Genomic DNA, 278,666 nt, shown 5'->3' with positions numbered 1-278,666 from the left:
TAACGTCAGAGCGGTGTTGGCCACCCAACCACCGGCGTTCATCACAGCCCTTGCCCCAGCAGTCTGGCCCAGGTTACACGGGGGATCTTTGTCTTTGTGTTTTCGCGAGTTTTTAGCGGAAGCAGGTCAACCCTGGGTGCACGCATATCTGGGTTCATCTTTCACGCACACGACGACAATAACCCCCCCCCCCCCCCCGCGTAAGCCTTAACAGACTGTTGGGGCAAGTGCTGTTAGCGAGTAGCAGCACCTATGAAGGCCGAAACGACACACGAGGGGGTGGGTGGCCAGCACCACGCCCGGCAGACTTTGTCTCCGCTGCAGTTGCGATGTTTAGAGACCGCGCCAGGTACTCATTTGATGCTGAGTCGACCTAGGGGAGGCCCAGGACCGGTACAGATAATCCGTCACTGGTGTCGGCCGTGAGCGGGAATCGAACCCGTGTCGCTGGGTTCACAGTGCAGCGCGCTAACCGCTGCACCACCGCTCCCCACACACACAGAGACACACACAGACAGACGGCCGCTACTCGCAGGGCCCCCTCGTACAGAAGAGGGTGCTGTCACCAACAACCAGCAGCTGGCACAAGCGTGACTCACAATGGGAACGCGCAGATAAAAATTAGGAACCAGGCTGTGGTTGTCTGATGGATGGACTCGCCATATGAATGTGGAATTTCCACCACTGGCTCAGAAGATGGGCACCGCCGTCAATGTCGTCCATGAGTCCAGACCAGGCTGGTCACTTGTCGGTACCACACATAAGGTTGCATAACTTTAGTAGTTCACATTTATTTAACTACCTCGCCTGGTGTGTAGGAGGTCGTGGTTTGGATTCGGACCCTGACGCCCGTATATTTTGGAGTCTGCGTGTCTCTCTCCCCGTGGTCGCGTAGATTTGTCTCCGGGTCCTCCGGTTTTCCCTTCCACATTTAGAATTAACGTGCGTTTACAGAATTTGGCTGCTTTGAATGTCCACGTGATAAGCCACTTCGTTGTGATATCATTTGTGGCCAGTAAGCGTCTCAAAAAGAGCTATTTAGTTCAGTGGGCCTTACCTGGCAGAAGAACAAAAATTTGTTCAGTTTATGTGGCCAAAAACAGTGAATTAATGATCAATTCGTTACAAGTGGCAATATAATATATCTGGCTGTGTTGGGTGGTGGAGGGTTTTAATAAACACAAATTCGGTAACTTGGCCAACCCCGGGACATCTGTGAAAAGGAGCTGTATAGCTAATCGGATTCCGCCAGTATGAACACACATTCCGATTGTGACCCCCCCCCCGCCCCCCTCAAATATATCGTACATTTTGAAGAACTTTGCTTTGTTAAAGCGTTCGTTTGCTCGACTGTGGGTGGAGGAAGTTGGAGGAAGATTCGGGTCAGGGTTGGGGGGGGGGTCTGGGTCTGATTTCCGTAAGTTTTCACCACCTCAGTGTCACCCAACCTCCTCCACCCCCCCCCCCCCCCGTGTCTTTGTGGTTTCCGCACCGCGCTAAATCACGAAACGGAAAACGTCCCCCGCATGTTTTGTTCCACTTTTTTTTAGTATTCGTCCACGCTCACTGTATCGGCGGATCTCGGAAGCTAGGCAAGGTTTTTTTTTTATTTTGGGGCCTGAATATCGCTCCGCGGTTGGCGAGCACCTCGCATTTGAAAATAACAAGGCGCGTGACGTATAGTGGGAAGCAGAGAGCAGTTGCAGCAAAGATCCCCTGCTGTGCCGTGCCGTGCTTGTATACTTGGGGGCGCCACGGTGGCTAGGAGATGTCAACTACCTCGCCTGGTATGCAGGAGGTCGTGGGTTCGATCCCGACCCTGACGCTTGTACGTTTAGGAGTTTTCGTGTCTCTACTCCCCCCGTGGTCGCGTGGATTGTTCTCTGGGTCCTCCGGGTTTTCCCTCCACATTTAGAATTCACGTGCGTTTAGAGTATTTGACCGCTATAAATTTCCACGCGATTAACCACCTCGTTGAGCTATCATTTGTGGCCAGGTCGCATCCGAAAAATATCGATATGACTCAGTTGGCCTTACTTAGTAAAATAAATAAGTTTAAATAGCCTGGGGAGGTATGGCCAAATAGCCCCCCCCCCCCTACAACCCACACCGCGTGTCACTCTCAACAACAACAAAAAAAATGTTGCATTGTTGGGTAGTATATTTGAACCAAAGGTGGAGGTGCCCAGGTAGCTCAGGGGTCAAAGTGCTGAGCCGGAACAGCTGAGATCCTGGCTTTGGAACCGAATTTCTGTCGCCTGTAAAGCGACCGGGCTTCTCACGTGCATCGAGTTGATGGTCTGATCCCGCTCGACAGTGACTGCACCCACACACACACAGCAATGTAGCACGTCAGATTCGGCGTGGTTTACATTAAAATCTGCCGCATGCCAACTTAGAGAGGTAAACAGTTCAGGTTGAGAGCCGTGCCCCCGTGGGTCGATGATGATGAGCATGAGGATGACCGGACAGCCAATTCTGGTCAAGATGTTTAAGGGATTACATCTTGAATCATTGGCTCACTTGATGCAGCACATCTGGCTGTGACGGTTCCACCTGATGACGGAGACTTGTGTTGCCTCCGAAACGTCGTGATTTTTATTTTATTTTACTTTTATAATTTTAATGTTTTACCTACGTGACTTTACCGAAAACACCTAAGAAGATGTTGCCACTCAATCGCGGCCGTCTGTCGCCAGGGAGCTCGGTGTGGAATGTGGAATTTCCACCACCCACCGACTTCACCCGCGATCAGGTAAGCAACTTCGTACGATGCTGCGAGGATCGGTTTGTTGATGGGTACAAAGCCGAGAACAGGCAGAGTAGCCTTTTCATCGAATCTGGTTCTCTTCACCTTGAATTCAGCGAGCGTTGTGTTCTTGTATTCCCCATCTCCATGCAGCTTAAGGAAGTGTTCCCTTAGTTTTGCCGGTGCTAGACTAGAATTGCTCAACTTGGCATTGCAAATCATGCAGTTAGGAGGCTGACTCCCATCACGTTCCGTTACACATGCGAATCCATATTGTACATATTCGTCCGACCACTTTCTTTTCTTGCTCGACATAGTTAGTATGAAGGGATCAAAATATTAAGAAAGAAATCACACGACGTACCATCACGACAGTCACAAGTCGACTACCGAGCGCACCAAATTCGCTGCAGCACAGATAGGCCAAGCGATGTAGCGTGATCACTTGCAGCCAATGATGGCCAAGCCGGACGTGTCATCACGAATCATATGAGTCAAGTGTGTGTCTTAACCTCCGCCGAACCCCTGAGACTGACTCACCGAACCCCTGGGGTTCGATCGAACCCAGGTTAAGAACCACTGGGATAGATCATCCTAGAGAGAACGGAATGCGCGGGGCATGCATAATACAGTGAAGCTGCTCTCTTATCTGCATTGTACAGGTAGGAACAATATGTTCCACACTGCCCACCAGGGATTTTTTGTCTGTCTGTCGTGCATAAATATATATATAATATAAACAGCCATTTGATTGGTGGAGACCGACTGCCGGGTACGGAGAGGGGAGGTGCCTAAGGGAGGAGGGTCAGAGGAGGGTCTAAGGATATGGGGGGGGGAGGGTGGTCAGGGGAGGGGCCTAAGGGAAGGGGGGGTCAGCGGAGGGGCCTGAGGGGGGGGTGGTCAGGGGAGGGGCCGAAAGGGGGGGGGGGGTCAGGGGAGGGGCCTAAGCAAGGGGGAGGGGCCGATAGTGAAGGGGGCTGTCTGCCTGGCTACCTCAAGTCACGTGATCTTGTACACAGGTAGGAACAACAGGTTCCACAACTGCCCACCAGGGATTATTTGTCTGTCGTGCACGAATGCGCTGTCCAACCAAGTTCCTTTCTGCCCACTCCGAAGGAACGTGTTTATTTGTGACCTACCAATGTCTGCAGCAGCCAGGATCAATCGATGACAATCCTATTAGCTGCAGATATTTAACAGATGAGATGCGTTGCACCGTTGATTCCTCCTGTTTGATCATTCATACTTCTCTTGTCCGTTTACATCTGTACAGACAGGTTTTTTTTTGCGGTTAAGCCATAGTCCCCACATACCGCTCGTATCAATGCGGATAAGAGGAGCGGCGACCTACTACTCTGTAGGGCAGGGGTGGGGAACATTTATTCTGCCAATGGCCATTTGGATATTTATAACATCATTCACGGGCCATACAAAATTATCAACTTAAAAATTTGCCTGTTATATTTGGTCAAACATTTAATTAACTCACCCCTAATGCGATGGCTGGAACTGGTTCTCTTTGGCGAGGCGTGTGATGTTAGCTGGTATTGATGTTGATACTCTCAACTGCTTTTCCAGGTTTGCTTCTAGATTTATTGAATTTCGAGTCCCGCCTGCGGTTGCCTTGGCAGGGCCGCACCAAATGATTTCGCGGGCCGGACGTTCCCTACCCCTACTGTAGAGTAACATCGGTATAAACGATTGTTACTATATGAACAGCGCATTGAAAACGCGTACTATTTCACGTACTGTTTACAAAGTGTGTTCACAAATTTACACTGAGAAACACGATGATTCACAGAGGGGTGTTCATTATTTTTTCGAGTGTATTTAAATAGAGGTACTGCAGGTAAGTAGTTTTCAGTTTTAAAGGCAAAGTTTAACAAGACAACACTTGCCACCATCCTTCAAAACCATTGGTGAAAAATAGCAAAGTTCATTATTAGGACAAAATAAGGCGAGATGGGTTTGGCATATTAAGAATAATTCAAATGTTATCATCAATCCTGTACAAAAACACTGCCCCTTTCTGCCTATTTACTGCGTCCTCAGATGGATTGTGTCTGTGTGTGTATATGTATACGTGTCTGTGTATATGTATGTCTTTGTGTTTGCCTGTGTTTGCATCTATGTATCTGTGGTAGTGTAGCAGGTAGCGCTACGCTGCGCTACGAACTGGGCGAACTGAGTACGATTCCCGCTCACGGCCAACACCGGTGACGATTATCTGAACCGGTTATGGGCCTCCTCTAGGTCGACTCAGCCTCAAATGAGGACCTGGTGCGGTGTGTAAAGATAGCCACTGGGGAGGCAAAGCTGGCCGGGCGTGCTGATAGCCATACTACCCCCTCGTGGGGCCATATTTGTCTTTTAGTGTAACATCACTTGCCCAAAGTCTGTTCAAGCCGAAACGGCAGAGGTCGCAACCGGGTACCCGATACCCGTACCCTACCCGATACTCGGCTACCCATACCCGTACCCGTTTGCGACCCTGGTGCGGCCGGGTGCGGGTAGCCCGTGAATCACTGGTGAGTCACCGTTTGTCACTCATTTCCCAACGTCTTGTCTCTTCTCACAATTCAAGTTCCTAGAATCAACCCACCCGCGCCTGCAACATGGCTTCATCCCAGAGGTCGCAATCAGGTACCCGATACCCGGGTACGGCTGGGTACAGGTACCCGTTTGCGACCCTGGTGCGGCCGGGTACGGGTAAGGAATCAAAACCCGTTTGCGACCTCTGCGAAACGGGTACTCCTTTGTATTTGGTTTGTGTGTGTGTGGTGCCCTCTGCTGGCCGCGGTCTCTCCCCGCAGCTTCTGCATCAGCTGTCGTAGCAACATCATCATCATCAACATCGTCAGTGTCATCATCATTAGCAGCAGGAGCATTAGCTTCAGCAGCAGAAACACGTTGCCAGCAACAGGCAGCAGTATCATTCGTAGAAACAGCATCATCGGCAGGAGCTATTTAATCAACAACAATTTACCGGACAGTTGTGATTGGTCAAGCAACAGTGTGAGTAGGTGAGTAACCCTGAACCCGAACTTCCAACCCAAACTCTGACCCCCCCAACTCAAACCCCAACCGCGACCCAACTCCAACCCCAACTCTATTTCTAACACGGCCCTAACTTTAACCCAAACCCCGACTCTAAACACCCACCTCCACTCCAACCCTAACTCCAACCAAAACGTGGCACACCCCCGGCTAAGTGAACAGACGACAAAAAGTACGAAACAAAATTCGACGTTTCGGTCCCGACACGCGCGCCGGTCAGGTTTCGAGGCCGATGTTTGTTGCCTTGCGATGATGCGCGGGGTTCACGGAATGCGGTCGCCGTCTCTGTCGTTGCGATTCTCACACCGAATGAGAGGCCACGATTTGTTACTGGTAGAAACCACCTGGTTCCACCAGCCCACATGGGATTATTGTGTCCGTCCGTCCGTCGTGAATCGAAAAATGGGAGGGGTCGGGCTGGGTGGAGAGGGGAGGGTGAGGAGGGGAGGGGCTGGGTGGGGAGGGGAGGGAGGGGCTGGGTGGGGAGGGTGGGGCTGGGTGGGGGGTGGGAGGGGTGGGGCTGGGTGGGGAGGGGCTGGTCACCCCGTGGTGCCCTTATAAAACTCAACGTTTAACCTACTCACGCCGGCTTGTGCCCGCCCTCACAGTCGGGCATATTTGCGGAATACACCACGCCGCCGTTGACCCTGGCCATTGACCGAGCAATCCAACGTTCCTACCAGGTCCCTCCGCAGGAATGTGTTAATTTTGGGGGGGGTGGCGCCTCTTTGATGAACACAAACCCGAGCCCCCTTCTTCCTCTCTCGCCACTCGGCCGCCAGGTGCAGCCAGGTGCAGCCAGGTGTAGGTCACCGCAGGTACGGTACCCCGCGTGGATGGATACCCAAGTTCACTGCTGGTTGAGTGTTGGCGATCCTGCCAGCAACAAATAAAAACACACAGCCCTGTTCCATTGTCTTTTCACGCGCACCTCCGCCGAGCAACGGTTGGCTACGTAGGGTGCGAAAGAAGTTCCAACGCAGACGCGCACGCGTGTCTTCTGTACAATGAGAGTGGAGACAGCAGCAAGGAGGGAGGGAGAGAGACGGAGAGCTGCAGACTGACACCAGGGGCACCTTCTCGAGGGGAGGGCAACGCAGCAGCAGCAGCGCATATGCCCCGTACCAACACGGGGAGAGCGAGGGGAGAGACACGAAGGCGGATCACGACCTGTGCTGGCTGGAAGACCTACTGGAGATGACCTTCGCAAATGTAAAGAGGAAAGTGCTCTACTCCTACATGGTCCGGTTTCACCAACAGGACACCCTGAGGAGCCACAAGGACCATGCCTGGAGCAAAGCCCTGCCCTGCATCTCTCCGGAGAGGCCGCGTTGGAGGCAACTCTACTCCAGCCAGACGTACAACCGCATCGGTGACCTCAGCTGGAGCATCGCCCACGGCACCGTCACCACCAACGCCTCCCTGGCGCACTTCACCGACACGTCCCCGGAGTGCCGGTTCTGCGGTAAAGTGGAGACGGTGGCGCACCAATACGTGGAGTGCAAGAGCCTGGACTCGCTGTTCAAGGTCCTGAGAAACATCCTCCTAAGGTTCAGCCTCCCACTTCTCCCCGACGGTCCTCATCTTTGGATAGCCGAAGGGCGACGGACCCCAACATCTTCAGGGGCTGGTCAACGTACTCGTCGGCTACGCCAAGCTCGCCGTACACAGGGCGAGGAAGGTGGCCCTGGAGGGGAAACGTCCGGCCAGCAGCCTGGGCATCTTCCGCGCTCTGGTCGGAGCCAGGGTGTGTGGGCTGGAGTTCCGCCATGCGGCGCGGCTGACCCACGCCGTGCCGGCCTTCAAGGAGCAGTGGGCGCTGGAGGAGGCCGTGTGCTCAGTGGCAGAAGACACGGATAGCTCTGCATGGAGATATGAGCTACCCGTCGGAGGCCGTAGGACTGCGAGAAGGGCTGCGTGCAGAACAAGAGAGAGCGAGAGAGAGAGAGCGAGAGAGTGAGGTAGAGAGTGTGTGAGAGGTGGGGGTTTACATAAAGCAAAGACAAATAAATACGAAATGATGAACGAAGCAAAGTGCCGACTACACCGAGCATCTTCTTGTTTCCTCTGATCGTAAAAAAAGAGACAGGGAGAGCGAGAGGAGAGAGGAAAGCGAAGGGAGAGAGACGGCGAGAGTGAAGGGAGAGAGGAGAGCGAGGGGAGAGAGAGAGGGGGGAGATCTCGATGAGAATCAGGGGATAAATAATTGAGAGAGAGGGAGGAGAGGAAAGAGGAGAGAGGTAGAGTGGAGAGCTTGGGGAGGAGAGGGAGAGCGCTCGTGGAGAATCAGCTCCCGGGGAACGAGCTGACCCACGCCGTGCCGGCCTTCAAGGAGCAGTGGGCGATGGAGGAGGCCGTGTGCTCGGTGACAGATGACGGGGAGCTCTGCGTGCAGATGTGAGCTACCCGTCGGAGGCCGTAGGACTGCGAGAAGGGCTGCGTGCAGAACAAGAGAGAGAGCGAGAGAGTGAGCGAGAGGGGGGGGGGGATTACATCAAGCAAAGTAAAAAAAAAATACGAAATGATGAACGACGCAAAGTGCCGACTACACCGAGCATCTTGTTGTTTCCACTGATCGTAAAAATAAACAACCCACGCCGTGGCGGCCTTCATGGAGCAGTGGGCCCTGGAGGAGGGCCGTGTGCTCGGTGGCAGAAGACACGGAGAGCTCTGCGTGGAGACATGATGGGTGCAGATGCAGCACTTGCCGTAGTTTAAAAAAGAAAAGAGAGAGAGAGGAAGAGAAGGGGGGAGAGCAAAAGAAAAAGACGTTTGGAGAGAGGGAATACATCTGGGATGGAGAGGAAGAAGAGAGCTCAGGCAAAGGAATTGATCTAGGAGAGAGCTAAGGGAGCGAGAGAGCTTGGAAAAGAGGGAGATTGGGGAGAGGGAGGAAATCTCAGAGCGAGAGAAGGGGTGGGGGGGGGTAGCTGAGATAGCACGGGGAGAGGAAGATGGATGAGGGAGAGCGAGATCTCGGGAAGGATCTCAGGGAGAGGGAGGAGAGATCTGAGAGAGCTCGCGTGTAGCTTGGCAAGATCTCAGAGCGGGTGAGAGAGCGCAGTGGGGAGCAGGGAGAGCGAAGAGAGAGAGAGAGCTCGGGAGAGGAAGATCTCTGGGAGCAAGGCGGTGGGAGACGCTCTCAGAGCGCGAGAGGGAGGAGAGCGAGCGAGCGAGAGGGCTCTGCTCGGGGGGGAGAGAGTGAGAGGGAGAGAGGGAGGGAGGAAAGAGAGAGAGGGCGGAGGAGGAGGAGGAGAGGAGGAGGATGATGCCCGCGTGCTGGTGGCGAGGCGCGGCATGTCTGTTCAGTGCGCGGCGGTAGCGAGCGCCTCCGCTCTGCTGGTGGGAGCCGCGGCGCTGCTCGGGGTCACCGCGCTGGAGGGGTTCCCCTCCTCCTCGTGCGCCCTGCCCGGACTCACCTGCGGTTTGGTCTGCGGCCTCTCTGCCATCCTGCAAAGGTGCGGGGGGGGGGGGGGGGAGACGCGCCGGGGACGGGGAGATAAAGAGAGACGGGGGGGGGGGGGGGGCGAGAGACGCATTCAGGGAGAGACGCTGGGAGAGAGACGCTGGGAGAGATTTGGAGTGAGGTGCATGCCGAGAGGCACGCACGGGGAAGAGACACGCAGGGACAGACTGGGGGTGATGTAGAGACTGGGAGAGACACACACAGGGAGAGACACACAGGGAGAGACACACACAGACACAGGGAGAGACACACACAGGGAGATACACACACAGGGAGAGACACACAGGGAGAGACAGACACAGGGAGATACACACACAGGGAGACACACACAGACACAGGGAGAGACACACACAGGGAGAGAGACACACACACAGGGAGAGACACAAACAGGGAGACACACAGGGAGAGACACACACAGACACAGGGAGAGACACACACAGGGAGAGACACACACACACAGGGAGAGACACACACAGGGAGAGACACACACACACACAGGGAGAGACACACACAGGGAGATACACACACAGGGAGACACACAGACACAGGGAGAGACACACACACACAGAAGAGACACACAGGGAGAGACACACACAAGAATATACAGACACAGGCACAGGGAGAGACACAGACGCAAGGAGAGGCAGACACACATAGAGACAGGGGGAGGGAGGAACAGACAAGGTGAGACACGAGGTGAGACACGAGGTGAGACAGCCGTTCGGACATAGACAGGGAGATGGAGGGAGCGTGAGGGTGGTGGATGGTCGGGGAGGTGCAGTGCGCATTTTGTAAGCGCTCGTCACTGACTGCAGAGCGGTGGAGCGCGACTAACGTGGTGTGTGTGTGTGGTGGTGTGTGTGTGGTGTGCGTGGTGTGGTGTGTGTGGTGTGTGTGGTGTGTGTGGGGTGTGTTTGGTGTGTGTGTGGTGTGTGTGGTGTGTGTGTGGAGTGTGTGGTGTGTGTGTGTGGTGTGTGTGTTGTGTGGTTTGTGTGTGTGGTGTGTGTGTGTGGTGTGTGTGTGTGGTGTGTGCGTGGTGTGGTGTGTGTGGTGTGTGTGTTTGGTTGATGTGTGCGTGGTGTGTGTGTGGTGTGGTGTGTGTGTTTGGTGTGTGGTGTGTGTGTGTGGTGTGTGTGTGTGTGTGCGTGGTGTGTGTGTGGTGTGTGTGGTGTGTGTGTGGTGTGTGTGTTGTGTGTGGCGTGGTGTGTGTTGTGGTGTGTGTGTGTTGTGTGGGGTGTGTGTGGTGTGTGGTGTGTGGGGTGTGTTTGGTGTGTGTGTGGTGTGTGTGTGGTGTGTGTGGTGTGTGTGTGGTGTGTGTGGTGTGTGTGGTGTGTTTGTGGTGTGTGTGTGGGGTGTGTGTGTGGTGTGTGTTGGGTGTGTGGTGTGTGTGAGATGTGTGTGTGTATGTATGTATGGTGTGTGTGTGTGGGGTGTGTGTGGTGTGTATGGGGTTTGCGTGTGTATGTATGGTGTGTGTTTGTGTAGGGGGTTAGTGTGGTATGTGTGTGTGTGTGTATATATGAAGTGTGTGTGTGGGGTGTATGTGTGTATGGTGTGTATATGCCAGATGTGTGTGTGGCGTGTGTGTATATTTATGGTGTGTGTGTGTTTGGGGTGTGGTGTATCTGGGGTGTGTGTGTATGGTGTGTATGTGGGGTGTGTGTGTATGCTGTGTGTATGCTGTGTGTATATGAGGTGTGTGTGTGAGGTCTGTGTATGTGGTGTTCTTTGTGGGGTGTGTTTGTGTGGTGTGTGTGGTGTGTGTGTGTGGGGTGTGTGCGTAGTGTGTGAGGTGTGTATGTGGTGTGTGTAGCGTGTGGTGTGTATGTAATGTGTGTATGTAGTGTGTATGTAGTGTGTGGGGTGTATGTGGTGTGTGTATGTAGTGTGTGTATGTAGTGTGTGTGGGGGGTGCATGTAATGTGTGTATGTAATGTGTGTATGTAGTGTGTGTGGGGGTATGTAATGTGTGTATGTAGTGTGTGTGTGTATGTAGTGTGTGTGTGTATGTAGTATGTGTGTATGTAGTGTGTGTGTGTATGTAGTATGTGTGTATGTAGTGTAGTGTGTGTATGTAGTGTGTGTATGTGTGTATATAGTGTGTGTGTATGCTGTGTGGGGGTGTGTATGTAGGTTGTGCGTATGTAGTGTGTGTGGGGGTGTATATGTAATGTGTGTATGTAGTGTGTGTATGTAGTGTGTGTGTGTGTATGTAGTGTGTGTATGTAGTGTGTGTATGTAGTGTGTGTGTGTGTATGTAGTGTGTGTGTATGTAGTGTGTGTGGGGGTGTATATGTAATGTGTGTATGTAGTGTGTGTGTATGTAGTGTGTGTGTATGTAGTGTGTGTGTATGTAGTGTGTGCGTATGTAGTGTGTGTGGGGGTGTATATGTAATGTGTGTATGTAGTGTGTGTGCATGTAGTGTGTGTGTAGTGTGTGTGTATGTAGTGTGTGTGTATGTAGTGTGTGTGTATGTAGTGTGTGTGTATGCTGTGTGGGGTGTGTATGTAGTGTGTGTGTATGTAGTGTGTGTGTATGTAGTGTGTAATGGTGGTAGCAGCAGTGGTGGTGATGGTTATAAGGTGACGGTGTTAATGGTGATGCTGCTGGTGATGGTGTTAATGGTGATGTTAAACTGTTCCCGTTGAAAGGAGCGTTGGTGATGATGCTGTTGATATGGCTGGATAAATTGGTAATGGTGATCGTGATGTTGCTGGTGATGGTCGCAGTGGTGGTCGCGATGATGATGCTGTCAAAGTGGTAGCAGTGGTCATGGTGATTTTTGTGGTAGTACAATCCTCGGTACCGATGATGGCCGTTTTAGTCACGATGGTGGTAGTGAAGTATTGATGCCAATAGTGATTGTGGTCATAGTGGTGGTAGTTGCTATGGGATGGCAGTGCAGGTGATGGTGAAAGGGTTGGTAGGTGCTCGCTTACAGCACTTGCCACACAAGTCTGTTGAGGCTATCCGGGGAAGCTTTGTCTTTGATGCTGGTAGTGGATGGAGGTGAGGATCGGTAGTGCAGCGGCTAGCGACCCGAGTTCGATTCCCGCTCTGGCCAACACAAGTGACGACTATCTGATTCAGCCCTGGGCCTCCCCTAGGTCGACTCAGCCTCAAATGAGTACCTGGTGTGGTGTGTAAACATCGCCACTGGGGAGACAAAGGCGGCCGGGCGTGGTGTTAGCCAACCACCCGCTCGTGTGCCGTACCGACCTTCATAGGTGCTTGCTGAAAGCACTTTCCCCAACTGTCTGTGCAGGCTATATGGGGGATCTTTGCTGCTGCTGCTGCTGTTATGACTATATTTTCCAGTGATATAATTATCAGTCTCTTAAAAAAAATACTTTCGCATAACTGCATAACGTGCTTAGACAGATTTAGCACACACACGCGCGCGCGCGTAGCCGTGCGCCAAATCACACACACGCAAACACTGCACCGGTGCCTTTGTCAATTCCCTCCAAAGCCAAACCCCCTCGGCTGCCCCAATTCCGTTGACCCGCTACAGATGCCATCACACTCACGCGAGACGCGCCGCTATGCACCGCGTATGCAGCAGGCATGCAGACCTCCCTACCTGCCTATCACAGTCGTGTTGCGTAGCGCAGGGGGTCTGCAACCTGCGGCTTCTGATCGGCATGCGGCAGGTCTCTATCACGTTGCATTGCGGCTCTTTAAATATTGAGTCGTTTTTTTTAAATTCTATACTGAATTCGGAAAAAACGTCTCTTTTTGTTATTTTGTTTGACGATCCCACCCCCTCCTCCTGCTTACACACACGTGGATGGGAGCGTCTATCACGGGCGGGCATTTACCGAAGGCGTCAGACAGGCCCAGAGTTGCTATTAGTCTCCGCTCGTTTACTCGGGAATAGCCCTCGACGAGTCTCATGACCTCCTTTCAGGAGGGTGCTGCCACGTCTATTATAGCAGTCCGAAGAGCGCGACGATTGATGACTACAGTCGACGCAGATCCCAATTGAGTAAGCTATCTTATCGTGCATTTATACAGCGCCTTAACCTTCACGTGCCTCAAGCAAGGCGCTGTAGAGTGAAGAACTAAGTATGGTACAAGGATGGTTGGCGAGATGAGACGAGTGGGTGGGATTTGTGTAAAACGAGGTGGTGGTGGCGATACGTGGAGTAAACGAAGATGGAAATGAGGTGAGTGGATTGATGGTGGGTGACCATGGGGAGTTGGGGACAGGGAAGGCGGCGTGAGAGCTGAGTGGGGAAGACAACGAGGAGAGAGCAGGAAGGGTGAGAGGCAAGAGAGAGTGAAGTGGGTTGTAAGGGAAGAGCGGAAGGCAGTGAGAGAGGGTGATTGCAGTTGTACATTTTCAAATTTTGCAAATTAATAAAATTATCCATAATAGAGGTTATTTTTGGTGAGATCGCGTAAATATAAATGTGTCGTTAGACCTGCCACCACCCGACACAGCCAGTTAGTAAGGTTTGTCACGTAAACAGAACGTGCCAATTTGTTACTAGTTCAGCACATCGTTGTTTTGGAGAGTAAACCCACAACATTTACAATTCGAGGATGACGTTTCGCCGGTAATGACATCGAGCATCATCAGGCGACAGCCAGAGATAATTGGTTTTTAGAAGTGAATATATATTTATATATACCGTCAAGAAATATGGGAGGCATAGCCATTAGGCGAATGTGTGTGAGGTGGCTCACAATGGCCATGTGAAAACGCATTTCTTGATAAACTGCTTTTTTGTGTGTTTAGATTGTTGTCACCTCCGTATAGCACGGTTGGCTACGTACGGTGCGAAAGAAGTTTAACACACACACGTACCATACATGTCTGAGCCACTGAGCTGGCACCGCTAGGATTGTCCGCTTGGGGTTGGCTACGTTCAAGTCACTTCTCTTTCAGAAGGCATCTCCTCTTTAAACTCAGCCACTTCTTACCCACACCACAAGCAGCCCATTGGCATTGATGTAGAGCGCTTTGGGATGTTATGGAAGCCGCTACTAAAGGAGTTGTCACTATAATAGTCATTCAGAGTCGGAATCAGAATGTTTATATATTTCCTGGATTAACCCGAAGAGCTGCTCTTTGACAGACATCCAGAAGGGGCGGGTCAGAAGGTCACAACGACAACAACGATACGAAAAACACGGCACCAGTGCAACGTATATGGAACGTACACAAATAATTTAAACAATATACAAATACAACTAAACAATGTTTGTGTTTATCTTACTCATCATTAGTATTAGTAGTAGCAGTAGTATTATTGCTGGGCTTCAATGACAGACAGCCACCGCTGGCGATGGCCACGTGTTCTCAAGCGGAGCGAGTCGATGTCGCCACATCGGTCAGTAACGTCCGATAGAAACCACCGCCACTCGTCGCAACGACGTTTCGCGTCCTTGGCTCGACGTGACCGCGCTCGGCTTCCGCGGGGGGGTGGGGCTTTAAGTTCAAGTTCATGTATTAGGTATAGCCCTGTGAGCCATTCGGCTCTTGAATCGGGTGCAACCGCAACAAACAAAAAACAAAAACCTGAACAAGAAACATCTTAAAGTGAATATGTGACTAAGTGCAAACAGAAAATCCAAGAAAAGACAGCAAAAATTTTGCAGAAAAAAAACCGTACACCAACGCTGTGTGCAAAAATCCCAGTGGGATGCAAGTCAAACAACAACAACAACAACCACAAGACAACTTAGATTAAGTTGTCTTGTGATCGTCACGCATCTTAAGAAGAAGACGCGTGACGATCATTAATTATCATTCATCGCCGCGCGTGCCACCGACAAAGAAGCGACGGAGGAGCGTCCACCTGGCCACGGGCGAGGGAGGGCAACGAATTTTCAGAGAGTGCGGCTGGGGGGTGGGTGGGCTGCTGCTATGTCCAGACTCACAGCAGCAGGGCTCGCCGAAGGAGGTAGGCAGACGCCGTTTCAAAGGAGGGCGGGAGAAGAAGAGCAACGTGCCTTTTTTGTTATTCGTCTTTGACCAAAATATTTCGAGAGACGCATCACACGCAGAGCTACTTGTGCACAGACACGGCAGCAGGTACGAATTCTGACTTCAATAAACTAAATAGGTGATGGAATAAGCTGCGTCTATATTCAGTGTTTCCCCCACCCCCCCCCTTAGTTATTATTTTAACAACACAGTTTGACTGTACATATTGTCCTCACCAAGACCGTAACATTGCGTCTATGGGAAAATAAGAAAAGTGTGGACTAATATCATATTTCTGTGTGGGATCGAGTGTTGCCCCCTCGCATTGCGTGGGCTTTCTCCGGCTGCTCCCTGTTTCCGCACACGTGTTTAAGCACTCATTTCGTGGCTGAAAGCATCTTCATGAATAGAGGATTGCAGAGCTTGGGCAATTGTCGGCTCCGGCTCAGCGACGGGCTGGCTGGCTGCTACGGCCTTCCCACCCGTCTGCGGTTCCTCCTCGCGCCTCCGAATCGGACTCTGCGTTCGAGAGACTGGTGAATATTGTGCGACTGTGTGATACGAGTTGAAATCATTATTATATTTAATTAATATAAATTGCGGTGAGGGGGGGGGGATCAATTCCTGCTCAACTGAGCCATTGAGGCATTGGTGCTCATGTTTTGTTTACAGCCTTGAGGTAATGGTGGAACAAAATCCTTATCCAGATGGTGGCAGTGAGTGATTGTGATTCATAGAATATTCTGACGCTGCAACCACCGAACTAAGCTTGCAATGGAGTGAGCACGTGACATGTAGTATTATGCAAATTCGTACAACATCTTGATTTGAAGCTTTCGTGACTGCAGGAATCCATACTCTTTGGTTCTTTCGGTAAAGTCACGTAGGTAGAAAATAAAATAAATCACGACGTTTCAGGGCGCAACACAAGCGTCCAGCATCAGGTGGGAAAGCACAGGTCTGCTGCTGAGGGTGTTGCTCAAGGCTGATAAAGAAGTGGCCGGGGCTAGTGATGTTGATGTGAGAAATTCGCATGTAACTGTAAGCTAGGAGGGCACGGAAGTGGCTATGCTAATGTGAGGGATTAGCATGATGTTAATGTGAGAGATTAGAGGGCATGGAAGTAGCTATGCTAATGTGAGGGATTAGCATGATGTTAATGTGAGAGATTAGAGGGCATGGAAGTAGCTATGCTAATGTGAGGGATTAGCATGATGTTAATGTGAGAGATTAGAGGGCATGGAAGTAGCTATGCTAATGTGAGGGATTAGCATGATGTTAATGTGAGAGATTAGAGGGCATGGAAGTAGCTATGTTAATGTGAGGGATTAGCATGATGGTAATGTGAGAGATTAGAGGGCATGGAAGTGGCTATGTTAATGTGAGGGATTAGCATGATGTTAATGTGAGAGATTAGAGGGCATGGAAGTAGCTATGTTAATGTGAGGGATTAGCATGATGTTAATGTGAGAGATTAGAGGGCATGGAAGTAGCTATGTTAATGTGAGGGATTAGCATGATGTTAATGTGAGAGATTAGAGGGCATGGAAGTAGCTATGTTAATGTGAGGGATTAGCATGATGTTAATGTGAGAGATTAGAGGGCATGGAAGTGGCTATGTTAATGTGAGGGATTAGCAACAACATGTACATTATCTTTGACCCTTAGTGCGCCGAAAAATATTGTTGTTTCGTGGGGGGCTCTCCTGAGAGGCCCCCTCTCAGAGGCCCAGTCGGTCCTGAGGCCAAGAGATCAACTGCACCCCCCCCCCCCCACGCCTCATACCTCTCTCAACGGCCCCCATGCTCCTGATCATTCATCTCATTCGACCTTTTCAAGCTTGCGATTGCTGCTTTTCCCGTGCCACGTTGGCGAGATGTTAACTACCTCGCCCGGTGTACAGGAGGTCGTGGGTTTCTGCCCGACGCTGATGCCTGCTGCTGCATATTTGGAGTTTGCGTCTCTCTCTTCCCGTGGTCGCGTGGATTTTTCTCCAGGGTCCTACGTTCTTTTGGTATTCTCTCTCCACATTTAGGATCAACGTCACGCCTGTTTTTTTTGTATTTGGCTGATATACATTTCCACGTGATGATAGGCCAGGTCTCTTCTGAAAAAGAGCTTTATATATCTCAGTGGGCCTTACCTGGTCCAATAAAAAAAACGTTTATGTAATGGTGGCGCTTTGGGTGGAAGATGTGTGCTGGAGAGGTGCCACGTGTGTAAGCAAAAACAAATACTTTGACCTGTTTATCTGCCTGCCTGTCCACCAGCCGTGTGTGTGCACGTCTAAAGCCTTGAGCGGGCAAGTGGGGAACGGTGGCACAGTGGTTAACGCACTGCATGACGCACACCCAGTGAGCCACGTTCGATTCCCGCTCACAGCCAACACCATTGACGATAATTATTTGAACCGGTCCTCAGCATCAAATGATGCTAAGTCGACCCAGGTGTGACGTGAGCACTCGTTTCCAACTCACACAATGGATCGGCTTCACACCGGGAGGGGGAGGGGGTCCTATTTGAGTACCGCACGTTCACTACGAGGCCCCCCTCGCTCCACTGGGTGACGAGCAATGCTCGTCTAAGCCCAAGACGCCCGGCTGTGGAATTCCAGCGCAGCTTCTTTCATGGAGACGGAGCACGGTCCCCATCCACGCAGCGTGCATTCCGTATTTGCATTGTAAATTCAGAGCGCGTGTTAATACGTGTTCGGACGCGCGCGCGCGCGTGCTGTGTGCGTGTGTACGCGTGGGGAGCGGTAGGTGTAGTGGTTAGCGCGTTGCGCTATGAACCCGGTGACACGGGTTCGATTCCCGCTCACGGCCAACACCAGTGACGATTATCTGAACCGGTCCCGGGCCCTCCCCTAGGTCGACTCAGCCTCAAATAAGTACCCGGTGCGGTGTGTAAACATCGCCACTAGGGAGACAAAGGCGGCCGGGCGTGGTGCTGGTCACCCACCCCCTCGTGTGCCGTTCCGGCCTTCATAGGTGCTCGCTAAGCAGCACTTGCCCCTACAGTCTGTTAAGGCTATATGGGGGATCTTTATCTTTGTGTGTGTACGCGCGCGCGCGCGTGCGTGCGGTGTGCGGTGATAATTATCTGAGCCGGTCCCGGGCTCTCCCCTAGGTCGACTCAGCCTCAAATAAGTACCCGGTGCGGTGTGTAAACATCGCCACTTTGGGAGACAAAGGCGGCCGGGCGTGGTTCTGGCCACACCGCCCCTTCGCGTGCTTTTCATGGCCTTCGCCGGTGCTCGCGAACAACACTTGCCCCGACATTCTGTTAAAGGCCAGACCGAGGGATCTTTGTCTTTTTGCGGTGTACTCTTAAGGTGATCTGAACATCGACTAAAGCCCAGCCACCCAAGTTGGACTCCTGACCACGCTGTTGGTGCTACTGACTGTGTGGAGCAGCACCTGGTGCCGATCTCACCAAACCCAGTAATCCGCTTGGCAAAGCAATCTAATCTGACCTGTCGTGGAATGGCCATGTTACTAATCCGGCTGAGTAGACATTGGAGAAGCCTGTTTTTAGTTTACGCGTCAAAGTCTTTCGTATTTAACCGTGAGCATCCATTACGTTCTGCTGCTATACAAAGAACGAATTCGGCCAAAATTGGAACTCTGTTGCCCTTAGCTGGCTGCGGTGAACCCCTGCTCCTAACTCACTGCACCGAATATAAATCCGCGTAACGCAGGCAGGTGGGTTTTATGATCCAGCACGCACTGACTCACCCCAGTCACTCACCGACAGTTGCTTCGTCATCACTCTGCTAGCGCTACTACCATGGGAGCTTCACTCGTTGGTTGCTCCATCCGTGTCGAGGACTCGGTGTGAGAGACACCGTTTTGTCTCATCCACTCTGTGTTCAACCACCACCAATCAACCACACATACCAGGCCACAACAACACACTCACTAAACCACTCACTCATCCACTGACCCAACCACCACCAATCAACCATACTTCAGGCAACAACAACACACTCACTCAACCACTCACTCAACCACTGATCCAACCACCATCCACACTTCAGACCACAACAACACACTCACTCAACCACTCACTCATCCACTGATCCAACCACCACCACCACCACTTCAGACCACAACAACACACTCACTAAACCACTCACTCACCCACTGACCCAACCACCACCACCCACACTTCAGGCCACAACAACACACACACTAAACCACTCACTCACCCACTGACCCAACCACCACCAACCACACTTCAGGCAACAACACACTCACTCAACCACTCACCCACTGATTCAACCACCACCAACACTTCAGGCCACAAGAACACACTCACTCAACCACCACCACAACCAATCAACCACACTTCAGGCCACAAGAACACACTCACTCAACCACCACCACCAACCACACTTCAGACCACAACAACACACTCACTCAACCACTCACTCACCCACTGACCAAACCACCACCACCAACCACACTTCAGACCACAAGAACACACTCACTAAATCACTCACTCACCAACCACACTTTAGACCACAACAACACTCACTCAGCCACTCACTAAACCACTCACTCACCCACTGACCCAACCACCACCACTTCAGGTCACACCACTTCTATTTCTGCTTCGTCCCTCGCTCGCACTGCCCGAATGTGGAATTCCTCTCTCCCACCGTCACTTCACCCATGCTCTTATAATAATAATAAGAATCTTGCGCTATTCCAGAAACGTATTAGTGCGGGTTGTTGCTGACCGCTTGGCGTTCTGTTTCTGTTGGGCACTGTGGCTCAGCAGCCGTGAATTTTTTATTTTAATCATTTTGAATATTTTGTGCTGATGGGCATCACGCGTCTGTACGCATTATGGCGATGTCATCCTGACACGCAAAGCGTGCTGCTGTGACGTTTATGTACCGTATTGTGCACGCGTGCAGTGCTTGTTTTTGCCCATCCACTGCTGGATGAGGGCTTCCCCACGCGGCGTGGCTTTTGTGGAATTCTCTGATATACCTCGCCACGCTCGTCAGTGTGGGCGTGAGACGACGCAGAGCATAGGCGTGGGAGCATAGTGCAGTACAACAGTGACATTGTACTGCACTGCCCACTACTGCCCACAACGTAGCCCCCGAAGCAGCCTAGAGCACCTGCCATGCATGGCGTTTGCACATTTCAACAACAGCCAGGCTCAATACTGCTTAGCTTTCGATATCTGCGTGAATATTCTGATCATCACCACCACCACCACAAGTTGTAATGGGTGTCCGAATCTGGTCTGGACCTCTGCTAGGTCGACTTAGCCTTTTAATCGGGTACCGAGTGCGGTTGTGGTTACTCCCGTTACCCGCTGGGGAGACAAAGGCGGCCGGGTATGCTACCCGCTTGGTGTGTGGAAGTTACCAGAGAACCATCCGTGCTTTCTTGGGAGTCGCTTGAATTCCACGTTATGGGCGTTATCACCGTCAATCAGGATAATCATTGCCATCGTTATCATCATCATCAATGCGCTCATTGTTTCAGATGATGCCACCACCACCACGCACATTTCTCACGGTGGCGACTGCGCGCGGTCGAAGTCGACTGCCTGACTGCTGCACTCCCGGTGAGAAAGCGATGTCGAGATGAATGCAATCAATGGGCGCACTCAGCCACTCGATCAATGCCCTTTATTTAACTGGGTCACGGTCCCACCGTTATTACGATTCGTCATCACCTTTTGGTGGGGCTTCCAGCCAAGGGGCGTGTTGCTGCACGGACGACGTTCGGCCGTGAATTATTTACAATGGAATTTACAATCCAGTCTCGCGTTCGCAGTCTTTCTGGACTCCGCGTGTCCGCGCGCGTCCGTCGAAATCGCCCCGGGAACGCACCCAGTCTTGGCCGACGTCGCAAAGCTGGAGCAGAGGTTGAGAGCCTGGACGATGCTTGGATGGGCGGCCACCGCTCACGGAAAATGTTCCCCATCATTGGTTGCCATGCGCCAGTAGGGCCCGATAAACATGGGCACCGCGGTGGCTTGGAGATGTTGACTACCTCGCCTGGTATACAGGAAGCCGTGGGTTCGATTTTGACCCTGACGCCTGCTGCTGTATATTTTGATTTTGCGGTGTCTCTCTCTTCCCGTGGCCGCGTGGATCTTTCTCTGGGTCCTCCGGTTTTCCCCACCGCATTTAGAATCAACAGGCGTTTAGAGTATTTGTCTGCAATACATTTCCACACGATGATAAGCCACCTTGTTGAGCCATCATTATGTGACTAGCCAGGTAGCTTCTAAAGAGAGCTGTATAGCTCCGCGGGCCTTAACTAATAAAATAAAAAATACAAATTAATAGATTAGTTTAGAAACAATCGTGCATCCTATATTTTCCACGGATAATAGGGGCGTGGATAAGAGGAGCATGGCTTACGCTGGTTGTGGCTGTATTTGTGCAGAGTGCGAGGTGGTGCTCAGTGTTGTCGCGGCCAAAAATATATTGCGATGGAATGAGATGCAGTTCTTAGAATGGGTTTGCTAAGATGGCACCCCCGTGTCTAACGAGTGAGACCACTTATCCTCAGCCCGAGATGTCTGTAATGTTACACCAAAGCGCGACATTGCGGTTTCACTTGGACGGGCCTCATGACAGCGCTTACAGCGTAACGATACACAAGGCAAGACACATACTCTTAGTTTTTTCGGTAAAGTCACGTAGGTAAAAAAATAAAATAATAATAAAAAACTATTTAAAATAATAGAAATAATAATAATAAAATAATAATAAATCACGACGTTTCGGAGGCAACACAAGTCTCCGTCATCAGGTGGAACCGTCTAGCTGTGACGGTCCCACCTGATGACGGAGACTTGTATTGCCCCCGAAACGTCGTGATTTAATATTTTATTTCAATAATTCAATACATTATTTATTTATTTTTTACCTACGTGGCTTTACCGAAAAAACCTAAGAGTATGAATCCTTAGCAGTCACGAAAGCTTCAAATCTAGAAGCAAGACACACACTCAAACAAACACTCACTAACGCATGCACAATTGCGATATTCTCCAGATTATAAGATGCACTTTTTTTAGCTGTCTTTGAAAGTACCCATCTTTCCGGCCAAACAGATGCTGCTTGGGCATGCGGTGGCTGGGGATGTGGGTAACACGGCCCAGCCCTCACTGATGGCGATGTGTCCATATCTTTCAAGGATCTGTGAGCTCCTCACACAATCCAGCCTGGATATATCCAGGATTGATCAGAGGCAGGCAGACTAGCCTGTATATTTCAAGCCAGCTGAGCTGACCCTTTAAATGGGTACCACGAAGAATGGGGATCCTGGCCTCTGGATTGTATCATAGGCCTTGGCCTAGTCGATGGAGCAGATATGTACGTCGTGTTAAAATTCCCCACACCTCCACTGTAGCACATTGACAGAGTATATGGCATCTGTGCAGATCTGCATCTGCCAGAGACGACTGAAGTATGATTGCCAGCGTGCCTGGCCAAGCCTAGTTGAATAGTCTTTGCCAGGCCCTTTCCTGGCATTGAGGAGGGAGATGTCCTTTATAGTTGCTACAATCAGTTGTTGCCATCAGTGTGGTCTCTTTTTAAAAACGTGGACCACCAAGGCTTCCAATCCTACAGAACACGTACGGCAGGGCCAAGTACACAACACATAATACACACGACGGACACAACACATCACAATACACACGACACACAAAACACTCACGACATACAAATAGCGCACACACGCACACAACCTATACACACACAGATAACACAAACGATAGTCGGATCATCACGGTAAGGAATTAAACTAAGGTAGATATATTCATTAATCCTTGCACCACCGTGCCCTACACAAACACGCATGCATCATGAAGATCCCACATTTAGCCGAATTGGAGAATGAAGGGGGGGGGGGGGGGAGAAGTGTTGTTAGCGAGCACCTATCAAGGCCACGATGGGATCTGAAGAGATGATGCGTTTCGGGCTGAGTCGACCAAAGGGAGGCCCAGGACAGATTCATACAAAGATCAAAGATGCCCCCGATAGACTTAGCAGACTGTTGGGCCAAGTGCTATTAGCGAGCACCTTTGAAGACCGACCAGCACACGAGGGGGTGTGTGGCCAACACCACACCTGGCCGCCTTTGTCTCCCTAGTGGCGATGTTTATCCATCGCACCAGGTACTCATTTGAGGCTGAGTCGACCTAGGAGAGGCCCAGGACCGGTTCAGATAATCGTCACTGGTGTTGGCCGTGAGTGGGAATCGAACCCGGGTCGCCAGGTTCATAGCGCAGCGTGCTAACCGCTACACTGCCATACACACACACACTTTACACACGCATGTAAACAACTATGAATATGAACATGTGAATGTCTTCTTGGTTCTTTCGGTCAAGTCACGTAGAATGGAAATAATAAAATATTAAAATAAAACATAATAAAATAATTCTCACGACGTTTCGGCCACAACGCAAGCAGCCGTCCTCAGGTGAAGAACAGGTCTGTCTTTCTGACAGACCTGTTCTTTCTGACAGACCTGTTCTTCACCTGAGGACGGCTGCTTGCGTTGTGGCCGAAACGTCGTGAGAATTATTTTATTATGTTTTATTTTTATTATTTTATTATTTCCATTCTACGTGACTTGACCGAAAGAACCAAGAAGATGAATCCCTGCAGTCACGAAAGCTTTAAATCGAAAAATGTGAATGTCTCTTAGCCATGTCTAAAACAGGCATTCCTTTAGCAATACCCATTTGTGGTGCTGGCGAGGTCTGGCTGCGCTTCTGGTCACTGCCCATTCCCATGCAACACGACACATCGGCTGCTATTTTGCAGCGAGAGCGGATTGTCATCTCGCCCGCTCACTCTGTGGTGCAACGTTGTTAATCTTTTTGCTGCGGCGGTTTCCAGATAACGTGGGGGAAATGCCGATGCAGCTTGCACAAGCGGGGCGGGTGGGCAGTGCCCGGAGCGGCGATGGTTATGGCGATGATCGTGGTGATGGTGATGGTACTGCTGCTGCTGATAACGATGGTCATGCCTATACTGCTGCTTATGATGATGATAGTGATGTGCTAATGGCTATTGCTATCGTACAGGTGTCGGTGAAATCACGTGGTATTATAAATATTGGGTTTATGAAAGCCATGATGATGATGCTGCTGATAATGTTGTGGGATTGCCGTTGCAATGATGGTAGCAAAGATTGTGGTAGTGCTCCGGTGCTGATGCTGGTGGTAACGGTAAAATATTAGTAATGATCAGGTATGGGTGACGTAGAAATGTTGAGGCAAGGGTTGATGGATCAGACAGAGATTCGTGAAATTCCCGAACCCCCCTGAGGCTCGAAGAGCGTGGAGATGGCAGCAAAACAAATGAGTTCATGATCCCATTGGCGTGGACCTCAAGCGTTGTCCCCCCCTCGTATGCGAGATGGGCTTTTTTGGGGGCACTCCGATTTCCTCTCCAAACAAAAGTGGCCAAAACATCAAGATCATTGCGTGACCTAACCCAAAAATAAAATTGCGAATCATGCTTGGCATTGTATTTACGCTCAGAGCGAAGTGTGACAAAGGGAATTCTGGTCGACCCATGAATTGAAATTGGCCCAGAGAATTCAGTCTCCAAAGGGAAACGGCAGGCAACTCGAGTTGACTGCCAACACGGAAACACAGTTCCAGGATCAGGGTGGGATAGCCACTTCAGTTCAGACTCAAGATCAGAAACTTAAGGTAACGCCGGACAAGACACCGGCAATCATCTTGCAGGACTGCAGGCAACCACAGCTGTCCGTCTATAAATTAAGCAGGAATTCACATGGTTAGGTTCCTGTTACTAAACCCAAAGCTATTTTAGACCCGGCACTCATGCACTGTGTGTGTTGTTGTTGTTGTATATATAAATATGCGCATGCGGATTTGGCATGCACAATTCGTGGCCATCGATGCACAAATCTGACGGTGGCATGCTGCGAATAAAACCTAAAACAGGCATCCCACTCGGTCAAGTCTGCAATAACACGAGCAGCAGCCACCCGCAGAGGTGCCGTTCTGTGGCATATGGTGTGCAGTGTTCGACATGAAGACATTAGCAATTGGATTGAGATGAAGGCGCGGTTGGGCCGGTGGGGCAGAGGTCGCAAACGGGTTTTGATTCCTTACCCGTACCCGGCCGCACCAGGGTCGCAAATGGGTACCCGTACCCGACCGGGTACGGGCCGGGTACGGGTACCCGTTCCCTACCCGAAATGAGTGACAAACGGTTACTCACCAGTGACTCACGGCCTACCCGTACCCGGCCGTACCAGGGTCGCAAACGGCTACCCGTACCCGGCCGGGCACGGGTAGCCGGGTATCGGGTAGGGTACGAGTATCGGGTACCCGGTTGCGACCTCTGCGGTGGGGTGATAGCCATTGTACACCTCGTGTTGTTGGCTTGAAGGTGTGAGGTGGTCAGAAGATGGCAGTAGAGTAACTGATTCTTGATTCTTACTGTGTGGAACCGCTTGAGTGCCATTGCTTTGTATGCGTGAGCGATCACGTGAGTTTGGCAGGTCTCTCCCAGAAATGCTTCCCAAAATTACGTTCTCGGAAATTACATCCGAATAAAAGGTCAGGACTGCAATTGCTTCACAAGTTCATTTTAAATCAAATGCAAAACTCGACGTTCCTGCCGCCAACGACATTTTCGATTGCAATGTGTTTTGGTGAAGTGTGTTGCCCGGCCTGAATGTTGACGCAGGGAATTCAAGACAGCCCTTGAAGCGAAATTGGCCATGAGAATGTGGGTTCCAGTCCAAAGAGGCGGATAGCTTGAATTGACAAAAAACAAACCACGTAGTCACGGAGTTTGAGTAACGGTTGTCGAGTGTTCTTACCTTGGGGTTGCACTTTTAAAACGTGTTAATGCCTCCTTATTGCCATGCACACGATTGTTTAAACACAAATAAATTGCACGGGAGATAATTTCTTAAATGCATGTTTACATGTGGTTTAAATTGTCTCGCATCTCTCGGTCGAATATGTTTGAAGTTGTTCATGCTTTTGGTTGTGATGGAGCCATGCTGTGGATCTGTGCACTCGTGTAGTTTATTGGTCTTGCTTGTGACAAAATCACCGTGACAGAGACCATTATCATGAGATGTTGGAAGCTAAGGAGGGTTGAGCATGGTTAGTGCTTGGTTGCGTGGTTGCCTGAGAATCATAATCTTTATTTATCCTGAAAGAATCCCATGAGCTATGAAGCTCTTTTTCACGGATATCCAGTGGGGGCGAGTTAGAGAAGAGAGTAATACCAGCTGTTGTTGACTTGGGCTGTGAAGTGGCCAGGACATGGCAGTACCGCAATAGATTATTGAATCCATCTGTGTGGAGCTTTTGAATGTTATCCCCTTGTATGTTTTTCCTGGTTTACTTCCACATGAAACCAAACGCTCTTGAATGGTTTTGGCCACACATCCCAATATAGCACCACCCTCCTAAAAATGTATTGAGGCTTTCCTGGGTAAACGCGCATTAGTAAAATAACATCAGATTTGACTTGCAGTGATTTACATTTGCTTTGATTTGCATTGGTTCAGGTTGTTGGAAAAATAGCTTTAGACTGTATAATCTTCACTTAATTATAGATAACCGGACTATATGAACAGTACCAATGTTTTTTGTTCTCCAAGCCGGGGAGCTGTCCAGGTGGTTCAGGGTGGAGTGAGCGGTCTCACAAATCGGAAGGTGACGAACTCAAATCTTGGTTTGGGGTTGACTCGGCCCCATCATCCGTTTGGGGGTCAAACAAATGACCACCACTTCACGGGGGCGTCAACATTTGTTGTCCCATGAAGTCAGTCGCCGCTGCCATAGGAATGTGGAATTTCCACCACTGGCTCAGGGCTGGAAACAGGAGATGTGTACCAGTGTCTCAATGCTCACTTTAGCATGTCACTCTCAGTTGGCTTATGCTATATAAGACCAAATACACATGTGTATAAGAACATAATTATTTTGTGGATTAATTGAGGAAATCTAATCAACGAGTCGTTCTCCCTTGCTGTGCAATCAATGTAGTGTTCATAGTTATTGCCTGAGAGGATCTCAATTGGAGAGGCCTTCATCCGGTCAGTGGATTGCTCATGACTGTTTACACGGGTAGTAGTAACAAAAATAAGCAGACAAAACGTCTCGTTCGCATAACTGTCCTTCCACTTACTCGATAAAAACATTTATTTTTTACACATACCCATCACGGCATTCTCGGAGTGAATCATTTCAGCAAGTATTGATTGGTTCAACACAAGCAAAACTCTGGACCGGTTTCGACATTAAGTGTCGCATCAGCAGTCAGGCATGCTTGTACCAAAGCTGAACAGACGTTATAGGCAAGGACCCTCTCCGGAGGATATGGGTTCTAGTTGAAATCAAAACTAGATCACACTATCTTCTTGGTTCTTTCGGTAAAGTCACGTAGAATGGAAATAATAAAATAATAAAAATAAAACATAATAAAATAATTCTCACGACGTTTCGGTCACAACGCAAGCAGCCGTCCTCAGGTGAAGAACAGAAGACTCTGTCTCCTCGACAGACCTGTTCTTCACCTGAGGACGGCTGCTTGCGTTGTGGCCGAAACGTCGTATTATTTTTATTATTTTATTATTTCCATTCTACGTGACTTTACCGAATAAACCAAGAAGATGAATCCCTGCAGTCACGAAAGCTTTAAATCGATAGATCACACTATGTATGTATTAATTGTTGCGTTGCCTCGATTGCCCCCATGTGATTAATCGATCAAGATTTGTTCAGAAAATCAGCTTCATTTGGTGATTATAGCGACCTCTAGTGGCTGCAGGGGTCACGCCGTCACGTGACATGGAGGTGATCGATAATGTTGCCATCGACGTGACTTTACCGAAAGAATATCAATTCCTGCAGTCACAAAAGCTTTACATCAAGATCGACGTTCAGTATCGATACAATATCGATTGGAATTTGTATCGCCCGGTTGCATGTCGACCGGGCGATACAATCGCGGTATCGATACTGATCGATACAGCCCTCGAATCGCCACGGGAATGGTGGCGCAGTAGTGAGCGCGCTGTGTTGATAACCCCGGTTCACCCGAGTTGAGACTCACGGCTAACATCAGTGGCGGGCGCAATGCCTCTGACCACGTGGGTGCGGCATGGTACTGACAACACCGTGGGTGGTGGTGGTGGATAGGCAATAGAAACTCGTGGTTTTTATTCTAGATTTGAAGCTTTAAATTCTAGATTTTAAGGATTCATACTCTTAGGTTTTTTTCGGTAAAGTCACGTAGGTGAAAAATAAATAATAAAAATAAATATTAAAATTTTCTAGAAATAATAATATAAATAAAATAATAAATCACGACGTTTCGGAGGCAACACAAGTCTCCTTCATCAGGTGAGACTGTCACAGCTAGATTTACTGAAACTCGTGGTTTATAAACACGCGTGGAGAGGGTTTGGTAATTGCCCTCGCCTGGGTAACAAGACAATTAGTAAAACAGTCTAGCAGTGCATTGACCATGGCTGGTGATGATTCTTATGCCTTTGGACCTGTCCGTGCTTACAGCTAGCAAAAGTTATTTTTATTACTGTGGAGCACAATACTTTACTGCACTACACCACTGTACCACGATATAATACTGTGCTACAGTATGATACTGTACAACGGCAATACTGTACAACAGTGCAATACTGTACAACAGCACGATACTGTACCACAGTGCAATACTGTACCACAGCACGATACTGTACTACAGTGCAATACTGTACCACAGCACGATACTTTACCGCAGTGTAATACTGTACAACAGTGCAATACTGTACAACAGCACGACACTGTACAACAGTGCAATACTGTACCACAGCACGATACTGTACCGCAGTGTAATACTGTACAACAGTGTGATACTGTACAACAGCGTAATACTGTACCACAGTACGATACTGTACTACAGTACGATACTGTAAATACAGTACGATACTGTACTACAGTATAGTACGGTCTGTTTTTTGTGCCGGATTCACGACCGGGGTGGTGGGGGCGTGACGTCATCACGCACGAGCCCAGCGCGGTGGGACGCCGGTGACGTCATCACGCACGAGCCCAGCCCAACGCGGCGGGACGCCGGTGACGTCATCGCGCAAACCTTGCGCGGTGACGTCACTGCCGCGCACGCGCACTTTTGGCCGCGCGCCAGGCAGGAATCCAGGCAGGAAACATTTTTTTTTATATTTTTCTTCCGATATGCAATGAATTACGACGGACTGTACGCCGTGGTCAATCCACCGCTGAACGAAGGCCATAAAAGACAATAATTCACTACAGACCATCGGACTAAAGGACTTTATCCAGCGGTGTATTGACCGCGGCTGATGATTATTACACAATCTACCCACCCCCCTCACCCCTTTGTCAGCCCACTGCTGAAGGGCCTCAAAATAGACATTCACTGTAACGTGAGGCCTCACATCCAGCAGTGGAGTGGCCACTGCTGATGTTGAGCGCCTTGAGGGTGGGCGGCGTGGCTCGTCAGCTGTTCTCGTCCGGGGCCCCTCCCCTCCTCCTACATTGACAAATTATAAAGACCAATCGCCCTGGGGGCACTTTTAACGTGGCGCGTTGTTCTCATGTCCCGTCGCGAGTGTGCCCCCAGGGCGTTTGTGAACCTCAACTCCTGTCAGGCGTTTACAACGCAGCGGGCGGGCAAGCCGAGACGTTGACCAATCACGTGGCAGCTTTATAATTAAAATACGATAAAATTACGTTATTTACTTAAATAATCTCTTATTTGTTTCGCATTGATATACATTTCATTACAGACGCAGTGCTGTTGGTGAACGCCGCTGTAATTTGAGTAAATTCTTCACATTGTTAGTATGAATTCCTCGGTTTCCACAGCGCTTTAATATTTACCTTAAGATCATCATTCAAGGTGTTTGTACCGTGGTAATCGGACTGTGAAGTATAGTATAGTAATATACTACTGTTAAATTACTGTCATGTTGGCAGTGGTTTTACTTTAAGTTCTTTTATGACGTTCGTGCAATTTATTTTTTTAGATTTAATTTCGCTCATAAAATCTACACGTCGCAAAACACGTCAGAATTAATTTTACCGTGTTATAAATCAACATTGAAAGAGTGAAGTGGTACACGTTATGTAACGTCAAGTAATACTATCGTAAGTAAACGAATGAGAATGTAGAAAGTTACAACAAGAATCAACTTAGACGCATTACACTACAGTACACGCACTGTACCGTTAAGCAATTTAACAATTTGTGTATTATATCAAACTACACATTTTTGTCACATCGCAAAAACTAGTGTCATAACGTTTCCCTGATTAATTTAATTTAGTTACGCTGTAAACAGTTTCTTACTGATAATTATTCAATGTTCCACAACCCACCACGCGTGGGGCATGCGTTAAACGCCTTAAACATTACTTGTTAGCAAAACTACATTAAACAAAATTACTGCATTGGATTAAACCCAATCCTACACTTTTTTAACTCTTCCACACTTACTCTCCCCCCCTTTTCATCTTTATTAAACCACGCGATATTAAAATCGATCGACCACACACATTTATTTAGTCAAATAACTTAGCGCAATGCACTTTGGCTACATAACCCGGCACATCTTGCAACACGTTAAACAAAAATAAAAAAACACACGTCGTAACATAACCCCGAGTGTACATAAAAACAATGCCGGATTTATATTTTAAACAAAGCGACGTGTTAAACCACAGCTGCAAACTAAAAATAAAATCCTGACAAAGCTTTCGTGACTGCAATAATTAATATTCTTTGGGTATTTTTGGTAAAGTCACGTCAATATGTTCAAATAAAATAAAAAACTACGACGTTTCGATCGCAACACCAAGCGGTCGTCATCATTAAAAAGTTTCTACGTGACTTTACCGAAAGATCTAAAGAATATAAAATACAAATTCTACCGTGCACCACGACAGCCTAAATCACCACCACTCAAACCGCCAACTAATAACACAACAGCGAAGAGCGCGCTATTTTACAATTAATAAATCATCAAACCTCTTGCTTCACGCCGGAACAACACACACCCACCGATCCGTCGTCTTTAGTTATTGCGCCCCATATTTTTACCTCGCCGCTAAAACTTCTATCTGTTCAGAAAAGAGAGAGAGGAGGAGGCCGTGGCGGCATCGACGGCAACGGGGGGTGAAGATCAACTTTTATAAGCCCGCCCCATGCGCTCCCTCCACACGTGTCTGTGTGTGTGTGGCTGTGTGTGTCTGTGTGTGTGTGGGTGTCTGTGTGTGTGTGGGTGTCTGTGTGTGTGTGTGTGTACAGGACCTGGAGAACCATGGGCAAGAGACGCTGCCTCGCAGAACCAGACGCTAACATGGCGGCGGGTTGCTGCGGGGTCAAAAAGCAACGCTTGGCCACCACCTCCACCACCTCCTCCACCACCACCTCCTCCTCGTCCACCTCGTCCACATCCGCTACCGCCTCCTCTACCACATCATCATCATCGACCCCAGCCTCGTCATCATCATCATCGGCGGCTGTAGCAGCAGCAGCAGCGGCGGCGGCGGCGTCAAGCGGAGCCGGCTCACACAATGGCCACGTGGACGGGCTAGACAGAGGAGGTGGAGGAGGAGGCGGCTTAAGTGTTGGCTTGGGGGGAGGAGGAGGTGGTGGTGGACGAGGAGGCCGGGAGGCGATGTCTGGGACCGGCTCGAGGACGATGATGATGGTGAACGGAGCGGCTGGTGGACAACGCGGAGCGGCGGCGGTGGCGTCTCCCGAGATGTGCTGCTTCTGTTTCGACGTTTTGAGCGCGCACCTCCACGGGTTCCAGCCGCCAAGGAACCCGAGGTTCACCAACGACCCCTAGTACGTCCACACACACACTCGCACACACCACCACCACTGAAAGCACCCGTTTCGTAGACTCAAATCGATTAACTAATCGCACTAGAAATGATCGATCAAGCACCTCGCTTCACTTAGCCACCGATTCGCTCGCTCGATCAACGAACCGCTCGCTAAAACCAACTCACGATATGATCATTTGTGTACTTAGATCTGTGTACTTAGATCTGTGTACTTAGCAGAGGTGTGGACTCGAGTCATGTGACTTGGACTCGAGTCAGACTCGAGTCATGAATTTGATGACTTCAGACTCGACTTGGACTTGCATAACAATGACTTTGTCCCACTACTTAGATCTGTGTACTTAGATCCGTGTACTTGTGTGTGCTTTGTGTGAGCGTGTACGATGGATTCGACTCAAAACAGTCACCAATCACTCGCCTACTCAACCATTCACTAATCCGCCGATCACTCGCCTCTCGATACTCGCAATTGATCGAACCACTCGTACCCAGTGTTTGTACTTTGTGCTTGTACTTTGTGCTTGTACTTTGTGCTTGTGTGTGAACCGTGTGGCTGTGTGTACTGTTGCCTTTCGTGTGACCCTCTCGAGTACGTGAACTCGGCTCGATCATTGATCATCGATCCACAAAAGAACAGATTGGTGATATGCTCACTCGCTTTGTTGATGTACTTTGTGTGGCTTTAGACTTGGGCGGACTGAAATCATTGATAAAGTCACGAACTCACTCGATCTCTCCCTTGGCAAGTCACTCAGTCTGTGTGGTGTGTGTGTGTCAACCCCCAAGTACTTTACCAAGACTCAGTCGTTCACTCTGTGTGGTTCCTAGTGCTGTAATTGTACCAAGGCTTTGTGTGTGTGTTACAGTACTACGCGTACTCTCACATTCCCAGTGTGTGTACTTGTGTGTTTAACTCGAGTACCTGTGGACACACATGCCCGTGTGTAGTCTCTGTACCGTGTTAGGACGATCATCTTGCGCCACGATGTTACGTTACTGTGTTGTGTGTACTGCTGCTGGGTTGTGTGTACTGCTGCTGGGTTGTGTGTACTGCTGCTGTGTTGTGTGTACTGCTGCTGTGTTGTGTGTACTGCTGCTTGTGTTGTGTGTACTGCTGCTGTGTTGTGTGTACTGCTGCTGTGTTGTGTGTGCTGCTGGTGTTGTGTGTACTGCTGCTGGTGTTGTGTGTACTGCTGCTGGTGTTGTGTGTACTGCTGCGGTGTTGTGTGTACTGCTGCTGGTGTTGTGTGTACTGCTACTGTGCTGTGTGTACTGCTGCTGGTGTTGTGTGTACTGCTGCTGGTGTTGTGTGTACTGCTGCTGGTGTTGTGTGTACTGCTGCGGTGTTGTGTGTACTGCTGCTGGTGTTGTGTGTACTGCTACTGGTGTTGTGTGTACTGCTGCTGGTGTTGTGTGTACTGCTGCTGGTGTTGTGTGTACTGCTGCTGGTGTTGTGTGTACTGCTGCGGTGTTGTGTGTACTGCTGCTGGTGTTGTGTGTACTGCTACTGGTGTTGTGTGTACTGCTGCGGTGTTGTGTGTACTGCTGCTGGTGTTGTGTGTACTGCTGCTGGTGTTGTGTGTACTGCTGCTGGTGTGTGTACTGCTGCTGGTGTTGTGTGTACTGCTACTGGTGTTGTGTGTACTGCTACTGGTGTTGTGTGTACTGCTGCGGTGTTGTGTGTACTGCTGCGGTGTTGTGTGTACTGCTACTGTATTGTGTGTACTGTTGCTGGTGTTGTGTGTACTGCTACTGTATTGTGTGTACTGTTGCTGGTGTTGTGTGTACTGTTGCTGGTGTTGTGTGTACTGCTGCTGTGTTGTGTGTACTGCTGCCGTGTTGTGTGTACTGCTGCGGTGTTGTGTGTACTGCTGCTGTGTTGTGTGTACTGTTGCTGGTGTTGTGTGTACTGCTACTGTATTGTGTGTACTGTTGCTGGTGTTGTGTGTACTGCTGCTGTGTTGTGTGTACTGCTACTGGTGTTGTGTGTACTGCTGCCGTGTTGTGTGTACTGCTGCGGTGTTGTGTGTACTGCTGCTGTGTTGTGTGTACTGTTGCTGGTGTTGTGTGTACTGCTACTGTATTGTGTGTACTGTTGCTGGTGTTGTGTGTACTGCTGCTGTGTTGTGTGTACTGCTACTGGTGTTGTGTGTACTGCTACTGTGTTGTGTGTACTGTTGCTGGTGTTGTGTGTACTGCTACTGTGTTGTGTGTACTGCTACTGGTGTTGTGTGTACTGCTACTGTGTTGTGTGTACTGCTACTGTGTTGTGTGTACTGCTACTGTATTGTGTGTACTGTTGCTGGTGTTGTGTGTACTGCTACTGTATTGTGTGTACTGTTGCTGGTGTTGTGTGTACTGCTACTGGTGTTGTGTGTACTGCTACTGTGTTGTGTGTACTGTTACTGTGTTGTGTGTACTGCTGCTGTGTTGTGTGTACTGCTGCTGGTGTTGTGTGTACTGCTGCTGTGTTGTGTGTACTGCTACTGGTGTTGTGTGTACTGCTACTGGTGTTGTGTGTACTGCTACTGGTGTTGTGTGTACTGCTATTATATAGTCTGTTAATGTGTGTACTGTATATACAACATGCTATATGTACACGGATGTGGCACGTGTGCGCACTGTAAAAAAAGCACGTGTGACAATGTGTAACGCGCACGCTGCACTCGTGTACCCAGTGACACGCAGAGTACACATGTGTTCGTGTATACTGCATGTGTAGTGCTGTGGAGTGGACAGCCACTCCTGGCACCCACTTGCAACGCAACTGTGCACTGCTAAACGAAGCTTCTTTGTCCCTTTTTCTACATATTTAGGGGGCTGCGAAGTGGCCAGACGACGGTAGTTCAGCAATGGATTCTTGAATCCATCTGAGCGAAGCTTTGAGTGTTACCCCCCCGTCACATGCGTGGTGGGTTTTCTTCGGGATCTCTTTTGTTTTTTTCCTTCCACCACCCCCCCCCTCCTCCTTCCTCCACACAAAAAGCGAAACACGTGGGTCACGTTAACACATTTGGCCAACATCCCTAACGTAAAGCATAACCCAATGCAAAGCGACTCGATTAAGAGAGGGGGGGGGGGGCTGCTCTGGATAATGTTGCCCGTACAGCAGTCTACGCATAGCGTGTTTGTTTCTATAGTTGTGTTACCAAAGAACTCATTGAATATGCTCACGTACAGTGTGTCACTGTACGTGTACAGTGAGTGCCGTGACTCACATGGCGTTGCGCAGGTTGTAAATGATGGAGGTTGTGTTCCCTTTAAAGCAGATGTGCAGTCGTACTTGATATTATTCACACACACACACAAAGCCTCCGTGTATGCATATATCGTAGTGCCGTTGAGACGGCTGCTGTTAGCGAGCACCTATTAAGGCCGGGACTGCACCCACGTGTTTGGATGCTGTGGTCAAAAACCACAAAGGGCTGTCCGCCTTTGTCTCCCGAATGCTGATGTCTGGACACTCGGCAGCACCGGGGAGACTTGTTTTAAGGGTCTGAGTCGACTTAGGTTGGTGGGCCCTGGACCGGTTCACGATATTCGTCACTTGATGTTGGCCGTGAGCGGGAATCGAACTCAGTTTTCCCCGGATTCGTACCATTTACGGGGCACCGTTTCCCCGCACATGAACACGGAAGTGTGTGTACACGCGTTAATGCCAAACTCAACATGTCCCAAGAACAGCAGCGACGTCTTTGTTTATGCGCCGATGTGCTTTGTCGCATTTCCGTTCGTTTGTTTACGAGTCACCAATATCGCTTAACGTGTGTTCACTTAATTTAAAAATGTTTGTACATATGCGTCGCATCAATCTTCTTTGTGTCGGTGGGACAAAGCCTTCCCAAAGACTTGCCACGTTGACTCGATTAACGGGAGTAATGTGCGAGTCGCAAGGGGTCCCCTACATGGATGGAATGTTTGACCAATTCCACGATTGAATGTTTTCATTTTGAGAGGTCATTCATCGCAGGCAATGGATTGTGAAATGTCCTCTGTATTGTGGTACGTACGACGCACCACCGCATGGTTATGTACCTTCGTACTGTGTATGTGTGTGTGTTCTTGTTGTGTGCGTCTGTAACTCTCTGTGTTTGTGTATATTGTCTCTGTATACAATACGAGCCTTCAGTCCACGTTCACCAAGTGTGGTAAAATAACCCCATTGGCCCCACAATGGCATGAAGAAGCCCTCTCTACAGTGGTTTGATAAAGTGCCACACGTTTCTAATGTGTGTACAGTTACTCTGTATGTGTAAACATTATACAAATACACACGTCCTATATGCATAGCACTCGCTAACCTATCTAGTTTCATGCTCGTTGTTTTGACCTGTGTGTGTGTGTCTATAGGAAATATATTCGGGTGCCACTATCCGCTTTCTGGGCTCACAATCTCTTGTCTCAATGTGTGACTTGTGGTGTATAAATCAACATCTGAGAATCTCACACTCCTCTGTTCGTATTCGCAGGGCTCTCCGATCATCTCCGATCATCTCCGCATCGTCTGTCCCTAATACTCTGACTCGATGTGTATTGAGTGGCACCCTACTACTCACCTACTACCTCACCTAGTCACTTACCTACTCACCTACCTAGTCAATTCACCTACCCAATAATTTCCCTACTAACTCAACTGCACACTTGCCTATTCGCATATTCAATCATTCACCTACTCGCCTACCCAATTATAATTCGCCTACTACCTCACTTACTCACCTACCCAATCATTCATTTACTCACCAACTCGCTAACCTACTCACCTACCCAATCATTCATTTACTCACCAAATCGCTTACCTACTCACCTACCCAATCATTCATTTACTCACCAACTAGTTTACCTACTCATCTACCCAATCAGTCACCTACTCACCAAATCGCTTACCTACTCACCTACCCAATCATTCATTTACTCACCAACTAGTTTACCTACTCATCTACCCAATCATTCATTTACTCACCAACTCGCTAGCCTACTCACCTACCCAATCATTCACTCACTCACCAACTCCCTCCCCTACTCACTCAGGGTCCCCCCCTACTATTCTCGGCATCTATGCCTCTAATACTCTGATACTCTTTGCTTTAAGTACTGTAATGCATCTTCCAATTCCGTCGAGCAAACTAGTACATGTTGAGGAATCGTCTTTTAAACTCGTAGCCGCTTCAGTTTAACAGGCACATTAATACAACAAGGAGGTGTGATCTTGAAAAGGACACACTTGAATTTTGACTGCCACCCTAATACTGTATGTTGTATTTGTGTGTAATTCGTATATGCATACACTATACTTGTATTTCACTGTCTTCTGAATAGTGTGCTGTTATTGTGCGTAGTTCCTAACGTGTGTGTGTGTGTGTTATCTTGCAAATACTTGTCAGTTCACTTGAAGTTTTGATATTTTTTTGTAAATTCGAATATTGAACGTTAATTCTAGATTTGAAGCTTTCGTGACAGCAAGGATTCATATTCTTAGTTCTTTCGGTAAAGTCATTTTTTACCTACGTGACTTTACCGAAAGAACTAAGAGTATTGAACGTTAATTTTTACGTACCCTTGCCGATTGTATGCATACACGTGTAGTGTGTGTATATAAGGTACATGCATGTGTTGATGGGTGCTGCTGATACACAGTGTAGGTATTTGCTGAAGATTGCTTGCGAGTAAGCGTACAGGGCCCTGTATGTTCGGCATGCGTTCATCCTAACACAGGAATGCGTGCATCTCCCGCCCTTTGAGCCCCTTTGTCTTGATGAATTATATTCCATTATATTCCTAGGATCCGTGCGTTTGAAATCCAGTTTTGTTTTAATCGCAGGTGATGTGTGAGGCTAAGAATGAACTCATCATTCGGTCATCACCACGATTATAAATACCTGGGCGGTGGAGTGGTGGCGGAGGTGGTGTCTATGGGACCTATTTGCCAGTATCAAAATGATGAGAAAATAAGAATGGACTTTATCCATTCCGTATAGTATTAAGACGTTCAAACACCAAAATGATACCTATTGCAATAGCATCAAGTCTGCGTTAACCACACATTATTGCAGCAAAAAAATGCAAACAAACATCCTCTGATTATTATAATGTCTGCATTATCTTGGAAACTAAATGGCCTACACCAGAGAGGGCCTTCTTTACGGCCTTGTTGTCACCACCAGTGTTAGTCGACCAGAGAACGCCAAAAAGGGGAACCGAACAACGGAAATGCAAGTATCAATTTATTAATAGCGCAAGTATTAGTTCATTATGAACCCGATGAGCCGAGTTTAATTCCAGGCCGTGACTAACATCGTCGGTTGTGCGTCATGTCTGAACTAATTCTATCCCACCCCGGCCCCGTCTTCACCGACTCACATTGACCAGCATGGCGAAGTATGGCCAGACCTGCACGGCGGTGGATCGACCAAGGACCGTGCAATACTTATTTATAATCTCTACACCTGAGTGTTAATTTTGTGAATTGATGAAGTCCTTGCTTAAGCAAAGGGCTGCGAGTTGTAATTAAGTGAATAAAGCACCACGACCGGGGTTCAGCTCTTTGTCTCCCCGAGCGAGGCGTTAAGACAACGGCGCCCTGGTCCGAGTGTTCATTTTTTATATAATGTCGAGTTACACCTCGCGACCAAAGCCGTGCTTTGTGCCTTGAACAATTAAGCAGACACACCGATAATTTGTAGATTTCCGCATTGCATGTTGTTGCATCGGTGGAATGTCTGGTTAATAATGCAGCAGTGTTGTGTAATTGTCTCCGTTTTATTTCTGTGTTGTGTTTCAGTGCGTTGTGTCCCTTTTTAAAGTCATCTTTTTTAAAGAGCCAGACTGACTGTGGCCTCTTCCGTGATACCGTGACCGCACTTTTGATAACGATGATAACCCTTTGTGTTATCTGTGCGATTACCACTGGTTAAACGTGGAAAATAAAATCTATTTAGTGCCACCTCTACTTGATTAGTCGTATCTGTAAAAATGAGACCTGCACAATAGAATCCATTCACCACCTATCCCTAGTGACTTATATTCACGAGGATAAGAAAACTTTGCCAAAGGGAACCAGTGTCTTCAGCAGATCGTCTGGAGGTACACATAATCGCAGTAGCAGATATCGGAGCACCAGAAATGCACGCTTGAACTGTGCACGTATCTGTTTCACGATTTGTCCGTCCGTAGAATCTAGAGGCACGCATACGTGTATTTCTGCCACTGGTTTATTTTATTGTGTGGGGTTTGTGTATGCGCAGGCTTGCGTTGGCCTTTGTGTAACGGGGAGGCTACTACGTGCTTTGTGCGTTGCGATTGAGTTCGACCCCGGGCACAACGGGGAATTGTGTATTTTAAATATACGAGTGCATGCACGTTGCCTGCCTTAGGGACCGTGCAAACAAGAGACGCAGATGCTTGTAAAGCGTTTCACGGATGTTCAATTAAACACGACAGTTTTGCTTTGATAAAAAAAAAATCCTATCCCGACTCAACTTCAGGATAAAAATGTTTAATTTAACTCTCCATTGTTAGGGAAACGATGTCTTCTTGGCATACAAAAGAAGCTTGGTTACAAAAAAAAAACGTATAATGAAATTTCTTTCATTCATTCCTTTGTTTGAGACTGACCCGCAAAATACACCATGTTGTGTAGACAATTCCATGGTGACAGAACTACCGCATGGGATGGCAGAGCAAGAGCATCACACAATTTAACTTAAGCCTCTCATTTGGGCTTTTCATAGTTTCTGAATGTTCTTTGCACGGCAAAGCAAAGTGGAGCCTACTTCATAGCCGGGGCCCGGTTACGTGCCACATTGCCTGCATGGTTGTAAATTCACTACTGTACAATTGCCATATGCACGCACGCAGGCATATCCTTATACATTGTTACATATAGCAGCATACACTCAGCATGGATATACTTATATTGCAGTGTCTAGTGTAGCGTATACACTGTATGTATGTATATTTACACGTTTGTCTCATTTCAAAGTTAGGCAAATTCTCGTTTACAGCCCAGCTGGTTACCTGCACAGGACCGTCACCCTTGATTCTCCTACAAAGTGGCAGTCGTCATTTTGCTCACCCCGAGCCCTCATTACTTTGATAGTGGCATTGTCTTTGAGTTGTACGCCTTTTGGCGTCCTCTGGTCGAGCACCAATTGGGTCAAGGCTCAAAAGAAAGCCGTCCCTTGGTGTGAACCAATCAGTTTCAGGGACAATGCATATATTATCAGTGTGTTTTTTTGTTTGCATTTGACTGCAAGTATTGTGGTTAATGCAGACATGAATCCTAAAACCGTGAAACTTTGAGGCGTTCCTGATGAACAAGCATAATACACGTTGAGTAATTAGTCTGCTTGATTTAAGTGGTCTATGTATTTTTTTTCCTGATGCTCGCCAGCATTGAGCTCGCACACAAGGCACCACGTTATATCACAAGAGGGTTTTATGTAACTCCCCTGTAATAAAGAGATAAATCTCGCAGGCAAAGTGTGGAAGCATGGCCTGCATCGCCAAGTGGTCATGAACTCATTTTGCCAGACCACATCGTCTGTAGCAGAGGCGCAGCGATTAGTTGGCGCATTGCGTTACGAGCCATGAAAAGCTGAATTCGATTCCTGCCCATGTCTGACCCCCCCCCCTTTCGACGGCATGCACCGACCAGCGCGGTGAATATCATCGACACGTTGGTAGAGGCCTTCATCGAGCGTAGTGGATTGACAACTACCTGTAGATTTTGGTTGTTATCCTCTCCAGAACTTTTGTGTGAATTGAACCAAATGCATTTTGCTTCCTTTGGGCCAGTATGAACAGAAGCAAACGCTAGAGCCTAATCGCGCACATTTGGAGTGTATAAAGGTCTCGCAGTTGTGGCATATCTCGGCCTCGAAATGGCACTGCTTGACATTCCTTTCAGCTTGAATAATAATGAATGATGTCACGCGTGCGCTGCGAGTCTCTACAGTATAGTATTTTTTGACGTGTGTATATGTGGTGGGGGGGGGGGGGGTCATAGCTCTTATGCAGTACTGGCACAGTAACACTTTGTTAAAAAAAAAACAGCTGGATGAGTATTTGCGAGGAGAGGAAGGCGGAGGAGACGCCGTTTGCCCTCCCAACCCAGTGGACCTGGCCTGGAGTCCAATTCTCTCCCGTGAGGAGTGCACCTCCACCAGACCACATCAAAACTGATGTGATTGAACGAGGTCCCCGTTTTTTATATATATTGCTGCCGTGGTGTGATGGTTTTACATGCTGGACTCGCAATCCAGAGATTGGCGGTTCGATTCTATCTCCCGGCGCGACAGTCGGAAACAATCGGCACGTTTTTTTTATATTCCCCCCCCCCCCCCCACCACCTCTGCCCACCGAATTATAATTGGTTATACCGTAGTTAGTGCACCAGCCAGGTTGCCTGTGGTGGGCGGGGGGGGGAAGATGCGGGTATTGCCACCTCTGCTGAGATGCGATGCTTGTAAGAGTAGGCCAGATGCCCTCTCTCAAGGGGCTGTCTCGTGGGGAGGCCCTTCTGCCCGACAGTGACGTGAGTAAAGCAGTTGCAGGGCTGCACCTTTGCTTGGTCAATAGGTTGGTGAGGTCCTTTCCCACCACTTTTTTTACGTGGCTTCGTTGAGGCCCTGTAAAGGTGGACAAGTCCATTGTGGAGAGTGCAAGTGAGAAACGATTGCACCTTGGCGGCACCAGCCCTTGAAGGCAGTTGAGGGGGACAACCAGATTTGATACAACGTCACGTATATATCCGACTCGCCGGGGACTCGCGTAGAGTGTTAGGTGGCTATGTGTTAACGTCGATGGAAAATGACAGTTACACCCAATGCGCAAAAATTGCACTGGGTGTCGGCGGTTAATTTGTCTGGGAGGCTATGTGACGGTCGGGTATGTGACGTTGTACTGCATGTCGTCTGTTCGTACGTTTTATTAAAACGCGTTAGTGCGGTGAGGACGCCACTTTGATGGACCCTTTTTATTCGATCTGCCAAATAAATTTTGCCGAGGGCATTTAAATCTGGCTAAATATTTTCCTACCTCGGCCCTGACCCAGATGTTAGAGACTTTCAAAAATTGTTTACGGGCAAAAACTGGGCATGCGTTTGCCTTTGCCAACACTGCTTCATTGAGCGAACGCTGGCCTGTCAGCATTTTACAGAAGCGTGGCCAGTCGCTGACTGTCGTGCGACGAACAGTGCTGAAACAGCTTGAATGTGGAACCTACCGTGTAGGGTTTTTGTTCGTCTGTATTGTTGTCTGCGGGACCTGTCCAATTACATAAGCAATTCCCGATCCGGGCCAGGGAACGTGTGCGGAGAATTTCCGGCGTGCTGTATGGTTGTTTGTCGGTGCGTGCTGTGTATTGTTCTGGATAATGTCCGACGTTTTTTGCCATGTGCAGCGCATGAGCATGTAGAGTGTCGTGTTTAATGATTGATACTTTTTTTAAAATCAATACAGTATTTTGAACGTGCCCTGTTATTATAATTTAGGTGGATTGTTTAAGTTTGAAAGTGGAGATTTGTTTCAGTTGATGCTGTACACGGTAGGGGTGGGATGCTGCATCGATTCATCGGTTAAAATCGATTATTGATCTCGCGGTAATACATCAAATAGCGTGCGCGTGTGAGAGTCAATTATCGTGAGTTTTTCATCTGTCATACATTATGCGCTCATGTGACTCCCTTACAGCCACAAGTGGCGCTATCATTCACGACAAAAGTTGCACAACTTATCGCTCCTACGATAAAAATCGCGATCCTGAATCGCACCCATTCCATTGAATCGCGGTGGGTGGCGAGACACATTTTTTTATCCCCGGCTTTACAGAATTGGAACGTCCTGGCAAAATAAACCGTCCCACACGCAGTCCAGGATTTCTGCATTGTGTAATTTTGTCATTTTCGTTCATCGGAGCTTATTTTGTACAGTAACGCATTGTTAATCCCGCATTCCAATCCGCCCGTCTGCACGGTCCGTCTGCACGGTAAAGAAAACCATTCTCTCGTGTTTTAATGCGGCTCGCGTTTTGGGTTTTTTTCTTTCTCCAGTAGCCGGTTTCATCACACGTGGCGTGACCTTCATTTTCTAACAGTTCACAGAATGCAAGCATTTCACATCTCCACCTACACCTGGGTCTGCCGGCAGGTGTGCCTCGTGACGTTGGGAGTATTCGGCTGCTGCTATACATTTCCACATAACCCACATTGCCAAGTTGTGATTTGTGGTGAGGTCGCTTCTGAAAACGAGCTATTATAGCCTCGTTTGCCTAGCCTGGTAAAATAATATTGTTTTAATAGTTTAGTTTTTTGGACTGTAGTATATTGAGCGTCACCTTTTAAGAGGAGTGTGAAGGCGTTTAAGAGTTCTGTGTCATAATGTATTCCAGTCGACATTACGCACACACACACACGCGTTATAAACTAATCTGAATGTCAGTAGTGACGCTCTCCATCCCCCCCCTGGTTAATTTCAGAATCGGGCGAATACCACATCCTAGCCACTACCATGCCAACGATGTGTTTAACCTGCATCCCAGTGAAAAACAAATAACCTTCAGCTAGCTGTTTTTTTCCCCAGGACAACACTAGCGTAGCACCACACGTACAGAGCTTCCAAGGGCACACACACACCTTTGTGCCGTGGCTGTGATTATTATCACAGCCCGTGAATATTTCCACTCCCCACTGTTCACTCGGTTCGTTCCATGGATTGCACTGGTTTCTTTTTTAAAAGCAGAACTTTATCCTTCGTTAACATTTCGCTGGCTCTTACGCCACATAGTGTTGGGTTAAAGGGGGGGGGGGGTCGGCGCACATACATACTGTAGCGTGTGTGGGCCCTCTGTATTCACTGGCCCCGAACCAGAGGTCTCAATCGGGCACCCGATACCAGTACCCTACCCGATACCCGGCTACCCGTACCTGTACGGGTACCCGTTTGCGACCCTGGTGCGGCCGGGTACGGGTACGGGTAAGGAATCAAAACCCGTTTGCAACCTCTGCCCCGATCTGCTGGATTTGTAGAGTTTGTGTGCCCTTTGTATTCACTGGCCCCGAACTGCTGGACTTGTAGAGTTTGTGTGCCCTTTGTATTCACTGGCCCCGATCTGCTGGATTTGTAGAGTTTGTGTGCCCTCTCTATTCACTGGCCCTGAACTGCTGGACTTGTAGAGTTTGTGTGCCCTTTGTATTCACTGGCCCCGATCTGCTGGACTTGGAGAGTTTGTGGGCCCTTTGTAATCATTGGATGGGGTGCTGTTTTCGGAAACAAATGTGTAGTTCTTAACTCGTTCCAAATAAAGTTTGAAATAATTATGCGTTTAACTCTGTCCATCTGTCCGCCCGTAATGGGGAGGGTTGGGGGGCGGGAACGACGTTAGCGCTCATAATGATGATCCATGATGATCCAAACTTTAAGTATATCGCTGTGTTGTTCGTGGCCAAATGGATTGTAAATGGCAAATGGCCAAAACTTGTGTGAGACAAAAAAACAAGCGCAATAATTACTATTTTAAAATATGCAAATGAATTTTGCTCAGAGATACCTGTCGGCATTCGTTCTGCTTACTAAATAGTTCCCAAAGACTAAAGCGTTATATAATCATCAGGATTTTATTGAACCTGTTCTTGAAATTATCTTTCATCTTAGTAAAGATGGTACGGTAAATACTACGAGTCATTGATACAAAGTGTGACACACAAGAACGATGTTTTTGTTGGTGGTTAATAAAATGCATTCGCTTCCATCAGGCACTCTTCATGCAAACATCTCGTGAACATACGTAAAGATAATCTTTATTTCGTTAGACTCCAATATGTCATTGGCCAATCAATGCAGCTCAAAAATAAGCTCGCTTTTGAGTGCATTTGTAAATTCAGTTTGTGAAGATTTAATTTGAGCAATGTTCAGATTGAACTCCGTCTCCTCCACAGTGAACAATATTCTCTCGTTATTTCATGAACTTGCGATCCGCGGTATTTGCTACCCGTGGAACTCTACACGACTGCATCGACAGAGAGAAAGTGCTGAGAGATAAAATATTCATGCATTCAATAGTTTATTTACACATCTATTTAAAGTAATTCATTAAAAAGAGAGGTTTTCTTAGACCAGCATCATTACCTGAGAAATGTTTTATTCGCGAGCATCTCCGGAACGTATCCCTCGCGAATCACGAGGGAGTACCGTACGTTGAGTTTCCTTTGGCACCGTACAACGCCAAACGTGCTAATCGGAGGTGCATGATCAACAATTCTCTTTCTGCTTCTTCCCTTGCACTGCTCCACGTGGGAACTCCCTCCTCCCATCTCTATTCCCAAACTCTTTAACATGACGAGATGTTCATAATCAACGTTTTTGGGTCAGATCGCGTTATTTATAAATGTGTCGTAACCCTCCACCACCCGACACGGCCAATCAGCAAAAAAGTGCCACGTTGACGAAAAGACAGTTCACTGCTTTAGCCCACCGGTGTGTTGAAGCGTGAAATCACAACATTTACAATTTTTGAGTACGACGTTTCGCTGGTTATTGCATCCAGCATCATCGGGCAATTCGCCAGAGATGTTAACCACCTTGCCTGGCATACAGGAGGTCGTGGGTTTGATCCCGACCCTGCCCCCTGTATTTTTGGAGTTTGCGTGTCTCTCTTTCTCCGCGTTCCCGTGGATTTTTCTCGGGGTCCTCCGGGTTTTCCCTCCACATTTATAATCAACGTGCGTTCACAGTGTTTGGCACCTATACATTTTCTGCATTATAAGCCACTTCGTTGAACTGTAATTTGTGGCCGAGTTCCTTCTGCAAAAGAGCTACATAGCTCAGTGGGCCTTACCTGGTAAGAGAAAAAAAATAGTGGTATGATAAGAAACCTGTTAATTATTTGTCTTATATCTTTGATAGTGCGTTTTTAAACGCTTACCATTGAACGATTTTTTTGGCCCTTTGGGCATGTGTTCAGAAAACTTTGTTTAAAAAAAAAGAATAGAGTTCAGGAGCGTAGCGACTCCAGGCCCTCGCTCCTCCTGATTGGAGACAACTTCTAGGAACCACCAAAAGTTTGGCGCTCCCCGATCTCTCAAGGTGCGACCTAGGAGTCTAAGGTGTCAGCAGTTCTTGTAAAAGGTCACGAGGGCCTTTTACAACTGGGAAGAAACATTTTAAAATCAAAGCTAAATTTAACAGGAAACCACTGGAGTGTTTATTGTTTTTTTAAAGAACCACAGTAAGGTGTTGTGTACAACGTGTGCCTTCCAGGCTTTGCACTAGTAGGAGCGACGTCATTTATAATGGGAGAGGTCAGAAAGAAAAAGTGTTACATCAGCGTCGGGAATGTACCACGTGTGATCTCATTAATTCGGCCTGTGGCCACATGAGGCCTTGGCTTCAGAATGACCTGCAAGCGATGTTCATCACCGCGAGCATCTTGGCCACACTAATTGGATACGAGAAGTATAATTTCGACCTGGCTAACAACACTTTCTAAACTTGGCACACTCGGTTACCGCATGAGCCCCATTACAGGGACAGAAGTGAGGTGTGTATGTGTGCGTCAATGTGCGGTGGTCTGTGTGGAGTGGTAGTGCAGTGGTTCGCGTGCCGTGCTACGCACCCGGCGATCCAAGTTCGATTCCCGCTCGCAGTCAACACCAGTGACGATTATCTGAATCAGTCCGTGGGCTCCCCTATGTCAACTCCATCTCAAATGACTACCTGGTGCAATGTGTAACCATAGCCACAAGAGAGACAAAGTGGCCGGGTGTGGTGCTGGCCACCCACCCCCTTGTGTGTCGTGTCGGCCTTCATAGGTGCTCGCTAACAGCACTTGCCCCAAAAGTCTGTTAAGTGTCAATCTTAATGTTAAGGCTGTATGGGTGATCTTTGTCTCTTTGGCCTGCCCATGGTGCTCTGTCATCTGTATTCGGGGCTCGGAAATGAAAACGTTCCCTATCCCTGCTGTACAGTCATCTACCCAAGAAATAATAAAAGCATTATCCAGCCTCTCAGAATATTTATCAGATGGAATGTGGTGCATGAAAAAAATCACAACCCTTATTTAAACACGCGGCAGCTTATTAGCTGGATAAGACAAACGAATGGGGCGCTTTGGTGGCAAGATGTTAACTACATCGCCTGGTGTACAGGCGTGGGTTTGAGCCCGATCCTGATGCCTGTTGTATATTTGGAGTCTGCATGTTTTCCTTTTGGTCGCGTGGATTTTTCTCCGGGTCCCCCTCCCCCCGCTCTTTCCCTCCACATTTATAAATATGCATTTAAGAGGATTTGGTTGCTTTACATTTCCACGTGGTGAGCTACTTCGGTGAGCTACCATTTGTGGCCAGGTCGCTTCTGAAAAAGAGCTACGTCGCTCAGTGGGCCTTAGCTGGTAAAATGAAAAAATATTAATTTTTTTTATGAGAAACACGATAGAATTGACGGCCATTCCATCCTGTTTGACGAAGAGCATCTCTCATAAAGCTGCTCATCAACGCCACTAAATCAACAGTGCAGCAAAATGCATTGTTGTTCTGCACTTCCCCCACAACACCCCCTCCTGCCACCTTCACCGACCGCTCACTCGCCCAGTACGGTCCCATATCCCATCACGACGTGGGGAGGGATTGTACCTCATCCAGCAATGGGTTGGGCTGGACACACGTAGGCTGGGATGGATGATGGCCGTTGGTCGAGACTAACAGCAGAGGGGTGGCGAAAGGAATGGAGCACAACAACGGTGAGCACGTTCGCCCGCATAGACGGAGCGATGAAATTCGCTCGTGGCCAAGGGCGAGATAGATTGCTGCATCGTGGTATCGTGACAGATTGAGACCTTCATCCAGCAGTGGATCGATCCTGGATGATGAAGATGATGTGCCGCAGTGAACCATTTTCCACGTGGATACGGGGCACGTATGAGTCGCATTCCATCGCAGAGTCCATTTCTTGTAATCTGCATGGTTGAGCATTCCTCGTGATATTGATTACACATCATCGTGAAGAAGGAACAATCAAGACCCCCATGCGTGGCACGATTTTGGCTGGTTTAGATTGACGGAGATGTGGCTTGTTTTTTGCTGCCTCTCCGCCAAAGAACATCTCGCCCCTCTCAGCAGCAGCAGCACAATCTCTACTGGTCGCTGACAGCCAGACCTGACCAATCTGCGGGAGGTGACTTGGCAGATGAAATTAATCGACTGCCACTGCTTTAGAACCCCTTCGCGTGGAACCTGCAATGTACGTTGTTAAACTTATTTTGCACCCTACGTAGTCAACCGTGCTAATCGGAGGTGCGGGGGAAGGACAACCAACTAAAGAAATGAGTTTTCAATCCAGAAATTATTTTAAAGTGCATAGCTCCGTTTGCTTCCTAATATCGGAAGGAAGAGCATTCCAGATGGTCGCAGAAGCCCATCTGAAAGCCATAAACATTCTCCGAAAATAGACCGCGACATCGATTTGTGTTTTTATCGCGCCCCACAAGCCAAAGTGTCTCGTGCCCTACACTCGTGAGCGACTCGGAGCCAAAGCACAGTGGGCGAATTCAACACAAACGCGACCACCATGCCTCCCTCGCTGTGTGAAGCAGCGTCTCGAGACACGGTCCAATTTATATTGTACAGAATCCAAATGTTATTGTATCGCTGGATAACTTAAGTTGTGAGCGGTGGTGGTTCACAATGGTCAACATCGCCACGTGAGCCCATTGTTTTTAGATTGTTTGACAGTCAACAGCCCTTTGTCGATCCACCGGCTGGATGAAGGACATGCCGGTCTCGGGCAGTTGTTTGATCATATTTCACCGTGCTGGTCATTTGGATGTTTGTGAAGGAAGTCCTTCGGAGGAGGTTCCAGGACCGGTAGAGATGTCTCTACTGCAGCTGATGGAGTTGTCGCTAGTGCCACTTCCACTGATATTAGCCATGGAGTTCACAGGACAGTGTGTAAACTGCTGCTTCATCACTCGGTTATTAGTTCGTTTTATCTTTTTTAAATCGACAAGGCCTCCCCCGTGGTTTGAAACGGCCTGCTTTATGGGGGCCTTAATCATGGACACGCTGTGCCGGTAAGCATTAGAACGGTGATGAACACAGAACAAGAAAATCCAAATTGACAGTGCCGCCACGGCTCTGCGTGTTTTCTTGAATTGCGACGGGAGATCTTGCCTGCCTTCGCAATTAGAAAGCCGCCTGGGGAATTTTTCACGTTTTTTGGGGGGGGGGGGGGGGGGGGGCAGAAGGAACACTGGAAGGTGCTCCGCGTAGAGGGAGACTGTGATCTGAGAGATCAGACGCTGAATGGGGTGCACAGCCGTCTCGGTTGGACAACGCAGCGAAGGACGGAGGGAAGTGGAGAGCGAGAGAGCAGTGCAAGGAGATGTCAGTGCAGGAGACGGTGAGGGCCCAAACGGCCAAGCGACTACGAAGATAAAGGAGAAGTTTGAACCGTACCGCTGCCGTGGTCGTCCTGTGTTACCCACGCGCTTCATTGCGTTTATTGTCGTTGGCCTTGGTTCGCGTGCGCCCTTGCGTTTTCAGATTGCGTCGTGTCGCCGAATTTCTTGGCATTTTATTTGTAAGCAAAATGCAAAAAGGACGACAACGAACGAAAACAAGAGACTCCCCGTCGCCTTTATTTTTTTTTAAAGTATCTGGCTGCGAAACGAAGCAACGCGGCTTTTCCAAAATGTGTTCCGGGGGGTCCCTCAGTCGGACGCGATTGTTCTCGGCGTGGTGGCGGCAGTGTACCCCCGCGGCCGATTGAAAAGCCCCGTGCGCTGTCTGTCGGGCAGGACGCTATTACCTCTAATCATAGAGGGGGAGGCCTCAACCCAGATGGGAGTGCAAAGTCCGATTAAATACTAAACTGGACGAACGCGTCCCCGGGAATAACGGGGTCACTTTGACCTTCGTGATTCTGCACACAAGTGGGCAGAATGCAGTGGGGGGAACAGTTCTGCAGTTTGGAACGTACATTTCAGACACTGTAAAGATGTGGGTTATATAATTGGTGCAATTACCAACTGGCTTTTTATTTGGGCGTAGTGTGTCGTCCAATTAGAGGACTGTAATGGAGTTGAAAATAATTGGCCCATCCATTTTTTATTAAATAAAATACTCGCGGTGGCACACACATCCAGACGAACGGAATTTTTATCCACGTTGGGATGGCGACGGTGAATTTAGTTTCATGTGTCTGTGAAACAGTTGGTTTATTCCATAGCTAAGGCATATTTTTGAATATGGCTTAATTAAGGAAATGACATGCTCTGATATGTTTATCCTTGTGGTGTTTTTGAAATGTTGATGGTGAGTTTTCCTAATTCCGTGAAGCTGTCCCAGTGGTGGCTGTTTTTCTAAACGTGCCTATTTTAAGCCTCGTCTAATTTCAGCCCACGTCAACCTTGCCAACGATCTCTCCCGTCATCCACAACGGGGAAGATCGCAGGTGCAGCGAGTCACTGACACGTCAAAGGCACGGAATGCCTTTATCCGTCTAGCAGTGGATAGATGATGACTGATGACGGCCGTCGGTCATGATATCATTAAGTGCTTCGCATTGGGCAAGCTTAATCAGAATCAGAATATTTATCCCGGACGAATCCGATGAGCTTTAAAATCCCTTTTTCACAGATGTGGCTCAACGGACAAGTGGCTTTTTCACTAAACCATCAAAACAACATCGTCCTGAGCGACCAAATAAAAAGTAAAAATAAATCCCAGAGTGAAATCTTGGAGCGGCTTTCAAAAGCACTGCTGGTGCCCCGATCGTAGCCTTATTGACTGTTTATTGATGAAAGCTTAGGGCACAAATAATAACCTTGAATGTGCCCAATTCTGTCCGATCTTGGAAGCGAAGCGGTGTTAGGCCCGGTTAGTGCTTGGGCGAGCGACCACCACGCACAAACCGGTGTTATAGGCTGTGGGCCTCTGGCCATGTTGTGGTGCATAAAAATCCATTCAGCTGTACAATGTACTCCGCTCCCCCCTTTCACCAACCCACACTGACCAATGAGGTGAAGTATGATCAGAACCCCCCCCCCGAAAAACGACCCACACGGCATGGGAGAGGCTCATGTCCAGCAGTGGATTAGCAAAGTTAGTGTGTGCGTTGTCGCTGCTGATGTCGCGATTGGGTCCCGTTGCCGCTAACAAGTTGGAAATTCATATTCTTTGGGTCTTTCGGTAAAGTCACGTAGATAGGTTAACAGAAAATAACAAAAAAAACACTTTCTGATGACGAACGCTTGTGTTGCGATCGAAACGTCGTAGTTTTTTGTTATTTTCTTTGAACCTATCTATGTGACTTTACCGAAAGACCCAAGGAATATGAATTTCTGCAGTCACGAAAGCTTTAAGTCAAGGTTGAATTTGGAAATTGGTCCTCGGCACCTTGTGATGCCCCTGAGCGCAGCATTGTTCACCGCCACGGAATACCTCTGTCCAGCAGTGGATTGATGATTGCTGATGAGGGCCGTCGGTCGTGATGTCATCCGCCTCTCGCCATCAGACGAACGCGGCTGGAACCGCGGCCATGAGGGCAGTGCTGTGGAATTTGCTGTTCGATGGAAATGGTCTTCATATTTGGGGGGCTGATCGCCACCATCATTGCCACCGGCGCTGCTACCAAAAATATATAATCGCTCTTGGGATCGCAAACACACGAACACACATGCACACACACGTGTACGTATAGATATGTAAAATATATTTCAAAGCGCCACGAAAATAAGGCGTGTGTCATGGCATGGTGGCTTGCTGAAGAGAGTGAAACGGAGGGGATGACGTGTGCGAGGGCCCTGTTTAAACGTCAGCCAACCTCGTCGCTAATAGCCCCTTGTTGCCGCTATTTGAGGCTCGGAGGGAGCGCATTTGGTCGTAGCTGCTGATCTCATCCCCCGAAGCGCCGCAGCTGCCTGAGTCACCCCCCCCCCCCCCCGGCACCGCGCTTAGAACGTCGCTGGCCTCTACGCAGTTGCCGCGACATCTGCCAGATCGCCCGCCGCGTATGTCCATCTCGGTTGTTTTTAGGCGTAAAAACGTAGACCCAGGGCGTGCAAATGGTGTGCCGCCGTCTGGCTGAAGAAGCCCGCTGAACGGACTTTTCTCCTGCAGTGGTTCCGCGATGTCGGCATCCGTTGCCTGACACAAGGTGGTGCGCTGCTCGCTACTCACGTTCCTGAACGGGGGAAATGTCTTCGTCTTTTGACCCAGACAAAGGTGGCGCGATGAGAATATAGTTGGGAGAGAAGTGCATATCTATATTTAGTTTAAACGTGACGACGCAAAAACGTTAACGGCATGCTACCGTTAGTTTTGTTACCGCTCCTAAACGGACAGCGCCAAGCGTGTGCGCAACGTGGATGAAGCCGGAGCTCCGCTTGACCAGCGCTTATCGTGATAGACGAAAAGGAGCGGTTGGGAAAGTGTGCAACGTGTTTTTAATTGCGGCAACTTGTGGCTGGACTGTCTGTCTGGAATTTCCAAGAGCAGACCCCCGCACGATTACTTTGAGATTGTGAACAGCGACGGTCGACGGACGAGTCGGGAACAAAACAATTACGGTAGCGAGCTTATCGCTTTTGCCTTTGACCGCGCGCTCCTCCATTTTCATTTCATCATCTAACCCAGTCAAGTAGAAAGCTGCTGGTAAAAATGTCAACCTGCTTGTGTAATTTCACACATTCGAGACTGTTTATCTCGATTTAACAGGGGGGGGGGCCCTGGGTTGAGTTTTACACACCAAAACAACCGGTTATCGTGCCGTTAAAATAAAAGACGTGCCCGCTGAATAACGGCGAAGAAACGAATCGGCGAGTCCGTAGTGACACGTGCCGCAAAACGCATCCGCCTTACCCCAAGTCCGTAATCCACACGTAACTGGCAACAAAACTGCCAATCTTCATCATATATATAAAAGGCAAAGTTGTGAATGTGTGTCTGTTCAAAATTTTTAGCGTACTTCCCGACATGCAACAAACTGGAAATTTGCCATGTGGGTACTTTTCAGACTGTACACCATGCAAAATTTTTTTAAATACACTTTTTTTGGGGGGGGTTTGGGGGGAGCTCAATAATGCATTTATTTTTTGCACAGCAAGTGAGCTGTGACGTCAAATCTGTCACGTGACCCGCGCATGTGGAGGCGTAACGCATTGTAGTGTAGTGGTGAGTGCGCTGCGCTACGAACCCGGCGACCCGAGTTCGATTCCCGCTCACGGCCACCACCGGTGACGATTATTTTAACCGCTCATGAGCCTCCCCAAGGTCGACTCAGCCTCAAACGAGTAACTGCTGTGGTGTGTGAACATTGCCACTGGGGAGACAAAGGCGGCCGGGCGTGGTGAAGGCAAGTCCCGGGCGAAGCCGGGTAGTACAGCTAGTTAAATATAAAGAGTGAAGGCGTACAAAACCAGGCATCTGAATTTCTGCTGAAAAATAAGATACGAGTCTTTGATGTGCTTTCGGATTGTTAAATTAAGGGTTGTCGGATTGAGTGAGGTATTTCAAGAGTGCTTGCTTAGCTAGGAGCCTCTGGATTAATTTTCCCACGAATTGATGTTACGATTGAATGCTGGGATTCGATTCGAGAATCGAGTCTTGTTCGTATTTTTCGTTTGTACCGTCTGATCTTGTATTGTTCGCCTGGCATGTTCCGTCTCGTTTGTGTTGTCCATCAAGTCTCGTATGTTCTTTACTCGTTTGTACCGTCTGATCTTGTATTGTTCGCCTGGCATGTTCCGTCTCGTTTGTGTTGTCCATCAAGTCTCGTATGTTCTTTACTCGTTTGTACCGTCTGATCTTGTATTGTTCGCCTGGCATGTTCCGTCTCGTTTGTGTTGTCCATCAAGTCTCGTATGTTCTTTACTCGTTTGTACCGTCTGATCTTGTATTGTTCGCCTGGCATGTTCCGTCTCGTTTGTGTTGTCCATCAAGTCTCGTATGTTCTTTACTCGTTTGTACCGTCTGATCTTGTATTGTTCGCCTGGCATGTTCCGTCTCGTTTGTGTTGTCCATCAAGTCTCGTATGTTCTTTACTCGTTTGTATTGCCCGTCTTGGCGGTCGTGTACGTTCCGTATTGTTTCGCGTGGATTGTTTTGTTTTCCATTGCCCCGATGGTAACAGTTACTTACAAAAATTTGCGCATCCAATAGATAATCAATTCTCCCGCGCACAATCCAGTAACGTCGTATCGTGAGCCCGAGTATCGATTTTAATTGCCACTTCCCTGTCGGGTGTTTCGTGTTTTCGGAATCGAATGCTCACCTGAGCGCGTGCGTGCGCGTTGTGTGTCCGCCGCCTGCCCCTCCCCCGTTTTATGCCGGCCAGCCCGCTGTTTGTGACGTGGAAGATCGGACGAGACAAACGCCTGCGTGGTTGCATCGGCACTTTCTCAGCCATGAATCTGCACTCAGGACTCAGGGAATACACCCTAACCAGGTGAGGGGCGTCTTGCCTGGACCATCGCCTGTCAAGGGCACGCACCTGCACCAAAACAATCCACGGTGGTGAGAAACCTTTCCCGGGCCTCTTAATTCGTCTGCCGGTGTTTCTGTCTGTCCGTCTGTCCGTGTCGTCATGGTAACTCATCAAGATGAACCAACACTGGCTTACGTTTGCTTTGCTCGGATGGGTGGCCACCATGCACAAACAGGTTGCTATGGGCTGTTGCGGGGCCACGTGGGCAGCAGAGGGCAGTGTAGCGAAATCCATTGTTGTACTGTACCTCCATTCCCCGGCGTCTATGCATGCCTCGCCTTCGCCAAATCGCAGGTGAAGCCGGATCCAACACCTCCCTCTACACAACCCGCACAGCGTGAAGAGGCCATCATCCAGCAGTGGATTGACAGAAGGGCCCCACGTGTCGCATGTGTGGCATTGCTAGACACTGTTCGGTGAAAATGCTACCCTGCGAATACGCACGTTTCCACGCTTGTGCGTCGCTCTCCGATCTGTTTGATTCTTTATTGTCATGGTGGTGAGATGTTCACTACCTCACCTGGTATACAGGAGGTTGTGGGTTCAATCTCAACCCTGATGCCTGTATATTTGGAGTTTGTGGTCACGTGGATATTTCTCAGGGTCCTGAGGTCTTTCCCTCCACATTTTAGAAATGTGCATTTAGAGTATTTGGTTGCATTACATTTGCGTGTGATAAGCCACTTTGTTGAGTTATCGTTTGTGGCCAGGTCACTTCTGACACAGAGCTGCACAGCTCAGTAGGCCTTACCTGGTAAAATACTATTTTTTTATAGTTTAGTTTATGGCAACCGAATTTCCTTCCTGAAGACGCTCCCAGAACGACGAGCGAAACGTCGGACGTCGTGCCGAGCAGCGGCGTGGCACAACTCGATAGGACACCGGAGAGGCACAACGCGAGCTCTGTTCTTGTGAAACAGTCCCAGCCCGATATCCGTGACCCCCCTCCGCCCCCCGTGTCTTTTTCTGTAGCTGTAAAATAATTCACGAGTGGATAGGGGTGAGGGGGAGTAGGCCTCTCCAGTAGCCCTGAAAGTCACATGATATGAGGTTGACACTGCCCCCCCCCCGCTGGCTATATTTGATTAAACGGGTGGTCCATTTCTACAATTAGTTTGGCAGTTATCGGAGAATGGCTATTGGATTTTTTTAAAGAGAACGGTCTGTTTTGAGACCCGGGTTTCGTCGCTACCGTGCATGTTGGCGGGCGGCGTTGGTGTAATTTGCGTTTTTTTAATTCACTCGCGACCGTGCTTTCCGTTCGATTACCCTCCCCCCCACATTTAATTACCAAACTTTATTAATCATAGCCCCGCCTAATTCTTTACGGTTAAAAGTGATCAAAGTCAAAAGTGTTTCAGCGTTTCTGCTCGAGCCTAGCAATGGGCAGAGCTAATCTCCAGCGGTGGCGATGGGTCACTTGTGGAGATTTAAAATTCACATGTTGGCGTGTAATTATGCATTCTCTCAAATGGATTTGTACGCTGTCTGTATATGTACGTGTGTGATTTGAGTGGTGCGTGTAAGAATCATTTACGTACAGTTTATGGTAATATTTGAGGTCCACTTATGGAGTGACTAAGACATTGACTTGACGCTACAAATGGGACACAATGCAAATGAGACGTTACAATTAAGAACGAGGAGCTAAACGTCAAACGTCATGCCGAGACACAATACAAATGAGGCATTACAAACTAGACGGGCAGCATAAATGAGATGGTACTAAGTAGACACGGTACAATACAGACAGGCAGAACAAACAGTACAATACAAACGGGAACAGACAATACAAACTCGATAAAGAATACGAGATCAATATAATAACACCAAGACAACAATAAGTACTTGCTTGCAATGCATCGATAGTATGAATCCTAACAGTTCGTCACATTGCTTGCTGAATTAAACTATTAAACCTCCGTAAACTTCCCACATTATTTGGAACTCAAGTTATCGGCTCATCTCGGCACATCTCCGATTTGAAGAAAAGAGCACTGATCCCACAGCGCCCACCTTGACGCACTTAGAAATGTTGGTCAGACGTTGAGGTTTTTTCTCACCCCCTTCTCTCGCTTTTAATGAAATTTCAAATTCCCCAGTGCAGTCACGTAAAACGCCGTTTAATATTCTGCCCGTGTTTTTTTTTTTACGGCCACATCCGAATTGCACGCGCTGAATGACGCCAATTGTCTCGGTCCGGATCTTGGTGATCGGCCCACCGACGTTTGAGATTCCGTCCAGGGATGAAACTCATTAGCGGAGCCAGCTGCTAAGATTCCGCCTTTGTTTGTGTTCAGTCAAATCCACGCGACCGACTGCACGAGTTAACGTTGCGCAAAATGGTCAGGACAACAGGCACAACGCCCATTAAAATCTTTTCACTATAATTTGCAAGCACAGGGCGTCGTTCGGGGGAGATGACCTCGTAAACACTGCGATTGTGAAACGGGTATTTAAGATGCCACGCTGCTCTGGAAGTAAATGTCATTTTCCCCCTGGGTAATGCCACCCTTTTTTTAAAGTTATATATTGTTTTTTTTACGATTGTGGTATCGGTATCCCCGGCACGGAAAACACATCCATTCCGAATCCTTGCAGAGCAGCACAAGCATGTGTGTGAGAGAACGGCACGTGAAAGGAAACGCCCTGGAACCACTTCTGAGATTCCCCTTTTCCACGCTTGGGCGACTGCAGTTTCCCCTCGCTGTGTAGAGATGTTCGTCGCGTGACAGTCAAAACGTCGGACCGCCCGACAAGTGCAGCGAAACGTCGGCCGTCGTGCCGAACAAGACGCGGTACAACCTGAAAAACACACTGGATAGTGTGTTCCCTCCCCCCGATCGATTCGTCCGTGCGTTTGGATGCAAAGGTTCATCACACCAGCCTGTGGCAGTGGATTGTAGATGGAGGGTTGCCAGTTCATGAACAAAACGAGGGGTGGAGCAAACGTCAGCTGACGGAGGAATACGCTGAAATGGAAGCCGGTGTAGGTGATTGCGGTAACACCATCGCTCAGGACGCATTGTAGGGAAGTCGCTTGGGAGGCTTTTATTCAGCAGTGGTTTAAGCATGGCTGTTAACAGGTTTTGAATGAGCAAAGGAGTGTTGGTAATACAAACAGTGCATGGCAGGGAGGGGTAGGGCGGTGAGTAATTATTGTTAAATGTTTTATTTTTCCATATCTTGTATGGCATCTGCGGACAACACTCCCTGTTGTTTGTTAAATCGGTAAATGCCAGATGATTATTATTACTTTGCCCTCTGTTGGCTTATTCACTGTCCCTGTGACGCATCACAACGTGGTGACGCGAGGTCTGTGTGACATTATTGGGTTTCATGTGACACCCACTACGACCAGACCGACTCTGAGGGTCTCTACATCACCATCATCATTATTATTATCATCAACATCATACACATCATGATCGTCAACACCGCAGTGATAAGGTGTGTAACGATTTGTAAAATCGTTAATCGGTATCGATCGTGTGAGCTCACGATACGTGTATCGAATAGTGTATCACAATTTGTTTTTGATTCTTATATTTTGTATGTCGTGTGTTAGCCTAACACCTCAATGACCCACATTGTTGAATTTGTATAAAAAATATATATAAATTCTTGGATCGGATCACGACTCTGAATTGTGACAACACGCCCCCTTAATTGATGTCACGATTGTCACCGCTGTTATCATCGTCGTCATAACCGCCGGTGGCATCGTTTTAATTACCGTCAAACATTATCGCTATAATTTCATCACCGTCGTCATTGTCAATGACATCATGCAGCCCGTTGTGTGCCTCGCCAACAGTAACCTGCTGTGTGCTTGGCTACATTTAGATGGAGCTGCTGCAGCCGAGTGAGTTGGTAGTCGAAGTCCACCGCGGATAGCGATCTCACGGAAACGCTTACCCGTTCGTACTTCTGTTAGGGCGACCATCCTAGGAGGGATCTTTTTTCCTAATAATTTCGCTCGAAGCTTTTGTTCACGACGCAGAGAGTTGCGTTCGGTTACGCGCGTGTGTTCTAAAGCCGCGCGTCATCCGCGGAGACGCGAGACTTTAAAACTGGACCGAGAGACTGAAAAAAAAGCGGCGCGCACACAGAGTCCCCCATTCGTCATATTGACCTGCTGAGAAACGTGAGTGGACTTGGCCAGGGCTCGTCGCTGGCAGCGACAGTGCGGCCTCCTAGCGACAATAACAAACCGGGTGCCCGTCACAGGAGGGCAACACGCGCCCAAGAGCACGACCCACCGCGGAGACGGAGCGGTGACATGGGCTCGTGCGCAGGTGCTAGATGGGGTTTGCTGCGCTACGAACCCGGCCATCCGAGTTCGATTCCCACTCGCGGCCACCAACACGAGCGACGATTATCTGAACCGGTCCTGGGCTCCCCGAGGTCGACTCGGCCATAATATGAGTACCCGAGAGACAAAGGCGGCCGTGCGTGGTGTTGGCCAACCCACCCTTCCGTGTGCCATGCCGGCCTTCATAGGTGCTCGATAATGGCACAATCCCCAACAGTCTGTTATGGCTCTACAGGGGCTCTTTGTCTTTGTGTGTAACACATATACTCTTCTTGTGTGTGCGCACGTCACCTCCACTGTGTGCATCTCTGCTCATTCCCATCCGCTTCACTAATCTCCGCTGCTCGCCCACGGCTACGATCTGCCCGGCGACAGGCACGAGGCCTGGCTGTGATTGGCTGCTTCTCCAATGTGCCGCCGTCTCATTGGTCGCTTACCCGGCACGGGCTGCCCCCCCCCTCCACCCGGTCCTCCTGTCGCTGGGGCTCTGCCCTCACTCGTGCAGCATCATCAGTTTCGTCAACAGCAGCAGCAGCAGCATCATCATCAGCCGCAATAACAAAAGCAGTGCCATCCGCAGCAGTAGCATCATCAGTAGCATGCTCTTCAGCATGAGTGGTATATAATCATCATCGTCATCAGCAGCAGCAGTAGTCGCAGTACCGTGAGCATCATCATCTTTGTCAGCAGTAGCTAATGTAACCGTAGCCATCATGACTATCGGCAACAATAGGAAAAGCAGTACGAATACCATCATGATCATAATTGGCATTGGCAACAATAGCAGATACAGCAGTAGCACCATCATAATCATCAGTAGCAGCACCATCATAATCATCAGTAGCAGCACCATCATAATCATCAGTAGCAGCACCATCATAATCATCAGCAGCAGCATCATAATCATCAGCAGCAGCACCATCATAATCATCAGCAGCAGCACCATCATAATCATCAGCAGCAGCACCATCATAATCATCATCAGCAGCAGCACCATCATAATCATCAGCATTAGCACCATCATAATCCATCAGCAGTAGCACCATCATAATCATCAGCAGCAGCACCATCATAATCATCAGCAGCAGCACCATCATAATCATCAGCAGCAGCACCATCATAATCAGCAGCAGCACCATCATAATCATCAGCAGCAGCACCATCATAATCATCAGCAGCAGCACCACCATAATCATCAGCAGCAGCACCATCATAATCATCAGCAGCAGCACCATCATAATCATCAGCAGCAGGACCATCATAATCATCAGCAGCAGCACCATCATAATCATCAGCAGCAGCACCATCATAATCATCAGCAGCAGCACCATCATAATCATCAGCAGCAGCACCATCATAATCATCAGCAGCAGCACCATCATAATCATCAGCAGCAGCACCATCATAATCATCAGCAGCAGCACATCATAATCATCATCAGCAGCAGCCACATCATAATCATCAGCAGCAGCATCATAATCATCAGTAGCACCATCATAATCATCAGCAGCAGCAGCACCATCATAATCAGCAGCAACAGCACCATCAATCATCAGCAGCAGCAGCACCATCATAATCATCAGCAGCAGCAGCACCATCATAATCATCAGCATTAGCACCATCATAATCATCATCAGCAGCAGCACCATCATAATCATCATCAGCAGTAGCACCATCATAATCATCAGCAGCAGCACCATCATAATCATCAGCAGCAGCACCATCATAATCATCAGCAGCAGCCATCAATCATCAAGCCCATAATCAGCAGCAGCACCATCATAATCATCAGCAGCAGCACCATCATAATCATCAGCAGCAGCATCCTAATCATCATCAGCAGCATCATAATCATCATCAGCAGCACCATCATAATCATCAGCAGCAGCACCATCATAATCATCAGCAGCAGCACCATCATAATCAGCAGCAGCACCATCATAATCATCAGCAGCAGCATCATAATCATCATCAGTAGCACCATCATAATCATCAGCAGCAGCAGCACCATCATAATCAGCAGCAACAGCACCATCATAATCATCAGCAGCACCAGCACCATCATAATCAGCAGCACCAGCACCATCATAATCAGCAGCAGCAGCACCATCATAATCATCAGCAGCAGCACCATCATAATCATCAGCATTAGCACCATCATAATCCATCAGCAGTAGCACCATCATAATCATCAGCAGTAGCACCATCATAATCATCATCATCAGCAGCACAATCATCATCAGCAGCACCATCATCATCGGCGGCAGCAGCAGTGAGAAAAGCATCGGCGGAATAAAATCAGAGCAGCAATTGAATTGTGCCGGGGTAGAAGCACAAAGACGTTGTGGGTCGAGGGGTTAACGGTTTGGTGTCTCCGCAGCTCCCGGCACCGAGAGCGGCCGCGCCACAGATGCCGCACGGTGGCAGCGGACGTGGCCGTTGTAATTATAGGGCGGTCGCTCGCCTGTTGGGTCGCGTGGGAAGCCGCCTATAAATAATCGACTGGAGGAAAAGCCCTCCCAGCCATTGCCGGGTTTGACGAAAGGAGTTCGTGGGCGGTGGCGGCGTCATTGTGGCGTGTGACGCTGCCGTGTTGATGAAAACAGCCGGGTCTCGTTATCGGCCGTGGTCGCTCCGTTGCTGGACGAAGGCCCTCCCACCCCCCCCCAAGTTTCAAGTTTCATTTATTAGGTACATAGCCCTGTGAGCCATTCGGCTCTTGAATCGGGTGCAACCGCAACAAACAAAAAAACAAAAACATGAACCAGAAAACTACGTGCAAACAGAAAATCCAAGAAAAGACAGCAAAATATTGCAGAAAAAGCACCGTACACCAACACTGTGTGCAAAAATCCCAGTGGGATGCAAGTCAAACAAAAAAGCCGTCACCCTCCCGCGTGAGATCCACGATGCAGAAAATTCCGTCAGCACCTGCGCGTGTTGAGATGTTTATCACATTCCATGATGTCTCTTCCCCGAGGCCGTATTACATTGATGGTGCTGTTTGTTGCTGGCCGTTTTATATTTTTGGTCGTTGCCCGTCAACTTTGTTAACAAAAAACTAAAATATAACCCATGACAGTTAGACCAAAATGTTTACATTTTCATAGCTTATATTTTATAAATTCGATTTAAAGCTTCTTTCGTGACTGCAGGGATTCCTCTTCTTGGTTCTTTCGGTAAAGTCACGTAGAAGGGAAATAATGAAATAATATAAAAATATTGAACAATTAAATTTCTCACAACGTTTCGACTGCAACACAAGCAATCATCATCAGATGTGAAATCCACAGCAAGAAATTTCATTTTATTATTTCTCTTCTACGTGACTTTACCAAAAGAACCAATAATATATTTTATAAGTTGTGTGAAAGACCAAATTTACCATAATTGGTTTTTTTTGTGTATGTACAGTCATTGGTGATGAGGCTCAAACCATGAACTCACTCGCTACACTTGAGGACCTGGATCCGAACCCAGGTTGTTGGCAATGCCGGCTCAGAGATCTGACTTTTGAGCCACCCAGCCACCGCAGCTGAATAGATAATCATACGTAACGCCGTTCAGAAAGTTGTCGTCAAAGTCATTTCATAATGAACACGAATAGAGAACTGTCTTTGTTTTTTTTGTTAATTGATTGATTTGTAGAACTGTGTGTGGAAATGTCGTCATCGTCAGCCATGATCAACCCATTAGCGGGTGAAGGCCTCAAGCCGATGCCACCTCTCCCTATCCTCCTGTTGTCCCACTATTTATACAGCTTCTGTCGGATAGACTGTGGAAATCTTAACAGTGGAAACATTGGTTTTTTTTTTAGATGCAAGTCCACTTCCATCGCGGGTGGTGTCGCCACCACGCCCAGTTCAACTGGCCCAGCGTTTGAGGGAATCGGATTACCTCTTGAGAGCAAGAGAAATTTTCAGGGAAATTGACGCAGGTTATTTATAAAGTGTCATCGTATGAGGATGTTTAAGAAATAAAAAAAAACTGCCAGCGTCCCGTTCTGCACGGCCGCCGAACATCGAACATCACTAAATAACGCGCCCCCCCCCCTCTCCCTCCACTCCCTTCCCAAAAACCAGCTGAGCGGCATTTAAAAATAAACGTGAAGGACTATATTCTGCATGCTGGTTTCACGCTCCACCTCTTACGATGCAGCCCTAGGTAAACAGGGGCCCGCCAGAGGATTGGAGAGCGAGGAGAGGGGAATTTCTAAAAGCAGCCCCCCCCCCCCGCTGCGAACGCGGGCAGTAAAAATAACACAGCTACCAGCCCTGTGTCCATTGAGCGGGCCTCCATCTTGTCAAGGTGGGGGGGGGGGAGGGGTGTTTGACCGCGCCAAACAAAAGTGAGCACCTTAAATAAAATGTTAAGGCGCAGGCCTGCAATTGTGCTTGTGCAAGTCTTTGCTTGTGGAAGGAGCCCTCGCGAGGGGGAATTCGGGAGAGCTCCTTGGAAAAAGTGTGTTTTGGCCTACTCCTACGGTGGCCCACTTACATCGATGATGGGTGTCTGCACCTGTACAAGCAAGCCTCTGTCTATGCGCGCATGTGTCTACTTGCGTGTAACGCCGGGTGCCTGCGTGTGCCTGCGTCCTCCCAGTGCCCTTAAGGACAGTCGCTTTCCTGCCATGACGCGGGAGGAGCTTCCGCGGCTGTTCTGCTCCGTGTCGCTTCTCACCAACTTTGAGGAAGCGGATGACTACCTCGACTGGGAGGTCAGGGTGACTCCCAGCGTACACCACCAACACCAGCAGCAGCATCACCAGCATAATCGCCACCATGACTATTACTACTCTTAGGTTTTTTCGGTAAAGTCACGCAAGTAAAAAATAATAATACAATAAAATAAAAATAAATGAAACATTAGTAAATTAAATCATGACGTTTCGGAGGCAACACAAGTCTCCGTCTTCAGGTGGGATCGTCACAGCTAGATTTACTGTACAGTAAATCAGCATTAACACCAAATTTGGCTGTGACGGTCCCACCTGAAGACGGAGGCTTGTGTTGCCTCCGAAACGTCGTGATTTAATTGAGTTACTTTTCATTTATTTTTTATTTTATTATTATCTTACGTGACTTTACCGAAAAAACCTAAGAGTATGAATCCTTGCAGTCACGAAAGCTTCAAATCTAGAATCACTATTACTCACTGCTAACATTAGCATTATCCACCGCTACCATGATCACTATTATATCAGCATTAACACCACTATTGCGATTAGTATCACCACCGTCATTACCAACACCATCGTTACTCCTACTTCTGCCACCAACACTGGCACCAATACCACCACCACCACCATCGTGTTCACTGTCATCAATTAGAATAATTTCGTCAACTTGGTATTCGTGCAATTCTTGCAGATCAAAGCCACCGCTAAGAAAGGTGCAGTGTTTCACAAAGTCTGTAGTAGTTCCACGATAGGGAGTGATATTGTTGTGGTTCAACCAAATTTACTAATTTGTGGTGTAATTGTTCAATTTTGGCAAATTTCGGACCTTCACGCCCTGGCCTACTCCTTTCGAATGACGTTGGGGGAATCTTTTAACGCCCGCTGCGAAGCGGGCGGCGCTTGTCCACTGCGCCCAACCAGGGCAGCCTGGATTAAAACGGTGAACCTCTGCAGCAAGTGGCAAACACGCCACCGCTGTGCCACGCCACCCCCCCCCACCCCAACGTGGCCCAGGGGTAGTGCGTTGTTCTCACGGCACTGCTGTCACATCACCCCCCCCCCCCAACACCACAATCGACAAACAACACCACTGTTGAGACTTGCACGAGCACCGCTGTCACCAGAACAACCACCACCGCAGTTGCCACCGGCTCTTATGTCCACCAACACGAAGTTTAGAGTGCCTCGCAATCGGAAGGTTGCGAGTTCAAATCCTGGTTGGGGGTTATCTCAGCCCATCATCCTTCAATGGTCGATAACGTTTGGTACCACTTTGCGGGAAGTCACCAATGGTTTTCCCATGTATGGACAGACTCACCCCTGGCATATGAATGTGAAATTTCCACAAATCGCTCAGGCCTGCGAACAGGCGATGAGCCACCGCCTTAACGCTCGTGCGAGCGGGAAATCAATTTGACTCTTGTAACTAGCGGAACCGTGACCGTCCCCGCTAGCGCCAAGCCCCGTCGTCACGACCGGCACGGCGCTCGTGCCCTCTCCGCAGTCTCCTCGTACTGAACCCCGGTGGGGCGGGGGAGGGGAGTAGCTCAGTTGTTTACCGGTGGCGATGGTCTCCCTTTGCAGGTGGGCGTGCACGGCATCCGGATAGAGTTCTGCAACGAGAAGGGCGTCAAGCGAACGGCCACCTACCTGCCCGAGGTGGCCAAGGAGCAAGGTAAAGGAGGAGGCAGCACGCACGCTCGCTCGCACTCGCTCGGAGAGTGTTGACGATGACGAGTTCTCTTGCACGTACCGTAGCAGTTCTCTGGTCCACGCCCCCGTGTCCCCGCTCGCACGTCGGGCAACCAACACAATCTTCTTCTTTCGTATGGCTGCTGCTGTAGATGCAGAGCGCGACAACTACAATTTCATATTCAGATAACCGCGTCAGGAGCAGTAGCGGAGTGTATCGGCATGATGTCTCGTATTTGTGGATCGAGCCATTACGTCGTTGTACGTTGCACGGTTTGTTCTGGATGACCGCAGTCCGCATACTACTGGAGAGTTTTTACTACTCCATTGTGCGTCAGTTGTCCACACCTGCCATGGTTTGTGCGGATGGGGATTTAGGGTAGAGCATGAGCTTTCGTGGAAGATCAAACCCAACACAATCATTCTTCTATTGCTGCTCGAGGAGGGATGTTTGGTGGTCGTCGTGAAGCTGCGCAACCTCTATTGTCCCCACGCACCGCTCGCACTGCCGAGCACGCACCCCGCCACCACCTCCACCACCACCCCCCTCCACCTTCACACCACCACCACCCCCCTCCACCACCCCCATCCACCTCCACACAACCTCCACCACCCCCCTCCACCTCCACCACCCCCCTCCACCTCCACCACCCCCATCCACCTCCACACAACCACCACCACCTCCACCACCCCCCTCCACCTTCACACCACCACCACCCCCCTCCACCACCCCCACCACCACCACCACCCCCCTCCACCACTCCCATCCACCTCCACCACCCCCCTCCACCAGCCACCTCCACACAACCACCACCACCCCACTCCACCTCAACACCACCATCTCCCCATCTCCACCCTCCACACCACCACCACCACCACCCCATCTCCACACCCCCCACCATTACCCAAACAAGCCCCAACTTGTATCCGGAGGAATGGGCGGGACCTAAAGAAGAACGGGGCGGAGCCCTACAGAGGTGGATCTCACCTCTTAATTTTACGTAATAAATGCGTAGAATCAAAAACTGCAGCTGGCAGTAGCAGCAGCAGCAGCATAGCTTTTAGTGCCGCAGACGCCACCACGGGCCGTTGAATAATGATGAGTGACATTTGGTATTCGTGCCACTCCTGATGGGAGCAGGGCTATCTCAGAGGCGCCCTGTTTCGCCCCCGAAGGCATTGCGTTTCACAGAAGGTGTGATCCGATGCGTCCGTTCCACCACTGTTGAGTTGTGGGTGTGGAGCGGTTGTAACTCGCGTGCGCTGCTGCAGGATGGGACCAGATTCAGACGATTGATTCGCTGCTACGTAAGGGTGGCTACAAGGCACCCATCTCTACTGACTTCAGGAAGACCATCAAACTGACCAGGTGACTTGTGGAAAGAAGAAAGGCAAAGCTCGGTTCTGTGATTCGGGACGTACATTTTAGAACGCGTGTAATTATTGTGCGATGTTGTTGTATAAATGGACAAAATTACTGTTGCTACGAAACTCGCTGAGCTCTTGATTGCTCGTCGAAAACAGACGTGGACTCATTGGTTTCCTCCCAACACAACAAATGCTCCTCCTCATCATGGGCTTGGCCTAACATCACAGTGCAGGATCGTCCTGAAAATGCATGCTTGAGACTGTGCTCCTGTTAGACACACGCAGACAGATAAAGGTACACACAGACTGACGCACGTACGTACGTACGTATGTATGGCGATACGTGGAGTATGCACACACGCAGCCCCAGCCATCTACGGATAAACACGCAAAGCGGTTCATAGGATCACAGCCACACACAGCTGTTCACACACGTACAGGTGGGCTCGGGGTTTGCTGCCATGGTGTCATGGTTAGCACGCTGCACTGGAAATCCCACGGGTTGCCGGTTCGATCTCCCGGCACAAAGAGCTGTAAATATGTGATTCTTTCGGTAAAGTCACGTAGAAGGGAAATAATAAAATAATAAAAATATCAAAATACAATTCTTTTACTACGTTTCGACTGTGACACAAGCAATCATCATCATCATCGTGTTTGAAATCCACAGCAAGAAAAATGAAAAAATATGGGGTAAGTTTCTTAAATCCCCACCGCCCCAACCCCCACCTCTTTTCACCCAGCAGTGTAAATGGGTACAGCGCAGCTGATCCGGTAGAGATCTTGTGTGGTGGGGTAAAGTGTGGGTACTCCCAGCTGGCCAGCATGGAAGAATAGATCAACACCTCCTTTTCTAGCGGACTCTAGAACTCCCTCTACAATAGGTGGGAGATCCTTCTGCCAGCAGTGGCACGAGCAAGAAATTTCAGGGCTTCACCTTTACATTAAACACTCTTGCCGTGCTGCCGCCCCTCCCCCCCCCTCCTCCTCCGCAGATACCGCAGTGAGAAGGTAACGGTGAGCTACTCGGACTACCTGGCCTCGCGACACCAGACCGTCCACAACGGCGTCACCTACCCAACCGCCCCCCACTACGCGCACTACTCCTGACGGCGCGCCCCCCGCGGGCCCCCGCCCCCGCCGCCGCTAGGCCGACCTCGCACCACCCGGGACCAAGTGGCCCCCCGCGGGGGGGGCTCGGCGCGACGCGAGGGCGAGCCCCCCCGGCTGCCCCCCGCGGAACACTCGTGAGGGCGTTCGCGTCCAAAAGGCGGTCGCACCGGCGGTCCGGTGCGCTCGCCACGGCTCCCACCCCTCCCTCCCGGCCCCCCCCCCCCTTCCCCATTACAACCCCTGACCTCGTGGTCAAGCCCAGTTATGTTTTAAAAGCTTTGGCGGTTGTTTACTCGCGCCAGCATGACCTGGAAAGCGGGGGTTGTTATTACTTTTTTATGTTATTAGTATGGTTGTTCTTTTAAATGCAATGGCTTTTATGTTACTCCAGAGTAGGCAAGTAACGATTTGGTGGGTTTTCGCATTTCGGCATCGCTTATCTGATTGAGCAATCGGTTTATTTTCCAACTAACAATAGCAGTCATCTATCCACTGCTTTATTTGTACTGCATCTACCGTCCCGCCTGTCCCGCTGCCTTGCACGCACACTCTTTTGCTCGTAACGTCCATCTCATTTGTACCGTCTGCCTTGCTTTTTTTACCGTCTTTGTACTCTCTCGTTCGCCTCGTTGGCCTAAACGTGACATCAACGTACAATTCCCGCGCAACGATTTTTCGCAAATCGCAAAAGCGAGTGGAGTTCCTTCCCCCCCCCCCCCCGCTTGCACGGTTTCCATTCGTGCAACGTGAGCGTGGCGTGTAAGTAAAAAAACAAAAAAATCTTATTTCAACCGACGAACTGACGCATCGTCGTTACGTGCCTACTCGGAAGCCCTCGCTCGGCCCTAACGGGGGTGGTGGCTGTGAGGGGGGGCGGCGCGGTCTTCAACACAACAACAACAACAACAACGGCCGCTGTTTAAACCGATAATCTCTCGCGGGATCCGGACTGTGTTCGGGCTACGTGCCGGCGATTGTAAGCCACCCTCTACGCGTCCGTTCCCCCCCCCCCCGACACAGTTGGATTCCCGTTACGCTTGGAGTTACCTTCGCTCGGCCGATCTCCCATCGCTCGCGCCGCTGGAATTTGCACTACGAGCCGAGAGCCGCCCCCTTCTGTACTCCCACCGCACCATCGTCGCTCTGCCGTGTAACCGCTCGATGATGAACATAAGAATATTTGAGGGCAATCGTCGTTGCTGCAAGTTGTCGCTGGCAATAGTGGCCGCGATTTTCAGTTTCCGAAATCCGGATGATTCTGTTGGCTGCGAATCCCCCCTTGTGTGCATTTGGGACGCATCGTCCAGTTGGACAGCAGATAGAAGTCACGTGACTAACCTCCCGAGGTTTTGTGTGCTCTGTAGACCAATCGTTGTTCATGAAAAACACACTTTTAAGAAAAGTTTTTCTTTGGCCAGAGGGAGTTCTGTCACTGCGTCCATAGCCCCATAACCAAATCACCCGCAGTGCACCCGTCAGATATTTTAAGCCTGCATGGTACATTGATGAGTGACCACCACGCACAAAGAGGTTGCCATGGGCTTGCTGGCGGAGCTCATGTGGTGGGCAGCCAGAGGGCAGTGCAGAAAAATCCGTTGTACTGTGCTTCTATGCTCCCTATCTCACAGTGACCAGTGTGATGAAGTGTTGTCAGAAAACCCACACAAACTGTGTGGAGAGCCCCCGCATCCAACAGTGGCTTGACTAACGGGGTTGACACACGTCACCGGTACTTGTGAAGGGGGCCCTGTCCGTTGGCCGTAGTTGCTCATGGGAAATGTGTTTTGCCGGCGACGGTTGTCTTAAAATTATCATCGTGCATCCTCGACCTTTTACAGACGTACGGCATCGATCGCGCCGACCTTTTAACCTTAGACGAGCATTACAAATTCTAGCTTCACCTTGTTTGTAAAATCTGCAGCAGTAACAAAACTTGCAATGGGGGGGTGGTGGTGGTGGTGGGGGAGGGCAAGGCTAGTCCAGATGCCACGACTCGTCTCTTGATCGTTCGCTGTGGACGGAAATGTCACTCGTCGCGCTGAGTTCCCAGCGCAGCGCCGCAAAGCACTGCACCATTGCGCTCCACCCCAGTAAGGGTGTGTGTGCGCACACGTATGGCGCGTGTCGATGTATATGCAATAAGTATATACATGTCACAGCGTGGGGGGGCGGCGGTCATGTCCTGAGCTAGTGGTGACAATTCCACATTCCTATGGCAGGGAACAAGTCTATTCATGGGATGACCAAAATGCACGTAAATCAAAATACACGAATCAATCTGATGCATATATGTGCCTGCCTGACCCTCTGCTCACAACCATTAAGAACCACCATCATAGTGGACAGGCCCCGGGTAAAGTCGGAACCATTTCCTTTTCTCCTTGGAGGTGCGAAATCAAATTTCCGTCTTTGGTTCTTATTTTTACCACATAGTTGAAGAGCAACGACAACTCGTGGTCAAAAGGAAATCCAGAAAGGCGGAGGAAAGCGACGCACTTTACGATCATCGTTGATGCACGCCAGGGGGAGGGGGGGGGGCGACGTTTTACTTGCATGGGGTTTTGTCTGCGGTGGTGGGGGGCCAAGGGAATTCCAAGTCAAGCGGTTGATCTGCACCACTGCACCATGGCTGCTGTTATTGCTGCTGCTGATGCTGATGTTGCTGCTGTTACTCTTCACGGTTGAATCGAAAACTTTCAAGACGAAAGTTGAACAATTCCGGATAAATCTCTTTTTATGCCATTTTTACATTTCTTTTTTCTTCTTCTTTGGAAAAATTATTGAAGCAAGAAATCGAGTTGATGTTAAGGGTTGCGTTCATGTAACCGATTTAAACCATCACGGTGCGATAAACTTTTTTTGTAACTTTTATTTTTAAAAGAAGAGGCTGGTATATTTGTATTACCGCCTTGTTCAGTGTTCGAGGCAGCCATGGCGCAGTGAAAAGTGCAGGGATGTCACGGTAAATCCCCTTCCTGTGTCTCCTCCGTTGGCGGCGGTGGATTCAATTTCTCTCTCTGTGGCTTGACCCATCCTCTTGCTGTCGTGTTCGTTTCGCCGAATCGTCGTTTGTGTACTTTGTCGTATGTAGTCGGCTCGGCCCAGTGGTGACTACGGCCACCCCGAGCTCACTCGGCCGTCGAGCTCTTCACCGTTGATGGATTTTGTCCGAGTTTTGTTTGAGATGTTTCCTTCTCCCGTCATCTCGCTCTCTCTGTCCACTCTGTCCGTCATTGCGTTTACATGCTTCGCGGGCCATGAGACATCCTGCCCGGCAACGACGTCTGGTCAATTTGGATGTCACGACAGCCACACGACCCAAGCCACGACGTCGGGAGAACACTACCCAACGTACAATCGCAACGGTGACATCGTCCATCCAAAAAAATTCTGTCTCCGATTTTTTTTTCTCTCCCTTCCCATCTAGGTTCAGTTTTCTTTATGCAGCCACTATAAATAATTGGCCGGAAATGGCGTTTTGAAGAACAAGGCTGCCAGTTTATGCACAGATTGTGTTGCAATTACAAGTTTACAGCAGGGGTGCGGGATCTAAACGATGTGTCGATTCAAATCGATTCGCGTGCATCGGATCACGCGGGCACGTCAGAATCAATGTTGGTTTTGCGATTCGAATTTACCGTCTGTATGCAATGGGCTCACGCTCGCCGCTGCAGCCCACTGGAGGCGCTGTCGTTTATCGCCACGATGTAAGAAAATCGATGTACGGAATCTATTCTCGTGTTTAAAAAAAAAAACGCTGACCTACAATCGTAACGATTCATCGCTTAGCCAGAAACCGAGGTGGTGGTGGGGGGGGGGATGAATAGCTCCACTCGTTGACTAAAGGTAATGTCTTTCCTGAGGGACCCCCCCCCCCCCCCATCAATCCTCTGCTCTCTTTGTCCCACGCCGACGCCTTCTCTGCACCGTGTCTCTCTTTGTATCTCACGGTCATCATCGCCCCCCCCCCCCCCCCCCGTTCTCTTGAATTGACATCGAGAGAGAGCCGGTCTTTGTTGGTTGCAGCAATAAGGTGTTCAATTGCAAAGGCGAATGCTGCTAAAGAATAAAAAGGGAAACCAGGCCTTAATAACGTGCCATTTATAGTCGCGAAGGAACAATTTCTATGAAGTGCTGAATCGCTCAAGAGGCTTTTTTTTATTATTTTTGCGTTAACCTTTCCGTTCCGTTGGGTTACGCGTTGATTTCATCGGGTTTGAAAGCAATCGAAGCAAAAATGAAGCCAACAACGTTATCTTTTAGAATCCACACTGGAGCTTTTCTTGATTGTAGATTATTTCAATCCAACGGTGTAATGCACAAAAACGAGCAACACTTGTAAAAACAGTGGTAAGAACTTAAGTGGCCAGTCAAACAAAATGGGTACCAAATAAAAACAAAACAAACGTGAAGTGAAGCCAATGTACATCTATAACGTCTATGTTTAAAAGGAAAAAAAAAATCTTGATTCCCCCCCCCCCCCCCACTTGAAATGCTTTTTCTGCACCGATCGGGGGTGGAGGCTCTCTCTAAAAGGTCACATGGCGTGTCTGTGACGTCACGGGCAGAAGTCTGTGGCCGACAGCGACGCGCACGTGAACGCCGGAGATTTCGGATTCAAAGGAAACTTCGCGAAATCTGCACGGGGAAGGTGGTGTGGGTCGCGGGGGGGGGGTGATGGGCGTAGTGAATAATTCCACGTGGACCGAAGGAGAGCTGCGTCGTTCACGTGTGAGGCTTTAAAACGAGTGATAAACTTGAATCGTGTAAAAAACTAAAACAAAATTGGTGCTATTTTGGTTTAAATATGTCACGGGGACTCGCCTTTGGGCTTGTCGCCATTCTTATTTTTTTCGAACGTACGATACAGATCATGCGGTTTATAAATAACCGCAGTCTTCTTTGGCGCAAGTGCGGGCGCCCCTGGCCGTGGTGGGGAACACCGCGGGGGGTGCCGAGTTTATTTTTTGCGCGCGGGGCGAGGGGGGGAAGAGAGTTGTCGTTGGTGCGAGCAGGAAGGAGGACGAGGAGGATGAGGATGGGTTTTCCGAGACCGGGTTTTTTTTTCACGCTCCCAAACGAGTTGTTGTTGTTGATGCTCTCTCGAGGTTTTGGTCATCTCGCCCACGTTGGGCTCGCTGGCGTTGCTTCCAAGTTCGCCGCCGCGTTTTTACATCGAGAAATGTGTCCCTGCACGGGCGATTCGGAGAAACCAACAAAAAAAAACCTCTCAACGAACGCGCTCGCGACGCCGAGTTAATGCAACGCTCGCGACGCAAAACGTGCAAAGTTCCGTTGTCTGGAATTTCACCCCAACATGAAACAAAAAAAGTTCTGGCTGGAGCCGCTCCACCACGGCGTATAACCCGGTGTTGTAAACTGCTGCCCCCCCTCCTACACCACGGTGTACTCGGCGTGCCTCTCACCATCAACCCCCCCCCCTCCTACACCACGATGTTCGCGCGCTCGGCGATTTGTCGCGTTCAAGCAGCCAGGGCGGCCTGGGGCTTCTCGGACTCTCCGGCCCTCTGGTCCACAGAGTGCGGATGGCCGGACTAGAAACTTCCTTTTGCCTCTCGGGCGCAAAGAAGGAAGGGGAGGGGGGGCCGAGAGCGCCGGAGGTTTGCGAGCGACCCCCTCCCCCAGTTTATGAATTTTACCCGGCAGGGGGGGGGGGGCCTCCCCCAGCCCCCCCCAGCCCCCCCCCCCCCCCCCCGTTTGCTCCAACAAAACCAGGCGTGAGAATTTCAAACTTAACTGTTGCGTCTTCTTGGTTCTTTCAGGTAAAGTCACGTAGAAGGGAAGTAGTAAAATAATTAAAATAAAACATAATAAAATAATTCTCACGACGTTTCGGCCACAACGCAAAAGAACCAAGAAGATGAATCCCTGCAGTCACGAAAGCTTTAAATCGAAACTTAACTGTTGCGGTCGGGACGATTATAAGTTGGGGGGTGGGGGGGCCAGGGGGGTGGGGGGCCAGCGGAGTGGGGGGCCAGGGGGGTGGGGGGCAAGTAAGAGTTGGGAAGGGGTTGAGCTGCATCTGGGATGCCGCGGCTGGAAGGAAAAGCGTGCGCAGTGCAATTTGAAAATCTACCGGAGCAGCAGCAGAGGCCTCGACATTTGATCGGAGCAGACACGAGACGTATCATCACCATCGTTTCCCCCCTCTGTGGCTGCGTTCGTTTTACTCTTGAAACGTGTGTGTGCACTATGTATGTGTACGTATGTACATATATGTATGAGTATATATACTGTATACGATATTGCAGTGTATATATGTATACAGTATATATTATTTTTTACTCTATGTAATATGTATATACGGCATCTCGTACGTGTGTGTACGTGTGTACCGCGTAGAAACGTATATAACATCCGTATTGAATTATGCGTGCATCATTCTGCATGCATAATTATACATGGTATGCACATAAATGCAAATGTGCGCGGTCTATACGTACGTGCATATGTATACTGTGTGATATACGATATAAGATTTGTATATACGGTATGTAGATATGCCTATATATACGAAAAGTGAACAACCTTTCACTTGTACATTTTAAGAGAGGCGGGTAAAAATGCACTCCGTGGCGTCGTCCGCGCGCGCTCGCCTTGCGCGACAAAAAACCCGCACAGGTCCTCGCCGGAGACTTCACTCTTAACACGAAGACGACGACGACGCCGCCGCTCGCGAACGTGAAAGCGACGTTCGCTGGTCGCGGTTCGCTAGCCCTTTGCCGCTACCGCCACCAACCACCACCCGCTCGCTCCCGGAGCCGCGGGAGAATATCGCTCCTGTACCCGTGCCGGACTGGGTGAGAGACGTGGCCGAGATCTCGACTCGCGCCCCCCCCCCTCTTACCCACGTCGCGAAAGTGCTTGTTTTGTAAGTGCGACGCCAGGGCTGGGCAACCGCGACTCCCACAGAGATTCGTCGCGCGTCTCCGCTCGTGTCCCCCCCCAACCCCACGTGTTGTTCCAGCCGCAGGTGTGGAAATGTCTCCATGCTCGAGCGAGATTTTTGATTGCATTTGGAGCGGTGGAGATTTCGCATTTCCTACGGCAGGGATGCGTTGGACTATAATTGAGCGGGGGTTTTTTCTGCCAACAGGTCTTCTTCAGGAGGCACAATCAAAATCCGTTATTTTAAATGTGCTTGTTACTTGACGTGTAACTTCACCGAAGCGGCAGCATCTTAACTCGCAAATACAACCGTTTTTTTTACGTTCACCAAATTGATAGTCGTTTTATCGACCGCAAAAAGAATAACGAGCCGCGTATTTTCCCGTCCCAATTGTGAGCCAGACGTTGGATTTTGCTCTGCTACAAAGCCGCTGCGACCAGATTGAGCGATGCCAGTGCCCTGCGTGGCGACCCCCGGTGTGTCGTCCCGGTCGTACCGCGTGGAGAAACGACGCCGCGGCAAACTCGGCGCCAAACGGCACGCGGTACAACCCGACGGCACACGCGGAGGGGGGGAGCCGTGCAGCGCGATTGTGGAACGCTTATTTCACGGTGAGCGTGCGGTTTCCCGCAGGCGAAAACGTGCGCCGCCGATTTTAGACATGTGACCGGTCCGCTCTCCTACAGTCGCTGCGAGCGCGTTCAAATTATCCCGCGGAGTAATTTTTTGTTTGCAAGCGAAGGCCGGTTAAACCATCACCGGAGCGCCTGGAAAAGACCAACACAACGCAATGGTTATCCGCTCCATGACGGAACGTGCACGACCGTCGTCTCAATCATCAGGACGCGACGGTCGTGGCTTTTATCAAGAGCCGCGATAGAGGCCGTGAAAACAGGCGCGGCCTCCTCGCGTGTGGTGGTTGCGCGACGCTGATGCTTCTCAAGTCGCCGCCACCGCAACTCGCCGCTCGTCGCCCTTAACCGACAACAAAATGCGAGGTGGAGAGTGTTTACCTGCTCGGACTGGAGGTGGCCCCAATGACTTGGCCGCGCGCGCGCGTCTTAAAATCGAATCGTGAGCGCGTGGAGAATTGTTGCGAAGGTGCGGTTGTTTTCGCAGGAGGCAGGCGAGGATCGTGATGCGTCCTCCCAGTTTGACGAATTTGCGGGTGAAATGTAAAAATCTGCCAGACGTGGACCGTGACGCCGGCACGCGCGCGTGGCTTGCTCGGTTTTTTCAAATAGCGTCGACGGGATTCCACTTTCACGTTCACCACGAAGTTAATACACGCGCAGTGTTAACTCGGGTGGCCGCCGGGCTCGGACCGCGAGCCGCCACGACGAGCGGCAAAATGCGCCACGACCGCTCGGCCTTGCCACGAGCCCAAGACCCCCAGCATACACGGAGGGAGAGCGAGAGAGAGACGTGTTCTCTCGGCGGTGCGCTCTTTGGGACAACTTCGCCAGGAGACATTTTCGGGAAACTCTTCCAAGGGGCAAGCGGCGTGGTCACGTGATGGACGCCGCCTTGTAACTCTCTCTCTCTCACCCGATTGGCCAGAGAGGTTCAAATGTCGCTTGTAAAATGTTTCTCAAAGTGGCACCCAGGTCTCCCCGGGGCAACGTGTCGCCTCGTGCCTGCAAAACGCGGAGACAAACCAGCACACACGAGAGGAGTTTTTGTCCGACAACATGTTTCCCCGTGTGTGTGTCCAACGTCCGGCGCTCTTTTCCAATCCACTGCTGGATGAAGGCCTGCCACACCGTTTGGGCTTATTTGACCATATGTCCCCACGCTGGTCTGTGTGGGTTGGTGATGGCCGGGGCGGGGGGGAGCATAACTGCAGTTACAACAATGGTCTTTTTGTCTGCACTACCCTCTGCTGCCCACCACACAACCCTGCCAGCAACCCCACGACAACCTGCTATTGCGTGGAGGTCACCCATCCAGGCTGAACCCCTCCCGGTTGATGCGGCCGTCCGTGTACGCTGGGAATTTAAACTGACCGGGCGAGTGGCGAGCGCCGCACGGCGTGGAGAGACGCGCAAGTTTCGGTACGTGCCGGTGACCAGGAAAATATTTCCACATCCGACGCACCACATCCGAGGTTGGTACCTTTTGTGGCCGGTCACGGGCCCACCTCCACCAAGAAAATGTGCGGTGAGACATCGCCCCTGACCCGGGCGGGGAAGAGGTCAAGTTGGGGGGAGGAGTCGTTGCCAGTCCTTGGTGTCGTCGTCGTGGTTTGCACTGCAGCAGCATTGCGTCGTGGCCGCTCGGGTTTGAAGGCCCCGAGCTTCCTCGTCGTCGTCTGCGTCGTGACGTCCGTTCTTTTCTTTCGCCCCCCTCCCCCAGCTCCCCCCCCCCCCACCCACGTCCGTGTGTCCTGCGCATCGCTCCGGCTGTGGATTCGTGACCGAGTGGGGGGGATTGGGGGGCTGTGTCGCCAGGTCGCGGGGTGGCGGAGAGCGCGACAACATTTCCCATCCCACGCGACAAAACCGTGAACTCGATTATATTCGCAGAATGTGCCCCGGTTTAATACACTGGCGTTGTAAATTCAATTTGACCTTTCGTGGCAAAACAAACAAACACACTTCTGGTTGATGTTCTGTCGGTTTTGATTAATATGCTGAGCTCGTGCCAGCTTTTAAAACGGTGACCACGTCCGTGATGAATTGGTTTAAATGCAGCGCAGTCATTATCCTCTTGCTTTGGGGCCCCCCACAGACTCATAATTGACTTGTGAAGCATTGTGGGTAAAATCGCATATCTAAGCAGAATTCGCCGCTGTTTGTTCCACTTGTAAATCTAATTTAGTGGCGCTCTCGAAGGCCTAATTTAACTTTCCGGAACAACATTTTACACAATTTGCCAACGCTTGGGACGTTTTCGCGTTCCGTGTTATTCCGAATGTTAAACGCGGGCATTCATCTCTGGAGGGAAAAAAAACCCTCTCGCCTGGCTTCACGGGGCCACGTTTGAGTGTCGTGCGTGGCTTTTACTCCCTTCTCGCCAGCAGCGGTCGCCCCAACGCTGGAGGATCGTGGCGCCGGACCGGGCGCTAAGAAATGCAATTGCGACTTGAGGAACGGTTCTCTGCACACGCGAGATAATTAAATCCTTTAAATGTTTGTGGGCGCTGTGGGTTTGTAATCAACGATGGTCCATGGGGTGGTGGGGGGGGGATAAACAAAAAAAAACGCTTGTTAAAAATTCCCAACAATATTAGACGACAACATTCTCACGTTTGGGATGTGTTAACCCTGCCGATATTGCCATTTGCTTTTAAGCCGCACAAAACTCTGAACGATAATAATTCACTTCTAATTCGGCACACAATACCGCCGCTACGAGCAAAAACATCTGTCGACGAGACGCCAGCAATCGTCTTCAATGAATTTGGTGCGACCACCGCTGCGGCGGGGGGTGGCTCGATTTGAGTAAAACCACAAACCCGAGTAAGTGGTGCGGCAAAGTGGGGCCCGGGCCACGGACCCGACAGTTTTGGGGAGTCTGCGTGGCGTGAATAATTTTAGTTTTACTCACGATGACACCCGGGTAGAGCGGCAAAGAAGCGGCCACTCCCGAGTCGTGGACCTTTTTCGCGGTTCAGAGGGCCGCGAAAAAGGTCGCTGCGTTTTCTCCCCCCCCCCCAGACCCCCCAATAGTTCTATCACGTGTACAAAGTTTACCCGAAACCCCAACAGGCGCGTCCGCGGCGTGCCGCGCAAAGAACACCGCGGCGCTCGCCACCGCCGCCGCGGCCCGTCCGAACTTGGGTCACCAGAAACAAGCGAAGCGTCGCCCTCCCTCCCTTCTCGCCTCGTCGACGAGGATTTTTCTCTTCTCGTTCTGTCTGTGAAGACCGCCAGGAGCTGCCTCTCTGAAGTCGGTCCACGCTTTTCCTCCGTGCGTTTTCTCCCACGTGGGGGGGGGGGGGGTTTCACATCTCGCTCTGTAAGGTTACTCAAATGAGAATTCTGCTGAAGTTCCTCGGTGAAACTTCAACACGATCAGGATCAAAATGCCGGCAGGGCCAAAGTCGTTGATGCCATCACCTCGCGCGGTGCTTTCTACCCTCCAGATCCCGCATTTGCAGATGCGCAGCAACGTCCAACAGTGTTGCACGATCATATCTCTAACATTCACCTGCCATGAACTCTTGGAGAGACTTCTGCCTTGCCACAAAATGCCTCGCGACCGTCTTGAGACACCCGAAAATTGCCAGCAACTTCTCTTCCACATGCTTTGGGCGCAGCTCTCTCAGACGCACACAGTCATACAGACGCCACCGCCAACTCAAACACCATTCAAGCTCATCCCGATCTCTTTCTTCTCTTCCAAAGTGGTTTGTATCTTCTCTGGCGCTCTGCCTTAGCGGTGGGTCTGTGTCCGCCATCTTAGCCATCCTTGGTTCTCTGTCCTCTTCATTGCCACAGCTCCTTCATCATCAGGGCGCCACGGTGGCGAGATGTTAACTACCTCGCCTGGTATACAGGAGGTCGTGGGTTTGAGCTTGACTCTGACGCCTGCTGTAAATTTGGAGTCTGCGTGTTCTCCGTGGTCGCGTGGATTTTTCTCCGGGTCCCCTTCCCCCGCTCTTTCCCTCCACATTTATGAACATGCATTTTAAGAGTATTTGGCTGCTATAAATGTCTACGTGATAAGCCACTTCAGTTGAGCTATCATATGTGGACAGGTCGCTTCTGAAAAAGAGCTACATAGCTCAGTGGGCCTTATCTGGTGAAATTAAAAACTATAGTTTATTATCCCCCACCCCTCCCAAGCATTGGCCTTCCCCTCGTAGCCTATCGGAGACCAGTCTTGCAAAAAAAATCCGCTTCTCTCAATAAAGCTGCTCACCGAAGCTGCTCTGCACGACTTCCTGGGCCCTGCGAGAGAGGCCAATCTCGCAGGCTCCTGGGATGGTCCCCCCCCCAACCCACTTCCTGTGAATCGTCACCCTCCCGTGTCCTTGGCTTTGCCTCCCTGCGAGGATTCTCTCAAATCGCACGGTGGGCGAAAGTTCTGTAGCGTGCTTTTTAGTTTTGCCCCTCGTGGGTTTTGGGTAAACTTTGTGTTCGTGTCACAGCGAGCCGGGCAAGTGGCAACCCGTGTGTGTGTGTGGGAGGAGGAGGGGGGAGCGACTCGGGTTGCCGGGAACACCTCTGGGTAACGGAATTGTCGCCGGAGAGTGAGCCGGTGGTCGCCCCCTGAAACGTGTTCGTTTTTCTGGTGAAGATGAAGACTGCCACAAATAACAGACACGAAGAGGGAGGAGGGGGGAGATGCATTTTACTTGAAGTGAAGGCTGTGCGTTCCCTACAAACGTTGCCACGTCTTGCTCAAAACACGCATCTCGTGTTGCGTTATAACCCGTTGCCTGGTGTTGCCATCCGTGTGTTTCCTCAAGCTCGCTAGGGCAGGGCGTGGGGGACCCTATGACCTGAGATTCCATTTCATACAAAACCGTGGCACACACGAGGCCTACCACTCCAAAAACAACCGGCAAACGATACGTGTGTATGCACGTACGTACGCTGGACTTCTTTCGCGCCGTACGTAGCCAACCGCGCTAATCGGAGGACAACACTAAACACAAGAAGCGGGTTCTGAAGAAATTAGTTTTCAATCTTCGATTATATCCACGACTTGCTGCAAGCATGTTTAGCCGCACACATCGGGCGGCAGGCAGGATGGCACAGCAGTGGGTGACACCCGGTACCTCGCAGCACGAAGCGCCCGAGTTCGATTCCCGAACTAGCGCTTTTCTGCGCGGAGCTGGTTATGCTCTGCCCTTATAAATAATGCGTTTCCTCCCACGGCTAATAAAACAAACGATCTAAATGCAACTGGCGTTGGCCATACATCCCATGGCTGAATAATGCAACTTGCAAATCGCTCAATTGGGATGGCACACAGCAACATTTGCCCTCTCACCCACCCACCTCGCCCACTCACCACCTCTTAAAAAGTCTTGAGATTCCGTGAAGCCTACCCGAGCGAAAAATGTCACGATAACTAATCGTGTGTACAGGATGGTGGTGGGTGAGTGGGGTTATCGTCGACCTAGAAGGGCGGTTTAATGCGCGCGTGCGTGCTCGTGTTCAGTAATTGAAGACAGTCGAAAGTCCTGCTCGGCCCTCCTAAGTCAAAGAGGATGGAGAGGGTCGGGAAGGGGGTCCCCCGCCCATGCCGTAAGGAGCTGGGAAGCTGAGAGAGAGGAGAAGAGGGAGCGTTGTTTGTGAAATGCCTCGGAAATTTGCTGCGTGTTGTTTGCTGCGTTACTCAGGAGGGCGGGACGAAGGCTCCCCCTGGCATGCAGGACGGTGTTCGCTGACGACTGTAGCTGTAGTTGGATGTGTTTTGTTGGGTGAAGTATAACCGAGATGGAGAAAGGGGAGTCGTAGGTTGCGACGGTGTGTGTTTTAGTATGGCCCAGGGTTTCGGTATAACCGATTTTGATTATGGAATACTTTTGTCCTGTTATAGTGTAGCAAAGGGGGGGGGGGGGGGGGTTGGTGATGGTGGGGGAGAACGAAAACATTTAAAGGAAAAATAAAAAAACTTGCCCTCAATAAACCCGATATTTCAAAGTACGCTTCGTGTTGCTGCTGTGCATGGATGTGTCTCTGCGGTGGCCGGGCGTGCCGTGAATGCGAATTCGTGCTCAGCGGTGACCCCCGCCGTGTGCAAGGGTCACCGTGGGAAGGGGGAGGAGTCACCTTCGACTCCCCCCTCCCGGTGATTGGTGGAGGCGTTCAAACCAAACGCGTCCGCCTCGCCCACGGCTCGAGGCAGCGTGTGTACACGGGGGAGCGGTGGTGCAGCGGTTGGCGCACTTGAACGATGAGCATTGGTTTCGCCCGAGTTCGATTCCCGCTCACGGCCAACATCGGCGATGTTGAGCTCAAACCTCGTCCTCTGCCGCCTTAATTGAGCATCTCGAATGGTTTGCGAACACCACCGAGATGGGGTAACCACCCCACCGCTAGGTAGATGGGTAACCACACCACCACTAGGGAGATGGGGTAACCACACCACCACTAGGGAGATGGGGTAACCACACCACCGCTAGGTAGATGGGTAACCACACCACCACTATGGAGATGGGGTAACCACACCGCCACTAGGGAGATGGGGTAACCACACCACCACTGGAGCGCCGTGACGGTCTTCATCGGTGCTGGCTGACATCGTTCGTGAGGGGTATCGAGTGGTGGTCGTTGTTGGGGATCGGTTTGCAGAGTCATTGGCGCACTTTGCCACGATTCCAGCCAAACCTGGCTTGGGGCCCCCTGAAAAAATTGTCTCGGTCTAAAACGAGCAACGCTTGCAAAGGAAGCTCTGATTGGATATTATTGTGGAAGTTTGCTACCTTTTCGCCAGCCATTTGAAATCTGATCGTCGATACCGTCCACCGATGTGCCCCTTTTGCAAGGCAGCCGTCGCTCTAGAGCACGTGTTTAAAACAGGCGCGCACACGAGCAATTACTGGATTGATGGGGGGAAATTCGGAGCAAATCGTCGGTGACCCGTCAACAAAGGAGCGCACGGTGGGACCCCGAGAATCAGAATCGTGAAAACCGCCACGAAATCCACTGGCCGTGAATGACCGCAGGACCTGGGATGACATCAAACCGAATTTGCGTTCTCGTTAAACGGAATTAACGATACGTGACCTTTCTAGCCAGTATCGAAATATAAGAATAAGTTTTACCCTTTCTGATAATAAAACAGGTGTCAAGGTCAATGGCGGAGCTAGGACTTTCAGGTAGGGAGGGGCAACCCCTCCAGCAATGAAAAATGATAGGAGTTGTTAGTAAGTAAGGAGTTGTTAGTAAGTAAGGACTTGTCCATTGCTTTTATTCGACCCGTGTGCGGCGATGGCGCAGCCATCGATCGAGGGTCGAATTCGAACCGCGTTGTGTGATCGGCATCGCGCTCGCTGAAGGTGTTGATGCCTTCAGGGAAGTCGTGTGCTGTATACGCAACTGCGCACAATTTTGTGAGTCACTTATAACTGCTTTGCCGTTAGTTATTGCAAATTATGGACTCAGACTATTGTCCTCTCATCTCAGAGTCCCTGGCGCGTAATAACATGCTACAGTGGCAGTGGGGGTCGCAAAATGCCGCTTTATTACTAATCAACCCCAATGATCCGATCGAAATTAGGGATTCCAAATCTGGCATCAGTTTTTGTCTATCACATCAGGTTTTGAGATATCAAATATTGCATTTTCAATAAAAACTGCAGAAGAAAAATATTAAATGTGGATATCTACATAAAATGATATTATAAACACACTATCCTAAAAATACAGCACCATATTTTAACACTAAAGCAGTCACTGCCTCGCAACAACTTGCAATCATAAGTGACAGAGTTAATTTCGGGTAAATCAATGAAAATGGGGTATGCCGATAGCATAAAAATGAGATGTGATAGAGCAAATCTGAGATCAGATTTGGAATCAGCACCCTGAAATTAGTCTAAAACAGCTGCAAAAGTCCAGGCCAGAAAAAAATGTGTTTTTTTCGTTGACCAGTGTAATATTCCATTCCTTGGCTGCTGCCTCCGCCGCCTCTCTCATTACTCGACCACTTGACCATCAGCCCTCGCTCCTGCCAGCGACGCGTCCTCCATACGCCGACTTTTATTAACGGTTCGAATGGTGCCGTAATCGATGGTTACATCGCTCCGTATCTGTAAGTTCAACAATACAAATGCACTAGCAGTGTTATTCCAATCCCGCTCCTCCAGAGATCACGGTTTGGCTACGTACGGTGCGAAGGAAGTTCAACGTACCGTATCATCATACGGATCCGCAGCAGTCATCCTCCACTGCTTGTCACGCCGTCGATTGCCATATGTCCGATAGCACGATTAAGAATAACAATAATGGTGTACAGCCAATATCCATCCACTGCTGGACGAAGGCCTCCCCACACCCTGTCGGTCACCGGGGTTGTTTGACCATACTTCACCGCGCCGGTTGCCGACGCGGAGCGCCCAGAACCGGGTTCAGCCGTCGGTTCGGCTGGTCCACTGCGCAGTGCGCTAACCACTGCGCCACCGCTCCACCCCCACGGACGGGGGCATACAGCAATTGGGGTGATTTTCGTGTGTTTTAAACGAGGCGTAAGCAACAGGCGAGCGAATTAAATATGTTTATTCCGATTACTTCGTGATAACGAGATCGCACCGAATCGTCAGTCCCTGCTGCAGTCCACATGCCCCAGCAATGGCACTTGTGTTTATTTACAAGTCGCGTGCAACGCCAGGGGTCTCTCTCTCCTCACCAGAGGTCTCTCTCATCACCAGGGATCTCTCTCCTGGGGTCTCTCTCTCTCATCACCAGGGTTCTGTCTTTCTCATCACCCGGGGTCTCTCTCTCCTCACTCAGGGTCTCTCTCCTCACCCGGGTCTCTCTCCTGCGGTCTCTCTCCCTCCTCACCCGGTGTCTCTCCCCTCACCCGGGGTCTCTCTCTCTCATCACCAGGGGTCTGTCTTTCTCATCACCAGGGGTCTTGTCTTTCTCATCACCCGGGGTCTGTCTCCCTCCTCACCCGGGTCTCTCTCTCATCACCAGGGGTCTGTCTCTCCCCTCACCCGGGGTCTCTCTCCCTCCTCACCCGGGTCTCTCTCCTGATTCGGGGTCTCTCTCCTCACCCGGCACACCACGTCCATGGCCGTGGCTTCTACGGTTCGTCATGCGCCACCTATTCCAGTCTGTCAGCGACCCCGATTATACAGGGCGCTTCAAAAAAATTGTTCTGAATTTGCAACAATAGCACGAGGAATGTGCTGTCTCCGGGCTCTGGAGACCACCTGGAGAAGATTCCAGGCCAAGCGTTGACAACGATGGCGAACAGGTGGGAGACACTCCGACTTTGTGAAGCTATGAACATTACATTTGTTATCATGTTACAGTGTATTATTCTGCGTTCTTTTTCCATTAAAAAAAAACGTTAGTCCCGTATAAGCGCTAACATTTTTTTTGAAGCACATTCCGGGCATCTAATTTTACCTTTCACCATGTCCCGCAGCTACACCGCACTGCGATCTGCCACGGACTTCGAATGTGTTTCCACACGCGGCACACCACATCCAGTATTCCTCTGTCGCTGGGGCCGTGGCTCCCTACTACGACTCATCGGCCTACTACACCACAACTGCTACTAGCACGGTTGGCTACGTGCGGTGCGAAAGAAGTTCAACGTACATACGGCACATACATACATCCATACTGCAGAATCTGGGGAGGTATTCCGTTAGAAATCAAGCCCTGCACAGAGACCTCCCCTCCGCAATGAGATCGCTCCGTTAGTTTCACCCATAATAAATACCGACATGCGAACGACACAATTTCGTGTTAAATTATTATTACTATTATTATTATAATTCCCTCGCGTACAGAGAACTCATCAGTTTATTCCGATCCCTTTCATCATGAGCTCGCCTCCCGTATTTCTCGGGGTTGAGACGGAACGCGTGACCCCCCCCCCCCCCCCGCGTGTCAATGCAGCGGTTAGGAGCCGCGTCTTACAAAGCAGTCGGTGTGTTGGCGTGTGTGTGTTGGCGGTGTGTGTGTGCATGTATGTGTGTGTTGGCGTGTGTGTTGGCGTGTGTGTGCCTGTGGGGAGCGGTGGCGCAGTGGTTAGCGCGCTGTGCTACGAACCCGGCGACCCGAGTTCGATTCCTACTCACGGCTAACACCAGTGACGATTATCTGAACCGGTCCTGGGCCTCCCCGAGATCGACTCAGCCTCAAATGAGTACCTGGTGTGGTGTATAAACATCGCCTCGAGGGAGACAAAGGCGGCCGGGCGTCGTGTTAGCCACCCACCCCCTCGTGTGCCGTGCCGGCCTTCATAGGTGCTCGCTAACAGCACTTGCCCCTACAGTCTGTTAAGGCTAAACGGGGCGTCTTTGTGTGTGTGCGCTGGCGCGCATCTGCCAGTCCTCTCAGTCAATTCATGGCACCTGGATCTGTCCCGTGACCGCCTGCCGGCGGGTGTTCAACACTCACGTGGCCTTAAATTGCACTTAGCCTGGCACAAGCACCCTGGTGACGTCACCGACACTTAGTGGCGAATGGCAATTGTTGGCGTGTGTGCGTCAGAACCTTCATAGGTGCTCGTCATATCACTTTCCCCAACAGTCTGTTAAGGTTATATGGGGATCTTTATATTTTTTGCGTGTGCCTGTTCGTGTCTCTTGTGTGCGTGTGTGTGTTAGTATCTTGGTCCGTGCGCGCTCGTGTACGTCTGTGCGCGTCTGTTAACGCGTGCGTGCGAGACCAGATTGACGTGACCGTATTTGGCACCTGGGTGCACGTTTGGCGCGAGCCACCCGGAGGTCGTCTCGTGAACCCGGAGAACGCCGCGAAACAGTTTCCAGCGTCGGGCGCCTGCGGGCCACGTGCCGCGGAGCGAGCGGAACGCGTGGAGCGAGCGGAGCGCATGGAGCGAGCGGTGGTGTGGTGGCTTTACCCCACCGGCGATGACCAGGCACGGGGAACCACCGGCGAGAGGGGCCGTCGCGCCGTCCGTAACGGCCACGTGGCCACCGGTGCCGTTTGACGTTGTCCAAGGAGGCGGCATATTGTGCGCCAAGCTTCATCGTCGCCGGCCGGCCGCGCTCTATCCCCACTGCTGGGTTGAAGGCCTCCCCCGTGTCCATTGGCACTTCTCACGGCCGCGCGATCTACGGCAATACTCTGGCGTAGCACCTCCAGCGGCCAGACCGTCCGTCCTGGCCAAGCCGCGTTTTAACTTGACAGCCAACAGGACGCCGCTAGCCTGCGAGCTGGCTCCAACCAAACCGGTCCTCTTCCCGGTCCCCTTCCCGTCCCTCGGTACAATCCCGGGCACGCAAATCCTCTCCAAGCGAACCTTTGGGATTTTTCCTTTGTGCGGAATAAAGCCCATGGGTTTTCCCGATGAGCGCACGCGCGTGCGCACACGCGTGTCAACCGCTGCACGGACGGGAAGACCCGACTCGGCGCCGCATCGTCGCCCGCCACGGCCGACAAAGGCAGCACCGCTCGACGGCAAAGCATCGTGACAACGCGGTCCCCCCGCCCCCCAGAGGTTCGGCGTGCATATAACCGCAGTGGCACGCGTCGGGAGACGCGTTCAAACACAACAAAAAAAACTCGGGCACGGCGGGAGTTCACGACCCGTTCACGGCCAGCGATCGCACTCGACGAACGACAGCGAGATGAGAGGCGAGAACCCGTAAACTGCATTGCATTGTGGACGTCGTAATACGGCCTTCTCTCCCAGGGCAATGGCTTCCTCCTGGAGTTTTCTTTTTCTCTCTCAGTGCAGCGTTCCCTCGTTATTCGCGAAGTCGCTACCCGCGGTTTTGGCTGCGCGCGAATCGCATCTTGAACCCTGCCCGACTGCATCGAGGGACAAAGATGGAGAAAGAAAGCGATGATAAATAAAGTGATGAGATAGTGATGAGATATAAAGTGATGAGAGAATGTGATGAGAAAGACGGAGAGAATTTCTGGAAGCCTTAGAAGCACCTGCGGACGTTGCGAGTACCATATTCCAATACCGTAATCCGCGAAAGGCGCTAATCACGAGCATCTCCGGAACCTATCCACCGCGAATAACGAGGGAACACCGTCGTCAATTCTTGATCATCTGCAGGAAGCATTAAATTCCAAACATGCAGTGTGGCGCACTGGTAACACTCGTGCCTCACAGAAAGAACGCTGCTGGGTTCGACTCCCGACTCGGGTTTCTCCTCCAGGTTCTCCGGCAGGTTCTCCGGCATCCCCCCCGATGGCGAAACACGGAACGGTGTTCATCCGCGAAGGCCGAAGATCCCAATGCCCAACGTGGGACCCCTCCTCCCCCCCCCCCCTCCTGAAAACACGAGCGCCTTCAGACTCGGTGCTCGCACCTGTCTTGTTTCCATTGCATCCCTCCTAAGTAAGCGGGTCGACTCGCCCGCCCACGTGTTTGCGCCCACGTGTTTGCGGTCACGTGGGTGCCGACCCACGTGCCCTCGGCGAGTGAGAGGGCAGCACCGCGATTAAACTAACGGGGGGGGGGGGCCCGTACAAAATAAATGTTCAGTGTTGCTTACCGGCAAGCATTGTTTATAACCTGCAAAACGTGGGGAAAATCGCAGTTGACTCGATATGCAAAGACAAAGACCCCCCCCCCCGCCGCCCGTGTAACCATGCATGCCGCTGTGAGCGAGCGCCTTATTAAGGCCGGCCCGGTCGCACGAGCCGGATGGTGCGGCTGGAAAAAAAAAACCCCTTAGTCTCAAAACGTAACGCTCGTGCACCACGCCACTGCACCCGGTCGCTACTCATTTGAGGCCGAGTTCACTTAAGGGAAGCCCAAACCGAGTGCTCGAGTCCGACTGGCCGCCAAACGATGGCAAGTGGCGGGGCGGTGTTCGTGCCGCCCCGGGGAGTTGCAACCTGGTGGCCGAGTTCGTGCTCCGTAACTTCTCCGCCACACTCGGACGCCGTCCCCATTTCGCCTTTCACGTGGCACTTGGGGCAAGCGACGTTAGGGGGGGGGGGGCACCTACACGAGGGGGGGGGGGTGGTGTGGCCCCGGAGGAAAAAAAAACATCCCTGGTCGCCTTTGTCTCCCCAGCGTTGGTGTGGTTGTAAACACCGCACGAGGTACTCATTTAAGGCTGAATCGACCTGGGACCGGTTCAGATATCACCCGTTACTTATATTAGCCATGGCCGGTAATTAAACTCGGGTCGCCGGGATTGTAGCGCAGTGCGCTAATCACAGCGCCACCGTTCCCTCTGCAAATTCACCGACCACGACGTATTTGTGACAGTTGCTGACCGCATCAGATCACAGGGTTCTGAAGGAAATCTATCTTGTTTCATCGCTGCGTATGTGTGCGTGTGTGCGTGGGTGAGTGTGTGTGTGTGGGGAGCGGTGGTGTAGCGGTTAGCGCACTGCGCTATGAACATGGCGACACGGGTTCGATTCCCGCTTGCAGCCGAACACCGTTGACGATTATCTGAACCGGTCCTGGGCCTCCCCTAGGTCGACTAAGCCTCAAATGAGTACCTGGTGCAGTGTGTCAGCTTCGTCACTCGGGAGACAAAGGCGGCCGGGCGTGGTGCTGGCCACCCACCCCCTCGTGTACTGTTCCGGCCTTCATAGGTGCTCGCAACAGCACTTGCCCCTACAGTCTGTTAAGGCTATACGGGGGGTCTTTGTCTTTGTGTGTGTGTGTGTGTGTGCGGGTGAGTGCATTGGCCGTGTGTTTTTAGCGGGCCAGTTGTTGCGTTGCGTGTGCCGGGATCGTAGCGCGGCGTGCGACATGGCCAAGGCAAAGGTCCCCCCCCCCAACCCCCTCGCTCCACCCCATAGCCTGAACAGGCTGCTGGGGCGAGTGCTGTTGGCGAGCTCCTCCCATACCGATGTTTACACAGCCGCGACAAGGAACTCACGTTTAAGGCCGAGTCGACCTAGAGGAGGGGCCCGTGGCACTTTCAGATAATCACCGTCGTCACAGGTCATGGCCGGGAATCGAACTCGGGCGACGCCGGCTTCGTAGTGCAGTGCGCCCACAACTGCGCCTCCGCTCCCCGCGCACGCACACGCACGTGCACGGACGCACGCGCACGGACGCACGCGTCGCATCAGTCGATCTTTTTGGTCGGCGGTCGGAAGACTGCGGAGGCCATGCGGAGCGCCGGCTCCAAGGCCCTGGAGGCCACGGTGACGGCCTTGCCGTGCAGCAGGACCAGCGCCGTTTGGTGGAACAGCGCGCACAGGCGGTACCAGCGTCCGTAGAATGGGTCGGACACGGCGGGGCACAGCATGTTGTTGAGGTTCACCTGCGTCAGCTGGGGCGGCAGAGGCGCGGACGAGGGAGAGAGACGCCGCAACGTTTTGTTTGTTTGTGCGTTGAACTGCTTTCGCACCGCGCGTGGCGAACCGCGCTGATCAGAGGTCCCACCGGGACACGCAAGCGACGGAGATCCACCGTGCAGCAGCCGGCACGCGCCGTCTGGGGGCACGCGCCGTTGGCGAGCGATTACGAAGGCCGGCACGGCGGCGGCGGTCGGCGCCACCCGCCCGGCCGCCTTTGTGTCTCCTTAGTGGCGGTGTTTTTACACACCGCACCAGGTACTCATTTGAGGCTGCGTCGACCTAGGGGAGGCCCAGGAACGGGTTCTAATATTCGTCCCCGATGTTATTACGATAATAATAATTAATACGTCGTTGTGACCGTCGTTGTTATAACGACGACTCGCCAGAGCGACATGTACTCGGGCATGAACCACGACCGTAGACTAACAAATTTCCCCAAGAGGGAAACCACCGGGCAACAGGAAACCCGGGAGACCCGACACCGCGCTGACGGCAGCGGTCAGCCCCTCTTGCGGCGAGGCTCGACACGTCAACAAGCGCAGGGAAGCAGCGGCGGGAGCTCGTTGCGTTCCATTCGGGGAGGAAGAGGATCACGCGCCGGGCGACTCACCAGGGCGAGCGCCTGCAGCACGGTGAAGTGGTAGAAGAAGAGGAGGCCCGTGGCCAGCAGCGCCCACCACGGGTTCCCCAGCGGCTCCGGCGCGTACGCCCCCCCTGCGCACGCACACACGCACACACACGCACACACATGCACACACACGCATACACACACGCACACACGCACACACACACACACGCATACACACACGCACACGCATACACACACGCACACACACACACACGCACACACGCACACGCACACACATACACACACGCATACACACACGCACACACACACGCACGCACACGCACAGGCACACGCACACACGCACACACACAGGCACACACACACGCACACACACACACACACGCACGCACACACGCACACACACAGGCACACGCACGCGCACACACACACACACACGCACACACGCACGCACACACGCACACACACACGGGAGGTCCCCCATGGAAACGTCACAAACCAGAGCCCGTGCCCGAGGGTGCACGCCGAATCGGGGGGCGACTGCCCCGGGCCCTGCACTTTGGGGGGGGGGGGGCCCGCGCTTCGATGTCACGGCGTCAGATGTCGTGTTTCCCCGGTGTACCATTCCGGCCTTCATAGGTGCTCGTTAATAACACTTGCCCCAATAGTCTAAAGGCTCGATTTAAAGCTTTCGTGACTGCAGGGATTCATCTTCTTGGTTCTTTCGGTAAAGTCACGTAGAAGGGAAGTAATAAAATAATAAAAATAAGACATAATAAAATAATTCTCACGACGTTTCGGCCACAATGCAAGCAGCCGTCCTCAGGTGAAGACCAGGTCTGTCGGGGAGACCTGTTCTTCACCTGAGGACGACTGCTTGCGTTGTGGCCGAAACGTCGTGAGAATTATTTTATTGTTTTATTTTTATTATTTTATTATTTCCCTTCTACGTGACTTTACCGAAAGAACCAAGAAGATGAGTCTTAAGGCTATACAGGGGATCTTTTTATTTGTGTGTGTGTGTGCATGGGCAATGAATGTGTTGGTAAAAATGCAGACGTAAGTAACACTGCTTTACAGAAGATTATTCTATAGGGATCCTCTGCTTATCCAGTCCGGCCTTCCTACGTTTACCGATTGATTCACAAGCTCTTATCTGTGTGTGCCCTACCCCTTACACCAACTCACACCCGCAACACACGCGGAACGATCATCGTCACCATCATCATCTAAGCTGGCGAGTCATTTATGTCAATCTACATACTCTGGCTTCATCACTATTATTATTACTGTTAACATCATCTCTGTGGGAGAGTCATCATCATCAACCAACTTTGTCATCATCATCTTGGGTTGGCACCCGTCCCGGTTTTGACCCGGTACATTCTAGGACGTGGCACTTGTGTTCGGGTGGCAGCAGGCCTCACTCCGTATGGAGATCTGGTACCGGTTTTGCTGCGTTCGACTCTTACAGGAGACCGTGTGCTGAGAAATATGTCCAGGTTTGAGTCTGCAGTGGAATAAGTGGCAACCCTCTCATCATAATCAGCAGCAGCACCACAATCGGCGATCTCGTCTGAAATTCTACGCAGGGATCAGTTTTGGACCCACTTCTTGATGACGTCAGGAGATTTTTACTATTTGAACAATTTTTTTTTATTGAGCTATGTAGCTCTTTTTTTAAGAAGCGACCACAAATGATAGCTAAACTTAGTGGGCTTGGCATCACGTGACAATTTATGGAAGCCAAATACACTGAACGCGTGATGTCGATTCTAAATGCGGAGGGGAAAAAAACGGACGACCCGGAGAAAAATCCACGCGACCACGGGGCGAGAGAACACGCAAACTCCAAATATACAGCAGCAGGCATCAGCATCGAAATCGTACCCACGACCTCCTGCATACCAGGCGAGGGAGTTAACATCTCACCGCCGCGGCACCCAGAGAGCAGTAGGTGGGTGCACGATGTCCTGCGCTGCCGTGTAACTAAAAACTTTAAAAAATGCATCAGTTTCCCAGGCCTGCTTTGCATGTATCCAGGGCAAAATGCTCGACGCAAAAATAGATTTGGCTGAATGAAACCGTGTGGCTAATATGGGATTACGAGATTGGGATGAGCGTGGGAATGCATTTGCGTGTGGATGCACGTCTCTCTGCACCACGGCACCGTGTGTTTATTCATAAAATAAGCCGGGAAGAGAATTATACGGAGTCTCAAGACACTGCTGAGATAATTAACCCTTTCTCCGTTCCGATGACGTATGCGTACATCATCAGTTTTTTCTTCCGATTTTGTTCCGATGACGTGTGTACGTGTACCTGGTACACAAGTACACGTCATCGAAACTGGAAGAAAAACTAAAATAAAATAACATCATCGGTACCGAGGATTTCACAAGGCCATGCGTGAGGGCGTGTGGTACAGTTTGGCGCTATCCATCGTAGAGTGCGGTCGTGTCGGTACAGTTCTCTGCAGGGAGTAACAAGTGCTGAAGAGCAGGTAAAATTTTTATTTTAAATGACAATGCAAGTAACTCAATTAGGAAACACGTAGGACCCTCCTGCCAGACTCAGCGAGGCCTCCCTGTGGGTGCGAGCGACCGCAACTCTAACGGCAATCGTGCTGTGGGTTGGGGCGACGATCGCCGTGCGCCACTCACCTCCCGAGCGAAGCAGATAGAGAGGCACGATGTACATCATGATGTGCTGGATGTAGTAGATCTCCGTCTCAAACGGCAGCTGCAGATGATGGCAACGAGAAAAGAAAATCACGCTAAACTCACAGATTCTGGAAACACTTTCCCTCTGTGCGCTCTGTCCTTCGGAAGTATTTTAATCGGCAGTACGGAAGACGGAAGACGTGGCTGTCAGGGCAAAAAACGCGTGTGCGAGAACACACACACACACTCCACACAGCAGGGGCACCCACGTCAGGACTGCAACCCAGGCCCCTTGTTGCTGCGAGGCGCCAGCGTTACCGCTTCGCCCCAAACAACATCGGGAACGCCCTGCCAACGGACGTCGGAAATGCGCCGAGCATTTCTCAATTCCGTGCTGCGTGCACAACGCGCCAACTTCTCGCCTTCCTATACAATCTAACATTTAAGAAGGGGGGAAGGGGGAAAACAGTTTCTTAATTTATAATTTTTTGCTACTTTTGACCAGGTAAGGCCCCACCGAGCTATGTAGCTCTTTTTCCATAAGCGACCACAAATGATAGCTAAACGAAGTGGGCTTGCTTATCATCGCGTGGAAATTTATGGCAGGCAAATACGCTGAACGCGTGATGTCGATTCTAAATGGGCTGGGAAAACCCCGAGAACCCAGAGAAAAATCCACACGACCCACGAGAGACATCGCAAACTCCAAATATACAGCAGGCGTCAGAGTCGGGATTGAACCCACAACCTCCTGCGTACCAGACGAGGTAGTTTACATCTCGCCGCCGTGACACCCGCACTTTTCTTATGCTGTTTGTTTCCCACGGTCGCACTTTATTTTCACGAGCAAATGCCATGTCCTCTGCTCAAGTCGGTGTTAGCCGCTGAGGGCGCGTGATGGGTTTATTCTCTCATTCCGGTTTGCTCTGTGCCCTCCGGTACCGTTCCCGCTTCCGCTGTAATGTGCACCGATGCACTACTTTATTGAGGTGTCCAATACCACGCCTGCCCACCCGCCTTTGTCTCCCCAGTGGCGATGTTTAAACACCGCACCAGGCACTCATTTGAGGCCGAGTTGACCTAGGGTAGACCCATGACCGGTCCAGATAATCGTCACTGGTTATGGTGGCCGTGAGCGGGCATCGAACTCGGGTGGCCGGGTTCGTAGCGCAGCGTAGCGCTAACCGCTGCACCACCGACGTTGGCACGGACAATCGAGGTTTATTGGCCCTGCCACCCCACTGTCGCCCGCAACACAAAGCAAAAAAACAACAACATTCGATTCGGTTTAACCTTGAGATTGATCGAAGGAACCCCTCCCCCATATACATATTCAGTAATGTTTTCACGTCGAACTCGGTCACAACATTCTGACAGAGGCAGTGGGCTGCTTGAGTCTCTCCAGCATCAGCCGCCTCGGCACCGTCTTACCAAAAGACGATCTTCTCCCTGGAGCCTGACGATTTCTCCTGCCGGAGCTGCCACCAACGCTGTTGCCCCCCGCTAGGTGGCCACACTCATCAACATCACAGAGTCCAACACGCAGGAGGACCGAGCGTGCCGCCGTCAAGGCTGCTGGCATCACCCTCCCCCCACCACGTGACGAGAGGGTCACACAACGTTGCCACGTGTTGGATTGTCAGTGGAACCGAACCGTTCATATTTCACACTCGTCCTCTCCGAGCCGCGTGTGTACGTGCGTGCGCGCGCGTTCATGCCACAATCGTTGCGAATGCCGTAGTCGAGCTCCGTTTAAGTTCTGGGGCTGTCCGACACGGTTCGTTTTACAAGCGTCTGTGACGGGATCATTGTTTGCGGCAAGTTGTGGCGTGCCATTTGTGTAAACCAAATTGTTGTTTTGTGCACAGTGCCACCGCCCTGCGACGTCGTCAAACCGGGGCTGTGGTCATCCTCATAACAGGCCCAGCTCAATGGGGCCTCGCCAGCCGAATTAATAGAGCCTCAGTCTATGAATCTCTATGCAACTCTGTAGATCTCCATGTAACTCTGTGGATCTCCATGTAACTCTGTGGATCTCTATGTAACTCTGTGGATCTCTATGTATCTTTATGGATCTCTATGCAACTGTGGATCTCTATGTATGTTTATGGATCTCCATGTAACTCTGTGGATCTCCATGTGACTCTGTGGATCTCTATGTAACTGTGGATCTCTATGTATCTCTATGTAACTGTGTATCTCTATGTAACTGTGGATCTCTATGTAACTGTGGATCTCTATGCAACTGTGGATCTCTATGCAACTGTGGATCTCTATGTATCTTTATGGATCTCTGTAACTGTGGATCTCTATTATCTTTATGGATCTCCATGTAACTCTGTAGTCTGTAGCTGCCTCCACTGCCAACGGTCCTGGGCTTTGGCCAATCCCTTCTAACGGAGCTGCTTGGCTCCAAGGGGCCTCACCGACTGAGATCACAGAGCCCGAATCCCACCGCAGGGTCCCGTGTCCACCGTCGCTGCTGCTGCTGCTGCTGCTCACTCACCAGGCGCGTGTTGACCACGGGGAAGAGCAGTGCCAGGATCGCCCCGTTCAGCATGTGCAGGTGCAGTCTGCACCCGCCGGGACAAAAGCACAAAGATCCCTCGAGGCTCCACCGCGTGCAGCTTTGGCCAGGAGACGACACAGACGCCGGGTCCCCTTGGGGCATCCGGAACATGCTACCGCTTGGTGCTTTTCCCACGCCGTTTGGTAGTTTAATGGTGGAGGTACCACCAGGCCACTGGCACCCAGCCAGCGGCTTCCGCCACGAGCCACCGCGGTGGCCGCGAAACAGCCGATCAGCATCGGCCTCGCAGCCTCTCTCCCAGACACCCCGGCTGTCGTCATGTGACAGCACCGAAGTGGGCTGTTGTTTTACGCACAAGCCTGTCGCAGACTGTTGGGGCAAGTGCTGTTAGCGAACGCCTATTAAGGCCGGCACGGCACACGAGGGGTGGGTGGCCAGCACCACGCCCGGCCGGCTTTGTCTCTCCAGCAGCGCTGATGTTTACACGCCGCGCCAGGTACTCGTTTAAGGTCGAGTCGACCTAGGTGAGGCCCAGGACCGGTACAGTTATTATTAATCGATGTCTGCTGCGATCGGTAATTGAACTCAGGTCGGCATGTTTCGTAGCGCAGTGCGCTAACCGATGCGTCAATGACCCTCCCCCCACACACACACACGTACACACACGCACAAATACATGCACGCAACACGTGAACACATGCATTCCTCCCCCCAGGGTGCACGCAAAACATGATCTCATCCACATGCACGAATGCTCGTTCACTCACACACACACTGCAACATGCACAAAGCCATCCCTTCACTACAAGGAGCAGAATGAAAGTGTGTGTGTGTGTGCACACGCTCGTTTGTCAGATGTGTTGGGTGGATGTTTGTGTGATGGAGTGCGCGTGTGTGTGCGTGTGTGTGCGCGTGTGTGCTTGTGTGCGCGTGTGTGCGCGTGTGTCTCTGTGTGTGAAATGGAATTAAAGCGGCCGGGCGTGGTGTCGTCCACCCGCCTTTATAGGTGCTACATGAACAGCACTTGCCCCAACAGCCTGTCACAGGCTACACGGGGGATCTTTGCCTCTGAAGTGGAATGAAACAAGGCAGCAGTGTCCTCTGCCATTATTTCAACAAAACAAAATGTATGAAGGGCTCCTTTGTGCTTGACTGGGATTTGCAGGGGAAGTCCCTTGGCTTTCGAGACGACGCGCTTGGAATGCCTTCATCAGTCATTAACGCCTGCCAGGGCCACTTACGCGTGAAAGAATGCCCACCCCAAAAAAACACAGCCTCGACCAAGCTCCGCAACCTGCCCGCCTCCCGCTTCATTAGCGCCGATGGTATTCCGCCAGGCCGAATCGACCGGAAGTGGCGAAGTGCGGGTCAAACCAAAATAATTACGGCAATTTGTGACGGGCTGTCGCGCAGTACTCGCTCGCTCTCGGAACAAGAGACCGAGATGCGAACTGGGGCCAGAGCCGGCGCCGAAATATTTCCCAATTTTCGCGGTCCTCTACATATTAAGATGCTTTCGGCCAATTCAGTGTTTGCACCACAAACCCCTCGCAGACTTCACGCGGCGTGGGGAAGGCCTTCGTTCAGCAGTGGATTGACACAGGGCTCCAAACCGGTATTACAATAAGGTGCGATTATCATCTCATTTGTATTAATGTAGCGTCTAAATGTGACGATGCACACAGACGCAGTCGGAATATTTAGTTTACGAACACGACGTGGGATCTTATTGCGTGGCACGGCACGGGTGTGCGGCTCTCAGTGACGCGCGTGGCAATGTTGTTCGGGAGCTCGATGCCAATGCCGTGTCCTGCCTCTCGCCAAGACGAGAGGGCTTCAGCAGAGTTTGTTTCGTTTTGCCGTTGCTCCTCTTCCATTGAAAGAGCACGGTGGACTGCAGCCGTTTCAGCGCGTGGTGTGTGTGTGTGCGTGGCCACGTCGCGCATACGACGTGGATAGAGTTTGACGTCTGTATTCGCTCAGAGTAATCATCAGCCCCGTGTAATGAACCGGGCCTGGAAACTCATTAACAGGCGCACTCCGGTCAGAGAGTAAATTTTAACGAGGTGACCCGGGGTGGCTCGAAGGTCAGAGCACCAAGCCGCAGAGGTCACAAACGGGTTTTGATTCCTTACCCGTACCCGTACCCTGGCCGCACCAGGATCGCAAACGGGTACGGTACGGGTATCGGGTACCCGAATTGCGACCTCTGCCAAGCCGACACCGCTGAGAGTCTGGGTTCGAATCCGGTCTCAAGCTGCCTGCGATGAAACCGGGTTTCTCAAGCGGAGTGGCTCAAACTCGGCGTTGGGGACCCAACACGACCCCGCGCGTCTCAACACGGCCACTCACCTGAAGAGCACGATGGTCGTCTTGCATGGCGGCAGCGCCAAGAGTGCGATCTGAAACGAAACAAATCCGCAGAACAGACGCGGCTTAGATTGTGTCAGCACGATACTTGAACATTAACCAGGCACCCACCCATCACTGCTGCAGGTTTACACCAAACACACTCACAACACACAGACAGTTTGCAGCCCGCTGTCGATACACATTTTTTCATCATAATTCACCACGCTTGTAATTGCGACTTGGCGAATTGAGGAGGGGCACGCCCGGTTCAGATATTGCTCGCCGCCGGTGTTGGCCATGGCCAGGAATCAAACTGAGGCCACCAGGTTCACAGCAAGAGTCGTAATGGTCGTGATCCGCAGTGCCCTGCTAAGTGTTTCTCAGTCGTGTGTGATGATCGCTGTGCGTTTCTCAATTACGTAATGTGCCATGTGTCATCTTTCAACTTGGACAAATTTACACTGCCCCTCCTTTACCCCGTGCCCCCGTTACCCCGTGCCCCGTTACCCCATGCCCCGTTACCCCGTTACCCCGTGCCCCCGTTACCCCGCGTCCCCCGTTAACCTGTGCTTCCCCGTTATCGTACGGTTAATTCTGGGCTGCCACCCTCACCTTGGGACCCCAGAGTGATAGCGTTTCAGATTTAACCAAACCTGGACGATTAGATCAGAGTGGAATTTGATCTGGCGGGGCTTTTAGAAACCTCTCGCAATGCTGAGACATGCATTTGTAAACGTGCATGCGCGTGCGTGTGTGCATTTTGTGCGCGTGTGTCAGTGCGAACGTGAGCAGGAGCACCGCTCAGCACCGCTGCTGCGCTACGAAACCGGTGGTGCTCGCGACCGACCGCCATCGACGACAAACATCCGAGACGGTCTTGGGCCTCCTGTAGGTCGACTCAGCCTTATGTAAATACCTGGCGCGGTGTGTAAAACATCAGCGCTGGGGGGGGGGGGGTTGAGGGTGGGGGGTCGGTAGACATTCAAATGCGGTGTGGCACGACGCTGGCCACACGTGGCTCGCCGGCCCTCCCCTCCCCGAGGTGGCCGCTCGCTAACAGCACTCGCCCCAACGGCGCTGCGTAGGCTGTGCGAGGCAGCTCGCCTTCGCGGGTGTGGGTCGTGTGCTTTAGCCCGTGGGTTCTCCTGTCCGAAGCACGAACCCGCGGCGAGGGCGAAGCGCTCGCGCGGCGTTAATGGAACGAGTCGAGGCGGTTCCTCGGAGTGCACCGAGCGGAGCCGCCCGGGGGGGGGGGGGGGGGGGGGGCAAGGTGAGAGATTCCAGAGTGAAAAGGGAAGACGTTCGTTTATAAAACACACGGAACCCCCAAAAACTCACACATGTTACTCGCCTACGTAGATTTTGAATTTACCTAAAAGCAATAGATTACGACCCTAACGGCCGCAGTAGTCGTTTATATATTCGTCATAATCTGCAGCGTTGATCTATCCACTGCGGGATGAAGAGTGCGCCCCAGGCAGTGGTAACACTCGCTCGCGACTCACACCAAGAAAGGCCCGTGTTAGATTCCTGACTTGGGTGGCTGTGTGGAGTTATTTTATGTTCCTGTTCTGCATGGGTTAAAAACCATGACTATTTTAAAACATTTTATTTTTATTTTCACAGGTAAGGGCCGACTGAGCTATATAGCGCCTTACCAGAAGCGATCTGGCAACAAATGATAGCTCAAAGAAGTGGCTTATCACGTGGACATTTCTAAGCGGCAAAGGCTCTAAAAGCGCGTTTCTAAATGTGGGGGGAAAACCCGGAGGGCCCGAAGTAGAATCCACGCGACCACGAGGAGAGAGAGACCCTGCACATATACAGCAGCAGGCGTCAGGGTCGGGATCGAACCCACGACCTCCTGTATACCAGGCGAGGTAGTTAACATATCCTATCCACCGCGTTCGCTCCCGCGGTGTTTCCTCCGTTTTGCTAAAAAAAAAACCCACCCATGCAGCAATGTAACCAAGCATCGACCAAAACATCACAAATGCTGAAAAATTGCATTCAAATTACTTTATGCAGATTCGATATCGCAGCATTCCCCCCTTACTGCGATGCCTTGGCAGAGACCGTGATATGAAAGGGAAACTCAGCAAGGCTTTTCCTGGGCAAAAAAAGCATGAGAATAAACGAGGAGGATAAATCATTGCTCCATCTCGTGCTGGGCATCCTCCCTCGGGCGTCGTTCCCCAGCGGGGGACGCTAGCTCGTTCATCTCCAGAATCAGAATATTTATTTATAGCGCAGGAGGAGGAATCCGATGAGCTACAAAGTTATTTTTCACAGATGTCCAGTAGGGGCGGGTCGAAAAGTTACAACAACAAACAACACACAAACATAACAGGAGTGCAAAGCACAAGAAATGTAAACAAATTACCCAAACACAAACAAATACAATACTAAATCATCCCCATCCTACCAAAGAAAGCCCACCGAGGTATATCATTTATTTTTCAGAAGTGACCTGGCCACAAATGATAGCTCAACAAAGTGGTCCATCATTTGGACATTTATAGCAACAAAATAATCTAAACAATCTCAATGCATGGGGGGGGGGGGGGAGGGGGGCCGGAGGACCCGGAGAAAAAAAATCCACGCGACCACGGGGAGAACTTGCAAAGTCCAAATATACAGCAGGCATCAGGGTCGAGATCGAACCCCGGACCCTCCTGCTTACCAGGCAAGGAAGATAACATTTCACCGGTGGCCCTTTAAATAAATAAGGTACAAAGTTGATGATGATAAGAACCACGTGTTCTTCTCCCCCGGCTCTCGGTGCAATTCCAAGCGTTGGACATTCCCAATGATTCTTTGTGCGCATTTCCTCGGATGCAAAACGGTTCGTGGAATGTAATATGCCCCAGACAGCCTGGGACCCAAATCTCCCGGCGTACGCCCGATCCTGTCAGATCTCGGAAGCTAAGCAGGGGTGAGCCTGCATAGTGATTGGAGAGACAAGCGCCACTCACAATGGGCCATTCGCGAAAAACAGCTCATGGCCGATTCTTTCTTATCCACGTCAACAAATGTGGCGGTGCAGCAGCATCGTTTGTTGTACCGTATTTCTATGGTCCTACCACTATTATAATATTAATTTATGAATCACCTTTGCTCCCTGCCTTCCCTAACCCACGCAGACCCAGCGCGGAGTGCATGCACGTCGTCCTTGTATCACGCTCGTTTTATTATTAAGGCCAAGCTTTGTTAAATCCTCACGTGATCCCTTCCCATAATACCCACCCACCCACCCACTCGCCCGCCCACTCATCCACCCGGCTGGTCTGGATTCTGTAGCAGGAGTTGCTCCACTCCCCAGATTAGTGTTGGGGTTTAGAGGGTGGTGGTAGCGGATTTAATGGAGTCCTCTCCACGTCGGATCAGATTATTTTTTGTTAAATCCTTTATATTAAGTTCACTTGCTTGCTTGCTTGCGCGCTTACGACCGAGCAAATCTTTCGGTCGTTTTTTAACCCACTTCCCGTGATCCAATCGAGCTGACATTTTGCACACACTCGTTGTGCGTGACAATTTCTTTTCGTGAAATTTTTTTCTCCAAAATTTTACACTTTTTAGGTAAAAATAAATTATATTTAATTACCAGTTGCTTAATGGTGGCAGGCAATCATCTGACCCATAGGTGGCAGCCATCTCAAGCCAGAGGACGAGAGGACTCTAGCCGCCCGTTTCAAAGACCAATGTGGGCTGGGTTGTGGCCCACTGAACACGCATATAAAGAATTTATAGTGAAAAACTTTGTTTTTACGGGTTAATATTTTTCTACTCCTCGTTCTAGCAGCTGCCCCAGGTCGCACGCTAGGACACCGCACAAAAAACGATTTTAAATTCCGAGTGTGCACAGTTGGTGGGGGTGCAGGCCCATATTGGGGGGGGGCCTATGCAGAAATATTTTTTGTAACCCCCCACCACCCGCCTTTAATGTCTAAACTCCCGGCGAAGTGATATGGAAGAGCTGTGGCGAGATGACAAGCCGCTTGACAAGAGGTGGAGGTGCAGTGAGATGAGCGGTGAGAGATGCAAACGGGACGGAGATGCGGCGAGATGAGAGACGCAGCAGGCGACGAGGCGTTTCCCTCGCTTTGTTTATGCCTAGGGCAGTGTAAACACGCTTGCCATTAGCTGTGCGGGCTCCCCATAGGCCCCCCTCCCTCCACCCCCGTGGCTAAAAACCGGATCTGATTATGGGCTACTTCGCCTCGTATCCAACGGGAAGGGAGTTCACCCAAGTCCCTTAGGATCTGACCAACTCCCCTCTGGGAATTCCCTCCGGGGTCAATTCCTCATCGGTCTGTAGAGGTTTCGCAGTTTCGAATTCGCGATGTCCTCTTCTTCTTCTGCGGCCGTCTCATCGCCAACGCCGACAACGACAGCGGAGAACATCGAGCAGCGGCATCTCCCTGCGCGCCGGCGGGACGAGAGGGCCAGCCCTCCAGCGGAGGCATCGGCAAGAGACGCTCATCTCTCGCCGATGTCCGAGCCGTCGAGCGGGGTGATGCTTGCGCGACATCGCGCTTCGCCGTGGTCGCGAGGCTTCGAGATCTGAAGAGTTGGTGGGGCACATTCTGGGTGATTTGGTGACTGAATGGACAAGAGAGAGGGGAGGTTGTAAAATTAAACAGCCCCAGACCACCCTCTGACCCCATCAGACTTAAACGGGCGCTGGCCACAATGTGCACCGTGTCATCAACTTCGATTCTATGCTCACATTCTGCCGCTACCACCACCACCACCAAATATAAAAATCCCCCCTCCCCCCGTGTAGCCTTAACAGACTGTAGGGGCAAGTGCTGTTAGCGAGCACCTATGAAGGTTGGCACGGCACACGAGGGGGTGGGTGGACAGCACCACGCCCGGCCGCCTTTGTCTCCCCAGTGGCGATGTTTACACACCGCACCACCATCAGCACCGACGCCTTTCAGCCGCGTTTAATTCACTTCCTGTGCGTCACGCATGCGGCCGCTGCAACGACGAATTCCTCACAGCCCAGCAACACCGTGCAGCAGCAGCATCATCAGCATCATCATCATCAGCAGCAGCACCATCATCATCAGCAGCAGCAGCATCAGCAGCACCATCATCATCAGCATCATCAGCAGCATCAGCAGCACCATCATCAGCCATCATCATCAGCAGCAGCAGCATCATCAGCAGCAGCATCAGCAGCAGCATCAGCAGCAGCAGCACCATCATCATCAGCAGCAGCATCATCAGCAGCAGCATCATCAGCATCATCATCAGCAGCAGCAGCGCCACGTGGCGAAAGGGTTCGAGGGGCTGCTGGAAGATGAGACAGCTGCATTGGTGGTGGGGTCACAGGCACAGGGGAGAGAGAGCTTAATTCAAAACAGGCTCATGCTGCTCCTGCTGTTGCTGACAGCCACTACAGCTGCTGCCAATACAGTCACTACAGCTGCTTCGATTGATCATAGTTACGACAACTGCTGCTGATAGTTAATAGAGCTGCCGATGCTGCAACTGACTGACGTTACTGTTGTTGCTGATACTGATAGTTACTACAGATGCTGCTGCTGCACTATTACTGCAGCCGATAGTCACGGCAGCTACTACTGCTGCTCTCGCATGAATCGCCAGTCTCCTTTTTTCCCGCACTTGGACTCGCCACGTAACCTTGCCAAGAGCCCATCAGCTCACGAACCTTTGCTGGTGGCTCAAAGCAGATTCGCACTCGGGGTTCTCAGCGGTGCCTGGTTCAGCCCTCTCTTGACGACCTCTGGGTCATATCCGGCCACCACTTGCAACATGGAAACTTCTGGTAGGCCACAAGAGCACAGGTCACTAAAGCACTCTTTCATTGCTCTACAATCCGTTAATGGCTACATAACCACGCCAACCCATGCCTCTTATTCCAAGCGCTCGCAATGCGCCTGCTCTCGTCAGATCGCGGAAACTAAGCAGCTTTGAGCCTGGCTAAGTGCTTGGAGGGGTGACCACCGATGTACAAACAGGTTGCTATAGGCTGTTGTTGTACTGTACTTCGATGCTCCAACATCGACGAATCCTCGCCCTAACTAACCCGCACTGCCCAGCGTGGTGAAGTATAGTTTTTCATTTACAGAATTCGAAAAAATTGTCTCCGATTTATTCCGACCCCCTGGTACAGGGGGGGTGGCGGGGGGGGGGTCCCGCCTTCGGGAGGCGAGATATCAGGGCGGCCCGTCTATTATAAAGGGTCTTCCCAGGAATCGACCGCTGGTGAAGAGATCGATCAGAAATTTCATTCGACCAAATCGCCGCAGCTCTTGCAGCAAGGGAGCAATTCTCCCCGAGGGCTGAAGTTGATCGCTCGTCCAGCAACGTGGGTCATCTACACAGACGGCGGGGAGAGGAGGGGAGCGGTGCTCGTGAAATATTAAAGAGGGCCCTGGCCCACTTCTAATGATGCTCCGCGCGCTCTCCATTTGCGAGCGATTAAACCCGACCACCTGCTGTGTTCGTGCGGCGTTCCCGTTGTGGAGCGGTGGCGCAGCGGTTAGCACGCGGAATCGCTGAGCCGGGTTGCCCAGAGTCAGAGATCGCAAACGGTTTTGATTCCTTACCCGTACCCATACCCGGCCGCACCAGGGTCGCAAATGGGTACCCGTACCTGGCCGGGTACGGGTACCCGTTCCCTACCCGTACCCTACCCGAAATGAGTGACAAACGGTTACTCACCAGTGACTCACGGCCTACCCGTACCTGTACCCGGCCGTACCAGGGTCGCAAACGGGTACCCGTACCCGTACCTGGCCGGGTACGGGTAGCCGGGTATCGGGTAGGGTACGGGTATCGGGTACCCGGTTGCGACCTCTGCCCAGAGTTCGATTCATGGCCACGGCTAACGGCAGCGGCCGAGTGATAACTCTGCCGCTGCTGGATGTGGGTCTCTATACAAGGAGCGTGGGTGAGCTTCAGCACCTTTCTCACCACCGCTCGCGACTCTCACACCCCCCGTGTGCCCACATCTCCGTCATGCTTGAGCAGGGAACCCGTGCCAAGCCTCACGAAGTCTATTTCGGGAGGGTCCTCCCCCACAATCGTATGGGGGCGAGGCGACGCTCGAAGCTCCGCACAGATGGATTCAACAATCCACCGCTGTACGTTGAGGAGTAACCCAATGTCGTGCGAGTAGCCAGAAAATAACCCCAAACACCCAAAGCCACACACACACACAAAATATGGATTCAGGAATTTCCTTTGTCAGTGCCATTTACTGGCCACCTCGCCTCGCTCCAAGCCTATAACCCCTGGTATTCTCTCTGGTGGTCTCCCAGCTCGGTACCAACGGGGCTCAACGTGGGCCGAGAGTCCGAGGTGCGGCGAGATGGGGGCGAGAGGGTCACTGGGGAACGATGACGCAACGCTGAGCGCGGGTGGCGGCGATGTCGAGCCTTCATGTGACCCGGTGACTCAAGAGACAGAGGCGGAGTGGCGGTGGCGGCGGCGTCTGTTTGTTGGAAGTACAACGAGCGGGTTTGCTGGCCGCCTATCTGCGTAGCGGAACCTTTGAGATGTTTTTTTTGTTTGAAAGCGTGGGTTTTTTCTGGTTTGTAGCCCCAACGCTCTGCGGAACAGAAATACAGTTGCCAACAAGAGGACGTGGCCAAACGGCCTCAGCACGAAACCTCCGCCCCGCAGTGACATCGCCGTTGCCATCGGTTATGATCTACCCACTGCTGGATGAAAGCGTCCCAAGAGCTGTCGCCTTCCCCTCATGGTCCCTGCACACGGGCTGTTTTCGCCGCTCCGTCTCCCACGGACGTACCGTGTGCTTTTTTTTTCGTATGGATATCTCGTCAAGGAGCATAAACCGGTCACCATCCTCGCAGCGGTTGTTGGCTGGACATCAAACAAAGACGGTCACCGCATCGCGCGTCGCTTTCGGATGCACTTCTGCATCCGTCTGGAATGCTCTGCCTTCCGATATGAGGAAGCCACTGGAGTTATGCACTTCTAAATCTAGAAAGAAAACTCCCCACGACAAACACACTCACACACTCACTCACCCGTTCACTAAACCACCACACTACAGGTCACACAACTTATTCTTTCGGATTCCCTCGCATGGCCAGGCTCGAACCGCGAACCTCTGCGACAAGCGGCAAAACGCGTCACCCCTGGGGACGCGTCACCCCTGGGGACGCGTCACCCCTGGGGACGCGTCACCCCTGGGACGCGTCACCCCTGGGACGCGTCACCCCTGGGACGCGTCACCCCTGGGACGCGTCACCCCTGGGACGCGTCACCCCTGGGACGCGTCACCCCTGGGACGCGTCACCCCTGGGACGCGTCACCCCTGGCACGCGTCACCCCTGGCACGCGTCACCCCTGGCACGCGTCACCCCTGGCACGCGTCACCCCTGGCACGCGTCACCCCTGGGCACGCGTCACCCCTGGGACGCGTCACCCCTGGGACGCGTCACCCCTGGGACGCGTCACCCCTGGGACGCGTCACCCCTGGGACGCGTCACCCCTGGGACGCGTCACCCCTGGGGACGCGTCACCCCTGGGACGCGTCACCCCTGGCACGCGTCACCCCTGGGGACGCGTCACCCCTGGGACGCGTCACCCCTGGCACGCGTCACCCCTGGCACGCGTCACCCCTGGGACGCGTCACCCCTGGGACGCGTCACCCCTGGGACGCGTCACCCCTGGGACGCGTCACCCCTGGGACGCGTCACCCCTGGCACGCGTCACCCCTGGCACGCGTCACCCCTGGGACGCGTCACCCCTGGGACGCGTCACCCCTGGGACGCGTCACCCCTGGGATGCGTCACCCCTGGGGACGCGTCACCCCTGGCACGCGTCACCCCTGGCACGCGTCACCCCTGGCACGCGTCACCCCTGGGACGCGTCACCCCTGGGACGCGTCACCCCTGGGACGCGTCACCCCTGGGACGCGTCACCCCTGGGACGCGTCACCCCTGGGACGCGTCACCCCTGGGACGCGTCACCGGGCGTCAGGAATTTCTCAAGACGCTCCTGCTCGGGATGTGTTTGGCCGGTTCGTTTTGTAATAAGAGCACACCTGCAGGGGACGTCACCGCGGCGTGATGGATTTGCGCGGCGCTGCGCTCACAAGCCAGACGCCACCGGTCCGATGCAATTTCTCCCAGCGCGGCAGTAACAAAGGAGCAAGTTTACAAACTCGACCCCGTCACCTCTGTCCACCCAGCAGTGGACATGGGTGGGCCACTCCTCTTCCAAGATGTTTGACCAGCGTGGGGAGAGTCCGCCGCGATGAGCACTGCTTTGTGGGGGAAGTCAACGCCACCACGCAGACTCCGGTCATCCTTGCAGCGGCATCGCACGGCGCTTTCGGATGCGTTTTTGCGGCCGTCTGGAACGCTCTTCCTTCCGATATCAGGAAGCCACCGGAGCTATGCAATCTCTGTTGAAAACTATTTTATTTTTTGCGTTTAGTTTGTTGTCCTCTCCCAGCACCTCCAATTAGCACGGCTGGCTACGTACGGTGCGAAAGAAGTTCTACATACAGACATACTGGTTGTCACAGGAATATGGAATTTGCACCGTACATTTGCTCAGGGGGTGTAGAGAGCAGACGAGGAGTGCATACCCTTCGCTCAGATGGGCAGAGGACGGATCAGATTGTTGTTAGGTTCGTGTGCAGTGGCGTAGCGATGGAGTGTGCAGGCGGTGCAACTGCACGGGGACTCTTGCCTCAAGGGTTCCAGGTGCCAGAGTACCAGAGTAGGGGGGGGGCGATGGGGAAATTGCATAGGAGGTGGAAATTGCATAGGAGGTGGAAATTGCATAGGAGGTCCAAATTGCGTTCCGCCCACCACGCGATGCCACGGGACACTCGCCAGCGTTTTATTGTCGCACGAACCAATAGTCAAAACGAACCGGAGGCGTTTGTCCAGGGTGCTTTAACAAAAATGTGAAGACTTCTGAGAATTTGCAACGACACCACAAGAGATGTGCCTCAGGGCTCTGGAGACCACCTGGAGAAGATTCCAGGCACTTGTTGACAACGATGGCGAACAAGTGGAGACTCTGACTTTTTGAAGCTATTAACATTACATTTGTTATCGTGTTACAGTGTATTATCCGTTCTTTTTACCTTAAAAACAATAGTTCAATATAAGTGTAACAATTGTTTTTTAAGCACCCTGTTTAAAGCATACGGGGACATCACAGCGCGTGACTTCGAAGGGACATCTGTGGATAGAAAATGGTTCCAAGCGTTTACGACTCCAACCGCACGCAATGCCAGCGGAAGGTTCAGAGTTCAAATCCTGGTTGGGCGTTGACTCAGCCCATCATTCTAGATTTGAAGCTTTCGTGACTGCAAGGATTCATATTCTTAGGTTTTTTCGGTAAAGTCACGTAGGTAAAAAAAAATTAATGAAAGTAAAATAAAATAAAAATCACGACGTTTCGGAGGCAACACAAGCTTCCGTCTTCAGGTGGAACCGTCACAGCTATATAGCACAGCACGATAGCTGATACAGCAATCGTGCTGTGACGGTTCCACCTGAAGACGGAAGCTTGTGTTGCCTCCGAAACGTCGTGATTTTTTATTTTACTTTTATTAATTTACATTTTTTTTTTACCTACGTGACTTTACCGAAAAAACCTAAGAATATCAGCCCATCATCCCTGCAGGTTCGTTAAAACGAGTACCACGTTGTGGGGAGAGACTCACCCCCCGTCGTAGGAATGTTGGATTTCAACCACCGCCTCATACGAGCGGGACATCACTTTGACTTTCACGCAACAGCAGCTCCCATGTGCGCATCGGATGTAGCGTTTCAATGTCAACCGTGAGCGATTACATGAATAGAGGAGAACTTACGTAAGTTAGGGACGTAACGTTAACCGTGAATTACAAGACACGCCACAGCTCGCAGGGGCAATGGCTGGCGGTCGAGACTGACGACGGATTGGTAGCCAGCGGGAAAAACGTCGGTGAGGACGCCTACAGTGGAGATGGAATTGTGAAAAACCAGCTCGTGTCGAGACGCTAAATAGATTGTTACGTCACAGCACCGTGAGAGATGGCGACGTCTTGGGGAGACCTTCGTCCAATGTTAAATGGATCACGGCTGCTGCTGGTGCTGGTGCTACTGCTGATGATGATGAATTACACAGGAACATCCAGCCACGCAAATTGGCTGCGGCATCAAAACCCAAGTTTCATCAGAGCTGCGTCAGCAAGACAATAGGGGGGGGGGGCAACACCTACACTCAGCATCAATTTAAGGGTTGGCAAACGCCCGGTTTTTTTTCTTTCCAAAGTTGAGCAAAAACGTGCCGCCGACGTCTTCATGAACAGTGGCATCGTGGTCAGCGGTTTGATTTGATCCGTTTTGCTTTCACCATTTTTGATGACCCAGGCCACTCTTGCAAATTAGACCCATCCAGGGTCTCTTGAATTCTCACCTTGCTAAGACGAATACTTTCGTCTCATCAATATCTCAATTTGGCCTCTGAGCTGCTTCCCGGCGATGCCACCAATATGAGACGTCCCAGGGCAGATGCGGTTGAAGAGTAAAAGTTCTGGGTCCGTGGCTCGAAAGTCAATCAAATAAGTTGACCAGGTGGCACAGAGGTCAGGGGAACTGAACTGGCATCGACAAGATCCTCCGTTCGAAAACGGGTTTCAGCCACTGCCCGCGATTAAACTGGGGTTCTCAATTCTCGGAAGTTGATGGTCACGGCCTGGTCACCGTTAACTGTGCACAAATATTCTCATGAAATCAGATTTTGCACTTAATTTGGCTAAATCCCAGCTCTAAGATTTACAAAGAAGCGTTTCACCGACATGCGATGGAATTTCTCCAGAGGCGTTTACTTGCAAACGTGCCACGCGCTCGTGTGCGGTGGATGAGAGGGTCAATTGAAGGAGCTTTCAGTCGTAGTTCTGCGATATCTCCTTCAGCAGTCCGTTCTTTAACACACGGGGCGAACCACTACTCTGCGCAGATTCTGGACCCTCGGCTTCATGACATGATACCAATTAACATATTTTGTACTTTAAGAAAAGACAAGTGTTAATTTTCTTTGTCACAAATGAAAGGCTAATCTTTAAAAAGTCACTTCTATACCTCTCTCCCCAACTCCCAGTCCCCCCCCACCCTAAACCCACCCACTAAAATCCCTGACCCTCGAGAGACAATTGAGGAACAGGGGGTGAGAAACAGTGAACGGGCAAGTTTGGACGAAAGCCAAATCGGGAGTGCTTTAAATTCGGAGCACAGAGCGCAAGATCTCACAGCTCCACCTCGGTCCTACAAGCGACTGCAGACCGAGTGCCAAAACTACAGCACGCCGTTTAGCGAGAATGCTCGTGTGATGATGACCTTGGATGTATGTTGAACTTCTTTCGCACCATACGTAGGCAACCGTGCTAATCGGAAGTGCGGATGATGATGATGATGATGATGAGTTTACCCAAAAGATGAATGCTCTGTCGCCTTGCCGTATAAACGCCCAACGTGGCGGCGTTATCGCACAGAGCCGGGCGGTGCCCTCCCCACGCTCTTTTGTATTTTATTGTAATAGAAATAAATAATATAAAATAAATCAAAGGCAAGGCACATGGGGTGCCATGGTCACGAGATGTTAACTCCCTCGCCTGGTATACGGGAGGTCGTGGGTTCGATCCTGACCCTGACGCCTGCTGCTGTGTATTGGGCGTTTTCATGTTCTCCCCGTGGTCGCGTGGATTTTTCGCCAGGTCCTCCGGTTTTCCCCTCCGCATTTAGAATCAGCATCACGCGTTTCGAGTATTCGGCTGCTGTAAATTTCCACACGACGATAAGCCACTTTGTTGAGCTATTATTTGTGGCCAGGTCGCTTCTGAAAAAAAGGGCTATACAACTCAGTGGGCACGATCTGATAAAAAAACATTTTAAGTAATAGTTTAAGTTTCATGGAGCACAGACATGCCCATAGCACTTGCACACACACACATTTGTGTAGCTGTGTGTAGAACGGCACATTTCACTTTCGCGTGATAGTACAGGAACAATAAAGTACACCCATTTTGCCAATCCACTGCTGGATAAGGGGTCGTCCCCCACATCGATTGAAGGGTCAGGGAGCGGTAAGTGACAAAACTTCCTCGTGCTGGTGAGTGCAGGTTGGTGAAGGTGGGGAGCATAGTCACAGGAGCACAGAAGTACAGTACAAGAATGATGTTTACTGCACTGCCCTCTGCTACTAACAATGTAGTGCAGTCGAAAGCAAAAAAACGCAATTCCAACCCTGATGAGGAAATAAAAAGGGTCCATTCGATATCACCACACGCCTGGCGTACGATTTAGTCAAGAGGCTGGCGAAGTTATCGCGCACGAATTGTAGTTTCGACCTTTATGCACCCGATCTGCCACTCTGCGGCGGTTAAAAACACGACCACAATCCAGGTCTGCAGTGTTCCCATGCTTCCTCTTCCTCGCCAGCGCTCGCGTTGTTCGACTTCTTAATTTTTCCACTCAATACGGCGTTTGATAGGTCAGCCCGTTTTCTCCCGGACCACGCTTCCTCGTCCCGGCGATGCCCGCCTCTGCGTTTTATAATAGCTGCAAGAACCCAACCAACTTCCCCATGCGCTACAGATGAGCAACAGCAACGAACAGATTTAGAGAGATTTTGAGATCTCCCCCCGCCCGTGCAGTCTGCACAGATCGTTGGGGGCAAATGTCGTTCGCGAGAAACTTTACGAATGCCGATCACGGCGCAGGCAAGGGTGGTGTGGCTGGACCCATGCCCAGCTGCCTATTGCCTCCCCAGTGCTGACGTTTGCAAGATTACGTACAGCCGTGAAGAGCCAGGCCTGGTTGCCTCTTGTATCCCCGTAACTGTTTGCATACTACACCAGGTACTCAATTAAGGCTGATGCGACCTAATAGGGGCTCAGGATCAGTTCTCTACACTGATATTAGCCGTGGTTGGGGAGAAAAGAACTTGCACACATGCACTTGTGACTCATGCACACACACACCACATTTGCACAAAGCCAGAGACCCTCTTTAGCAATCAGCCTCGCACTGTCGGAGCAACTGTTTTGACTCATTAGCGAGTGCCTATTAAGGAGTACGAGAGAGTGCTCTGGGCAGGACCGTGCCGAGCCGCCTGTTAGCTCATTAAAAATGTTCACACACTTCACAGCCGATGCTCAGTTAAGGCAATGGCAGGGCAACGTAAATTACGTTCGTACAGGGTGAGGCATGCCATACACTGTGCTGTCTTCATTAATGCTCCGTAAAGCTGAACAGAGTTCTAAAGAGCTCACAAGCACCGAGCTCTCATACTCTGATGGTGCATTGTCTTTGAGTTGTGCGCCTTTTAACGTCATCTGGTCCAACACCATGTGGGACGAGGCTCTAAGGAAAGCTGTCTCGGGTGTGGACCAATCAATTTCAAGGACAGTGCATACATTATCAGAGTTGTGTTTTTTTTTGCATTCCGACTGCAAGTATTGTGGTCAATGCGAACATGACTCCTTGTAAAAAAAAGGTGTCAGTTTCGTTGCCAGATAAAAGGGTAACAAACCAATTATCACCTTGTGAAAGACCCAACGCAGAAGATCCCTGGGATTGATAATCCACGAAACTCATGGTCCACCCTAAATCGCATCCACTGCACACACCATGGCAGATGCGGATACCTGACGCACAAATGGGAAATTCCACGTGTAACAACGCAATGCCCGATCTACAAATAAGAAGGAGACATTACAGCGAAACACTCTGCCGCTACGGACGTGGTTATCTGGCTTGACCACTGAATGTGAAATTGTAGCTGTTTCTCTGCGCCTACATCAGCCGTACGAAAGAAGAAGATGAATGCCCTTTTGGACCCATTGTCTTTTTGGCATGAGACCCCTATTGTGAACATGAGACGTTAGCCCCCAAATTGTGAACATCGTGGTCACAAAGATAAAAACAGTCGGTGGTATGCGTCCGATTTGAGGCTTGGTCGACGTAGGAAAAGCTCAGGGCAGGTTGAGGTTCACCATTATTGATGTCGATCGATCTTAAAAATCGAACCCAAGCCACCGGGATTGTCAGTTTGCAAACCAATGCAAAACACTTGAGCTCACACACACACACACAACACAAAGAAACAAGATCTCCCACATCGCCTTCCACAAGACTGTCCGGAAAAGTGCTGTTAGCGAGCACCTATTAAAAGTCGGACCGGCGCATGAGCAGGTGGTGCGGAAAATACCACTCCTAACCACCTTTGTCTTCCCAGTGCTGGTGTTGTTAACGTGCCACACTAGGTACTAATCTAAAGCCGAGTCTACCTTGGGAGGCCCGGGACAAGTTCAGCAGTTCCTTTCTGCTGATGTTGTTATGTTTGGCCGGGAATTGAACTCTGGTGGCTCGGGTTTTATCCCAGCAAGCAAAGCACTGCAACGCCTTTCCCGACCAAACACTGAAAACTCTCACTCACTGCAGGCAAAATGTTGCAAACACGAGATTAAAAAAAATTGCTTCACTTGAAAACTAAGTTATGTTGACCTGATAATGGATTGTGCTTATGTCAAAGTGCCCATCTGTGCGGACCACAGACATTCATATTTTTAAAGTAAAACGTCTGCAGATGGCAGAGTTTTTGCGTGTGGATAATTTGTAAATCCACTGCTGGATGATGGCCTCCCCACACACTCTCTTGGTCGTGGGGATGTTGGCCATACTTTTTCACGCTGGCCAGCACACACTGGCACACATTAAAGTCTACAAAGACAAATATCTCCCCGTATAGCCTTTAACAGGCTGTAGGGGCAAGTGCTGTTAAGCGAGCACCTATTAAGGCCGTCACGGCACACGAGGGGGTGGGTGGCCAACACCACGCCCGGCCGCCTTTGTCTCCCCCAGTGGCGATGTGTACACACCAGGTACTCATTTGAGGCTAAGTCGACCTAGGGGAGGCAGAGTACCGGTTCAAATAATGGTCACGGGTGTTGGCCGTGAGCGGAAATCGAATTCAAAGACACAAACACGCAACACTCACTAACACACACACTCACAAACACACACAAACATACACACACTCACACTCACTAACACACACAAACAAACACACCCACACTCACAAACACCCACACTCACACACACAAACAAACACACCCACAAACACACACAAACACCCACACTCACAAACAAACACCCACACTCACACACCCACACTGACACACACCCACACACTCACACTGACACACATACAAACACCCACATTGACACACCCACACATGCCACAGACTGTTAGGGCAAGCTGTTACCGTACACAAAGACACACACACAAACTGTACAGCCACTTACAGTACTGGCACACCACACCTCAATAGGTGTACACCCATACATTCCCACAATGCTCCACTACACACACACACCCTGTCACCCGAACAACTCCTCTTATTCACTTACACACACATGCCCATGCAATTACTATACACACAGACGAATATCATTCGTGTAGCCTTGATCAACAGACCGCCAGGGCCACATTGTTGTGAGCGAGTAAAAACATCTCTGAAGTCACACGCCAGGATGGTGTTGGGGGTAGTCTCAACCACGCCCGCCCGCCTTTGTCTCCCCCGTGCTAATGTTTTACACACCGCACCAGGTACTCGTTTTAAAGGCCGAGTCAACCCAGGGGTGGCTCAGGACCGGTTAGAATATTCGCCACCGCTCCGTGCGTACACATAGACCTACACACAATAATATACACACACAATTACTGTTGTGTGAAGGGTTATTCCACACACGCACCTATATACAAGCACACCGACACACGCGCATGAACACACGTATACACAATACATACACACTTCACAGATACATACACAAGATTTCCCATATAGCCTTTAACACATTGTTGAGTCCAGAGCTATTAACAGGACACCTTATGAAGAGGTAACACACAGAATCAGAATCTTTATTTATCCTCGAGAAATCCGATGATCTACAAAGCTCTTTTGCACAGATGTCCGCTAGGGGGCGTGCTGAGAAAGTTACAAAACCCGATAGGATGAGTGCAAAGTACAGGGAACACACGAACACCCCTACACACAGGTACAGGTAACACACACAGGTACAGGTAACACACCTGCACACAGGTACAGGTAACACACCTGCACACAGGTACAGGTAACAGACACCTACATCACAGGTACAGGGAACACACGAACACACAAGTACAGGTAATACACGAACACACCTACACACAAGTACAGGTAAAACACACCTACACACAAAGGAAACGCATAAACAGTTACACAGAAACACACGAACACGCCGACATACGTGCACATATACAAAACATAACATGGACACAACAGCCGTAAAGTGGCGGTGACGTACGGCGCTTGTGCCAGGCTAGGTGCATGTTGAGGCCGTCTCGGGAAGTGTGGAAACCACGGGACAGACCAAGGTGTTAACTGGCCGAGATGGCACAGAAACTACACACGAACACATGCGCACACACACACACACCTCTACCTATACACACAGACAAATATGCCTTGTATAGCCTTAAAATACTGTTGGGGCAAGTGCTGTTAGCGAGCACATACACACCACACACACACATACACGCGGTTCAACATGCACACCACATACACACACACACCTACTTACACACCACACACACACATGCACACGGTTCAACATGCACACCACATACACATGCACACACACCTACTTACACACCACACACAGAGACACACACACCTACTTACACACCACACACACACACACGCACACGGTTCAAAATGCACACCACATACACATGCACACACACACACCTACTTACAAACCACACACACACACACGAGTTTCAACATATACACAGGCATGTCACACCACATACACATGCACGCACAGACACCCACCTACACGCACACACCCCTACTTACACACCACACACACACACACGAGTTTCAACATATACACAGGCATGTCACACCACATACACATGCACGCACAGACACCCACCTACACGCACGCAAAGATCCTACCGCAGGATTGTTGGGGCAAGTGCAGTTAGCGGGGACCTGTGAAGCACGGCACTTCAAACACAATACAAAGATCCCCCGGATAGCATTCGCACACTTTTGGGGGCAAGTGCAGTTAAGAGAGCACCCTACGAAGTCCGGCGCGCCACACACAGAGACACAGAGACACACAGAGACACAGACACACACACACAGCAGACACACACACAGAGACACACACAGAGACACACACACAGAGACACAGACACACACACACACAGAGAGACACACACACAGAAACACACAAACATAAATAGAGACACACACACAGACACACACTCACAGAGACACACAAAGACAAAGACAAAGATCCCCCGTATAGCCTGAACAGACTGTAGGGGCAAGTGCTGTTAGCGAGCACCTATGAAGGCCGGAACGGTACACGAGGGGGTGGGTGGCCAGCACCACGCCCGACCGCCTTTGTCTCCCTAGTGGCGATGTTTACACACCGCACCAGGTACTCATTTAAGGCTGAGTCGACCTAGGGGAGGCCCAGGACCGGTTCAGATAATCGTCACTGGTGTTGGCCGTGAGCGGGAATCGAACCCGGGTCGCCAGGTTCATAGCGCAGCGCGCTAACCGCTACACTACCGCTCCCCACAGAGACACACACACACACAGAGACACACACACAAAGACACACACACACAGAGAGACACACACACAGAGAGACACACAAAGATAAAACAAAGACAAAGATCCCCGTATAGCCTTAACAGACTGTAGGGGCAAGTGCTGTTAGCGAGCACATATGAAGGCCAGCACGGCACACGAGGGGGTGGGTGGCCAGCACCACGCCCGACCGCTTTTGTCTCCCTAGTGGTGATGTTTACACACCTCACCAGGTACTCATTTGAGGCTGAGTAGACCTAGGGGAGGCCCAGGACCGGTTCAGATAATCGTCACTGGTGTTGGCCGTGAGCGGGAATCGAACTCGGGTCGCCGGGTTCATAGCGCAGCGAGCTAACCGCTACACTATCGCTCCTCACACACAGAGACACACACACACAGAGACACACACACACAGAGACACACACAGACACACACACAGAGACACACACACACACACAGACAGAGACACACACAGACACACACAGAGACACACACACACAGAGACACACACACACAGAGACACACAGAGAGACTCTCTCACACACACACACACACAGAGACACACACACACAGAGACACACAGACACACACAGAGGCACACACACACAGAGACACACACACACACAGACACACAGACAGACGGTCACCTGTATGGCCGTGACTACGTGGCACGGGTTGAGCAGGAAGATCAGGGTCCTGGTGGCGAACTTGAACCCGACCTCGATGCCGAACGTGAGACACAGCGCGGTGAGCAGGAGGCTGCGGGCTAAGCTCCCGTGGCAGCGAGGGGTCTTCTTCGCTCCATCTCCACCTTGGACGGACCCCCTCCCTGCCGAGACGATTCCTCCTCCTCCTCCCGCTGCTGTTGCTGCTGCCGCTCTTCTGGGGAGCGGCGCGTCTCCGCGCTGCCCCAGGTCCCCCAGGCACATCCTCACCCTCCTCCACGACACCCACATCTCGGCCAGGGACACGCCGAGCACGAGGGCGCTCTCCACGATCCTCTGGCCGGGGCTCAGGAAGGCGGCGCACGAGGCGCCCCCGTTGCCCGCGATGTCCGGGTTGACCCCCCCGTAGGCGACATCGAGAGCGCCCCCCGCGATGCTGCGCAGCGAGCCCGAGGAGAGAGCCAGGAGCCACGGGGTGGCCGCATCATCACCGACACCACCGACGCTGCCGCCGGTGCCGTTCACCGCCGCTGCTGCTGCTGCTGCTGTGGCCGCCAGCGCTGGGTCGGGTTGTGCTGCCTGCCACGGGCAGTGCGGCAGCAGGGCGAGGAGGCTCCACGCAGCCTCCTGCTGCTGCTGCTGCTGCATGGCGCGTGCGGGGGATGTGTGTGTGTGGAGGGGAGGATGTGTGTGGAGGGAGGATGTGTGTGTGTGTGGAGGGGAGGGAGGAGGTGTGTGTGTGTTGCGCGTGTGTGTAGGGGAGGATGTGTTGTGTGTGTGTGTGGAGGGGAGGAGGGATGTGTGTGTGTGTGTGGAGGGGAGGGAGGATGTGTGTGTGTGTGTGTGTTGCGCATGTGTGTAGGGGAGGATGTGTTGTGTGTGTGTGTGTGGAGGGAGGATGTGTGTGTTGTGTGTGTGGAGGGAGGATGTGTGTGTGTGTGGGAGGATGTGTGTGTGTGGGAGGATGTTTGTGTGTGTGGAGGGGAGGATGTGTTGTGTGTGTGGGAGGATGTGTTGTGTGTGTGTATGGAGGGAGGGTGTGTGTGTGTTGCCGGGAGGGTGTGTGTGTGTTGCCGAGAGAGTGTGTGTGTGTTGCCCGAGAGTGTGTGTGGGAGAGAGGATGTGTGTGTATGTGATTGCGATGGGGGAAGATGTGTGTGTGTGGAGAGAGGATGTGTGTGTGCGTATTCGAGGAAGTTGTGTGTGTGTAGCAGGGTTGTGGACGTGTGGTTGTATGTGCGTGTCGTGGGTGCGATGATGTGCCTGCGTGCTGCGCGAGTGTGTAGGTGGAGGATGTATATGAGTGGGTAGGAAGATGTGTGCGTGGGTAGGGGAGGGTGTGTGGGTGTGGGGAAGTGTGTGTGTGTGTCCGTATGGAGCGAGTGTGTGAGGGTTTAAGTGTGGGTGTATTTTGTGACATCAAACACTCCACCTCCTCAACTCCCAATGATGGGGCAGTCGTGGAGCGAGTTGAGAGTTCATACCTGTCAACCCCTTATCAGTGCCTACCTGATTTACAAACCGCGTGCCTTTACGAATCTCAAAGTTCATCCTACAAAGTCCCATCACAAGGCGAAACACAAACAAATAGAAAATAAATGGTTGCCCGTATTGAAACGGCTATACGCCTTATAGATGGGTTGACAGGTATGAGAGTTGTCCTTGCCTGAGCAGTGTGCTTATGACCAGCTTCGGTTTGACAGCAGAGATCTCACTCCGAATCTGTCGAGCGGCATATTTCATCAGCTGCGTAACGCTGTGTAGAAGCTACTTGGTCTGTCGCTCCACACGAAGCTTCGGGTCTTCTCGGCCACAGTCATGCCCTTCTCTTCTCAATGCATGTGAAACATGACCCCCTCTAATGGAACATCTGCATCGGTTAGAAACATTCAGGCTGACCTGCTTACGATCCATCCAAAGCCTGATTGTGTGAGGAGCTCACAAATCCTTGAAAGATCTGGACACAGTCCCATAAGTGAGCTCCTCCGGCGGGCAAGGCTCTGTTGACTGGGGCATGTAGCCCGCATGTCCAGCCACCGCATGCCCAATCAGCTTCTGTTTGTCCAGATAGAGGAGGCTAAATGGGTGCGACACGGGCTAGAGAAGAGATGGCATTATGTGATACGAGAGGAAAATGACTGGTACCAGCGATGTCAAGATCGGTCTCCGTGGAGGAGGCTCGTGAAGACTTCACGTGGCCTTAAAGTGCACATAGCCTGGTACAAGCGCCGTGGTAACGTCACCGCCACTGGTTGTTGTTGTGTGCGTGTGCCGTATGTCCTGTGCGTCTTAACGCCGTGAATTCCAGCGGGGTCTGGTCGGGTCAGCGACCTGGAAGATATCTCCGCACCCGGCACACCACATTTAGTGCGACTCTCCATATGGCTGTGGCTTCTGGTCACCTGCCTATTGCAGTCCACCACCGACCCTGAAAAATATTCAGCGATAAAATTGCGCGCGCACATGTGTTTGTCTGTCAGTCTTGTGTGTCTGAGTGTAACTTTACTTATGTCCTAAGTGTCTGGAATGTGTGTCCTATGAATGGTAATAAATGACTATATTTGGTATTAGCTTCATTCTTATGGCGCCGGGCTATCGGGAAGGAAGACATTGTGTTTCACTGATGGATATATGCTGCCGGTAGGGAATGACAATTGCTGCGTGGAATCCCAACTGAGGAATTTAGCTGTTTTTTTTTATTCGGACCATGACGCCACCACACAATGGTTTACTCGATTCGAATGACATCAGGGGATGTGTAACGGCCACTGTGACGCAGTTGGCGCTTCGTACTTTACAGTTAACTCACACCACAGTATTTACCGGGGCCGCCTGCCAGATTCGAGCCACGTATCTCTGCAACAATAAGCAATCGCGCTGTTACTGGGCCATATCATGTGACCATCCTGAACTGCACGAAGCACTAAGTGACTGTAGTTTGTACAGAGCACGTGTGATGTATCCATTGCATCTGCAGAATATTGCGTCATGACATTGATACAAATCTCATGGCAATGATATGTATCAGTATTTACCATGTCCCAAGGTTTTCTTAGTATCTACAGTACGACAGTGTATATTGCGTAACGTGTCCATCATATACTATGCACAATTGGACATCTGGACATCTGTGAAATTTTTTCACAGTTCATCGGATTCCTCCAGTCTAAATAAAGATTCGGATTCTGACAATTGTTTTTATTTGTGTGTACGCCGTTGTGCTCAGAGTCTGTAACTTCCCAATGCTGACCGAAAGGCCTCCCCCATTGTCCTCCATTCTTCCGTTTCCTTCGCTGTTCTGTCCAGCCGTGGCCAGTGGATAACCCCCCCTCCCCCCCCCCCATTGTTAATCTCTACTTCTACGTTCCCGCGTCTGTTCTCCTAGAGTGGTGAAGTATGGTCAAATGCCCCCCCCCCCCCCCATGATCCGGTTTGGCCGAGCAAAGCCTTCATCCAGCAGTGAACTGACAAATGAGTGGCTTGACGTGTTTATGTAATTTAACTGCTATTCTGATCATGGCCACCACCCAAACACGGTCCGATCCAATTACGCTAAACGTGTTTGTATGTGCGCTTAATTGAGGGCAGCGGAAGACCCTCGCGTTTTCCCACTAAACACATCGCGACGTCGTACATCTCACGCGCTATGTGCAGCGCACACGACGCAGCATTATACAGAACACGCACTAATTGCTCACACGCGCGCGCGCGCACTAAATGATGGTTGCCACCTCTGAGCAACAACAACAAAACAAACGGGACGTACCATTGGAGGAGGAAAACTACATGCCACGAACTGAAACCAGGTCTGATGGGCCCTTATTCTTTGCCATGGTGCTGTGGCTCAAATGAGGCAGCTCAAAGCCACGCTTATAGCTTGAGCATGTGTTTCTTCTGGTTTGACCCGATTTTTTTATTTAGTATAGATTTATACTTAAAATTTGTTTTAATCTGTATTGTATTATGATTGTTATTGGGATCAGACATCGAAATGGAATGTTTTGCACTTTTTGTACGCAGCATGGACGGGTTGTGCTTTTTCTGTAGGATGTTATTGTTTACGTATGTGATGTTTAGATTTGTGTACAATGAATTTTAGGTGTATCTTGTAATGTTATTGTTTGTTGCGGTTGAACCCAAATCAAGAGCCGAATGGCTCACAGGGTAAATCCTAATAAATTAAACTGAAACTGAGCCGGCTTTGCACATGGCTCCAACCATGCTAAGGATTTATTTGTGATGAGCTTGAGCCAGGATTTTTGGAAGCCATCGAGTGGCCCAAAGCCTGAACTGCGCCCGAGTTGTGAGATTCTGAGCCAGATTCTGAGCCGTGACTTAAGCATCCGGCCTTGCGTTGTTTAATATTTCGAGAAGACTTAACTACAACCATTCCTTATAGAGGAAACACATGCTAATTAGCTGATTGCTAATCTATGATGTAATTACAATAACCACTCCCCGCCTCTGATCTCTGCACCTGATGGGTTCACAGTGGTGACGTCGTCTTGCTCTATGTAAGAACTGAATCAGGAGGAATGCTTCACTGATCTGGCAAATCGCCCGATGATGCTGGTTGATGTAATTACCAGCGAAACGCCGCACGACTCAAATTGTAAATGTTGTGGGTTTGCTCTCCAACACACCGGTAGGCTGAAGTAGTCACTAATTGTCGCGTTGTTTACGTGACAAACCTTACTGGCTGTGTCGGGTGGTGGAGGGTTACGACACATTTATATTTATGCGATCTAACCCAAAAACCTTTCTTATGAACTACCTTGTGTCACACATAAAATAAATGTATTGCAGCGTACACTGTATTGTATATCTACAGTATTTTTGTGCTTTAGGGAAACAAAAACGTTTTGATTTTAAGTAGTTTCGATATTCGTCGTCGCACCTTTCAGGAACGCATCCACGACGTAGACCAGAGTATCACTCCACTTGTATGTACAGCAGCCAGTTACAGGGCGTCCAGATGAAATCGGTGATGTTGCTTTGTTTGATGTTTAAAAACGAACGCACATTAAACACTTTCAATACACTCGACCCTATAATATGATAAAGCAATGTACACGGGATGCAAAGCTTCTCAACAAGCCCACACATGGACTGGTGCTATACGTTCAGTTGTGTGTGCACTTTAAACACTGACTTAGGTATGTATACAATGCGGAATTGTAAGACAACAGATTAGCTTCTAATGCTGCATTTGGATTTTTACTATTAAAAAAAATGTTGTGTTCGACCAAGGACTTTGTATGGAATGTAAATAAGAAACGTGGCCTCAATGGACTCTCACCTCGTGAAATAACTCTGTTAGCGTACAAAATAAACACAAAGTAAGAATTTACAGCCCTTCCTCAATCCACGGCTGCATCAAGGACTTCCCGTGCATTGTCAGTTCTGTGGCTTGTCTGGACATATTTCACCACTCTGGGCAAGTGTAACCTGGTCGCTTCTGAAAAATAAGCTAATAGCTCAGTGGGCTTTACCTGGTAAGTAAAAAAAACCCAAGAGTTTAGGTGTATTTGTATATGTTTTCAAGTGAAAATTCCTTGTCTGTGCGAACTTTCATGGCGAATAAAACCCTTTCTGAACTGAACTTCTGAACTTCTGATTTGTTTTCCTTTCTTATACTTTGCCCTCCTGTCGTGTTTTTGTATTGTTTGTTGTTGGAGTAACGTTCTGACCCGCCTCTACTAGACATCTGCGAAAAAGAGCTTCATAGATCAACGGATTCCTCCAGTATAAACAAATATTCTGATTCTGGTGAAGGGGAAGCCCAGGAGTAGTTCGGATATCGCTCATCGCTGATGTTAACCGTCGCCAGGAATCGATCTTTGGTCACCATATCCAGTTGTTTAATCGGTATCCATTTGGATCTCTAGCAGAGCAGCAGTACAACCCTTTGTGTTAGAGAACAGGCCATGGAAGCAGACATCACAGGGTGACCTCTGACATAGGGTTGTTAAAGTTTACCGGTAAACCATCAACCGCTACTGCTGTAACATTTGCCATTTCCTAAAATAGACCCAAAAAGCACAATCCGGACCTATTATGTGTAATGATTCACTGCCCTGTTGCGCCTTTGATGTAAATCCAGCGGTGATCCGTGGGCTGGAGAGAAATCATCAGAAAATAGCAGGATTAGCAGACATTTTCTGTTTTCTGTTCACCCTACGCAGACATAGCTCCTTGTTTCATAGATCACCAATGCTCGAATCCACCCCTAAGCAGCAGTAGGTGTTTTTATAAGTTGCCCAATACAGTGTCAACATATGGAAAAGGGTTCATATATCAATTCACACCTGTTCAACTCACACTTAGATAAGATGCGATTTGCACTTTAAAATAGTAAAAAAAAACATGTCATGTATTTGACAATGGGAAGCCTCACCCTGCCTGAATTAAACTTTTCAGGAGGGTCATGCTACTTTGAGATGTTTGGCGGTTTCCATTAATGAGCGGTTGGCTTCTTGCGGGAGGACACCCAAGAACACGGAGAAACCCCACTACGCAGAGTCGAGGGGAATGGCTCAAAGCTCCACAGACAAATTCAAGAATCAATCGCTGAGCTTCCACCTCCTGGACACACCCCGCAGCTTACAGCAGCTGAAAAATAAGAATAGGTTTTACCCTTTCTGGCAATAAAACAGGTGATAAGATGTTCAAACACCAAATACTGCACTTGATTCCTTTTGCAAGTACTCAAGTCTGCATTAACCACACGTACTTGTGGTGAACATGCAAACAAAACATTAAATAACAATTTCTGGCATTGTCTTTGAAACTGATTGGCTTACACCAGAGACAGCCTTCTTTATGGCTGAGTCTCGCTTGTGTCAGACCAGAGAACGCCTAAAGGCAAACAAGTACAAAGCCTACAGCAGCTGCTTTTCCCAAGCAGCCTCCCATTCAACGCTTCTGACATTGTCAACTCAACAAATGTTATCCCTACGGGGATAGCAACTGAAAATTTCGGCCTGGGGGTGGGGGGTCATAGAAAAATGCCGAGTTGGGGAAATTATTCACATCAAATAACTCCGTGCTTGACAGGATCTCAGAGTAGGGTCACTAAATTCGATGTATTTTTTTTTTACTAGTAATCACGTGAAAACATAGCAATAAACCGACTACCGTTTTGCAACATATTTAGAAATGTTGAGCGATAAAAAATATATAAACTGAGAAAAGGATGGTGCCACAGTGGTGTAATGTAACGGTCAACAGACGGGACTTGTAATCCAGAGGTCATGGCTTCGATTCCATCTTCCCGTCATGGCAGTGAAAATAATGGGAGTACAGTTTTTTTTTATCAATCCGCCCCCACCGCATCTCTCTACCCAGCAGTATAAATGGGTGCCGACCACAGTTAGTCCATTGGCAGGTCTGGGTGTGTTGTGGCAAAGTGTAGGGCCAGCATGGAAGAGTAGATGAAACGCTCTCTAGATCTCCCCGTGGTAAAGGCCTCTTCCGCCAGCAGTGCGTGAGCAAACAATTGCAGGGCTCCACCTTTACCTACGGTGGCAATCAATGCACGTGGGTAAGAGCCACGTGGGTTGTATGTCTGCACGTACCAATCAATGCATCAATCACTAAAATTCCACCGTCATCGATTATCGATTGCCGACCTGAAGAATTGGTAATCGGTTCCAAATGCATGCTTAGTCTCATACATTGACACTCGATAAGACAACTGGAATACAACCGTGGATATTCCCTCATCCTCTTCTCTGCAAAAAGGGCCATTGCCCGAAATGTTAGCCTACGGAAGTATTTATTAGTGTTGTAATGCAGTGCTATTTGGCGAATGTGGTGAGTTTGTACTTGTGCACCACTGCCAACGCGATCCCGCAATCGTTTGTTGAAAACGATACCGGGAAAACACGAGCGATTACCACGATGAAGCCAGTTGGCACGGGCGTCAGGCTTCGAATCCCACCACTGGCACCTAACCGATGTGAATAATTAAAAAAAGCACACGATCTGCTGAGAATAGGCTCTGAACTGGATGTCGCTCAGATAGATGAAAAGGTCAGCGATCAATGCAACTGCACCGTTTTGCTGGCTTCATGTTTTGTACTCATTTTTATTTCACCCAAACGCCTCTCGTCCCGTTTAACGTGTAGGCTTTCGCGGCCAATATCATCCACAATACAGGTCATTTTTTTGGGTTTAGTGTAAATATAAACCTCTTGTCCCATACATCTCCCGTGAGTCATACATCAACGGGTCCCCACCCAAGGATCCTACGCTGCCCATCCACCCAACTGCCCATCTAACCCACCTACCTATCCACCTGTCTTCCTATAAACCAAATCACATTGCTATGCTCCCGAACTCGTTAGCTCTAAGAAGCTAAACAACGTTGAGCCAACATGATAGTGCCTGGATGGGAAACCGACATTCATAACAGGCGTTACAGGCTGTGGGCAGCTGAGGGGAGGGCAGCAACATCAATTGTACTGTATGCTTCCACGTCTATGCTCCCCGCCCTTCACGAACCTGCACTGAGCATGGTTGATGTACCACACGGTGACAAAAAATCCTACAACTTCCATGACGTGGTGAGGCCCTCATCCAGCAGTGGATTGACCAAGGGCTGTACATGACCATCAATCCGTCTATACTTTTGTATGAAACCAAATGCATGTTTGCCTAGCAACCTACTTGTTTAGCTACCTACTACCTGCCAGCAACAAGCCTTTATTTCTTGATGGCCACCTGTTGGGCCTGTTGCTATGGCCATGAGATATGAATAGGAGCTAGTTAATGTCACCCAAGCTGGGAAGCACTCTTGGGGTTTTTGATTACAAAAGAGGAGGACAAAAAGCAATTCATGCTGCCCTCTGGACAATTGATCACGTATTAATTGTTCAATTATTAATACTTTCGTAATTCGCTTGAATTATTGATAGGGCTTTGAAATGCGGATGCAGTCGCCTCAAGCTTCACCATTGAAATGAACAAAACGAGGTTCTGATTTCATGACAAATGTATAACAACATGCATTTTATCCTGGGCATTTGGCATTTACCACAGAGCAGTGGATGTTGTTGTGGTAAAATGGTCAGCAATCAGGATTTGCAATTCAAAGGTGACTGCATCAATTCGACCTCCCAGCCCGACAGTTGAAATAATTGACACGTTTCTTAAATCCCAAGGTCGTGTGCGTTGTATGTACAGTATGTTGAACTTCTTTCGCACCGTACGTAACCAACCGTGCTAATCGGAGATGCGGAAAATTTGTGGGTAATCCCACCTCTTCCAAGACACCAAACCAGCATAGAAGAGTAGACCAAATATCGTTTGGAAGAGCTTGTTAGAGCAGCGTCGTGAGAAATACATTTCAAGGGCTGCACCTTGACTGTTTCGAATGTTTTATGGGATGCAGCAGCAGCGGCGTGTTTGTGTGCGACTGTCTATTTGTGTATGTGTCGTTTGTTACATGATTGACACATCCACTGATAAAAGAAGACTCATAAATATTCATGGTCGGTTGCCCGACCTGCACCCAAACTGCTCGCAATGTTTTCAACACATAGCTCGCAACATTAGTCATCGTCTCGTTTTTCACACTTTATCAAGCAAACGCATGCTATCATTTAAAAAAGAAACAGAGGCAAAAGCCCTCTGGGATTCCCTATCGCATTGTTTAGGTATAATTGCACGCGTGTTAACATTATACGGACCTGAATGAAAATAAAATATGAAATAATATTAATAGCGCGTTTGCTGTGTGTGAACGAGCAATGCTAATAACCGCACATTCAATCGAGGACAATGACACACTGACTGACATTGACATGCGTACAGTGTCTTCTTTATACTTTAGTGTAAACACTGCACTGCACACAGTGCATTCGCTATACTTCAGCTAACATTTGCTTCGTGCGCACACAATGTAACTGCACACACACAAGATGCCCTTGCGCATATCACATTATAGCTGGCTGCACAGTTTGTACTTAGATTACTTCATCATTGGTTAATTCAGTTCTTTGTGTTACTCAGTTTAAGTTGAGTGTAATTACACTCATGTAATGTCGCAATTCCCTGCATACTTCAATTTCCTTTGCAATTGATTAATGTCCAATGATGCAATTAACTTTTTCCATCTTTTATTGTGCACCCCAGATTACTGCTGATGTTGCCATGAATTAAGCATTGGTGGGATATGAGCTTCGGATTACTTCATTTATAATGGAAACATATCTTTACGAATGATTGGCAAGCTGTACGCTGCTTAAAATCATCTCACTCTAACAGCTGTTAGGCACGTGACAGTGACGGGTGACAGTGTGTGCATTGTCAGCTAAGAATCGCAAGTAGCTGCGTCGTTCATGGTTTAAAAAACGGAGCCACCACTGCTGAGATATACGAGGTTTGAATCAGTGTTTCAGCTACCGGTCATAAAACAGAGTTCTGAAATTGTACTGAATTAATGGTCTCGGCCCTGTCACTAATGAATGCACAAAAAGTTGTAACATTAGTGTTGCCACCTGTCCGGATTTGACCCAGGCAGTCTGGGAATTTACTTCTGAGTTTGGGTGGCAGGAATTGATTTTTACTGATATCTCGTTGTTTATTATAGTAGAATTCACCGAATCGATTGACATAGGCTGACATAGAAATATGCCCGGGTTTGGTCTGTGGAGAGAGTGATAACCCAAAATCATATTAAATGTGATGTTTCACTAAGTTCCAGACTTCAAACATTGGTTTGACTGGAACATTCTCTGCAGGACATTAAAAGGTGGTGCATGGCTGAATCAGGTAAGCCCAAAAAACGGGTCCAGTATTTGTAGATTGTGACCAAAGAAGATACTTGGAATGCATTTTATTATTAAATATACGGTTCAATTTAAAAAAACCTTGACATTTAGGGACTTCACACCCCCACCTCTCGCTTTGGTAAATGTATGGATCTGCCTCTGGTGAAGAGGCCGAATTGAAGGTGGTTTCAGAAGTAGTTCTACTAGGACATCTTCCTCGGCCTGTTATCTGAACACAAGGTTGATACACAGCTGGCTGTAGAGTTCCCTATGGGATTCGTATTGTTTTCACGACACGAGGCCGACAAGCACGATTGTAATACAATACGCAAGCAAACATAACACGTCTCATCTGTTGCGTGGACGTGGTGTGCAAGCGAGTCGTTCGCCAAGTCCAAAGACAACATTAGACTTATCCAAGCTGTAGTGTGGACGCGGTCGATTGAAATAAAGACAAGAACAACGCCATCCTTCCTTGTCATAGCGTCCCCGCCACACATTTGAGTGGCTCTTCGCACTGACTCCACGCACCGGCGACTTGTGAATGTTTGATGAGTGCAGGGGAACACGAGACGCAGTGGCGCATTTGCGAATGCGGCATTTTCCCCAATCTCACTTTGTTGTTGTTGTTGTTAAGCAGCTGACGCTGCGTTTGCAGTGATGCATAGATAGCACGCACGCACACACACAATGACCCCAACTAAACTCAACACGTTTGTCAGTGTGTTATTTATAAAGGTGCGTTGTCTGAAACGTCGTTAACTATGCTATTTATTTTAGGGCAGCGTCATTGGCGAATGCGATGAGCGGTTTTGTTTGGCCTTTTTCTAAATATAGATTTAAGAGATACGTTTTCGCTGATGTTGTTGGCGTTGCAATTATCTCGTAGTTGAAGCAATTAAGAAGTTTAACTTGTTATGCCCCACTGAAAACAACAATGTATTGAGCAAACAGTTGTACTGCATGTCATCAGTATGTCAATACAGCACATGCACCCTACTGCATTAACTATTGGACACTTCAAGCACTTCATTATCTAAAACAAACTGCGAATTGTGACAATAACTGGACACCAGGCTAAATGTGTGAATGTACACGGCACAAAAACAGAGGCGTTGTTGTAATTAAAAGGTTTAGTGGTTTTTTTTAATTATTCGCAGTGCATGGGGATGGTATTTAATAAATGTGCCTGCAATTGTCTGGGTGGCGGTCAGCAACCCAGGCCACCCCAATTCGATCCAACACCAGTGACAATGACCTCTGAACCGGGCGTGTGCCCTCCTCTAGATCCACTCAGCCTCAAAATGAGTTCCTTGGTGCGGTGTCTGAACATCGCCGTCGGGGAGACAAAGGCGGCCTGGCGTGGTGCTGGCCACCCAGCCCCTTCCGTGTGCCGTTCCTGGCATCATAGGTGCTCGCTAACAGCACTTGCCCCTACAGCCTGTTACAGGCTACGTGTTGAGTGGGAATCTTTGTCTTTGCGCCTTGGCCTCACGCAAATGGCTCTCGTTTGTTTACATTGGACCCCGGCCATTCGGGATAGTCGAAACGCCTCGGAGGCAGATACGTGGACGTGCAGCTCATTGCATTGTTGTTGTTGCTGCAGCTGCTGCGTGCATCTGCCCCGAGCGCTAGTTAGAACTCTAGCAGTAGTTCGCAAGGCACAACGCTGCGGACATGTCAACACGCACCAACATTTGGTGGACGACCATCGTGGGCCCTCGCTCGCCCTCTGAGCCAAGCGGGGGGGGGGGGGGGTGGAGCAGCCATCTTATGAAGGGCTTCGAAGTGACGGCGAACACAGAATCACTCAGAACAACGCCACACACGGTCCACCCCCCTCTTCTACACACACTCACCGCCACGTACAGCCCGAAACAGACATTTGTGGCATTGCGCCGTGTTGATTGTGAGCAGCTATGGAGCTAGACAAAGATTCACCCGTGTAGCCTTAACTGTAGGGGACAAGTGCTGTTAGCGAGCACCTATGAAGGTCGCAATGATCCACACTGCCTCTACACGGAGCTCGAGGCACTGTGACAGGCAACAGCGGCGTGGGGAGAAGGGGAAGGTCGGTTTAGTTGAAGGGGACAACGCCACGCGGTGCCCCACTGCACATGGCCGCCCTCGGGAACGTCACTACGCCACGTGGGCGGGGCTAGCGTCACAGGTTGACGCCCACTCACTCACGGTTAACCAATAGGACGCGAGTATCTCTTCCCGCGTGCCGCGCGTTGACCAATGGGAGGATTTCATTACGGGGGGGGGGTGAAGTTGAGGGGAGGGGCTGGAGGAGGAGAGGGGCGGTGCGAGCGGTAGCTCACCACGCCACCATGGCGAGCGTGGCGTTCAGTCCCAATTTCGCGGTGGTTTGCTCGTTTCTCGAGCGCTACGCCGCCCTGCTGCGCCTGCCCGACTTCAACTTCGCCGAGCTCGAGGCCGCGCTCGACGACACCGACGAAGGTGCGGACGTTTTGCACGGTGGTTGTTGTTGTTTTGAGGGGATGGGAGGATGAGGGGGGGGGGTCATGTCAGCATTGTGTGTGCGCGCGTGTCTTCTTGTTTTTCTTAAAGCGGCGCTTTAATTATTTATTACTACGGGCTCGTCAACGTTCGCGTTGTTGTTTTTTGAGTCCGTGGCCGATCGCTCTCATCGCGCTCTCTCTCTCTCAGAGAGACCCTCCTCACCACGCATTGTATTTGCTAGCGCGGATACGCGCGGCCGTCGAGTGGCTCGCGCAGCCCGATTGGTTGGCGGCCGCAGCGGCGCTCGCGATTGGTCGGCGTCGTCGAGTTTCCCGCCAGTTTTGACCAATCGCGAGCGTCGCGCGCCCGTGCACGGTGGGAAATGTAAAAGGGTGTCTCGGGTGCTGTGTGCACTTAATGGTGGTTTGGTTGTTGTGCAAAAAAAATGATAAAGTGACATGGCGAAACTTGTTCGCATTATCTTGTACAATCGAAATGTAAAACTAAAAAGTTTAACCGTGAATTGTCTGTGCCACGTTCACATTGCCGCGCGCGTGTTTTTCCTGCGGTAGTTTCTGTGCGAGACGGTGTAGCTGCCACTGGTTTTTGCGATGTTTTTTTTCTAACCTCAAGCCCATCGTTCACTACGCAGCCATCGATTTAATTTCATACCCGTCCCTAATTCTCCCAAACTAAAACAACTTAACTCCCACGAGCAGTGGGGGTGAGGGCACCCTCTTCGTACAATGCCACAGTCACCTGCCGTTCGTATTGACCGATGGTCATGCTTAGCAGCGCAGCGAGCATGGCGATAACGACAACGTGGAGGAGGAATGGCGATGCTGGGGTGCAGTGGTTGTGTTTTCATTTTTAAAAAAAACCTTCCCTCCATTGAGTGAGTGCAGCTCACAGCCGCTACGTGGCGCTGCCACACAGAATGAGAGGAGCTTTGAAGGGAAATCTTTGAACGCCGGAGTGGAGGCGGATGGATGCAAACCCGCTTAAAACTTACACCACGAGAATGTGCACAAGTCCTGAAGCTTCACATCCAGAAACAACCCAAGAGTAGAAGTCCTGTTGTCAAGTGATGAGCACACATTGTTGGCCCACGTGGACTTGGCTTCTTGTGGTTATGAATAGCCGCTCGGCTTAAAGGCTAAAGTTAGACTGAGGGGGGGGGGGTAAAGTGATAGGTTCAGGTTGTGGATGAAGAGGTGATCGAGATTATTGCTTGGGTGAAGAAGTTTAATGTTCGTGTTATTCGAGTCGTATGGTTAGTGCTGAGGTTTTCGCCCCTGCCATGCATAGTCCCATGGGATGTTGGCTATCAACAACAAGACAACTCCTATGACTAATTGGGAATGGGACGCAAGCGTAGGATTGATCACCCTGTCGCTGGCCGCCTTTGGGGAGGGTGTATAGTATGAAAGGCCGAAACACCCTAGGAACCAAAGGGTCACTACTGACGATGCGCTCCCCAAATTTCACCAGGCTCACTGTTCATGAACTCTTGGAAGTGCTTGCACAAAGGATAGTAACATCTCATCCTGTGTTCTTTGGAATCTAAATTTAGGCTCCGTTAAAGTAACAGCTGTGGTGCTCTGGTTTGTAGGTTAGTGTTGGTTCTAGAAGTATATTTATATTTTAGTATATTTATCGTTGTGGACCAGGGTAGGAGGGCCTCTCTCGCCAGTGGATAGCTCATGGCTTTCGATGATGGATATGGTTGGTGAACGTGATATATGATAAGTGTAGTGCTAGTGTTAAGATTTAAAGATGGTGTTCAAGAAGCGGTTCTTGTGACTCAGGAATAGTACTTTAGTGCCAGGAGTAAGAGCTAAAGTTAAAGTTGGTTGAAGTGATAGAGTATTATTTATACGGTCAGATTGATGGTTAATCTTGGTTCTCGGAATAACGGTCGGTGCTAGAGTTAGCGTTGGTGAACGTTTATAAATATGTATAGCGCAAGGGTTATGAGTGTTGCATTTAAATGTTAGATCTAAAGGTGGAGTTAGTGAGATTAATATCTAAAGGTTAGGGCCAGGTAAAATACTCTGAGCTGTGCTCAGATTTAAGGTTAATGTTGATTCTCGTCATAGAATTAGTGCTTTGGTTAGGACTAACTTTATGAATGAGGACGTTGATATGTGCAGTCTGGTGGTTCGGTTTAAGGTGAGTAATAGTTATCGGGGTAAGGTTCATGCTAAGGATGGGGATGTGCATTTTTTGGTTGGTGCTAGGGTTATGAACAATATTATTGGGGAGGGGGTGATTGTGCTTAAGTGATGATTTAAGTTAGGGTTTGAGTTTGGGTTTATTGGTAGCAAAGGTAGACAATTGTAGATTTGTTTAGTCGTCGGCTTTGGTATGAGAATTGTAGAATAAAGGTTAGTGCTACAGTCGGGGATAATTTTAGAGGATTATTTAATGAGGTTTATATTGAGGGTTAATAAAGTACAATGTTTATTCTCTCGCGCAGGCATTGTTGAAGTATCTATTTTTATGCTGTGTGGTTTTATTTACGTGCCATTAATTTCGCAATGCAATTTCAAGCATACCTAATGAAAAAACGCACGTCATACAATGAGTACAATACAATATTAATTAAGAGAGAAATCAAACGTAAGCATGCTCAGGTGGGCATCGTGGTTTACAGCCATGTATGTTTTGTGGGCCTTGCACACCAGTGGGGGGTGGTGCTCGTAAGAGTAGAATCCGCCTCGGGGGGGAGCCCTGCTGTTGGCCACGATCAGCCCAGGCCCCCCATAAAATGACACCTTCCTGAGCCTTGCCCACCTGCACGGATATGTGGGGTTTTGCTGCTGACGGTAGGAGTCAGAGATGTGCAAGGGAGAGACGGAACGTGCACCTCGCGATTACCTTCTTCCGTGCACTCCATAGTTCATGTTATTTAAAGTCCCCGCTATTGTGTTGATGGCGTTTTGTATGCCGACATGACTGTGTACGTTTGTGTAAAATGGATGGTATTTGCTGTACAACCTGATAGTGGTGAAGCTGTGTGATTTAATAGCTCTTTTTAAATTATTTGGAAAGACATGTTACATTTCAGAAATGCGGTTCGTTTTCATAAGTTGCAGAGGTTTGTGACTTGCTGAAATGTGCTAAATGTTTATAAGACGAATGTTTGCCTTCTTATTTCAAGGACATTAAGGCGTATGTGAATTGGTTCTACTGCGTCATTACCAGTTGCACCAATGCATGCAGCATACATGCATTTGTCTCCCTTTAAACGAGCTATACGCATCTCAATTGAGAGACCTTACACAACCCCTCCTACACTCTGGGTTATTAATCATGCATAGACCACAAAGGCTGTTGGATTAAAGAATTCATGTGGTGTCTGCAAGCAAATTTATACCGTAACCTTGTCGTGTGTATAGGTAGTAAATTAATGGAGAAGACAGGACCAAGCACTAATGTGCAGTGGGGGAAACAGAGGCTGGTTAAAGACCTGCTGGGATGGAAATTTTAACGGGAAATAGAAAGGCAGCACAATTGACTGAACATAATAACTTTTGTCGCTGGCGCTCAGCGGGCCCCTCTCGTCTTGCGGACGGGAGGCCTGTTAGCGCCATCTGTGTAATTGGTTTTGCGTTCCCCTTTGTCGACAGCGCCCAATGCCTTGGTGGAATTGCACTTGCGGCTGCTCAAGACGATGGGGCAGAAGGTGGCACGAGACCGATGGGAGAAACACCTGGCCAAGGTGGGCCCCCCCCTCCTTTCCCTCCTGACCTGCATACTGCCCCCAACCATGACCCGGCTCTAACCAAACGTCTTTAATCGTGGCCGTTATGTAGGCCTAGCTGCAACTGAGCCTGTGTCAGTAGTCTTATCACACATTTACTTTTAGCTCAGGTGTTGCAAAAAGCTATGTGCTAGAAATTGTTTATCACTAATTGCATATAGATGTCGAAGTTTCTTATCAGTTTAACAGTCCAAACAGTTGTTAATGTTCACATATCCGTTTAATAGGATGCATTTTTGGATAGAGTGATGAGTCTACATCTACGAGCTTGTGGCTCCTGCATACTGGCCGCCAGCTGGAACGAAAACCCGGTCTGGGGTTCTTAACGTCGATTTTTCTTTGATTGTCTCGATACAGATGTGTGAAGATTTTGACAGCCCCCTTGCTTGGGAGCTCAAGAACCTGGGATACCCCAAGATGAGCCAGGCCAACAAACTGATTCTGCTCAAGGTATCATTAAGTTGCTCCGTATAGCTTTTTAGACTGTTGAGGCAAGTGCTATTAATTAGCAAGCGCCTCCTGAAGGCTGGCCTGGTGCACGAAGGTGGTGATTGTGTGGCTGGCACAGCACAAAATAGGGTCATGTGACCGGCACCATCCCAGCTTCATTTGTCTCCCCCATTGCTAATGTTTACACACCTCATCAGGTACTAATTGAAGGGTGAGTTGATCCCTACGGGAGGCCCAAGACGAGGTCAGATATCACATGCTGCTTATGTTAACCATGGCAGGAAATAAAACCTAGGTGATTAGGTCCATCGTGCAGTGAACTGAACATTATGCCACCGCTTTGCTCATGAGTGGATTGTACACCAACACATAGACTGATATCCCCTATTGAGCTTATAGACTGTTGTGTAAGTGCTCTGTCCACCAAATTGTTCAGCAATGAAATAGCATTTCTATTGGGAAGTCACTGATTTTAGGCATTGTGAATTACAAATGTATTTTTTATTTGTTCTTGCACACTGGTGTCAAAGTTGAAATTATACAAATTGCTCATGGATGTAAACCGTGATAAGCATCGCCCAAACGTAATTTGAGCAGGTAACCACTTTTTGTTAAATGTATATTGTTAACTAATGTAATTTTGTATTGCTATCGTAACTTTCTGACCCACCCCTACTGGACATCTGTGGAAAAAAAGCTTCATATCTCATTGGATTCCTCCAGTGTAATTAAATATTCTAACGAAAGATTCTGATAATTCTAATAATGCCCTTTCATTATCCAAGAAAGCCTGCGTCTTTATACTCTTGTCAAGAATCGAAGTGGTAGGTCTCATGTGCCTATGAGCCACACATAATTAATTTTGAGGGTTTTGTTTGACCTGTGAGTCGAATGGAGAGCGTCTTGCCTTATCCCACCACTAACTGTGTTCCCCATGCCCTGTGCCCCCCACCGCCATGACCGTTTGCCAGTTCTTGTGTGAGACGCAGTTTGACGACAACGTGCGGTTCAAGGCGACCGTGAACGAGGAGGAAGCTGAGCTGATGCGGGTGCAGCCACTCGGCCGTGATCGTCACGGCCTCGTCTACTGGATCCATACGGACGGGCATTTCAACACCCGCCTCTACACCGAGGAGCAGGATGACCTGGAGCAGTCGTCCTGGAAGCTGTTGTCACGGCAAGTGGGGCCTAACCGTGGCACTCGCCTCTCCCTAGATCATTTTCTCGCCTTCCCGATCGCTCCTTTTCTCGCTTGCTCTTTCAATCACTCGTTAGCTCTCTCAATAACTCATGCACTCGCTCTAGGACTCAATTTTTTCCCTCAATCAGTCACACCCACGATTGCTCACTCCCTGGGTTACTCATTCATTTGCGTACTCCGTTTATAACTCATTAATTTGATCGAATTTGCTTAGTTCACATTTTTTTGTTTAATGAAGTGCCATACATTTCAATAAAGCTGATTTTTTAAATCGATATACAAATTTACAGCCCTTTGTCAATTCACTCATGGTTGAAGGTGGTGGTAGTGATGTTAAGAGTACCCATTCCACATTTGCAATGGTAAGTTACTTTACATTTGTAAGTTACAAAATGGGACCCTTTTGCCAGTATCAAAGTGAAGATGTTCAAACACCAAATATAATTTTTTTGCAAGGAATCAAGTTTGCATTATAACCACACGTGCTTGTTGTGAACATGCAAACAAACATGCTCTGATAATATATGCATTGTACTAGAACCTGATTGGCCTATACCAGAGACAGCCTTCTTTAGGGCCCAGTCTCACCACGTCACTTAGGGTAAAACCTATTCTAGTTTTTTCATATTTTGTAAGTTATTTAACATTGGAAAGGCCAAGTGTCCCTTTGTATTTGTTGTGGGACGTGGTTAGTGCATTGTGATACATATCTGGTCATCTGGCTTTGATTCCCAACCACAGTTAACATCAGTCGTGATTATCAGAACTGGTCTTGGGCCTCACTTAGGTCAACTTGGCCTTAAGTGAGTACCTAGTACAGTGTAAATATCAGTACTGGGGAGACGGCTGGGCAAGGTGCTTACCACACCTCATTCTCATGCAACGTGTTGGCCTGCATAGGTGCTCACTAACAGCACTTGCTGCTACAGTCTGTTCAAGGCTATATGGGGCACCTTTTTATTTATGTTACTGAGGTGTGGTATTATCTTAGTTTGTACCAACACAAATGTGCGGTCATTCTTGCGCTCACCACTGTTTTTTTATGTCCACGTGTGGAAACTTCTACCAGGATGGGAAAGCTTCTCAATTATTAAAACAAAGTAATCTTTCTACTTTTTCCTCCTCTGTGTTGCATAAAATAGGGAATAAGAAGTGCAATATAGGATGAAACGTTTTAATTATAATTGGAGCATTCTGTATCTTCCCTGTAATGTGCAGATTTCTACTGTTTCTCAAAGATTTGATAGGCTCAACACTGGTAAAGTGCTAATACAATAAATAACTCGATATTAGTGACTTGGATTTTTTATTATAAATTATTACCTTTAAGTAATTCGCCATGATTTAACAGTTTAACAGGCATGTGCTGTTGTATTTATTAATCGATCAAAATCTATGTTTTACTCACTTTGCAAGCATTGAATCGATGCGTGTGACAGTTATTTACCATTGATGCAAATGCTATGCATATTCTATACATTAAGACATGCAGTAAACAAAATTACAAACTACAAAAACATAAAGTTATAAATGAGATAGTGAAAAGTAAACAATACAACTGTGATATCAGGATTTTGATGATTCATCAAATTGATGCGTAGAGAAGCCGTTCCATGCCTGTTGTGTAATTTTAAATTTAATTGAACACACGCACTGATGAAAAACAATCTAATTATTGCCAAATTGTGTGCAAAGATGCACGAGGAGATTGCACACTTGGAAATTGTGCTGACAAAGAGAGAAATGCACGGATCGCAGCAAAGACAAATGAAGATGCGTCGTATTCACTGCGGTGAAACGCAAGCGGGTTTGAGCGCAACGCATCGCGAGAAGAGATGATGGCCGATGGTCGGTCGAGATTAATGACACTGGCTGCGAAATTGAGGAAACACAGCTAAGAAAATGTCCACCACGGAGATGGAGCGATAGAATCCACTCGAGTGCAGCACCTAGATTGATTGTCACTCACGCAACTGAGAAATGTATATTGCTTGGGTAGGTAAACATTTTTGATAAAGATGTATGCTTAAGTTGAACATGAAATATGCACTTGGGGAGCTGAATATATGGCGCTGCATATACCGACAGGTGGCAGCTGCGTTGCTATGGCAACCTGCTGGATGGAGGGAGAGGGCATGTCAGAATAAGTGACGTCACTCAAGAGCTGCAAGATTACATGGTCATGTGACAGGAAATTATGTCATGTGGAGATGATGTCATTACTGGCCTTTGCTGTTGCCAATGGAGGCATCTATCTGGCATTCGAAACGGTAGTTAACTGGCCTTGCTGTGGTCTGGATGCATTTGCCTTCTATATGTCAAACAAAGCTGGATTCCTTATTATTGTGATTAGTATTGGTACAGACGGTAAATGCAACTCAAGTGTGTGAAGGTCATTATCACAATACAAAAGGTACATCACAGGTATTAATTTAATGTATAACCATGTCAGAGCCCCATTGGGACATCTCTTTTGCAAAGGCAACCTCGGGTGCAAATTAAACTGCAGTATAAAATTATTATTTCATAAAAGTGATCCTAAACATAACGACCGAGATGAGATTAAACTCATTGTTTCTCAGCAATATAATTAGGAAGAAAATGTATTTGTAGTCACACGTACAAATAATCAGACCTATCATGTACTTCAAAATACAATTTCACTGCAGTGAGGATCAGAACTTAAGTGATTATTTTTTCCATTCATGTTGAACAGCCGAGGACAGCTTGGGAACGTGTAATGTATGGTTGCGTTTTCAATTCTAAGTCAATGAGACACCAGAATCCTCGAGTGGGTTACATTTGCATCCGAAAGTATTTTTCTGCTGCACATTGATGGTTTTTCCAGTTTCCATTATTCATTCCTGCAATTTTGAATGGCCACTATCCCACAGTAATTGTTTTAATTAGATTTGCATGAAGATATTTTGATGGATTGCTTCCAGCTGTATCTGTTTCCTGCCGTTGAGGCTGCAGCAGCTGCACTCAGCTCTGTGGCTACCTTTTCCCAGCTGCCATTGTAGTGAGCAAACACACCTCTGAGAAAATGACACAGCCAAATGCTCTTCTTGCATTTGCTGTCGGGTCTATATCCAAATTACCTAAACACTTTATTTGCATTAAATCGGCCTTTTCATTACTCCATCCAGCTGCTGCAAGGGGCAATTCTGGACATTGTGGACCACTTTTTTGTTAGGTAGCACAGCGGTCTCATGTATGGGTGGTGTGTGTATCAATCTGGCACATCTGTGTTCTAAAATTTACAGCTGCGTGCCATTCTATTAAGTCTGATCTAAGCCAGGTGTGCTCTGCAGGCTTTGTACCAATGTTTTATGGTCTCTCGTGGTTCCGGTGCACTGCAGAAATCGCGAAGGCCTGGCTGAAGTTCTGCAGGGGCTCAAGTTGGCGGTGAGCGGGGGTGCCGGTGGTCAGGAGCAGAACAGCCCCTCCTGCAGCAGCTCTGACACAGAGGAGCCAACCAAACTGCCGCCCCCTTACACGAGTGAGACACTGTCCGTTGCTTGACCCTTGATGTGTCTGTGGGTTGCCTACATATTGATTCATTGGTTAAAATAACATTTTAGGTTGACGATATGTGAATCGGAATGTGTGTGTTACAATTGATTATTTAGAATGTGGAATCATCACGTAACATAGCATACGGTGCATTGACTCTTGTCTTCTTTACTGTGGCACCAGCGGCTTTCAAACTAGGGCAGAAGATGAAAGAAAACAAAGCGGAGACGGGCGACAGTGACGGGAAAAAGTTGGAGGAGGAGGGGGAGGAGGAGGAAGAGGAGGTGGCCCCAGCCAAGAAGGAACGGAGCGAGGTCGGGGAGAAAAAGGGGGGTGGTGCCTCTGGTTCTCCCGAGGAGGCAGAGGACGAGGAAGACTCGTCGCTCATGAAGGAAGCGGTGATCAAGCTGGAGCGCCTGGACGACACGATGCTGGAGAAGCTGTCGCAGGACACCTGCAAGGAGGAGACGCAGGCCAAGCTGCCCGTCAAGAAGCGCGAGCTGCGAATGCCCACCGAGATTTCCCCAGACGCACGGCCCTCAAAATCCGACGTGGACGGAGAGGCGCAGGCGAGCGGCGCTGATGCCGGTGGCGAAGGAAAGGGGGTGGCCTCAGAAGGTGGTGGCGCGCAAGGCACCACCGAAGGAGAGGTGGAGAATGGGCAGAACGGAGAGTTGGGCCGCAATGGAGGTGGTAGCGGCGGCGGTGGCAGCGGTGGCGATGTCTCAAAGGGCGGCTCGGTGGCACACAAGAGTGACGCGGAGAAAGATGGCGAGGACACTGCTGCTGCCGCGCCCACGACCAGGAAACGCGGCACCTCGGCCACCCACGCCGACAGGGTGAAGGATACAGAGAAGGGCGACTCGGAAGCAGTGGCGGGCAACCCCAGCAAAGTGAACGGGCAAGGCAGCCCCAGGCGCATCACGCGGCAGAGGAAGGCCGCCTCCGAGGAGGCCAAGAAAGCAGAGGAGAAAAGCAGCTCGGAGGAGAAGGTGCGTTAAGGCCGCTTCTTTCGGGCTCGGATTAATAGAAAACTTTTGTTTGTTTCTTACAGCACCCTGTTACAGCAGGGGTGTGCAACCCCTGGTCCTCTGGGGCCACAGTTCATTCTGGTTTTTATTTATCTACTTAATCGAGCGATTAAGTGAAATCATTATTTTATCGAATGAGATTATTTTTATTGTTGTCAGCTGTTAAGCAATTGTAGGTTTCAAGTTATCAACACATTCAGGTTTGTGGCATTCGAGGAGCAGAATTCGAGATATAAATCAAATAGATTTCTTGTACTTATACTGCTAGTGTCCTGCACTGTCTTATACGAGTTGGAATTCGCATTGAGCAGAAAACAGAGTAAATCATTGGCAGGTAAGCATGTATTTATGGTACTGCTTTACATCACTCACACGATGTGAATGCTTTGAGATACTGTAGTTGTAAACTCGTCTTCAGGATAAGGGCTTTGTCTTCCATTCAGGTATGTGTCTTCCTGCTTATCACATCGAACCAATATGTTTTGGGTCTGTGCATGGGAGTTACTCGGTGAATGGTTCTAATTGTCACGTGGTTAAAGCTGTTGCTGTTTTGCATGTGCAGGGGAGCAGCGGGGAGAGCGAGGGCGACGACGATGGCAGTGAGGAGAGCCAGGAAGAGCCCTCGGAGGGAGCCAACATTGATGACTCGTGCAAGCGCTGTGGGCTGTCAAGCCACCCCGAGCTGGTGAGAACACGACACAAAAACAACAGCATCCATATTTATGTATGTATGTAGAACTTATTTCGCATCGTACGTAACTAATTGGGAGGTGCGGGGGAAGGACAATAAGTGGTGGTGGGGACGTCACCACATTGCCTGTGCCGGGCTAGGTGCACTGATGCCACTGAAATGTCAAAGGGTTTCCCAGGTGCTATTGATTGACTGAGATGACTGGCAGTTACACCACCTGCTCTCCCCACTGACAACTTATTGCTGCTCATTCTTGTAAGTGTAGCTCCTGCACCCATCATTGTTGTTGGAGGGTGGCTACCTCCCAACAGCCCAGTAGCGTCCTTCACGAGCCTCCTCCATAGAGGTCGATATTGACACCGCTGGTACCAGTTTAACCCTTGGCTAACATTTTCCTATCACTGAATGGATTATATGAAATAGGTTATTCCTATGTACACAATTCTCCACGTATTTTGAGCATATGAATTGGTTTTAGTCGAGGAATATTTGTGGAATGACAACATCATATTTGAAGATAATGGTAACAGTGATGGAGAAGAAACATGTAATCCTATGAAAACTACATACAGCCATGACGATGTTGAAAACACCGATGTTAATAACTATTGCAATGTGTGCAGATCCTGCTGTGCGATGGCTGCGACGATGGGTACCACACTGCGTGCCTCCGTCCCCCGCTCATGCTCATTCCTGACGGGGATTGGTTCTGTCCATCCTGTCAACACGTAAGCACCTTCTCTTCCATCTGCACCACCACTCTTATTTCCTGGGCGACGGCATTCCTCTCTGCTGCTAAACTTACAATTCAACACGACTGTGTTATGTAGAGCTGAGCTGTCCAAATATTTAAATAATTTTGTTACTGATTGTTGGTTTAATTTGACTTTGCAGTGGATAATACAAAAATCATTGCGAGATAAAGTCTCACCTATTTAATTCTTATGAATAACGCTATTGCGTTTGACTCCTGGTGTGCTTCCTAACTTGTTCATTCATCTTAAAAATAGAATACTTTTCTTCACACACTCATTATTGAGATGCTATTACATTCAGAGTCTTCATTAATTCAAACTGCATTGTAGTTTTTCGTAAAATACATTTTTACTTTTGTTCTCTGCAAGTCCTCTGATGTGATTTGAGTTACGCCGTAAATTGAGGCAGAGTCACAGCAGTGGTTGACTGTGCTGCGTTGCCTCTGCTACTCCCCTCAATGCCGAGCAGAAGAAGCTTTGTGAGAAGATGGAAGAGGAGCTGAACCACCTGGACAGGATGGTGAAAAAGAGCAATCGTGCACAACGCAGGTAACGGCTGCGTTCCCAGCTCACTCACACTTCGTCGCGGTTTTGGTTCTACTTTGTCTTCCGACACGGCTCGGTTCAGGCTTGAGCTGCTATGTTGCTTTCGAAGATGCCCAAGCGGGCTCGGCCATAGTTTGGCCTGGGCTCAGCTCATTAGCATCCAGGGCATGGCTGTCAGACAATGCCCAGAGCCGGCTGAAATTAAACTACGTGTCGGAGCACAGTGCCATTAATTTACTCACAATGTGATGTGATGCATTGTCAATATTCAGGGTTAGGATTAAATTGACACAAATCTTGCTCTTGTTGTTTGTATCATGTCTATATTGTTTAAACGTGTATTAAAATAAACTGACAGTGCTGTTAGCCATGTACCAGTCAAGCAAAACTTGGCTCGTGTATTACACAACCCTTTTTGCGTTACTTTGTTTTAATAAAACTGATTTCCTGACATTTGTGCTTAATCTGATTCAAATTCACAAGTGTGTTTTTGTTTTTTTTCTGTCTTTGCAGAAAAGAGATGCTGACTTATGTTGGGATCAGCTCTGAGAATATCCTCCCACGCAAGGCAAGTTATGACGTACGTACAGCTGTTACAGATATTCTATTTGCATTCGCAAAGTATCCATTTATCATGCACAGTCATAGAGTTATATTGTAATACTTGGTCAGTTTCTAGCGTGTCTTTCTTGGGACGTGTTTTTTGTTATTAGTGGGATTTTCCAACACTTTCTTTTTGCGTCCTTGTTAAAGAGATACTTACACAGCAATCTTGTAACAATTAAACTGAGCAGCATCATCAAACTCTCCTAAGTTCCCAATGCTTTGATTTTGTTTCCAAAATTCTGCTGTTCTGCCGAATCATGTTTAGAACATTGTGAAGTTGTAATTATGGTCAAATTCCTGTGACAATACTAAGTGTCGTCTGCTTCAGAGTAGACATCAAATATGCCCCGACATCATTCGCATGCATGCCACCGTCAGGGTGCCAATTTACCAAGTATAAAATCACTCAATTGGGAATAATAACTCAAGTAAATTTTTTTTTTGTAGCAGGTAAAGGGATACTTACACAGCAATCTCGTAACAATTAAACTGAGCAGTAAGGCCCATTGAGCATTACAGCTCTTGTTTCAGAAATGACCTGGCCACAAATAGTAGCTCAATGAAGTGGCTTATAATGTGGAAGTTTATAGCAGCTAAATACTCTAAACACATGTATCTAAATGTGGAGGGAAGAACTGGAGGACGTAGAGAAAAAATCCACACTACCACGGGGAGAAGATGCAAACTCCGAATATACAGGCTTGGGCACCACATCGCTCAAAGGGATGATTGCTGATTGTCAAATATAACGATAGTGGTAGCCAAGGGATGTAACACGTCTGACAGCACGCCCACTGAGCGATGAAATCAGATCCGTGTGTAGGTGCTCGCTGAATTATTACATCGCAGAATCATGAGAGTTGGTAACGGCTTGGGGAATCTGTCATCCTATAGTGGACTGATGAATGATGATGATTGACGTGAGGGTTATTGTAGGCCACATGTTGGGCTTGTGAACATGATGCCACCTCGTGAGTAGTCGGTACAGGACGACGAGGACGAGGAGCCAGTCGGGAGGCAGCGCCTGGAGCGGCGGTCGAGTCGCGCCCGCAAGGCGGTGAGCTACGAGTACAAGGAGTTTGACGACGCTATCATCACCGCCATTGAGGAGGATATCAAGGAGGTTAAGGGTGAGCTTCTCCTACCGCTTCTGACCGTGTGCTATTGTCATTGAATCACTGCACTGATACGGTGATGTTCAGGAATTATATCTGTCTGTTCTGAGGAAGCATCACATGTTTTCACGAACACTGCAACACCTAAACACATTTTTACTGAACTTACCGCACAGATTACCAATGCCAGATCTGTATTGCTTTTGGGAAAAATTTCCAGCAACTATATTTGAAAAGTTTTTTTTATAAATAAGCATATCCGTGCGGTATGGGCACGTGCATGAGATTGCATGGCTGTAATTATGTATACCTGACGCACAGTGTGTCAAGCTCGATGTTAACTTGCGGGTATGCTCACATTGCAGAAGCAAAACGGAGGATGGCTATGGAGCAGGAAGCTGAGGATTCTGGGAAGGAGGAGGAGGAAGATGAGGAGGAAGAAGAGGGCAGCACTGGCGGGGCCTCAGCGGCAGCAGCAGGCGGAGCCGCACCCGCCTCGGGCCCTGTCCACCGCGGCAAGGACATCTCGACGATCCTGCGTGCCAGCGGGCGGCACAGCGGGGAGTCGGACGACGGCGCCACGGCCGCCGCCGCAAAACCCAAGAAGAGAGCGGCGGGCAAGAGCAGTGACGATGATAAGGACGAAGATAGCGACGAAGTTGACGGGCGTCGCGGAGTGGTGCGTGGTGCGCGTGGGCGCAAGCGGGCGCCCGCAAAGAGGAAGGCTCGGAGACTGACGGCCCTTGACAGCTTCGATGAGGAGAGCGAGGACGAGGACTACCAGGAGAGGTGCTGCACGTCGCCGCCACGACTTATTCCATGTCTTCGTTTTGTTAATCCCCGCCAACTCAGTAGGGGAAGACACGACAATTCGTAAACTCGATTAAGCGTGAACAAAACTTGAGTTTAAAATTGCGTTGCTATTCGTGGCTAATTGATGCATTTGGTTAACTGAAATACTAATTGCCATGTGAAATGCTTGTACATGTGATACATTTAATGATTATTGGGCTCGTCGTTTGAAGGCGCTTACGACGTAAATTTGGCCGCATTTACATGACCTAACCCAAAAATCTATTTTCAATAATAATGATATTGTCTGGGAAAACCTATACGTGTTAAATAAGAGAACGTGTTTTGTTTCCCCCGTGCAGTGGCACCGAAGTGGAGGAGCCGGATAACTGGGTGGATGAATTTGGCAGCGGTGACGCGTCCTCTGGCTCGGACTACTGGCAGAGCTTGTCGCGGCGGCCACGAAAGCCGCGGACGGAGCCGACGCGACGGAGTCAGAGGCTCAGGGGGCGTCCCATGGAGGAGGACAGTGGTGAGCGCCGCCTCTGTTGCCCCTCCCACCTGCCGGCGTCGGGATTCTAAATCCTTGCTGATTAGAGGCCGAATGTGGAAACTGGCCAAAAGAGTTTGCCTGTGTTTTGAACCAAATAATGCACTCGCATAGGGCCTCGTGGCCCAGAGGTCGCAACCGGGTACCCGATACCCGTACCCGGCCGGGTACGGGTACGGGTAGCCGTTTGCGACCCTGGTGTGGCCGGGTACGGGTAGGCCGTGAGTCACTGGTGAGTAACCGTTTGTCACTCATTTCGGGTAGGGTACGGCCGGGTACGGGTACCCATTTGTGACCCTGGTGCGGCCGGGTATGGGTACGGGTAAGGAATCAAAACCCGTTTGCGACCTCTGTCGTGGACTGATGGGATGTGTGAAAGATAACTTTAATTTTTCATGTGGGTTGTACAGATATGTAAGGCAGGTGTTGTTTGCTTATTTTCTGAATCCTTGGTTGCATTTTTATACACAACGATTTTGCATATGCATCCATCATACATTTGCCCTGACCAATTAACAGCCGACACCCAGTGCAGTATTTGCACGGTGTAATTAATTTTCCATGTTAGCAGTGAGCGCCATATTACACGTGTTCACATATCTCACCTTTCTGCAGTGTGATATTATATCGTCGAAGGTACGATCGAGTCTCATGACGCTGTACAAACAAATGCTCACAGAAGCGGGATTATCTAGAACTACCTCTTGAGATATCTCAAGTTACGATTCACACAGAAAGGGGCATCAACTATTTACCTGCTCTTCCACGAAGTCATTTTTGTCTCGTTACAAAGAATTATTTTAAATTCTCAAGAACTGGAATTTATCCAAATTACGTGCATAACTAAGTCAAATGTGATGGGATTGGATTTTAATGTAGTTCATTACAATTGAGAACCTCATTTTAATCACAGGCAGCTGCATGGATCTGAACCCAGCATCTCATCTGGTACAAGCTCCAGACCTGAGCCACCTACAATGTGATTTTAAGATATAATTTAATAGTTAAGATTTACTTGGCCAATGTGGATGCTGCATGGTATCACAGTGGCAAGATATTAACTATCTCACATGATTATACAGGATGTCATGGGTTCGATCCTGACCCTGACGCATGTATATTTGGAGTTGCATTTTTCCCCATGGTCGCTTGGTTTCTTTTCTGGGTCCTGTTCCCTCCACATTTAGAATCAACATGCACTAAGAGTATTTGGTTGCTATCATTTTCCACATCATAAGCCACTTCATTGAGCTGTCAATTGTGGCCAGGTCGCTTGTGAAAAGGAGCTACATAGCTCGGTGGACCTCGCCTGGTTTCTAGTTTATCAGTGCTTTTCTGTACGGGATATCATGGTTTCCTTGCATCTCACCGCAGACTTGGAGAGCAGCGACAGTGAGGTGGCGCGTGCCGCCCGCCGGGCCGGGAGGAACAAACGGTCGGAGCGACGCACGACTCCCGCCAGGAGAGGCACGCGGGGCAACAGGGCGATTGCTCGACGCAAAGGCGGCAGGAACGACTCGGACGCCAGCGAGTCGGACGCGTCGCACAAGAGTAGCCCCGTGGCGGCGCGCCGGGCGAAGGCCACCGCCACCCCACGCAAGCGGCAGACCCGCTCCTCGGAGAGCCACGGTGACTGTCGCAACACGCCACACGTGGCATTGCTGCAAGTGTTGTAGTGTGCTGGCGACCACAGTAGGCGTTCCCGCTGCAGTGCGCGTGCCACGTTGTTAACGCGCCTGGGATAGGGAAATGCGTTGCACGGTAACTGACACTTGCCACCGCGATGTGCTCGCCGTGGCAAATAAAGCCGACGAAAATACACGAGCCATAGGAATGTACAAGGCACGTCAAAGCTTCTACAATAACATGTGTGCCACAGTCACTAATGCAACACACTGTCACCTTGCGTCTGCCATGAGAATCGCCACATCGGCCATGGCACCAAGTGTGCATGTGCATTGGCACTGCATATCCACGTGACTTTACTGAAAAAACCTAAGAGTATGAATCCTTGCAGTCACGAAAGCTTCAAATCTAGAACTGCATATCCATCTTGTGAGGTGCGTTAAGGTGGGTATTTAGTGCCAGTTTTTCAATTGTGATTGCATAAAGCAATCGTCATAATTACAACTGGCAGTCTAATGCCCGATTGCGGGTCGTGTGCCCTTTCAAATGTTTGAAGTAACGTGATGAGACACACCAGTATAAATACCGTTATATAAAAAATTATTGCTAACGCCTGCTCCACTCTTGCTCCCGCAGAGAGCGCCAGCTCAGCCAGCGAGCGCCCAGTGCGGAAACGCAGGAGAGCCGCACCAGCTGCACGGGCTCGTAGCTCTGACGAGGAGGAGGAGGAAGATGAGGAAAAGGCAGGTCAACGAGCCAAGCCTGCTGGGTCTCGGCAGCGGCGGGCATCGGGTGCTGGCGGTAGTGCACAGCGACGTCAAAAACGGCCGTCGAGCGCCCGTGCCCCAGTCCGCACGCCCAAGCGCAAACGCGCTGCTCGGAGCGGCCGGACCACGACTGGCGGTGCCGGCAGCAGCAGCGAGGAGCACAAGGAGGGCAGTGGTGGCGGTGGCGGCAGCGGCGAGAGTGGAGAAGATGCGGACGAGGCGGCGATAGCGGCAGGAAAAGCGCAGCGTGCGCGGGACGCCCGGCCCAGGAGGCCCCGGCGGGCAGCAGCCGCTCGTGGCACAAAGGCGGCGGCGGCGGCGGCGGCAGCGGCGGCGGCCTGCGTCTCCTCCGGGGAGGGCGAGGGGGCGCCACCGCCCCCCGCAAGGGCCTCGCGGCGCGCGGGCGCTACCAAGGAGGGCGGAGGCGGCGGTGACGACGACGAGGATGTGGCGGACGACCTCCTCGGGGTAGAGGATCTGGTGGACTATGTGACGGGAGAGTAGTGTAACGGCGGCGCGTTTTAATAACTGAAGAGAAATAGACAAAAACGAAGGTGGTGGTGATGATGATGATGTCGATTTAGCTGTGATCACCGGGTCTTTGAGCAGCTGGGGCTGGCTTTGCCGAGCTCTTCTTAGTTTTTCTATTCATACTCCGACGTGTGATATTTGATCAGTTTTATTTCCTATTCGCCGACTTAGCCCTGTACAAAATTTGCTAAATTCCTGTAGGCGTGAAGTCATGAATAGGTCCTGTACACATGCCCGCATAAAGCTCCCAAATAGTCCCTTTCTGATCAGGAGCCTTTTAATCGTATAGGTAGTTGCTAGTTTTCGCAGAATGAACGACCACGTGGCTTTTAAAAAGTCCCGCCGGTAAGTCATGATATGTACATGCGGTGTTGTGCATGTGTAAGCCTCGAAATTATCTGCTGAGTGGTGTTTGTGCACCGCTGAAAATGGATTGGTGTTGTGGTGAGATGATGCTTATAAGACACGTGGTTGTGCGTCTGGTGTGTACATATAAACCTGGCCCTCTGCACTGCTATGTGTTGCTGATTACAACTTTTTTTACTTTTGCAGAATTACAGAGCAGATTTGGAACGATTGTTTTTAACCGTTTGTGCTTAACTTTGCAGAGGTCGTGCAAAGAGAGCAAATTCTATTTGTGGGCAAAGTAATTCAGATGGAACGGCTATCGGAAGTGATAAAAATTGGACAGTGTGGTCTCATAGCATGGTGTTTGAGTGAACTGTTCTGTTTTAATGTGCTCTACTTTGTGTAACTTTGCATACGTGAAAACGCTAGGATGTCCAAATGACGGAGTTGTGTTTCCCACTTCCAGGGAAACAGGTGAAGCGTTCGCCAGATGCTGTGGCTGGTGTACAGAGGTGCATGGGACCGTGAGATGAAAAAGAGCTCCTTGCAGGACACATTGCTCCCCCCACTGTCCATTGAGACAAAACCTGTGTGTGTGTGAAACCGAAAAGTTATTAGCGTTATTCATAGTTGCATTCATACTCATAAGCAGTTTTGAGAAGAAACGTGGAAAATATAAAAAAACTTATATGTAACAACTTAGCCTAAAACTTTTTGAAGTTAAGTGCGACACTTATCCAAAGGTGGTCAGATGAAACAAAGTGTTGACTTATTTGGACTCTATTGAACAGTGGTGGTTAAAAGTCCACCATACAGGTGTTTAAAATCCAAGTTGTCAACTTTTTTCATTGTTTATTTTTTGAAAGATTTAATTTGGTTTTTTCTCATCGTTTTTTATCTGCACGCTTGTAGAGCAGAATCGCTTACAAATTGTTTTCTGTCACTGACGACTGCTTAAGTTGCAAATTAAAGCTTTTTACAGTAAAACGAAACAGTATGCCTTTAAGTAGTCACATGAACCACAGCTAGTGTCCTGTGTTATTACTGTATTGTAGCAACGATGTATTTATAACGGTGTCGCGTTATGATAGTAGCGATGCTGTGATGTCGGTATTCACGTGTCAACCCCTATGGATAATTCTTTTATATATCCGTTTTAAATGTCCTCATGGAACATAATGAGTTACACTGGCTGTGTCCTTTTGCGTGGTAGTAGCATCACCCCCCGCACTGCAAATAAAAACAGTCGTCAGCATTTTGCTTGCTTGATCCTGCCTCTTTGCCTGTGTTGTGTGGTTTGCGTTCACTTCAGCTGTGTTTTTTTTGTTCTAACTTCCCCCAGTAGTTTAAGGGCTGATGCATGTGTTGGCAAATGTGGCTTTTCCTATTTTGTTTTATTAAAACGGGCCAATGATTTCCCACAATTTTTAAAAGTTTCTTTGACATGGCAGTGGGGCGGAGTGGTGATGCAGGGGTTTGTGTCCTGCACTATGAACCCGACAACTTGAGTTTTGTTCCTGATTAACTGGTTCTGCACCCACCCCCTGCCCCCCTCTCCAAAAACCTGCACTGACCAGCCAGGTGAAGTAAGGTCAAACGACTAACAATGTGGAGGCCTTCATCCAGCAGTGGATTGAGTTAAATTGGTGACTAAGAGAAATAGGAAATGTAAAGAAAATTATCCTAATAAGCAGATGGCTGCCAATTGAGGTTGCCTTTTTTCAGTAAGGTTGGCATGACTTTTATACAAAACATAATTATTCGTACAATTCAAGTATTTTACATTTGGAACAATATGAGCACATCCGTGATGAAAATTGCCCATGTAACTGTCTTCAAAGCCCTTTTGAAAAATAGCCAGGTGATTTCCCAGTGATTTTCTTAAATCAAACCTATGTTTACTCCAAATTATGTTCCTTATTTGGGCATCGCTCAACTGCTAATCATAACCTATTCTCATCAGCTAGGTGGTTGTGGTCGTGTAAGCCAATACACCATGGCCTCCAGAACATTGGTGGAACACGTGGTATATCGACTGCTGGATGAGGGCAGCCAGGTGTCAAAAAGTTCGTGGGGTTGATTGAACCAAACTTCACATTTCACCATGCTGGTCAGTGGGTTAGTGAAGGTAAGCACTACAATTGATTTTGCTGCACTACCCAAAACGGTGCCCTGCAACTTATAACACCTGCTATGGACGTTGGTTGCCCTTGGAACGACCCAGAACCCATTTCTGCTTAACTTCAGACCTGATGGTGAGATCAGATGCACTGCGGGTAATTTAGTCATACGGACCCATTATGTATAAATTGTGTTTCCTATAAAATAATAAACCAATAAGTTGTAAGTCTATGTCCCATTCCGGGGTAACTCAATCAAACCATCCCCAGAGTAACTGTATTGCCATTCACATGCTGGTGGTATCACCATAGTTGGCCATGATGTCCGGTAAGTCAGTGGTGGTTCTATGGATAGACGAGACCTGGCCAAAAGAACATGGAATTTCCACCCATCTATACCGTATTAGGTTTATTACAAGTACAATATGTAATTTACGAAACGTGACAATTTAGTACAGTACGTCCTCGGCAGAACACATTGAGATGGAATTGGCCAAACATCCCAATGCAGAACCCACTCATGCGTTCCTGGATGACTTAATAACATTCATATTAAGTCGATATAAAGTATAAACAAACAAAAAATATATGCAAATACCTCTCCATATTTTGTAACTTTTGTTGATCAGGGAGAAAATATCCCGCCCCTCCCTAAGATGCAGTGATGGCCTCGTGTTGCTGAGTCGTATACAATTAAGTCGCGGGCTGTGTTTCAGCCCACCGGCTGAGATAGCTACCGGCCATGTGAAATTAAATTAACTCCGGAGGTCGTGGGTTCGATTCCGACCGCTGACGCCTGCTGCTGTGTATTTGGAGTTTGCATGTTTTCCTTTCCCAGTGGTCGTGCGAATTTTTCTCCGGGTCCTCAACATTTAGAATCAACGTGCATTGTATTAGTATTTGGGCTGCAATACATTTACACGTGACGATAAGCCACTTCGTTGAGCTATTATTGGGGCCAGGTCGCTTCTGAAAAATAACCTAAGAGCTCCATTGGCCTTACCTGATAAAATATAAAAACAGGCAACTTCACTAAGCATTTTTCGTTCCTGCATTAAGACTCATCTTTATTCAATAGCGTATGCCTCTACTACTTCCTTTCCTCGTCCTTAAAACATTCGCCATCCCCTTCCAAATCTCGCCAGCCCTCCCTTTCCCTATCATCACCTTCCCTTACCATCCCTTCCCCTCTCCAACACTTAAACCCCGACCCTTTTACCCCAATCAGACAATATGAATGTACCATTTATATTTCGATTTAAGCTTTCGCGACTGCATTTATAAGTCTTTATGAAATCGCTATGTATATTAAAAAAAAGAAATCCTAACTAAGGGGCCGTCCATAAATGACGTCACGCATTTTTGTACGATTTTTGACCCCCCCCCATTCATCACACGGCGTCACAAAAAGTCAGACCCCCCCTCAAATATGACGTCACAAAGCTCTGCCCCCCCCTTCCTCCAAATAAAACATGCTTCAAATCGCTTTAAACTATTGTCATTGTAGTGCGTATTTAATGTGGCGCTGCACTCTGATGTTGTAGGAGAAAACATTTATTAAAAAGTCTATTTAATTAAGTAGAACGCGTTGTCTATATTTATTTAAAGTTGCGCATTTTGATGTGACGTCACATTTCTCACCCCCCCCCCTCGTCACAAATGTCTGACCCCCCCCCCCCCAGGTGCGTGACGTCATTTATGGACGGCCCCTAAGCCGCCGAACGAATAAAACAAAGTAAACCCGCCGACGTAAAATGGAGCAGGGGCCGATAGGAGGCACAGCCCCGCCCCCACGTGGTCCCCCCGCCCCCACGCGGCCCCCCCCCCACGTGGCGCCCCGCCCCTACGTGGTCACCCCGCCCCCACCCCCCCACGTGGTCCCCCGCCCTCACGAGGCCCCTCATCCCCACATGGTCACCCCGCCTCCACCCGCCCCCACGTGGTCCCCCTCCCCCACCCGCCCCCACGTGGCCCCTCATCCCCACGTGGTCACCCCGCCCCCACCCGCCCCCACGTGGTCCCCCTCCCCCACATGGTCACCCCGCCTCCACCCGCCCCCACGTGGTCACCCCGCCCCCACCCGCCCCCACGTGGCCTCCCTCCCCCACGAGCCCCCCGCCCCCACGTGGTCCCCCTCCCCCACGCCCCCCACGTGCACAGTTCCGGGTTGAACCCCAAGAATCCCGACCACGTGGGCGTGACGCGTGCGGCCTCGCTAGTTCCGGCGGCTTTGGCGCTAAAACTCCGTCGTTGTTGTTGCCCCTCTCGGCATTTAAACCTCGATTTTAAACACGACCCGACCCCCTCTCACGCAATTACAACAACCGCTGTTCTTTTAGGTCGCCGCTAAACAATCCTATTGACGCCCAAGAGCGATTGCAATTTCTCAGCTCCACGTGTATTCACTTTTTATTATTTCGTCGCCGAGTTAACGCGCGATTCGCCGCTGCTGCTGTCTTCAAAGTGCGAATTGTTGAGTTTCCTCGGTAACGAACGCGATAGTTGCTCACTCGTGCGATGGTGCTCATGCTGAGCGAGGTGGCTCTGCCGGACGACGGCGTGAAGCACCAGGAATCGGCGATGTCGCTGTTCGTGAACGGAGAAGACGCGGGCAGCGGCGTCTTGTGCGTGGCCGAGAGGTACGGGGTGATCCTGGTGATGGCGAATCTGTGATGGTGATGATGGTGAATCTGTGATTGTGGTGGTGAATCTGTGATTGTGATTATCCTGGTGATGGTGAATCTGTGATTGTGATGGTGGTGATGATGAATCTGTGATTGTGATTATCCTGGTGATGGTGAATCTGTGATTGTGATGGTGGTGATGATGAATCTGTGATTGTGGTGATGGTGAATCTGTGATTGTGATGGTGGATCTGTGATTGTGATGATTAATCTGTGATTGTGATGATGAATTTGTGATTGTGATGGTGAATCTGTGATGGTGGTGATGGTGAATCTGTGATGGTGGTGATGGTGAATCTGTGATTGTGGTGATGGCGAATCTATGATTGTGGTGATGGTGAATCTGTGCTTGTGATGATTGTGAGTCTGTGATTGTGGTGATTGTGAATCTGTGATTGTGATGATGGTGAATCTGTGATTGTGATAGTTGTGATGATGGTGGTGGTGAGTAGCGGATTTGCGAGCTGCGCTACGAACCCCGCGAACCGAGTTCGGTTCCAGCTCGTGGCCATCACCACCAGTGACGATTATCTGAACCGGTCCTGGGCCACCTCCCCTAGGGTCGACTCGGCCTCAAATGAGTACCTGGTGCGGTGTGTAAACGTCGCCACTAGGGAGACAAAGGCGGCCGGGCGTGGTGCTGGCCACCCCACCCCACGTGTATCGTTCCGGCCTTCATAGGCGCTCGGTAACCGCACTTGCCCAAACAGTCTGTTGAGGCTATACGGGGGAGGGGGGATCTTTGTCTTTGGTGGTGATAATTATTGTGAATCGGTGATAATGGTGGTGGTCATAGTGGTTTTTTATTTGTAATGTTTATGTTGATAATGTTTATGTTGATAACTTCGCGGTGGCTACGAGATGTTAACTACCTCGCCTGGTGTACAGGATGTCGTGGGTTAGATCCCGACCCTGACGACTGCTGCTGCTGTATATTTTGAGTTTGCATGTCTCTCTCTCTCCGTGGCCGCGTGGATTTTTCTCGGGGTCCTCCGGTTTCTCTACACACTTTAGAATCAACAACGTGCGTTCAGAGTTTGGTTGCTATACATTTCCACATGATGAGCCACTTCGTTGAGCTATCATTTGTGGCCAGGTCGCTTCTGAAAAAGAGCCTCGGTAAAATAATTGATGTTAAGCATGATGTGCACATCTTGACCTGAAGAAGGCACAGACAAAAATACCACATCCTCTTATATGGAAGATGCATAACCCAGAATTTTGAGTCCATGGCTATCCAAAGAGTGTCTGTGTAATGGGGGTGGGGAGTGAGTTTAAAGTTACTGTTAGGGAGATGGTGGCACGCGGTGGGTCTCATTGCTGAGAACCTGGTTTCGAATCCGGGTGATGCCCGTAATTAAAGTGGCTTCTCAAGTCTTGCAAGGCGATGGTCACAGCCTGATCACCATTGACCGCACACAAACGTTACGTTTGGGTGTTCACTACACTTGTCTAAATTGCACCCGTGGGATTATTTTAGTTTCGTTGTACGGGAGATGAACACTTCCAGTAAAATGCGTGGTGGCGTCGTTGGGGATGGCTTTCTCTCGAGGTGGTGCACTGCTCACTACTCGCTGTGAGAGCTCTGAGTAAAAGTTCCTTTGAAAACTCTGGGATTTAAATGAGAAATTAGCTCTTCGTTGGACAGGGCTCTCCCATGCCTCCCCACCCTGCAGCAATTTACATGTGTATCCGGGTTAGCCGTGTAATCGAACCTGTAATATAATCGGTGGAGGCATCGATAATTATTTAAATAACAGGGTTGCTCAGCTGTAATGCCCAGCGCATGGGCACCCGAGATGGTCGTGTGAGGAGCGGTGGCGCAGTGGTTGGGTAGTGTATTGCCCTGCAAACAATACGCTACAATCCCTGTGACCTGGGTTGGATACCCGCTCACATCCAACATCACTGACGAATATCTGAACCGGTACTGGGCGTCTCTCCTAGGTCGACTCAGCCTTAAAACGAACACTTAGGGGGCCATCAATTTAGTAGGTACGCAAAAATCTGCCAAAACTTGACCACTGCACCCCTACACCCCTCCCTGTACGCATGCGTACTTTTTACCCCCCCCCCCCCCCCCCACTTGCGTACGTACGCTTGACGCACCCTCCCCCGAATCCTATATAACGATCAAAGATTAATAATATGAACGTGTTCAAACAAACAGATAGTCCACCGCCGGACTATCTAACTCATTTGAAGGCCAATGTAGACCCCCTCCATGCGTACGTTCTAAATGGATGGCCCCTAGTGTGGTTTGTTAAAAAGGACATCGCTGTTAAGACAAGGGTAGCCGCACCTCCTATTAGCACGGTTGGCTACGTGTGGTGCGAAAGAAGTTCTACATACATACATACATAGCCGGGCACGGCGCCGGCCACATCACCCCTCTTGGTGTCCCTGTCCGGCCTTCATGTAAAGGTGCTCGCTCGCAGCGAAGCTACGCTGCGTGGATTCTTTGTCTCTGTGCGTTGACGGTTTGCGTCGTTTCCACAGTCGGCTGGCATGGCGCGACGCTCAGGGCCACGGCGTGTCGGTGGAGTACCCGCGCGTGAGCCTCCACGCCGTGTCCCGTGACCCCAACACCTTCCCGCAGCACCACCTCTACGTGATGCTCAACGGCAAACTGCGCGGTGAGCGTGATGGCACGGGCAGTGGGGCTGCGTGCCCCCTCCACCTCTTGCTTTCCGGAATCGTCAAATCTTGTTTTTTTTGCGGAGTGGCCTTGCCTAGAGAGCAGGGAAAATAAACACAAAAATTAATGGAGAGATCGAACGGCTGGGCGACCACTGCATCACTGTCATCTGCAGGTCGCAGATAAGCAATGAATATTGAGCGAATAACAGCGTGTGTGCAAGAGTTTGTGTTTGGGGAGCGGTAGGGTAGTGGTTAGTGCGGTGCGCTACGAACCTGGCGACTACGAGTTAGATTCCCGCTCATGGCTAACGCTCGTCACTATAAATCCGAACCGATCCTGGGCCTCCCCTAGGTCGACTCAGTCGGTGCAGTGTATAAACATCGCCCCCGGGGAGACAGGTGTGGTGCTGGCCACTCACCCCCTCGTGTACCTGCCTGCTTTCATAGGTCCTCACTAACAGCACTTGCCCCAACAGTCTACTAAGGCTATACATGGGGGTCTTTGTCTTTGCGGCAAATGGACGGCAACCGCGCCGTGGAGCAACACGGCAGGAAAAGTTTGCCGCCAGGGCCGATATTATTAAATTGAGGTTGATTGTTTGTCATACATATATATTATTACACTTTTAGTTCGTCGTTAATCCAACATCGCTGTTCGGCGCTCTTGTCGCCCTGGCTCTCGTTTGCGAACGCAGCTGAGTGTGCTGCGGGCGACGGGGCGAAGGGCGACGACGAGGAGGAGGAAGACGACGACGATGATGACGACGACGACCCCATCACCGAGCTCCGCTTTGTCCCCAGAGACTCGTCCTCATGTACGTCCCGTGACCGCGTGGCGGTTTAGCTCTGTTAGTACGTTCAGTACCATGCCTGAGGTGCAGTACCACACCTGGGGGTCCGGTTATGGTCACAATGGTTCAACAGCAGCAACAACGGCATTATTTGCTGAAATTACAATTGCATTGTGATTGCTGTTCATTATAAATTACACAGTTGTGATCAATCCGTTAGGTACGCTGTCAATCTCTTGGCTATCGGTTGCCCTTAATCCGTTTGCGTTGTTATTAGACAGTAATGGCTCTTTGTTGTAAATGTAACTTAGGCTCTGGTGCTGGTTGAAGGCTGTGTTCGTTGTCCGAGTGACGGTGGTGGTGTTGGTGTCGACAGGGGTGGTATTGACACTGTTGGATGTAAATGTAACGTGTGGGGCGTTTCGTCCCATATTTAACAACAGTTTAACAATTTTACTTCTGTGATCTGACCCAGAAATCAATTATGCAGCATTGCTTGTGGTGATATTAAGGACTGTAGGTGATGGTGGTCTACCTAGAGAAGAGAGTGATGTGGTGCTGGTCCTCGTGTTAATTGTGGTGATGGTAATGACAGTGTTGATAGTGGTGGTCCTGACTGTTGTTGTTGAGGGCCTTGATGTGGATGGTGCTGATGATGATGTGAGCGGGGACATTGAGGGTGGTGTTGATGGTGTTGACGATGTTTCTACAGTGGAGGCGCTGTTCACCGCCATGTGTGAATGCCAAGCCCTCCATCCTGACCTCGACGAGGTTCTTTCAGAGGATGACATTTACGACGACAATGTTGGAGGTCTTAAATGCACTCACTAGCTCACTCACCCGTCCATCCATATACTTACTCTCTCACTTGCTCGGTCACACTCTCACTATCTCAACCACTCAAGAAGCCTAGTCACTCGCCCATCCATCTACTCACTTTCGCTTACTTAATTTCTTAACCGGTTACCTACCCACCCACCCACTCACCCACTTGCCCATCCATCCGCACCTCCAATTAGCACGGTTGACTATGCGGTGCAAAATAAGTTCTACAGACATACATACTCTCACTAAACTGCTCACTTATCCATTCACTTTCTCGCTCACCCACCCACTCGCTCACCCACCCACTCGCTCACCCACCCACTCGCTCGCCCACTCACTTGCTAACCCACTCACTTTGTGACTCAACGATCCACTCTCGTACACTCAAGAACCCACTCAATCACCCACCCATCCATTTGCTCACCCACTCACTCGCCCTCTTACCGACATCCAGCCAAGCAAGTGCTGCCAGTTGTGAACCCTGCTTTCTATGTTTGCGATTCTTTAACGATGTACAGCTCGTTGTATCGCGACTTGGGGATTGTAGAGTGGTGCAGCGGTAGCACATGTGCCTCGCAGCATAAAGAACCCGAGTTCGATTCCCAACACGGGTGCCTTTTCTTGCAGAGTTTGTACAATCTGCCACTGTACTGCATGGGTTTCCTCTGGGTTCTCGCATAGTAAAAAAAAAATCATTGCAACTGGTATTGGCCAAACTTCCCAATGCTGATAAATTACCGGCAAATCAGTTGGGATCAAACACAACAACAACATCGCCCCCTACTGCGAAAACTAGGTAACACCCTCCTGAAAGTGATTCCTGAGACTCTGTGAGGCTCTTCCAGGTAAACAATCTTAGCAGTACAAATAATAATAATAATACACCTATTTCCAACCTCTCTCTCTAACCGTGACCGATCGCCTCTCTCCGCTTGCCTTCGCTTGCGCCGCAGAGGGGGACACGGGCAACGGGGGGCGGCAGGGCTGGTATGGGGACCAGGAGGGGCTGGGGATGCTGACAAACACAGGCCGCGCCGCGCTGGCGCACCTCGACGGCCTCCTGGCCGACGCGTCGGGTCGGGCGCCGTCCTTCGGCATGGGCGGCGTGCGCGAACGCAACGGCACCGAGCCTGACGGTGAGAGACGGAGCCTCGCCAAGGGGACCCACCACTACCGCCGCCGTGGCAGCTGTCTGTGTGCGGCACAAGATCATCCCCCACCCCTTGGCGACCCCCACCCCCTGGCAACCCCCACCCCCTGGAAACTGTCGGCAACTTGTTGCAGAGATTCGCGGTTCACATCCGGCAGGCTGCCCTGGTTAATACTGCGGGTGTGTTAACGATAATACTTCGCTCACGGTGAACATAAAAAGAAATCCCCTGGCGTTTCAAAACAAGCGTGATGGTCCAATTTTACCAAATTTGAAAAATGACACCTGCAAATTATCCATAGTAATCGTCCTCCCTCTTCTAGCAGACACTTGCAGCTCAGGTGCTGAAGTCACCTTGTGCTGCACAGGGACAGCTCCCGCTGGGGGTGCCCTTTGAAGTGTTTTTTAAGATGAGACTCGATGTAATTCTCTCGTCGCGCTTGAGGTGCTCTTGCGACGCCCCAGCGTCTAGGGCCCTCTTTGTCAAAACCAAATCATTATGATTCCGTCTCTTCCCTTTGCATCCATCCATTTCAGTGCCTTGTTGTAGGGGGGGGGGACCCCTGTGGCAGCTGCCCCTAGTGTGGCAATCGGCCTGTTCTGGGGCGCTAGAGCCTGCCAGCAGGGGGTGATGTAGCCAGCTGGCCTTTCTCAATGAAGTGATTTGCACGACACCCGATTACGTTCCGCTCGTAATACGAGGTGATATAAATATGAAAATGTGCTCCACTAGCACTGCTTAATTGCAGCTTATCCGGAGCACTGGTTACATGTTTAATGCCTGGCGAGAGCTTAGACAGTTAATCTGTTCTATACTCTTTGGTTCTTTCGGTAAAGCCACGTAGAAAAATAATAATTAATTACTATTTAGGAATGATTATTTTTCTACGTGACTTTACCGAAAGAACCAAAGAGTGTGAATTCCTGCAGTCACGGAAGCTTCAAATCAAGTTCATTTGTTAAAAGTGGCAGCTTCCTCCAGTGGGCTGACGATCCTGCCTCAGTGGCAGGAGCCCCTCCCATGAGGTCTGTACGTGACATTAAGCTCAGCCCATCGCCTGCCATCCAGCGGCACATGTTTATTTCCCCCCCCCCCCCATCTATTTTCTTGCTGTCCGGTCGGGTCGAGCAAGCCAAATCGATGTTCGGTCGAGACAGCGATTAATTCGTGCGGAAATCTGGAGAGCCTGGCTCCACTTGCGTCGCGCGATTCCTTGTGACTGTGACGACTGGATGGGTGGAGTTGACGGAGCGTGCTTGTGTTCCCTCCCCTCCCCTCCCCCACCACCACCACCATGGTGCCCAGCAGATGGCATGGAAGTCGATGCAACATCACAGATCCCCCCGCACGGAGAGACCGGGCAATTCGACGACGCCGACGATGACGTCTAGAGGCGGTGAGTGCCGCCCCCGAGCCTCGGAGACAGCATCATTTCGATTTAAAGCTTTCGTGACCGCAGAGATTCATCTTCTTGGTTCTTTCGGTAAAGTCACGTAGAATGGAAATAATAAAATAATATAATAAAAATAAAACATAATAGAATAATTCTCACGACGTTTCGGCCACAATGCAATAGGACGGCTGCTTGCGTTGTTGCCGAAACGTCGTGAGAATTATTTTATTATGTTTTATTTTTATAATATTATTTTATTATTTCCATTCTACGTGACTTTACCGAAAGAACCAAGAAGACAGCATCATTGTCATCGTTGGCCATTGTCTATCCACTGTTGGATGAACGTCTCCGCATCTGATGGTCTGATGGGGTTCAGCGCAGGGTCCAGTGGATCATGGGAAAGTTGAAACAGCAAGGAGGCTCTTTTGTGGGGTTGGCAATTTTGTGTTGGAGTCTCTGGCTGTGTCCCGGGTTTCTCTCCCCAGTTTATTGGGGCTATGGGAACTTCCGCTTCATCTAAACCCAGTTCATAATCTAAACTTAACCCAGTTCATAATCTAAACTAAACCCAGTTCATAATCTAAACTAAACCCAGTTCATAATCTAAACTAAACCCAGTTCATAATCTAAACTAAACCCAGTTCATAATCTAAACTAAACCCAGTTCATAATCTAAACTAAACCCAGTTGCGCCACTTTGCGAGGCAGTGCTCCCTCTGTGCTTTGCTGCTCTTATTGTTCGAATATTCCCTCCAACAGATCAGTGGGGGTTGGGGGGGGGGCGTGTGAGGCGTGGCTCTCTTTCGTTACATTTGGTGGTGACCTGATCTCTCCATGCAGTGTCCATCGACATCGATGCTTATTTTGGTGCTTTGCCGTTGCCAGGTGGCTTTCAAGTCTCGGCTTCTGCCTGGCGATACTTGCACCACACGAACCGACCACGCCCCCCACTCCCCCCCCCATTCCCCCCCCCCATTCCCCCCCCCCCCGACTGGACATCCTCATGAGTCCCCGTGCCCGTCAGTTCTTCCACTACCGCCGTCTCGAGCCTCGCCACCGCTGAGCGTCGTCCCTCTGGCACGGGGGTTTCAAGTGAAGCGTCGCTGTCGTCCGTTCGCGGTTTCCGCGTGGGGGGGGGGGGGAATTTAAACTTTCGCTCATTCCCCGTCCTCCTACACCTTCACCGAAAGGCTCGTGCAAAAATGTTCTGGCCAGGATTTTTTTTTTTGCACTCGGCCAATCCGGGAAAGGCATCGTGCGTCGGTTGCGTTGTCGGGCAGCAACGTTGCGAAGTGGGCCGAGGATTTATCTCGCGCGGAGTAATGGTGGAGTAATGTACGCCGTCGACCGGTAGAACTGTGTGGTGTGTTTTTTTCAGACGTGTTCTTCTCGCGCTGTTTGATATTGTGGTTCGCCGGTTAAACAGCATTGGATTGCGAACGAGCGGTTAGCTGTGCGTGTATAACTTCTCTCGCACGGTACTAGCCAACCGTGATAATCGGAGACGTTTGTGCGAGTGCGCGTGTGCGTGTGCGTTAAAACCTTCCCTGCGAGTCCGTGCTCTTGCCCGCTGCGAACTTTTGCTCCCAGCCTCACTTTTGCTGTGAACCCCGACAGATGTCAATGTAAGTTTTTGTTGTTTCCTTACGAGGTTAATAAAGGGGTCTATTTTGTACGAGAGCCCGGGCGCTTTTGTCAGATTTTCACGAATGCTTGCGAAGATCAGCAGGAGGCACTGCAGCTGCGATGTTTACTCCATTTCGTGACGTGGGTGGGCGTGGTGGGGGTGTGGCTGGTGGGGGTGATAGTGGGTGTGTGGGTGTTGGGAATAGTGGTGGTAGTGTGGGTGATGGTGGTAGTGCGAGTGATGGCGGTCGTGGAGGTGGGCGGGCGGTAGTGTTATTGGCAGTGGGGGTAATGGTGGCAGTGGGGATAGTGGTGGTGGTGGTAGTAGTGGTGATAGTGGGAGTAGTGGGGGTGGTGGTGGTAGAGGTGGCTTTGGTGACAGTGGGAGGAGTGGGGGTAATGGGGGTGGTAGCAGGGCTAGTTGGTGGTGGTGGTCATGTTGTTTTGCTGAATGTAAACTGGACCCTGATGTTGTTGGGGGACATTGAACTTTGCCCCAGTGAAGTCTCCGCGCCACTCTAACTGGAGCGACGCCGCTGGGTGTTAGAGGGGGGGGGGGGTGCAGGGGGCGGTCGCTCAAAATTAAATTGATTCAAAACCGTACGCAAATACATTCCACAGGATCGAGATTAGCAGCGTGCCGATTACAGATTTGCACCCTGCGCTCTTCGTGCACGGCACGCGAACCCTGGTAAACTTCGCAGCATCGGCTTTTGGCTAACGATCGAACAAAGATGGTCACCGCATAGAGCGCTTTCAGATGCGCTTCTGCGGCCGTCTAGGACGTTCTTCCGACATTCGGAATCCACTGGAGCAGTGCACTTTTAAATCTAGATTGAAAACTAAATTCTTTAGAACTGCTTTTTGTCCTCAGTTTGTCCTTTCCCCCCCGCGCCTCCGATTATCACGGTTGGCTACGTATGGTGCGAAAAGTTCAACATCCATACCGAGGGCGGCACGCATTTTGTCACACCGATGCAGACTTGGCGTGTGGCAGCGTGCGAGGAATCTTGGGTAATGGCTGCGGAAAGCACACAAGCTGCAGGGTGGCAGCTCACCGGCTTGAGAAACGCCTCGGGTTATTGAACGATGGCACGGTGGTCGAAACTAACGCCTGTGGGCAGCCACAGAGAGGGAACGGTGCCCCGTGAGCACTTCCACCGTGGAGATGGAGCGATTAAATGAGTTCGTGTCCAGGTGCTTTGGTGAATTGTTGCACGGCAGGACTACCACGTGTTGGTGATGGTTCGGGGTTGCCTTCGTGCATCAGTGGATTGATCATGGCTGATGATGAATGTGTGAAGGGATCCTTGGTAATAACTCGCAAACGAAACACATCGAACCCGCACAGCGATGTGCACGAGCAGTTGCTGGCTGCATCTTTAACCTTTATTACCACCGTGTGCGCCCATCGATCCGACCGCGACGCGTGTGCCAACGCGCTTGCGTGTTGCGCAATTTTTTCACGAGTTGCCACGTACGGCATTTCAAAAGTGCAGTTTAATTAAAAAAGGTGGGGGGGGGCTGTACATTCTCACACTCCCGAGGAACATGCGGAAGGATGCTGCAAACTTCACGATGCCCCGACAACGCCGAGCGAAGTCGCAGCTCGCAGGAGGCCCTCTGATACTTGCCCGTGTAGTAAGTTAACAAGGTACAACGACGAGAGTCGTTCACGGTTTGATTACGAAAATAAGACCTCGTGCGTCGTCGCCGGATTTGCGTTAATCGCCGGACGCGTCACAGGTTGCGTGCGTCAAACAGCCCCCCCCACCCAGTGCGTTTCGTGGGGGTCGTGGCACCGAGTCTGGAGTTTGCTCGGTTACGCAAAGTCACGTGCGATTTGCTTGCAAAGCGCGTCGTGTGCTAATGAAAGCCCCCGAAGGAAACACGAGAACGTGGGCTCCCAGTAGTTTATGTGGAGTGCTGTTGCCAATAACGTCTGCCGAAACCCAGCGGCGTTTATTTAACAATGCTCACGCTTGCTGACGAGACCCAGGAGGTCCAGACCCGTCCAGAGTTTCATTGGTTACGCAAACGTGTGAGCTGAATGTTGAGCTTCTTTTGCACGCTACGCGGTGGCCGAACGTGCTAATCGGAGGTGCCAGGAAGGCCAACAAACTAAAAACATTCTGCTGAATATTGATCGAGGAAGCCAATAGTGTTTGGAACTAGAGCCTCTGTTTTATTTGTCCGTGGAGACACGTGACAGAGGTCTGCTCGTTGTATTTTGTCCTGCCAACTGTTGGGCCCACGTGGCAACCACTCATCGGTCAGCAGTCACTTTGTCACCTTTGATCCGGTCCGTGAGCTTTCGAAGCAGCTCGTTCTTAACCTGGGGTGCGTGGCCAGATTTTTTTAGAAGGTAAATAATCTAAACAAATTAAGCACCGGGCATGTACGTACAACTACTTTGTTTCATCAAACCCTCTATGTATTCATTAACATAATTTGTTTAACGATTGAGAATCAAAGGGGTGCATAGTTGCAGTAAAGGTTAAGGCCCACTGATTTAAAGGATGAGATTTCTTTCTCCCGAGAGAGTAACTTTGCCCTCGATAAGATTTGGGAGATATTTCGTCCTTTTGCCATCGGGGATCTTTTGGAAGTGAGGATTACTCTGAGAATTATTTTCACTTTTAAGTGAAGCAGTTTTTTTTTTAATCGGACACCAAAGATCATTAAGATTGCAGTCCGTGTTAATATGTACATCGTCCCATTGAATAAAAATCAAAATAGTTAAATTAGCACTTGTGTTAGCAAATTAATATTAAAACGTATGATTGTTGTAGCAGCTGCGATAAAAAAAAAGTTTGCCAAAAATGTTCATTTATTTTGCCGTGTGCTTGTGAATGGGGGGGGGGGGGGGGCAGGCTGCAGCATGGATACTGTGTAGGATACATTTTCGAATTTGCATGGAAACCGTCAGTGCCGTAACAAAACACACGGCTGTAATGTCCTGAATAGAGACGTTTCGGAAAGTAAGCCGCACCCTAAACTTGTGCGTGGTGTCAATACAGTTACACAAATCTGCTCTCGTACAGACGCACGCCGGATTATTAAGACACCGCTCCCAACGTTTGACTTAAAACACGTAATGCGGACAGTGTGATAACACAGAACATGAAACAAGTTAGAAGTCATTGGTCTTGCTTTAAGGCCTTGAACATCTGTAAGCCACACCAGCCAAGGCACAACTCCACGGCAACATAACATGGCAACGAAACGTTCAGTGAATTTATAATAAAAAAACACTGCGATGTGCTTGTAAACCATTTTCATAAGCGATGAAGGCACATTGACTGTCTCAGAACCGGCATTGGCATTGCGCTACAGAGATAAACATTACATTGAGCCCATTGCGCCGGTAACATTAGACCCCTTTAATCAAAACTGGTCGGCATGTGGCCGCATCTGCTGCACGAACGCCATTCTGATGACTGCAGCAGCATTTGATTCTTTGCATGGAAGGTCAACCTCTGTAGGGCCCTCCCATGACCCTTGAGGCTTTGCCACAATCCCCCTTGTGGCCCAACCGCTTACTCCTTAGGCCCCACTCCTTCCGGATTAGACCACGCCCCTTCCAAGTAAGCCCCGCCCCTTCCTGATTAGGCCCCACCCCCTTTTATTAGGCCCCGCCCTTCTGCTTTCGGCCCCGTGCCTTCCTCTCGTGGTGGGGACAGTTGAGGCTGATGCAGCTTCACGAAGACCACCATAACCGATCTTAGAGCAACAATCGAGTAATAATATAGTGTAGGGTCTACTTGGGTGGTGGTGGCGTGGGCTGTAGTGTTTGATCCTAACCGTTGTTGGGATCAAACACTGTCTCGCCAACTGAAATAATGGGCGCGAGACGGCGTTTGTGGCTGTGCACGCCTCTGATCCAGTGCCTCGTTTGCGGAGTGGGGCTGGTGGACCACGCAGAGATTTGTGAAACTCCCCAACTCCGCAGAGCTAAGAGGCGTCCAGGGGATGATGGTAGAACCAGAGTGGCTTTGTGAACCACTCGGAATCAGAATATTTATTCTGGAGGAATCCGATTAGCTATAAAGCTCTTTTTCACAGATGTCCAGTAGGTCACAGATGTCCCGTAGGTAGTGCCGGGTTTTCCCTAGGCATTCCTCGTTTTCTCCCACACGGAGCTAAACAGTCATTCGTAAAGAGCTGGCGAAATATCGCAATACAGGACTCTCTACGGAGAGTTGAGACTCGGTGAGTCTCAGCGAGGCTTTCTTGCGGGAATACACTTCATCAGTATCACCGTCATGTGTTGTGAATGACGATGGTAGGAAAGTTTTGTTTCCAACCTGATGTGTTTGATTGCAACCCAACCCACAACTCCCTAGGCCGACAGTCTCAACTGAAGCTGGGATCGAACCCCCCCCCCCCCCCCCTCGGCTCAATTAGAGGACGCACGCCTGACTAACCACGCACACGTTCCAAAATGTCGAAAGGTGGCGCGGGAGTGATCCATGCCCACCTTTGATCGGACGAATCGATGCGATTCAGTGTTGGCGAATCGATTCGAATATCGATGCATTTTTTTTCCTTAGCATGGCGAGCATGGCGTTGTGGTTGCGAGATGTTAACGGCCTCGCCTTGTATGCAGGAGGTTGTGGTTTTGATCCCGACCCTGACGCCTGTATATTCGGAGTGTGTGTGTTTCTCTCCCCATGGCCATGTGGATTTTTCTCCAGGTCCTCCGGTTTTCCCCTTTCACATTGAGAATGAACGTGCGTTCAGAGCATTTGGCTGCTATACATTCCCACGTGATAAGACACTTCGTTGAGCTATCATTTGTGATAGCCAGGTCGCTTGTGTGAAAGAGCTATACAGCTCAGTGGGGCTTTACCAGGTAAAATAAAAAGTGTCAGCTTTAAATAGCCGTGGCTGTGTAGCAGCCTATCGTGGTGGCAGTGGTCGCAAGTAACCCATTGGAATCTGATGCGCACAGACTTTGTGCGCGTATTGTGGAGCTGGCAATAATCGGGATGAATTGGTGCATCCCACAGAACGTTCCAGGGCAGCTGCTCACGACGCGTTCACAGTATGGATTGCGCGCGAGACGTCGCACGCCGATGCGAAGCAACGCGCAAAGCGATTTCGCGGCACGGCTTCAGTTCGTGTGACAGAGGAGTAAATAAACAAAAACAATAATAATTTGCAACGCGCGCCGTAACCCGCTCGCTCGCTGTCGCTGGGAGAAAGAGAAAGGACCTACCGGAAGCATGGGAAACCCACAGACAAGTGGGAAGGGCAGCCAGGGACGACGCCGACAGTTACCCAAGCTCTGCAGTTCTATCCTGGCACGTTTGTCCCACTCCGTGCAGGCCGACGCGTGCGCGACGTGGCCTTCTGAGCGCGTGATCGGGCGAGAGGTCACGAGTTCCGCTCGATAGACAACAGCGTAGGTTTGCTCTCTCTTTTGGAATAAAACGATTTTTGAGAGATTCTCACTGAGAAACTTTCTCGGGTTCATAAGAGCCCGTTTTTTTTTTCTTTCTCTCTCACAGTAGTACGAAGTAATGCCGCAGGTTAAAACGTGAGGCTCAAGTGAAACGCACAGCCCATCGTGAGCTGGCGTTAGATATCGCATGACATTTGTCAACATTACTCATTAATTTGAGGAATTGTGGCATTTTTACCCCCTAAAAATGTTACCCGTATAGTGTTGACCATCGGAGGATAAATTACATCGCTGGGCTGTGTGATTAATGAAGGAATCGATTGTAGATAATTTTTGGGTTCAATGTTACCCGGCTAATCGGAAAACGCGTACGATTTGTTGGAACGATCTCACCTCTATTGCCCACGTGTGCCGCTGGACGGGAGGTGGTGGGCGTTACCTCGCCGCACCATCGACGTCATCAGCCGCGTCACGCTGGGAGCGTGGCTTTCCTTCTATAGGGGGCGGGGGGAGGGGGGTTTCCTGCCTTCGGAAGATCACGATTCCAGTGGGGACGGCCACGATCTCTATAAAGGGCAGCGGGTCAAGGAGGCCCACGCGATTTAACCGGCTCAACCGACCGGTCGCCCCGGCTCTTGTAAATTAATCAAAGCCCCAACTTGACGTAATTTTGTGCACAGCGTGGGGCGGTGACTGTACCACGCCCCCGTGTTGTGCACCCTCCAGGCGTGCAGGCCGAGTCTGTTAACCACCGCAGTACTGTGCGACCGCTGCACACACCCTGGCGTGTGTCGCGTGTTCGGTCTTGGCGTGCGCGTTTCGACTGTCGTGTGCCCGAGTTGGGCAACCTAATCGGTTTTCTCGTCTCGTTTTCCTCGACGTAAGAGCGGAATTTGGCCGTTGCACACAATGCAGGCCGCTGTCATTCCTGGAATAAAAAAAACGACAACATCAGAATCAGCAACTGCGTCGGCAGCGGCAGTGTCATCGTCGTCGTGAAAATTGTGAACCGCCACTGCGCAATTTTGGAACTCACTTTCCCAGTGTTAAGCACATTCATCAGCATCCTCGTCAGCAGCAGCAACAACAGCGGGGTGAGCAGCAGCGTCGTAATTATCATCATCAGAAGCATAATTGTGATCAGCAGCAGTGTCATCATCATCATCATTGTGACTGCCTCTGCCCGGCTTCCATGCCGGTCGTGAGAACACCCCCCTCTCTCTCTCCTAAAGAGGTGGTGTGCTCCGAGATGGCCTCTATGATGTCATTCCCTTGGGTTACAACATGCCCGTAAAAAGTGGGGGGAGGGGGGCTGGCTTAAAATGCTTTTAAATAATTAAGCAGACAATAGATGAGCAAATAAAGTCTTCTTCATATGTCTGCCCCTCCACGTAACAAACATGAAAGGATTCGGGGGGCGGCATCACCCCATCCCCCCCCACCCCTTCTAGATCCGCCTCTGGCTGAAAAAGCTCTCAGCGGCCCGTGGAGCAAAACGTCGGACATGGTGCCGAACGCACGCGGTGGACGGAGAGAGATTTGTTCTCAAATCCGCGTGGTTGACGGAGAGTGCGGGGGGGGGGCAGCTGCGAGGAAAGGACGCCCCCCACTAAGGGGCGTTCTTGCCTACTGCACCCTCCCCCCTACCCCCCCAACTCGCGTTGTCAAATCGCCGGTCACGCGGTAACACCGACGGAGATGAGCGGCGTCCGTGCGTCGCGGCCGGCGCAGTCCGCACAGAGATCTGTGCGCGCAGCCGCTCGAGGCTACGGCTCCGTTGTGGAGGGGGGGGGGGGGGGAGCCTGAGCCCAGCAGTAGAGATAGACTGGCTCATGACGCTCAAAGGGCATCGGGAAAGGGTGCGTAACGCATGGGTCGATGGTCGCGAGGATAGTTCTTGTTGAAAGGCAACTTTAGGTGTGTGGTGGTACTTTTGTCACTGCGGCTAATGATGATGATGTTAATTATAATGATCTTGCTACTGCTGCTGATGATAGTGATTATGTCTGTATACGTGATGATGATAAGACAACGATGATAGCGGTCATCACGACAGTGATGATGTTGGTCACGGTGATGATCACGACGATGTTGCTGGTGACAATTGTGATGATCACACCGATCATGGTGGCGACGATGGTTGATGATGATGGTGTGGGTGACGCACCTATGAGTGGCGCGACTCCGTAGACCAGGGCATAGTCCAGGGTGGAGTGACCCGGGCAGCCCAGGGTGAACGTGGCAGCTAGCACAGGGTTAAACACGCCGCCTGTGATGGAGCCAGCTGCGAGCACAGAACGACCAACATCATCATCACCTGTCAATCATTGTCACCACCACTACCAAACATTGTAATCATCAACACCATCATCAGGTCAGGGTTAAACACAGACCTATCATGGAGCCAACTGTGTGCACAGAACAACCAACATCATCATCACCGTCATCATTGTGACCTGTCAATCACCAGACAACCGTCATCACCGATCGTGAACGTCATTCGCCAACACCCGTGCTCTGTGCACACAGCATCACCATCACGCATCGCAATCACTCATTAACCATCGCCCAACACTCATCACGATCACTCACCACCCACCACCGCCCATCGTCAATCGCCCATCACTGTGAAGGTCACCAAGAGCTCTCTGGAGCCACCACGTAAGACTCGCCCGATCTCGTCGCATCTCGGAAGCCAAGTGGCGATGAACGTGGCGAGTACTCGGATGGGTGACCACCACCAGGGCTTGCCCACGGGTGTTGTAGGCGCGGGGCTGCGCCGTATTAGACGCGGTGGGTTTTCTGCTCTGGTGGAAATTCCACGTTCCTTTCATGGCACGGTATCTAATATGAATGTATTATTTTAAAGGTCTACCCAGCCAGATGATGGTCGAACGATGGATCCATGGGTGCTTAAGTGCAAGCCCCTTGGATACGTGTCTGGGTTATCTCCGTGTCCTTCCCACACGAAGCCAAACTCTCACTAAAAACAAGTTCACCAAACATCCCATGATCATCGGTGGCGATATGTTAACGACCGCGCCTGGTATGCGGGAGGTCGTGGGTTTGATTCCGACCCTGACGCCTGCTGTATATTTGGAGTTTGCATGTTCTTCCCGTGGTCGCGTGGATTTTTCTCTGGGTCCTTATTTAGCTGCTATAAAATGTCCACTCGATTATAAACCACTTTGTTCTCATTTGTGGCCACGTCGCTTCTGAAAAAGAGCCGTATAGCTCAGTGGGCCTTACCTGGTAAAATAAAACTAAATAAATGGTTGAATCCTTTGCAACGTTGTGGACAATATTAAAAAATAATTAAGCAGGCATTCTGCCTCCTCATACCAGACCCTCGACGTGAAACATTTAAAGTATGTTTTTGTTTACGCGTGCCATCAGTCACACTGCCTTCTGGAAGTGCATAATTTCAGCAGCACAAGTTTAACACGAGAAAAAACTCTGGACCGGGTCCGGCATTCAGCGTCCTCATCAGCAGAGTCCAGCAAGCTTGCTTGAACCAATCACCAAAGTGTGTACACCTCCAGAAGGCCGTATGGCCGATGGGATGTGGCAACATTTCCAATGTGGCAAGGCCCTTCTTAAAATAATGTTTTGATCCTCAGCGAGGCATGATGATTATTAGCATTAATATTGATTGGTTTCAACATTATCATCAGTATTCTTGGTTCTTTCGGTAAAGTCACGTAGAAGGGAAGTAATAAAATAATAAAAATAAAACAATAATATTCTCACGACGTTTCGCCACTTTTTTCAAATGTTCCTTTCTGTGGTTTTCACACCTGATGTTGATTGCTTGTGGTGCAATCGAAACGTCGTGAGAATTTTATTGTTTTATTTCATTATTTCCCTTCTACGTGACTTTACCGAAAGAACCAAGTATATGAATCCCTGCAGTCACGAAAGCTTTAAATCGAAAATTATCATCAGTATTATTATTCACGCAATGCCCTCTCAGAGCCCCTACGTGGCGATGCTAAGGGTGCATGCTGGTGGCATCTTCGCCCACGTTGCGATCGGATGGCCGCACGTTATTTCTGGTCGGCACGGATTCCCGTGCCGGGCACAGATTCCCGTGCCGGGCACGTGTGGATGACGGGGATATTTGCGTGCGTGAACCCAGAGGTTGCGCCCGGCTTAAATTAACCGGCACGGCGAGGTGCCCTGTTTAGGCTCCTAGCCCTGGCGTCAGGGAGAAGCGCCGTTTAATTGAGATGGAGTCTCGCCAAAGGGAGGCTTGCGTGGTGGTGGTGTAGATGTTTGGCGCGCTGGACTTGCAATGCAAAGGTCGCAGGTAACATTCACTTTTTCGGTGTGGCGGTTCGTTGCGCCAGTTCCCACCCGCTAGGGTGAATGGGGGTACACCGCGGCGAGGTGATCGGGATACCACGTTCATTCGAGGATTTAGCTCGTTCACTCATTCGTTAGAGCATTCATTCACTCCGCCTTTCATTCACTGGTCCACTCATTCGCTCGAGTGTTCTTCCGTTCGCTCATTCGTTCATGCTTGCGTTCGTTCTTTCAATCGCTCGCTGTCCCGTCCGTCCGCGGTGTTCCCACGCCCCGCTTTGCACACGCGTAGACGGTGCCGGCCCACTCATTATTTTCCTAGATTCTTCATTCGCGCATTCATTCCCTCCCCCTTTCATTCACTCGAGCATCCGTTCGTTCTTTCAATCGCCCGCCCGCCCGCGGGGTTTCCCACCGGCGTAGACGATGGCTGTGACCGCTGCTGCGACGGCCGCCACGCGCGCCGTCGGCTGGAGGCGCGCGGTCGCTTGTGCCGCCGCCACGTGGAACGCGAGCGCGCACAGCGCCTCCACCACCGCGCCCAGCGGGAGCCCCGCGCGCAGCGGACTCGGGCAGAGCCACGCGACCCCCGGCGGCCGCTCCACGTAGACCCCGACGGCGAGGGCGTGAGCGCCCCCTAAGAGGCGCCACGCCGCCCCCGTGACGCGCAGTGCCAGCGCCGCGCCGCACACCTGGGAAGGAGGGGGGGTCCGGACAGAGTTTAGGAACAGGGAAGGTTCCGACCGCCGCACCTTCTGCTGTTCCAACGTGGGATCTTGAAGCGGCGTGACCAATGGTCAAACAACGCGATGTAGCAGGGCCCTCCTGAAAAGAGTCTCGAGACACAGCGAGGTTCTTCTGGGTAAACAAGCGGCGTTTGTTATCAATACTGTTTCTCTCCATCCGGTCCGCTCGCTCTCTCGCTCCGTGTTGTTACCGACCCCTATCCCCTCGGTGCGTAATAACGCGCTAGAGCTTCGGGTCTGTCTCCGCTTCTTTCCATCTCAGATCTCCATACCCCGAGCCATCTCCACACGTCTCTGCCACCACCTCTCTCTATATCTCAGTGATACCTCCTCTACACCGCCCCCCCTCCCTCCCAAGTCACACACGCGCGCAAAGACGCGCGCCATCGTCATTCGCGGACCTTCCGTGCGTAATAAAACACAATATGCATCGCCTCCTCCCCGCGTTAATCTCGCCTCTCCACCCATCTAAAAACCTCCCGTACCCTCTGCATCTCTGTATCCGCCACCTCTAAACCACCCTCCCACCTCCACCCGAGCCCCCGCACCTGCGCAAAGACGCGCGCCATCGCCGTGCGCGGTCCTTCCGTGCGTAAAAGCACGCGCTCGAGCGCGGAGCAGGGGCTGCACGTGGCGCCGGCTCCCGTGGCGCCGTGCGCCGCCGAGGTGACGAACACGAGCCCCAGGCCGAGCCATCGCGGAGCGGCGCCGCTGTCCGCGGCCAGCCGCTGCTCGAGGGCGCAGCAGCAGAGCTGCAGGGTGGCGGTAACCTCCAGCGCCGCGGGCAGGAGGGCGAGGGGCAGGGCGCGCCGTGCGCTCCAGCGCAGAGCCCAGCAGAGGCAGAGCGTGGCGCCGAGCGCGCACAGCGAGGCGCGCAGACTCACGGGCTCAAGGGTGGCCGCGGTCATTGCTGATGATGGAGGTGGTGGTGGTGATGGGGTGAAGAGGACGTGGTGGTGGTGGTTGTAATGATGTTATGTTGATGACGAAGATGTGACGATATTAGTGGCGAACGATGACACTGATGCTTGTAGCGATTGTGAGTATGATGCTGCTGCTGATGGTAACGATGCTGCTGGTGGTGATGCTGTATGCTGCTGATGATGATGCAGCTGCTGCTGTTTGGTCGATTCAGCTTAACTACGGGCGCAACTCGTATCCCCGTGCCGACGTGAATACGAGTCGCTGCAGAAGTTGAATGTGTGGGGCCACGGGTCTGACCCGAGGAACAGTCGCTGTTGACGCGAGTACACTGCGCATAGCTCTTCACACGTGCGGCGTCTCTACAGAGGGCACCCTATGAGCTAAGCCTGATGGGCTGTGTGAGCCCCGACACAGCCCGGTCCGACGTGCACGTGTGCGCTGTGTCTGTGTGCTGCCCGTATGATATGCCTGCGTGCTGCGTATGTTGTGTGTGCCGTGTATGTTTGCTCTGAGTGCTGTGCGAGTGGTGTGTGTGTGTGTACTGTGCGTGTGATGTGTCTGTGCTGTGCGTGTGGTGTGTGTGCTGTGCGTGTTATGTGTGTGTGTGCTGTGCGTGTTATGTGTGTGTGTGTGTGCTGTGCGTGTTATATGTGTTATGATGCGCGTGTGATGTGTGTGTGTGCTGTGCGTGTTATATGTGTTATGATGCGCGTGTGATGTGTGTGTGTGCTGTGCGTGTGATGTGTGTTATGATGCGCGTGTGTGTGCCACGTATCCACACACAGCGCAACACACGCGGTGAAGTCACTCCTTGTACTGCGGCCCGGGGTCGAGACTGCTTCTATAAATCACTGCCGTTGCGCCTCCTGCTACTGCTGCTACTGCTGCTTACCCCCCCCCCCACCTTCTTATTCGTGCCGCCGCTTCTGTGACCTGCTGCGACTGCTTGCCCCGTGTCCGGCCCCGCCTGCTGCGGGAGTCACGCAAACAGCAACAGCAGCAGCAGCAAGAAACAGCTGAGGCAAGCGAGTTTGCCCGGACGCTTGATGCAGGGAGCAGCGAACGAGGTCGGCAGCGAGAGTGGAATGAGACAGCAAACACACGCGGAGTCTCCACGTGGCCCTCTCTCCCCCCTCCCTCCAACCCGCCCCACTCACCTCCTCCTCATCAAACCTCGCCCTCTGCCGTCTCAGCTGCAGGGGGTGATGATGGAGATCTGTGATGTGGGCTGTGACTCGGCTGGAGCAGTGGTTCTCAGGTTGGTGGGCCCCGCCTTGGTAACCACCCAGGTCCCACCCTGGTTCCACCCCCGTCCCATCACGGTCACACCCTGGTTCCACCCTGGTCCCACCCTGGTACTACCCCGGTCCCATCACGGTCACACCCTGATTCCACCCCAGTACCACCCTGTGACCACCCCAGTACCACCCTGGTACCACCCTGGTTCCACCCCGGTCCACCCCGGTTCCACCACGGTCCCACCTTGTGACCACCCCCGTCCCATCACGGTCACACCCTGGTACCACCCCAGTACCACCCTGGTTCCACCCGGGTTCCACCCTGGTTCCACCCCGGTCCCACCCTGTGATCACCCCTGTACCACCCTGTGATCACCCCTGTACCACCGTGTGATCACCCCTGTGCTACCCCGGTACCATTCTGACAACCACCAAGTAGTCTACGACGGCTTCTCCAGGCGAGCCGCGGGGGCTGTGATGCCAAACGCAGCTTGATCCGGACAACCACGACACAGTGGGTTAAACCCTTTTGTGTCGGACATTGCGGTAATTAATATTTTCAGACTCTGTCGCCTCGACGGACCTGGTTTTCACCTGAGGACGGCTGCTTGCGTTGTGGCCGAAACGTCGTGAGAATAATTTTATTATGTTTTATTTTTATTAGTTTATTACTTCCCTTCTACGTGACTTTACCGAAAGAACCAAGAAGATGAATCCCTGCAGTCACGAAAGCTTTAAATCAAAATTTAATATTTCACTTGTGATGTTTAATGTATAAAAAATAATTTCGAAATGCCCTCCCCCCTGAAATAAAACCTGATATCTACGTGAATTAAATGAGTTTTATTTGCATGTAAATATATTTAATATATTTTCACGTTTTGGATATTTAAATATATATTTATATAGTTTTATATTTTTACATATAGTAGTATATATTTTCTGGTGTTCCGGTAATATGAATCGTTTGGTATCACTGCCCTTGAGAGAAAGAGAGGGAGGGTTTGTCAATGCGCAACTTTAAAAAAGTATAGAATTGTTATAACAACACAATTTCTTTTATTCCAACATCAGAGTGCAGCGCTACATTAAATACGCACTACAATGACAATAGTTTAAAGCGATTTGAAGCATGTTTTATTTTCAAAATTGAAATATAGTTTCGGGGGGGTGGAGGGCAGAGCTTTGTGACGTCATATTTGAGGGGGGGGGGGGTCTGACTTTGTGACGCCGTGTGACGAGGGGGGGGGTGGGTCAAAAATCGTCCAAAATTGCGTGACGTCATTTATGGACGGCCCCTCAACACATTACGCCAATAACGCTGCACTGAAGGGAAAGCCAATGTAGAATAGGCGACGTTTCGGGCAATGAGCCTTCATAGCAGAGCGCTATTAACAAAAGCCCCTCCTGGCAGAGCCCCGAAGCGAGGCCGCTTCCTATCCCCGAGCGGCCGACCCTTGGCCTCTTCCTCCACCCACGAGCTTCTCTAGCGGGCGTCAATGTCCAACGTTTCGGGGGGTGTCAGCGTCCAAGGGATGAGTGATCCCAGCAGCTGCTGCGTGATCTGGCAGAAGGAAGGAAGCGATGGCGAGGTGGGCTGGTCTAAATACGGCGTATGTCATCATCCATAATTGAGGTTTTGTTTGGGGTTAGATCGTGTAAGTATATAAATGTGTCGTTAAACCCGCCACCACCCGACACGGCCAACTAGTAAGGGTTGTCACGTAAATAGAACGTGCCAATTTGTCACTAGTCCAGTTAGACTTCTCCACAAGTCTGGCTGTCGCCTGATGAAGCTGGTTGTAATTACTGGCAAAACGTCCTAGGTAACGATGACCTATAGATAAGTTAGGATGGCCTATAGGTAAGATAAATATAAGCAGGTAATACCTTGCAATATCTGTCTCGACACATAATTAATCAATGCTCGTGAATTGCCAGATATGTACATGTAGGAGCCATCTGTGTGAGATGATTCCTAGGTCACGAGTTTTTTGTTTGGATTACGACTGCAGGTATTGTGGTCTATGCAAACATGACTCCTTGTAAAAAAAAGGTGTCAGTTTTGTTGCCAGATAAAAGGGTTAAAATAACAATTATCATATTTTTCTACTGGCAAATAAGGTTCCAATGGTGTAAATGCTTAACCCCGAGCTCTCATACTTTGATGGTGCATTGTCTTTGAGTTGTGCGCCTTTTGGCGTCATCTGGTCCAACACCATGTGAGACTAGGCTCTAAGGAAAGCTGTCTCGGGTGTGGACCAATCAACTTCAAGGACAGTGCATATCATTATAAGAGTTATGTTTTTTGTTTGCATTCCGACTGCAGGTATTGTGGTCTATGCAAACATGACTCCTTGTAAAAGAAGGTGTCAGTTTTGTTGCCAGATAAAAGGGTAAAAAAACAATTATCATATTTTTCTACTGGCAAATGAGATTCCAATGGTGTAAATGCTTACCCCGAGCTCTCATACTCTGATGGTGCATTGTCATTGAGTTGTGTGCCTTTTGGCGTCATCTGGTCCAACACCATGTGAGACTAGGCTCTAAGAAAAGCTGTCTCGGGTGTGGACCAATCAACTTCAAGGACCATGTGAGACTAGGCTCTAAGGAAAGCTGTCTCGGGTGTGGACCAATCAACTTCAAGGACCATGTGAGACTAGGCTCTAAGGAAAGCTGTCTCGGGTGTGGACCAATCAACTTCAAGGACCATGTGAGACTGGGCTCTAAGGAAAGCTGTCTCGGGTGTGGACCAATCAACTTCAAGGACAGTGCACATACATTATCAGAGTTATGTTTTTTGTTTGCATTCCGACTGCAGGTATTGTGGTCAATGCAAACATGACCCCTTGTAAAAAAGGTGTCAGTTTTGTTGCCAGATAAAAGGGTAAAAACAACAATTATCACGAGGACCTGTTTATATAATCCTACTGAGCAATGCGCGTGGGTTACCCTGTGGCGATGACGTCACTACACGTGTAGTCTGATGACGCAATCGGCCTTTGCGAGCGCGAAAAAATTACGTCATCGACCGCTTCGTTGAAATATGACGTTGCCGCAAAACAATGCCGTCATCGTTAACCAACGGTAAGGATAACGTGAGAGAATGACGTCACGTTTAACTTTAACGTTTTAAAGTTTTAAACGCATCACGTGTAAAGCGTGTGCTAAATACGTAGCATAGGAATAAAATACGGCGTGACGTCATCGCGAATGATAGCGTGTCCCTCCCCTCCCCCCGCATATGATGACGTCATCCGCAACGACGAAGCCATTGGCTCGTCACCCACAACTGCGATGACGTCACGCAAGGTACAGCAAGCGCGATGACGTCATTACCAATGTAACCGCCCCCTCCCAACGCTTTAAATGGCGCCCTCTGATTCGTCAGCGCCCGGAGCGTGACGTCACCGGAAGGAGCGGCAATGGCGGCGCGCGTGCGATTTAGAGGCCTAGCGGCGCGGGGCTTTTCGCGCTCATTTCTTCGGCGATAAGAAATACCTCGAGCCGTGTACTCGACTTTATTTACTTTTAAAATTAAATTAATAGTATCGTGCAACCTCGAATGTGCGCTGTTTAGAAGTAGATTCGTGATATATACAGTTAGTTTGTTTCCCTCCCATTGTTTTGTAGTTGGCCACACGTGTGTGCCCATTGGAACTTCATAGCGTGGTTGCTTAGTTTAGCCTTGTCATGTAAAGTTTACGTAAATAGTGTTAGATGTATAAAACAACAATTCCGAGCGTCCTCTCAAACGGGCGCGGGGTGGTGCTGTTGCTGTGTTTACAGCCGTCGCTGTCCATTCCACGTGCCGCTGACGAGGACGCCTTTACATCGACACAGCCGTGCTTTTAGTTGCCACAACACGGTAACGCTTTATCGCCCTAGGAGCGAGATGATAGGCGGCTTTCAATCCCCAATGGGGACTTGAACCGATAACCCGATTGCGTGGGTGGTGAAGTATGGTTATTGGCGGTGGTTACGTTCGGAATGGTGCAGTTGCTGGTACATGAACATCGCTCTAACCCCATGCGGTTTATTTACCTTATTAATTGGCTGTGGCGGGTTTAACGACACATTTACGTGATCTAACGCCATTAAACCTGTTATGGATGATATTAGTCGCGAAAGACTACGTGTAACTTTGTTTCTTCCTTGTGATGGGACTTTGCAGGATGAACGTTGAGATGTATAAGGGCACGGGGGTGAGCAATACGGTCTGAATTGGTTTGTAATAAGGCAGGGCACTGATACAGGGTTGACCGGTTTGCATTAATCGCTGCGATGCCTCCCATCGTATTTGCCAATCTGCCGCGTGGCTTTGTTAGAGGTCTGTGGCCCACTAAAGCTTTTGCGGAAAGATCGAAGGCAATGAGAAGAGGGATCTTTCAAGCGAGCGGGTCCTTTCCACGAGGTCTTTGCTACTTCCTGTAAACTTTTTCTCCCTCCAACCAGAAAAAATTATAGACAGACATATAAGCAGACGGATATCTTATATGTCTGTCTGCTTATATGTCTGTCTATAATTTTTTCTGGTTAGATTGTATGTCGCTATTTCATTATACCTGATGATGATTGCTTGTGTTGCAATCGAAACGTCGTATGTTATTATTTAATATTTTTTTCTTTATACGCGACTTTACCGAAAGAACCAAAGAATAATTCCTGCAGTCACGAAAGCTCCAAAGTTAAGATTTTTCTCCCTCTCCCCATTTTGGCTTTCCCGAGGATCGACCGTCGTGGTTTTGATGGCGATTCGTCTGGCCGCGTCTCATCGTCTTCATCATCACCGGCAGCAACTTTCCTTCTGTGGGCAAGAGGTACAAGTATAACCTGTAAAAACAAAGTTTTTCACTATAAAGCCTTTATTTGCGTGGCGGCTAGAGTCCTCTCGTCCTCTGGCTTGAGATGGCTGCCACCTATGGGTCAGATGATTGCATGTCACCATTAAGCAATTGGTAATTAAATATAATATTTTTGTCCTAAAAAGTGTAAAATTTTGGAAAAAAATTTCACGAACATTAATTGTCACGCACAACGAGTCTGTGTGCAAAATGTCAGCTCGATTGGATCACGGGAAGTGGGTTAAAAAACGACCGAAAGATTTTCACGGTCTTAAGCAAGCAAGCAAGTGAACTTAATATAAAGGATTTAAAAAGGAGGGACACGGGCGGTTTGGTACAACGTGCTCGCAGACACGGTGCACTCACTCCCCCTCCACGTGGACACACTTGCTATTTGAAGGCTTGCATGCGTGGTTTTTCATTGTGCGCTCTCCTAGTCTCGTTACAACCACGTTGTTGTGCCGTTGTAACGCCACGGGGTCGTCGTGGACTTTGTTGTAATTCGACGTTTATTAAAAAAAAATAGAGCGAACAAAATAATAGTGAAATTACAATAATTGGAAATGGGTGCTCTTGTTTAAATCGGGGGTACCGTTTTGTGCACGCTAATGTCACTAATTGAAGTACAGCAAATTCAACTTGAATGAGTAATCATCTGAACCTTTTAACTTGGGCTGATAATTGCTTTTAAGTGCTAAGTCCCGCAGTTGGGCTTTTAAATGCCACCACGGCTTGTCGGAAAGGCCAAACGTCGCGCATGGCGATGAATTGGATCGGCAACGTCGATATGTCCACCGCAATCTTAGATGAGACGGTGCGTTGTTTTTTCTAGTAGTTTAATGAATCCCTGAAACAAAAAAAACCCTGAAAAGGCCGATGATGAGCAAGTAAAAGGTCTGATCGCAGCCCCAATGCCGCCACGGGGTCTCCTCGGGCGCGCGGCTTTCACATCCCGGCCCTGCTGGAAGACACCCAGGGTCGGGGCAAGCCCGCGGCCCCATATCAAGGAGGCCGGGTGCTGGAACATAGACCTGGCTTCTGGGGGGGGGAGGTCAAGTGGGTCTCGGTGGCCCCCCAAATCCGAGCCGGCCTCGAGCGTAGTGCCGGCTCGTATGACCTCTTCCCACACACGGATCGCTTGCGGGGAGACCCCGGGTGGCAGCTGCATGACTTCAAGTTTTCAAGCTGAGGCCTTTTTTGGGAATCAACGTTGACATTCGCAAATACTGGGTTTCTGTTTTGGCCGAAAATAATTTTGTTTCTTTGAAGCGTATCGATTAAGATTGCTAGATGTGTATTTTTAGAAATCAAACAAGGTGCGCTGCTATAAATCCCATGTTTTAGTTGAATAATTATACTGTATTTAAAGTGCGTTGAATGAATTTTAATTGCGCTTTGCCAACCCACACTGACCAACGTGGTGAAGTATGGACCAGCAAACCCCATCGCCAATGACGTCGAGATGCGTTAATTCGTCGGCAGTGAATTAAATGATCTTCGATTAAAATTTTTATGGTTAGAACTCTAACAGCACGTGACTAGCAGTGGCTGTTGATACAAATCCAGTTTTGAAATCGTTAAATCATCGAATTTACTGTATATATCCATCCACATCCAAATTACATGTGTATTACATTGCCTAATGACCTTCCAGGCATGTTAGACAGAATCGTGTGTTTACGCACATGCTGAACCGGTTTTGACATTTTTAGGTCGCATCAGCAGTCGCAATCCAGAAGGCTCGTGTGTAATTTTGAAAAAAAACAGTGCTCGGTTTGGCTTCTCTGCCGTTCCCACAGATTTGTATCTGGCACTGAACCATGGGTTATACATTTACCTGTCGGTCTTCCATTCAAATTCCATTTGTGTTTGCTTTGAGTTGATAAGGAGAATACTGATTTAGATTTTGTGTAGGTAGGTGGTTATGAGTTTTAAGTGTTCAGGTTTGCGTAACATAGTGCATAAAACTGCCATTTATTGCCACACGTATCTGGTGGGGGGGGGGCAGTTCTCCGTTACTCGACTTTCATTAATCATTCTATAATCCTTTAAGATGAGCTACTGATACATCATGGAAACCCAGTTTTAACAACAAGGTTTAGTTTTGATGGCAAATATATATTTCGTGCATGTGCCATTGCGACAAATAATGCTTGCAAGGATGATGTGCTGTTGTTTAGAAGTTTATAATGCAGCGGCGTTTATTCTTGATGCAATTTCCATAAACATAATGTGATCTTAATAGTTGTGCGTGTTGCATGTGTCTTTCCCTCCTGTCAAACATATGCCGTGGAAGTCTTCCGATGCAAGAAAAGAAAGAAATGAAACAAGCAAGGACGTTGCATGTGGTGTAGCGAAGCCACCCTGGAAATGGGCTGGAGGATTTGCGTGCAATTGTGTTTTGTATGCAGAAAGACCACACTTTTTTTATTACAAACATTTACTCCTTGTTTAGTTTTAGTCTTTGTCTTAATTAATATCTGAATGATAAACATATGCAGCCGTTTTGTCAATACATTGTTGGATGAAGCCTCGACAATGGTGGGCATGCATTTGAGAAATGTTATTGGATTTTAATTTTCAACTTTTTTAATATTCCTGAAATATATTTTTTAGAGCCAGAATGTTTGTTTGCCAGTTTAGCTTTGGACTAAAAACAAGTATTAAAGTTTGCTTTAAAAAAAAAAGTACGAATTGCACGTGTTTCTTTGGTTTGTCTCAAGTTTTAATACAAAAAATAGTCAATTTGTCAATTCACTGTTGGATAAGGCTGGTGACAGGTTTGACTGACCATAATACTTAGTGCTCCATCATAGAGGTTTACGTGACAAACTTTCCGAAGTGGCTTTGGCAGGTTTGACAGCACGTTTACATTCGCGTGATCCTTGTGGATATTATTTGCCGCGGAAGCCTACGTGTTAATACTTCGTGCTGTTGGGTGGGTTGGTGAGGAGGGTGACCCACGACCGTGTAAAATAAATTTCACTATCACGGTTCATCTGCGGAGCTACTCGGGAGGTCGGCGGTGCGGCGAAATCCATTGTAGTTTGCTGAGCTGTGTAAGCCACGTCTGCTTGCTGACCAGCACATAATAAAGTTAAGTGGAAAAACAAACCGTGTGCCTGTACCGAATGAAAGCTGCTGAAATTAGGCACGCCTTGGGGGCCCGGTTGATTATTTAAGTGGAGAAAAGGGAAGGAAATGCATTTTCTGCTTCTGAAATGTATTTGGATTTATTATTGCAGTGTGTCGGCAGACAACGGATACTGTCTGCAGAATATTTTGGAAGGGCCCTGCATGGACATATCTATCTTTGACTTTCCCTCATGAGAGGAAACTCCCCACGCATTCTCGTGGGATAACTCCATGTTTACAATGATGTACTGCCATCTACTGATGCATTATAGCCAAGCAATTCATAACTTTTAAAGTCTATAATCTGCTGTTCTGATTGGCAGCCCATTGACTAACTACTCGTGTTTGAGGTCCGACTCGTGCTGCGGTGGTCATCGGGAGTTTAACCATGCTTCACGCTGGCCAGTGTGGTTGGTGAAGACTCACCCCAGGACTGGTCCAGATATCACTAGTCCAGCCGTGCTCGCTTCAAATGGATTTCAGGTGCACGCCACTGCCGTGTGCCACCTCCATGAATCGTTGCACGATCCACGGCCTTAATTCTATGGGCATGTCAACCCATTACCGCATGAAGGTCTTACCCACATTTTGGTTATGGAGGGAGCGGTGGGGCAGTGGTTGTCAAACTCAAGTTTTGTGACCAGCGATGCATTCCTGGCCTTGGATACATGCCACTGGTGGTGCGTGATATCTGAGCTGGTTTACATCGCTCGCTTCAAGGACCCCACGCTGACCAGTAGGTGAATTGCTGCGAAATGAACCGACGACCTTAAATTTAAAATACGATATAACAAACACAATGTTGTTGAAATGTGGAGGAGTTCCCCCAAAAACCACCCCTCCAAAATGTTGGCGTGCTGCGGCGTGCGTTGTGTTACAAGGCAGCGCTAATGATGGTAGTGGGTACGTTACGCTGGGCTGTGCTTGTACCCGACTGCCAGCACGTTCCTTTAATTTTAAAACGCGTTCAAGAAGTCACGCTCTGGTCGGCTCGCTCGCTAATCCAGCGACCTCATTTCAGTTCCTGACCAAAGTACTGTACTCGACTCACAATCTGAAGGTTCCTAATCTCAAAGCCCCAGCCCATCGCCATCTCGTGGTCATTGACGTGATCAGCACCGTTGAAATGCAGCAGTTGTCCATGCAGAGGCTGTTTAAGGCCGATGTAGAGTTAATGCAACATTTGTTCAATGTAGGGCCGTGGATATTTGAATTGCTAGCCATCTACCCTTGGCTCTGCGTGGGCCTCCCAACAGTTTAGCGCAGTGGTTCTTCTTAACCCCTGGGGGTGCGAGATGCCTTTTCTGGGGGTGCGAAACATTCCAGATGTTTTTTTAAAGAAGGTAAATAATCGAAAACACGAATTAAGCACGCGCACGTCAGTACAACTACTTTATATTCTTGGTTCTTTCGGTAAAGTCACGTAGAAGGGAAATAATAAAATAAAAAAATGTTTATTTTATATTTTTCTTATTTTATTATTTCCCTTCTACGTGACTTTACCGAAATAACCAAGAATATGAATCCCTGCAGTCACGAAAGCTTTAAATCAAAATTTGCAACTACTTTGTTTCATCAAACCGATGTATTTATTCACGTGCATTTTTTTTACGCTTGAGACTCAAAGGGGTGCAAGCTCCAGTGAAAGTAAAGAGCCACCACCGGTTTAACGCAAACAGCAGTGCTTCTCTTGAGCGTGGAGACGCGTCTCGTCCTCCACCTATGTTAGCAAAGATCAAAACAATGCTCGCCATTCGCCTCTGCTTCGGAAAGGTGCCCCTTGCATAGCTGACGGTGAAATATCGAGTGCATGCCCAGCAGACGAAGCAAGCAAGCCCTGCTCGGCCTGCTCGCTGGTTATCCGGGATTAAAAGCCACGCGGGATTCTGCCACATTATCTTGATTACATTCTTCCACGTTGAGCTCCGTTGACGTGAGAGATTGGGCGCTACAAGGAAGCCCTTGCCTCGCCTTTTGTTTCCCTTCGAGTGCCTTTTTTAATCGGGTTACAGCCCGGAATCTGTACGCTGTGTCGGCGTGTGTGTGTGTGTGGCACAGTAGGGGGCACAGATGGTGCATGGGCCAGTCATCGCAGTCGTCCCATGGAATCTGGGTCTGCCCCGTGACCTGCCGGCGGGCGGTCGACACTTCACGTGGCCTCAACGTGCACTTAGCCTGGCACAAGCATCGTGGTGATGTCACCGCCACTTATTGGTTGTTGTTGTTGTGTGACGGGGAGCGGTCGTGCAGCGGTAAGCGTGCCGCGCTACGAATCTGGCGACGCGTATTCGATTCCCGTTCACGGCCAACACTCGTGACAATTCAGCTTAACACGCTGGAGGCATTCGCGACTAATATCATCCATAATACAGGTTTTTGTGGGGGGGGGTTAGATCGCGTAAATATAAACGTGTCGTTAAACCCGCCACCACCCGACGCAGCCAATTAGTAAGGTTTGTCACGTGAACAGAACGTGGCCAATTTGTCACTAGTCCAGCACACCGGTGTGTTGGAGAGCAACATTTACAATCTGAGTACGAAGTTTCGCCAGCAACTTACAACTAGCGGTTGTGGTTTTGCTCTCCAACACACCGGTGCGCTGCACTAGTGACGAATTGGCACGTTCTGTTTACGTGACAAACCTTACTAATTGGCTGTGTCGGGTGGTGGCGGGTTTGACGACACAACATTTACGCTGATCTAACCCCAATCAAAAACCCTGTATTATGGACCAGTGACAATTATCTGAACCGGCCCTGGGCTTCCCCTAGATCGACTCAGCGTCAAATGAGTACGTGGTTCGGTGTGTAAACATTGCCACCAGGGAGAGGATGGGCGGTGGTCGTGTCTGGTGCTGGCCCCCTCCCCCCCTCACGTTCTGTGCCGGCCTCCATAGGTGCTTGCTAACGGCACTTGCCCCTACAGTCTTTGCGTGTATACCACAATACTGTTGAAATATTTACCAATAGAATCGGCTAAACATCCCAATGTAGGACGCTATTGAAACTGGAGCCTCGGGACTCGTCGATGCTGTTTGACTATATCATTACCAGCCACAATCTCTCCGCTGCTGGATGAAGGCTCTCCTAAGCCATTGGCAACTGTCACGGTCTTGTGATTGCAACAGTCCATCCGGTCTGCAGATGGGATTATTTGTATCGCTCCAAGGTGGGACATCTTTATTGGCGCATTCCCTCCTTTGGCTGTCACTGACATTCGTCTCGATGACGCCATCCGGCAACACGTCCTGCCCAAGACCCTTAAAGCAGTCAACACGATTTTAAATTTCGATTTAAAGCTTTCGTGACTGCAGGGATTCATCTTCTTGGTTCTTTCGGTAAAGTCACGTAGAAGGGAAATAATAAAATAATAAAAATAAAACATAATAAAATACAATTCTCACGACGTTTCGGCCTCAACGCAGAACAACGAAAACAGGTCTGTCGGAAAGACAGCGTCTGAATTCAGACGCTGTCTTTCCGACAGACCTGTTCTTCACCTGAGGACGGCTGCTTGTGTTGTGGCCGAAACGTCGTGAGAAGTGTATTTTATTATTTTGTATTATTTTATTATTTCCCTTCTACGTGACTTTACCGAAAGAACCAAGAAGATGAGTCAACACGATGTCGATGCTGTTCTCCGGTGAGACTGTTCCCATACATAGGAATGTGGAGTTTCAGAACCGTCAACGGACCGCCGCCACCACGGTGTTTGCGTGAAGCTCGGTGCACTTTGAGGCCACGTGGATCGGTGACGCTTTGTCAACGGGTCACGGCAGAGGCCCAGGGGTTATAGGTTATCTGGCGAGGATGACTGGCAGATGAACCAACCGCACCCCCTCCCCCAACTTGTATCTGCATGGCACTCCGCTTTCTGTGAACGTCACTCCGTTTTACATTGCTGGAGGGCAGCTGCTGTCAGCTTCTCAATAGCCTATTTCACAAAACGCAATAACGCCAACTAAGATACACAAAACGCCCTCCCATACAGCCTTGTATAGTTGCCGTACAGCCTTGTAGAGTTATTCCACCCACTGGAGAGACATGCAAATTCCAAATATGCAGCAAGCGTCGGAATCGAACCCACGAACTCTGCTGAATACATGGCGATGTAGTTGCCATCTCGCAACACATTGGCAGATACTCGTTTAAGGATGAGTCTTCATCGAGGAGGGCTGGAACCGATTCACATATCGCTCGTCCATGATGTTAGTCGTGGCGATGAGTCGAGCTCAAGCCGCAGGTTTTGTTACGTAGTGTTGCTAGCCATTGTAACACATACACACGTGTTCAAGCGTACACGCGTGTGTGTTACGTAGAGCGGTAAGTGTAGCTGTTAGCGCGCTGGGCTACGAACTCGGTGACTCGAGTTCGACTCTCGCTCATGGCTAACACCAGTGACGATTATCTGAACCGATAATGGGCCTCTCCTAGGTCGACTCAGCATCAAATGAGTACCTTGTGCGGTGTGTAAAAACATTACCACTGGGGAGACAAAGGCGGTCGGGCGTGGTGCTGGCCATCCAACCCCCCCGTGTGCCGTGCCAGCCTTCATAGGTGCTCGCTAACAGCACTTGCCCCAACCGCCAGTTCAGGCTATACGGGGCAACTTTGTATTTTTACATAGACACACAGTCTGTGGCAACGTCTCCCGTTTTGTTTGTTGGAAACCACGCCCTGATAAGGCTTGACATTTTATGATTGATACATTATTATATTTTTTATTAAGTTTAAAATTCACACCGCCGTGCCAGCCTGCGCCTTTTTCAATCCTAGTAAATTGGCAAAACATTTATATGAACTTAAACTGGTGATAGGGCCGTAATAAGGGGTGATTATAATGTTCAATGACATGCAAATGCCGGCATCCAGGCATGCGTGTGCAGGTTGTTGAGATGTTACATAATGTAATAATACATATTGCATGGATCTTTTATCACGTAACAAAACAATAGCCCAGAATGATTTGTTTTTTCTCGAAACAATGTTTTCCAGAACCAGTTTTGACCTCATGAAGCTCAGTTTAACTCTTCAGCTTTCGTGACCTTTATTCTGGCAAATCGCCAGATGATGCATGGTTGTAATTACCAGCGAAACGTCGTACTACTCAAATTGTAAATGTTGTGGATTTACTCTCCAACACACACCGATGGGCTGATGTAGTAACTATTTGGCGTTTTGTTTACGTGACAAATCCCTCACTAATTGGCTGTGTCGGGTGGTGGAGAGTTTCGACACATTTATGCTTACGCGATCTAACCCGAAACCCTTAATTATCTCATGAAGCTCATTGGCAGAATGCGACTTGTTAAACAAATGCAGATGGTTAATATTGTACTGGTCCAAAGGCCCTATAGTAGTAATAATACAGTTTTTGTAGATTAGATCGCGTAAATATATAAATGTGTCGTTAAACCCGCCACCACCCGACACAACCAATTAGTAAGGTTTGTCACGTAAACAAAACATGCCAATTCGTTACGAGTACAGCACACGGGTGTGTTGGAGAGCAAAGCCACAACAGCTAGTTGCAATTACTGGCGAAACGTCGTACTCAGGATTGCCAGGGCATCTTTGCAATTGTGTGGAACCCACATTGTTGTCCGATGAGTTGCAGCGATTCCATGTGAGGTAGCCTGCCCACAATTGCCAGCTTCCCTCAGCAAGTTGCTTGTTGGGAGGTCATCCTTGCTCGCACTTTATCTGGTTTCAGGATCCAGACCGATCTGTGTCCCTTCTCAGCAGATGTCACATCGATCAGCCCACTCACAGAGGGTGGCGTTTTCCTCCATCCTTTGAAGTACTCCCCCACCTTGCTCCAAAATGTTATTTGGGGTGATGAATTCCCTCTCCCCCCCCCATCAACGCCTTACAGAAATGGTCAAGAAACCTGCAGACCTGACTTTGGGTCCTCTGTAGAGCAACCATAATTGGCAGAAGTCCATTTCTACTCAGCACCAGTGATGAAGATGCCAACCGCAGCTGCAAGTGATGATCAATATCCTCTTTCATCGTTTAATAGTTAGCTGAGACCAGGCTATTGTGGGTGTGAATGTGGATTTAGCTGGACCCTTTCCGTGTAAGAATGGCAGGCGCATCTTACAGTTATGAAGCTCATGGTAAGCGGACAGGTCAGCTGCTTGGTGGTTACCGCTGTCAGCACCTTGCTTTGGCCCGGTGTGCACTCAAGACGTGTGGATACGACTATCATGGCAACGCGTGGTGGTTATTACAAAGCCCACGGATTTCAAAGGGAGTAGTAGCCTCGGATCGTTATCATTGAGTTGATCTGGCCCACGCCTTTCAATTAAGCTCCTGTGCTCGTGTCATGACCCACCCGTTAACGCAGTGCTTCTTAACCATTGCTGCAGCCTTGGTTCTTAATCGTAAAAAAGTATAATGTTAATAAACACATAGGGGTTTGATTAAACAAACTAGTTGTACCTATGTGCCCGTGCTCAATTTGTGTGTCGAGGATTTACCTTCTAAAACAAGACCTGGCCACGTCTCGCACCCCCAGAAAGGGCACCTCGCACCCCCAGGGGGTGCAGCGTGCAGCACAAGTGAAGATGAGCCACGGTGCTAAGACGAATCTGTCTCAAGAGGCCATTTTCGTCAAATCTGGGAAAGGATGTCTGACTGGCATCTGACGCACACACACGTAGACATCATTGTACACACGCACACAAAAGACAAATACCACCCCGTATCGCCTTAACAGACTTGGGGCAAGTGCTGTTAGCGAGCACCTTTTGAAGGCCGGCAAGGCACACGTGGGGTGGGGGGGGGGGGAGGTGTGTGGCAAGCACCACGCCCGGCCGCCTTTGTCTCCCCAGTGGCGATGCCTTACACACCGTTCGAGGTACTCATTTAAGGCCGAGTCGACCTAGGGGAGGCCCAGGAACCGATTCAAATATTCGTAGGCTTCGTCGTAGTCGCAGCGCGCGGCCAAACTCTGCACCCGCCGCTCCCCGCAGACGAATCGCAAACTGCGCCAAACGCAGCCAGCCCACGAGTGCTGTTCGTGGGCTCCAAGTGTGTGGGGGGGGGGCATTGCCGTGGGCACTGCCTTTGTGGCTGTAAAATGTTCAGCGTTGCCGGCTCCGCGCCACGCGACTCGAATGAAATGGATGCCATCTCTTCAGACGAGCCTCGTGCGCGCAATCCCATGACTCCGTTTCAGGCGCTCCCTTTGTGGTGGGGTGGTGGCCGTGTGTGTGGTGGTCAGATCCGGCTTTGAAAAAGTTTCGCGTGTGGCAGGAAACGCACGCGGAGAGAGAAATTCCGCAGAAATAGGCCAGCGGGAGTAGCAGCCTACTTGCTGTACTGCTCCAGGCAGTGGGGGGACATTGTGGTTGCAATTTGCGAGTTTGTTGTTTAGGAAAGTAAAGTTTGAGCAGTTTATTGTCTCCCAATGCTGAATATTATAGGTTACTAAAAAGTCTGCAGAGGCGAGGCGCATTGAATTAACAAAACCCATTGTGTGTGTTGTAGTTTTAATAAACAACCACAATAACCATCACTGCTACCGCTACCACCGCCATCAACACCGCCATCATCATGTGTGTATGTTGGACTTCTTTCTTACCGTACGTAGCCTAACGTGCGAATCGGAGGTGCGGGGGAGGACGACATGAACACCAGAGCCATCATCACCACCACCACCACCACTCGTATAATATCCACCACAATCACCACCACCATCGTCACCAGTAATGATGCCGTCAATCGTGTACTGACATTTATTCAGAAATGCCTCGGTGAGAATCAAGACCTTTTCAGGAGGGTCCTGCATTGGGATGTTTGGCAGTTACATTTGAATAATAACAATAATTACAATGATGATTGTATGACACTACCAGCGATGTAATGTATCCAGGAGAGCATCGGTGAGTCTTAAGATGTTGTTCTGGGTGTCCCTTGTTGGGATGTTTGGTCATTTACATTCGCGAGTGTTTTATTCCTGGCAAAACCCGCCACGACAGCACAGAGACGCGACTCATTCGCTCCCGCAAAACAAACGCCGCGTTTTTACGAAAGCGGCCAGAAAGTCGAGAAGACCTTTATCGTAAAGCGTACAAACAAATGCGCAACCGCTCAAAGGCAAAGATGCCCCGTATAGCCTTAACAGACTGGGGGGCAAGTGCTGTTAACGAGCACCTATGAAGGCTGGCACGGCACACGAGGGGTGGGAGGGCCAACACCACGCCCGACCGCCTTTGTCTCCCCAGTGGCGACGTTTACACGCAGCACCAGGTACTCATTTGAGGCTGAGTCCGTCCTAGGGGAGGCCCATGAGCTGTTTAGATATTCGTCACTGGCGTTGGCCATGAGCCGGAGTCGAACTCGTGTCGCCGGGGTGGAGCGCAGCGCGCTAACCGCTACACCACCGCCCTCACTGAGTCGACACAAAGACAAAGATCCCCCGTATAGCCTTGACGGACTGTTGGGGCAAGTGCTGTTAGCGAGTAGCGCCTGTGAAAACCGACACGACCACTCACAACACACACAGGCAAAAGGGGGTTCGTGACCAACCGCAGCCGGCACAGTTACAACGCGGGGAAACTTTGAACCATGTGCAACTTTGGCTTAACAGATAGAGACATTATCTGGGCACACGAGGGCTTCCTGCGTGGCTTTATTCAGATGCGGGCTTAAGTCCTTACAAAGGCACCCACGTGGAAGGAAATGCATCACTTGCAGCACGCGGCCAGCCCTACGGACGCACTCGTGAGCGCGTCCCGAGGCCACGTGCCCTGTCGTGCCGCAGTCGTCGTCACGATGAGCGCAGCCTCTTTGTCGATACACGCCGCTGAATGAAGCCCGACACCGCGACGATTACGGGGTGGCTTGCTTCATGATACTCCACCACACTGGGCGGCGTGCGAGTTGGTGGGCAATGCGGGGGCGGCGGGCGGGGGGGGGGGCACGGGAGAATTGAAGTGGAATACAACAATGCACGTGACAGCATTGTCCTCTGCTAACGACAACGGAGGGGCTCTTCTGTCAATTTGCTGCTGGATGAACGCCTCCCCACGCTGTGTTGACTATGAGAGTTGTTGTTGTTGTTGTTATTTACCCATACGTAACCAGTGCCGGTTGGTGGATGCGGGGAGCAGAGACGTGGGGGCATAGAAGTGCGGCACAACAAATGCGGGTTTGCTGCCCTGCCCGCCGACTATCGGGCCCGTTCCACGCGTCCCAGTTACTTCCAACTAGGTGCTGACGCCAGGCGCCAGCCTGCTTAGCTTCCCAGGTCTGGCGATCAGGCGCATTCGGCCACCCTGTGGCGCGGTGGTCGGAACCGAGCATTCGTTCACATGCACACCCCCGGTCCGTGTGTCGACGTAGTTCATCATCATCATACATTTAGGGTCGATAAAGTGCTTACCATTGTGGGAAGGTATCGATGGTATGTAGAAACCAAATCTCCGCCATATGAATATGGAACTTCCACCAATGACTGATGATATTTGAGCGGCGATGCAGGCTTGAGTCGGGATAGTATTTGAATGGGAGACTGCCTGGGAATACCAAGTGCTCTACGCTTTGACTGTGAGATGTGGAGCATTGAGGCTTTTCCGGTAAAGGCCGTTATTATTAATGAATGCCAGGTAGGGGCTTTGGAAATTGAAAAGTCACAATTCAATATGAATCGTGCGGCGAGACGTGGCCCCGTGGCTCGGGGTCACAGCATTGAACCAACACCGTTCAGAACCTAAGTTCCAAGCCAGGTTCCAGCAATCCACGATGATGTTCTGAGCTCGGTAACTTCTAATTTAGCAATCTTTGGAAGAACGTAATCAACCAGGCTATGCGTTAATTGTGTGTTGACCGACCCTCTGTGTTGCATTGCATTACATTTCGAAATTTTTGCTAGGTTAGTTAATTTAGTGTGTCTCTCTCCCTGCCTCCTAATTTTTTCAAGCTTTCGTACCGTACCACTCATCGTGCTACTCATTGACATGCTAATTTCTCTAACCCCTCCCTCTCTCCCCGCCCCCCCTTTCTCTATTTAAGGCCTCGACACGGAGGCGTAGTTTCTCTTTGTGCCTATGTTTGTTCTCTCTCTCTCTATGTATCTCTGTGATATCTGTCTGCTTATATGTCTGTCTATATGTCTCTGGTTCTGTGTTTAATCTCTCTCTCAAATTTAGCATTCTCAGGAAGAACGTAATCAACCAGATAGGGTGTTGACTGTTATGTTATCCGACTCTCTGTTGTAGTACATTACATTTCTAAGTATACTAGATTTGTGTTTCTATTTAATTTATACCTGATTATGATTGCTTGTGTTGCAATCGAAACGTCGTATGCTAGTATTTAATTTAATTTATTATTTTATCTTTATACGTGACTTTACCGAAAAAACCAAAGAATACCCCGAAATATGTTGGCTTTTCACATAATTTGACTGTCATGTGATGAATATTTCTCTGTTGCACGGGCATATGAGCGAGGGCAGACAACGTGATGCGACTGCGATTTGACTGTTAAAACGAGTGGGCTTGGGCTGGAATAGACGATTGGCTCATGGACTAAACTGGAGGCGGAATGGCAGTCAAACGTGAGAACGCTCCCGAGCGGAGCGATGAAAGCAGCTCATGTGCACGACTGAGTAAGATTGTGTCACTGCAGGGCCATGATAAACAGGGGGGGTGGGTGTGACCTGCATCCAGCAGTCGATAGGCCATGACTTGTGTTTAACATTATTGTTATATTCGGTGCATTCAAGGGACATTTCTCCGTGGCATGGCGTGTGTGTAAGAGGTCACTTGAAGGATTGAACTCGGATGTAGTTCTGTGATATCTCTTTCCACGGACCGATTCTCGAATGCAGCGTAGCGATGGAGAAACTCCAAATGCACCCCCCTCGTCTCGTGGCAATGCAAATACCACAAGTTTATGGTGATTCTTACTTTCCAGAGAGTATTAACATATTCCTGCGGAGGGAGCTGGTAGGAACGCTGGATTACTCGGTCAATGGCCAGGGTCAACGGCGGCGTGGTGTATTCCGCAAATATGCCCGACTGTGAGGGCGGGCACAAGCCGGCGTGAGTAGGTTAAACGTTGAGTTTTATAAGGGCACCACGGGGTGACCAGCCCCTCCCCACCCCACCCCTCCCACCCCCCACCCAGCGCCACCCAGCCCCTCCCCCCCACCCTCCCCTCCCCACCCAGCCCCTCCCTGCACGACGGACGGACACAATAATCCCATGTGGGCTGGTGGAACCAGGAGGTTCCTACCAGTATAATCTGGAGAATACGTGAGCGGTAAGTTTAGCGGTGGTGGCTATGCACGTGACCTTCTATCCAGCACTGTGTGGAGGCAGCCAGGGTTGGTGGATAATCGCACAGATGCTGTGAGAAATTCCCTCGCCAGGAGAACGCGGTGCAGCAAAGTGTGGACTAATATATGTCCTCTCTGTCCGGGATCGAGTGTTCCGTGGGGTTTCTCCCGGTGCTCGGGGTTACTCCCACGTGTAATAACATAATTAGTAACACTAATTGGCTGGAAACAGCTCAATGTACGGAGAACTGCAGCGCCGATTCTTGGCACCGGGCTCAACGCCGTCACGGCGGTTGTGAGATGCAATGTACAGGGAACGAAAGCGGCGCCGTATAAAATGAATCATTGGATGTCAAAAAAAAATTAAGTGTTTGCTTTTCTGAGAAGCATGAGTTGATATCGGTTGCTGTGGAATAAACGGTTTTAACGATAAATGTGACATTTCCTTTCCCCCAATACAACTCGCAAAACCTGTCCGAGGCTGGCCACCTGTAAATTCCTGGCGATGTATAATCAATGTTAATCAAACCCGCAAGCGAGCGTGCAAGTTGGGCAATTGTCACGAAATGCGCGGAGCAACGCGTTGCGTGCAGGGGAGCGAGGCACGCGGCTTGCATGGACACGTGCTTCGCTCCAGATATTTACCAAAACTGAACAAGACAAGTAGCGTCTCGTCGTTGCGCATTGGAGTTAGCGTCACACCTTACGGGCTGGCAAATTGACTTGCTTCACTCGTGATGATTGGGATCGCGTGTTTTGGAATGGCTCTTTGGGTTTGACCCGGACAACGTCCCCGTGGCTTCTGCGTAATTCCGAAGTGGCCACATGCCCGCAGGAACGGATGATTGTATCCATCTGTACGGCTGTGAATTGAGCGTTACTCCGCCGTACACGTGGTGGCAGTGGTGGGTTTGCTCCACTCCCTTCCTGCTACTTCGGCTTTTCTCCCCCCCCCCCCCCCCACGGAGTCAAACGTTCGTGGGCCAAAACAAGCGCAGCGAAGGCCCTCACCCAGCAGTGGATTGACAAAAAGGGCTGTACACTACTGTGACACTATACACCTGGATAGGTATCATCTCCGGATCACCCTTAGACCGGAGCAGGTGGTACGTGATTATCCACAGCCACAAGCGAGATGAATGATACTGGATGTTGTGTGCCGGGCGAGGATATATTTTGCGGTTCGCCGAGCGGGACAGACCCGGCTGAAATCGAGCCCTGCACACCGAGAACAAAGACAAAGATCCCCCGTATAGCCTTTAACAGACTGTTGGGGCAAGTGCTGTTAGCGAGTAGCTCACCTACGGCACACGAGGGGGTGGGGTGGCCAGCGCCACGCCGGGCCGCCTTTGTCTCCCCAGCGGCGCGCACCAATACCAACAGTCGCCACTAAGTGACGGTGACGCCACCGAAGCGGCTGTGCCAGGCCAGGTGCACTTTGAGGCCACGTGAAGTGTCGAAGGCTCGCTGGCAGGAGGAGGTCCCGGGACAGAGGCAGCAGGTGCCATGGGTTGACCGACTGAGATGACCGGCAGATGCCCCCAGCTGCACCCGCATACTGAGCCACCTTGCTGTAATTTACCCGCCCGGCGCTTTGTTGTGAGCGTCGCTCCTCTGCCCACCCCGTTGTGGCTAACCGCCTCCAACTGAGCAGTAGCGGCGTCCTTCACGACCCCCCCCCCTTCCCTCCTCCGTAGTGGCGGTCGCAAAGACAAAAACGAGACGCACACCGCCACGCCGTGACGGCCACGATGACCGGGCAAGCGTCGTCACAGACCTCAGAGCCTCGACAAGCCGTGACGTCACCTCAAAGGTCTTCTGGCACCCCCCACCACCACCACCACCTCCTCCTCCCACCAGCCAAGGCAGCCAACCATCTCGCGTGCATCCCACCCAGGGCTCTCGCATCCCTGTCCCCCCGCCCTCGCCACCACCACCAACCACCAAACCCGGGCGAGATCTCAGTGGGAGCACCCCCCCCCCCCAGCGGACGATGGTGGTGGTGGCGGTGATGATGATGATGATCAGGAGCTGCGCTCGCCGCTCGCTGCTATAAATGCGCAGGCGTGGAGAGCACGGAGCTGCTGCTTGCTGCTGCTACTGCTGCTGCAGGAGGCAGACACCCCGAGGTGATTCCTCCACCACACCATCCCCACCGCATCGTAACGCCTCTTCCCTCCCGCTCATCCGACACCGCTCGTGAAATCCGCGCGTCCGTGCGTCTGCGTGCGTCTGCGTGCGCGCGTGTGCTCAGACGGCCTTCAGCGCCCCAGGGTTTTTGCGTCTCCGCTAACTCGAACTTGCCCCAACAGTCGGCCCAGAGGCGGCTGTACCGGGGGGTGGTGGGGGATGTTTGTCTGTGCGCGAGGCTGTGCTTTGCTCGCCTGGGTGGGTTGTATCATAACAACCACCAGCAGCAGCAGCTGCTGCAGCTGTAGTCTAATCAGCACAATCGGCGTCACAAGATCTGTGTGCGATCGTACAGTGGTAGCAGTGCGGCGTGATGCTGTGCTGGATATGCGGCTGTATTTACAATTGGCGACGGCTGAACAACAATTGGCACAATCGGCGAGGCTGCGCCGTCCGCTGCAGCCACCGGGCAATGATCACGAGCAGCGTCGCAATGTGACGTTGAACTTCTTTCGCGCCGTACGTAGACCACCAGGTACGTGTCTGTGTGGTGTCGGCCTTAATAGGTGCTCGCACACAGCAGCTTGCTGCCCTCGACCGCAGCTGTGAAATGCTACACGGGGGGGTCTTTGTGGAAGGGGGTTATTTTTGTTGCGTGGCCTTTGCGGACCGCATCACCATCGCCACCATCATCATCACCATCATCAACTATCACCACCATCATCACCATCATCAACCACCACGATCATCATCACCATCATCATCAACCACCACCATCATCACCATCATCAACCACCACCACGATCATCATCACCATCATCATCAACCACCACCATCATCACCATCATCAACCACCACCACGATCATCATCACCATCGCCACTGCACAAGAAGCGACCACCAACTAAATTCGTAGCCGCTTGATGAAAAGCAAAAGACAAAGCCACCCCCCCCGCCCGTGTAGCCTCAACGACAGAAAAATCACTCACACGCGCGTCTTTGTATCCCCTCGGCGTTCGTGCGCAGCGCGCGCGCGCGTAACACGCCACGCACGGACGGGGGCCGCGCGCGTGCACGTGGCGAGAAGAGCGCCGTTGCCGCTGAGGTTCGTTCCGTAGACGTCTCGCGGATCGCCAAGAGGACCATGGGGGAGAAACCCGGTACCAGGTACGGGCAAGTGTGGTGCGTGTGTGTGCGTGCGCGCATGTGTGTGTGCGTGCGCGCATGTGTGTGTGCGTGCGCGCATGTGTGTGTGCGTGCCGGTGTGTGCGGCGCATGTGTGTGTGCGTGCGCGCGTGTGTGCGCGCGCGCGTGTGTGTGTGTGTGACCCGAGCCTGGGCACACACCCCCCTCCCCACCCCCCACCACTAGGTCGACTCAGCCCTCAAATGAGTACCTGGTGCGGTGTGTAAAAACAACGCCACTGGGGAGACAAAGGCGGTCGGGCGTGGCGGTGTTGGGCCACCCACCCACCCCTCGTGTGCCACAGTGCCGGCTTTCATAGGTGCTCGCTAACGGCACTTGCACCAGCAGTCTGTTACAGGCTGTACGGGGGATCTTTGTCTTTGTGCACCTAGCCTGGCACAGAGCGATGTTGGTGAGCCCTGGCTGTTGATGGTAGAGCGCCTTGGGATGCGTTGCACGTGTAAGGACATTTTGTGTAGATGTAAATACAAAGATCCCCCGTATAGCCTTCAGACTGTTGGGGCAAGTGCTCTTAGTGTGTGCGTGTGTATATACACACATACACATGTAATTCACATGTATAACGTATATACACGATGACGTGTGTGTATACATGCATTCGCACACGTATGCACACACATAATGTACTGATGCGCGGGTACAAATACGTGTGTGTAGCACTGTATGTGTACACATACTATACACCACCTATATAATTTAGCCCGCGTCCGACAGGACGAACCACTGCGGAGATTCAGTCAAATGTTGCAGTCGTGGAATGGATGGTAGGCAGCATTGGACTGTGGTGAGGCCTTCATCCAGCAGTGGATGGACAATGCCTGCTGCTGTTATTACAGTAACAGCAGTATGCGTGCCCTGTGGGTGTCCCTGCGTCGTGCACTTTCAGATGCGCTCCTGCGGCCGTCTGGAACGCTCTTCCTTCCGATATTATTAAACTGCTTTTTGTCTTTAGGTTAGTTGTCCTTCCCCCGCACCTCCGATTTGGCATGTTTTGGCTACGCACGGGTTCGAGAGAAGTTCAACATACACGCACATTGCCCAACACTTGTGTACACACACACAGCCTTAGAGTGTGTGCACATAGTATCGATCGCTGTGTGCCGTCTCCTTTTCTCAAACACACCGGTAATTAAACACCGTCCACGATATTTAATCAAGCACCTTTGATCCGATTATCCTTCCATTTGCATATCATTTGTTTAAATTGTGCTCGTGCAGCTTCATTCGCTGTCTTTTCCCAGCTCCTTGTGGTACCTGTGATGATGGGGATGCCAACTGATGATGGGGATGGGTGGGGATGACGATAATTGTGGTGATGTCGGACGCCTGGTGATTAAAGAACTTGGCCATTCGTTCTCCTTAAACATGCGCTCAAATAAGCCGAGCACATGCCAATGCTGGCGCTGCAACGCGTCTGCGAGGATGATGGCCACCGGGGAGATAGAGCGATGACATTGGCTCGTGTGCAGGTGCCAGGCCGAGCATTACGTCTGTACATCTGTGAACAAGGGCTTTATTGCTCATGGGATTCCCCCAGTGTAAATATTCTGCATTGTCGCGGGACATGCCGGTGACTTGAAGAGGCCTTTATCCAGCGGTGGATAGGCCATGGTTAATCACGACGAGTGCGAATTATTACTTATAAGTCATACTGTAACAAGATGGTACTTACATTTTGATTTAAAGCTTTCGTGACTGCAAGGATTCATATTCTTCTTGGTTCTTTTCACACCTGATGATGACTGCTTGTGTTGCGATCGAAACGTCATGAGAATTGTATTGTTTTATATTTTTATTATTTTATTGCTTCCCTTCTACGTGAATTTACCGAAAGAACCAATAATACAAGATGGTACTTTACAACCTCTTTGCCAATCCACTGCTTGGATGCAAGGGTTTTTTTCATGCAGTGTCGATCCGTTGGGGTCATTTGACCATGCTTCACCACGCTGGTCAGGGAGGGCTGATGAAATGGGGGGTGCATGAAAGACTGATTGTGAAGTCAGTCGCCACTGATGTCATGACCGGGAATCGAACTCGGCTGGCTGTGTCCGTAGCGCAGACTTGGGCTCGCCACTCCGCCACCACCACCATGATGCCTTCAACTCTTTGAAATAACAAAATGAAATGATTACCAGGTTGTTTTTCAAGGATCTTTTTTGTCTTTTATTATCAGCGCACAAATTGGGGCAAATAACCACCTTTCTCCTCCATAATCATGTCTCCCCCGCCAGTCCTTCACGGCACAATGGATCTCAATTGGGTCTCGTATGTAGTTGAATGAAAGGACATTGAAACGAGGTATGTTGAAGTCCTTTTTGAAATTATGATGGCGCTTCGGTGAGGTGAGCGAGGGTACGTGGGTGCGTACTCGCACGCGCTTCCCACAGCCTGATGAAGACGGAACGCTCCACCAGAATCGTCGTAGAAATCCAGCGATTAAAAAACGAAGTGTTCTTTGTTTTTTGCGTTAAAGGCCCAACGGCACTTGATAACGGCATACGTTCGTTACGCCGGGTTTGCAGCGCAAGGCTATCGCGAAGGCAGCCACTGTGTTTCACGGAGATAGCCTGCTCTAGTTTCTCGGGGGGGGGGGGGGGGCGATGTTGATGTGTCTAAACCCAATTGAGTAATTTGCTGTGTACTTTTTTTTCAATCTTTTGCAAATTTGGGCTGTGACTATGACACACAATGGTTTGCTCGTTTCGAATGACGGCTTCTGTCTAACGTCAACTGTGGAGCAGACTGCGCGCGGCTTCTTGGGCCTTGCACGCCTGCTTTAATAAATAATCAGAATCTTTCTTGATCTTGGAGGAATCCGATGAGCTATGAAGATCCTTTTCGCAGTTGTCCGGTACAACCAGGGCGGGTACGGCTGGATCCGAACCACGTAACATCCTCCACAGCGCCCCAGCACGGGGGCCGGCTGCGGGGGGGGGGGGGGGGGTAACCAGTCGAGAAAGATGAAAAGTTTGGTCTAGAAGTGAGAAGTACGCGTAATATATACAATACATATATAAAATCAGGCTTCGGTGATTTCTGCCTGGATGGGGGAAGCATTCCAGGTGGGACTGGATGGTGAATTGTGTTGAGAGCTGTGCGGAGGCCAAAAAAAAAAATTAAAAGTTCATTACGTAAATACTGCACGCATTTATTTCATTCTGTTTTGAAATGCATTCTTTTCATGCCAGAGAATGTGTGCGTGTTTTCACATGGGTTGTTTTTCGAGCGGTTGTTCGCAGTCGCAAAGTACATTTCCATTTACGTAATTCTGAATGTACTACGTAGGGCAAAAGCGCAGCCCCTTGCAGTTTTTCTTGCTGCCGCCGCTGCTGCTGCTGCTGGCGGAAAGGGGCCCTGCGAGAGATGCCCCAAGAGAGGGGCTATTTGGCCGTCTCTTCCCGCGCTGGCCGAAACGTATCGGAAGGTAGTTGGAAGTACCCTACAAATTGACCCCCATCGTCATACGTGACCTTCCGATCGACCTAATTGTGGTGTATATACCAATTATGCTGCTGAAATATAAACGTCGTACGTTTTGTAATTGCACTGGCAATTATCTGTTGTGCGTACTCCGTGTCGGATCAGTAGTTTTGTCTAATTACTGTGTATGTGTGTTTTTAAAATAACACACACAGCAGGGGGTGTCTGGGTGGCTCAGAGGTCTGAGTGCAAAGCCAGCACCTCTGATATCCTGGGTTCGAATGTGGGTTTCAGCCACCCTGTGTTTAAATTGGATTGCGTGGTGCAGTGTATTGACTGCGTCCACCCGTTAGACAACGATTGGTCCAAAAATAAAATTTATTTTACATTTCACTTTTCATCTTGACTTAATAATAATAATGGCAGTAGTAATGATTTAGTACATTTATTTAGTCACACCATTTTTATAGGGCAAGGCTATCACCCAAAGGTGCTACTTTTCAGACAATCTGCGGTCGTACAGTAAGGGATGACAATTTCGAACGGCTAATCCCAAATTGAGTAATTTGCGGTGTAATGTTTTGACATGGGTAAATGTGGATCGTGAAGCTGGCACACAAAGGCCCACTCGCGTCAAGTGATGTCACGAAATATTTACCGTCCAATTTAATACACCCGCAGTGCTAACTAGGGCGGCCTTCCGGATTTCAACCACGAACTTCCGCAACGAACGGCGAATGCGCTACCGCTTGGGCCATGCCATTATGACTGTATTGCAGTTTTGCCGCAAAAAAAATGTTTTTTAGACTGTCATGAGACCACCTCGTGGCAAGGGTGTGTTGTGGGAAAGGGTGCCCCGAAAAGCATAATCACAAAAGGCCACCTTGAAGGATTATTTTTTTTGGGAGGGGGGGGGGCGGTAGATCCGGTGTTATGTTTACCGCAGCTGTTGTCTGCCACGTGTGGCAGACGCGAGATTACCGAATGGATTCCTCGTAAGCACGGTTAGCTACGTACGGCGCGAAATAAGTTCAACCGTGTGTACGTCTTGTGACGCCATGCTGCCATTAACCCAATTGGAATAAATTGGGGAAAATGAAATGGGGGGGGGAGGCGGGGGGCGGAGGGGGAAACCCCCCACGATATAAAAAGTAATTACTGAAGTCTATTAGGGCTGGCTTACATTCACGGGCTAACTTGCTTTCCAGTGCTAATGTGATAATGGTAATGGCAGCAGCCTGGCATGGGGGTGTCTGTGCTTGGCTTGGTGACCTCCACGCATCGCACAGAGCGGGGTCACCCGCGTCTGACAATGCTGTGACCGAGCGGAGGTTGAATCGAAAAGTAAGAACAGCACTCGGTGCCCGTGCAGTCACCACAGAGCCAAGTGCCAGGCTAGGTGCACCTTGAGGCTATGTGGAGTGTCCAAGGCTCGCTGCTTGTTGGAGGTCACGGGACAGAACTCGTTTGTTGTAGAGCGATGACTGGCAGATGCACCATCACAAAAAAATACACGCACGAAAACAAAATGTGAATTTAAACCAAATCTGAAAGGTGGCACAACAGCGTTGCAAATGTCGTCCCATATTGGAGTCATTTGATTTGCTGCTGGTTTTACGATCGGAGGGAATGTTTTTAAAAAAACTTCATGGCGGGTTGGATTTAGACTAAATATCTAATGAACAATTATGAGTAAGGAACGCTCTCGCCAAGACGATGCTTTTCTAGCCACATTTCGTGTTTTAGTCTCCGGACGTTTTGACAGAGTATCAACCAGCCGAGTGTTCCCTGCAGAAGATGACACCGTGTGCGACATCAGGACCACCTGAGCAGCTATAACCAGAGTGAATTGGAGCGTGCATTTGATGGGAATAATTGTAACAATAAAAATAAGAAAGGTATGATTGGCTGTTCGAAACGTCCAGAGATGAAATCTCTACGGTTGGAGAAGCGTCATTATTGGTGAGACATTTTCTCGCCAACGATTGTTTAGACGTTAGGAGGGAGCGTTTGACGTGCGCTTCGGAGCGAGTTGCCTTGTTCCTGTCATTGTCTCGTAGATGTTCGTGTAATTCGGATATCTGTCTGCGCTGCTTCATGATCGTTTGGTGATTTTCTCCGACGATGGCTATTAGCCAGTGCTCAACTCCACATTCTTATGACAGTGCCAGGTCAGATGACGACAAGCGAGGTCGTTTTGCCTGGTGGTGCTGAGAGGTGGCATTGAGATGAAAGTAAAGCAGTGGATCATTGAATCTGTGCAGAGCTTCTTTGAGTCTTACCCTTGGTGACTTTTCTCTGCGTTCTCCAGTTTTCTCCCTGCGTTAAGCCAAACGGTAATCGTTTAAATTGGCTAAACATTTATTTCCAGGACCCTGCTGAAAAAGAGTCTTGAGACTCACTGATTCTTTCCTTGGTAAATAAATTAAACTATTATTACTTCATAAACTTCTGAGGCATGCTGATGTTGGTAATGTATGCACTAAATCGACCATGACTGGGATTGAACTTGCATAATTATTCCTGACAGCCCTGCTGTGTGCCACTGACTAAGCCGTCTTATTTATAAATAGCTACAGCACAAGACGACGCTACTCCTGACATACGTTTTTATAAATTATAACTCGCTGATTAAAAAAAATGCGTCCTCTTATTTCTATCTTTAAATTAGCATTGCCCTCTTCTTGGTTACTTTGAATCGCAACTTGTATCACGAAGCCTCTGATCGCTCCATGTGCCGTATTCGTGGAGGACAAAGATATCTCTGACGACCGATTTTAAAACGTAGCGACACGTAGCGTGGCCATGCATAGTCTATTGAAAGTGGGTGGAGGAGTAAAGAAGCAGAGCTATTATATGCAGACCTTAATCTAGTCGTGTATGTTGAACTTATTTGGCGCTGTGCGTAGCCAACCATGCTAATCGGAGGTGCGGGGGAGAGACAACAAAATGAAACACAAAAAGCAGTTAAAAAAACACCCGTTATCAATCGAGATGATTTAAAAGTGCACATCTCCAGTGGCTTGAGGAAGAAGGGACATGCGAAAAGAGATGGAGATGCTTAAAGAAAAAAAATGGAATTTATAAACTGCCTCCAATTTTTTTAGAAACAAATTAAAGTGCTGTAATTGGAGAACACATCAAAAACATAATTGAAGACATTAATAATAATAATGTTTAGTTTCATCCAGTGCCATCATCGTTCATGCAAATTGCATCTTGCCATCGCTAAGGAATCACAGACGAGGGGGAAGTTGGCAGCCAGACGCGGAGCCGGTGCCACCAACAATTGCCCAAGCTTTCTGTCCTTTAATATTAAGATGTTTTCAGCCATTTAATGACCGTTACAAATATACGTGGGAGGAAAACTGGAACGCCACGGGAAAAGCCACACGTGCGACGGGACACCACTCTATCCCTGTACAGAAGGAACGGATGGTGTTAGTCCACACTTTGCTGCACCGCCGTCTCCCGGCAAGCCAGGGTATGGCACCTCAATGCCCACGGGAAGGGAGTTTCGCAACATCTCTGTGGTCCACCAACCCTCGCTGCCTTGGCAGTGCGGGGGGATGCAGGCCGCGTGCGTAGTCACCGCCCGGCTGGAAGCAGTGTTAACCAATTAACAAATGGTAAAAGAGAGAATCTTCAAATTAGCAGAGGAATTTAATGCAGGTCTCTATAGCAACCAAAATCGTATTTCCCAGGAGAGTTTCGGATGTCGCACTTGAAGAATTAAGCATAGGCCTTCACGCTGAAAAACGGAAATCTGGATCAGATGATAGAACCGTTGACCTAGTCAAGGAACCCAAGACCAGTTGTCGGAATCAAATTCGCAGACCTATTCGCCAAATGTTTACACCAGAAATAAAATACTGATCTCAATCGTGGAAAGATGGCCTCATTCGTCAATCCATTCAAAAGCTGGGCTGGTAAAACTGCGTACGCCTCCCGTTGCGCACGGCACACCATTTTCATGAACGACATTCGCAAATGGAATAATGGAGGGGAGAAAAAAAATGTAGAAACCAACCAACGTACCACGGAAGGAAGCAGGGTGTTGGAAACGTTTCTCTACCGTCAACCACATGTAAACTATTGATGAATCGAGTCGTGGAAAAGATTCATACATTGTCAGAACATTTATGCTTGGCCTTTTGTAGATTCTGTGGACAGATGATGGCAGATGATTTATATTTTACCTATTATTTTACTGACCACCGAGGGATGACGACAACGACGATGGTGACTTATGGGCTAAGTCATCCAAGACTGGGATTAGAACTCGTGGATTTATTACTCCGGAGTCCCGCTGCGCTTCTGAGCCCTCCTATTTATGGATATCTACTGTCTGACGCCTGTAGCATTTCGCGCGAGACCAGCAGACGAGTTCACTTAATGACCCAGTCACGGACCACACCTGTATCTGCTGCCTGATCGGCCCTGCACGCAAGTTGTTGTGGTGGTGGTTGTTGTTTTTCCTAGTTTCTCTCTACCCTTCCCTGGGGAACCAGTTCCAAGCTCAGCTCTAAACCTATTGGAGGGGCCCAGACACTGTCCACTGTAATGCAGTCACTTATTTTGGGACAAACCATAATGCATTGCATATATAGGGACTCCTCTATTTATGAACGAGTTTGCTTCCAGAGGTCTGTTCGTAAGTTGATTTGTTCGTAAGTCCAACTTTACTCCTGTCGATTCCAAACATGTTGTACTGCATGTACACTCAACACGGGGAATGGCTTCAAAAGTTGTATCATCTCCTGTAGACATGGATACCACCGGTTCTTCATGTTCTCTAAACGTGAATGCCACCAGTTCTTCATGTTCTTAAGATGATAGATGCCACTGGTTCTTCATGTTCTGCAGACGTAGATGCCACTGGTTCTTCATCTTCTGCAGATGTAGATTCCACTGGTTCTTCACGTTCTACATATGTAGATACCACTGGTTCTTCATGTTCTGCAGATGGTAGATGCTAATTCTCTTTTAGTGCTCGTGTTTCCTCTCAAAACGAGAGCCGGTGCTTGACACCGAACGACCACTGCCATCTATTGCACGGCGGTTGAACTTACGGACTCTTGGTCTGAACAGGCAACCGAATATACAGACAGGTTTGTTCGTATCCCTGAAAGTTCGTAAGTCGAATGTTCGTAAGCAGAAGAGTCCCTGTAAAGTGAAGTGTCCCCGATGTGATATTAAATGCATCTTGAAAGTGAAAGCTGCATCGACAACGGTCCGTGCCATCCAATGTCGATCCACATTTTTATTGGGGCGGTATGAAGGCAACTGCCCCCCCCCCAATCCTAACCTCCGCCCCCCTCCCCCACCGCGTGGTGCCTGGAACGTAGCAAAGTGCGCGCACCGTGAAATGCCTCGGTTGCCCATTTTTTGGTTCCTTTAGCTCGGATTGGATTTTAAAATCGGATACACGAGATTAATCAAAATCCGATTTTAAAAGAAAAAATTCGACCTATCCGATTTCAAATCTAATCCTCTTTCTTTCACTCTCTTCCAGTAATTTTTTGGCCCAAATGTCCGCTTCGGAGATTTGATGCGAGTCCAGGTTGAAACCCCATCCTCCTTGACACACGTGCATTTGTGTTTGTACTCTGCATGGGTTTGCTCAATTGGGACCGCACATCGCAGCAAGCATCGCCTCCTACTGACAGATTGATACCCGTTCACGGGCCATGTACTGAACCATCTTGTCCCCACGTAGACAGCTGCCACTGGGGGGGGGGGGGGGGGGGGGGGGGGGGGGGGGGGGGGGGGGTGCCATTTAAAATGTAAACGGAGTTTTATTAAAGTAGTAATTTATTATTTCATATTTAGTACAATCCCAGAACACCAACCCTGTCTCGCCAGATTTTGTATTTAGTTAGAATAATGCCAGTGAATTTAGTCTAGTCCATGATGTAGTAATATGATTTTACCCTTTCAGTTGAAAGGGTAAAAACCTATTACTATATTTTGCCACTGGTAAAGGAGGTCTCCTAGTATAGTCTATGATGTGTTTTAAATGCAGGAACATATTAAATACATTTAAATGCCATACGCATACTTGCGTTATGTAATATATGTCTAATAAAATGCACAGGAACGCGTAACACTACTTTTATACATGGTCTTTCATGATCTTAATAACGATTTGTGTGTGTTTTTTTAGGTCGTGTCGGTATCGCGTCAATTTGTTAAATATTTTTAGTAGTAAAAAAAATAGTGCTAAATCGTAGACAATGTTTAAGACAAAGTCTATTAAATTTACTTAAGGTAATGCCATAGTGATGGAGGAGGAGGGGTGGGGGATGGGTAGATAACAGGCAAAACGTAGAGGCGCAGCCCTGCAATTGCTCGTACATGGCACTGCCGGCAGAAAGGCCCCTCTAGAGGGGCCCCTCTAGTGTGGGGAATTTGGCCTACTCTTCCACGCTACCCAGACTTCCCTGGAAGCAGCGGTACAGTATACCGTGTGAGTGTGCTTCAATGTGCACGGTTGCTTTCGACGCATCTCGTTTTCATTACCGCAGCCGTGTAACTTGGATGGTTCGCGTGGCTAATGAAACCTGTGCATTATTGATGCGGCAGGTGCAATTTGTAAATTCGTTATTATTGGAACACAAACAGGACGTGCACGGGAACGGTGAAGAAGGGTGAGCTGAGGGGGGGAGACGTGGACGGCACAGTGGCAGCGATAAACGATTCTTCCCTTGATAAGAAAAGGAAGAGTCTCCCGGGTGTAGTGAGAGGGTTCAGGAAAGCTTTGCGAGCCATCAGATTTCGTTGGTTAATACCTCAAAGGAGACGTGGGCGGGGGGAATACCAAACTATTTTTTATTTTACCAGGCAAGGCCCCACTCGGCTATACAGCTCTTCATCAGAAGCGACCTCGCCACAAATGACAGCTCAACGAAGTGGCTTATCGCGTGGAAATTTATAGCAGCGGCCAAATAACTCTGAACGCGTGTTTCTAAAGGAAGGAGCGGTGGCGCTGTTGTGGGTGCGCTGCACTTTGAACCCTGGAGATTCTGAGTTAGCGGGTGAGCGACATGGGAACCGGTTCGGGGTTTCCTGGCTTCAACCAACGCGTTGCCACCAGCATGGAGAAGTGACGCGCGTTTTGAATCTCCTGAAAAGGGGGTTGGATGGTGAAGGTATGAAAGCGCAGCTCTACAACTTCTTTGCTCACCCCCGCTGCTGGCAGAAGGCTCTCAACTAGAGGGAGTCCCTCCTCGGGGGTATTTGGCCTACTCTTCCACACTGGCCAGACCATCTTGCAAGAGGTGGGGAGTCACCGCACTTTTGCCCGCCACACGCAACCTGCTCTGCTCGTAAACGGAATTGTGTGCGTGGGTGGGGTGGGTGGGCGGGTGGGGATGGAGGGGGATTTGAGAAACCCGCACCGCTGTTTCAATTGCCGCGCCAAGAGGTCGGACTGGACCGGCGACGTCTGAGATTGCATTTCCGGCGTGCTGCTGCTTACCATTAACCACCGCTCGCATAATTGACTTTTAATTTACAAGGTTAACCGGGCAAGCCCCGGGGCTGATTTTACGGTCCGGAGCCAAACCACTCCCACCCCGCCCTCAACTAAAGAGTCGAGTCAGAGGTGCGCGGTGCTTCCAAGTCGTCTCCAGGGATGAGACGTGCGAGTCTGGGGTGGTGGGTTGGCGGGGAATGAGGACGGCAAGAGTGCTGGGGTGGGGGGGGTGGGGGTGCAGACAAAATGAAAAATGGACGTTGTCCGCTTGATGTATTGAGGGGGGTCGGGGGCTTCTCGCCGCGTGCAGATCATCAGATTTTTGTTATTGCAGTCACTGATGAGTGAACCCGCGCGCGCGTGCCCAAGCAAGCAAGCAAGCACGCGCCTTTGCTTGCTCCTTCACGCGCAAGCGGTACCGGCTGGGCCAGGCTGGTTGTGTGTGTGTTTTTTTAATTTTTGGCGCAGGAATGGCAAACACGGGAGCCCGTGTGCGTTTTCAGCCGGGCCGTTTTTCAGATCTCCCCCCCCCCCCTCTGCCTACCGCCCCCCGTCAGCCAGCGGCGGTGTGGCTGAACCCCCCCCCCCCCCCCCGACGCGGTTTGCCACCTCGCCAAACCCAGGCCAGAGAAGCCGACGGTTTTGGTTTTTCCACTGACGTCACAAGACGTGCGAGGGGGGGCGGGCTGGGGGACAACCCATTGACCTGTCGCCCTTGGCGCTATAATATATCCATAAGGTGGGTAAATACAATTGAAGGCGCCCGAGAGGATGGGGCCACCCTGCCGCGGAGATGGAGTGATGAAATCTGCTCGGTTTTCGAGGTCCCGTTAGCGACGGTGGCGACTCGGGGGAGTGGATGGGGGAGGACCGAGCCGGGGGGGACGGCTTCATCCAGCAGTTGATAGATCGTGGCTGATGGTGGCGAAATTAAATACTCTGCAATCAGGTTCGGTGTCCGTTAAACATGCTGTGCTTATTCCCACTGGAATAGTTTTTTTTGTTCGTTTATAATAATCAAGTTTATTATCTGTGTGGCGCCGAGGCAGAGCGCAATTAAAAAAACAATTCCCTTTCTCATTTGGACGGTGGCACTGGCACACAGCGGGGCCTATTCTTTGTCGAATAGCGTCGCGGGATCTCGAAGGTCCGGCGCGTGACTGCGATCTTCACGGCTAATCCACTCGCAGTATTAACCGGGGTGGCCACGAGGCTCCACCCGCGAACCTCTGCAACGAGCGGCGAGCGGCCCCTTGCCCCTCGGCCAGTGTCGCTGCACTTGTCCCCAACAGCCCGCGGGGTGGGGGGAGGGGGAAGTTCTATCCCCTTCGCCTTTTGTAACAGTAATCATGAGAGCGGGCGTATTTGTCCAGTGCCATATTTCGGAAATACTTGCCGTGTGAGCTCCTGCGGCGCTGCTCGCGTGCAAGAGATGCTCCGGCGATTTTTCTGTCCCCGAAGGCCGCAGCCCGCCGCTGCTCACCGCCCCCAGATAACATCGAGAGAGAGCTGGCGACCGCCGTTGCGTTCGCTCGCTCGCTGCCTTTTGAGGTGACACGAATCGGCGACTGCGTCCCGTGCAATGAGATAAGGGCGAGCGTCGTGAAGCCACGTGTAGATGTGGCGTGTGTGCGTGTAAATGTACGGGTATATTGTGTCTTTTTTTTATCGCGTCCACAAACCAATCTGATAAAAAATAAATAGCCTACGTGTAAATGTTACGACTGCAGCATTATTATTTATAACCGCCGTCGCGTCGTGATTGACTTCACCGATCATGCAGTGTTACAATTGACAACCCTTTTGCCTGTCCGCTGCTGGATGATGGCAGCAGAAGCAGCACGACAGCATCAAATTATCACCAGCAGCCGCTTCACACCATCAGCAGCAGCACATCGGCATCACCTGATCGGCAGTGACATTATCACCATGCACACAGTTCACAGAGCCGACAGAGGCAGCTGAGAGTCTGGTTTGAGCGAGGAGGAGGTTTAATTTGTTTTTTTATAGACCAAGGCCGAGTTTTTTTTTGCATGTCCGCGTAACGACCAGCGGTGGCTCCTGTCGATGTGTTTTTAAAATAAATAAATAAAGACCCCACAACACGCAAGATCAGTAGCAGATGCTTGCCCTCCTTGACAGCATATTTCACATCAAAGGCCCGCGGTGCAGCCGCGCCGCTAAGAAAAACACGCACGCTCACGCACACGCTCACGCGGGCACGCGGGCGCAGAGTCCATAGCAGAAGTCGGGAGCGGTCTCAGGTGGAGCAATTTCAATGTTTTCACGTTGCCGTTTTACGTGCCGATTCCCGCACGGCACCGGGGACTTGTTACAGGGCGCGCGTCATCTCGACTCGTAAGCAATGAATGGAACTGCGCGCGTGAACTCGTGCTAATAAAACTAACCGCCTGATGGCTCGCGGTTCGGTAGCGCGAGGCTCTTCACCCCGATCGCCGAGTTTGTGTTGTCCCCTCCTCCGTCTCCTCTGTTGAAGGAGAGCAGGCTACAGTGGTTTACTGTGTGGTCCATGGTTTGGGTGAGTTGGCCACTGGCTGTGGCTTGTATCTTGATGTTTTCCCATTCGTGAGGATGCGCGCGTCGGCTTGCGTTGGTGTTCCGATGGGCTCGATGGTTACACCACCGGCGTCTTCCAGGAGGAGGAATGTCACAGCCAGGAGGTGTGCGACGTTCGGGCCTCGAATGAGGTGGTTGTTCTGGACGTCCGTGTTGGGCACGCCAGGTGTTGTGGGCATGGGCAGGGCTCTGCAACCAAAATAAGAGCCATTTTCTTCAAAATTGGTAACAACAATTTAATTAAAAAAAATATTTGCATGTGAATTATGAGACGGTGCTCCTTTTTTAAAATCAATAATGTCACGAAGAAGTATCCCTTCAAGAGTCACAGGTTGCTGCCGACCCTCCGGGAATGGGCAAACGAGGTGGCTGGGGGATGACAGCGCGGCCGTTCAAAATTTGTTGAATGACGAGAAAGCTCACGGCGACAGAAAAGACGGGAGGGGCAAAACAAGAATGCGTTTCACAAGACAATTGTTTGTGCCGAATGACACGTGCAAAAGCTGTCGCGCCGATTCGGACCACCAGCTCCAACTAACTGAATGCTTTCTGTTGTCGTTTTTAGAACCGCCGACTCAAATGTTAAATTTTTTTTTGAGCGTTGCTAATTTTGGATTTGCAGCAAGGATTTCTGAATGCATCTGTGCAGAGCTTGGAGTGTTATCCCTTCATGTGTGTGGGTTTTATAGGGATGCTCTGGTTTCCTTTTTGGGCGAGAAGAAAAATGCATAATACTGCAATTGGCCAAACGTCTCAATGTAACAGCAGTCTTGCGGCTCGGTGAGGCTTTCCTGGCCAAATAAATAAATAACAATTATAATCCAGATTTATTGAGCTTTCATATTGAAGTATGCAATGACGTGTTATATCATAAATTTTACTCGCCAGGTCTGCTTTCTGCACAAAGACGCTCAAACCACCCCCCATTGTAGCGTTTAACAAATTCGTGCTGTCAGTGAGCACCGATTATTTAAGGCCCGGAATGGGGCACGAGGTGGTGGTATGACCAGCACAACATCCAGCTACCCTTTGTCTCCTCAACGCTCATGATTGCATCGCCCAACAACGAGTACTTTCTCATGTAAGGCCGAGTCACCAAGACCGGTTCATATATTTGATGCGGATGTTGGCCGTGAGCTGGAGTCGAACCCTAGTCGCCGGGTTCGTAGAGCAGTTTGTTAACCGTTGAACTATCGATCCCCACTAGAGATATATAAACAAAGATCTCCCGTATAGCCTGAACAGACTTTTGGGGCAAGTGCTGTCAGTGAGCACGTATGAAGGCTGGCACGACACACGAGGGGGTGCGTGGCCTACACCACGCCCGGCCGCCTTTGTCTCCTTAGTGGTGATGTTTACACATCGCACCAAGTACTCATTTGAGGCCGAGTCGACCTAGGGGAGACCCAGGATCGGTTCAGATAATCGTCACTGGTGTTGGCCGTGAGCGGGAATATATACACACACACACACGCGCATGATCATATCCTTGCTATTGACTTTGCTGTAATGGAATAAAATGTATTTGAATTATAGCCATGGCCTGAATCCTGTTTAATAAGTTGAATGCCAACATGTGTTCAATCTCACCCAAGACTCTGGGGGAGATGATGACGGTGTGCGTTGGGGGGATGCCTCAATGCTGTGGAAACATGGGATCTGGATTACAGTAATTGGTTTTGTTCATATAGAGAGCCTCTGTGAATCGGATTTGTACGCTTTGTTGTGGAATTATATATTTATATTTATTAAAGAGGAATTCGGCAAAGAAAGTTGCCGGGCTTATGGCCTCAATTTTAATGCCATAAGGCAGCTTAAATGCAGTTGGGAGTGATTTTCATAGTGGAGAGTTTTAAGTTGGTGCTAAGCTACTGTAAACCAGATTTGCATTCCGATTTAAATATAGAGCATGAGCTTTTTAATGTAATTACAGAAAGGGCAAGTTTCAAAATTATAATTTTTTTTTTACTGGGGGGGCGGGGGGAGGACAACGTCACTATTAAACGTCCTACTGGAATTGGAAATGTTGTGGGTTTACTCTACAACACACCGGCTCGTGCTGAACTAGCAATGAATTGGAAGGTTTTGTTTTACATGACAAATCAGTCTAATTGACTGTGTCGGCTGGTGGCGGGATTAACGACGCATTGTATATTCACGTGATCTCGCCCAAAAAATATATACACAGCTTTATGTCGATATTGAAACACAACATGCTGACCGTGCACATACTCCAGTATGCATGGGCAGTGGAAGAAATACAAATGTGGAGGTCCACATATGCAAACTGTTGGTCCTGTAGCAACGCAGCTCCGCTCCTATTCACTGCTGTCATCTCCCCTCTGCGGAAACATCGCGGCGTAGGAATAGGAGGAGCCGGTGTGACAAGTGCCGGTGCGGTGTGCCGTGGCATGCCGTTGGCATACCGATGTACGACTGGCACGTGTCCACCACCGGTGTGGTGCCAGTCTAGCGTGTTGTAGAATGTGGACCTGTCTGTACGTGCCGTGTTGTTTGAAGGCCAATGCGTGCAAATGAGTCAATAATTGCACCGCAAAGTACCGACTTGGAAAAGACGGCGTGGAAATCGTTGTCCCACCACCACCTGCCTCCCCCACACCAACTGCAAAAACTTGGCAGGACCCTCCTAAACTAATGCCTTGAGATTCGGGGAGGTTTTCCCGTGTGAATGAACATGGCAATAATAACGAAATCCCGTTAGTAATTTATGTTATTTTGTATTAAACAAAGCCCCGTACAAAGCACGAGCTGATGGGGAGATCGGGGGAGGAGGGGGTCACAGACGTTCCGAGGATGACAAGCCCGAGGGGCCAGCTCCCCTCGTGGCAGGGGAAGGTGGTTGGGGTCACTGTCCCCCCCCCCCTTCCCTACTCGTGTACGGGCAGCAGTCTCAGGGACGTGATATATTTAGGGGAGGGGAGACAATAATGATCATTGTTTAAAGGTTTTCATTTTTTTTTCTCCAAAATTAGACACTCAATTAAACGTAACTTGGCAGGACCCTCGTTTATAGGAGCCATGAGGCTCGTTGAGGTTTTTCCAGACGAACAGGGGGCTGTTTATAAAAGGTGTTTAGAGTTCAATTGATCTCCATTCATGTGTAGCCATGGAAAGCATTGATTTTTGTAAATGTAGCACGACTAGTTAATGGATTTATCAGCGCAAATGAGGTCAATAGATGGCAGAGCGTCATTGTTCACCCGCTCCCCTTCATTTAACGGATTAATCACGCGCAGTAGGATAGTACCGTGAATGCGACGAGTGGGCTTTGCAAAGACAGAAGCGTGAGTGAAGCCACGCACATCGGCTACGTGGTTCAGCACGAGAGTGAGCGGCTTAAAATTTGAAAGTTGCGAGTTCAACTCCTGGTTGGGGGTTTGGTTGGATCGGCCCATCATCATCATCGTCTTTCCGGAGATCGATTTAAAATGACTACCGCTTTGTAGGGAAGTCAACAGCACTGTTCCTCTGGCCAGACTCGCACCCGTCGTAGAATTGTGGAATTTCCAGCGGTGGCTCGTGATAGGAGCACCCGCCCCAATGCTCATTTGAGCGGGGGAAATCACTACGACTTTGACGAAGACGCGGCCGTAGTTAAACACGTTGGTCTTTTCCAATTACAGTGTATGCAAGTGAAACCTGGCCGATCAATGCAGCAGCGGCAGGCAAGGAGGAAGACCGACAGCTTGCGAACTAGAGTGACGAGAAGACTCCACGGGCAGCAGCGTGAACCAGTTGCACTCAGCGACTGGTGAAAAATATAGACTGCAACGGTCCTGTGATTTTTGTTGTTGTTGTTGTTGGGGTTTTTGAGATGGCTGCCTTTCACACACGCCAGGGCATCTCGGAGCACTTTACATCACCTCTCCTGTCAACACATTTACAAGCCCCCCCCCCTACCCCCATCAGTGGCAGCTGTCCCTAATTAGGCAAACGGTGACTCGGCACCTGGATGGCAAATGGGCGTCAGTCTTGCCAGGTAGGGGGGTGGTGATCGTTGCTGCGTGCAATCTTGGAGAGTATTTAGCTGCTATAAATGTCTACATGATAAGCCACTCCGTTGAGCTATCGTTTGTGGCCAAGTCGCTTCTGAAATGAGCTACATAGCTCAGTGGGCTTTACCTGGTAAAATAGAAGTAAATCGTGACTTAAAGCTTTCGTGACTGCAGGAATTCATATTCTTTGGGTCTTTCGGTAAAGTCACGCAAATAGGTTCAAAGAAAATAACAAAAAAACTACGACGTTGCGATCACCTGCAAATAATCCCTCGCCAACATTTGTTCGGTGTTGTTACTGCTGGGGTCCGCACGCATCTTAACTAACCACGTGACAATCCTTGGCTCTCCTTGGCAGTCTGAGACACTGAATGTTGAAATCGGTCCAGAGGTTTTCTCTTGTGTGGAACCAATGCTGCTGAAACAATCCACTCCCAGATGGCTGTGCGGCTGATGGATGTGTAAAAATATTTGTTTTTACTTGGAAGGAACAGATATGGGAAGGAGGGTACGTTGTCTGCTTATTGATTTTGTTACTTCTATTCTCCACATCTACAAATAATAATTATCTTGTGAAGTTGGCCATGGCTCACCGATGAGATCCATCAATCATGAGGGACCCAAATAACGCGTTTGGCTTCAATTGTAAGTCCAAATCTGGGCTTGGTTCACTGATGAACACCACCAATGATGAGGCTCCTTGTGTCACATGCTCGACTCCCTATTGCTGTTCTAGATGTCTTTGCATTTGGCAGCATGAACTTAGTGATAATTTTCACCATATTGACCGCAGCGCATGTAAAGGTACTGCTGAATGAAGGCTTTCCCCATGCCGTGCTGGTTATGGGGGTTATTTGGCCATACTTTAACACGCTGGTGAGTGCAGGTCAGTAAAGACGGTCACATGGTTCAAATATCGGACTTGCCGCTGACGGCCTACGACCATGATTCGAATGCAAGTGGCCGGGTTTATAATGCAGTGCCCTAACCGCTGTGCCACCGTCACCATTGCAAGATTCTATCATTGAAAATGTAAAATATATAGATGTTATTCCTGAAAAATGATAAAAAAATAAAATGCTCATGCAGTAGTTGGTAATAATTATGATAAAATATATAAAATATATAAAGCACACAATTCATAAGAGAGAAAAATATATAAAGCACACAATTCATAAGAGAAAACTTGGCGAGGCTTTGTGGAGGGAGCATTGTGGTGCTCATTTAAAATCAAGTCTAGAGCCGCAGCCTTGGCTTAGGCCCCGTTACCACGGCAACTCTGCTTGGTTGCCATGGCAGCACTCATACCAATTACCACAAGCGCCGCTCAGAAACAACCCTACGTGACACTTGCTGGGGGTGTATGCGACGCAGTTTTTTTGTTGTTGTTGTTATTGATGTCTCCTTTGCTGCTGCTGCTGCTGGCGGTGGCGGCGTTTGTGTGAAAGGCAAAAGGGATGCCAACGGTGACGGCCGCTGGAGGTTCAATCTCGTCGTTACTTCCTCCTCCTCCATCCCCGGGTCTCACCCCGCGTGGCCGGTGACACGGCCCAGCAGTCAGAGCTGCCTTTGTCGCTACCAGTATTCGCCTCCTCATTCGGATTTGCACACCCCCCCCCCTCCCACCCCTGCTGGTTAATTGCGATGGCTCCCGCTCGTTAGGTTAATTGTGGCTGGGTTTGGTGGGGGGGGGATGCAGCAAATGACACCGGGGAGTTGGCGATTAAAAACAATTTTTTGGCTTCGCTGCTTCGGAGACGTCACGACCCCTCGGCCGTGCTCGCCTGGCAGGGCACGGCCCGGGGCGTGAATTATTTAAACGTTTTGGGATGATCTGGAAAATGAAATGGAACGAGTGAGGTTAAAGGGGTAAAGGTGCAGCTCTGCGATTTGCGTGCCCAAGCCATTGTTGGCGGAAGGCCCTCCACTACGATGTCACTGTTGTCCTTCCCCCGCACCTCCTGATTTTAGCCACGGTTGGCTACGTACGGTGCGAACAAAGTTCAACATACATTGCAGACGGCTCTAGAGAACCCATCCACAGGGGTATTTGGATTACTCTTCCACGCTGGCCAGACGTCTTGGAAGGGAAGAGATGGGTGTACCCACTTTTTTTTTTAAACCGCGCCACACGCGCCCGTCCGATCATAGACTGTGGTCGTACCCATTTGTAGTGCCGGGTGGACAGAGGTGGAGAGGTTGGGGTCGGGGGGGGGGGCGTGGATTGCAGGTCCAGTCAGCGGTGACCCCGGCGTGAGCGAACAAAGATAAGGGAGTGGTGCCTGTGTGCATTAAATATTTATGACTGCAAGGGCACGCACACGCGGTCGCTGCTTCTGTGCGCTTGCATACAAATAAATGAATAAGTATTCAAATTAAAACTGGGATTTCTGCGGTCCCTGATGAGGAAGGAAGATGTAAAAGATTCAGCCGGCTGGGTTTTGTGTGGCTGTCGTAATAATAATCTTTAGTTTTACAACCGCGCTCAACGTTAGGCAGATTTCGGCTCGTAATCGCCGAAGAAGAACAGATGGGCAGGAAGGCAGCAGCAGCCAGGCGGCGAGGAGCCGTCACTACCAGCAATTGCCCAAGCTCTGCAGTCCTCTATATATTACGATGATTCATAGAACCCAACAAGGTCACGCGTTGCTAGAATCCGCCTCATTCTCTGAGAGATTGCAACTGATTGGGGAGACCTTTTATCCGGCAGAGGATGGATAGGTCAAGGCTACTGCTGCTGATGATGATTAAAGGTTCCGCAAATTCAAACGAGCGTTGGGGCAGCATTTATATCACTATTGGTCGTTCTGAACCCATGGTGAACATTCCACCTCCCTAGGGCATCGACGAGTCTCTTAAAAGGAAACATAAGAAGTCTTAAACTCCGATTTATTGCAACCGAATTGCCATCGGATGCTCTCCCTCGTCGAATCTCGGAAGCTATGCAGGTTTGGGCCTGGCGAGTGGGTTTGATGGGCGACAACCAGTGCTTTTGCAGGTGTTAGTAGGCACGGGGATATTTTTAACGTCTTTAGACAAACACTTATTAAATTGTGTTGGCCAAACATGTCAACGCAGTACCCTCCTTGAGACTCGGTGAGGCTTTCCTCGGTAAACAATTGGCGTTGCAATATCGTAATTCTATTGTTACTTTAAATTATCGAGGACATTTGTTACTGAGTGTCAATAGTTTTATTCCTTCGGGGTCCGGCACCCAAGATGTTTGGCCAATTCCATTTTTTTTGTGCTCGACTCGTTGTTGGACGAAGAAAACCCACCACACACATACGAGGTTGATGGCACTCGAAGCTCTGCACGGATGGATACAATCCCCAGACAGACCTACTTATGTGAGAGATTATTATTTTGTACTGTGCTTAACAATGAACCAGTTATGATCTGTACAGCTCTCCGTACCTCCGGCGCGTGTCGTTTGGGCACGATGCTGGCACGACGTCCGACGTTTCGCTCCGCACATTCTCGCAGAAGTTCGCAGCGCGGGGAAACGAAACCCCTTTGTCGGAGGAACAATCGCACGCTGCACAGCCCCCCGCGGTATCGACCCGGCAACTCTCATCGGTGGGAGCCACGGCAGCGGTTACTGATGCGCCGAACTCGGCACCCGCAAAATTATTGTAAACGAACGTAGAACAAAAAAAGCTCCTCATAACGGGGTTCAATCAAACACAGTCGCTGTTAGAATGGAGGCTGCGACACGGTAAAGGGAGGGGAGTAATTGGTGGGGAGCGGTCGTGCAGTGCGCTACGAATCTGACGACCCGAGGTTCCATTCCCGACGACTATCCGAACCTTTCCTGAGCCCCTCCCCCTGGGTCACCTCGGCCTCAAAATGAGTACCGGTTGCTGTGTGGAAATATTAACACTGGGGGAGTCCAAAGGCGGCCGCTCGTGATGCTGGCCCACACCGCCCCTCGCCATAACAACACTTGCCCCAGCAGTCTGTTGAAGGCCATGGTGGGGGGGGGGGGGTCTTTTGTCTTGGTAATTGCTAGGGAAGACTGCTTGCTTGGCCGTTCATTTTGTTTACACGGGGATAGAAGCGCGGGGCGCTGTGATTGGTCGCCGTGGAGCGTGCGACGTCACCGCGTTTGTGTCGGGACACCTGCTTCCTGCCGGAAAGCAAAGCACGCGGTTTTGTGTGTTTTTTGTTTTAACCTCCTGGGAAATGAGGGTTGTTGGTTTTTCCCCGCCCCCACCCCCCCTCTTTCTTTCTGAGTTTTAGTAACTTTGACTGCGGTGTTTTTTGTTGCAGTTCATTTAATTCGCCGCGCTTGCTCGCTTGGTTTATTTTGAGAGTTTGCTTTCGTTCGGCGTCGTTTTTTGCAATTAAATGGTGATTTTCGTCGCCATCATTGTCGGTCAGGACCGAGCCTTCCTGCAGGTTTTTCCATGTGTGTAGTAGCCTATTGCCGGGGCTTCCAAATTCCTGACTACGGCATGCTTCTCCAAGCTTACCATTCGTCTCCGTTCAACTACAAAGCGAGTGGTTAACACGCGGCACGCGCCTGATGATTTGTAAACACGTCACAGATGATGACATCGAGTGCTCGGTCAAATTAAGATAGTGATCGTGTGTGCACGTTTGTGTAAGTGTGTCCCATTGTGGGGCGCGGTGGTGTAGCGATTAGCGCGCACTGCGCTACGAACCCGGCGACCCGAGTTCGATTCCCACTCATGGCTAACATCGGTGACGATTACACTGGTCAACACACTTTTTCTGGCATAAGGTATTCCAACGGTTATAAGGTAATTTTGGGGTGCTGATTCCAAATCTGGCATCAGTTTTTGTCTATCACATCAGGTTTTTGAGATATCAAATATTGCATTTTCAATAAAAAACTGCAGAAGAAAAATGTTAAATAAATGTGGATATCTACATAAAATGATATTATAAACACACTATCCTAAAACTACAGCACCATATTTTAACACTAAAGCAGTCACCGACTCGCAACAACTCGCAATCATAAGGGACAGAGTTAATTTCGGGTAAAATCAATGAAAATGGGGTATGCCGATAGCATAAAAATGAGATGTGATAGAGCAAATCTGAGACCAGATTTGGAATCGGCACCCTGAAATTAGTCTAAAACAGCTGCAAAAATCCAGGCCAGAATTTTTTTTTTTTGACCAGTGTTATCTGAACCGGTCCTGGGCCTCCTCCCCTAGGTTGACTCGGCCTCAAATGAGTACCTGGTGCGGTGTGTGAACGTTGCCACTGGGGAGACTAAGGCGGTCGGGCGTGGTGCTGACCGCCCACCCCCTCGGGGCGGCGGGAGCGGGGGGGCGGTGGAAATCTCTGGGCCACCGAATAAAGGAGCAGCCGGGCGTGAATATCGACCGCACGATCACCGCCCGCATTTACGTCCACTCAGCCAGAAAACAACACGGTGTCCACAGCACGCAAATCCCTTCCCTACGGACAAGAAATAATTGGGATCCCTTTTTTGCCAGTATCGAAGTATACGACAATAAGAATAGGTTTCACCCTTTCTGGCCATAAGACAGGTGCTTTACTGCCAACAAAGGTCCCATGATACAGCTGCTCTCACCCAGAGCTATACATTTTCTGATACTTGCATTGTCCCTGTACTGTGCGCCTTTTTGAGTTCTCTCTGGTGAGAATAGGCCATAGAGAAGGCTGTCTGGTGTACTCCAATCGGTTTCAAAGACGATGCATATACAGTAAAACCTTGGATTGTGAGTACCTTGGTCTGCGAGTGTTATGCAAGACGAGCACATTTTTTCAATAAATATTAATTTGATAAACGAGCGAGGTCTTGCAACGAGTAGTACGTATGTATACGCTTTGTCTGCCGAGCGTCACGTGATCACAACTGATATACGAGTGCTTTGATATACGAGTGGTTTGGATTACAAACACGTTTCCAGAACGAATTATGCTCGCAATCCAAGGTTTTGCTGTATAATGATAATCAGAGCATGTTTGTTTGCATGTTCGCCACAAGTACCGTGTGTGTGGTTAATGGAGACTTGATTCCTTGCAAAATGTATCTATTTGGTGTTTGAACATCTTAACACCTCCTGTTTTATTTCTCGAAGTGGTAAACGCCTATTCTTATTTTTTTCATAAAACACTTGGCTACGCAGGGCGCCACCTCACCGCCGTCATAATTTCGTATCGTGGCGGAATTTTCTGAACCGTACAGAGGATGAATTAACGGGGTTCTGTGCGCGCGTTTGCTTTGTTTGATTTGCCGTGCTGTGATGCTGCTTCTGCCGTGGTGTTCATTGTCAGAGGTCGTCGGTTCGATTCCTGCTCCCGGCGCTGGCCGTTGAAACAACGCTCTGTCGACCGAACGGTGTGAACGGGATCACCACAGTCAGTCGGCAGGTCACGTGCGGTAAGGTAAAGTGCGGGTTACTCCTCCCGCATCGTCTTCCAAGACGTCTTGCCGGCGTGGAAGGGCTCGGTCCGGATACCGTCTGGCGAGCGGGAGGGGGGTGGGGGCTCTCTGGAGCTCCCTCCAGTGGAGGCCGTTCTGCCAGCAGTCGCAGTGAGCGGAGCAGTTGCAGAGGCTGTGCCTTTGCCTTCACCTTTAACATGTGAAAAGGCCGAAGTATCAACACTTTGTGCGAGACTAGAGGCAACGGTGTTAATTGGTGGCTCGGTTCCGTCTCTTGGCGCATCGCCACCCAAAGTGCCGTTTAATTTGAAATTGCTTAATTTGCAGCGTTTCGCGGTATGTGACCTTTTTTTTTAAATATCGCTCGGCCCCAGGTGTTGCATAATCCACAGCCAGCGTCTCACAACCCACTTTCTTTTTGAAATCGCACGCATGTGTTTCTAAGACACCCCCCCCCCACACCCTTGCTCGTATAATACATGCACTCGACTCGCGCCCAATTCTGTAAAGAGATCTTCATCAAAGGTGGCTTCTTTTTTTGCTTTACACCTTCCCTTTTGAAGTAAACGTTTCTGTCGTGTTTAGCCGTCATCTTGAGCTTTCATTTTTTTTTAATGCGTTGTGCGGTGGTGGTGTCTTTGAGTCTGTTGTCGAGCGGCAAAGATGCACGCCTCCATATTTGTTGAACAAATTATTTGCTGCTGCTGCTGCGTTGGCAGTGGTGCACAAGCACAGTTGACGACGACAACAACAACAACAACAAAACTCGACGCATTTATCAATAATAGTGTGTGGCCTCAAAAGGGGAAAAATACATAATGGGTGCCGTTTCGTGCAAAGGTGCTTCGTCACAGCACATCGGTGGAGTCTCAATCTATACATCTCTGGCCCCATTGGGGGATTTCCACAATCCCGTGAGGAGAGATTTGTTTGGAAAGGACACGAGTCCCAAGTGCCCGTTGGTCTGTACCTTATTTCTCGCGTCTGCTCACGACGGCAGAGCCTGTCCAAAATACCCACACGATGACGTTGTCTTTGTAGTTATTTGTCGTTTATACGCAATGTTTTATTTTAATATTTGTTTGTATCACCTGAAGGGACTAAGTTTACCTCCAGTACTCACCCAAATTGATGGCGTTTAAGTGCTGCTTTGAAGTTTTCTCATTGTGTCATTTTAGTTTGTGCTTGCGGTGTTTTTAAATAGCGTGATTGGGCAGTGGAATTGTGTCCCCTTAGATGGTATGAGGACCATTGATGAGATTTTAAGTTTCATTGTTTTTTATTTTAATTCGTTTTAATAGTAGAAATGTTGTTTTTCCTCCCTTTAACTGTGATTCTTAAATATGTTATTGTTCGTTTTTAATTTAAGGTTAGAAACCCTTTATCTGTGCTCTCCAATTGCTTGGGTGAATAGTGGCCCAAGTTTTGCCCAATCTTGGCCAGCTTGGGCAAAAACGTAATAAACTAAACCCAACTTTTGATCACGCTTGTTTACACACGAAAGTCTCACCCATGTCTCATTACACTTTTTGGCAGGGGTCCTGCTAACCTTTCACAATAGATAAATATCCCAATTGAGTAATTTGCGGGTAACTTTTTTCAGATTTTTGGCCAAAATTTCGATCACGACGCCCGGAGCACAATGGCCTGCTCTTCTGAATGTCACGGGATTGTTTATTGTCCACTTTGAAGTGGACGTCGTGCATCTTTACTGTTCTTACATCTGCATATATGGCCCTAAAATCCATCGCGTTTGCACCGTTAAACACAGGAGCACATTGGACTCGCCATATCCTTGCAGCAATCGTAACAATATTGTGCATCTGGTTCGCACGCTGTTATTTTTGCAGCACAAGGCTATCGCAAAGGAAGGTGCTGCGTTTCACACCGAAGGAAACCAGGGGACCCGGAGAAAACTCGTGCAGGATAGAGAGACAAAATACATGCCCCGCATAGAAATGCACCCCAGTCGGGAATCGAACCCAGGTTCTTCTTGGCTGTGAGGCACGAGTGTAATTACTGTGCGACCCGACCGCCCATTAGATGTCTTACGTGAGCATCGAACCTCCTCTAGAAGGGTTCGGGGTGGGGGTAGCAACAGGATGAGAATGTGTAACATTGGCCACGAAACAAATCGGGTTCACACGGCAATGTCTGTCGAGGTTACACGGCCCATTGAGGGTGGATTATCTTCAGACATTCTTACCAGCAATTTGGCTTCTAAAAGCCAGTTGTCAAAAGCAGCGTCTCCTTGAGTGGTAAATAAATACAATGCTGCAATTACACGTGTCTACTGTACAATAACAAAAGTCATAATGGCACTCATGATTTCCAGCTCGATGTCAATGCCCTGTCGGATGAACGTCTTTCCTATGCCGTGTGGGTAATGGGCGCTTGTTTGACGGTACTTCATCACCCGGGTCGGTGCGGGTTGACGAGAGTTGCGGGGGAAGAGGTGGGGGAGGCGGTGGTGCCGGGTGCCCAGGATTGGTCAAGGTTACCCGCTCATCATGCGGGCCACAGCCACCAATAGCGCCCAAGTTCGCCAGGTTGGTGGTGCGGGGTGCTTTAACATGGAGAGTGCCTCCAAATGCATAGAAATATGCATCTAGAATATTTGCCTGCTATAAATGTCCACATTCGCTGGGAACTCTCTGATTGTTGTTGCCTTCTGCGTGTGGGGTAGGGTTGCGAGATTCCACATGTCCCCCCCTCCCCGGCTTGTTCCTCGTAGAATTCAGGACCTGGCACCTGCGTTTTGCGTTGGTGTGTACCAGTTGCTTTGTACCTATATCTGGAACCGATGTCGTGTTGAACGTTTTTGGCGGACACAGGAAAGTTAAGTACCTGGGGTGCAACGATGTGTGCTGATGAATCGTGAGAAGGAGAGATGAGAACAAGGGATGGATGGCTGAAATGGCGAGAGATGACTGGTGTGGTGTGCGATAAGAGGGGGGGGGGGGGTCCCCGTTTGGTTGAAGGGAAAAGTGTACAAAGACGGTGGTGAAGTCGGTGCTGTTGTATGGGGCCGAGTGCTTGGGCACAAAGTGGGAGGAGGACCACGCTATGGCTGTCGCAGAGACGATATTTTGGTGAATGTTGGGTTTAACAAGTAATGACAGGGTGATAAATTAAAAAATGAGATGAAGACTCAAGGTGGTAGAAATCACAGAGAAGATGAGAGATGTCCAAGGCTGGTGTGGTTCAGGTCATGTGGAGAGACGAGCAGGAAAATGATGTGGGTCAGAAGGTGGAAAGTGATGCTAGTGGAAGGAAAGAGATCAAGAGGAAGAAGGCAGAAGAAGAGGTCGGGGGGGGGGGGGGCAATGTGACACGGTGACCCGAGGAGCGGATAGAGAGATGGACAGGGCAGCGTGGAGAAGGCTGGCAAGGAGAGCTGAACACTCCACATGACGTGTGGGACAAACGCGTGGAAGAAGGAACGTTTTGATAATATACCTCGTGCTGACTGAGAAATGTCTGCGTTTTCTGTGATAAACTCAATAATTCGCTGAAATCATCGTATTATATAGAGGACTGCAGAGCTTGGGCAACTGCTGGTACCGACGGCTCCTCACCGCCTGGCTGCTGCTGCCTTCTCGCCCATTTGTTCTTCCTCGGTGTCTTGAGCCGAAATCTGCATGAACGTTGAGCGCGGTGTAAAACTAAAGAATCTTATTACGACAGCCACACAAAACCCAGCCGGAAATCCCAGTTTTTATTTGACTGCTTATTCATTTATTTGTATGCACGTGCACCGAAGCAGCATGCCCTTGCAGTCATACATATTTAATGCACACAGGCACCGCTCCCTTATCTTTGTGTTCACTCACGCCGGGGTCACTGCTGCGGCGGTGCCGGGGTCACCGCTGACTGGACCTGCAATCCACGCCTCTGCGGTTCATTTCCTTCTAACCGGCGTGGTAGTTGAAACAACGGCGCAAGTTTTTCAATGCCCCCCTACGACCCCAACCTCTCCACCTCTGTCCACCCGGCACTACAAATGGGTACGACCACAGTCTATGATCGGACGGGCGTGTGTGGTGGGGTCAAATGTGGGTACACCCACCTCCTTTCATGAAGTCTGGCCAGCGTGCAAGAGTGGGCCAAAGAATCCTAGTGTAGGGCCCTTCTGCCAGCAGTGGCGTGAACTAGCAGTTGCAGGGCTGCACCTTTTTTTACTGTCCATAGGTACGGACACATTTGTAGAATTACAACTGAACAGTTTTCCAACGCAACGCCTGATCGACTATTGAAGCCATGCATTGCAGCTCCCGCAATGCATTGCAGAGCCCCCGCAATGCATTGCAGAGCCCCCGCAATGCATTGCAGAGCCCCCGCAATGCATTGTGGAGCCCCCCGCAATGCATTGTGAGTAAAGGGTATGATGTTGAATAGCAGCGCAATGCGCATGCACCTGACTGTGAGAAGCCATCGCCTAGATCGGCGAGAGCCCAGTGTTTTAAAATAACTCCCCGTTTGATGATTGGAATAATTATATTTGTGTGTTGGATGACTCATGGCAGTCCCCAGTGAAAGATGTGCACTAGGAATATGCCCTTTCTGGGCACTCGGTGTATTTATATACATGTGTATGCATGTAGTAGGCAGTACACTCACTGGGTGTATATATAGAGGGTAGATTGTTAAATATAGGAATAGCATAGAGGTCAATGTGCCATGCTCTGCACATGATCACCTGAGTTCAATTCTCGGTCAGTTTAAGAATAGACTCAAGACGGACTGCTTTAAAAAAATGTTTGATCTTGCTTTTTTTAACCTTTTACCTACCCTGCCATGCAGTAGTCGGGCGACACAGCTGCCATCTGTAATCCAAACTGAGTAACTTGCACGTCATTATTTTCTGCACTGCAATGTTTGGCCCTATACCAGTTCATACTCTTAGTTTTTTGGGTAAAGTCACGTAGGTAAAAAATGAAATAAAAATTATTATTAATAAAATAATATTTTTTTATTATTATTTTATTTTTTATTAATTTTAATTTCATTTTTAACCTACGTGACTTTACCGAAAAAACTAAGAGTATGAATCCTTGCAGTCACGAAAGCTTCAAATCTAGAACCTATACCAGTTGCATTGTGCAGTTTTCCTTTTGGGAGAGCCGGTGGAACCCATTGCAGAACAGGAGGAGAACATACAAACTCGACACGCAGAAAAGGCACCCGAATTGGGAATCGAACCCATGTTCTTTTCGCTTTGAGGGCACAAGCATTACAACCCTGCCACCAAAGTATTGTTAAATAGAAGGATTTCACTGTGCCCTGAACCTGGCAAGCCAAGTTCAATTCCTGGTCAGTTTAATAAGACCTTATAATAATGGCTTTTAAAATTAGCTTCGAACAATCGCTCGTGCACATGATCTGTGGAAACGGATAGATACTTGCTTTTTTAATCTTGTGTGAAATTGTGCGCTTATTTTCGCAGTAATTGGTGGTTCTTGTCGTTGCGTTTACAGATTTGTGGGCTTTTCATTCTCTTCGAGATGCGGTGACGTGTGAGGCGCGTTAGAAATATTAAATGACCTTGTTTATCGGGTGGGGGGGAGGCATAGAAAACTCTTACGGAGGGGGGGAGGTGTGTGGAGGACAGGGAGGGGGAGTGCACGACACAGTAAATGGTAAACAAAAGATAAAAAATATATAAATCGCGAATGCAAATTTAGCTCCCGTTCGGATTTGCTTTTTAAATCCTTTATATTAAGTTCACTTGCTTGTGCGCTTACGACCGTGCAAATCTTTCGGTCGTTTTTAACCCACTTCCCGTGATCCAATCGAGCTGACATTTTGCACACAGACTCGTTGTGCGTGACAATTTATTTTCGTGAAAATTTTTTTCCCCAAATTTTACACTTTTTAGGAAAAAATAAATTATATTTAATTACAAATTGCTTAATGGTGGCAGGCAATCATCTGACCCATAGGTGGCAGCCATCTCAAGCCAGAGGACAAGAGGACTCTAGCCGCCACGCATATAAAGGATTTATAGTGAAAAACTTTGTTTTTACGGGTTAATTTTTTACCCATTGTAGCATTCTGCCCTTGCTTCCCCCCCCAAACGTCATTTTGCGCGGCGATTTTTCGCCGACTCCATCGGCATTACTGATGGCAGACATCACCCTCCCCCACTGCAGGAGAAAAATGAATACAGACGCATCTGGAGAGAGACGATGCCACGCCGTGCGGACGCTCATGTTGGCCCACACTTGGCGACTTAACGTGTGCGCATTGCGATGTTAATTTGTTTTTTTTTCCTGTGCCGACAAGAAAGAAAATCCTGAATTCTGGTCGTTGAAAAGGCCTTTCTTTTTTTTTCTTCCGAAATAACGGGATCACCAGACGTGTGTGTTAGCGCCTTAAGGGAGAGAAGCAATGCTTTGGGTGGTGATTCGGATGGAGATCATTATTGTAGCCCCCCCCCCCGCCCTCCCGAGTACACAGTTTATGTGCTTTAATAATAGAACCATGACCATGAAAAACGAAACAAAGATTATTTTTAAAAATGCCTCCTAGATTTTTTTTCTTTCCCAGAATGCTTGTAAATAGCAAAAGTCAATTTCTTCCATTTCAGCTTGTATTTCAAAACAATACATTTCTCTCGGTGCTTGAACTGAAAGAGAGGGACGATGTCGTTTTTCAACTGGGGGGCATATTTTATGTTTTTGTTGATCTCCTCTCTGAGCGGCCGCAGATTAACCTTTTGGAAAAAAAGAAATAACAAATGGCAGAATTTAGTCGGGGAAAAATATATAAGCCCCAGCAACGACAAAGGCAAAACGCGTCAGTGAAAGCGGCACGTAAACATGGGGATGCGTGCGTGCGTGCGGAAACACTCGCAAGATGTGGTGTCCCGGGAGAGGGTAGGCAGATTCGTAACAGCTCCAGCCAAGGAACAGCTGTAACCCATGCACCAACCCACTCGTCCAATATTATTATTGTTATTCCGCTTGTTTGTTCAGGAAAGCCTCACTTGAGTCTCGTAACTCTTTTTCAGCAGAGGTGCTGACACCTTTTTGAAGTGGGGGAGTGATTATTGCTGCTGTGCGTAATCCCAAATTGAGTAATTTGCGGTGCCATTTTCATCAATTTGGCAAATTTTGGACCGTGACGCCGGCACACGACGGCCCGCTCTCGCGAATGACGTCACGCGGATCTCTCGCGCCCGCTGCGAGGTGAAGTGGGTGACGCGTTTCCGCGGTTACGTCGCGGTGTTAACCAGGGCCGCCTTGCCGCATTAGAACCGTGAATCTCCGCAACGAGCGGCGAGTGCGCTGCCACCGGGGCCACCCCGTGTGAGTGGCGTCCCGCGCGTGGGCCTTCTCCGTTCGACGTGCTGGCGGGGTGACCATTTTGCCACGTCGCGAAAAAAAAATCAATGGCGATTGTCGTAAGGGAAAGGCACTGTAATGGCGATGTGGAATTCGTGCCACTGGAATGGGCATCGTCAAGGGGGATGAGAACTGCCTGTCGCTCGCTCATTCGTGGCAACTGGTTGCAGACGGTGGCGAGATGTTAACTCCCTCGCCTGCTTTGCAGGAGATCATGGGGTTCGAGCCCGACCCTGACGCCTGTGTGTTTTTTGGAGTTTGCATGTTTTTCTACCCGTGGTCGCGTGGATATTTCTCCAGGTCCTTTGGTTTTTCCCTCCGCATTTTAGAATCGACGTCACACGTTCAAGAGTATTTGCCTGCTATAATTGACCACATTCAGCCCTGTGGACCCTTACCTGGTAAAAGTAAAAAAAAATGTTTGACCCATTTTGTAAATGTTACCACATTTCACGTAGTCGTTACCACGGTGCAGCTTCATAATTCGAAACATTTCCCTTGTCCTTGCGTTCCTCGAAGGACAACATTTGGTACTTCCAATTAGTGAGGTTGCCTACGTATGGTGCGAAAGAAGTTAAACATACATATGTACAGCGGCTCTCTGCGCTTCTCATCAGAATCTTTATTTATCTTTCTAATGTGCAGTTGTGTAAGGGCATTGCCTTATTCGATTATGTGATATGCCTCTGCCATCAATTAGCAGCATCTGGGGAAAAAAATAAATTTAAGTTCCAAAGTAATGTCCTTTTTGACATGTCATTTATATGGGACTGGGTCAGGTTACAGAATATAAACAAAAAATATTTTTAATAACAGGAGCGCACGACGTATTTATTTATTTATTCGAGTGGAAGCATAGTTGTCTATCGGGGAGACTTTGCCGTTTTCATGATCCCTGAGATCAAATGACGTCGTGAAAATTGGCAACCGCGTCGTACGCGAGAGGCGCGCAGCGAAGCGAAGAAAAGGCGAAACGAAATAACAACACCTCGGCCAGCAGCCAGCATGCATCGTGCACCAGACAGCTGATCCAACAGCAGCAGCAGCAACGACGTGAACAGCGGACAACAACACGGCTCCTTGTTAGAAGGATTACTCGGCGAGTTTCCTCACTAGGTGACTCTGGACGCGGCTTGCGAGGGATAATGATGACATCGCGAAGCGACGTGCCTGGTTACCTGCCCGTGCGACTCCCTTCTCTAAATCCGAACCCGAGGGGTCGGCCTTCATTCCAGTCCCTCCCTGGGCTTTCAAGTTCAAGGAGGAAAGAGAAAGATTCTGGTTCTTGCAAAATATCTGCTTAGCTCTTTGGGCCTTACCAGCTGAAATAATAGTCCCCGAGTCTTGGGCGTGGCTAGTATCCAAGTGTCACCCAGATTGTGTTTCGTGACTTTGTCGTAAAGTTTTTGTGCTCTGTACGTCTGGAACAAAAAAAAATTTATTCAGAAGTTCTTTACCCAGGGCTCACTCGGCGTAACCATGCCACAAGTATTTTAATCAGCGCTGCTTGACAACACTTCAATGCTCATAGTAACGCATGTGCGTTATTAAAAGCGTTGCCGTAGTAGGCAGGCCTGCATCCAGCAGTGGATTGATGTGGGCATATTAACTCAAATGTTTTTTTTTTATTGACGTGGTCGGTGGCATTTGTGCCATCTCATATTTATTATTTTTTTTTTTTTATCCAGCGTCTGGCTCGTAGATATTTTGCATCACTCTTGAAACCGAATGACGCAGTAACAATGGAAACCTGGGAACATTGGGTGTGTCAGTCTTGCCATATGAGCATTCGGGCATTAAACAACAAAAACTCAAATGAAGCATGAATAATTGTAAAGATGCCTTGTTCTCATCTCTAGATACATGAAAATTCATCCGTTACCTATATTTGGCGAATTTTTACATTTACAAATAGAATATTTCCTGTCATTTTTTGCGAATCTGCGAACCAGCTTGGCCGATAACCATGCATCCATTCTTTGATTTAAACCGATTCTTAATGCTCGGGGGTAGGTGCATCGTATCGCGCAGGTGAGAATCGGCTATCGTGGAGTCCTATCTCAGAATCGGAATATTTTATTGAGACTGCAGGAGGAATCTGAAGAGGTATGAAGCTCTTTACACACGGACGTCTAGTACGGGCACAGGGGCCACTATCTGCCGTCTTGGAAGGTGCGTGTGTCCTCGCTGAGTCACAGTAAGCGCATTCGTGGACTCGCAATTCCAGAGTTCGCCGGTTCGATCGCCTGGTGCGGCAGCGGAAAGGCCTCGTGCGGAGAGTCTCTTAAATCCCCTCCGCCCCCCCCCCCCCGGCAGCATGAACGTTATTGGAACGATCACGTGTGGTGGGGTAACAGGTTGGGAATCCCGCGTCTCCCAAACACGTCTGGCCAGCGTGGAAGAGTAGGCCAAGCGTCCTCTTGAGAGAGAGCCGCATTTTCTAGAGCTCCCTCTGTCCCATGGGCGGGGGGGGGAAGGGGGCTTCTGGCCTAGCACTGGTGCAAGCAAAAGCGAATCCTGGGGCCGCACCTTTTTAGGCGCAAGCAGTGGCCCTGTCGCTTTGTGCCCGGGTGGTGGTGGTGGTGTTGTTTCCGTTGTTCGGCTGACAGAGACGAACGTTTGCCGCGGTTGCCTCTCAATCCACTCCCCCCCCCCCCCCCCCCCCGTTGAGACCACAAATGGCAGCAGCCGCCGATACCCAATGAGGCGCATCGCAAAAACACAAAAGATGGCATGGCAACCGGAGGTTTTTCACATTTTTTGAGCATTAAAAAATATACATATATATAGGTCACATCTGCAAAGATCCAATCTACATGGTGCTTGTTGTCTTTTCACAGTAAGACTTTTGTGCAATTCCTGCAAAACAATTTGGGGCAGCCGATGGAATTCTTTTTCTTCCCATTTTGTAGAATTTTCAGTTTTGACCGTGCTGGTCGTCTGTCCCCGGTGTGGCGTGTGCCGTCTGCTGCGAAGAAGATGGCAACCCCCTCCTTGCGCTACACACACGCACACGCGGAGTAGGGGAGGGGGGTACATTGTGTCTGGCTTTAAACAACGCGTGCGTGAAAGGTGGAGGTGGCCAGGTGTGTGTAGAGTGGGAAGATCCGCGCACCGAGGCTAACTACAACTTAATGACTTTCATCTTACCAGGTAGGGCCCACTGTGTGTGTACATTTTTTTTCACCGCACCGTGCATAGGGAACCGTGCTGATCGGTGGTGTGCGGGGAGGACAAATGAAACGCCAAGCTGATATAGCACTCTTTTAGAAGCGACCTGGCCACAAATGATAGCTCCACCGAGTGGCTTATCGCGTGGAAATTTGAAAGCAGCCAAATGCTCTTAAACGCGTGATTTATAAATGTGGAGGGGGGAAAAAACGGAGGATCCGGAGGAAAAAAAAATCCACGCGACCACTGGGAGAACACGCACACTCCAAATGTACAGGCGTCAGGGTCAGGTGTGATCCCACGACCTCCTGTATACTAGGCGAGGTGGTTAACATCTCGCCACCGCGACGCCAAAAGTCGGCACCGCTGTGATCCTGGCTTCATGTGCATGTTTCTGCCACCCGTGAATAAACCCGGTCCTCGGGCGTAGCGAGGTAATTGGTTTCAGCCCGGTCGCCAATGGCTGCGCAAAATATAAACATAGTTGAATTAAGTTTTTCACATTTTTCCTTATTCCTGCTCGGAAGGTGCTGCCACCTCCCCAGTGTGTGGCTACGAGGTCACTCGAAGGGATCGCGGCAGTAGTTCTGCGCGGTCTCCTTCTGCGGGCCACTTTCATGCATCGGGCGACACTCTGCTTACCGCCAGCGCTCGGAGGGGAAGCTTTGGCCTATTGACACGATGCCCATGGCACAAATCGGAATGAACCTGGGCAAAAAGACAATCGCGGATGCTGCTACAGTCCCTTCGGTATCGTCGCTCTCGTGTGCCGGGTGTCACGGCCAACGTGCCGGGTGTCACGGCCAACGTTTGAACATTTCCTGAAAAAAACAAATGGGCTGCTCCTGCGTAACTATGGTTACGTGGGCCCCGTGGCAATGGAGATGATGAAACGGAATGGCTTCTGATCTTGCGAAAGGGTGATTCTGTTAATTTGCAGATTCGAGTGCAATATTTGCCCATAGTTGGGTCTGGTTTGTGAGCAGCGAGGTGTTTGCTATAATTTGAGAGTCGGGCCCTCGCCACCGGCAACTGCTTCCACTCACCAGAGCACTGACAAATTCACAAATATCACCACAATCACACAATTGGCACTACCACGATCACTCCCACCACTCCTACTGGCACCACCACGAACACTACCAAATAGAACAAAGATCCCCCGTATAACCTTAAAGAGACGTTATGGCAAGTGCTGTTCGCAGAGCACCTATGAAGGGTGGCACGGCACACGAGGGGGTGAGTGGCGAGTACTACGCCCGGCCGCCTTTGTCTCCCCAATGGTGATGTTTACACACCACACCAGGTACTCATTTGAGGCGGAGTCGACCTAGGTGGAGGCCCAGGACCGGTTCAGATAATCGTCACTAGTGTTAGCCGTGAGCGGGAATCGATTTCTGGTCGCTGGGTATGTAGCGTTAACTGCAACACAACCACTCCCCACACGAACACTACCACCACCACCACGATCAGTCCACCATCAATCTTACTCACACCACCACGAACACTGAACTACCACTCCCAGTATCACCAGCACCACCTCGAATAGCAGTGCTTCCATCATCATCAGTATCATTACACCACCACCAACACATTACTGTCACCCACTACCACTCTCACCCTTGCCCACCCATAAACCACCAACACCACCACCACTACTAACCCAACACCCACCACCACCACCGTGGCCACCATTACCACTACTAACCAACACCCACCACCACGACCATCACTGTCACCACCGCTGCAACAAGTCGCCACGAGCCTTCGAGTCAAAGTGCATTTGTGTTTTTTTATTTCACCACACAGTCCACTGCCGATAACGATGTCCAATTATGTGGCTGCCTGCTTGGTATTTAATTAATCGCTGTAACATTAAAAATAAAAGCTTGTCACAGTAATAAACTGACCAGAATTGGCGATGCAAGCCACGTTTTTAACTGCCGGGCGATAATTATTCTGCGGCGGCTGCTGCTGCATGTTTTCAATTAGTTTTATGAATCTGCTGCTTCTGTACACGTGACTGACTGTGCAAACATTAGGTTTTATTTTTAAGGGACGTTTTTGTTGTTTTTATCCTGCACCTCTCCGTGTGTAGCATTCGCCGTTGCCGTCTGTATGCGGTCGGGTTCAATCCTCGTGCGATTTAGCAGTGCGCCAGATGTGGGGCGTGTGATTTAACGTTGCGGATAACGGCCTCTTTGAGGGCTCGTGCGTGTGCACGAGATGGAGCAGCCATCGTGCCGAGATTTTCAATAGGACGGACGATGAAAAGTAAAGCAATTAAAAGTGATTTCTTGCTCAAATCAGCATTGAGCTACTGGTGATCATCTCCCGCTTAAAGCCCCCAGAGCGAGCGGTGGAAAGTTCACATTCCTAATGGCCGGGGCATAGTCCATCCATAAACAACCACTGTTAACGTGCCCACAAAGTGGTATTCGTTTTCTCGACCCCAGAGGGATGATGGGCCAAGTCAACCCACAAACCAGGGTTTGAACTCGCAACCTTGTGATTGTGAGTCACCTGACCGGATAGAATGGGGAATATCGATTTCGTGTCTATTTTTTATATTTATATATTGCGTACATTGTCCTATTAAATTTTTAAATCCCAAGGTTTCTTTGAGTCGATGAAAATGATAGCTGTAAAATGCGCAGCCGTGCAATTGCTCCTCTGCACCACTGCTGGCGGCAGGGCCCCCCAATTCAAGGGAGCCCCCCCCAGGGAGCTGGCTAGACGTCTTTTGAAAGAGGCAGGAGTTACCCACACTTTACCCCACCACACCCGACCTTCCGATCAACCTAATTATGGTGTTCCCGTTGATACTGCCGGGGTTTAAGAAACTCTCTCCACATTAAAATTAAATACTGATATAACTACTGCCATTTCGTACAAGTAAAAACACATTCTGCATAACACTTAAAACGATAATCCTTCTCCTTTTCACATCCTCAGTTGCTTGGAGTACACAATAGTCGTGCTCCTAAATTGTAAAGCGTCTTGATTGAATCTCAGCGGGATACCTTGGCCTAAAATGAATGAATACGTACATAAATATTCCTTTCTGTGTGTGTGGTGTGTATATATATTACATTCTGGAATCAACACAGCCTTGGCAGAGCAGCGATGCGGAGCTGCTTAATAAAAACACTGCCTTCTGGGTACGAGACCCCAGCTCACGGGAGATTTGCGCAAAGCGTAGCGCGAGCCGTTTGTTTGGGACGCCCTGAAGATCCGAATCTCACTCCTTATGCGTTGTTGTCTCTCTCCTCCCATCCCTTGTCTCTGTGCGTGCGTCTTTGTGTCTGCCTCTGTGTCTGTCTCTCAGGGTGTTTAAGAAATCAAGCCCCAATGGGAAGGTAAGGCACACTCTCTCTCACTGCCAGTGTGTGAGTGTGACGAGGAGCTGGTGGCCAAGGCTGCTGTGGGTTCACCGTCTCTCCTGACACCACTCCTGGATCAATTCTCACATTAAAACAGCTCGCACGTACACAGCCGCAAATACGCACACACACGCCAATACATACACACACGCTTATATATATAAATACACACACGCTTATATATCTACACACACACACACGCTTATATATACACACACGCACGCTTATACACAAAGACACGTCAATAAATACGCATGGCAATACATACACACTTATATATACACGCGCACACACACAAAGACCCCCGTATAGCCTTCAACAGACTGGCGAGGCAAGTGCTGTTAGCGAGCACCTAATGAAGGCCGGCACGGCACACGCGGGGCTGGGTGGGCAGCACCACGCCCGGCCGCCTTTGTCTCCCTCAGCGGCGGTGTTGTTTTCACTGTTACTTGCACACTGCACCGGGTACTCATTCGAGGCCAAGTCGACCGAGGCGAGAGGCCAAGGAGCGGTTCAAGGAGCGGGGAATCGGAACATGGGTTGCCCGGGGTTCGTAGCGGCGCAGTGCCTCTGATCATAATTTTTCGATTTAAAGCTTTTGTGACTGCAGGGATTCATCTTCTTGGTTCTTTCGGTAATTATTTCCCTTCTACGTGACTTTACCGAAAGAACCAAGAAGATGCCTCTGACCACTTGCGCCACACCGCTCGCCTAAGATCGGATTCGTGTAAAATGCTGGGCTTGTTTAAAATTGATCCACGTGTTTGTCATCGTGTCGCGGACACGATTGGTATTGGGGAGTGGGGGTCAGTGGGGGGGTCTCACCGTCCTTTCGTTATCTCTCCCTCAACGGAGGCGAGGGGGAGAGAGGGGTGGGTTGTCACTTGAGCCTTCCACACTCTGTGTGTGTGTGTGTGGCACATCTCATTCGCAGGAGACGTCATATCTCATTACACCAACAGAGAACCAATTGAACGATACATTTTAATATTTATTTATATTAAAAACTATTTTTTTTAAGTAGGACGTACGCTGCGACGTGGTTTTTCAGCCGTGGTTAAAAATGGAGAACTTTCAAAACGGAATGTAGATTTGAATGCCGATTGTGGAAGTTTAAATGCGGACCCATACTGCATGTCCGATGCCAGTATTGTTTGTTTAGTGGTGGACTCTCCTCCTTGAGAACCCTGAAATTGATTTTTATCGACACTAACTGCAGAAACTAGATTTAACTTTTATCTATCCACTGCTGGGTGAAGGCCCCCTCCCCAAGCTATTGCCGTCCTGAGAAGCCAACGTGTCAACTCGCTCCAACGCACGGAGCTCATCTCATTGCTTCTCCTCGGTTGACGAAGACGCGCCAATGTTGCCTCCCTTCGGCTGCCGCTCCCCCGGCCCTTTGCAGGAGCAGAATCAGAATATGAAGTCGTACTGGACGAATTCGACGAGCTATATAAAGCAGATGTCTCGTCGGGGTGGGTCAGAACGTTACAACAACAAACAATACAAAAAAACAATAGAAAGGTAAAGGCATCGCTAAATTGTTTTTTAAAAATAAACACAGAAAAAACCCACCGAGCTATTAGCTTCTTTTTCAGCAGCGACCTGGTCACAAATGATATCTCAACGAAGTTGCTCAACACGTGGGTGTGGCGATGCACGCGTCAGGCCCTGCATCAGAGTAGCGAGCGTTCTAAAGCAAGACAGCGAGCACTGTTGGTGTATTTATTTGTGTGATGATACGAAGTCAGGTTTTTTTGCTTTTTTTTTCTCTCCTTCCCACCTTCCTGGATTTTTTGTTCGATTTTTCAATGCTCGCGTTCTAAGGGTCACATTCTGTTATAAAACGAAGAGCTGCGCTCACAAAAGCGAGGGTGATTTTTTTTTTTAACGGTTGCTACCTTTTTGTTCTGTTACTCGGACCACTCTGTTCAGAAATCGCCCGATAATTGGGACCAGCTGATTGCAGAGGTTGAGTGCCAATTGTGACTCTTCATGCGTCTGCCTCGCTCGATAGCGGTTCGCCCGTGGTGCTGCGTCACGGTGTGCGTCACCCTTGCGTTTGCTGGTACACGTTGCTTGCGCCGATGTCTCCCGGCGCGCGACGATCGCTGCGTTCAACGCGCGCCGACCAGAGTAGCGGGTTGACTTTTGCTTTCGGATGCGCTTCTGCGGCAGTATGGAACGCGCCCTTCCGTTCGATATTAGGAAGCCACGGGAGCTGTGCACTTTTAAAAGACTAAATAGAAAACTCGTTTCTTTAAAACTCCTTTTTGTGTGTTTGTTGTCCTCTCCTCGCACCTCCGATTTAGACGTTCAACGTACATACGTGAAGTATGGCCAAACGATGCCGTGAGGAGTGTCTTTGATCCAGCAGTAGATTCACAAAAGCCTGATGATATATATTTTTCCATTGCAAATATCATGTGTATCAACAAAGATCCCCAATAACCGCCAACACAGGCGGTTGTGGCAATTTCTGTAAGCGAGGACCTAATTAAGGCCGTCGCGTCGCCCCATTGCTGGGTACTCATTTAAGGCTGAGTGTACCTAAGAGAGGTCCAATGCTGTATGAAGGCCTCCTCCAGACCATGCCACGCTTCGGTGTTGCTTGATCATAGTTCACCCTGCTGGTCAGTGCGGGGGGGGGGGGGGGAAGAGAGAGCCACTGGTATAGATATCACTCGCCACTGATACAAACCATCGCCTGGTACAGAACTCAAGTCCGTGGGTTTGTGCCGGCAGTGCTCTACCCGCTGCACCACCGCTCTCCACACACGTGCGCACACACAGGGTGCATACATCATTGCGTGCAATGTATTTATAAATGCATCAATAACGTTAACGGAAATGGCCATTGTCGAATATTGGGAAGGGATGGCCTTGCCACACCCACCCCCTCACACAAAGACAAAGATCCCCCATATAGCCTTGACAGACTGTAGTGGCAAGTGCTGTTTGTGAGCATTATTGAAGCCCGGAATGGCACACGAGGTAGTGGGTGGCCAACGCCCGGCCGCCTTTGTCTCCCTAGTGGCGATGTTTACCGCACCAGGTACTCATTTGTGGCCGAGTCACCCACCCACCCACTCACACACTCGTCCCTCTGCTCGCTTCGTTCACGGCCACGGGGGGGACACTTTCTCTTGTGCACCTTTCACTGTCCTCCCACACATCTCAACCCCCACCCGTGAAACAGTCCACGTCACCCTTCACGTACATCCTAAGGTCGCACTCATTGCACACAAAGCGCTTGCCACAAATGAACCACAATACCTTGCCGATCTCGTCACGAACTCCGTTAATCCTCACGGCGGCGGCTTTTTGGCTAGCCGTCGAACAAAGACGGTCACTGCATCGCGCGCTTTCGGATGTGCTTCTGCGGCCGTCTGCAACGCTCTTTCAATATTCGGAGCCACTGGAGCTTTACACTTTCCAATCTAGATGGAAAACTAATTTCTTTAGAACTGCTTTTGGTGTTTAGTTTGTCACCCACCCCCCCGCTCCTCCGATTAGCACGGTTGGCTACGTACGGTGCAAAAGAAGTTCTACATACACACCTAGATACTCAGATCCGTCCATCGGCTCCCAGCACAGTCACGGTTCGAATTCACGATCGCACTTCTCGCCATCATCATGATTCTCCGTGGAATCGCACCTGCCTACCTCTATCCACTCTACCCCCCTCCACTAACTCTCCACTCCAGCAACCAAGGCTTTCTGTTGAAGCCCCAAATCAACCTTTCCTTGGTGCGAGGTCGCTCGTTCTCCTCTGCTGTGCCCTCATGATCTGAAACTCGCTTCCACTGTCCGTGCTGTCGTCTCCCTGCCCAAGTCCGATCTCGCTCGAGACCTCTTCCCATCCTGGCTTCGACTGCCTGCCTGCCTGCCTCCCCTCTATACAAGAAATACGTCCAGCGGCTTTAGTAGCGCTCGCACTCAGATGCCGTATTATAATCCACATCGTGCTGTAATTGTATTAATCGCCGGAGCTGGTAACGCCCGTGGGGCCCCAGTGGGCCCTGACATCCTTGACACGCGCTTCCCACTCGTTGACGTCAGCCGCGTTTAAAATTGTAACGGTGCCACCCACACGGCTGCTATTAGGCCGTGGGTTGTGCATCGGCCGTACACGTGCATCGCAGTTCTATTGTTGTCACTCTGCTGCTGGATGAAGGCTTCCCGATTTTTTTTTTTTGGGTCGCCAAATTTTCCACACACCAAACCGCGGGCGTATTTCTCAGTCGGCACTCGGTCTATCGCGACCGCGCAGTATTCTGTTTCTCATGAAGCTCCAACACCTAACGCAGATAACCAGATTCTCCAAACATATGCAATCCTGCTGTCACTCACGGAGATGGAGCGATCACTTCGGCTCGTGTGCAGGGGACCGAGATGGATTGTTGTATCACAGGACAGCGAGTGATAGCAATGGCGTGGGTAGGTCATCATCCAGCAGTGGATAAACTATGGCTCATGATAATTAAGGCAGCGGCTGTCCTATACAAAAACTGCCCCCCGACATGCATTAATTTCACCACCTGACTCACAAACTCCATTGGAGATGGGAATGGCGCAACGTTCTTGTTAGCAGAGAGAGACGCCTTTTAATATTTAACTGATGATTCATATTCAAATGTCACCACGGCGGTTGCGGCACTGTGCTGCGAACCTGGCGACCCGAATTCCACGATGGCATCCCAACTGATTTGTGGCCCCGCTCGTTCCACCATCCCACACCGGCCAAGCGCGCGGGGAAGTCGGGTCGTGCGACCCCCGCGACGGTCTCAAGGCGTCGGGGGAGAAACACTTTCCCCCGCTGCTCTGCGTCGCTTAACCGGCGGGCGGGGGGGGGGATCTTTGTCATGCCTTTATGGTACGTGTGTGTGTGTGCGCGTGGTGTCCGCCCGGCAGGTCACGGTGTATTTGGGGAAACGGGACTTCGTCGATCACCTGGAGCACGTGGACCCCGTCGGTACGTTGACCCTCGACGCGGCCGCACCCGCCGCACTTTGCCGTGACAAGGGTGCGCAGCCGTTGAATGCGCGCTGTTAGGTGCAACTTGACTTAGGTGGGGGGGGGGGGGGGGGCACCGCAGTGTTTGCGAAATGTCTGAAATCACTCTCGCTCAATTATATTTTTGCTACCCAGTGCTACGCGCAAACTGCTGATGAGACTTAATGAAGTGGAAATACCCCCTGTCCGAGCAATTGCTGCCGGTTTAGGCACTTTCAGCAGGAGGCCACAGATAAAAAAAAGACTTGTGGTGTTAATGAGCTCTTGCAATAAATATACCATCTTGAGGTTCATCGCCACCTACGGAGCACTTGGCATGGTCACACCAGCGTCGCATCCAACGCCCTGACAGACCGCACTGGTCGATATGCGGTCCTGTCTGTAGAAGCGGGAGTCGCACTGACGCACGCAGATCATGACCTTACACACGGCAGCAGCCACCAGTGATTGCTTTCCAGTTTGTTCACAGCCTGCACTCCCCCCGCACCTCCGATTAGCACGGTTGGCTATGTATGGTACGAAAGAAGTTCTACATATATACTGTCGCATACCGGCACTTTCTGACCCCAATTTGTATATGTAAATAATAACTGCTTGTAGATCCCTTTCCATCATCACACGTTGACTTGTCATCATCGTAAGCTTCTGCTCTCTGCCGAGAGAAGGATGTGTACCTTGAGTTGAAGCCAGCTCTGTGGCGTTAAGAGTGACCTCGCGCTAACCGATTTCTCCTTCTCTTGTCGTTGCAAAATGTGTCCCGCAGACGGAATCGTACTGGTGGACTCGGAGTATTTAAAAGAGCGCAAAGGTTTGGCACCGTTTTAATTGACGTCATATTTCACGCCCGTGGAGGGGGATGTTTCGTGGCGTGACGTGCGGCGGCTGCATGTGTTTGGCTGTGCGGGATTTAAATCCGGTCCACAATTGCCAGGGGGACCCGCCTGCCAAAAAACCACGATGGATGCCTCCAGAAACGCATCTTGCATCTATTTACTAGAAAACGGCAAAGGCTTTGAACTGGCGGCACACCAGATTTCATTTTTCCGTTTAACTTTGGTACACGCCATCACCTGTTGCGTTCGTACGGTTAAAGTTTTTGTTGTATGTGATTGTTATTGTCGTTGGTGGAAAAAACTGCATTGCAGTCTTGCCATCCATAACAAAGGTGTGCTCTCATGTCAGTGTGACTCTTGTATGCGACGGGCTTGAACGTGATGAGAGAACGAGTCTTGATAGAAAAAAAACCAGGCCTACTATGTTTGGCAGTAGAACTACAAAAGGCAGCCAAGTGGACGTAAAAAACGAGTCCCTAAAATGTGGAGCATGGATAAAATAGTTGTAAAAATTTAGCAGCGTTGATATTCACTGGGGCTTTCATGGAACGAAAACATTATTTGGAACATTGAGATGAAAAATTGGAGCGCCTTCCCACAAAAAACGTATTCTGCTCACGGATTAAACATTTTATATGTCATTTAAAATTAAAATAAACGAGATCAGGATGCAGCGAATGGGTTGCAAGTTCAAATAATTCTCCGTGTGACAGATGCCGAACATTTACGCACACAATCGGGAAGCAACCTTTACAAACGGCGCGCGAATCTTAGAGGCACGATGTCACAAGCAAGTGGCCATCACAGGCAAAAACGGTTCCATTTCAGAAAATGGAAACGTTCGTCAACTTAATCGGAGTGGACGCTTAGCGACACGCGGCACGACCCGAAGACGCATCGGAGAGTCGTGCAGCACGGCAGCACGTTAACCAATGCAGTAGTCTCTTCAACCATTCCCGGAGTTTTTAAACAAATCAGACGGCCTGGGACGCACGGCCCAGACGCGTGCATCTACAACGTTTGACAGCTGTTTCTTATTTGGGTCGCGGCTTCCTTCACGTGCCGCTCGTAAAAATAGTGCATTGTGGGGTGAAAGAGAGGCACCCGAGTGCGTGAAACCAAATCAAGATGCTCCGCGACTGTTTTTCTTGTGGTTGGGGTTCAATGAACTCTGCCGCCACCATCATCAAGAGCATGGGTTTTAATCCTGGGTTGTTGCAGTCACCCGTGATTTTTAAACTGGGCTCTCGATTGCATCGAGTTAATGGTCACCAGCACTAAAAAAAAAACCCATCACCTTCGATTTGGTTTTTCACCGAATTTGGGCTAAATTCCAGCTCTGATAGTGGTTTTGAAATGCAGTGTTTGACTGCCTTATGCGGAAAGTACTTGTCTGCAGCAGGGCTTGTGGGAAAGTGCCACAGGGGACCAGGAAATTGCGACTTATAACGAAACGATGTATAACGGGGAATCTCCCCCCATAGTGTTTAATAGGTGGGGTGGTGATAGGGACAGCATTGGCTATGCGACGCAAAATGAGGCAATCTCTCCCATAAGAAACGATGGCATAAGGGAGGAATAGGGGCTAACTTGTAAATGTGGCGTTTTATACCTATAAACCAAAATACGTACTGTAGATGTACAGAAAACTAGGTACTGTACACATACTGTATATGTATTTGTGAAACGCATTTGTGAAATTTTTAAGCAATGACGCAAACAGAAAGCCAATTTTAGTGTAAAAAAAAAAAACCCCACAATCTTAGACAGCATTTTAAAAAGATCTTACCTTAACCTATAATTTTTATGATCTTACTTTTGTGGGAGTGGATGGATTGTTGTCGATATTTAGTTTTTTTTTTAAGTCGCGCCGATTACTATGAGCACTAGTAGCTACGATGGGACTGAGAAGATTGAGGTTCATGCGCGAGTTCAGCCGAGGCGAATCAAAAACACGATATTCGTCACTGTGGTGGCCGTGAGCGGGAATCAAAGTCGGGTCGCCGGGCTCGCAGCGCCGCGCGTTGACTGCTATGCACCCATGCACTGCGTTTTAGACTCGTCTCCGCAGATCTGAGTCAAAAACTACCTATATATGCGGGAAAATGTTACGCCGTGCTCCTCAAAAAGTCGTCGACGTGAGTCTGAAACGACGTATATCAGGGACCCCCTGTGCTCTATTTTGTGGATGATGAAGATCACTTGAGTCTCAGAAGTAGTCTCGCGAAATCTGCTTTTGCGGGAAGTGCCTTGATGGTGACAAACCGCTCTTCAAACGGGCCTCTCGTCTCTTGACACGAGGCCAATAGTGCACTTCTCTCTGCTCCCTCTCACTCTACTCCGTGCACTCTTCCCCGCCAGCAACCAAGGCTTCCTATCCCAAGCCCGCCAGTCAAAATCAATCCGCGCGAGGTCGCTCGTTTTCGTCGTCTGCCGCCCGCTTATCCTGAAGCTCCCCCCCCAGCCATCCGCGTCCAAGTCTCCATCACTGCCATTCCCGTCTGGTCCTTGTGACTACATCTCCATTCAATAATTAAGCCTCCCAACCCCCCCCCCCCACCCCCGGCCCGGGCAGTGTACGTGACGCTGACGTGCGCGTTCCGCTACGGCCGCGAGGACCTGGACGTGCTGGGCCTCACGTTCCGCAAGGACCTCTACCTGAGCACCCTGCAGGCCGTGCCGCCCGTGCCCGAGGAGGCGCGCCCGCTGACGCGCCTGCAGGAGCGCCTCGTCAAGAAGCTGGGCAAGGACGCCTACCCCTTCACCTTCGAGGCGAGCGTCTCCGCGCGCCGGGGAACGTGCCTGCCCCACCACCCCCCCCCCCCACCGCCACCGCGACCACCCCCCGCCCGCGTGCCTTCTCCCACCATCGTTTTGTGTGTTGGCCACGGCGGCCCGCGTCGTGTTTTTTGTTGTTGCTTCCTCGGCGTACCGACGGGCTCGGCCGCTTCTCACGCTCTGTCATGCTGGTCGGTGTGGGTTGCGAGGAATTGAACTCGACTTGTGGGCGGGGGGGGGGGGGGGATACCTAGTGCGGCGTGCTAACCACCGTGACACCGCTCCACTGATTTACCGCGTTTCTGCCGTCGCGTTGACAGATCCCGCAGAACCTGCCCTGCTCAGTCACCCTCCAACCTGGCCCAGAGGACACCGGCAAGGTACGTGCGTGCCGACTCGCTGCTGGATGGGGGTTATTTGACCAACTTTTTCATGTTGGCTGGTGAAGGGTGACATTGGGGCCTTTGACCGGTTATGATATCACTCGCCGATAAGAATATCCGCAGCTGGGAATGGAACTCTGGTTGCGGGGATCATGGCACAAAGTGCTAACCACTCTGCCGCCACTCCGCTGACTCGATTTGTTTCCGTCGTAATTATTAGTGCTACTGTAGTTGTAATGTTTCGCCTTTTCTAGACCGTGCAAGTTCTTTTCCACCACAAAAGCCGAGCCGTGCCACTGACGTCTGATGCATTCCACGCTTGGCTAGCCCCACCCCTGGCCCTGCTGGGCCCCAAGCCAGATTCGGATGTTTTGCAAGGCCAGCGTAGTACAATTCGATGAAATGACAGTGGAAATTCAACCTCGCCGTGTCGGCACAGGTGATGGGATGGTGCCAATGGATGAGGCTGGCGGTGGAATGGTAAACGGAGGGGAGGGAATGCGCCCCAGAGGACGATGAGATCAACTCCTGCTCAGGATTGAGAGGGACTGTGGCATCGCTGGACTGTGATGCAATGGCGAATTTTTCATGGGACGCCTTCATCTGGCAGTGGATATATCCTGACTCAATGACGATGATTACAACCATGGCTTTTCCTTCTCCCAGGCATGTGGAGTGGACTTCGAAATAAAAGCGTTTTGCGCCGAGAACCTGGAGGAGAAAATTCACAAGCGGTGAGTGAGCGACGCTCCTCCGAGCCCCGTGTGGAGAGACCCCCACGACTTGCTCTGCTGTCGTATCTGGTGCCGTTTACCGAGCCCCGACGCGTTGCTCCGCTCATTGCCAGGGACCCACAAGGAAGCTTCCTCTGTCTCGCCGCACGACTCCAACAGTAGCTTGACGTGCCGTGAGCTAACAGGGTTCTCTCGCGACTGGGGAGACCAAAGGCGGTCGATTGGTCGTGGTGTTGGCCACCCACCCCCTCGTGTGCTGTGCCGGCCTTCATAGGTGCTGCTCTCTAACAGCACTTGCCCCAACAGTTTGTTAGGGCTATACAGGGGATCTTTGTCTTTGTGCACACGAGGGGGTGGGTGTCCAGCGCCACGCTCGGCCGCCATTGTCTCCCCAGTGGCGATGTTTACACACCGTACCAGGTACTCATTTGAGGTTGAGTCGACCTAGGGGCGGCCCAGGACCGGTTCGGATAATCGCCACTGGTGGTGTGCCGTGAGCGGGAATTGAACCCGTTATAGCCTCCCGCACTGTAACACGCGCCGTGAAAACCGAGGCGATCCATCTCAGGAGATTTGTTCCAGGTGGGATATTCACGTGGAATAGGACAAGTAAAACGATGGGCGCTCGCTAACGCGGTGCACCACTCCCGCCGCAGGAACTCGGTGCGCCTGGTGATCCGGAAGGTGCAGTTCGCCCCGGAGAAGCCGGGCCCACAGCCCATGGCGGAGACGACGCGCCAGTTCCTCATGTCCGACAAGCCTCTGCACCTGGAGGCCTCGCTCGACAAGATGGTGCCCGCCACGCAGACTCGCACACACACTAGCAACACACTCGCAGTACACTCGCAGCAGGCACGCGGTACACTCGCAACACACCGGTACACTCGCGGCAGGCACGCGGTACACTCGCAACACACCGGTACACTCACGGCAGACTCGCAACACACTCGCATACTCGCCGAAAACTGGCACACTCGCAATACACTTGCAGACTTGCACACTCGCAGCACCATTGCGTCACGCACACACACGCTCATAGGCGCAAACATGCGCGCGTTCCCGCCGTGCCAATTTCGACCGCCTGGCGGGTGCGGATGCCCGGCGCTTGTTGTTTTGGATCGTTTCTTGCAGGGTTTGGCGAACGATGAAGTTAAACGAGCGTAAGATTGAGCAGCGGTGCGACAGCAAACCGCCTCGACCACCGCAAACCCTCGCGCTAATGACGCGCGTAAAACACCAACTGCTGATTTGCAGTCTTTATCGATCCACTGCTGGATGAAGGCCTCGCCCATGCTGTATCGGTCGCGAGGTTTTCTTGTTTGCCCATGCTTCGCCACGCTGGTCAGTGCGGATAGGTGAAGGTGGGTGAGTGTAGATGTGGAATAATAATAATAACAACCTGGCGTCGTGCATGATGAAGGATAGGTGAGCTCGGGACCTAGGACCGTTTCATATATTTCTGTATGAAACGATGTTTCTCTTTAAACGCATTTGCTGAGCCCAGTCCCACGATGTCAAGTAGCCAGCAACAAACAGCACTGTCAACGTTGTAACAGCTGAGAGTTGACACAAACGTCTCTTGGATTGGGCAAGGTAATCGTCGATGAGCTCGGGGGGGCGGGGAGGCGACGATGGGAAAGGAATTAAAAGTTGGGAACGGGGAGGTACGACCACGTGAGGTGTGGAAAGGGGTGGGTGAGAATTGGGAAGCGTGACCAGTCAACGGGGAGGACAGAAGGGGGCGGTTTTGGATGGGGGGGGGGGGGAGATAGCTGGTGAGGAATACCAAGTAACTATGTATGTTGTATGTTGAACTTATTTCGCACCGTACGTAGCCAACCGTGCTAATTGGAGGTGCGGGGGAAGGACAACAAAACTGAACATGAAAAGCAGTTCTAAAGAAATTAGTTTTCAATCTAGATTGGGGCTTCCGAATACCGCGGGGAAGTTTGCGTTTTTTACATTTAATAAAGGGGGAGGAAGTTATCTCCGAGCGTTGAAGATGAACAGAAATGGAATAGAACGGATTAATTTCAAATGGTGTTTGTTTGAAAAATGTGCGCCGTTCTATTGAGCACGCCGGCTCTAATTGCTGCGTCACGCTGTGTCGGCAGCTGCCTCTTGGCTAAAATGATATTTTCGATGAAAATGTCATCTTTTGATCGTACGTTTTTTTCCCCTCTTTTTAATGGAAACGCATATCGTGGCCAAAACGTCTCTGGCAACGTGATTTTTTAAAGCGCGTGTCGTATAATTTCGCTCCTGGTGAGTGTAGCGGTTTAGCGCGTTGCACAACGAGACCCGGCGACCCGAAGTTCGATTCCCGCTCACGACCAATAATGGCAGCGAGTATTTGAACCGGCGCTGGGCCTCCGCTATGTCAACTCGGCCTTAAATCCAGTACCTGGCGAGGTGTGCAAACATCAGCACTAAGGAGAGACAATGGTGCCTTCCTTGGTGCTCGCTAGCAACACTTGCCACAACAGTCTGTTCAAGGCTACACAGGGGGATCTCGGCGTTCGTGTTGTTGTTGTTTTTCACCAGATCTATTACCACGGCGAGCCCATCAACGTGAACGTGCACGTCACCAACAACTCGACAAAAACGGTGAAGAAGATCAAGATGACCGGTGAGATTTCGGCAAGGGCATGCGATGCGGTGCCACTTCGCATCGACATCGGGGCCACCCCCCACCCCACTTGCGTCTCAACGTGCCGGACAACGCGCGCATCGCGTGGACCAGGGGTCGGCAGCCTGTGGCTCCGAAACGCACGTGCGCCTCTTTAAGGACTGCTTTTGTGGCACCTGAGAGAATTTGTTTTCTTTTACCCAATTCGAAAAAAATGTCCTCTCTCTTGTTCATTTGGCTACCAGCCCCTGGCGTAGACGGTCATGTTTCATGTCACGTTGATAATTGTCGCAGAAATATTCGTGCGACGAGACGGGGAAGGTCGTCTTGAGCCTGGGCTTGAACGAGGGCGGGGAGTCACTGGCACGGGTGGCTGGGCGGGGCGGGGAAGGAGGAGACGGAACAAACTCCCAACGAGCAGAGGTTGACTGGGTGCTTTGACAGAAGACTTTGTAAACGCGCCCGTAAGAATAGTAATACGAACGGAATGTGCATATACCAGAGAAGCCTCGCCGAGTCTCGAACACTTTTTTCATTAGCCTCCTGCACTGGGATGTTTGTTCCTCAATTATTTTTCATTTTTACGAGCGCTTTGCTGTTGCTGTATGTGATGGAAACCGGAGACACTCTGAGAAAGCCCCCCCACGCGTTTTACGGCATGACGCTCGCTGGTCTGCGCAGATAGGTTCACGACCTATCTGCTGTACTACCCTCCGCTTCTACTCGGCCAGGAGGTGGCTCAGCGGGAGAATGAGCAACTCGCAATCGGGAGGTTCCATGTTCAACTCCTGGTTAGGGGTTGTTGACTCGGCCCATCATCTCTCAAGGGTCGCTAAAATGAGAAGCACGTTGCGGGGAAGTCAACTGTGGTTTGTTTTGTGGATAGACTCGCCCACGTCATAGGCATGTGGAATTTCCACCACTGGCTCCAGTGGCTCTAAACAGCAGATATGAGTACCACTTCATTGCTCCTTTGAGCAGAAAATTACTTGGAGTTTGACGACTACTGGCTATTCTAAAGCCAAATGGGTTTTGGAGATTTACAAATCTGCATGATCTTCCCGGCTCCGCCTGCAAATGCGCTGGATTATAAACTTGCACCGGACACCCGCTTGGACGTAAAGTCGTCCCGTCGTTAACGCGAGATCCCACGGAGAGACCTGGAAGCGGAGGAATTGAGGCTCTCTATTTGCAATGTAATTAGCACGGCCACATGGGTTTCATTTTCGGCCAGACGCGTGCGCGTATTCTTAGCTCCCAGCCTTTGAACCTCCTCTACCCCTTGTGACCTGTGAGCCTCGGCTGTGATCCCTCATCACAAACCTCAACTGTGTTGTAGCGCCCGCTGAATTCCTGGCTCCAAGCGTTTTAGTCCGAAACAACACTCGTAAGCATGCGCTCTCTCCGTATGTCTGTTATGAGGTTTCCATGTGCTTGCTGTGTGTGTGTGCGCGCGTGTGTGTGTGCAGTGCGCCAGTTTGCCGACATCTGCCTCTTTAATACGGCTCAGTACAAGTGCCCGGTGGCAACGGAAGAGGGAGAGTGAGTACACGCACCCTCACACAAAACTACTGTTTAAACACTTTTTTTTATTTCACCAGGTAAGGCCTCACTGAGCTATATTGCTTTTTTCGGGAGTGGCCTTGCCACAAATGATAGCTCAAAATAGAGTCTTATTATCACGTGGACATTTATAGCCGCCTAATACTCCGAAAGCACGTTTGATTCTAAATGTGGAGGGAAAAAAACGAAGGGCCTGGAGAAACACCCACGTGACTGTGGGGCGAGAGACACGCTAATTGGAGCGGGGGGAAAAAAACACTTTTAAAGATTTTTTTTTTAACCAAGAGCGACTAAATTTTCCACGCGATGATAGCGAGGGTTGCTGTGAGATCGGATTCTAAAATCCAAAATGCAACATTTGTAAAATGGGCCCCCGATTAATTAAGTACGTCCCCCACCACCCCCAAATGTTTTCAAAAGTGCTGAACCCAGCCTAGAATGATGATCCTAATTCGTAATAAATTCGTATAAATAAAACGTGGGGATTAAACACAGCACCACACACGGACATCTGTCTCCCCAGCCTTGATGTTCAAGTTTAAGTCTGACTTCACCTTGACTGGAGCTATACGGGTATGATTATACACTGGTCAACACACTTTTTCTGGCATAAGGTATTCCAACGGGTTTAAGGTTATTTTGGGGTGCTGATTCCAAATGTGTCTATCACATCAGGTTTTTGAGATATCAAATATTGCATTTTCAATAAAAACCGCAAAAGAAAAATATTAAATTAATGTGGATATCTACATAAAATGATATTATAAACACACTATCCTAAAAATACAGCCCCATATTTTAACACTAAAGCAGTCACTGACTCGCAACAACTTGCAATCATAAGTAACAGAGTTAATTTTGGGTAAAATCAAGGAAAATGGGGTATGCCGATAGCATAAAAATGAGATGTGATAGAGCAAATCTAAGATCAGATTTGGAATCAGCACCCTGAAATTAGTCTAAAACAGCTGCAAAAGTCCAGGCCAGAATTTATTTTTTGTTGACCAGTGTTATTCACACAATTGACATATCCCTGGACGAAATCTTCTGCTGCTGTGTTGCGCTGCATTGCACCATTGTGCTCGTCTCTTGCGTTGTGTCATTGCATTGCTCCTACGCTGTCGTTGCGTCACGCTGCGTTGCGCCGCCGTGCCGTCTCCTGCGCGAACGTGTCGCTGCGTTGCACCCGAGTTGTTGTTGTCGCGCCGCATCACCACGCCACCGCATCGTGCCGCGCAGCGACACGGTGGGACCCAGCTCGACGCTGTGCAAGGTGTACACGCTCACCCCGCTGCTCGCCAGCAACCGGGACAAGCGCGGCCTGGCGCTCGACGGGAAGCTCAAGCACGAGGACACAAACCTCGCCTCCTCTACCATGTGAGCACCGCCCGCCCGCCCCCATCCGGCAGCGGATAGAGCGTGACGAAGAGGAGTTGTCGTTGGGGGGTGCGCGTGCGGGTGGCAGTAGGGGCGAGGCGAGAGTCCGAGGAGCCTCTTGCGGATGCAGAGTGCGATCTTGGAATTGATCTGAGATGGGATTGGCAGCCAGTGGAGGAGGGATTCGAGTCATTGGGCCTGCGTGGGCACGAGGAGTCTTGGTGGTTCCGCTGTCGTCTTCGGAGTGTAATATTTCTTTCTCAAGAAGTGTACGAGCATTGTATAATCGGCTTCTGTGTCTTGACACTTCATTGTCGTCCTCATCATGAATGACCATTTTTGTAAGAATTTTCATAATTTACTTCGTCATTATCGCCGCCATCATCATCATCATCATCATCGTTGTATTCCTATGCTGCTTTCAGAGTCCAGGATGGAGCCAACAAGGAGGTCCTCGGGATTCTGGTCTCCTACCGCGTCAAGGTCAAGCTCATCGTATCTCGGGGCGGGTGAGGATTCCACATCAGTCCTATACTATATACTGTGTGTGTGTATATACACACACACCTGTGTCCAAGAGCTAATTAACTCCTCCGGAAGGTTTACGCATCACCATCTCATCAATGCAGCCGGTCCACCGCCCACGGGGGGCTGGAACCACTCCCACCCCCCCCCTGCGAGCCGATTTGTCGCTCGCGATGGATTCCCCCACGTGGGGTGAATGTGGGCGTCGGGCAGTGCCGTATCCCGCGCGTCGGTAGCGGCCGTAGTGTAAACTCTGCGATTAGCCGTATTATTTAATGTGCTCTGTTTGAACGATTTCCAGTGGATTTTGGGAAGCGTTGGAAGCATCAGCTGCTCTGCCCGTCTCTCTGTTCATCCATCTCACCGCGTTGTGGGGTCACGGTAAATCCCGTGAGTCACGGGCGGCTGACGCCTGGATTCGAACCCAGGGTCTCAGCGGTGCCGGCTGACCTCCGAACCATCCAGCCACTTGCGCGCATTCGACCGACGTAGCAGTTGCGTGGGAATGAAACGCTTGCGGCATGGTGCACCTGGCAACGGGGGAGGGAGGGGGGGAGGGGATGGGGTGACAAGGAAGAGTGGGAAGCGCATCAGGCACCGTCTGCGAAGAGAATCGTAGGAAATAAACGGAAAGACCAAATAACCAATTAAGTGGTTACACACGCCGGCAAAAACAGTCTGTTTGGTGAGGCTGAAATTTCTAGTCCCGCTGAGATGGAGAAACAAATGGCATCGTGCGGTGTTGTCTGATGGGATACCTCTGGCCATTAACACTCGATTGACGAGAGGGAGACGAATGTAACGACGGGGGGGGGGGGGGGGGGTGGGGTGAGGAATAGTAGAAGAGACAGAGGCAGACGGCGGAAGAGACTGCGGCAGCGCGACGATGGTGCCGATTTTCGGAGGCCACTGCCGGAGTTGCGAGCAACTGGGGGAGAAGAATGAAAAATATGAAGGTGGCCTTTTCCCAATCGATTTACCGCAGCAGCAGCAACAACGACAACAACGTGTCCTTCATTAACTCCACATGTCCCTACCAGAGACGTGCCCCCCCCCCATTAATGCAATTTACCCTTACCACTGATACGTGCCCCCCACCACAATCGTGCATTCCTCACATTCCTCACGAACCACCGTGTGCCTGCCATTACGGCCGTGTTCCTCCCATTGACGTCACGTGCCCCTGCCACTGACTGTGACCACCCCCCGCATTCAAACTACGATGTGCCCCTACCATTATCGCATGCCCCCTGCAACGTCAAAGGGGATTGCATGGAGGTGGGGCAGACGCTACTGGAGGCCATAGCCAGGGACAGAGTTGGAAGTTGGTCCAAGAGCACACCCAAAGCCCCCTCCTATCGATTCCTGTCCCGCCCTTTCCACTAAGTGCTGCCCCCCACCCATTAGTGCCACTGCTCCGCTACCGGCACGTGGAACCGATCGTCACCTTGTGTGCCCCCGCCCTCCCCCCGCCAGGGATGTAGCAGTGGAGCTGCCGTTCACACTGATGCACCCCAAACCCGTGGAGGAGTCTTTGCCCAGCACGCCGTGCGGTGAGCATACGGGAAGGGGAGGCCGGGGGTGGGGGGAGAGTGGGGGGAGGTGCGGGATCGGGGGGGGGGGGGATTGGGGGCGGTGCGAGGGTTTCTGTATATTTGCAGGGTTATTTGGTGTTCCTGCGGTTTGCTTGTTTGGTCACTAGATTTTGGCCCATCGTGATCCCCCAAGGCATTAACTTATTGCTCGGAGCGGAGCGTTACGTTGTTACGCATTGTGGCGGCGTGCCGTAGTAGAATCTGCCAGGAGTGTGATTGAATTGGCGCGCGCTTTAGTGTGGTTTATTTATTTACGTGACTCTTTTATGGATGCTTGCTACGGGAGGTCGTTAACAATGCACGTGTGTGTCCATCCATCCAGTTGGCCTCTCCGTGGATGTTATGAATCGAGGCTCTGTATTCAACTGCTCCGATTCACGTGGCTGATCACTTGAGCGTCTCGCTAATGTATCGCCCATGCATTCGCTAGCACATCCGACCGTATGAAACAAGGATCCTGTCTCGCCCGTTGGCCCTGCACCCTTCGGAGCACTTGGAAGCTAAGCAGTACGGGCCTGGTTGGCGCTTGAATGGACGACGGTTTTGTAACACCCAGTTCACCACAGGTCGTGGTGTCCATGTGTAGTTTTGAGCTTGTGAATCACTCGGTCATGGAATTAGCAAAACATGCCCATGCAGGACCCTCCTGAGAAATGAAACTCATTGAAGCTTTCCTGCATAAATAAAGGACATTGTAGTGTCGTAATAGTGGGGTGGGAGTGGTTCATAGCACTGTGAACCTGACAACCTGAGTTCGGTTCCCACCCACAGCTAATATCAAGTGGCAAGCGACATCCGAGCTGGTCCTGGGCCCCCACTTTTTTTACCAACCACACCCTGAACAGCGTGGTGAAGTATTGTCCAAAACCTCCCATGGGGAAACATCCCATGACCAAAATAATGCGGGGTGACAATCATCCGGTGGGGGTGGGCCTGGTTCAGGCTTGTAAACTATTACAGGCCTTGGACTGACCCAGTCTCGGCTGACCCGGCTTGCCCGGTGGTTAACCAACCTGCGGTCCCGTGGGGCATTGCTGGTCCACCAAGCGGTGGGAAGAAGTCCGTGGAACTGTTGCAGATATTATTTGTATATTGTACGGTCCAGGAAGTTTGGGAAGCAACGCAAATGGGGGGCATTGTGCTTTTGAATATATCTGCCCCCTGAGATTGTGGCATTTTAAAAAGCAGTAGTAATATATTTTTTGTCAAACGCCACCATCTCCAAGAAATGTTTTACAGGACATGACATCCCAGTAAATGATATACATGTACTTGAATGCGCTTTCATCATAAACGTGCCAGACCTTGCGTTCAAAATCCATTTGAGCATTCAACCGCCGATCAATGACGCCTCCACAAATCTTTCCCGTGGTGCAAATGTTTACTTGTTTTAATATTTTGTTGTCTCCCTTCAACCCAGCCCTTCCTGAATCAGATGCTCCACTCGATACCAACCTGATAGAATTTGACACAAAGTAAGGATTTGTTTAAAGATAGAGAACAAAAAAATCATAACGCTGAAAATAAAAAAAACTGCTCGGATTAAATCGCGCATGCCCTCTAACACTGCTTGGGAAAGCACGCGGCTTCCTGCTGGGTGCGTCTGTGCTGGGAGGTGCAAAGCTTCTAGGATGAGCGTTCCTAATCATCCTTTCCACAAACCCTCCGTGTGTCCTTTTGTTGCTGTGCTCACGATCGTTGTCCAAGCTGGGATTCCGCGTCCCATCAGTTTGTTTTTATCTTGCAGCCTAACCGCTCGCTCTGCAACGCACGCACGGCACGCTGCAGCAAACTCGGAACATCAGCGTCGATCTTATTTCGTCGTAGACTATTCCGTTCGGCACAATTTGTCTTGGGTGCTCCAAGGCCGATGGCGAGGATTTGTGAGCGGTCTATTTTTTTTGTTTTGTGTCTGCGCGGAATAGCTCTGACGCTGATGGGACTGCATTTGTACTGATCCTGACTAATTGCTCTTTCTTTTCTCTGGCCGTATTTGCAAATGCATGCTTGCACGTGCGTGTCTGTGTGTGCATGTGTGTGTGTTGGAAGTAGTGGTTCTTGCACTGCACCACGAACCCAGCGACTTCAGTTTGATTCCCGGCAATGGCTAACATCCGTGGCAGGTGGTATCACGACCTACCTTGGGCCTCTCCTAGGTCAACTAGACCTTAAATTAGTAAATGGTCGGTGTGTAATTGACATTTCTTGGGTTACAAAGGCAGTTGGGTGTGAGGCTAGCCACACCACACCCGTGTTTGTTGTGTCAGTCTTAATAGGTCCTTGGTAGATGCACTTGCCCCAACAGTCTGTCAGGCTATATGGGTGGGATCTTTGTGCTTGTGGGTGTACGTGGCCGCTTGCATGCACGATCGTGATTATGTTTGTTGCGTTCGCGTGCGTGTTTGTACCTGCGCACGTGCATGCTGTCATTTCATCTCTGCCACTTGGAAAAAAATCTCAGCTTCACCGGAAAAGATAAAGTGGGTGCTCATTTTCTCTCGCTTGCTTCGCTTATCACTGACACTCGAATCGCTGGCCACCTTGTGTAGTCGGTGCACACGCGTGCACTGTGCATTCATATCCAAACACATGCTCGCAATATCCCCAGCGTGCATGCACAAACGAACATTGCATTTTACGAGCTCCGTGGACTTTGTCAACATTAACTTTTTTTTCTTCCCGATTTGACGTCCGGCGCTAATCTCCGCAAAATTTTGTTCCACGCGTGCCCACGCTGTCTTGCGCACACGCCGCACGCTTCCTTTCGCAGCGGAGAGGGCCACGAGGATGACATCGTGTTCGAAGATTTCGCGCGCCAGCGTCTCAAAGGAATCAAGGACGAGAACGACGAAGACAGCCCGCTGTGCTAGCCTCCACGCTGCTGTGTTCCCCTCTGGTTGTAAGAGCACACGACGGGGCTGACCGGCGGGTTTCTTGAACTTCGGAAGAGGGGCCCTTGGGCCAAAGAGAGAGGGTCCTTTTTAGTGCGAAACCTTAAGCCATCTTAAGCCACTTTTATGGGGGGGGTTTTGGTAAGGAAGGGGGACTGAGGCCCATTAATGGCAAGTCCCTGGCAGAGGCTGGGTGATTGGTGATCGTGGGAAGCATCGTCCACCGCTCCTCGTTGCGACAGCGCCAGAATTCGGCTGCCGTGCTCGGACCCGCGACCCGGCGGCGTTTGCGTGGCATCATGGGCATTTCCCATCATGCCTGAAATTCCTAAACACATTTCACCTCGGCGAGTATGAATAGTTTGTTTTTGTTTCGTTTTGTAAAAGGGTTGGAACGTGTCACCATTTTGGGTATGATCTAAATAATAAAGTACATAAAAGGCCATCTGCCTCTGGGCCCTAGATAAGGTTGCCACCTTGTCACAGATCAACCCCCACCGCCCCCCGGCTTGGGTCTATTCAACCTGTGCAGTATACTGTAATAAAATTCAACACAACACCAGCGGATCTCGGTAAAATTCAATTCCTGCCACACGCATGCAAATTCCTGGACTCTTGGGGATCAAACCCGGACAGGTGGCAAGTTCTCGTTGGTCTTTGCCCACATTCATGAATGAACACGCGGAATTTAAGGATAACGATTTTAAACATATAGGGCGTTTACATGTCTCGGCATCCTTGAAGTCTCCTTACACCACATCTCTTCCTAAGCAGTCTATTTGCCCTCTGACAGTCTAGCCGAGGGGGGTCCCAGTGGCGTCTGTTCCTGCACGGCACATGGCAGGAGGAGCGAAGTCGGGTTCTACTGCTGCATTGTCAACACGATGGGGTGCATCAGTGGGGCACTGTTAACGTTGGCACGTCTCGATCTGTATGCGGGGTCGTGATAACGTCGAACTAATTGTTATCTCCATTGCCACCGTGAAGTTAGTGATGGAGGTTTTTAGACTATACACGTGCAGGCCTGCCTACAGTCTGGTCTCTTCTATACGATAGACAGTAGACCGGCAAAAGTGGTCTGGCAGCTTGTTTTGGACAGAACACTGACAGACCAGGCTACTTTTAGCAGCATTACCTAATAAACAGGTTAAGATTACAAGGTGTAAAGTTAATTTGACATGTAGGTTTTCACAGCCAATCGTATGTCATAGTTGATTTTTTTGGGGTTAGGCCACGTAATGATCTGACCAAATGTGCATTGTAACAACTCCCCATTATCCGATGTCAGGTGGGATTTGACAATGTCGGTTGGTGGAAGGTCTTGTGATTGGTGATTACGTGGTCTAACTCAAAATACAATCATGAATCAAGGTATACAGTATTGGCATAATTTCAGATGAGAAGTATATTTAATATAATTTGTGAATAAGATTGTGTAGTATCTTCTATCTACTATTATTAAGTATGCCTCTGGGTCCCGTTTAATGATCTTCAATATAGGATTTATGTTATGGTTATGGTCACTTGGAAAATGTCCTTTGCGGAAATATCCTTTTTGTAATTGTGTTGTGATTATGTATCGTTTAGCTTGAACCGCAATTACGGTCCTCCTGTAATGCACAAACACACACATGCAGATACCCTTGCGTACACAAGCATCTACACATCAGCACTTTGATGATCACAGCTACAAATAGTCACTCACCAACTGTGTCGGTGTACTCGCCTATTGCTGTGATGTGCAGTGTAGAGTTGAACCAAAATAATTTCTTTCGTGGGAAAATTAAAATATGTACCAGTGAATGTGATAACTATATCTCGTAAATATTTCTGAGAAATGTATTTTAACGTGTTTAATAAATGGTTATGGTAATTTTAGATAGCGCTTGGTTCAGTTTTGTATCAGGATATCATAGTGGGGTTTTTTTCGTTTCGGAAAATTGTCTGGACTAATTACACGGTTGCATATACAGTAGCTATGAACATGTGTACTAACTGAGTACTGATAAATGATTTCAATTGTCATGCAATACAGGCTACCATTTAGACCCTTGAACCATAACTCTTGTGCTGTGTGTTTTGTGGAGTGATGGTCTGTTCGGCAGTACGCTAGCCAGTTGCTAACGTTCACGAAGTATACTATGAATATGCCACTTATTATTTTACCAGAAAAGCATCGAGTCTCAAGACTCTTACTCGTGACTTTACTGAAAGACCCAAAGAGTATGAATTCCTGCAGTCACGAAAGCTTTAAATCAAGATGTTTTTCTCAAGACTGTTTTTTTAAAGATTGGTCCTGCATTGGGTTTTGCCAATTCTACGAATGACTTTGGCATTGAGTTGGAGAACCTGGAGACAACTCTGCAGAATACGGAGGGGGCGATACCCACCACTGCCATCTCCTTTAGGTTTGAGTTTATTGTTGGCACGGACAATCTAAAATGCTAATTTTAGATGGATATCGGGTTACAGAAACCTGCTTACAGCACATGAACAAGAACAAAAACATCCAAAAACAACAGCTGCAGGGTCAAGTTCCAAAGTCATGGCCGTGCATCAACATAATGGTACAACCAGCACAACAAATCGCATACAAAACAAAACCCGTCTTGTGACATCTTGCAGCCACATGCCTACAACACCTGTAAAGCCCTAAACCATTCACTAGTACTAACCAGGCCAAGCCCTGCTAAGTGAGATTCTCTATTGGGCATTGATACACAAGCCTTGTTATCAAGGGAGGGACCTAGGTTCAACGCATAGGAAAATAGAGACATTGCAGCTGGACACGCACACACACACACACAAATCGAAAAATGGTTTAGTGCAAAATCAACATGAACATTGCAGCAAAGAAAACATCCTGCGCGCGCGATTCGCTGTCGACTGCGCCGCCAAGAGATAACCTTACAGGGTAGGATATGAATGTGGTGAGTGGGGTGAACTTTTCGCTGACAAGTAGAAGGGACAAGGAAAACAAAAACTGATGGGCTGAAGATCAACATAAAAAAAGAATATGCGATGACAGATGGAAGACAGGAGGAAGAACTTAAAATGTGAATTGGAGATTACAACCTGGAGCAAGTAGATACATTTGTATACCTAGGAGGCCGGATATATCAAGAGGGGAAATCGTGTGGATGAAGTTAAAAAGACTAACCCGCAGCGGCATTTGAAAAACTTAATAAGATCTGGAATGCTGAAGGGATAACCGGGGTTTAAGGTCTCACTGAATAATTTCCGAGTCGCTTGAATACACTGGGAGTAGTTGGCACACGATTTGTAGCTGCACCCATCAATCACCGCCGGGCGGTGGTGGCTATGCACGTGGCCTGGAGTCGAGAACTGCCGCCTACAGCGAGGGTTAGTGGATCTACAAATGCAGGGTGTTTAAAAAATATGGACCCGATTTGAAATCGCTATATCTCTGAAACTGGGTTCATCTTTTTGAAACGTCCTGTATTGTGAAACTCCTTTCCTGTGCGTCGCGGTTGCCATGCCGTGGCTCGCCAGGAGAAGGCGATGGAGGAAAAATGTGGACTCTCACCTGTTCCGTCTTGCATGGAAATTCATGTTTCCTTTTTACACGTGTGGGGTTTCTCCGGGCGTTCCGATTTCTTTCGCATGTAAACGTTCATGAATTGGCTGACAATACCTTCATATTCTTTGGTTTTTTTAGTGTTTTATCTACGTGACTTTACCGAAAAAAACAAAGAATATGAATCTTTGCAGTCACGAAAGCTTCAAATCTAGAATTAATACCTTAATATATAGAGGGCTGCAGAGCTTGGGCGATTGTTGGTGCCGGCTCATCGCATGACTGCCTTCCTGCTTGTCTATGGTTCTATCGTTGAAGTTATAAATCATTTTTCATTTCCAAAAAGCTTAATGTACAAAGTGTTTTTAAAAGCGCTTGTACTCAAAATAAAACGTAAAACACGTTGAAGATCTGGCAGCTATACCAGCGCGTGTTAAAACTCGACTCGCGGAACGGGGAGGGTAATAAGGTGTGGGCCCCGTGCAGATTTCAGAATGTCCACGGACAAGGGACAAGCCTTCCACTCTGCTGTGTGGCTGATGGAGCATTCCATGGGGTGGGAGCAACAAACACAAAGCAAGCAAGAGCACCCACATTCTTCAAACAGACCCTGGGAACCTCGCTCAGCCGGGCACAGTGAGCAGAGGTGGCAGTAGTGGTGCTGGACTTGCAAACAACCCTGCCCATAGTAATAGTAATAGGTTTTTACCCTTTCAACTGGCACAAAAACTGACACCTTTATACAAGGGATCATGTTTGCAATAACCACAACACAAGCAGTCAAAATGCAAACAAAAAGAAACAACTCTGATAATGATATGCACTGTCCTTGAAGCTGATTGGTCCACACCCGAGACAGCTTTTCTTAGAGCCTAGTCTCCATTGGTGTTGGACCAGATGACGCCCATGACCGTGTACAGCCCTTGCAGGCGAGAAAACTGCATATGACGTCTACTGGATGTGCTTCTACTGGGTGCAAACATTTTTTCCGAGTCACTGATCCGCTTGAAATTAAGTCCTGGGTAAAACTGTTAAAATTTAACAAAAAAAACGACGCTATGGTGATGGACTCAGCACTCCTCCTGTATGGGTCACGGTGATAGGCTGTGAGAAAAGCGATGACCAAACGGTGTTGTCTGTAGAGATGGGCTGGTCAAAGTTAACCCCACTTAACGCAGCAGCAGTTTAAAAGATTTTATTAACTAGAAGACATAAGCCCCTTCCGGGCCTCCCTCATCTCCTGGGTCGTGTGGCCATTTGGGGCCTTTTAGCTTCAATTCTAACCTACGAAGCCTCCGCTAAAGGTACTTGTATGTATAATAGGGTTTTCCACTTTTTCCTGGCAACAAAACAGGTGTTAAGATGTTAAAACACCAAACTGGAAGGTTCTGGCAAAGGAGGTCCCATGCAATAGTAAAATCTCAACTACCCTCAGGCGTTAATATACAATAACGTTAAGAATTGTATTTATTGTAAAAACAACATATTAACCATTGCGAATGCTACGCCATGTTAGAGAACAGCCCCCAGTGCTATACATTATTATAGGGCAAGAAGCGTTAAGTGAATATAACATTTCTAGCAAAATTGACACGAATACATTTGCATACACGTTTTTAAATTACTTTTCTGTCCAAGATTTCTTCGTTCCTCTGCTGAAGTGACTTGACCTTTTGAAGGAAGAAAACACGGGGACTTTATCCTACTACTATGTTACACGGTAGAAACGTCAACGGATCCTTATGTCGGTACCCCGAGGTACCAACTAATACAAACTGGCCGAGGCAATTAAATATTTTATTTCTGGGACACAATTCTTGGGTACCAATCAATCCGAAATCAGTGCCACACTCCCCCATGTCGAAACGCAGCGAGGGCGATTGCGCCGAAACCCTGAACGCCACGTGGTGGTGCATCGTTGAGTCCAGCTCGTCGAGATGAGTCGATTGCCCCATCGCCGACCATCAACAGGCTAAGAATGACTGCATCACAGACATTATGCGCGAGCCGGGGTGCTATGTTGCATGGGGTTCAACTGTTCAAATGTGTTCAGAGTCGCGTTGGGAAATGGGTCGCAAATTAAGGTTCTGAGTCGTACATCGAGTCGGAAGTGGCTTTACATAAACTTAAATCGAGCCACAATTGACCTTAGACGTCGTAAATCGAACCGCGATCAGCCTTATACAGATGTGGTAAATCGAGCCGCGGTTGGCCTTATATAGACGTCGTAAATCGAACCGCGGTTAGCCTTATATAGACGTCGTAAATCGAACCGCGGTCGGCCTTATACAAATGTCGTAAATCGAGCCGCGGTTGGCCTTATATAGACGTCGTAAATCGAGCCGCGGTTGGCCTTATATAGACGTCGTAAATGCGTGTCGCAAATTGGACTCCTAAACCAAATGTAATATTTCCAAAACTTTAGTTCAATGTACATTTTAACTGGCATTTAAAAAATACGTAAAAATCCATGCTTCATTGAATATGAATGCTTCGAAAATGTTACGCGCTCAAAAAGGTCACAAATGGGTAAAAATCTGTATAAAGTCAGTGCTTGGAGAAGACGCAAGGCTCGTGCGGGGTTTGGAGGGGTAGTGTCACCATACTTCACCACGCTGGACTTCCTATGCGGAGCGCATAGAAGTATTGTACAACGATGGATGTTGCTCTGCTGCCCTCTGCTGCTCACAACGTGGCCGATGTAAGAACAGATCCAGGCTGCAGCATTCCGATGATTCGGTCAATATCTAATTTTCTGGAGGAATCCGATGAGCTAAGAAGCTCATTTTCACAACATATCCATGAGCGTCAGTCGTAGAAGATGTGAGTAACAATTACATCGACATACAATACTCATCAATTTAGCTGTGACGGTCCCACCTGATGACGGAGACTTGTGTTGCCTCCGAAACGTCGTGATTTATTATTTTATTTCTATTATTTTTATTTTTTACCTACGTGACTTTACCGAAAAAACCTAAGAGTATGGATCCTTGCAGTCACGAAAGCTTCAAATCTAGAATTAATACTCTTAGTTTTTTCGGTAAAGTCACGTAGGTAAAAAAATTAAATTAAAATTAATAAAATAATACAAATCTTTTATTAATTTTAATTTCATTTTTTTACACCTACGTGACTTTACCGAAAAAACCTAAGAGTATGGATCCTTGCAGTCACGAAAGCTTCAAATCTAGAATGAATACTCATCTCCTTCATATACAGGACTCATCGGTATATCACGGTATTGCTGGGAATAGAGCGACCTCCAGTGGCTGGAGGGGGCTCATGAACCCATCATCATCAGCCAGGGTCAATCCACTGCTGGATGAAGGCCCTCCCCACCCTAAGGCGTCACCATCTCCCGCAATAAAATCCACACAGGACCAAGAATCTCGCTCCGTCTCCCCACGGGACGTGACCCCCCCCCCCCCCCCTCGGCGCGTTTCCGTGCCCCGGGCTGAGTGGACATACATTGCCACTCTTAACCGCTCCAATTCTCTCCGAAGCGATCGTGCCTTTTAAGAAGAGACGGCAATTGTCAAATCGTACTGACTGATGGAACGTGCACAATCATCGCTTATTTTTCACGTAGACGGATATTTATTTTGGAGTTTTTTTCAGCAGCAGCAGTAGCAGCGGCTTTGTGTGTTTTGTTTATATCCATCAGCACTCTTGCACCGGCTTCTACATTCAGTGTTCTCATCAGCAGAGCGAGGCTTGTTGAACCACCAGGCTAAATGAATGACGACTCAGCCCCCCACTTATTCACGTCCCCACATACCCCTTGAACGACATGGACAGGCCCACCGTGTGATGAATTCAATACACCACGACTGTACCAAGTGCACAGAACAGAGGTTGGGTGTAGATGACGTTGTTGGCTTGATCCGGAACAGGAAGGACCCAAACCCCGTAAGTCCAATGTTGACTTAATTTTAAATGCGCACAACAGCATGCTATGATAATCGTAAGCAATGTGTGAATACGCGTGACACGTGTCATCAACAATGGCGCTGAAGAGCCTTATCTCATCCACGTGTCTGTGCGTCCCTCGTTAAGATGCGAGGCTTGAATTGTTCACGGAATTAACGCAGCCTTTGACAACGTCGGGAACGCGTGTCCCATCGCCAATTGCTCAAAGTGTCGCGGTTGCGTGCGAGAGGCACTTTTGTGAAATCCACTGCCTGTTGTCATACATCACCGTTCTGGTCGGTGCGATTTGGCGTGTAAAGTGCGGGCACAACAACAACAACAATGCGTGTTCTGCCTTTGTTGACCACTGCTAAATGTACAGTGAACAAACGTTAAGCTCAATAAAACAAGTTTAAGCTGTGAATACTGTATGTTATTCATTAGTAATCATTAACTCGCTGACTACTGCGTTAAGACATCAAATAGCTTATTAAATCCAATACAGTCGTTTTCTCACGTACTGCATGTGTATTTGTCTCCATCGCATATGACAATTCAATAATTAGTGTAAGTGCTCGCGAGCTACATCAGCAGCGCGCCTTCGCCGTTCTGAATTCACAGAAGTGGTGTGACCGGTGACTTTGTTGTGTTCGTTTTAAACTCCATGATGACATACGGAGGCATCTCATTCACCGGGCAATATTCAGTCGTTCATTCATCATTCACAACGCGACGCTTTGGAGGTAAACCACGTGGCGATACACCCCTGCAATGAAACTTTGGGATGTGATAACGCGTGCGTTGTGAACAGCGCAGCGTTAGGGTAAAATGTAATGACTGCACATTTTATTTCTATCACAATTAATTTTCAGAGTTGTTTGTTTGCTGTTATGATTGCTGTTCTGTTTTGTTTGTTGCACTGGCAAAACAAAACTGTTGTGATGTTTGCTGTTTGGATTAACTGTTGGTATTCGTTGCCACCCCATGTTTGCTGTTTGGATGTTAAACTTTGTATTTTAAATTGTTTCACTCGAACACATTTGCTGTTATGATGTTTGCCGTGATGTTGATTCATTCTGCCTTTCTCTCTGATCTTCCTGGAAACATGACTTCTGGCCTCAACTTCTGAGAGCCATTAAAATGAAAGAAAAAACCCAACAAATGTAATTCCCATGTTTGTGCTCTTGTTTTCCTGTCTGATATTCCTTTCAGGTGATTAAAGAACAACCTCGGACTCTTTACTTTATTCCAGCTGGTAAGGCCCACTGAGCTGAGCAGCTCTGTTAAAATGAAGACCACAGCCCAAGACCGTCTACAGGGAGGGAATGTGCAAACTAACTAGAGCAAAAACAAGCCTTATTTACACGAAACCTGCGCTCCGTTGAAGACGACCAATGACAAAAACATTTTGAAAGTCCAAGAGACTAACACGAATACCAATATAACTGAACAAAGCAATCCCAAACCGGCCAACATGGCATCTTCAGCAACAACGGCAGCAACATCGACCGAAGCGTCAATCACGGTGGCCTCCAAGGTGCCCTTTGCCGACCTGTGCAAGACCCTGGAAAAGATAAGGTCCAGCAAGGCCCGGCCGGAGAAGGAGCGTCACTTCAAGGAGTTCCTCGGTGCCTGGAGGAAGTTCCACAACGCCCTGCACCACGGCGGTGATGCCGGCACCACCACCACGACCACCAGCACCACGACCACCAGCACCACGACCACCACCAGCACCACCACCACCAGCGACTCCTTCTACCCGGCCATGCGGCTCGTGCTGCCCCAGTTGGAGCGCGAGCGCGTGGCGTACGGCGTGAAGGAGAGCGCGCTCGCCAAGCTCTATATCGAGGTGGTCACTTGATTGAATTTTTTGTATGTACGCATGGTATATTTCGATTTAAAGCTTTCGTGACTGCAGGGATTCATCTTCTTGGTTCTTTCGGTAAAGTCACGTAGAATGGAAATAATAAAATAATAAAAATTAAACAGAATAAAATAATTCTCACGACGTTTCGGCCACAACGCAAGCAGCCGTCCTCGGGTGAAGAACAGGTCTGTCGAAACGTCGTGAGAATTATTTTATTATGTTTTTTTTTAGTTTATTATTTCCATTCTACGTGACTTTACCGAAAGAACCAAGAAGATACGCATGGTATGTTGAACTTCTTTCGCGCCGGACGTAGCCAACCATGCTCATCGGAGGTGTGTGGAAGGGGAACAATTTGTGGGCACTTGAGAACCCCTTGATGCCACAACGGTCGCTGTTTGTTGCACGAAGATTGCGTTTGCTTTTAAGATGTTTGCTGTTTCTCTCTCTCTGTGCCATGTCCTCAAACACATCGGCGGTCATGGCCTTCTTCCATTTAGCTCGGCCCATGATATTTCTAAAGAACTTTGCATTGGATACTCACAATTGCATCCATTTGTTCCAGTTTGTTTTGTACTGAATTCGCTGTCTTCCCTGGCTTCTTGCACCTATAATTTTCCCAGTCGAAACAAATTCATGGTCCTACAAATCTAACCTTTGATTGTTATAAATTTCCTTTTTGGACCTGCTTTATATAATTCAATTATGTTACTCACCTTGTCTCTTCGTGAAATGTTTTACATCCTTCTTAAATGCTTTTCTGTTTCTTCTAGTTTGCTATTTATGATGTTTTACCTGTGAATTTTATTTTTTAAAGATTACTCACCAAGACCACTCACCAGTTATGTTTGCAGTGACCGAGAATTGATCTCTGGTTGCCAGGTTCCTTGCACAGTGCGCTAACCACTATGCTAACCACTGTCTTCTTGCCACGAATAGTTTTTACGGTGGCCAATAGGTTCGTAGAACACCATCCCTTGAGTCGTCAACCTGTTTCTCTGACAGATGAGCTGTTGTTATTGCATCTAAGTCAGTCTTTATTCCAATGCCTCCTGAATGACGCCTTCAGTACCCACATTTCATGCCTCTTGCCTTCGTTGCTTCAACTGTTCTTGTTGGTGCTTTTGCTGGAAGTCTGTTCAGTAACAACGGTTGCTGAGCACAGACCAAAAGGCCCAAAAAGTCAAGCGACCAGTAACAAGCAGCACTACTGAAGCTGTAATAGAGTTGAGATGTCCATTGCATCGAGCAACGCTAGAAGAACCTGGGAGAGATTTATGAAAATGGGTGAAAATGCGAGCTCGATTCAAACCGTCGACCTCTCGATTGCAAGCGCTGGTGTCAAAGAAAGCATTCTTTCTTGTTACCCTATCCAGGTTTTGGGACTCCCGCGGGACGGGAAGGACGCCGCTCGGCTGCTCAACTACCGGGCGCCGGTGGGGGGCGCGCAGCGGGGCGACGCGGGGGACTTCGCGTCGGTCGCCTACTTCGTGCTGCGGCCTCGCTGCTCGGCGGGCGGCAGGCTCACCGTGGAGGACGTAAACCGCCAGCTGGACGCCCTGGCCTCGGGCAACGCGTCCAAGAGCAAGGAGCGGGTGAAGACGAGCCTGCTGACGCTGCTGGGCAGCACGTCGGCGCTGGAGCAGAAGTGGCTCATCCGCATGGTGCTCAAGGAGATGAAGATGGGCCTGAGCCAGCAGAGTATCCTGGACCTGTTCCACGCGGACGCCGCTGACCTCTACGGGGTCACGGTGGACCTGCACAAGGTGTGCCGGCAGCTGCACGACCCGGCAGCGAGCTGCGACGACGTGCACTCGGTGCGCCTCTTCTCGGCGTTCAAACCCATGCTGGGCGCCGTGGGCAAGATGGACCGGGTGGAGCGGCTCATGAGCCACCAGCCCTTCTACGTGGAGACCAAGCTGGACGGAGAGCGCATGCAGCTGCATCGCGACGGCGACGTTTACAGGTGCCTCCACCCCTCCACCCCCCCCTCCCCCAAGCACGTTCCGTCACGTTGATTCGTCACTTTGAGTGAAACAACGCCCAAAGAGGAGATATTCATTCGGAAAGTCGTTTGGACTTTCTGCCAACTGGACCACCAAGTTGAGGTCCCTGTGTGGCCATCGTAGAAACCAGCAGCAATGGTAATAACCAAGTCGGTGAGGGAGTGGTGGGGTGTGCGAGGAACATTTCTGATATCATTGGTCACTCACGGTAACCGTGGTAGGTTCATGTCATCGTGCGCTCACCGCTGCATGAACGCGCCACCCACATCCCAAATGGGTACCCTCATGAAAAAGATTTTTGTTGTACACACGAACAAAGGCCCGCAGCAGAACGTTAGTTGAATTGGGGGGGACAGACAATCCGGGGGAGGGGTTGAAAATTTGTTTTTCAGAATGAGACTTTGTGGGTCGAGGTCGTTGTTGTAAACCTGATGGGAGTTAATTATTGTCGAACCGAATAAATGTTAAGTCTGCGTTGAACGTAATATTAATGCTTAAAACATTGTGCGTAGTAACACATTCCAAAGGCTGCCAATTTGTTAAAAGCTACGACTTTAACACAATGTATCACATGCCTTAATTAATTACACCGCACAACTGCGATAAAATATGGCGTTCCCTTCGTCTTATCGTTAACATGGTGAACATCACAACGGTTCAACACAGCAGTTTGGGCTCGTAAACGAACGAATGAATAGCGAGCCACAAGCGCTGTCCTAAAGAGATGCTCCCCCCACTCCGCTCCTCCGATCCCTCAAGGTACTTCTCCCGCAACGGCTTCGAGTACACTGCGCAGTTCGGCGGCGCCCCGACCGAGGGCTCGCTCACGCGCTTCGTGCACGCCGCCTTCGCTCCGCACGTCTCCAGCGTGATCCTCGACGGCGAGATGATGGGCTACAACGCGCGCTCCTCCACCTTCGTGACCAAGGGCGGCCGCTTTGACGTCAAGCACCTCGGGGGCGACGCCGACTCGCCGCTGCAGGCGTGCTTCTGCGTCTTCGACGTGCTGCTCCTCAACGGGCAGCGGCTCACCGGCGAGCCCCTCCGGCGACGTGACGAGCTCCTGCGCGAGACCTTCGCGCCCGTCGAGGGGCGCCTGCGGGCGGTGGAGAAGCGCGAGATCCGCTCGCGCGGCGACGTCGCCGACGCCCTCAACGACGCCATCGACGGCCGCGAGGAGGGCATCATGATCAAGGACCCGGCGTCCGTCTACAAGCCGGACAAGCGCGGCTACGGCTGGTACAAGATCAAGCCCGAGTACATGGGCGACCTGATGGACGAGCTGGACCTGCTGATCGTCGGCGGCTACTGGGGCAAGGGCAGGCGCGGCGGCATGATGTCGCACTTCCTGTGCGCCGTGGCGGAGGTGGCGGAGGACGGGGAGCAGCCGGCGGTGTTCCACACGCTGTGCCGCGTCGGCTCGGGCTACACCATGCAGGAGCTCTACGACCTGGGCCTCAAGCTGGCACCACACTGGCGCCCGTACCGGCGCAAGGACCCACCCGGCTGCATCCTGTGCGCCACAGAGAAGCCGGAGGTGTACCTGGAGCCGTGCAACGCGGTCGTCGTGCAGGTGGGCAGCCTTTAAGTTACCGATTTGTCGTTGTCGGTGTTGATTTGTGGACAAATTCGAAGTTTTTCTGTCGACGACGAGAAACTCGAGCAGTCGCAATACCCTCTTGAAGGGATTTCTACACAGCAGAAAGGGGCACCTGTGACCATTGGATTGCTTCTCCCGCCTTGCATGTCCCGTGACAGTCGCCATAATGCGTGTTCAGTGCGCACAGTCTTGTTGAGAGCAACTCGAGGCACTCAATTTCGTGACCATATTTTAGGCAGCAGCAGCAGGACAATAAATATACCGGTCTTCACCCTTGCCTAGGAATCATCAGAACTGCATAGCCACTTGTTTGTTGCCACCTTGTGTCCCAGGAATTTGTGTGGACAACCCCTCCCTGGTCACTGTGGGGTGACAACGTTGGCATGGCCTCAGGGTGACAAACCGATTCTCATACTTTCCGATTCATAATTGATTTCTGGGTTTCGTCGAGAATGATCTGGCCAAATTTGTATTCATTAAGACCCTCTACCATGGTTAAGACCCTCCACCGCCCGACACAGATGGTGGAGGGTTTGTAACGAAGCAAATCTGTGAAAAAAAGCTTCATAGCTCATCAGATTCCTCCAGTCGAAATAAAGATTTAGATTTTGACGTGGCCTTACCTAAAAATCTATTGCGAATCGTTATATTGGCGGCTAAAGCTTGTGTGTTAATATTCTTTGGGTCTTTCGGTAAAAGTCACGTAAGATAGGTTCAAAGAAAATAACAACAAAATAACCTATCTACGTGACTATACCAAAAGACCCAAAGAATATGAATTCCTGCAGTCACGAAAGCTTTAAGTCAACATTTAACCTGTGTGTTAAGTTTTCCAACACTTTCTGTTTAAATGTTGAGACCGGGAAAGTACGTGTGTATGCATGTTGAACTTCCTTCGCACCCTACGTGGCCCACCGTGCTAATCGGAGGTGCGGGGGGAGTGCAGGCTGTGAACAAACTGGAAAGCAATCACTGGTGGCTGCTGCCGTGTGTAAGGTCATGATCTGCGTGCGTCAGTGCGACTCCCGCTTCTACAGAGACAGGACCGCATATCGACCAGTGCGGTCTGTCAGGGCGTTGGATGCGACGCTGGTGTGACCATGCCAAGTGCTCCGTAGGTGGCGATGAACCTCAAGATAGTATATTTATTGTAAGAGCTCATTTACACCACAAGTCTTTTCTTTTTTCATCTGAGGCCCCCTGCTGAAAGTGCTTAATCTAAATCACGATCTTGACTGAGTGTTAATGTAAAATCTATCTACGTTCTAAAAGGGATAGAAAGCTGACATTTCACACAAATGTAATGGAGTCTATGCTTAGAACTGCAACAAAAAGCTTTAAAACCGACATTTTAGAATATAGGCCCCTCAAAATGACCCCTCAGAAGGGTGATATTTCACGCATGGGCTAAAGTGAGCCTAATGCACTACTTAGCTTTTAAGTTTCAGGCAAAACACTTGCAACGATGGATTTTACTGCACTACCCTCTGCTCGTCTCCACATATCCCCCCGCCTCCTCCCGTGCAGAGCTAGTCACTATCCAGGCTCAACCCTGATCAGTACTATCATACTCCGAGATGTAAGGAGATTGGGCGCTCTCCGGGCGATTGGTCAAAGGTGACTTGGCCAGTTAGGCGAAAATTAAGGGAACACAGCATGCGGACTTCTTAGCTAGATACTTCCCCTTCCTCTTCACATTCCCTCGCCCGTGTCACGATGCTGTTCACGGTGGTGTTTATACGATGGCGCCGAAGGTGACGACGGTGGTTACGATGACGATGACAAATCATTCTTATTAAGTCTACGACGGCGGTGTCACTTGTGTTGACGGTGCCCGTAACGAGGCGGGCGCAGTTATGAACGCTTTCAAACGGAGGTTGATGGCGTTGACGCATTCGCGCTGCCTCGTCCGTCTGTAATGGAGGGGGGGGGGGGTCGGGGGGGGTCACAATCATAGCAAGCCCTCTTTAATTCCGAACAATTATTAATTTTATAGAGAGCAGATTCTGCTGCAGTTGGACTAATGCGATGAAGCATGCAGTTCTTTTCTCAATTAACTTGACAGAATTCAACGTGAAGCTGTCGGCTTGATTGGCGATCCCGACACTCAAGGGTCCACCGCAATCATTCTCATGTTTCCTTCAAGTGGCCAGTTAGTGTAGCTGACACGCAAGCGACGATTGTATAATTTTTCAGCGTAATAGAATTTTTCGTGAACACAACCCAGGTGCGGGCGGCGGAGATCGTGGCGAGCGACCAGTACCGCACCGGCTGCACTCTGCGCTTCCCGCGCATCGAGCGCATCCGGGACGACAAGGCGTGGCACGAGTGCCTCACGCTGACGGGCCTGCGGGCCCTGCGGGCCGCCGGGAGGCTCACCAAGCGCCACGTGGACGCGGCCGCCACCGCCGACGGGGACGGAGACAGCGACAAGAAGCGGCGGCGTCGCGCTGCGGCCACCGCTGCCGGCCCGGGGTCTCGCCGCACCATCGCTGTGCAGGAGCGGTTCAGAGGTGCGATGGTGGCGAGGTGTTAACTACCTCGCCTCGTGTGGAAGAGGTCGTGGGTTCTATCCCAACCCTGATGCCTGGATATTTGAAGTTTGCATGTTCTCCCCGTGGCTGTGTCGATTTTTTTTCCGGTTCCTCTGATTTTCCCCTCCTAATTTAGAAACGTGCGTTTAGAGTATTTGGCGACCATAAATTTCCACGTGATAAGCCACTTCGTTGAGCCATCATTTGTGGCCAAGTTGCTTTTGAAAGGAGCTACATAGCTCATTAGTTTATAGAGGTGACTGAAGATCTCTTAATTGTGCCTACACTTGGCAGTGAATGGAGGCAAATGTCTCCTGGAATAACACGATAACCCACAACAGCATTTCTCTTGTGTTATTTGTAAGTTGCGTATGTTTATGTATTGTATGTTGAACTTATTTCGCACTGTACATAGCCAACCGTGCTAATCGGAGGTGCGGGGGATGGGTAACAAACTAACACAAAAAGCAGTTCTCAAGAAATGAGTTTTAAATTGAGAATGCGTTTTCAATTTAGTCTGGAATGTCCTTCCATTCTCTGCCCCCTTCTATGACTGACCATAAAACAAAAATGCCCATGTTTTCTACGTAGTGTCTTTGTAATATGGTTGCGATTTAGACACTGCACGCCACCAAATTGTCATGTTTTGATACCCACAGCGCAGGACCTTTCTGGGGTGGAGCGCAAGAGCGAGCTCTTCCAAGACGTGGAGATGTGCGTGATGGGCGGAACGGCGGAACACCCGAAGGCTCAGCTGGAGCGGCGTGTGGCGGAGTGCGGTGGCTTCATCGTACAGAACCCGGGCCTGGATACCTACTGCGTCCTTGTGGACGTCCTGACCGCCCGCGTGCGCAACGTCATCGGGGCCGGCAAGCACGACGTCATCCGAGGTGGGGCCCCGCGCGAGGCAACCCGCGTAGACGTGCGTGCGTGTGTATGCGCGTGTGTGCGTGCGTTTGTGTGTATGCGTGTGTATGCGCGCGTGTGTGTGTGCCAATAGAGGGGGCTAAACGGGCGCGGCACGGGCTAGAGAAGAGATGGAGTGATGTGGTACAGGAGTATGTGGAGCTGAGTGGACTTGCCGATGACCGGTACCAGCGGTGTCAAGATCGGCGTCAGTGGAGGAGGCTCGTGAAGGACGCTACTGGGCAGTTGGAGGCAGTCGCCCTCCAGCAACAATGGGGGATGGAGGAGCGATGCTCAAAACAATGAGCGGAGCGCCGGGTGGCTAAAACACAGCAAGTTGGCAGAGTAGGGGGCACAGGTGGTGCATCGGCCAGTCATCTCAGTCATCTCAGTCAGTCGACCCATGGCACCTGGGTCTGCCCTGTGACCTCCTGCCAGCGGGCATTCGACATTTCACGTGGCCTCAAGTTGCATATAGCCTGGCACAAGCGCCGTGGTGACATCACCGCCATTTAGTGGCAAATGGCGGTTGTTGTGTGTGGTGAGTGTTAGTGTAGCGGTTAGCGCGCTGCGCGACGAACCCAGCGACCCAAGTTCGATTTCCGCTCACGGCCAACACCAGCGACGAGTGTCTGAACCAGTCCTGGGCCTCCCCTAGGACGACTCAGCCTCAAATGAGTACCCGGTGCGGTGTGTAAACATCGCCACTTGGGAGACAAAGGTGGCCGAGCGTGGTGCAAGTCACCCACCCCCCTCGTGTGCCGTGCCGGCATTCATAGGTGCTACTCGCTAACAGCACTTTACGCAACAGTCTGTTATAGGCTATACGGGGGTCTTTGTCATTTTATCTACGTGACGTGTTGTATGATTCTGCTTGTTTACCCAGGAAAGCCTCGCCGAGTCTCAAGATCCCTTTTCAGTAGGGTCCTGTAGTAGGGGATGGATGACGTTGCTATAAGTGTAATCTCATTGAGTGATTTACAGGTAGCATTGGGATGTTTGTGGCCAGTACCAGTTAGATTGTTTTTTTTTAGCCAAGGGAGGAAACTAGAGAATCCAGAGGAAACCTCTAAAGAACAGAGGGAGAACACACAAACTCCGCACAGAGAGGCACTCGAGTTGAAAATCGAACCCAAGCCTGTTTTGCTATGAGACACAAGGAGCGCTAGCATTGCGCCGCATTGTTTACATATCTGTGCAATAATCACCCCAAATCAATGTTGATGTTTCCGTAACTTAATTTTACTACGAATGGATTTTAAAAGTAATTTGCCTAAACCGATTTTTTGCTTGCACGGAATCAATGCTGCTGAAGTTATGCATTCCCAGAAGACCGTGATGAATTGTGTAAGAAAAAACACTTTTTATGTTTCACGTGGAGAGACAGATCTATGAAGAAGACGTAGTATCCGTTCATAGATATGAGAGCTGAAGCTTATTTAAGCTCGCGACACAATCAAATCCCAATATAATTTAAGTCACGTCCTACAATGAGATTATACTACAAATTATAATCATGTAATTGTTTAATCGTGAGTTATTTCTATAGCACACTGCACATCACTAAAGGCGTCTCAAAGCGCATTCGATACAATTAAATTTCCATGATTGTCCATTACTTGGGATAAAATAAATGAAAGGCATTTAGTTTCAAACAAAAAAAACCCACTGTGCCCAAGGCAATGCATTTTAAAGCTAATCAAAGCTTATATTATAATTAAGATCAATTATAATCTCATTGTAGAGCATCGGTCTTCCACAGTGGAATTAATGTTGGATCCGTATTCTGTTGAATGGGGATTTTAACATTCGATTCGCCACATGGAGGAAGAGTGATTCCGGAAGGAATAGACTCCAGTGGAATTGTAGGAATCAAAGCTGATCCCCACTGGAATCTCCCAGCTCTACTTTCAATTTGTTGAGTTGGCATTTTCAATGACAATGTTAATTCTGTACACAAGTGGATACATTGGGGGCAGTGCAGCACAATCCATACTTGTACATTACTTTTCTGCTGCCACATCACCGACCTGCGCTGACCAGTGTGGCGAAGTATGGTCAGATAACCTCCACATCCGGCACAACATGGCGAGGCCCGCGTTCAGCAGTGGATTGACAAAGGGCTGTAGATGTACACATATGGGAGACAGCCACAGCAAAGATGTACAACATAGATGGATATCTCACCTGGCTATACAAATTGTTATCTATTGGTTCACTGGGCTATCTATATAGGATATAAATAGCCCGATAGGTCAGTCTGTAGATAGAGATAGGCAGGTAGGGCATTCGATAACCTTCATTCTAAACTAGAAAGATATCATTGAGATAACTTGTTGCTTATTTTAAGGAAGATCACAATCAAAATGCCAAGTGGTGGCTATGGTGGCCAAGATGTTTAGAAAGCAAAGCAACTGGGAGGAAGCTTACAGTTTATAGTTTCACGTTTGTCAGCAAGTTTAATGTCAATACTCCTCTTTTCAGTGAAGATTGTGCGTATCATTCTTCACCGCATCCTCCATTGATTTTGTTTCGCGTAACTCTTTTGTTGGCGAGACAAACCGTGTCATACCAGCATTGACCAAAAATTGGGGGACATTGTGCGATTGTCAATCCCGCGTGTACGTTCATTATTGTGTGGGTGCACGTGACATTAAATATCCCATTTAAGTCTCGGGATTTTTACTTTTACAGTAAACAAAGACTGGAGTGGGGGCTGATGGCCTCGCAGTGCTCGATGTGTGCTCACCTTTCCATCCAGGATTCCCTCTGGCTCGCATCCAACCCGTCGGCCCGTCGACAATGCCTCCACAGGGTTGTTATCGAGCGAGAGTGGCGTCCGATAATTTGCGCGGATGTAAGCGATGCTCCGACATTGTGCCACGACAGTGGGGCCACTGTTTGTCTGCGGCTGGAAACCAAATTCGGTAAAATTAGCCACAATTGCTCAATTACCACATCGTCCCTTCCTGAAGGCTCGTCGGAGCCAGATGCTCGTGCGCTGAATCTTCCGAAACTAAAATGTGGAATTGTGACCCTCGGGGGGTTTTCTTTCCGCGATATGTTTGTCGATGGTTATTTTGACAACCTTCATGTTGTGTGCCGATTACCAAATCACCCAATTTGTCAGATTTCATCAGATCTCAGAAGCTGAGCAGGCTTGAGACTGGGATAGCGGTTGTATTTAGGTGACCACAGTGTATACACTGGCTTTGAGTGCTATGTGTTGGGCAGCAGAGGGCAGTGCAAAGGGCTGTATGTGTACTCGCTGTGGGTCATCTATCACCACTCCTGCTGGTAACTCGTTTATACGGTGGCCCACTAGGTTAAGTGGCAAGGTTGGCAGATGTTACACAGTGGTGCTGTATATAGAACTTTAAACACATCTGCACAGGCAATAACCTTTATACGTAGATTTATTCACCACACTTGTGATTTACGAAACTGGTTTTATTAAGTGCGGTGGTGTGCATCTGTGAATCCAGCAACTTTGGGCAGGGGAGGGTGGATCATACTTCATGCCCGATTATCTTTGGGTGAACAAATAATAAAAATACTTTTAGCGCGCGCGTCGGTTTAATTTTCAGCTGTATTATAACTTTTGTATCATAATTTTTGCACCATAATTTGTAGTGATTTATTAATCCACTGCTTGCTTGGATAATTATCAAAGCCTCTCAACACTACTTCAGTAATGGGAATTGTTTGCCCACACTTCCCCAACCTGGCCAGTGCAGATTGGTAAAGAGACTGTCTAAGTACAGTTCAGATATCACTTGCCACTGATGTTGGCCATGGCTGGGTATTGAACTCGGTTCGCTGGAGGTAGCAAGAATTTGCTGAGGCCATGGAGCTTCATGACTCGTGGAGTGTGGGGTACACAGATCTGTGCTCCGGCACTGTTCCTGGGCCAGTAATGAGCCATTCTTGGACCAGTAATGGGCCCTTCCTGGGCCATTAACGGGCCATTCCTGAGCCAGTACTGGGCAATTCCTGGGCCATTCCTGGGTCAATAACGGACCATTCCTGGGCCAGTAATGGGCCATTCCCCAGCCAATACTGGGCCAGTACTGGGCCATTCCTGGGCCGGTACTGGGCTAGTATAGGGCCATTCCTGGGCCAATAATGGGCCATACCTGGGCCAGTAATGAGCCATTCCACAGTCAATACTGGGCCAGTACTGGGCCATTCCTGGGCCAGGAGTGGGCACTGTTCCTGGGCTGACGGTGTCCACAGTGGTCGTGGAAATATGGGCTCGACCCGCTCGCTGATTGTCGCTTCTGCCGTGCACACTCGCTCAGCGGGCTGGCTTGTGGAGTGCCTGGAGAGGGGCTCGCTTGTGCCGTGGCAGCCGCGCCACGTGGTGCACCTGACGGAGGAGACAAAGCAGGAGTACACCAAGGAGTTTGACGAGCATGGTGACAGCTACTTCTCCCTGACGGACGAGCCGCAGCTGCGCGAGGTGTTCGGCCGCATGGCGGAGCGCGGGACGGGGAAACCGGTGCCGGCAAGCACCATCGCCGACATCGAGGAGAGGTGAGTGCCGTGCGAAAGGCAGCGGTGGAAAGGCCATCGAGAGAGAGGGGGGGGGGGGGCTGTTCCCGGTGTTCCGGGGAGAAATAGCACGCTGCCAACAAGAGTCCTGCGTTGGCTCGGGGATTTTCATCGGGCAACCGACTCGCTAGATTTGACCCTTCAAAGGCCTTCAAAGGCTGTTGAAGCGGCCTACTGAAAGATATAGCCCACTGAGACATGAAGAGATTCAAGTGAGATAGGCAAGTGAGAGCTGTAGACAAGAGATGCTGAGATGATGAGAGGTAAACAAGAGATTGTTGAGATGAGGGACACCGGATTTCGCGGTCATGTGTATGGACGATATGACAGTCATGTCGCCACGTGACGTCCCGACATTGCACACACGACATGCGACGTCACGTGACCTGCTAGCACATGAAAAATCCTCCAACCAAACCCTACCCACAGTGCACTGTCTAATCAGGACCTGAACCAACCACAACGGCCAATGAGAGCCTGAACCTTGGCTTGTGTCTTCACGAATGAACGATCGCAGGTACGGCTGGGCCGGGCATCCAGCGGTGCTGTTTCGCCGCTGCGTCTTTTACCTGGACATGTGCACGGTGGTGGGCGACCCCTCGACAGCCCTCGCCAACTGCAGCCTGGAGCTGCTGGGGCTGCAGCTGCGGGCGCGGGGAGCCGTGCTCGCCTCCTCGCCCGCCGCCGGCGTCGCCGTGACGCACGTGCTGTCGCTGGCGGACGACGCCGGGCGCCTCGGGCGGATCAAGGCGGCGCGCCGCGGGCTCGCGGGCAAGCTGTTCCGCATTGTGCGCGCGGAGTGGGCTACGGAATCGCTGCGAGCGGGGCGGCTCGTGGACGAGCAGGAGTATCTGCTGTGAGGGCGTGGCAGCGTCGCGAGATCTGTGCGGCGCGCACAGCTTGGGATCGATCGCTTTTGAGGCCAGGTCGTTATTTTACAACAACGGCGGTGAACCACGTGGCTCCGTGGGCGACTTTGTTTCGTGCGGCCCGCAGCCACGCGTGCCCTGTAACGGTATCTTGGCGGCACAGATTGGGTACTGCAGGGGAATATTTTCGACCTGACAACTCTTTTGTGGTTTCAATTTTAGCGTGCTCGGTCACTTTTGTCGCTGCAAGGGCGTCTCGCAGTGACCGACAGATGTGGCTGAGGTGTGTGTGTTCATGTGTGGTCCCACTCGCAGTGACCGACAGATGTGGCTGAGGTGTGTGTGTTCATGTGTGGTCCCACTGAAGATATTTGAAAATCCTATTAGGTGTCCCCTATTTGACGAGGCAAGAGCCCACTGGGATAGGCGAATTATTTATTTAAATATCATATGTGGGAATTGATAGTCGCAGCCATATCATTTGTACTCGTGTTTCTAAATGTGGAGGGCAAAACTGGAGGACCCGGAGAAAAATCCACATGACCACGGGGAGAGTCACGGGGAGAACATGCACAGTCCAAATATCCAGGTGTCGGGTCGGGATTAGGGTCATAGGTCAGAGCCTATGACCTGCGTACCAGGTGAGCGAGAGTCCATCTCTTTGCTGCCGTGGCGCAAAACTATTTTAGCTAGACGAAAATATGAGCTCAAAGAGCTAAATTGTGAACTACAAGAGAAACATCAATAAGTACGTGTGTAAAATGTCAAACATGAAAGAGTACGCACCCGAAATATTTTAAACATGCCAGTTTTAAATATTAAAAGTCACGTATTTCATCTGGATATATGAGAGGTGCAGAATAATGATTACATTTAAATGAAAAAAATATGCTGCATCTGCCAGCGACTGCTAATATATGTTAGATTATTCATGCTGGTGATTGCCAATCAGTGATTCACATCGTTGATTTGAAGAATCAACAAAAGACACGGGCGCTGCCTCGTTAAGTATGCACAGTTATAAGTGACAGCATGAAGGCACTCCTCCAGCTAATGCAGTGCCTTCAAAAATCACACGCGATATACCCACGTGTTAATGCGATTGTGCGATAATGACCAAGTAGTTTTCATCGCCTGCAAGTGTGTTCCTTGAATGTAATTTTTTAAACACAGTTTGTAAGCGTCGTCACTAGCTTTCATATTATTATACGTTTGCCGTGGCGCGAGATGTACTAGTAAATTATTGTTCTTTGTCGAATCGTTACGTTTTGCTCTGCCGCTTACTATGCTTGACTCGTGTTTGATTGGTCACGTGTTCGTGCGCAGTGAATGAACGGGGAGGGGGGTTTGCGTTTAAAAATAAATAAAAACACTACGTGCTTATTTGTTTCTCGAGGGCTATTTTTCTCGTCCAGTCTGGCCAAAGAGTTGCCTTATTGCACAAATTGACAAATGATATTTGGCTGATGTCACGCCGATTATTCTGTCACGTTTCCGCTTGTCACAAGTTGAATTCCGCTAATTACATCACACGAGTGAGTTTTTGTTGCTGTTAATTTGAGGTTGTTTTAGTACCCAACAATGTTTTGTAGTGGGCATCGACTCTGAGAGGAAAAGGAGGAGATCCTGAACAACTTGTAAATATTGATGAGATTAATAATAGTAGTAGGTTTTTACCCTTTTAAACTGGTACAAAAGGGTAAAAACCTACTATTATATTTTGCCACTGGTAAGATATCTCATAGTGTAAATGCTTACCCCGAGCTCTCAATACTCTGATATTGCACTGTGTTTG

At 49.8% G+C, this 278,666-nt stretch overlaps 7 protein-coding genes and 1 long non-coding RNA gene across 20 annotated transcripts; 6 read left to right on the top strand and 2 right to left on the bottom strand.

Moving 5' to 3' along the window:
- Positions 1-8,806: 8,806 nt before the first annotated feature.
- On the top strand, positions 8,807-72,149 carry AMMECR1 (AMMECR nuclear protein 1). 3 transcript variants are annotated; one of them, XM_061570439.1, is made up of 7 exons: positions 8,814-9,264; positions 31,551-32,096; positions 54,422-54,532; positions 63,489-63,603; positions 65,149-65,239; positions 66,529-66,625; positions 67,620-72,149. In XM_061570439.1, the coding sequence occupies exons 1-7, from the start codon at positions 9,104-9,106 to the stop codon at positions 67,732-67,734; spliced, it is 1,236 nt and encodes a 411-aa protein (XP_061426423.1). In that variant the 5' UTR covers positions 8,814-9,103; the 3' UTR covers positions 67,735-72,149. The 3 variants fall into 3 exon arrangements, with proteins under 3 accessions (XP_061426425.1, XP_061426423.1, XP_061426424.1); XM_061570440.1 differs by lacking the exon at positions 8,814-9,264 and adding an exon at positions 30,080-30,391; XM_061570441.1 differs by lacking the exon at positions 66,529-66,625 and having other exon boundaries at positions 8,807-9,264.
- An 11,656-nt stretch (positions 72,150-83,805) lies between these two features.
- On the bottom strand, positions 83,806-118,349 carry TMEM164 (transmembrane protein 164). The gene is made up of 6 exons (XM_061570341.1): positions 116,975-118,349; positions 97,667-97,716; positions 95,291-95,357; positions 92,785-92,863; positions 90,146-90,249; positions 83,806-89,507 (listed from the first exon to the last, which is right to left on the bottom strand). Exons 1-6 carry the CDS (start codon positions 117,638-117,640, stop codon positions 89,301-89,303), a joined length of 1,173 nt encoding a protein of 390 aa, XP_061426325.1. The 5' UTR covers positions 117,641-118,349; the 3' UTR covers positions 83,806-89,300.
- An 11,709-nt stretch (positions 118,350-130,058) lies between these two features.
- Positions 130,059-149,793, top strand: RSF1 (remodeling and spacing factor 1). 3 transcript variants are annotated; one of them, XM_061570570.1, is made up of 16 exons: positions 130,059-130,230; positions 133,866-133,957; positions 134,357-134,449; positions 135,421-135,626; positions 139,013-139,152; positions 139,350-140,158; positions 140,760-140,882; positions 141,512-141,616; positions 142,113-142,192; positions 142,703-142,769; positions 143,775-143,925; positions 144,276-144,699; positions 145,065-145,234; positions 146,627-146,881; positions 147,515-148,113; positions 148,991-149,793. In XM_061570570.1, exons 1-16 carry the CDS (start codon positions 130,101-130,103, stop codon positions 149,000-149,002), a joined length of 3,456 nt encoding a protein of 1,151 aa, XP_061426554.1. In that variant the 5' UTR covers positions 130,059-130,100; the 3' UTR covers positions 149,003-149,793. The 3 variants fall into 3 exon arrangements, with proteins under 3 accessions (XP_061426554.1, XP_061426553.1, XP_061426552.1); XM_061570569.1 differs by having other exon boundaries at positions 142,703-142,757; positions 147,515-149,793; XM_061570568.1 differs by having other exon boundaries at positions 147,515-149,793.
- A 3,009-nt stretch (positions 149,794-152,802) lies between these two features.
- CLNS1A (chloride nucleotide-sensitive channel 1A) lies at positions 152,803-161,811 on the top strand. Of its 2 annotated transcripts, none has more exons than XM_061570409.1 (7): positions 152,803-153,283; positions 155,828-155,964; positions 156,664-156,783; positions 157,472-157,570; positions 158,538-158,720; positions 160,041-160,131; positions 161,017-161,811. In XM_061570409.1, exons 1-6 carry the CDS (start codon positions 153,162-153,164, stop codon positions 160,124-160,126), a joined length of 747 nt encoding a protein of 248 aa, XP_061426393.1. In that variant the 5' UTR covers positions 152,803-153,161; the 3' UTR covers positions 160,127-160,131; positions 161,017-161,811. The 2 variants fall into 2 exon arrangements, with proteins under 2 accessions (XP_061426393.1, XP_061426394.1); XM_061570410.1 differs by having other exon boundaries at positions 152,806-153,283; positions 160,044-160,131.
- Positions 161,812-164,569: 2,758 nt separating this feature from the next.
- On the bottom strand, positions 164,570-174,203 carry LOC133353846 (aquaporin-11-like). Its single transcript, XM_061570285.1, has 4 exons — positions 172,764-174,203; positions 171,885-172,161; positions 169,332-169,448; positions 164,570-168,092 (listed from the first exon to the last, which is right to left on the bottom strand). The coding sequence occupies exons 1-4, from the start codon at positions 173,121-173,123 to the stop codon at positions 168,013-168,015; spliced, it is 834 nt and encodes a 277-aa protein (XP_061426269.1). The 5' UTR covers positions 173,124-174,203; the 3' UTR covers positions 164,570-168,012.
- Positions 174,204-177,786: 3,583 nt separating this feature from the next.
- LOC133353916 (uncharacterized) lies at positions 177,787-182,273 on the top strand. Its single transcript, XR_009756492.1, has 3 exons — positions 177,787-178,791; positions 179,106-179,197; positions 181,518-182,273. It is a non-coding gene; the product is annotated as an uncharacterized LOC133353916 (long non-coding RNA).
- Positions 182,274-195,598: 13,325 nt separating this feature from the next.
- Positions 195,599-257,147, top strand: ARRB1 (arrestin beta 1). 5 transcript variants are annotated; one of them, XM_061570537.1, is made up of 17 exons: positions 195,599-195,774; positions 196,801-196,941; positions 234,707-234,737; positions 239,676-239,736; positions 240,541-240,585; positions 243,186-243,382; positions 243,709-243,768; positions 244,438-244,505; positions 245,162-245,297; positions 247,050-247,134; positions 248,604-248,676; positions 249,937-250,074; positions 250,500-250,583; positions 252,076-252,152; positions 253,615-253,669; positions 254,656-254,674; positions 254,965-257,147. In XM_061570537.1, exons 2-17 carry the CDS (start codon positions 196,919-196,921, stop codon positions 254,983-254,985), a joined length of 1,173 nt encoding a protein of 390 aa, XP_061426521.1. In that variant the 5' UTR covers positions 195,599-195,774; positions 196,801-196,918; the 3' UTR covers positions 254,986-257,147. The 5 variants fall into 5 exon arrangements, with proteins under 5 accessions (XP_061426521.1, XP_061426520.1, XP_061426519.1 ...); XM_061570536.1 differs by lacking the exon at positions 253,615-253,669; XM_061570533.1 differs by lacking the exon at positions 254,656-254,674 and having other exon boundaries at positions 195,601-195,774.
- A 5,340-nt stretch (positions 257,148-262,487) lies between these two features.
- On the top strand, positions 262,488-278,259 carry LIG4 (DNA ligase 4). 4 transcript variants are annotated; one of them, XR_009756483.1, is made up of 9 exons: positions 262,552-263,278; positions 263,748-264,384; positions 265,779-266,368; positions 267,168-267,981; positions 270,236-270,521; positions 271,202-271,432; positions 275,750-275,984; positions 276,520-277,154; positions 277,208-278,259. XR_009756483.1 is itself a non-coding variant. In XM_061570344.1 (8 exons), the coding sequence occupies exons 2-8, from the start codon at positions 264,010-264,012 to the stop codon at positions 276,860-276,862; spliced, it is 2,874 nt and encodes a 957-aa protein (XP_061426328.1). In that variant the 5' UTR covers positions 262,488-262,535; positions 263,748-264,009; the 3' UTR covers positions 276,863-278,259. The 4 variants fall into 4 exon arrangements, 2 of the variants coding, with proteins under 2 accessions (XP_061426328.1, XP_061426327.1); XM_061570344.1 differs by lacking the exon at positions 262,552-263,278 and adding an exon at positions 262,488-262,535 and having other exon boundaries at positions 276,520-278,259; XR_009756484.1 differs by lacking the exon at positions 277,208-278,259 and having other exon boundaries at positions 271,207-271,432; positions 276,520-276,688.
- Positions 278,260-278,666: the final 407 nt, after the last annotated feature.

This window comes from Lethenteron reissneri, chromosome 45, assembly GCF_015708825.2.
Source record: "Lethenteron reissneri isolate LAM-NWPU_2019-01 chromosome 45, ASM1570882v1, whole genome shotgun sequence".
Classification (NCBI taxonomy): Eukaryota; Metazoa; Chordata; class Hyperoartia; order Petromyzontiformes; family Petromyzontidae; genus Lethenteron; species Lethenteron reissneri.
The sequence above is the reverse complement of the archived record's forward strand: the minus strand, read 5'-3'. Positions and strand labels throughout refer to the sequence as shown.

What these genes read in the sequence shown, in the direction of transcription:
- TMEM164 (XM_061570341.1), bottom strand. Translation starts at nt 117,640, where the DNA reads ATGCAGCAGCAGCAGCAGCAGGAGGCTGCGTGGAGCCTCCTCGCCCTG. An exon ending in CCGTGGTCAACACGCGCCTG is followed by an intron (nt 92,864 to 95,290) that starts GTGAGTGAGCAG and finishes CATCATCTGCAG; the next exon opens with CTGCCGTTTGAGACGGAGAT. An exon ending in TGCTGCAGGCGCTCGCCCTG is followed by an intron (nt 89,508 to 90,145) that starts GTGAGTCGCCCG and finishes CTGCCGCCCCAG; the next exon opens with CTGACGCAGGTGAACCTCAA.
- CLNS1A (XM_061570409.1), top strand. Translation starts at nt 153,162, where the DNA reads ATGGTGCTCATGCTGAGCGAGGTGGCTCTGCCGGACGACGGCGTGAAG. An exon ending in GTCTTGTGCGTGGCCGAGAG is followed by an intron (nt 153,284 to 155,827) that starts GTACGGGGTGAT and finishes TCGTTTCCACAG; the next exon opens with TCGGCTGGCATGGCGCGACG. An exon ending in CAACGGCACCGAGCCTGACG is followed by an intron (nt 158,721 to 160,040) that starts GTGAGAGACGGA and finishes CATGGTGCCCAG; the next exon opens with CAGATGGCATGGAAGTCGAT.
- AMMECR1 (XM_061570439.1), top strand. Translation starts at nt 9,104, where the DNA reads ATGTCTGTTCAGTGCGCGGCGGTAGCGAGCGCCTCCGCTCTGCTGGTG. An exon ending in AGGGAATACACCCTAACCAG is followed by an intron (nt 54,533 to 63,488) that starts GTGAGGGGCGTC and finishes GCGTCCTCCCAG; the next exon opens with TGCCCTTAAGGACAGTCGCT. An exon ending in CGAGGTGGCCAAGGAGCAAG is followed by an intron (nt 65,240 to 66,528) that starts GTAAAGGAGGAG and finishes GCGCTGCTGCAG; the next exon opens with GATGGGACCAGATTCAGACG.
- RSF1 (XM_061570568.1), top strand. Translation starts at nt 130,101, where the DNA reads ATGGCGAGCGTGGCGTTCAGTCCCAATTTCGCGGTGGTTTGCTCGTTT. An exon ending in AAAGCAGCTCGGAGGAGAAG is followed by an intron (nt 140,159 to 140,759) that starts GTGCGTTAAGGC and finishes TTGCATGTGCAG; the next exon opens with GGGAGCAGCGGGGAGAGCGA. An exon ending in AGCAATCGTGCACAACGCAG is followed by an intron (nt 142,193 to 142,702) that starts GTAACGGCTGCG and finishes CTGTCTTTGCAG; the next exon opens with AAAAGAGATGCTGACTTATG.
- LOC133353846 (XM_061570285.1), bottom strand. Translation starts at nt 173,123, where the DNA reads ATGACCGCGGCCACCCTTGAGCCCGTGAGTCTGCGCGCCTCGCTGTGC. An exon ending in CACAGCCATCGTCTACGCCG is followed by an intron (nt 169,449 to 171,884) that starts GTGGGAAACCCC and finishes CTGTGCTCGCAG; the next exon opens with CTGGCTCCATCACAGGCGGC. An exon ending in CGGAGTCGCGCCACTCATAG is followed by an intron (nt 168,093 to 169,331) that starts GTGCGTCACCCA and finishes TTTTTATTCCAG; the next exon opens with GAATGACAGCGGCCTGCATT.
- LIG4 (XM_061570344.1), top strand. Translation starts at nt 264,010, where the DNA reads ATGGCATCTTCAGCAACAACGGCAGCAACATCGACCGAAGCGTCAATC. An exon ending in GCAACGCGGTCGTCGTGCAG is followed by an intron (nt 267,982 to 270,235) that starts GTGGGCAGCCTT and finishes AACACAACCCAG; the next exon opens with GTGCGGGCGGCGGAGATCGT. An exon ending in ATCGCCGACATCGAGGAGAG is followed by an intron (nt 275,985 to 276,519) that starts GTGAGTGCCGTG and finishes GAACGATCGCAG; the next exon opens with GTACGGCTGGGCCGGGCATC.
- ARRB1 (XM_061570533.1), top strand. Translation starts at nt 196,919, where the DNA reads ATGGGGGAGAAACCCGGTACCAG. An exon ending in CCTACCCCTTCACCTTCGAG is followed by an intron (nt 243,383 to 243,708) that starts GCGAGCGTCTCC and finishes TCGCGTTGACAG; the next exon opens with ATCCCGCAGAACCTGCCCTG. An exon ending in CTGATAGAATTTGACACAAA is followed by an intron (nt 253,670 to 254,964) that starts GTAAGGATTTGT and finishes TTCCTTTCGCAG; the next exon opens with CGGAGAGGGCCACGAGGATG.